This window comes from Carettochelys insculpta, chromosome 27 (assembly GCF_033958435.1).
Source record: "Carettochelys insculpta isolate YL-2023 chromosome 27, ASM3395843v1, whole genome shotgun sequence".
NCBI lineage: Eukaryota > Metazoa > Chordata > Testudines > Carettochelyidae > Carettochelys > Carettochelys insculpta.
In genome coordinates, this window is record NC_134163.1 from 6,860,492 (window position 1) to 7,090,749 (window position 230,258).

General features: G+C 53.1%; 6 protein-coding genes across 12 annotated transcripts; 3 read left to right on the forward strand and 3 right to left on the reverse strand.

Moving 5' to 3' along the window:
• Positions 1-18,046: 18,046 nt before the first annotated feature.
• Positions 18,047-31,690, reverse strand: CACTIN (cactin, spliceosome C complex subunit). The gene is made up of 10 exons (XM_074978342.1): positions 31,526-31,690; positions 30,342-30,831; positions 27,127-27,222; positions 26,504-26,649; positions 26,245-26,407; positions 25,325-25,439; positions 22,996-23,188; positions 22,302-22,424; positions 19,176-19,453; positions 18,047-18,677 (listed from the first exon to the last, which is right to left on the reverse strand). Exons 1-10 carry the CDS (start codon positions 31,663-31,665, stop codon positions 18,187-18,189), a joined length of 2,235 nt encoding a protein of 744 aa, XP_074834443.1. The 5' UTR covers positions 31,666-31,690; the 3' UTR covers positions 18,047-18,186.
• Positions 31,691-36,595: 4,905 nt separating this feature from the next.
• On the reverse strand, positions 36,596-109,379 carry PIP5K1C (phosphatidylinositol-4-phosphate 5-kinase type 1 gamma). 5 transcript variants are annotated; one of them, XM_074978032.1, is made up of 19 exons: positions 108,944-109,379; positions 72,559-72,590; positions 68,909-69,001; positions 68,415-68,545; positions 65,757-65,874; positions 63,225-63,377; positions 60,573-60,872; positions 59,712-59,917; positions 57,330-57,413; positions 56,679-56,727; positions 55,661-55,745; positions 54,839-55,000; positions 53,835-53,976; positions 53,416-53,448; positions 50,842-50,946; positions 46,492-46,624; positions 44,407-44,481; positions 42,032-42,115; positions 36,596-41,613 (listed from the first exon to the last, which is right to left on the reverse strand). In XM_074978032.1, the coding sequence occupies exons 1-19, from the start codon at positions 109,041-109,043 to the stop codon at positions 41,611-41,613; spliced, it is 2,088 nt and encodes a 695-aa protein (XP_074834133.1). In that variant the 5' UTR covers positions 109,044-109,379; the 3' UTR covers positions 36,596-41,610. The 5 variants fall into 5 exon arrangements, with proteins under 5 accessions (XP_074834133.1, XP_074834137.1, XP_074834134.1 ...); XM_074978036.1 differs by lacking the exon at positions 44,407-44,481 and having other exon boundaries at positions 53,835-53,973; XM_074978033.1 differs by lacking the exon at positions 44,407-44,481.
• Positions 109,380-116,080: 6,701 nt separating this feature from the next.
• Positions 116,081-173,801, forward strand: TJP3 (tight junction protein 3). The gene is made up of 20 exons (XM_074978075.1): positions 116,081-116,281; positions 145,039-145,095; positions 145,532-145,656; positions 146,284-146,386; positions 148,533-149,046; positions 149,532-149,635; positions 157,080-157,242; positions 163,553-163,643; positions 164,698-164,762; positions 165,340-165,418; positions 165,741-165,897; positions 166,725-166,833; positions 167,758-167,977; positions 169,072-169,268; positions 169,964-170,059; positions 170,749-170,819; positions 171,199-171,510; positions 171,820-172,056; positions 172,372-172,424; positions 173,324-173,801. The coding sequence occupies exons 2-20, from the start codon at positions 145,048-145,050 to the stop codon at positions 173,424-173,426; spliced, it is 2,847 nt and encodes a 948-aa protein (XP_074834176.1). The 5' UTR covers positions 116,081-116,281; positions 145,039-145,047; the 3' UTR covers positions 173,427-173,801.
• An 883-nt stretch (positions 173,802-174,684) lies between these two features.
• On the reverse strand, positions 174,685-186,313 carry APBA3 (amyloid beta precursor protein binding family A member 3). Of its 2 annotated transcripts, XM_074978222.1 has the most exons (11): positions 186,139-186,313; positions 183,526-184,773; positions 182,729-182,768; positions 181,631-181,776; positions 180,413-180,499; positions 179,536-179,694; positions 178,950-179,129; positions 178,338-178,550; positions 177,441-177,560; positions 176,777-176,917; positions 174,685-176,167 (listed from the first exon to the last, which is right to left on the reverse strand). In XM_074978222.1, the coding sequence occupies exons 2-11, from the start codon at positions 184,714-184,716 to the stop codon at positions 176,096-176,098; spliced, it is 2,349 nt and encodes a 782-aa protein (XP_074834323.1). In that variant the 5' UTR covers positions 184,717-184,773; positions 186,139-186,313; the 3' UTR covers positions 174,685-176,095. The 2 variants fall into 2 exon arrangements, with proteins under 2 accessions (XP_074834323.1, XP_074834324.1); XM_074978223.1 differs by lacking the exon at positions 178,338-178,550.
• A 2,733-nt stretch (positions 186,314-189,046) lies between these two features.
• MRPL54 (mitochondrial ribosomal protein L54) lies at positions 189,047-192,699 on the forward strand. Its single transcript, XM_074978442.1, has 3 exons — positions 189,047-189,254; positions 190,455-190,611; positions 192,346-192,699. Exons 1-3 carry the CDS (start codon positions 189,149-189,151, stop codon positions 192,476-192,478), a joined length of 396 nt encoding a protein of 131 aa, XP_074834543.1. The 5' UTR covers positions 189,047-189,148; the 3' UTR covers positions 192,479-192,699.
• An 8,094-nt stretch (positions 192,700-200,793) lies between these two features.
• Positions 200,794-228,287, forward strand: LOC142002299 (mucosa-associated lymphoid tissue lymphoma translocation protein 1-like). 2 transcript variants are annotated; one of them, XM_074978294.1, is made up of 17 exons: positions 200,794-200,906; positions 210,403-210,618; positions 213,100-213,266; positions 213,968-214,098; positions 214,471-214,621; positions 216,401-216,579; positions 216,813-216,909; positions 217,682-217,729; positions 217,975-218,013; positions 219,217-219,420; positions 221,391-221,568; positions 222,660-222,734; positions 223,349-223,476; positions 223,590-223,739; positions 224,641-224,798; positions 225,352-225,486; positions 226,843-228,287. In XM_074978294.1, exons 2-17 carry the CDS (start codon positions 210,482-210,484, stop codon positions 227,212-227,214), a joined length of 2,349 nt encoding a protein of 782 aa, XP_074834395.1. In that variant the 5' UTR covers positions 200,794-200,906; positions 210,403-210,481; the 3' UTR covers positions 227,215-228,287. The 2 variants fall into 2 exon arrangements, with proteins under 2 accessions (XP_074834395.1, XP_074834396.1); XM_074978295.1 differs by having other exon boundaries at positions 216,876-216,909.
• The last annotated feature ends 1,971 nt before the right edge of the window (positions 228,288-230,258 follow it).

Genomic DNA, 230,258 nt, shown 5'->3' on the forward strand with positions numbered 1-230,258 from the left:
AGACACAGTCACTCTCTGGATGCTGCTCGCTGCACCTCAGGGTCTTGGTGGTTGAGTCGCCGTAAGCTGTTCCTTCTTCCACCTTTCCTGCTTGATGGTCTGTTCTTCCCCCTTTTTTCTTCTTCTTTCTTCAGTTGAAGTAGTGATACTTGAGTCCTGCTTAGCTATACCTCGACCAATTATTTTAGTACAATTTTACTAACCAATCATAACTACTGTAACAGAATTACCTAACCAGTCATAACCCACCACCTTCACTGATTTGCACCGAGGAAAGTTAATGATACAGCAGACGGGAGCAATTACAAACCAGACAGAGATTATACAGAAACCAGTAGACAAGTGAAGACAATCATCATAGACTGGGGATTCCACAACCTCAGCTATTGGCAAGTCGTTGCCTGCCAGACAAAATGCTATTAACTCAGTTTTCTTTATCCGCCTGGAGATCTGTTTCTTTATCTGGCGACAGTGGGTGCATTAGGATGTGGTCTTCTTAACAGCCTGGTGTGACATTATTGTACGGAAGTGTAGGTGGGATGTGATTATGTGACCTGTAGCTTCACTGTTACTGGCAGCTGCTCTTTATTCTGGCTGCAGATGAGCTCTAGGCCTCTCAGTACGGCTAGAGAACCCATATTGGTTATACTGTTACACCCCCAGAGCGTTCTCCTGAGGTCCTCTGGTTTGCACAAGCCCATGTGGAGTTTTGTAGACGGTGATGCAGCTTGTCTGCAGGAGGGGGTTCCCCTGTCTGGCTCCCAGGTAACCCCAGGGGTACAACTGGCATGCTAGGGAGGCCTGAGAAGGAGTCAACCTGGGCCAGATACCAGGAGAACGGTGTCCGCAGCAGGCCAGAGGAGAGAGTAGGTGGCAGGCAGGGTCAGGCAGCAGCAGCCGTTACTGCAGGGAAACCAGCTGCACAGACAGCTCCCAGGCTTGGTCTAAACACAAGCAGAGCTCCCAGAGGTCTGCCAGCCAGGCCCAAGGGCTGGAGTCCTTGTTCTGGCCTCCTGAGTGGGTGCCCAGCCACTAGCACCAGAGTGCTTTGTGGAAGAGACCCCCGGGCCCTGGGCGAGGGGCTGAAGTAATGCAAGAGACGGGCGCCTCCAACAGCCTGGCCATGCTGGGTTATCTTGTGCTTACCTTGCTGCGTCCTGAGCACAGAGCTGGGACGCACGAGGGGACACATAGGTCATTCACTGAGCTAGCAGCAGAGCCCCGCTCTTCAGGGTGACATGCTTGGGCCATAGCCACGGCCGCAGACACACCCAGCCGAAGCTCCCCTGGCTAGATGGCCGGCAGGACCAGGGAAGAGGAACAAAGAGCTGGGCAGTGTAAATCGGATGGGCCATCGATTAGAACACGGGGGACAGAAAGGTGGGGAGAGAGGCTGGCTGGACGGCTCCGTAGGCAGGTTAGTGTTGTATCGACTCTCGCTCTCGCCTGCTTAATTTAGCAGGTGGCGAAAGCTCCGGGGCGGGAGGCTGCTCTCACTGTGATTTGACAATCAGGGGGGAACTGGTTGTGAATTTGAGGTGGAAGCCGCTTGGGTAGGGTGACCAGAGTTCCCTATGCCTAATACGGGACACCTGGTAAAATTGCTCGAATGTCAGCCAGTCCAACGGAAACCAATCAGACCTCCACTGGGCAAAGGTTCAGAAGAACACGCCGTTTACGGAGCACCTATTAAAAAGACAAACGAGGTGATTAGAATGAATAGTGAAGAAATGAAATAAATATATTTAAGATTAAGTTGTAAGCAGGGGAGTTCCCTGGCTGCCCCACACCTTAGGGCACGGGGGTCGGGGCTACCTCCCTGCATTGGTCTCCCCTGCTGAAGGGGCAGCTGCCCCACGGAGGAGCTCCCCAGCTGCCCAGCACTGCTGGGGCACCACATCCCCCTTAAAATCTTAGCAGTGGGGGATGAAACACACTACCCCAAGACATATCCTGCCTTACCCCTATGGCAGGGCCCTGGATCCTTCCCCTGCTGCTGGCTGTACTGGCTGGTCGGTACGTGTTGCATGTGATGTCCTGCAGCTGCGCTGACTTGCAGGAAGGACAGCTCAGTGGGGAGTGACTATACGAGACAATTAGCCCTTTCGTTAAAGACGTCGGGACGCCAGCCTGACATACAGCCTGTCCCGGTGAAAACGGGCCGGACGGCCACCCTAGGCCTGGGCAAAAGTGACCATGAGATGACAGAGTTCATGGCTCTAAGGAATGGGAGGGGAGAACTGCAGAATAAGGGCAGTTGTTTGAAGAAGGCCGACTTTGGCAAGTGCCGGGAGCTGGCTGCGAATCTAAAGGGGAAAGACAAATGAAGAGAGTTGGCAGTTTTTTAAAGAAACATTATTAATAAGGGCACAAGAGCAAATTATCCCTCAAGGGAGCAAAGACAGGAGTTTGGCAAGAGGCCGGCCTGGCTTAGCCGGGGACCCTGACCGTTCTAAAAATCAAAATCAAGTCCGACAAAATATGGAAGCGAGGTCAGATTGCAAAGGATGACGATAAACAACTAACACGAGTATCTAGGGGCAAAATTAGAAAGGCCGGGCTCCGAATGAGCTCAGTCTCACTAGCAACATAACGAGTGCAGTAAACCCTTTAAGGCGCGTTTCGCACAACTCGAAGACAACTGGCTGTCAGCCTGCTTAGCTTCCCGCGGCAGCAGGCAGCTAGGCAGGCTAACAGCCCTTTTCCCTGCTTCCCAGAGCAGTGCTAGGCACGCCCTGGGAAGATAGGAGGAAGGCTTTTAGCTCCTCTAGCTGCCTGCTGCTGCGGGCAGCTGGATGGGCTAAACCCCCGTCCCAGAGTGGTGCTGCTGTCGAGCTGACAGTGGCCCTGCTCTGGGAAGGTAGGGAGAAGGCAGGCAGCTGGGGGGCTAAAACCCCCTTGCCTCCCCCCAGGGTCAGTCCTCCCCACAGCCACAGCTCAGCCTCAACCTATGCGGGAGGCTCCTTGTCCCTGGCACACTACAGCCCTGCACGGGGCTCAGGCTGCAACCCATGGCGCAGCACACAGGGCTTGGGCTCCAGCCCCCTGCCCACCACCCCCACGGACCCTGCTCCAACCCCCGCACGCCCCAGCTCAGTTCCACCCTTCCACCCCCCAGCAGCCTTCACCCACCCCAGGCTTAACCCCTCGGCCCCACCCACTGCCCAAGTCCCCCCACAACCCCAAACCTACCTGAAATGCGGGATACGCAAGGGATGTATGGTTAGCTCCAGCAACGGCAGGTCAACATCCTCCCACCCGGCCCAGCCAGGGCACCCAGCTCTGACCAAGCCACCACCTGCTGACCGCATCCCCCGCCGGGGCACCTGTGGGGATGCTGCCCTCTGAGGCCCAAACTCCCAGTCCGTGACTGTCACGGCACTGCGGCTCAGCGTTCCCAGACTGCCCTCCTCAGCAGTTCGCAGTCATGTTGGGAGGCCCTGACGAGCGGATCTCACAGGGCTCAGTTCTGGTCCACGTCTGTTCCACACCCTCGAGTTAGATCATGAGCATCAGGGAGCAAACCTGTTTCGCCAGGCCTCTCTTTTCGTCCCTGCAGCTACAAGCCCCCCACCCGGCCAATGTCATCCCAATGGAGGGACGTTTCGGTCACACTCATGTGGGAACCCCCAGCCCTTCGGCAGGTGTAAGAAAGGACGTCAGTTGCATGTAAAAACTTTATTAATGGGGAGATGAATCATCGTCATCAACACCCAAGGCCTCAGCGCCCGTTGGTGCCCGATGCCTCCCTCACTATTTCCTTCCAGCTTTCCCTGCCCAGGGCAGAGTGGCTTAGCTTCTGCAGACTAGCTCCGCACCGATATACTATATCATCCCCCCTCTCTCTGTGGGGTCTGTCTGCCTCTCCTATTGGAACCGCCCATTATGCCAAATACTAGGTCTTGATTTTTCATTCGTCATTCATTCTGCAAATAGGCCCGACCTTGTTTAGCCGGGCAACGTCCGAGCCGGCGTCTTTTATCATTTAGTCACGTTGGCATCAGATTTCATTCGTGTTGATGTTCCATGGTCAGCCCATCATCACTCATCTGACCAACCCTCCTCCTTTGCACAGACGTAAAACCAGCTCCATTTTTAGTGAGATGGATGAGCCTGAGACCTTGCTGGTGATCGTGCCGGCTCCCTGTCCCCCCAGTGAAATTGTAACCCCTCTGCGCACCCCTGGAGTAGAGAGGACACTTCTGAAGTAGGTGGATGAAGCCAAGCTGGGAGGGGCGGTTAAGTGCTTCGGAGGGTCGGGCTGTAAGCCCAGAATGCTCTGGAGAAACTGGGGAAATGATCTGAGGTAAAAAGGATGAAATTCAACAAGGACAAACGCAAAGGACGTTGGGGAAGGACCGCTCAGCTGCACTCACGCCAACTGGGAAATGGCGGCCCAGGAAGGGCGCAGGGGGCCATTGTGGATCACACGCTAAATACGGGTCCATGTGACACCGTTTCAGAGAAAAGCCACCCGTTCGGCGGGTGCATTGGCAGGAGCGCTGGGAGCGAGACGCGAGAAGACGTTCCTCTGCTCTACTCTGCGTCATTAGGCTTCAGCTGGAGAATTGTGTCCAGTTCTGGGCCCCACATTTCAGGAAAGATGTGAACAAATGGGAGAAGGTGCAGAGAAGAGCAACGAGAAAGGGAAAGGGGTCGTTCCGGATCAGGGGCTGCAGAGCCTGGGACTCTCAGGGACCCCCATGCCCATGGTGGAGAGACAGGTTCCGGGTGGCTTGGAGTCTCTGTTCCCGGGACCACGTGGCTGGGTCAAGGGCCCTGCATAATGCTGGCTCCATTTCTACGGCTGGGTGGGATGCAGGACACAGGGTTGCCTAATGCCAGATTAATCAGCCAGAAAGTCCTCAGCTGTTGCCTGAGCAGGACCCCTGGTGGATGAGCCCAGGCGCCCTCCTGCGAAGGCCGTGGGGGCGGCATTCCCCAGGGCAGGCGAAGGAGAGGCAGGGATGGTTCGGGCAGCTGCAACAAACCCCCATAAAGCCTGTATGTGGTAGAAACCCCTTCACGCCAGAGGGTGCCGCAGCCCTTGCTCCGGCATCGCTGGCAGGTGATGATCAGGGTCACAGGTAGGCCCAGAGGTTGTCAATCAGCGCAAATGAGGCTGTGTGGGCTAGGCTAGGGCAGGGCCGCAGGGCGTGGGTTTGGGCAAGCCGTCCCCGTTGCCCGCACAAATTTCCCGCCCCTTGCACACTCGGGGACACACACACACACACCTTTACCCCAATCCGCAGGGCTCAGCTTTGGAACGGGGCTGGGAGCTGGGCAAGCCGGGCCCTAGCCCCGGCCCAGAGAGGAGGTGGTGAGGGTGAGGGCCCGGGTGCCTGTGCTCTGCTGAGGCTGGGGCAGGGGAAGGCGGGTGTGTGCTCACAGGAGCTGCTTGAGAGCGGAGCTGTGGTTGCCGGGATGGCAGTGCCCCCCGCCCTCACCGTAGGCCAGGGACTCCGCTGGGGCTGGTGTGTGGATGGTGTTGGAGCTCCTCACACTGCAGGTGGTTTTTGGCTTCTATGTGACATCCAGTCCCTAGTGTCCTGGCCCCTCGAAGGGCCCGTGCTCTTAACCCACCCAGGGCAACACAGAAACTGCCCCCACCCCCTTCCCGCCCCTCCCGGGCAGGCTGCAGAAGCTGGAACAGGAAAGAGAAATTGGTTTCCAAGCCAACGCCTGGGTGAGCGCAGCGATTCCCAGCACCAGGCTGCTACCGGTACTGGGGAGACGCTGGCACCAGGCCCCGAGCCAGTGGCTCCCTGCTGAGCCGCCCAGCCCCAGCCTCATCTGGCGAGAGGAGAGGGCTGAGACTGGAAGGGATCCAGAACTTATGCCAGCCCCGGCGCCACCCCAGCCGAAGGCCCCCGGGCGCACACACAAGGCCCAAAGGAGGCATTCGGGAGGACAGCGCCTGGGCAGAGCTAATGGGCCTGGCGGCGGAGCTCAGCGGGATACAGGAGCCATCAGATACACAGCTGATAAGGGGAGCTGTGTTCTGCTGCTCGGGGCTGGCCCCATGTGGCTCACTGCCCCCACAGCTCGTGGGCTGATCTGTGCCTGACGTCGCCTTCCCTCAGCTCGGAGGCTCAGCTATGTTCCTCGGTAACACGACACCCAGAGCAGCCTCCGGCCTGGGCCCCCGTCCGGCTGCTCCCCGTCCTGCAGGAAAGGCCTGGGGGTCTCCTGCTGCAGGGCCTTTGCAGACCTCCTGGCTGGACCAGAGCAGGCCGATGCTGTCTGTGGGGGCCCCTCCCGGGGGCCGGGGGGTCCTGCTGTGTGGGGCGCAGGGAGCCCAGGCCATGCCGGCACTGAGCTCTGAGTGGAGGGAGAGGCCCGGAGAGCCGTGCAGACGAAAAGGCACATGAAGGCGAAGGGCGGGGGGGCAGGGGCTGGCACCAAGACTCAGGCATTCAGCCTGTCTGGGAAGTGGGGTGCAGAGCTGAACATCAGAGGAAGGACAGCGCGGCTCAGGCAGCCCACAGCATCATGGGCCTGCCCAAGAGCAAACCCGGCACTCCGCGGGAGCGAGGCAAATGCGACAGGGAGCTGCGGCAGGCCTGGCCTGCTGAGGGGCCCAGTCGACGCTCTAGGCTGCTGAGCCATGCCTGGGCTGTAGGGTGACCGTATCCCCCATCCTGAATACAGGACCCGGGGGTGGCTCCCCAGCTCCGGCTGCCAAGGGCTGCTGCCTGGGGGACCTCCCTGGCTGCCCTGTGCCTGGGGAGCCGGGAACTGGTTGACAGCTGCGCTGTGGGTTCCCAGCTCCCCAGATATGGGTCTGTTTGCCCCCTTTTAACAATAATCAGGACACCTTCCTGGGGCCCAAAATACGGGGCTGTCCCGGCAGAAACGGGACGGCTGGTGACTGCTCCAGCGAATATGAGGCTCTGGGTGCCATCTGCTGCACTGCCCCGCCTCAGGCGGCTGTGCTTAGCCCAGGCTGTTGGGTCGGTTGCTGCAACTGGTGTGGCAAAGGGTTACCCATAAGGCAAGGAGTTTGCAGCAGCTTTAAGCTTCCTGCTGTTCTGAGCGGCGGCCCCAGGAGCCCGGAGCCAGGGCGAGCACCTGGTTCTGCACAAGGTGCAGTGTGCAGGCCCATACACAGGGGTTTCGGGGGGACTGGAGTGTGCAGGGGGTTCAGAAGTTAGCACTGGGCGCTGGGGATGTGGGGGTGCAGGAATCAGGGGTGGGGTGCAGAGGGGCTCAGGGCAGGGCGTTGGGACCTGGGGGTACAGGAGGCAGGGCAGGGCGCTGGGAGCAGGGGGTCGGGTACAATGTGTGTGGGGAGTGGAGGAATGACTCTGGGGTCAGGTTATCTCACCTGGCTGCTGGGGTCCAGACTGCTGGGGCTGGGCCCAGATTCACGCTGGGCTTCTGCCACCGCTGGGACCATGGCGGCCACTGGTGCCACAGCCACAAGGGCTAGGCGGACAGCACCAGCGCAGGTGTGCGCCTGGGGAGGGGTTCGGCTGCTGGGCGTTGGCCACGTGGGGCCCCTTCTCCGCTGGCGGGCCCCCAGCCCGGGAATGGATGCTGCAGGCAGTAGGTCTCCCTGGCTGCAGGCGGGCAGCCCAGGCAGTGGCACAGCGTGGCTGGGCTACACGGCCTGTCAGCCTCCAACCAGGCGGCCACCGCCCAAGATCACGCGGCACCCGGGCGGCAGCAGCAGGTGCGGAAGAGCCGCTCTGATTAACTTCGCAGCCTCTCGGCCGTGACCCGAGCCGGGGCCAGACCCAGTCGCCCAGCTTGGCTTAGGCTGGGCCCCGCCGCAGGCCGGGAGCCTGGCCAGGTCTGGTGACAGGGCTGAGAGTGGGGACACGGGGGCCCTTGGGCTCCTCCAGCCGCCAGTGCTGCTCCCACCTCTGCAGGCCTCTCTCCCGGCGTGGGACTCCCCCACCCCCACCCTGGGGCATCCCCACCCCCTCCCCTCAGCCTCCTCAGCACTGACCCCCCCGGGGCTCCCCCACCGCCCATCGCTGCCCCATGGCAATTGGAGGTGAGGGGGCTGGGGCCCAGCTGCCCCTCTTATACCACCAGCCCCAGCCCCTTTATCGCTTTGCTCCAGGCTGGGCTCCCAGCTGGGGTTAATGAGAAGCAGCTGGCGGGTTGCACCCGGCCAGCACTGCCCATCCTGAACACACCCGGCCCGCCCTGGGCAGCCTGCGGGCTGGAGTCCAGCCATCGGAATGGGAGGGGAGCCGGCCAGCCAGGGGGGCAGAGTCTGAGCTGCCAGGTGGGAGCAGCCATCAGGCCTGGGCCGGCTGTAGAGCCTGACGGGACCACTCAGGGTTATTGGAGCCACCAGAACTTACGGGCAATGTGGCTGGAGATTAGCTTTCCCCTGCCCCCTTCTCTGTCCTAGGCTCCTGCCCTTCTGCCCCCCAACCCCAGCCTCTCTCAGTCCCTTTGCCCCCTACGACCCCCTTCCTCTGCTTCCCCTCTGGCCCCTGCCCTGCAGCTGGATGGAGGGGACTGGGGTGAGCTCCACAGATCAGACTCCTCCTGTGCATCCGACCTAACAGCTGGAACATTTCCTGGGGCGCCCAGTGCTGGGGCAGCTGGCTCCCGCCTCCCTGAGCATGAGGCAGCCTCGTCTGCACTGCTGGGGTCAGCTCCCCACTCCCCAGGCCACGGGCTACTCAAGTCCTGGGCTCCAGGCTGCACTCTCCATCCAGGTCACACCAGGCCTGCTCCGGCCCCTGGGCCGCCCTTGCAGCACCCCATCCTGGCCTCCTGGCACACGCAGGCCCACAGAGCCGCTGCTCCGGGCTGGGTCACCGCGCTGGGCAGGCGCAAAGGGAAACAGGCAACACGCCTTGGATGCTGGGCAGAGATTCACGAAGAAGCCGGTGGAACAAAGGGAGCCCGAGGGTTACAGAGCAAACCAAATCCCAGCTTGGCTGGAGACCCTGAGCACAGCTACCACGACGCTCCCTGCTGTGTACTGACCTGGCAGTTAATGGGGGAACCTCCTCCCCCGCCCCACCAGCTTGTTTTGGGGAGAATCACTCAAATCTCTTGGGCAGCAGTTTGCCCAGGCTGCCAGGAGGCGCCCACAGTGCATCCTGCAGGCAGAGCTGAGCGGCTCCTGCCGTCGCAGCAGAAGGTAGGAATAAAGGCTGGTTGGCTTTTGGAGGGGCCCTGTGCCCCTGTCAATTACTGGGGGGCCGTTCCCCTACTCCCCACCTGCCATGCACGCGCCTGGCCCCATGTGCAACCGCCCACAGGCAGACTCGCACTGGGACCTCTGAAGTTCGGTGCAGGATCCTTTACAATGTGAGCTAAACGCCAGCTCGGGCCCAGCTCAGGCTGCAGAGAAGGCTCCAGCTTTCCCTGTGTAAGACTGGGCCCAGCCGGCCTAGATCGCTGAGAAGCTGTGCACACTCTTTTCCAGGGGCGTCTGTGCAGGGGCAAGAGCTCGGCAAAGCCACCAGCCTGGCCCTCTGCCTGTGGCCTGAGCGCTCCCAGCATTTCCCATAGCCTGGGTGGCTTCCGACCAGCCCCTTGCCCAAGATGTGAGTCATCATCACTGTCATTCCCAGGCCCCTCCAGCTCCCCAGAGGGCGTAGCCCAGCAGGGCAGCTTGGGCGGCCTCCAGCGCCCCGCGGCAGGGGAGCATTCCTGTGCGCTTTGCATGGGTGTGATGTGGCTCCACGGCACTGGCTGGGAGCTGGCCACGTTTCAGCCCTGATTAGTGGCCGGCCAGTTGGTCTCATTGCTTGGTAGCCTGGCTGTTCTCCCCCAGCATAACCCCCCCAACCTGACACTTGGGTCTCCTGGTTACACTGCAAACTGGGGTCTCTCTGCTAGAGGCTGAGCCCCCTGGGCTCTCCCCTCTCACCCCCCTGCAGGGCAAAATGGCTGAGCCCTCCCTCTGGCTGCGGAGCGCTTTGCACCTGTCCTGCCCTCCCTTCGCACAGCCGCCAGTGACTGCATACTGGGCTGAGCGATGCAGGGCGGTGGGTCAAATCCCACCCCAAGCCCACTGGCTGCCCTGGACAAGTCAGGGCCCTGTTCCGGGTCTCAGTTTCCCCATCCGCACTTGAGATGACAGCTCTGGCCTGGCTCACAGATCAGGCTCGGTGAACGGATAATTTAAATTCTTGGAAGGGCTCAGCTGGGAAGAGCCTGGGCCGTGCTGCGGCTCATGCTGGGCCTCCTTTGCCAAGCCACGTGCGGGTCAGAGCCGCCAACCCCACTCTCAGCTGCGTGCAGGGGGCAGCAACCTCCCCCGTCCGAGCGACAGGTCCTGCGAGGACTATGGCTAACGGAGACTGCCAGACGGGCAGGGCCCGGGCTCCCGCTACGCCCGGCAGATGTGTTCAGCTGGGAAGCTGCCTCCTGCTCCTGGAACCCTGATTTGGCCTTTTGCCACAGCATTCACCAGGGCACAGCCAAGTGCCATTGCTGAACCTGCCCCCCAGGGGCCAGAGCACAAGGCTGGGAGCCTATTGCCCCTCTGACAATGACTAGCTGGCTGGCCTTGGGTGGGTCCCTTCCCCTGATCTGTCTGTGCCGCCATTTCTGCTCCCCCCCCGCCACCCAATGGTCTCTGTTGCTCAGACACTCGCACCTGTGTTGGAGCCCCTCACTCGGTTCCCTGGATCCTGCCTGGGCCAGGAGCCCAAGTCCCTGGTCTGGTCACTTTCACAGCTTTTGGTGCCATGCACAGTCTGTGCACCCATCCCTCTGCCTGGACTCCAGCCGCACCCTCACGCGACTCCCTCGTGAAGCCCTTCGGATGCAGGGTGAAGAGCAGACACTGAGGTGCTGGGCCCCCGGCCTGGACACTTCTCCGGATTCCGGCCAGCCCCAGCCTGCGGGAGGCTGCTGGGAGCTCGCTTCCCACTGCCCTGCCCCACCACAGCCCCAGCAGGATGTGGCCCAGGCTGCAGGCACTGCAGAGTTCTGCCCCACCCGGGGGAGTTCCTGAGCCGAGGACACTTTAATTTTCTTTTTTCGCTCCCAGTGAGCTGCAAACCACAGGCCCACGCCCACTTCCCACAGCAGGAACGCAAGCGCTCGTCTCCTCTGCAGGCCAGAAATAGACCTGCTGCCTGCACTGTGCCCTTCCAACCGCCTCTTGGTGGTTTTAAACAAACCAGAGGACAAGGCCAGAGCCTCTGGAATGAGCCTTTAGGGGCAGAGATAACCCACAATCACATTCATAAACCACCATTATTAGTAGCTACTTAACCTTCAGTGAGAGCTCAGAGCCATGGCCATGGAGCCAGGCCCACAAGACCTGTGCCCGCTCACAGGCAGACTTGAACCTGGGACTTCTGGAGCTCAGTGCAGGAGCCTCTCCAGTTTGAGCCAAAAGCCAGCTGGCTCTCAGCTCTCGTAGAGGGGGCTGTCTCTCTCCATAAGCGGTCGCAATCCCACCCCACGAGACAGGGTATCACCCCCTACTTCGGCGACCTCAGGCGGCACGTCCTGAACTTCTGATGCCTTCGAGCAGTTCATCCCTGGTGAGCCCCACTTGTAAGGCTGACGGACTGGGTCATCGGCACACACAGAATGAGACAAGGGGGTAATGAACCGCTGGGACAATTAACCCAGGGCAGGGCAGCCTCTCTTTCGCTGACCGTGATTTAACTTGAATGGACGGCTTTAAAAGCTCAGCTCGGGGGCGGGGGCGGGCTAAGGACGGGTCTTTGGCCTGCGCTCCACCGGGCAGACTGGATCCCGATGAGCACAGTGATGTTGTATGATTAAAATAGGCCCACATAGGCCCTTGTCGCTGCTGCTGTTACAGGATTCCACCCAATCTGCAAAGCTGGTCGTGCAAGTGGCCGATGAAAAGCCGGGCTTTGCTGAGTGCGATTATCCCAGGTGCATGCAGCCGCAGGCCTGTGTGTGGAAAAATCCAGGCATCAGCTGGAGTTGAATGACACAGCATCTACTCACAGGCCCTGGTACACGTGAGTCACACCAAGGACCACGGCTCATCTTCTTATTAGAACAGCCACATGAAAGTCCAGCCCGTGGGGACATGCTGCTCTCACGGCCCACTGTGTTTGTTGCTGGCCAGCCCTCCATGCCCAACGTACTGCCTGGACCCCGCCTGCACTGCCTTGTGGGGGGGTTACCTTGCAAGCAAACACATCTGGCAGACAGGTGCAGTCACGCTGGGCCGAGGGCTTTGCTGGGAGCAATGGCGCGGGGAAGGGCAGCCCTAGAAGGGGAAAGACCCACTCCCTAGTAACTAGGGAATGAACTTGTTGCAGGGCAGTCAGGACCAGCTGTGACGGGCTCCCTTGGACCAGTTAGGATCAGCCAATTCCTTTCAGGGCTGCCTGAGGCTATGTCTACACTAGAGCATAAAGCCAATTTTAAGGCACTTAACTCAATTTTACAATGTGACTGTCTTCACCGTAAATACCACTAGGTCGATATTAAGGGGCACTCAGCACAAAGTCATTCACCCACACAGAAATGAGATCCGACTTCCTCACCTCAACCCTCCCATGTGGTGTAACACCAAGTTCGAATTTATGAGGTTGAATTAATCCTAGTGCAGAGCCAGTGTTACTTTAAATCAATTTTATCGGCCTCCAGAGGTATCCCACAATGCCCCACAATGCATCCGTTCTGGGTGCTTTCATCTCTGCTGCTCTCTGGGCAAGCAGGAAGTAGGATACAGGAAGCCTGACAATTGGAATTCATTTTCTCTCCGGCCAGCATAGCGATCATATCGAGCTGTGATTCCTCGTCCCAAAAGAACCCCAGCATGGAGCCACAGGAGAGCCGGATCTCATTTCTCTGTGGGTGAATGACTTTGTGCTGAGTGAACCCCAGGGACGCTCAGCAGTGCCGGGTGAAAATCAAACTCCCCCACACACCCACATGGCTGCCAGGCTGTGCAGACCAGGCCCTGTCCTGCGCAGGGTTCCAGGCTTCACAGGGCATCTTCCTGGCACAGGGTTTAGCAGGAGAGGCCAAGAAACTTGTTTTCGCCACTTCACTTTTTACTGGGCTGCACCTCCCCTCTCAGGTGCCATGTGGCTGGCAGGCTGGCCCCCTCCCTCATCACCACATGACTAGCCCCCATCCCACCCTACCATGTAGCTAACCCCTGCCCCACCATACCACACAGCGAATCCCTGCCCCACCCCACCATGTGGCGGAACCCCACCACACCACATGGCTAGCTCCTGCCCCTCCATACCACGTGGCTAATCCCTACCCCACCCCACCACGTGGCTGGGCTGTGCGCACCAAGCTTCCAGACAGTGGCATGTCCTGCCCTGCGCAGGATGAAGGCTTCTTCCCTGCGAGAAACTTGTTTTCTCTGCTTCACATTTTATAGGGCTGCCCCCCTGGCCCCCAAAGCACCATGCGCTCGGCAAGCTAGCTCCCTCCCCCCCATGAGACTATCCCCTAGGCCACCACACCACGTGGCTCCTGGGCAGTGCAGCCCCTGCCTGAAGACGGGCCACGTTCTGTCCTGCGCAGGCTTCACTGCTTGAGAGGGCCTCCCCTCCCCGAGACGACAGCAGAATGTGCCGGGGGACGCAGGCAGCACTCCCCCTTCCCAAACCGTGTGGGTCAAGGGAGACTGCCCAATGACAGACTGGAGCCCACGGCCTCTCTCTCCAGTCCCTCTCCCACACAGGCAGTTGCTGGCACTAGGGCTTCTTTACCAGCAGAGGCAAGGGAATCCCTTCCATCGCTCCACAACTTTTCTATCTTCTAACACTTCCTTAACTTTGCCTTGTCTTCTTGAGCCTCTGCTACTTCTGCCAGGGTAATGGCTCCTCCCAGCAGCCACTGGCCACCAGCGCCCTCTGGGATTCACTCCCGCTTCCATTTAGACTTGGGGTTACATAACACATCTGGAGCTACTACTTCTAAGGGGCTTCTCGCCTCATGTTGGAGACATCAGTGCAATGGCCTCCTTAGAGCGTTCTTCACTTCTGTGTGGTGATGAGATGTGGATGTGCTGGAGCAGGTTCAGCGGAGGGCAACAAACATGATAAAGGGGCCGGAGCATGTGACCTATGAGGAGAGGCTGAAAGATTTGGGCTTGTTTAGTTTGCAGAAGAGAAGACCAAGGGGTGATTTGATAGAAGGCTTCATCTTCCTGAAGGGGGTTCTAAAGAGGGGAGAGAGAGGCTGTTCTCAGTGGTGACAGATGGCAGGACAAGGAGCAATGGTCTGAAGTCACAGAGTGAGAGGTGCAGGTTAGATATTAGGAAAAACTACTTCACCAGGAGGGTAGTGAAGCACTGGAACGTGTTCCCTAGAGAGGTGGTGGAATCTCCATCTCTAGGAAGTTAAGTTCCGGTTTGACAAGGTTCTGGCTGCGATGATTTAGATGGGGTTGATCCTGCTTTAGGCAGGGGGCTGGGCTCAATGACCTCCTGAGGTCCCTTCCAGCCCTAGGATTCTATGATTCTGACTCCCAGATTTCTTGCGCTCTCTCCCCACTTCAAACCTGGCTCCTTCAGCCAGATACACTTCCACTCCTTCCCTGCATCTTCTTTCCTCGCAAATATGTCTTTCCCTAGCTGCATAAATCCCGACTGGTGTATTTTTACTGAGGGAAGAGACACTAACCACTAGAAACCAAACACCCCCGTCTTTCCTTTTCTTCTTTTGAGTCACACTAACCACTAGACACCCATGGCCTCTGGGAGTCCCTAGGAAGGCTTTCACTGCTTGCATAGACCTACTGTGTTCCATTTCAGTACCATGGGCTTCAGCTTTTGAGGTTCACCTGCTTGCTGTATTTTCACCAGGGGAAGAGACTTCTGAAAAATGGTCATTCTTCACTTCCTTGTGGTGAGGCTCACCCACTTCTCTCTCTAGTTCAAACTTGGCTCCTTCAGCCGCTCTCTCTCTTCCCTTGGATTTAATGTCAATTTGAATCTCCTGAAAACACTCTTGTAAAAGCTGCCTCTTTCCGTAATGCAGGTGACTCAAACAATTCCTCTCATTGGGGGACGAGACTACTGAAAAATGGCTGGTTTTTTCCCAGTAGCAGTGGAGGATGAGATGGCATATCACACCCGCAACCACTTGCGGGGCATTTTTTTCCCATAAAGCCCTGGTGAAAAGCCCCAGAATGCAACAGGGCTGAAGGAACTGTGGGATAGGCGCCCACAACGCACCGCTGCCTCGAACTCGGGTGACTTAGTAGGGACACGCTGTCCCCTTTGTAAGCAGGTGCAGACACTCCACTTCGACTTTGTACCACTCAATTTTATAAAGTTGACTAATAAATTTGACTTCCCTGAGCCATGAGCAAAGGCAGCTGCTGGGGCCAGCGTTGAGTGTCACATGCTGAGAGCCAGGAACAGGCAACTGTGTAATTAATTACTAGTGCAGTAACATTCCACTGTTCAGGTGTCACAGACAGACGCATAGTCCAGGCCTAGCCCGTGGAAGCAGTGGGTAAAAGCTCAAAGGATCTCGCTCACACCCTGCACCACGGATGCAGAGAACCTGATCCAAAGGGGACTTCTGCCGGTAGAGCTAGTCCTGCACACAAAGCACCACAGGGCACAGGCTCCTCCCTGGGCCAGATTTCTCCCAGCTGGAATCCCTCAAGGCCTCATTTACTGCTTCCTAAATCCCTGCGCTCATTAGCGGCTGCCCACTGCCCGCATTACGCAATGCCTGGGAGGCCTCAGCCTCCGGGGAGAGCCGCAGGGGTTTGGAGCCTGGCTGGGCGCCACCAACATGAAAGCAGCTACAGCCAGCGCTAGACGCCAGGGGCTTCTGTAGCCCCAGCAGCATTGGGGCTTGTGCACCCACTCGTCCCTCCCCCACAGGTGCTCCAGCCCCCTGGGTTCAACACACAGCTGCAGCTCCAGGTGCCTGCGCACAGCTGTCCCTGGTTTAACTCCTGCCCTTCCTGTGCCAGACCCCGAGGAGCAGCGGGGCGCCCAGCTGGAGCAGGCGGCAGGGCTAGCTCTAGGGAGAAACACGATTCTCTTGCCTGGGCCAAACAGAGCCCATTTATCCCCCCTTTGCTGAGCCTGCCCGTCAAGCGCGCCAGAGCACACCCCCCTGCCCCAAGCAGGACTGCCGCCCTTAGCGCCTGCTGGGACTGTCGGGCCCAGCTGGGCAGGCCCTGGAGCAGCCAAGAACTACCAAGAGCCCAGATGGCCAGCTAGGATGGCAAGGCAGTTCCAGCATGGACGGGGAAAAATCACCCCTGCCCCATTAGAAGCCAACATCTAAGGGGGAAGCTAGTCTTGGGGCCAACTCCTGTGCACCATCCATGGGCCTGCCAGACCCAGGCGGGAGGGAAGGTGCTGCTGCTGGCAGGCCACATAGATGCCCTGGGTGATGTCCCAGGCCAGAGCTCTTCACACGCTGCACTCGCTGCAAGCGCAGCAGCACAGCACAGCTGGCAGCCGGAAGCCTCCCCCACAGCACCCCAGCCCTCTCCCCGGGGGCAGCCCTCGGCTACTTTCATCTCAGGCACTAGGTCCTGGAAAGGGGCAGAGGTGGTGTTGGGCGGAGCAGGGGGCAGCAGGCTCCCAGCACAGACATGAAAGGAGGCTGGGGAGAGGGGAGGGCAGCGTGCCAGGTCCTGCTCCAGAAGGGGGATCGCTCATTAAAGGCCCCAGAAGAAAAGGCACTGAGGTCACATGTGGGAAACGTCTCCATTGAGAGGAGTCTGGCAAGGGCCGCGCGGGCCTGGAACCCATCAACCAGGGAGAAGGGCTGGCTCAGGCTGCAGAGCCGTCTCTGGGGTGCTAAGTCTGTCAGCAGGCCGGGCGCTAGCTGCTAGCATCTGACCCTGCTCCTTGCAGCATAGGAGCTGGGAGCCTGCCGAGGGGCCTGGCAGGCAGGCCGGGGTAGGGGAGGGTATCAGCAAGCCACCTGCAGCCCACTGTTGAGCGCACGGAACACTGTGAGCAAAGGCAGCCGGGAGGAAGGATGCCTGGGTTCTATCTAGGACAGAGCAACGGTCACATCACACCTGCACCTCTGCCCCCCACCAGGCACAACCCGGCTACACGGGGGATAGGCCCCGCAGCAAGGTGAACGGCTGGACTGCCGGCAGCCAGACCTGCCAGGAGCCAGTGCTCATGGGACTGACTGGGAGCCACATCACGCTGCCCCCAGGAACAAGGATCAAACAGGGCCTGGGGAAGCAACCCCCGGGGTGGAGGAACAAGCTGAGCAGCAGCTGCCGGAGGCTCACAGCCCAGTGCTGGCTGCCCTGCACCCTGGGAGACACCGGCCGATGCCCTTTAGCACGGCTGCGCAGGGGCTGGTCCCTCCCAGCTGCGAATGGAGCTGTTCTGGCTGCGGGGGCAGAGCTTGTGCCTGGTTCTGCCTTGTGCCACAGCCCGCTGCTTGTGCGGGGAGGACACGGAGCTGCAGGGGGCAGGTGCCCAGGCCAGGCTGTGGTTAGGGGAGCGAGGCAGCACCCTGAGCCCTTCCCTCCCACCTTCCTCCAGCTGTGTAGCTGCCTGAAGCAGGGAAGCACAGCAAGGGGGAGTGGAGCTCCCATGGGAACACAGAGCTCCAGGGAGCTTGTCCAAGGAGTAACTGGCTCATCCTAGGGAAGCGCGAGTGCTGGCCCTGCCTCTGGGCACTCCTGGCCCCACTGCCCAGCTGTGAGGTTTACAGAATCCAGCTTTATTGTGGTGGGCGTCATCCCCAGCTCCTCTCCCACAGCCCATTAAGAACATGAGGTGAGAGCAGCTCACGCCTGCCTTTCCCCCACCGCACAAAGCAAAACACACAGAGTGCCAGAGGGGCCACAAGCAGGGCCAGAGCCACCGATGGTGGAGCACCTGCCAAGCAGACCACAGGGCAGGTTGCCAGATCCCCTGGCCACAGGGCTGGCCAGATTGCCAACAGTCCCCCCAAGAGGAGGCAGCAGGTGGCACGCAGGCAGGCGCCTGGCACGTCACCAGGGTAACAGTACCCCTGGAAGCGGAACCAGCCCAAAGTCAGTGGGCAGGGGGGCGCCTGGCACGTCACCGGCGGTAGCCGTACCCCAGAACTGCAACCAGGAGGCAGGCAGGCGCCTGGCACGTCACCGGCGGTAGCGGTACCCCCAGAAGTGCAACCAGGAGGGCGCCTGGCACGTCACCGGCGGTAGCGGTACCCCCAGAACTGCAACCAGGAGGCAGGCAGGCGCCTGGCACGTCACCGGCGGTAGCGGTACCCCCAGAAGTGCAACCAGGAGGCAGGCAGGCGCCTGGCACGTCACCGGCGGTAGCGGTAGCGTTTGAAGTGGAACCAGAGCTGGAAGATGCCGTTGGCGAACTGGCAGCGGAAGCCGTGGCGGTGCGAGTACTCCCACTCCCGGTTGACGATCTTGAAGGCGATGTCCTCGTAGGGCGGGCCGGCGTGGAAGCGCAGGATGGCGAAGTCCTTGTTGTCCTGGCAGGCCTCCAGGAAGTACTCGGGCGTGGAGCGCTTGTCAATCAGGTCGGGGTAGAAGATGTTGAACTTGTAACCCTGCACGATCTTGGGCGGGGGGTTGTCGAAGTCGTAGTGCGTCTGGTTGTACTTGTTCCACTCGAAGCCTGTGTGCACCCGGTTGAAGAAGCGGGGCTTGCGGGGCCGGTACTTGTCGGCCCACAGGTAGGCCTTGCCCGTCAGGGGCATCTCCACGCTGAACTGGGCCTCCTCGGCCCCCATGCCCTCCTTGGCCTTGCGGAAGAAAATGTCCTCGGCGCTCTCGCTGGCGTCTCCTGCGGGGCGAGGGGCGGTCAGAGGGCAGCAGAGAGGTTAGTCCTGCACCGCTGCCCATGTGGCGCCCTCCCTGGGCAGGACAAGGCGAGGCAATGCTGCCGGGCACACCTCAGCCGGAGCCAGCTGGGAAGAGGACTCGAGGCCAGGGAGCTCCAGCCAGCACTGGGGGCTGAACGGAGGGCAGAGCCCACGCATGGCCCCACCCACTGGCAACAAAGCCAGCGGCCGGGCTGGCGGGGCCTGGCTGGCAGCTGCTGCTGTGAGATGTTACCCTGGGAGGATGATCCCTTCCCCCACCCCAGGTGAGCAGGTCCCAGGTCTGCTGGGCTCCGCCAGCCCCGCACTGCATGCCTGCTGGGGCGGGCGCATGGCCTCAGCAAAGCAGGGGGGCTGCCAGGCCTTCTCCAAGACCCAGCAGGGCAGAGGCAGAGCCGGAAGGAACCCGCCAGCCCGCGCCTGGAGACGGACACGGCCAGGCCAGCTGTGCCAGTGGCTACCTGTAGCCTGCAGCTGTTGTCTCAAGAGCAGCAGGTGCTGGAGATCCTCCTCTGCCTCCAGCACGTGGGCGTCGCAGGGCAGCTCGTGGGAGTTCAGCAGCCTGGGACTGTACTTCCCAGCATCGTAGTCATCCAGGCTCTGCTGGATCAGGTCCTCCTCCATCAGCACCGCTTCCCCCTCCCCCTCTCCTTTGGCCTCGGCCTCCCCGCCAGCCTCCGAGGGGGCGCCCGCTGCAGAGGTGCCAGGCTGCACTGGAGCGCTCTCCTCTAGGTCTGGCCTGCAAGGCAAAGGCGGGAGAGGTTCCAGCGAGGGGGGCTGGCTGGACGTGGGGGACATGCAGGGTGGGCTCAGGCACTGGAAAGCTCAAACATGGGGTCTCAATCTCATGGCCCGTGGGCCACCTATGGCCCAACAGTTCCACAACCCAACCCGGCCCTGCCGCTGGCTCCCGAGTCCCTGCAGACCTGGGGGGTGTCTGCCCCCTTCGCCCTAGTCCAGCCCCTGCTCCGCCCCCCACTGCACCCCTCCCTGAGGGACACGGGCTCGGGGATCTCCAGGGGTCCTATCCTGGGCCCACAGCAGGGGTCCCCTCCACCGCCCCTGCTCTGCCACCGCCTCCCAGGCCAGCCCGGTCATGCTGCTCCGCAGCGCCAACAGGAAGCAGGCTGGCTTGGAAGGCTGCAGTGCAGCAGAGCCGGCTTTGGCATAGAACCCCCCGGGGTCCTGGCACCCCAGTGAGTGTGGAGGGGCCCACACACCGCTGCTGGCCCCAGCCCAGCCAGGGCCCCATGGGCTAACCACAGTAGGGGGGGGACCATCTCATCCACAGGATGGCTGGGGCAGCATCAAACAGCCCTAAGCCAGGACGCTGTGCATCACGGCCCCCACAGCTGGGCTACGGGGAAGTGCCAGCAGCCGCTCTGGCCCTGATGGGCTACTGGGGTGGTTAAATCACCTGGGGAATGGCAGACAGGGCCTGTGACACACAAGGTGAGGGGGGCACGCAGGCCAGCAAGGGGGGCCAGGAAATGCAGGGGGGAGGGGAAATTCCCAGAGACCCCTGCTACCCCCCCACAGAGCCCTGCCAGAGAGGGGTGCCAGCTGGCTCCGGCCTTGAGGTAATGGAGTTCGAGTCTCCCGCTCTCATGGCAGTTTGCAGGAGGAGGGGGCCCTTCTACAGGCCACGGACCTGTAGACAAATCAGCTGCGGGCCAGACACGGGAGAAGCTAAAAGCCAGCCCAACTGTATGGGGGCCAGGGCTGGAGGTGTATGGCCTAGAAAGAAGGGGGCAGGAAGTGGGTGGGATGTGGGAGGGAGGGTGCAAGAAGGGGGTAGGTCTGGGGGGTCTGCAGGAGTGGTTTGGGGGCACAGGGTCTGGGTAACGGTGCAGTTACCTGCTCACCCTCTGACGCACATGGCTCTGCTCCCACCCCCCTCCACTGCTCTGATTGGCTGGAATTGCAGCCAACCAGAGCAGTGGTGCGAAGCCAGGCTGCAGAGGCTGCCGCAGCTCCCCTCCAGCTGGAGGGGGGAACAGCCTGGCACCTGGAGCTGCTAACCGCCCCGGCAGAGCCCACAATCTGCATCTGGCCCGGGAGGCTCAGGGCAGGGCCAGCTGCAATGGAGGACAGCCCTGAGCCTGGGGGGGCCGGATCCAGGCTGCAGACCAGAGATCCCCCACCGCTGCCCTGGGGGCATCCACATTCCCACAGGGCACTGCTCGGCACAGCCCTCTGCCTGCCCCCCGTGCGTCACTGCCTGTCCCACACAGACACCTCTCGCCCGTGGCCTGGAGATGCTGCAGCCGACAGGGGCCCCCGCGCCCCTTCTCCCAGAGAGGGGATTTCTGATGGGAGTTGGGCGTGCGCCCCTCCCCACAACGCTATGCTCAGACCGGGCCTTCTGCTGCCAGGACTGTGCAAAGCTGTGGGAAAGGGCAGAGCCCCCCCACCCCGCAGCGTTCACTACAGGGAGCTGCCGTGGCCCCCAAAGGACAGCAGCACCTCGCCGGGGCTGCCTCCTCGGGGGACGGGAGGGGAACGTTTGCCAGACCCGAGTGAGGGGACCCCTCCGGAACGGTTTGCCTCTGACTGGGGCTCAGCAGCTGGAAAGGAGGAGCCGTAACTCGGCGATCAGCCCAAGCACGTCCCAGGCCCTGCGTCAGAGCAGCTGGCAGGGTGCACAGGAGCCCGGGCCTGGCCTTGCTGCACTGAGTGGGAGGGAGAGAGGGAGGCGCCTGGAGTTCTGCTGGGCAGCTGTAGTCGGCTCTACAAGAGGGGTGGTCTCGTGAGGAGAGCACGGGCCCCAGGCACACAGGTTTCCAATGCCCACAGAGCTGCCAGGCTAGCGATGGGCTTTATTCCCAGCTCTTCCACCCCCCTCCTCGGTGCCCGTGGAATGCCAGCTGCCATCTGCGGCAGCAGGGAGCTGTGCACGGAGGGCAGGGCTCACAAACAGCAGCCCTCAGCACAGCAGGCCACACACACACACACATCACGGCCAAGCTCCCACCAGCACCTCTTGCCCCAGCACCAGGCTATTCTCCTGCTGGCCACGCTGACAGCCCTGCGGGGACGGCGGTGGCCTGAGGCACTCCCCCACACAGCCAGCCAGGTCACTGCCTATCAACGGGGAGCCAGCCCTTCACACCGGACACTAGGGCTGACCGATACCAGCCCAGACACAAAGGGGTCACATAAAAACAGCCCGTAGCTACACCTCCTATCTGTGTGCACAGCAGTGCTCAAAGCCGGCCAGTGATCTCAAAGCTTGGGGCGCCGCCCCCCCAAGCCGACGGGCAGGCGGCATGTCAGCCTGCGGGGGCGGGGGTGCGTGTTACAGAGGTTGGAGAATCTAGCTGTGACTACCAACCCCGTTGCACCCCTCAGGCGTGAGGAGACAGCGCACTTGGGAGCAGAGGGTTCCTGGGGGGAAGGAACTAGACACACGGCAAGGCAGCAGCAAAACCCAGAACCGAACCCTGGAGTCCTGTCCTCTGGCTGCTGGGCCGTGCTGCTCAGTGGTTGGCTCCCTGGGATGTGGGGGATGCTCAGCCTAGGGCGGGGCTGAGCTAAGCCCCCAGCCCTGCTTGCGGAGTCAGAAGGACAACGCCTGCCCTGCGTACCTGTCGCTGGGGGAAGACGGCTCCCTCTTCAGGATGGGAAACAGCGGCTCGCTCTCCACGCCCTGCTCCTGCTTCAGCTTGTACAGCTTCTGGCGTAGCACATCCTGGTGCCGCTCCCGGAGCCTGCGGGGAGCGAGGAGAGCAAGGGCGTGAGCCCCCCAGAACCACCTTCCTCTGAGGGTGCCCTCCCAGCCTTCCTCCAAGACACTCCCCACTCTCCTGGGCGGGGAGCCCTTGGCCTCCAGCAGGGGCTGGGTATGCCTCACTCACACAACAGCAGCTCAGGGTCTGAGCAGGGGGGCTCAGCTCCTGGGTCCTGCCCCAAAGGGACTGGCGATGCTGCCACTGAGAGCTTGGGTCACAGCCAGGCTCCGCTGGGAGCACACCGTTGTCTCCTTCAGGCTGATGCCTCAGGGTCAGACAGCTTGAGCCCCGATGGTCGTGTGTGTTGTGGGGGAGGGGCAGGGACGAAAGAGGAGCAGACTCAGTATCAGCTTTTGTGCTTCCCAGCATTTGGACCTGCCAGCTACAGGGGAAGTGCGGCGCTCTCCTTCCCCTCCCCCAGAAGGGGGCAGACCCATCACCAGCTGGGAGGGGCTAAAATGCCCCCCTCCAGCTTGGGACATTGGCATGACCTCCACCCCGTGATCTGTGCCACGTCCCCCCCGCAGAACACGCTGCCTCTCCAGCTCACCTGGCCCGGGCCATGTACGCTTTCAGCTGCTGCAGCAGACTCTCCCAGTAGCCAATGTCCAGATTGGGGCCCCCCGCTCGAATCTTGCCCTCGATGCCCTGGAAAATCACTTGCAACTGGTTGTACGTCTTGCCCTTGAACACCGACTGCACGTCCAAGCTGACGGAGGCGTTGACACCCTCCCGGCGCTCTCCTGCCGCGTGGACAGACAAGAGCTAATGGAAAGGCTGAGGGAAGGACCGACCAGCAGCTCCTGAGCCCTGGTGCAGAGCCGAGGCCTGCCCTGAGCCAGCTCTCAGGATCAGCTGCTCCATCATCACACCGCCCCCGCCCGGGGCACGAACCGCACTGCACTGCAGCCGGCCCCTCCCTGCCAGACGTCAGGTGTTTCTCAGCTAGTCCTACTGCCGGCTGTCCAGCCAGAGCTCACCAGGTACAATCTGCTGCTGATTGGAACAGGGTCCAACCCCGCCGCACAGCAAATGCCCTCAATTCCCCGCGACTGGCACTGAGCACCATTCAGGATGGGGGCCCAGGCTATGCTGCTCACCCAGCACCTGGCCCTTTGGCGGGCTCTTGGCTGGAGTTCCCAAGCCAGGTGCTTCGGCACAAGCCTGAGCAAAGCAGCAGGGTGCACGTGATTGGCTCATGCTGTCAGTGTGCAAAGCTGTTGCTTGCTGAGCCTGCGGTTCTGGGACCCTCCGAGATGGGACAGTCAAGCCCAGGCCAGTTCTCCTGAGCTCAAACAGGAAGACCAACAGCTGCCTGCAGGTGCCCCCTGGCTGCACCAACACAGACTGCAGCTCTCGGAGAGTAAGGCCCTGGGATACAGGCCACAGAGGCAACTCTCAGGAGCTACAATCACGGAGATGCTTTTCTGGATTTTACTAGCCACAGCTGCCATCACTGCTGGCCAGACCAGCACCTGTAGCCGTTCCTGAACTCTCAGTACAAAGGAGGGGAATTCCCCTCACAGGGGGTGCCCTTCCCCTTCAGGCAGCAAGAGTGGGGAGGAGGCAGCAGCAGAAAGGTAAAAAACTTCCAAACAGCAAAAGAAAAAAAACCCTGTCCTTTTAAAATCTTGGTCTCGGTTCCTGGTTCAACGTGATCCCATTGCTGACACCATGTCAGGGCTAATCCCCACTCTGATACTCCACGTGCAGAAGGTGGGGGCTCACAAAAGCTTTAATACCTTGCCTGTATAAGCGCCCCTAAAAACAAACTCCCCGATGTCACCAGTTCCCTGACCCTGGGAGGTAATCACCCCAGGGGGTAACTGCCAGTGATAACGCTCCCCTTAAAACCAGAAAGACTCACTTAGATAGCTCACTGTGGGGTAGCCCCAAGCTTCCCCCTTTCCTTATAAGATGGCTTGGAAACAGAGAGCTGTAATTTGACAGCTGACCCTTTTGGCCTAGGCAGGCATCTGCACAGATACTCCTCTAGGACACAGGTATCAAATCATTGCCTTAAAAACTAAACATGCACAAAAAAAATACCAAGAAAATAAATAAGCATACTTAATTTCTGGGGATAAAGCAGCAACTCAAACATCAAGGTTAGAGCAGCGAGAATTACTTCCCTGGGATTCACCTTAGAAGTTACAGAGTACAGGGGAAAAAATACATCAAACAGCCTAGAACCTTCCACACCAAATAAAAAAAAAAACCAACATGATCACATCTAACCAAACATTTCCTTTCTACTTACTCTATGCACCGAATATGATGTGGCCAAGATACTTACTGGATTAAGCCTGTTTAAAATCCATCCGACTGGTTTGTCTCTCTCTGCATCAGCCACATACACAAAGACCCTCTCTTAGCAGGCACTAGTTTTGATTCAAAGGTCTCTCTCTCCCTCTTCATTCACTCACCTGGCTGTTTCACGTGAGACACCCTCCCCACCAGCTCCCCAACCTTCCTCCGCCAGCTTAACCCTTTACAGGCATTCATTTATGACACTTGGTCATAGCTTCAGCCCGCGCCTGCACTCTGGGACGGCTAAGAGCTCTAGGTTAGAACAAAGCAGCTGAGGGTTCCAGGGCCAGGAACCAGCCACGCTCCAGAACTCCATGTAGCTCTGTCATTATTTTATAGCACCGGGTGTGCTCGGCAACTCAGGCCTGACAGCAAGATCACCTCCTGAGTGATCGCAGTTCACAGAGGAGACGTAATCTGACAAAGGTCACGGAGCAAGATGGGTCAGAGCAGAACACAGGCTTCTGCTCTAACAACTAGGCCACGCTCCCTTCTGTCACCCTTTCCCACCTGCACTACTGTGCATATGCAATGAAGGTGCTGATAGCCAGTGTTTCACCCCCTCTTACCGGGGCCTTTCCCAGAAGCCTCTAGTTTCCGGAGTTTAGCTATCTCGTCCTCAGTGATAATGGTCATGTCCCTCCAGAAATCCACGTTCTTGCCCTGCTCCAGTTCCATATAAACCTAAAACAAAGAGCCACATGGGGAGTCAGGGCGTGGCACTGCTTGGAATATCAGTGCCATTCATGTGTCACTCACATCAACATTTTAAAACTGCAACGAATCTTACCTGACACACCAATCCAAAAGCAGGGAAAAGTTACAATTCACTAAATACAATAACGTTTATATCTATGTATCATCTCTCTACCTATTCTTTTCTTAATAAAACCTTCAGTTTTTAGATACTAAAGGCCTGACTGGCAGCACGGTATTTCGTGTACGATCCAAACTAGTGCTGATCTGGTAATGTGGCTGGCCCTTTGGGTCTCAGAAGACCATTTTACTTACAAATAACTCTTCACTTTGTTGGACATAAGTGCTGACTGGAAGTCAGAGATGGGAATGCAGTAAAGGGAACAGAGATTTCTTTTGTCAGTGCCTGATACCCAGCCTGGGAACCAGGAGCACAGTATGTGACTGGCTGGCGGTTAACTTCAGTGTTAACCCTGAGGTTTGGGGGAATTTGCTCTAGTTTCTTCAGCCTACCCTAATGTTGTCATACTGGGAGAGGGCTGCCCTAGGCGCCTTCAGGCCACATATATGCAGGCCTAGAGCTGCCATCTGAATCAGACCCTCTGCAGCTGCAGGCTCTGCTAGTCCAACAAGCACTGAAGGCAGGGCTGAGGAGCACAACAGGTGGGGCACGGGGGCATGGGTAAAAACAGGAAAGAAGGTCAGAGAGCAGCTAGCAAATGGAACCCTGGAGACAGCAGTACTGGAGACAGGCCTGTAGGGAGTGCATCTGCCCTACCCGAAAGGCAGGTACCTGGATATCCTCCAGCAGATCTTCCATGTCAGAGACCGTCAGGCCATTCAGGAAGGTGTAAGGCTCATGCATCTCTACTGCCAGGTCATCGTCCTCCGCACTGATGTACTTGGCCAGCAGGTCGATGGGTTTGGCACGGCCATCCCGGATCCGGATCTTTGACCTACAAGTAACGCAACAATGAGCTCCAGCTGCCACGTCCTCGAGCGTGCCTGCCCCTAGCACACACGCCTGAGACAAGGTGCCGGTGCCTGCCTACCGCAGCTTGGCCTGGTGGAGATGGAAGTTGTCCTCTTGCTCCTCCCAGGTTTTGAAATGCTCCGCCTCCTTCTCCCGCTGCAGCATCTCCAGCTCCTGCTCTCGCATGGCCTTTTCTCGCTCCCGCTCCAAGCGCAGCTGCTTCACCTGCCTCGGGGGAGGGGAGACTGTTGCAGTACAGAGCCTAGGGCACAAGGGCTCAGCTGGCCCAAGAATGTGAACTCACAGACAGCAACTTCAAATCCAACCCAGCTCAAAACTGCCCCACTTCCCACAGTTGGCCCTGTTCTTACAGGGAGCTGGGAGAGCAGCAGGAGACAGACAAGAATCTACGCTGCCCTGCACAAAGGGAGAGCTGAAACTTACATATGGGTGTCAGAGACCCCAGGCAGGGCCCATGCTCAGGGCCTGGGGATACTGAGACCTCATTCAGTTTGATATTGACTCATTAGAGAGACTAGAGGCAGCTCATGCTCAGGGTCCTACAGCAACATCCCTGTCACTACACACTCACCTCTCTTCACCCATCAAAGACGGGAGCACAGACCCGGCAGGAGGAGTCAGACAGCCACTGGTAATCAAGTGACTTATACGGGGACCAGCCTCCTCACTGCTGGCTCTCACCTTTTGAAGCTCCAGACGGTTGTCCCCCTGGATTCGTTTATTTCTCTCCTTCAGTTCTTTCTCCTCCAGGTGGCTGATCCCTTTCTTCTCCAGGGCCTGAAACCAATCACACGTCAAGAAGAAGTAGGGAGCTTTGAGTTTCCCGAGAGGCCCCTCTCAGGTGCCATTTGCGAATTGGCAGTAAGTCCCCACTACAAGCCCTCTGCAGGTGCTAAGCACACAGCATCCGCACACTTCCGACCACCGCAGAGGGACTTCAGCCCTGCAGCCTCCAGAAGATGATGCTGCGGAAGAAGAAATCAGCCAGCGGCCCTCAGGATTAGCTGTGGAAGCCTGAAGGTGCAGATGAAAGAACCCACCATCCCCTCTAAATTATCATTAAGCGCCTTGTAACGAATAAACTGGAAACACAGCAGCAGCTGCCAGTGCCTGTAATCTGATGGAAAAAATGGAAGAGGTTGGTTTAGATTACATAAAATCATAAGAGTAGCCACACTGGGTCAGACCAAAGGTCCATCCAGCCCAGTATCCTGTCTGCCAACAGTGGACAATGCCAGGTGTCTCGGGGAGAACCAAACAGGTAACGATCTCTCTCCTGCCATCCATCTCCAGCCCCTGACAAACAGAGGCTAGGGACACCGTTCCTTACCCATCCTGGCTAATAGCAATTTATGGACCCAACCTCCATGAATTTATCTAGCTCTTTTTTAAACCCTGTTATAGTCTTCAGACAACTAAGAGAAGCTTCCAAATCACAGGCCCTGGTTCTCATGGGAGACTTTAATCACCTTGACATTTGTTGGGAGACCAATACAGCTGCACACAGATGATCCAGGAAGTTTTGGGGGAATGTTGGGGATAACTTTTTGGTACAAGTGATAAAGGAACCAACCAGGGGCCGTGTGCAGCTTGACCCGCTGCTCACAAACAGGGAAGAACTAGGAGAAGAAATAGAAGTGGGTGGATTTCAGGATCCTGACGAAAGGAAGGTGAACAGTAAAATACAGACACTGGACTGCAGAAGAGCAGACTTTGATTCCCTGCAAGAACTGATGGGCAGAATCCCCTGGGCAGCTAATATGAATGGGAAAAGGAGTCCAGGAGAACTGGCAGTATTTTAAAGAAGTCTCATTGAAGGCACAGAAATAAACCTGGTGACAGATGAGGTGGGAAAAGCTGAAGTACTCAATGCTTTTTTTCTGCCTCAGTCCTCACAGTCAAGGTCAGCTCCCAGACTACTGCACTAGGTAGCAAACTATGGTAAAAAGGTGGGGGGCCCTCGGTGGGGAAAGAACAGTTTAAGAGCTATTTAGAAAAGCCAGACATATACAAATCAATGGGTCTGGATTTGATGCATGCAAGGGTACTTTGGGAACTGGCCAGTATCATTGCAGAGCCTTTGGCTACTATCTTTCCAAACCTGTTGGGATCAAGAGGTCCTTGGGCATTGGAAAAAGGCAAATGTAGTGCCCATCTTTAAAACAGGAAACAATAACAATCTAGGGAGCTCAGCCTCACCTCAGTGCCCAGAAAAATCATGGAGGGGTTCCTAAAGGAATCCACTTTGGAGCACTTGGAAGAGGGGAAAGTGATCAAGAGTAGTCAACATGGATTCACCAAGGGCAAGTCCTGCCTGATGAATCTGATTAGCTTCTGTGATGAGGTAACAGGCTCTGTGGACATGGGAAAGTCAATGGATGTGATATAACTGGACTTTAACCAAGCTTTTGATACAGTGTCCCACAATATTCTTGCCCATAAATTAAGGAAGTATGAATTGGATAAATGGACTGTAAGGTGCGTAGAAAGCTGGCTAGATGGATGGGCCCAACAGGTAATAGCTCGATATGCGGTTGGTGGTCGGTTTCAAGTGGAGTACCCCAACAATCAGTTCTAGGACCAATATTGTTCAACATCTTTGTTAATAACCTGGATGAGGGCTGGACTGCACTCTCAGGAAATCAGCAGATGACACTAAGCTAGGGAGACAAGCAGATATGCTGGAGGGTGACTATACGGACCAGAATGACCCAGATACATTGAAGGATTGGGCCAGAAGTAATCTGATGAGGTTCAAGGAGTACAAGTGCACTTGGGACGGAAGAATACCAAACATGTTACAGCCTAGGTACTGACCGGCTAAGTAGCAGTGCAACAAAAAAGGACCTGGGGATTAGAGTGGTGAGAGGCTGGATATGAACCAGCAGTGTGCCCTTGCAGCCAAAAAGGCTAACGGCATATTGGGCTGCATTAGGAGGAGCATTTCCAGAAGATCTAGAGAAGTTACAATTCCCGTCTATTTGGCACTGGTGAGGGCACATCTGGAGTACTGTGACCAATTCTGGGCCCCCAGTATAGAGAGGACGTGGACACATTGGAGCAGGTCCAGGAGAAGGCAACAAAAATGATTAAGGGGCCGGAGCACATGATCTATGAGGAGAGGCTGAGAGATTTGGGTTTATTTAGTTTGCAGAAGACAAGACTGAGGAGTGATTTTATAGCAGCCTTCAACTGTCAGGAAGATGGAGAGGACAGATGGCAGAACAAGGAACATTGGTCTGGAGTTGCAGAGAGATAGTTTTTTCCTAATATTCAACCTACACCTATTTCACCAGGAGGGTGGTGAAGCACTGGAATGCATTACCCAGACAGGTGGTGGAATCTCCATCCCTAGAGGTTTTTAAGTCCTGGATGGGATGATTTAGTTGGGGTTGATCCTGATTTAGGCACGGAGCTGGACTTGATGACCTCCTGAGGTCCCTTCCAGCCCTAGGATTCTATGATTCTGGTTTGTACATTATGGGAACAAATTAAATAATTTTTCCTTGCTCACTTTCTTACAGCGATTGGTTTGCAATGGCAGGCCAAATGAAAGTATACTGGTTCTTTAAGACAACTGCTCCAAACTCATGGGAGTCTCTCCAGCACATCCTTGGTCCTGGTTTCACCCTCACTTTCCTGCTCTTAGCATTTTCAAATTCAGCCCTACCCCGACTCACTCCCCACACTGTCCCCCTTGGCTCTATCTGCAGCAGTTCAGCTCGTATGTGCAATACCAAATTAACTGAAGTTCCATGGGGAGAGCTCTGCTGTGGGAACAGCAGAGCCCTGATTCCCTCCTGAGGTCCCTTCCAGCCCTACGATTCTGTGAAGACATGGGGAAAAGCCCATCCGTCCCCCACCCCACTGCTGGCTGAGGTGGAGAGAGATCTCACTTTGCTCCAGATGAAGGTGCCCAGAAGATTGTTGTCCCCGAATGGGTTGTCGGTGTTGGTGTAGCCCATGTACTCCTCCCCCCAGCCCATCTTCTCACGCTTTTTCCTCTCCTTGGCTTCCTTCTTGGCCAGTCGCCTGGCCCTCTTCTCCTCCGGAGTCTCCAACGCCTTCATCAGCTCTGCCTGCTTCTTCTTCTCCTCCTTCAGCCTGAGTCGCTCCTGAAGGCTCAGCTGCTGCCCCAGATCCTCCTTTGCGCTCTGGGAACGTGAAGGAGAGGGAGACGTGACAGAAGACACAGAAGACCTGGAACTGGATCGCTTCCGCCTCCTGTCTCTGCTGCGGCCTCTTTTTTTCACTCTCTCAGAATTGGAGTCTGAGCTAGAGGAGCGATCCTGTGACCGAGAGCAGCGGTTCTTCTGCTTTTTGTGGTGCCGGTCCCTGCTTTTGCTTTTCTTTTTCCTCCATCTCTGCCTCTCGTCAGCATCAGAGCTAGAAAACAAAAACAATAGTGACAAATACCTCAGAGAAAGAAAGCACAGCTCCATGATCCTTTTACAGCCCCTGCCTATCTACACAGCTTTCCAAAACATTTATTCGCCCTCGCAGCAGCTCTGTCTCAGGTAAACACTCCCAACATTTCACCAATACAGAAAGTACACACAAGAAGCAGGTTAGGCAAAGTCACGGAGTAGCTAAGTGGTTGAAACAGAAAAGGAACTCAGCTCTTTCTCAATTCATCTTTCAGCCCTGGGCTTGCCCCTCCCCATAGTCTGTTGTGTTGGAAATGGAAGTTCCCAGCTCCCTCGTGCAATGGCTCCAATGTAGACTAAGCCCCTGCTGCCAGCTCACACCCCTGCAAATTGCTTGTGGGATGAAGCCCCCAGGCCAGTCTCTGGACGAGGACCAGGGCACGCTATAGGCTGTATACACTATAGGTGTAACGCGGCTGCTCGGCGTTACCGGACGGGTGACACCGGAGGGTGGGTACAAAGCGGCAGGACGGGACCCGCTGCTGGGGGCGGGGCGCTGGGCTCCGGGTTATGGAGGCGGGGGCACCGCCTGGCTCGACCGGGAAGGGGCCGCGGGGCAGCCGCAGCGCTCCGGGAAGCGGCCCAGGGTGAAGCCCCGAGCTAGGCCAGACCTGCAGACGGGCGCCCAGAGAACCCGCGGGGCCGCGCCTCACCCCGAGCCCGGGTCCCTGCGCCGCCGCCGCTTCTCGCCATCGCTGCTGGCGTCGCTGGAGCCGGAGTGGGCCCGGCGCCACCTCTCCCCGGGGCTCCGGTGCCGCGAGCGCCCCGCGGGGCTGCGCGAGCCGGACCCCATAGGCGCGTCGCGGCTGCGCGGCGCTTCCGGCCCAACGGGGGCCTCTCTCGGCGCGGCGCGCCGCGTTGCCTGGTGCCCTCAGCGCCTGACGGGAAGGGGTTTATCCCCCAGAGGCCGCCGCTCCCATGCCCAGCCCGCCGCCTGCCTCGAGGTTTAGCTATGGGGTGGCCAGGCCGGTTGGCAACAGCTCCCACCGCCGCTGCCGAGCTCTCCCGGCAGGCACCTCTTGGGCAGCTATGCCAGCGCGGGACCTCCCTGGCGTGAAGCGATGATGTCACGAGGGGGCGGGGCCAGTCCTTAAAGGGGCCTGGGCCAGGACCGGGAGGCGTGGGCAGCTGGAGCCGGGCGCTGGGAAAAGAGAGGCCGAGGGGGCCCCTGCCTGGCTGTACCCAGTGCACGTGGGCAGAGCGCTTTGCCCTGCTCCCGTGTCCCACGCTGCCCCCAGCAGGGCTGTCCCGCACCCCGGCACGGATCAGGGGAGCGCTGGGGCACCCTACACACCAGCGATATTTGGGGTGTAAGCGGTCGTGGGCAAAGAGCCCGGGAAAGCTCATGCTCGAAAGTAGCGGTTCGGCTGTAAGATGACCCCGGCCCGCCTCGTGTTTTTGAAGATACAGACGAACTCGCCGACCCCTCTGCGAGTTGAGCTTTGCCAGCCAACTTGCAGGGGTAGCACCACGGCAGTGGGGTGTGGAAAATCCACCAGCTGTAGCCCCCGGGCCAGAGACCAGTCCCACCCCGGACCGCGCTGGGTGCAGAAGGGGGGCCTCTTTCTCACCCTTGCCCCCAGGGGAGGAGCTGGAGTTCCCACAGCCTGGGAGACGCGCTCCTGGCATGCGAAGTGCTGTCCTCCCTGAGCCCAGCGCTGGAAGTGTAGACGATGCCTCGGAAGGGGTGGAGTAGGGACACAGCAGAACATTTGTGCCTGCTTGTGTTTCAGAGGTGTCGTGTTATAAGGCTGAACCTTGTTTTTAAAACCTCCCCCCCCCACCCAGCTGTCGAGGTTAAACTATCCCCTTGTTGGCAGGGGAAACGTTGTTGTATTCTGTACTCATGGAAACATTGTTTTGTAAATGAATGCGCACTGATGTTCCCATGAGGTTCAATATTGTATTTAGCATTGTTAGTGAATCCTCCTTAATTTTCTCATGAAATTCAGCAGTTTTGTTACTGAAATCCTGTTCATGTTCTATACGACTGAATAACTCTACCTCCCTGTAACTTACATTCTGTTAATAATCTATTGGTACTTTACCTCCTGATTAATAGGGAATTACCAGAGCGGAATGTCATATGAGCAGTAGGAATTCAGTTTGAGCTGGAGGAATGGATAAAGGGAGTATAAGAAACTCTCCCCTGGTTTGTTGGGAGGTGGGGTGAACAAAGGAGGAGAGAGGTATAAGTATTGCTCACTTCTTGTTGCAAGGTGTGCAGGCTTTGAGGAGAGATGCCCCTGCACCTTACTTGGCAGGCCAAATAAAGATTCTTCTTCCACTCTCGGTGTGTTATTGGGCCAGCATTGCATACTGGGCACGACCTGCCACTGTGCCACCTTAAGAAGGAGGCAACACCCTCCAAAATGACACCTTCAAAAAAGTCAGTTCCTCTGCTCAGGCCAGAGCAAAGAGCAGCTTTTTTGCTACAAGCAGCCTGTGAAACATATCACACACCCGTCCTCTTCACAAGAGGCTGCCCCTGTCCCAAACAAACTTATTTACAAAGCTTCCCCCACGTAGCTCCCTCAGTGCTCTTAGTGTAATGCTGACTCCTCTACTTTTCCAAGGTGGCCGCCCTCCAATCTCAGACACACGCCATCCTGCTCTCTCTCCTACTACCCAAGTGAATAAAGCTCCCAGGCCACAGGCAGGAAGTCCCCAAGTAATCCTTCATGTCCCTCTTCAATAATACAGTTAGGACTGAGAATGGGTAAACAGAAGAGATCCCTGCTACTGTCCACCTAAGAATTAGGGCTGACATAAGGTAGTGGGGGGAAGGGGCAAAAGAGGATGGGCCTGTGTTATACTTTGCCCTTTAGCAGGTAAACTCTTCAGGACAGGGATGGTTAGCTATCACCAGACTCATAAATAGGGTAAACGTGAAGACATCCTACTTGTTAGAGTGCCCACCAAGCAGTACAAACAAGAACTAATCAGCCCAATTCTGGAGCCAATGATCTTATCACAGCAGGGGCAGGCAGGGGTAGCTGTTGGAGGAGTGCAGGGTAGTTTTTGCTGCTTTTCTTCTTCACTTCGCCTTGTCTTCACGGCCGTGGGACCTCTCAAATTCACCACCCATCCCAGATCACCGCTCTCTCTGGGGGACAGTCCAGGGCAAGGTTCTTGCCTGCAGCATGTTCTTAAATCTTTTCTAAGGTGAAAGGAGGAGGGAGGAACATTAAGGGCCAGTGGAAAAGAGGGTTTTGGCAAGTGCTGATCGGACACCAGGACCACATGACCAATCAACAATGTTGTTGATGAATGATAATGGCCTCAAGGCTGGTTATGTTTGGCTCTGGCAGGATGCGAGTGTTTCTCCACCTATCCTCCCAAGAGATATTTAGGATTCTCCTGAAGCAGCACTGACATTTTTCAAGTGCTTTCAAAAGACACTTGTACACTGTCCAAGTTTCACATGCCTACAGTAGCGTTAGAATAACCACTGTGTGGTAAACAAGGAGCTTTGTCTTGGAACAGAGGTCCAGTTTTCAAAGACGCTTCATCTCAGGTGGGTGAAAGCCAAGTCTGCACTGCTCACACGATGCTGGATTTCCATGTCAATGTTGACTTTAGCAGAACAGACTTTCAAGGTATGGGAAATGCTCCACATTTTCCAGCAGTTCTCTGTTGAGTTCGATAGAAGGTACATGAGATTGTTCTGCTGGCGAGGGCTGGTGGAGTACCTTGGTCTTTCTGATGTTCAGCGTGAGGCCGTGATGTAAATGTGCTTCAGTGAAAGCATTTAAGATGGTCTGAATTTTTTGGGGCAGCCAATCTTTGAGAAGATGGTCTACAGGGCTCGAGTTGAATGGTTTGGTCAGCTTGATGAAAAAGGTGTGGTTTTGTTCATGACATTTTTCTTACAGTTGCTGGGCAGTGAAGATCATGTCTGCTGTTCCTTGGAAGGGTCAGAAGCCAGACTGGGATTCTGGGAGAATTTCTTGAGAGTGGCAGGTGTCAGTTTGCAAGGATTCAACATAAGATTTACCTGCTGCTGCCACGAAGGAGCTGCCACAATAGTTTCCACACTCCCATTTATCGCCCTTCTTGCAGAGACTCACAATCAGCATCTCTGAACTCTCACAGCATCTGCTCCCTACCCCAGATCTTGAGAATCAGGAGGTTGAGTTGTTTGTGGAGCTCTGGCCCGCCCTATTGGAAGACTTTGGTGGGGATTCCATCTAATCCACTTGACTTGTTGCTCCTGATTGCTTTGATGGCAGTTTGGACCTCACTCAGGGTACGAAGTGTTGCAAAATTGTTCCTAGGCTGAGGGATTTGGTGGTGCGATTCTAGGAACACTACAGAAGGGCAGTTCAAGAGCTTATGAAAGTGCTTCCCCCAGCAAGAAGCAATGGCTTCATTTTCTTTCAAGAGCTGGGTACCATCCTTTGACCTCAGAGGATTGATTCTGTGGTTCTTGGTCCATAAAAGCTTTGGTGGCACTGAAGAAGCCTTTTGCACTACTGCAATGTTAAAAGAGAACTCTGGAAGGCACGCTCTCATTTCCTATCTTCAGAGCCCTAAACAGACCCCAGACCCCAGGGGCATGGCTGCATGACGACCACTTCTTGTATCTACGCTGTTGCAGAAATTACCTTTTCACTGTTCAACACACATTTATTTAACAAAAGGGAAGTGTCTTTTCATCACACAACTCTGGCATTAATTTGACTTCTTGGACACATTAAAGGAAGTCCTAAGGCATCATCTAGTTCTTAGCCAGGATGAACACCTCTATAGGAAGTGAGTGTTAGGGGACCTTTCACAATTCAGGGAATTGAGATTTCAGACGTATGTGTCATCTGACAATGAGATGCTTCTCTAGCAATGTCCCATTCCACCCCTTAGTGTGGTAGGGGGCAGGGGGTTGCTTCACCACTCTCAGTTTCACCACATATACAACCAACAGATCAATCAGCTCTTGCAGCACATCTGAATTGTTCCTGGGAGGTCTCCCATCCAACACCTAGCCTAAATTAATTTGTCTTAGCTTGGACCCTAATAGGTGATCACAGCACAAAGCAACACATATGCAGTCATATTGCCTGTTAATTGAAGAGCGTCACTAAGATTTTGGTGCCAAACCCTCTTGTAAACCAACCCTGGTCCAATACAAATCAGAACTACATTGTACATACCAAAGCAGGACGGCTACCCAGCATGCAGTGCAAGATGTCCTGTAGGTCAGAGGTTTTAAACCTGTGGATCATGACCCTAAATTGGGTCACCAGAGTGTTTCAAAGGTCAAATAGTGGCTCTGGCCCTGGGGTTTGCCTCCCTGTCCCAGGCATTCTGATCTTCATCCTCACAATGCCACTCAGCTTTGGCCCCACAGCCCTCTTCATCTCGATAGGTGTACGTGCTCCAGGCTGCAGTGCCACTTATAATTTGGTCCACCTAAGTGATGCTACAGCTGTAAAGCAGAGAGCTGAGCCCAGCCTGTCCCACAGGAGTGACTGCTACAGAGAGAGATCAAGGCAGGCTCTGTAAACCTCCCCCTCAGCATCGCATGGGCCTGTAGGCTAGACCCACTGCCAGGGCAGCGTACTGGGTTTCAACAGGCCATCCCCTGTCCAGGGCATGACCCAGTCCCCTTCTCCTGGCCTACATACAGGGTTGTGACAAACCAATGTACACAAATAAGTCCCAAGCCCAGAATAGCTGAGAACCTCTGCTATAGGTTAGCAACTAAGAGATTGAGGCAATTGCATGATTACCCTATTTATTAGAGAGATTCTTTCCAAATTAAAAGGAAGGCGGGAGGGGAAACAGAATGATGAAGCTGTTGCATACAATTGTTAGCATGTGTCAGCAACGGTTGTACGTTTTATACAGAAATTCCACCATCCTGGATTCAAAGGGATAGGTCTCCCCTCTACAAACAAACAAACAAAAGCCATGAGAGCATCAAAGGCTTCTAATGGAACCCTCTTAAATAGTTAAGGACAGACAATGTTTCATAAATTAAAAGTAAAACATGAGAGAAGATTGACCTCAATACAATTTAACAACAAAAACAGGTTTTTGCCTAGAGCAGAGTTTAATGCGAGTTAACCCACTGCAAGTTGAGTTAGCTGATATATCTGTGAAGGCGAGCGTGGGAACGTCAGGACACAAACGCGAGGATTGTCCACATACGTACAAATGTATTAGCTAACTTGAGCTAATGGTCAGTCAACTCAGGCTAGAAGCCAGAGTCTCAACAAAACCAGCAGTCTTTCTATGCGAGCCAGGAATCAACACAGGTTATGACTGTAGGGAACCATCACCAACAGGTGAGAGAGGACTCAGTTATGAACAAGAGTATTGCCTTTTTAGCTAAGTTCATGATTCCAAGAGAACACCGCAGCTGAACTGTCTCACAAAATGCCTTGGTTTTAATACAGTACAATAGTTCAAACAGTATCCATTTTCTGAGCAATAGCAGCCATCAGAGACAAGACAAACTAAGGGTTCAGTCTCACATTTAAAGTATTTACAAAATTCTTTATACTAAAAAGGGAAAAAATATTTTAGGAACCATTCCCATGGGGTTTTGGGTAAGGCAATTAATTCACTCAACATTATAAATAGTTTGCTTGCCTCTGTGTTTACATCAAAGACAATGACATTATGCTTTACCGCACAGCCTAAAAACAAGTAGTGTCAGCTCATGTTTCTCTGAGCAAGGACTTCCAAAAAGCACTCAGGACTTTAACGGAAACAAAACAAAACAAAAAGAGAAACACGACAATATCTGGGGAGTCTCATTTTTTCAGAGGAGCACCCCCACCTTCCCCCTCCCCACTTACATTCTTCACATGGAAGATACATATAAAATGACCTAACAGGAACATCAGCTGTGTTATACTTGGTCTAATGTAGACGTCAAACAAATGAGTCGTGATCCAGGGAGCCCGAGCACTCTCTCATTTGCCTTTCCATTTAAAGCCATGGGCAATGATGCTGAATGGGAGCATGGAGACGCCACGGCAGGTTTTAGCTGCTCAGGGAAGGCTCCTTACAAGGAGGAAAGCGTTTTAAGGGTTAGTCAACAGGCCGACGACGACAAGGCCAAGCAAAGAGCCCGCGTCACGCCTACTGCTGCCATCAAGGGTCTCAGTTACGCCAGCCTCACTGGCAGGGGACAGCTGAAGAGGACACAGCTATAGGTCCCAGGTTTCGAGCAGCGCCTGGGCCATTCGGGGGTTCCACTCGCGAGAGTCTGGAGCAGTCTCTGGAGCAGCAGTCTCTACAGTTTACCTTCTGTGAGCGAGTGCATACCCGGAGTCTTGTCTGGAGAAGCTGCTGCTGGTTCCCTCTAGAGAATTCTAGAATGGACTTCCAAACACACGGGCGGGGAGCGGCGTTGGCTTTGGTGGTGTATGTGCTGAATCAGTCAAACTGAGGCTTTTTTGGCCCGGGAGCTGCTTGAGAAAGCCTTCCATCACAAGCCTGAGCCTAAGCGCATGGCGTCCACCCTGGCACGTAATAGCCCAGATGCCAGGACCAAGCACCCTGGCAACCAACGCTGTGCATTCCGCACCCTTGCCTGGCATGAGACGTGCCTCTCTCAACCCTCTACAAAGGAGCTAAAACAAAGAGGTGAGAGGCAGGATGCCGGCACAGTGGTGGGGCAGTTTGATGTGATGCTGCTTGGAAGCCTGGGGTCTCACTGGACTGGAGCTGGACCAGTGTACTAACATTGCAGGGACATGGCGCCGCTTCTCAAAGATACGCAGACCGCTTTAATAGGCAGCAGCTTATACATAAATTTCAGCTACAGTGAAATGAACAATGAAAATCAGACCGATACAGGCAATGTAACAGTGCAGCTTTCATACCACCCCAATGCACGCAGGAGGACAGCTCCAGGTCATGCTGCAGTGAACAAGCACTTACCCCTCAGTCTCAGAGACCACAAAGAAATTCTACAAATCCTTGTCCCCACCCTGCCCCACAGTCAAAGCTTCACCAGAGATTGAGGGCCAGTGCAGCTCCCAACCAGCAGGATCTTCTAGCGATGCAGCCCCTCTCCTCCCTGGCCCAAAGAAAGCAGCTGGGTCATGCCTGGAGACAATGGACTACTATCACCAGTCCAGCTCTGGAAGTGGAAGCTCTCCCATGCCACCTTCTGTTTGATTAAGCCTTGAAGAACTGCTATGCTGAAGTCCAGGAGGCAGGAAGTAAGAGCCCCATTGGTGGAAGAGGAGCTTGTTCAGAGCCCGAGGGTGTGTCTTTGTCTGGTCTAAATTAGACTCCCATGGCTGGCTGATTCTGGCTAGTAGGGCTAATTACAATGTAGGTATTCAGGCTGTGGATGAGGGCCAGGACCTAGGGCCCTGTGTGAGGGGAGGGTCCAAGCCAGAACCTCTACATTGCAATGAAACAGCTCCTCAGTCTGAGCCAGGGCCAGGCACAGATATCCAACTGCAGTGTAGACATACCCTACAGACCCTTTCTTCTATGTCTCTCTGAGAATGGAAATGGGAGTTTAAGCTGTAGGGTAGCTTGTAATGGACAAGACAACACAGCACAATGCTTCTCTTTGGAGAGGAGACAGCCCGGGGAGTCTTTGCACTGCATACCATCAAATACCCAAGTTAGCGATACCTGCGTGCAATGACAGATGGAGCCAGGATTCCGAAAATGCTTTCAGGAGCCTGCCAGAGTCAGCTGGCCAGTCTGCTACAGAAATCAAGGGTGTAATGGCAGCATCCTTCTTTTTCACAGCTGCTAATGAGAGAAAAGAGGTTCCTTTAAACCCAAATGGATCCCAAAGAAAGGATATTCCAGACCAGTAACAGTGAGGGTGAAATGGTGTAATGGTGCCTACAAAGCCTGGCATGCATGGGGAATGCTACACCTCCAAGTCTTCAGCCTCTGCAGGCCAGGGACTGAAAGTTCAGACATCCAGGTATATAAGCCAGGAAGAGAAGGTCATCACATGAAGTTCCTCAGAACACTAGCAGCTCCTGGTAAAAAAAAGCTCCCAACACCCCAGCCTGTCTTCCAGACCCTGAGTTGAAGAGAAGTGCTGAGTGCTGCCAGGACAGATGGTGGTACAGCTCTTCAGTGCTGGGCATACGAGCCTCAAGAGTAGGGGTGTCTTTGTACCGCTACTTCCCAGAGAAGCCTGAAAACTGGGTTTTAAAGACCACAAAGGCATTAAAAGATGACCTTAGCCCTTCACTTTGCACTCGGTCCAAGGAGCAGAGACAAGAGCCAAGCTTCTCTGTTCTCAAACTCTCTCGCTCATGGGCAAGGAGACGGGACCTCTAGAAGTGAGGACTGCAGTGCCCTACCATCACGAGGAGGAGCCTGAAGTCAACACCGCCTTGCTGCTTTGTGTCATGTCATGGCTCAATGAAGCCCAACTTTGTCTGGTCTAAAGCCTGCAGCCCACAAGAGACATCTGGAGCACTGAGAGAAGCGCTCTCCGTCTCAGTGGTTCAGGTGCTGCACCACGCAGTGGGCCTTGCCTGGCTGTGCATCCGGGAGCAAGAGTGCCACATGCACAACACAGACATTCCCAGGAGCTGGGCTTCTCTTTCTTTCCCATGTGGGGATGGTGGCATGTCTGTTTCAGCTAGAGAGGAACACACGGGACGCTCGTGTCTCATCACTCCCTTACTCGCGTAGCATCCGATCACAGCAGCATGTTCGTGGCTGGGCGTGTCTCAGTCGCCTGCAATGCCCTGTGGCAGGTCACACCTGGGGAGGGAGGAGAGGCCTTTGGAACATCCCTGCAGATTGGCAGTTCTCCTCCTCCACGCTGTGGGGCCCAGGCAGCAGTCTGTGTGAACAGCAGTCTGCCAACAGGTCATGGCAAACAGCCAGTGCGTCAGTGAGCAGAGCGTTTCAGGGAAAAAGCAGGGCCTCCAAGGGCCACAAGACAGCCAGGCCAAGAAGCCACGTTATTACAGCCAGGATTTCTTTGCCTCTCCCATACAGGTCAACAAGCCAATTGTAGAGGTCACTAGCCATTTCTAAATTCCGATCACATGGCATATTTCACTGGGACTGCTTCAATAGGAGAGCAGTTCTAGAAGTGCACTGTTTTTACATAGCACCTTTCAGCTGAGGTCCAAGTGCTGTGACAACGCCAGGTATTACCTGCCTTTATAAGTGCACAAAACGGTGGCACAGAGCAGCTAAGTGACTTGCCCAGGTTTTCACCGTCTGACTCTTGACTTCCTTTTCGGCTGTCTGGGGGTTACACCACATTGCCGTCGTCTCCTCAGTGAAGCTAGGACCGGACAAGCCCCTCCCCTTGCCAAGTGAAGCTCTCTCTCCTGTGAGGTTTCACATGCTTGATGAAACACAAATAGAAATATGACAACCCAAAAAAGTGCAGTAAACTAAACGTTTTAAAAAGCACATCTGTGCCGTGTCTGTGCAAAGATAAAAGAAATAAATACATGATTAAAAACTTAACCAAGGTTCACAGTATCACACACGGATCAGTAGGCGCAGGAGCGTCTGTCTGGAAGCAGTCCCTCCCCAGGGTTCTTACAGCCCACTTCACGCAGGAGCCCTCAGGGGAGGCTTCTCTGCTGTCCTTGTCTCGGATAGGTACAATACACCATTAGAGCCTGTTTCGCTCCATCCTGAAAGGCGGCGCCCAGGATCCGGCCGTGCCTCAAGCTCTCCCCCATCCCATCAGCATGGCTGCATCAATGACAGGGAACACATCGACTTGCAGAGGGAAACGCTGCTCTCTGGCTCTTCAGGGTCTGCATAGAGGTTACTGGAAAAAGCAAGGAGCAGGGGTTACGTGCCAGAACGGCTGTGCTGGGGTCAGTTAGCTCAACACTTTCAGTCAAGGCCCCTAAACAGCGTGGGAGAGAATCATGCTCAAGTGGTACCCTTGGGTGACAGGGCAATTGAGACCCCAGGGCTCTGGGTCAGAGAGGTTTGACTGTACTAGAAATGATTCAACACCCAGAGCTGTCATCAAGCTGAACCTGGTTTCTCACTGCACAGCAGATCTTGCCTGCTGCCAAAACAGCCAAACTAAGCTGCAGCAGGACTCCCCAGCCACATGCACACCTGCCTCCCCTGCTGAAGCCAAGCCGAGGTCCAGAGACAAACCACATGCTGGCACCACGGCCCCAGGTCAGCGCTTGCCCCTCTGGGCACCCATTACAACTCTCTTGAACACTTACTGTATCGCTCTCCTCATCGGAGAGGGAGTGGACGTGCGTGCTATAGTGGAGGGGGGAGTAAACCCAACTCCTTTCATCGGTAGGCTGCCAGAGTGGCCAGAGACAGCAGGGATAGCACAGGAAGAGCAGCAGCAGAGCAGGGCATGAGGAAGAGAAGAGGAGAAAATGAGTAGGAAAATGCAGTAAGAACAGATGAACACCTGGAAGAAGAGAACTCTTACAGCTCCTCTGAGAAGGAATCTTCCCCATCCTCAGGACGTACCTGACCCCCTACCAGAGAATGGGACGGCTACTAGCAGCGCTGCTAAAATGGAAATCTCTGTTCAGCTACAGGGCTATACTTTTCACTTCCACAGCACCTTCCAGGAGAGCATCTCTCAGCCCCTGCCAGGCCAGAACCCCATATGGGAAACCAGAGGCACAAAAAGCTGAGAGACTTGGGCAAGTCACTTAACCGGTTACCAGCACAGCTGGTTTTAGAGCGCAGATCTCTGGAGCGCCGGGGCTGCACTTTACTCACAGGGCCACCCGTTTGGCTGCGCACCTTCACCTTAAGCTGCACTTGCCTATGTTTGACTTTAGTGTCACCACGGTTAAGAAGTTTCTATGGCAAAACCAGCAATATTTGGCTCCCCTTGTGCTGACGTGCCAAGCAAGGTGGTGGAAAAGTGCAGGGTTAGATCATGGTGGACCATGAAGAGGAGTGGTTAGTCGCCAGTTGGAGACAGCAGGGAAATGGAGAACAGGGACTGGGGATGACAGAGGAGGCAACGCAGAGCTGGCATGTTTGGGCAAAGGATCCAGAGACACAGCTACCCAGAAACACACGAATGCACCAGGGTGGGCAGGGAGACACTGCAATCGAAGGCAAGGTGGGGCGCAGTTCAAGAGGGAGCCATTTTCATGGTCACCCAGTTTAGTTTCTGCAGTGGTGTGTGAAGGCATGAGGAAGAAGAGGTTCTTGCCCATCTCCCCTACTTAATGTCCTAACTGGGCTAAGGATCAGGCCCTTGGAGGAGGCCTGGCAAGGCAATTTACCAGCTGAGAGAGGCAGGGCTGGCACTAGTCTACAACGCACAGCTACGAAGCTTTGGAGCACGGCCGGTGGGGGAGCCCTATTGAATCCCTTGGACAACTGCAGGTTGTGCTAACAAGGAGCCACTGGGAAGGGCCCTAGATCCCAAATCTGGGGCTTTACATGCTGTGCTAGAACCCCCGGGGGCTCCTCCTCCTCTGTGCAGAGCCTACGCTGCCCCAGAGCCTTCACTCCCCAGGCTGGTAATCAGTGCTCTGGCTGAGCTCTGCTCTCCACCACCCACCTTCCCAGGTTTTCCTGAGCGCCAGCAGCAGGGGTCTGGCAACAGCTGCTACGGAAGTGGGGGTGTGCCGTGGGGCGACAAACATTCAGAGCGTGGGCTAGAGTTAACCCCCTCAGTGCTAGGACTCCCCAACACAGCAAATAGGTGCAAACATCACCCCCAGCTCCCACGAGCGCCTGAATGAGACACTTAATTCTCTCAACTTTGAATCATCGTATTCCCTCTGGCTCCTGCCCTGCCCCATCTCACCAGGCCGAGTCTGCACCTTGCTGGAAATAGGCTATTATTCGCCACCTACCTGCTGCCCACTTAATGCCCCAGCCTCTCCCCATGGCGAAGGAGGGGCAGGAAAGTCACACACCCTCCCCCCCAGCCATCCCTTTGGGCACAGGAGTTAGAAGGGGAAAATGATTATCCCAAGTTTACAGATGAGGAAAACAAGCAGACATGGACGTGACTCTGCACACCCCAGGGGCTGCACCCGCAAGGAAGCCCCAGTGCCCCAGGCTGGAGTCCCCAGCCATTTCCCTCCTAAGAGGCTCTAAGCTGTAGAAATTGGCCAGTGCATCAAGCCCCTGGAAAGTCAGCCCAAGTTGTAAGGGCCAAAGGACCATGTTTGCAGCTGGACTTTTATCATCGGCTTCATACTTCCTAAGTGGTGTCTGCTGGGAATCCAGCCTTGGTGTTTCAGCAGGACGTGGCCCAGTATGACACAAAGACAGGGCCACGTGTTGGTTAATGGCAGATGTTGCCAAACATACTGGCCCAAAGGCTTAATGATAAAGCACTTGCCTACATTCACTAGCCTAGAAGAAGCTGGGGCTGGAAGGAGGGTGACTGTCTCACATCAGCTCCATTAGCTGGGGCGCATTGGGTATCTTTGGAAAGGGGCTGTCCAGGGTAACGTCAGGCTGTATCTAGTGGCCTGAACTGCCATGCAAACACCCACGGAACTGAGATAGTCCCTGGGATGTCCAGGAGAGAGGGAATCACTCAGCCTTCGCCTGACCCCAGTGTTTCAGAGCTGCGGCCTGGCTCCATTGCATGTTCACTTACAGTCCCAGAGGAAAACGAGGTGGCTCGGAGTCGGCGCTGGCGGGGAGAGTAAATCCAGTACCTCCCATCTGTGAACTGGATGGCACCAGGGCAAGGGGGTGAGAAAGGAAACAGAGGAAAGAGGATGAAGTGAAAGAAAGGATGAAAGAGAAAGCACCCAAAGGGCTGGGCACCTCCAGGCCTGAAAGGGTTAGCTGGTGGGGCGGGGAGCCGTGCATGGGAACAGCAGAGCCCCATACCCAGCCACGCTGTTCTGCGCCTCTATCCCCCTGCAGATGAGTAGGGAGATACAATGCATCAGCTGCTGCCTCAAGCAGTGGAAAGCAGATCTCCCCCAACAGCTCTTTCAACTCCGTGACTTTTTCTCCAAGTCTACATGGCCCTTCAGATCTCTCCCAGAATGCAGCTACCCCCTAGGCAGAGCAACTCCAGTCCGAACCTGCACCACGCTTCAGCTGCTGCATAAGCAGCTGTTGTAGATGAGAGTCAATGGGTACTAAACCTCGAAGCACCTCCCTTCCCCTTGGCTGGTTGGGGTGACACCACAGCATACGACACATGCTGATGCAAAGCCAGAGGGCTCAGATGAATTATGAAATGCTGATGGGTTACGTGATTTGCGCACACTGCTAGGCACAGCACACTGAAGGATCTGTCCCACCAGGCCACGTCCCGGAGAAAGGCAGGTGGATTGCTTATGGCTGGGAGGTGGGAGGAGGGGAGGGACCCTTGCTAGAAGGCACTTCCCAATGAGAAAGGCAGTTACCAGAAGGCAGCTCACACTCAGCTGCCATCCGCAGGCAAATAAAGAGCGGCAAGTGCTGGGGAAAGCTGTCTGCATTCTGAATTGCATGCATAAAAAAAACCACAAGAGAGAAACAGGCTTTTAAACCCGAGCCAATTCCTCCTGCAGCTCCCTGAGCCATCTGAATTACTCAGCAATGAATGAGCAGTTCTGCAGTGGAGTCACATGAGCACAAGGAAAGCCACAATGTGATGCACGAATGCTCTGGGATATGCTGGGTTTGAGGTACCCACTGTAGGGTTGCCTCTGGATCTAGGGAAATGTCAAATTATGGAGACAGCTCTTCACTGCTGCAACTTCATTGCAGCCACAACTGGCATCAGTGCACGGGTGAAGGTGTCTAAACAGAGGGGTCATCGGGCAGTCTGCCTCAGCTTCTCCCTGCCGGGCTTTGCTAGTTTTGAGAGAGAAGGTACATGCTGCTAGAAGGCTCTTCTCTAGTCTCCAGCAGGTGCTCAGACATTGTGAGAGCTGACGGAGGGATACAGCCCAGAGCTACTCAGCACGCTGCCGCCAACAGCAACCACCTCACTTACTCCCTGCCTCAGTACTAGATTTCCACAGCACCATCTAACGCATCTGCCTGCAGGAAAAGGAAAAATCAGAGTTCATCACAGGCCTTTGAGGTCAGCCAACACAGCAGCAGACTCTCGTCTCCAGGGCGCTATGAAGAAAGAATAGTACCTGAAGCTTCATCTTTTCAGGGGGAGAAACAATGACTGTTCCCAGATACGGGCAGCTGGCCTGCTGAAGCCCATCAGAGACTTGCACACATCAGCAGCAATGTTCCTTCTGTTTTTTCCCATTGATGGGCAGAATAAATTGTTGTGTGCACCAAGGCAGAGGAGGACGTGCACCACCAGTAGAAACGCACCCTGCCGACTGTGGGAGCTCTGCTAATTAGCGGGGCAGCACCTGGATCTCTCCCGGGTGGCTGCCCAAGCACTCAGCTCATTAAGAGTACCAGTTGGCAGCAGCGACCCTAACTGGCTCGTAGGGTGGCCAGGCATGTCCACAGCATACGTTAAAAGAACAATGCACATCCAGGTCCTGTGCCTGGGCACACACACATTTGAGAAACCAAAGATACTGGGATTTAAAACCTTCCCAGGTAACCCAGGAAAGCTTGGGTGATGGACGTACATGTTTCAAATCCATAGCACCTGGAGTTTCAAGCAGTTTTCCTCCATCTTGCTGCCTGGGTACCTCAGCTCTAGCTCTGGTGCTGCTTGAACACACTTTAGGGGTGTAAGAGAGACTAAGTGGAGAGAGTATCTTACAAAATATATGTCTGTGACTGGCACATCATCTTCATCAGAAGCCTGGCTGGCCGGCTCTGAGGCCTGGCTGGCTGTCTCCACCTCGATTGCCGTTGGGGGTGTTGCAATGGCACAGGCTGCAGAGGCTGCCTCCCTGGGGAAGGAACAAAGAACATGAGGCCAGATTCCTTCATCCAAAAGGGTGGAGCTAATGGAACTCATCTGATTTACTAGCGGGGAGCTGAAGGACTGCACGTCTGGACACCACAGCGCTACGCTGGGGAAGAAGCAGAACCACTCAGCTCCCTGGGTGAGGAACCTGAGCTCCTAGGGGTTTGGTACCCAGACAAATCAATCCCCACACGTCTCAAAGCTGAGAGGAAGACATCAGCCCCTTCCAGGTCCAGGAGTGCCACTGGCTGGTCAACACCTGGAGATGCTGCCCTGAACCAGCAGTGGCATAGGAGTAGAGGCAGGAAATGAGAGTTACTTCCATAATTGGTGTTCTTTGAGATGTGTTGCTCATGTCCATTCCAGTGGAGATGTGCACACTCGTGCATGCCCAGTTATTGGAAAATTTTCCCCCTAGCCGGTAGCCATTGGGTCAGTGCAGTGCCCCCTGGAGCAGTGCCAATGTAGCACCCAATACAGGCACCGCCCTTCCTCTCCGTTCAGTTCCTTGTTGTCGGCTACTCCGACCATGGGCAAAAGCAGAAGGGTTTTGGAATGGACATGAGCAACACATCTCAAAGAACACGTTACAGACCTAAGTAACAGTCTTTTCTTCTTCGAGTGATTGCTCACATGCATTCCAATGTAGGTGAATGCAAGCTGATGTTAGGAGGTGGGGTTGGAGCCCCAGAATGACTGCAGGACAGCCCTACTCACTCCAGCATGCTGCGTTTGATAGCGTAATGAGCTCAAAAGGTGTGAATGGAAGACCAGATGGCCACCCTACATATTTCCTAAATATGGACATGGGCTAGGAATGCCGCTGAAGAGGCCTGTGCCGTTGCAGAGTGAGCCCTGATGTGAGAAGTGGGAACCCCTGCTAGCTTACAGCATTCCTTAATACAAGCCACCATCCAGGAAGAAATTCTCTGGGACGAAACTGGGAGGTCCTACATCCTGTCTGCTACAGCCATGAAGAGCTGTCACCACTTCCTGAACACCTTGGTCCTGTCTACGTAAAAAGCCAAAGCCCTGCAGACATCAAGGGTATGTAATCTCTGCTCCCTCGGGGTGGCATGAGGCTTAGGGTAAAAAACAGGCAAGCTATGTCTACACTAGCCCAAAACTTTGAAATTGCATTTCAAAGTTTACTAACGAAGCGCTGAAATACATATTCAGCGCCTCATTAGAATGCTGGCAGCCACGGCACTTCAAAATTGACGCAGCTCGCCGCTGCGCGGCTCGTCCAGACAGGGCTCCTTTTCGAAAGGATCCCACCAGCTTCGAAATCCCCTTATTCTGATCTGCTGTTTGGGCTAGTGTAGACACAGCCGTAATGAAATATCCTGATTGACATTGAAAGAGGAGACCACCTTTGGCACCAAAGCTGATGGGGACTCAGTCAAACCTTGTCCTTGTGAAACACCATATATGGAGTGCCCAGGCAGAGGGACCTCAACTCAGACGCCCTTCTGGCCAAAGCAATGGCCACCAAAAAGGCTGTTTTGTAACTTAGAAATAGCAGGGAGCAGGAAGCAAGGGGTTCGAAAGGGGGTCCCATAAGCTCGGGCAAAACCAAACTGAGGTCTCAGGAGGGCAAGGGGTCCTGCATTGGTGGCCTAACCCTCTCCAAGCCTTTCATAAATCTCTTGACCACTGGGTTGGAGAACACCAATGAAAGGCCTGGATCGAGAGGGAAGGTGGAAATAGCCACTAGGTGAACTCTGATGGAGGACAGAGACAGCCTGGATTGACTTAGGTGCCACAAATAATCCAGAATTGAGGGGACTGTGGCCTGCAAGGGAGATAACCCTCTTCTGAGATGCCCACACCACAAACCTTTTCCACTTCACCAAGTAAATGACTCTTGTGGAGGGCTTTCTACTATTTAAAAGCACCTCCCCCGCTGGGGCCGAGCAGGAAAGTTCCATGGCACTCAGCCAGGAAGCTTCCCTACTGTGAGGTGAAGGACAGGATGTTGGGGTGCTGAAGCTGCCCCTTCTCCTGAGTTAATAGGTCTGAGTGTAACGGGAGCGTTATCGGCTTGCACACCAACAGGTCCAAGAGAACCGAGTACCAATGTTGCCAGGCCCATGCTGGAGGCACCAAGATTATCGAGGCCTGGTCTGCTTGAATTTTGAGGAGGATCTTGTGGACGAGGGGAACTGGAGGGAACGTATGCAGCAGCAGGCCTGTCCAGGGCATGTCAAACGCATCTGCCCAGGACCCTGGACTCCAGTTCTGGAAACAAAATGTTTGACACTTCGCACTGAGGTGTGTTGCAAATGGTCCACCTGGGGATAGCCCCAAACTCAGAAACTTGATTGCAGCACATCCGGGTGAATGGACCACTAGGAACACGAAGGACCCGCTGAAGTGGTCTGCTATGGTATTGTGGACGCCAGAGTAAGTAAGTAATGGGCCTGCAGGAGAATTTGGCGCTGAACGCAGAACTCCCATAGCCTGAGGGCCTCATGACACAGGGGACAGGAGCACGCACCCCTCTGTCTGTTGATATAATACCTTGCTGTCATGTTGTCTGTACTCACTGACACGATGCCCCAGTTGGTTGTCCCGAAACACTTTGCATGCCAACTGATGGCCTTGAGCTCTCACGCTGATGTGACGCTCAAGGTCTGACACACCCCACAGAGCTGGAGTCTGATGTTACTCCAGATGTACTCTGCAACCAAAATCTGACACATTGTCTCCCAGGGACAGGGAAGGCCGGGGAGTCCTGAATGGCTGCCCGCACACACAGTCCAAGAATCCAACCACGAAAGCAGGGTCTGCAACACCACTAATTTGTCTTTGTCGTCCCTCACAGGGTGGTACACCACCACGAGTCACAACTGGAAGGGACATATTCGAAGTCTGGCATGTTGCACCATGAACGTACAAGCTGCCATGTGTCCCAGGAGCTTTGTGCAATACCGGGCCAATACGGTGGGGAACCCGATCACGTCGTTTATGATGCCGGCCACAGCCTGGAACCTGCTCTCTGACAGGGAGGCCCTAGCAGGCCCCGAGCTTAGGAGAGCCCCCACAAACTCTATTCTTTCCATGGGGATGAGCATTGACTTCGCCTTGTTAACCAGGAGGCCAAGACTGTCGAAGATTTGGAAAATGAACTTTGTGTGTTGATGGACTCGGGTCTGTGAGTTCCCTTTGACTAACCAGTTGTCCAAGTATGGAACAACCGGACACCAGCTGCAGCCACTGCCATGCACTTGGTGAAAACTCTTGGAGCTGTAAAGAGGCCACACAGAAGGACTGAACTGATAGCGCACCCGCATTCATCACAAATCTTAGGAACCTCCTGTGGGGAGGAGGATAGACTGGGAGGTGAAAATACATGTCCTGTAAGTCAAGAGCAGTAAACCAGTCCCCTGGATCCAGCAATGGGATAATGAGCCTCCGAGAGACCATGCAAAACCTGATCTCCTTTACAAACTTGTTCAGCCCTTGTAAGTCCACAATGGGCCTCATGCCCCCTTTTGATTTCAGGATTAGGAAATAACAGGAGTAAAAGCCCTGGCCCGTGAATAGTGGGGGAACCTCCTCTATCACCCCATGCTTGAGGAACGATTGAATCTCCTGCCTGAGCAGACTCTCGTGAGAGGGGTCCCTGAAGAGGGATAGGAAAAGAGGGGTGAAAGGGGGATAAGAACAGAATTGGCTAGCATATCCCTTTCTACTGTGTGAAGGACCCACCGGTCCGATGTGCAAAATCGAGCAGCGGTCCCGCTGGTGGCTCTCACCCAAACACTTTAAGCAGGTGGAGGGCAGGCTGCCTCTCAGTATGCGCTTTCCAGCCTCCGCAGGCTTTGAAGCCTGGGGACCACCGCATGCCCCAGTGCTGAGGCCTCGAGGAGGAGCAGCAGCCTCCCATCTCCAGCAGTGAACCACTCTACTAAGGACAATTACAGCTATTTAACTATCGGAACTATTTAAGCTATTTAAATAGTGGGTGGGGCAGGTAGTTCAGATGGGGCCTATATTGGGCACTATACCGGTGCCAGCCCAGGGGGCGCTGCACCAACCGAATGGCTACCTGCGAGGGGAGAATTTTGCCAGTAACTGGGCATGCGCGAGCGCACACCCCTACACTGGAACGCACATGAACAACCACTCGAAGAAAAATTAGCATTTCCTCATGGCCAGGACCAACAGCAGCGCCTGCCTTCCCCGGACACTTGCCCTTTGTCTTCTTCCTCAGGAGCGACGATCTCAACATCACACTTGCTCTCCAGCTCTACAGTTATCTGCTGGAGCTCCTCTTCGGCCCGCACCTCCTCATGTGACCTGCAAAGCACAACGGACACAGGCCCATCTTCTCTGCTTCACATTATCTCCTCCCCTCTCACGCTCTGGGTCTCCAGTACCAGAGCACCGTAGGTCTGCCTTGGGGCAGAAGAGCAACAGCCTCTCGTCCTGCAGCCGTGCTGAACTGGAAGTGGTAAATGCAGAGCCCCACCATGAGCAGCTGCACAGCACGTGTGTAACAGCTCATTAACTCTTGCAGTCAGACTCTCCCAGCACCTTGGTATGTGGGACAAGCGCTTCCGACAGCCTAGCTTCCCAGGGTCAATCCCCTTCAAGCACCAGGGAATGGGATTAGCTGGCTGACATCAGGAGACCCTGCTTTACCCCCAGATGGCTAAGCAGCTGGAAGCTGGGAGAGCTGGGTTGGGAGTAGCTGCACAGCCAGCTCATGCTGCACTACAGTAAACCCTCGCTATAGCGGACCCTGTTTTGCTGGACATTGGGAATAATGGATGTCCATTAGCCTCCCCCCGACACAGAAAGAAGAGTACAGTACTGTACTCTACACTACTGTCAGTGGCAACTCACCAGAGACATGAGTCCCTGGCTGTGGCTGGAACCGCCGTGGTCGCAGGGTCCACAGCTTGGAGAGCTGCCGCCACCGTGTCCCCATGGCTACGATCTGTGGTGGTCTCTCTCTCTCTCTCACACACACACACACACACACACCCCGGCAGCTCAGAACCAGGGCACAGCATATCTCTCTCTCTCACACACACACACACACACACACACACACACACCCCAGCCCCCCCAGGGCAGAGCATGGCGACTCCTCCGAGCATGGGCAGGTGGGAGCCTAAGGAGCCACCATGCTCAGGGCAGAGCACAGGTGGCTGGGACTCAGAGGAGCAAACCCTCCAACAGAACAGACTTTTGGTTTTAATGGACACCCCTCCCTCCCACAGCGTGCACCGTTATGTCGAGGGTTTACTGTATTGACAGTCCAGCTGTGCCAGAAGGTGTTGAAGGCCAAGACTATAACAGGGTTCAAAAAAGCAGTAGGTGAGCTCCTAGAGGATAGGTCCCTTGATAATGATTAGCCAGGCTGGGCATGGCTGGTGTTTGCCAGAAGCTGGGAACAGGTGAGAAGGGGTGGATCACTTCATGGTTACCTGTTCTGTTCATTCCCTCTGGGGTCCCTGGCACTGGCCACATTCAGAAGACAAGACACTGGCCTAGACGAAACTTTGGTCTGGCCTGATACGGCCATTCTTACGCATGTCCTGCCACACCTATGATGCACACAAGTACTAATGGTGAATGGGTCATACACCATAAGCCTAGGGAGAGCTGCATGCCTCTGGATTGCTTGCTGATTCATTGCTTGTTTTCTGCCCAAGTGGCTAGCACACTGTGGGCCACTGGGAACGTTCCAGGTGGGACAGGCAATCAGTGACAGTCAGCTGCTGCTTTGACATAGTTAATATACCAGATCCCACACCTCTGAACAGAGAAGGCAGCAAATACCAGGAACTTATAGACTAGCCTCTTTTGCACACCAAGAGCTTTTTTTTCCAGCCTGCACCCCTGGCCCAAATTCCTCCCCTGCTAGTTTCTTCCAGGGTCACACTTGGCGTTTTCAGCTGCTCCTGCCCGCAGTCTGGATTTTGCTGCTCCCCAACGTTCTGCTTTCCTTTGCCTCCCCCCAGTCCAGAACATCAGTAAACTCCTCCTGGGGGTTGGCGGGATGCGACATACTTTTCTCCGTCCTAGGCAAGGGCTTACCCTTGTTAACGGAGATGTCAGTTTCACAAAGACTAACTCATCCCATAATGAGGTTTTACCCAGCTCACAATAATATTAAAGCAACTGTTTTAGAGAGATGTAGGCCTGGCCCCTGTAGAACTGTGCCAGCCAGGGAGGCAGAGGCTGACCTCCCAGAAACAGAGAGAGCACAGCTCCCAGCACACAACAGTGGGAGGTGGTGGGGCTCAGTATCTCTTGAAAAAAAATCAGACCCACTGAAGATAGCTTTGACAGCATCCCACTCTGGGGAATACAGGCAACAGACTGCATGTAAGAATAGGCCTGCCTTTCACTGATAGGGCACTAGCCCACGGAGAACTCACATCTACTGCCAGCTCTACCACTAACTTCAGGGTGACCTTGGGCAAGTTCTTTCGCTGCCTGGTGTCTCAATTTCCCCATATGTAAAATGGGGTAATGGTACAGACCTCCACTGTAAAGTGTTTTGAGCGCTGCTGACGAGAGCTCCTAGGGAAGAGCTGGTGACTCAGATTATCTAAGATCATAGAGGGAGGAATTCACTCACCTCTCCAGAAGGGGTTCAGCACCAAGTCTAAGAGCTACTGAAACTCCACTTCAGCCCTCAAAATAGAACTGAAGTGTGGTACAGGCTGTGGCATCGTGGGAGCATTTAGTTGGCCCAGCCAGTTGAGGGGGATTTCTGGACACCAGTTTCTAGAGCATGAAGGGACATCTTACCTGCCATCCTGCCCTGAGGAATGGGTGCGCCTCCTGTGGAGACAAACCAAAACCCATGTTTACATGCTTGCGGTTAAAAAAAAGATAAAGACATCCTTGAGGGGGCTGAACAGCAATACCCGAATCACCCGAAGCCCCGTTCCTCACTCCCAAGAGTGGTTTAATGAAAATCATCCAGTAGCCCTGCAGGGCAGAGTGGAGCGCACTCTGCTGGTTTGCAAGGTGGAGGCATAACTCAGCCAGCTAGCTCTACGATAACCAGACGAAGAACAAGAAGTCCTGTGGCACCTTATAGACTAGCAGATATTTTGGAGCATAAGGTTTGTGGGCAAAGACCTGCCTCAGCAAATGCACTTGTTTTTGACGATACAGATTAACTTAGCTACCCCTCTGATACAGATGAAGAGCCCCGTTCTTACCTGTACCTGGGCTGCTCAGAGGTCTCCGAGGGTGACCGCTCAGGAACAGAGAGCGATGTTGAAGACAGCGTTGTTGCTATGGAAGCTGTTGTTGCTTCTTCGAAGGAAGGGGGAGTGCAGGGGAGCAGGTCTGGTCTTCCTGCTATGCCCAATGCAAGAGCAGGAAGATGGGGAAAAAACAGGCTGAACGAGTTAAATGCAAGCAACACCCGCTTGTCTCCAGCCATGTCACTGTGCTGCACCCCCTCTGGGATCCACACCCACACAGGGAGTGGGCAGGCTGAAATGCTGTGAGGCTGAAGTGGTGCTGGGGGCGGTCATGAAAGTGACTAAGTGCTGACTTGAGCGAGGCGGGGGCTGTGCAGCTTCCCTTAGATCACTCCTGCCAAGGAGCTGTACTCCCAACTTCGCCATTGCTCAGCTGAAACTCACTGCAATACAGCCAGGGCCACTGAAAGCTTCCTCTCTCAGCCCCCACTTTGGGCTCAGACTCTCAGCTCCATACACCTGCGCTCAGATGGAGAACGGAGTTTCACCCGAGGATGCCAGAAAGATGTTGCCTTTATGAGCCCAACTGTCCGCTGAGTCTTGCCACTCTTGGCAGCACAGGCGAGCCAGAGCCAGCACTCCCCTGGCAAAGGCCAAGTCTTGTACTATACAGTGGTGCCTGAGCACCAACAGAATTGGGTCCCACAGCCCTACTGCTCTTCTCACTGGACCATGGGAAGTCTGCAAGCCAGCCAGTGACAGGACTGTCCCTGTCAGCACTGCTAGTGCCAGCTGGTAATGGCACCTTGCAGTGGGGACATGAATGGCCATTTGACATACAGCCTGCAAGTTGCTGGCTCTCTGCACAAGTGCAGGGAAGTAACTCCACCTTTTCAGAGCCACTGGTGCTGCACACTGGGGAAAGTGAACAAGTACAAAGGAGAATGCTAAGGAGCAGCTACAAACCTAGGGAGGGAGAATAGCCACAGGGCAGCCAAAACCACAGCAACCGTTACCTTCGTCATCCAACGTGGGATAACTCCTGGCGGTGCGGAGATCGTACTGGGCTTCATCCCTCTCCGAGGGGATCTGACTAGCCGAAAATGCAGCTGTCGGGCCAGACATCTTGACAGCTAACAAGGCACTACGTCCTTTCTTAGATGGAGACGATTTCAGAGCTGCAGTCAGAAGAGTTAAAGGGATGAGATCACCAGCCGCGCCGACGGACACCAGAGAAACCCTCCCGCCCCCTGGATCAACACCCCCCACAGGACGGCTGTCTCTAGGAAGCCCTGGCTGCAGTCAGTTAATACCATTTGTCTGAAGAACTCCCAGCTCTGAATCAGACCCTTCACTTTAGAAGTTTGGTCAGTTGCAGCTTCCTGGCCATGGCAATTTCCTTGCATAAGCCTCGACTGCCCAGTTTCACTACACAGCTCATATAAGGAAGGACAGCAGGAGAAACAGGAGTTCCTCTGGGCAAGCATTTGCACATTGGGCCCTCTCACCAATTTCTTGGGGCACTGCATGGCATTCTCCGATTCCCACATACAGGATTTACAAACTTTATGTCCTGACACACGGGCACCAAGGAACCTGGCCAAGGGTGGCTATAAAGGCAGGTGTCAGAAGAACTCAAAACACTCGTGCATCCCTTGAGTTCAGCCCTGTATGTTTGCACACTTTTTACAAAGGCAAAGGAGCAGAAGCAAGGAGACCAATGTGGCGCTGCACTTCTGCTACAAGGGGAGCAGCAGGACTACGTTAGCACAACAGAGTATGTGGTCTTCTCTCCTAACAGGGAGGGGGTCCCAGCCAGCACGACTGCATACACTTACAGGAATTCTTTCGGAACACTGTGTTGGTCATGAATTTGAAGAACCTCTCTGCGTAAAAGCTGGGTCTGTGCACTGACACAGTGTCCTAGAAATGGGAGAGGGGATCAGTGTTATGCTTAAAATCCAACTTCTTATCAGCAGTGCCCAGTGAGTTTTCTTTATCCCAACATTAAATGTACACAGCACAGTAAGCAGATCAGGTCAGATACGTCTTTCCATTTTAACACTATAATATGCTCCGAGCTTGGCCTTTGCATGATTTCAATGCAGGTCTCGGTATTTTACACAAGGCTGGTGGTTCTGTTGCTTACACGATACCGAGATTTTTTGGAGGAAGCAATGTCCTGATTTCCCAAAAGAGAAACCCCCGGTTCAGTTTGATGATGTTCAAAGCACAGTTTGATATGACTGACTTGGACGTGGCACCAAAATTCACCAATACACCATCAATGCATCTTAGTTGTACTGTATGTTTCGTTTCATTTCATTTCACTAAAGCTGACCCTCCCCAGACAGCTTTGATGTTATCTCCTTATTCATAATTGTCAGTCTTCATAACATGAGTTTGCCTCATTTGCAGGAGGGGGACAGGTGTTTGACGAGCAAGTCATTTCACACTTGAAGTCAGTTCCGCAACAGCACAAGTTGCTGCTGTGGAACGCATTGGACTGTCAGAGGAAAACAAGTAGAAAGTGACTCACAGTAGAGTTCACCCAAGTGGAAATGGAAATACAACGCCAAGGGAGAAAACCCTGCTCTGGGGTTCCTAGTAAAACAGAGGGGAAAAGGGCAAACTTCTAGTATGTCAGTGAAGCATCTGAAGTGGGGCAGGGTTATGGGAGCACCACAGCACACAGGAGGGAAGAACTGCTCCTTTCCCTTGGACTGAAGCTGCACCCACTGAGAGACGACGAACAGCAAGGTAAATGGCACTCAGCTGCATACAGGCAAGCACACCCTGCAGACCCCCAGCTGGCTGGGAGCATTTCTCACCCCAGGCTGCGTGCTGAGCACTCACCCCATCGTGGACAAGGGCCTTCCAAGTGTGCTCTAGCTTCTTGATGAACCTAATTTTGAGAGAGAGAGAGAGAGAGACACACACACAGACAGACAGACAGATGGACACAGGCCACCTTTCACCTCCCCCACAGCTGAGAATGGTCAGCTATGAATATCCCTTCCCACCCTCTGAGCAGCTTTTTCCTCTCTTCAAGACAGGGAGAAGTTACTCACCCTGATGCTCTTCAAGATGGTTGTCCCCGTGGGTGCTCCACCATAGGTGTGTCAGCACCTACAGTGGAGTACCCATGGGGAACCTCAAAGAGCAACTGGGCAGATGCCTCCGAAGCAGTTTTTTAGGTCCCAGCAGCTGGAAGATCATTACCCCCGGCAATAAAGGAGGAGGACACTAGAACTACTCCCCCACACATGGCGCTGTCCCCCCCAGAAAAGGGAGCAGATTCAGCACCGGGGTCGAGAGAGGAGTTGCCAAAGTAGCAAGATAAAAGCCCCACAGCTCTTATATTTGCTTCGATCAAGTTAAGGCGGCTGGGGAAACTCGCTCACTGAGACCGTGGTCTCACCGGCAGGCTTTAATTTCCTCTCCATACACTACTAAAACCAGGTGTTCTAGAAGCTTAGGGGTCAGAGGATGCTCAAGCCCCCTTACCTGTAGGACTGCAGGATATCTATTATTCCTACATGCAGCAGCAGACGCTCTCCTTTGCCGTTCACAGCCGGGATTCCGCCCATTCTGAAGAAAAGAAAACATTGTCACACCCATGCAGAGATGCCCTGCGAGGCTGGTGCATTGCATCAGAGCAGAAAGACATTATCGGCATTATTGGGGGACAGTTCTGTGGTTACATCAGGTTGACTCGGACGATACAGTGCCCATGGAATCACGCGCTGTGTCCATACTGCCCTTTGCTGTCCAACTAAACGCCAGTGGTTCTACGAGTCTCTCTCTGCAAAACACTTGCCCATGTGTAGTTTGAAGATTTATGATGAATCAGGTGACTGTTCTTTCCTACCCAGCCCAGGGTTCCAGTCCTGCAGTAAGACATGGGGTCATACTCAACTAGACTTGTGAAATGCCACCCTGCAGATATACTAATCTAGCAGCTTTCTGCCAGTCTTTTGCTGCAACCTAGGAGAACACTGAGAAGTCCTGTGGCACCTTACAAACTAACGGATATTTTTGAGCGTAAGCTTCCATGGGCAAAGACCCGCCTCGTCAGAAGCCTTGTCGATGCCCATCGCCCATGAAAGCTCATGCTCAACAATATCCATTAGTCTATAAGGTGGCAGAGGACTTCTTGTTGTTTTTGAAGATACAGACTAACACAGCTCCCCCTCTGACAGGGGAGCATTAAGACTCCTGAGGCCAGGGCTGTCCTTAGCGGGGTCTGGGGCAGCCCCCCACCCACGCCCCAGGGCAAGCTCCATTGCACCCCTTTCACAAGCCCCTTTCCCATGTGACATGAGCAAGAGGATTACTGGGGGGGGGGGGGGCTGCTGCAGATCCTCAGCAAAGGTTGTCCCCCTCACCCCACTGTGGCAGCGGAAGCCTGAGAATCCCAGCAGCCTGCTCCACACCGATGCCCATCCCCCAGCCAAACTGCTCCACTACCCTGAGGTGGTGGGAAGTAGAGCTCCCCAGCCCTGCACTGCTTGGGGAAGTGGGCTGAAGGTGCACTGATATGGAGCCACCTGGCTGGGAGATGTGGGGGATGGAGCAGGCTGCTGGGTCACTCTGGTTCCTGCTGCAGCAAGTGTGAGGTTGTCCAACCCACAATGCTGCACTGCACCAGGCCTCCCAGTAATCCCCCGGCCTCTCTGACCCCTGCCGCTGCAGCTAAGCTGTGGTTGAGGCGGCCGCTGCCAGGGCCCCCACAGCCCATGGACAGGATGCTTCTGCCTGGGGCACTTCGGGTAGGCATCTGGGAAAACTGCCTCCTTTCCCAAACGCATATGTTCTAATGTTTTCGATTGGGTGTTCGCTCCTGCCACTCCCAACAGCTGTGGTAAGGCAAATCTTAGGGGACCCTTTGCAGGCAAAATGCTTTGAGAATCCTAGGATATGAACCCCTGTTTTAGTCTAAGGGCCAGACTGCTCGCGAATACAGGTGGCAAAACCCTGCACACAGGCAATGGGACTTGTGGGCACATGAAAGCCAAAGCCAGGCCCAAATCTTTAAGCACAGGTTTAAAAACAAGCTGCCCCTCTACACTGCTCACTAATAACCAACCTGAATTTGCAGCACAATTATCAACGTGCGGCCAGTCAACATGTGGCCATCAGGTGGCCCGTTGGAATGCAGAGTTATGTGAGAGAATGGAAACCCTTGAGTGTCTCCTGGCTCTTTAGCTGTGCCCAGTGCTAACCATTCAAAATGAAGCAGCTGCTCTCTCAGAGCACAGATGCCAGACGACAAACATAGCAACGCTGCCACTTGTTAGTGAGCCCAGTCCGCTGAGCCAGAAAGACAAAATGCTGCAAGAGCCACAAGCACGCACTGGGCAAGCTTCTTCTGCCCACAGCTCCACCTGTGCGCTTCTCCCCGATCCAGCCCAGAGGAGCAGAGGGGACTGGCATGCTAGAATGCGGAAAGAATTGCGCTGGGCCCAAGTAGAATACTCGGGACCCAAGCAGTCTCCACAGGCTAGGCTAGTGTGTAGTCCCACCACACCACTGTGCTCCTGGACTAAGCCTGCCCCTGTCTCTGCTTCCAAGACCAGTGTTGTGCCTGCAGGCTGGTACAAGGCCCACCCACCTACTAGAGGAGGCCGAAATTCATGGTCATACCCATTGCAAATAAAAGTGGGAACGGTAGGTGTTTCCAAGTAACAACTGTATTTCACAACAAACTACTCTGTGCTGCGCTACGTCACGGGCTGGGCTTGGTTTTCCTTAAGGCAGAGGGGTCATGCCGAGAGCTCAAGCCAGCAGCACAGGGTGGCACAGCAACATTTAGGGATTTATTACTTTGGCTTTTTGCGTTCACCCGCTCCCACTACAACAGTGCAAGAGAACCGGGTTTTCACCTACGTGTCATCTGTATCTATGGACTCCCCCCGGGCAGCCCCACCCTGGATGGACTCCATGGCTGTGGAGTAAAGTGCCTTCTGCCCAACGGGACGCTTCTCATCGGACGTGCTCTGGGCTCCCTCAGTTTGCCGCTCCCGTTCTTGCTGGTCTATGTTATGCACCCCAAGCAGCAGGCTGTAGTCCATGATTTTAAAGCTTTCCAACACCTACAGGTTAGTATTGAGTTCAAGAACAAATTAGACAAAAAGACAGTCCAGTAAGTTCTCACATGCTACTTCAAAGGCAGAGCCCAGAGCATGGGACAGTCCCTCTTAGTTACACAGAACTCAAGCCAGCAACTCCTTAGCAGCAGCGTGAGAGAGCATCTGAGTTAATAGTTTAACAGGCTTGGTCTAACAGATCTCAGCCTCTTGTCATTGGTTTTTAGCTGAGTTGTGGGATGGCAAAGAATTACAAGGGGCAGCTCAGCTCCATCACCGGTTGCAGACCATACAGCACATTCACTAACTCACCCCAATAACCCAGTTCCAGATGGCTGAATTACGTGGAGAATAAGTGGACAAATGTGATGGAAAGAACCAAGAAAACCACCACATGAGGCAAGCGGTGTCCCTGGGAGCCACGTGCCGTTTGGTTTCACGTTTTGTAGGACACTAGTGAATGTTCTCCAAAAGCAGCTGAGTACTGCGAGTCCTAGCTACAGTACTCTGAACTGAGAAATGGGGTGGAGTCAGCTGGCTTTGGGGCTTGTAGATTAATAAGCTAATAAAAACATAGGACAGTCCATCTCAGTTACAGCTGCCCGAGAGCTGAAGAGCTACACAATGTTAGTCCAGCTGTCTAGCTATACCTTGCCCTTACCAAGCAGTCGCGTTGCAGCGTTTTCACCAGTGCACTGAAAGTGTCTGCGTCCAGCATTAGGCCTTCTGGCATGTCCTGCATGAAGTCCAGGTCCTTGAAAGTAGGACTGGACTTCTCTTTTTCCTTCTTGGATGCCCGGCGTTTGTAGGTTGAACCCTTCAGGTCAAATTTCAGGTGCATTTTCACCACCCGCGGCAGGATATTGTTCATCACCACCACCCGAATGTTCTTGCCCCCTGACTGAACACAGTACAGTCCATAGAACTTTGGCAGCAAGGTCCGTGGGTTCTGGTTCAGGTTCTGCAGTGGGGCAAGGAAGGCAGAAAGGGCAGGTTAGAAAGACCGCTGGGGAAAAAACCACCCAGAACCCATGCTCAGACTGGCTTTGAAAAGAGATCGCATCCCTTTGCGCAGCCAGAGTTTATTTCTACCTTGACAGCCTTGCAGGAGAAAGTTCCCAAGTCAACTCCACCTAAACATTTGAATAGCTCCGCGTAGGACTGAGCTTTAAAAAACTGAAAGATTGCTATGCCTTGCCTATAGGAAACGAGATTTTGAACATCTCTCTAGGCAAACAGCCAAGTTTGGGAACTCCCAAACAGATTTCCCCACAAACCACAGCTAAGAAAAGAGAAACCTAATCAACCCTCCTCATCAAAGTAGTTAGAGGGGATTTAAAGATTTAAAATATCAAATATGCTTATCCAATTGGAAATCTTACTCCTGTGAGCTGCTCCCTAGCCGAATGAAACGTTTATTACAACATCTCTATGAAGCTGGCCCAGCAGGAAATACTATCATCATCTCATCTTACCTTTAATAGAACAAGTCAATTTCTAAAACAATCTGCCATAGAGATGAATTAAGCCACCCCAGCACCAGGCTCTTTTTAGACAATCATGTTATTAGGAATGATGTGACAAACTCCATTTGCTTATTCAGCCCTGGGAGGCTTTTGAAAGCAAAACAAAGAGCTGTGCATACTATATGAGAGAAAAGATGACCCTGCCAGATTACAAACCAAAGGAAAGCAGAAGCACAGCATGTGTATGAAAATTTAATGCCCTTCATCTCATCTTTCATAAGCAGACCCAGGAGCGAGTTCTCTTTATGAACATGTCAGACACAGCGCCTTGCAAAGGCGCCTCTGCCAGCCAACAGCTGAGAGCAGAACTCCACTTCCCACTGCTAGAACAAGCGAGCACCACCTGTCCTGGCAACTTCTCTCTCTCTCAGGTCATTTTACACCTCAGCTGAAGGGCAGTCAGCAGCAGGAAGACCCTCAAAGCAATCAGCATAGCATAACTCTACAAATCATCAGACGACTGCACAAGCACTTTCTAACAGGGCAAGAAGTCATACTTGATCCTCTACAATTCTGTTTATTACCCAACCCTCTACACAGTTCCCAGGCCAAGAAGAGTCTAGTTACTACTTCCACCTGAATTGTCCTAATCCTCAGAGCCCTGACGAGCCTGCTGCACACAATCACAGGGAGTAAAATTTTCTAAAGCTCTTAAGCTGCTTGAACCCCATTTTCAAAAAGAGTTAGCCATTGATTTTCAGTTCCACTCTGAGCCCAGGTGCCTGGAAAGCTTCAGAATAATAATTTCTACCTCTTACCTAGCTCCTTCTTCAGTAGCTCTCAAAGCACTTTACAAAAGGAGGATCATAACCCCCATTTTACAGATGGGAAAACTGAGGCATCAAGCAGAAATAGCTTGCCTGAAGCTACTGGACAGGCCAGTGAGAGAACCAGCAACAGAATCCAGGTCTCCTCAGTCTTAACCCAGTGCTCTGAGGGAGGCAGGGATCCCGAGGGAAACCGATCAGGTGACAAAAGGCAGAGCAAAGGCAGTTTGGAGCACCTAAGCTCTGGCATTCCCTAGTACAGGGCTTTCCCTTTGCAGGCTTCCTTTTCTTGGAATGCAGTTTTTTGTCTGGAACTGGACCCTAACGTGCAGCTGAACAGGAGACGCTTCCTGACACTGGGTTCCTCTTCTGGTTCTCTTGCGACCTCCTCCTGGTGAGTCACTGCTGAGCCAAGTGCACTGCAGCACAGCAGCACGGTTGGTGGTGCAGAGTAACCCACACTCTGGTGCAGGGCAGAAAATGCCAGAGCACAGCCCCAGGTTGTTACAGACAAAGGCTTCAGCTGAGAGACTGGTACTAGGGCCTGTAGAGATCAGGGTCTATCTCCAGCAGAACAGCCCATGAGCTAGCACACATGGGACAGTCAGGAAACAGTGCGGATGGGTACCCCCAAAATAAACATGCCTGAGTGCTGTACCACAGCAGAAAAGGGCACTCCCACTCTGTCCCACTGGTGCCTTTAGGAATGTCTGACAGGAGACAAAAGGAGGGGGGAATGATTCACCCCTTTAGGCATTACCATCTGCTAGCCTGGAACAGGCCAGCAGTAAAGGAGGAGTAGGGGACAAATACTGGTCAGGAGTGGCTCAGCCGTCTTCAGGTTTCAAGCATGCTGAATTCGGTTTCCAGGTCATGCTTCACAATAGGCTATTCAGTGTGCCATCTGTGCTGGGCAGGCAGGCAAGGGAAGCCTTGCCAGGTTACTGAACAGTGGCCTGTGTGGTGCTGCAGAGAGGCAATCTGTGCCTTCCTCCCATAAGTCAGAGCCCTGATACGCACCATGTAGTAACCAGGCAGCAGCTTTTGCAGGAATTCTGCTTCTTTGTGCATCACAGTTTTTATGATGAACTCGTCATCACTGGTGACGTAGAAGAGGGAGCCACTGGCACCGGGGTTTGACAGCTCTATCAGAGGCTCGTTACACAACGAATACTACAAAGGAAAAAGAAAAAAAGAAAAAAATCAGGTGGCATTTGTTCTCCAGATGAGAAACTCGGAGCAGAATAATACATCTGCAAACATTGCTGAGGCCCTGCCCCCTGGAATCTAGAGAGGGCTGGGATATTAAGCAGTATGGATATTGCAAACATTAAACTGGAGCTAGGTTTCACAGAGGGTTTGGAAAAGGACAGAGGGGGACACATTCTAGTGCCGTGTGTGAAGCTCATCCCCCTGCCCTCATAACACCCAGGCTGCGTAACACCACCAAATCTGTTTCTGTTTTGTGCCCTGTAACACCACCACAAATAGGGTTCTTCCCTCAGTGTGTTAGTGTGGGCAGCGGCACGAAGATCAGATTTAAAGAGACAAGCCAGCTTGTTCAGTGCTCTGCGTATCACAGTGCCAGAGGGGAACAAAATGCACTGCCTGTTCCCAAGACTAAAGCTCTCCCATGTGCTTAGACGTTAATGATACATGGTTTGCAGAGGCGTGCCTCACACCCTCAGTGCAGCACATAAAACAGGTGGGAAAACACCCCCCTTCCCAAACTCAGATATCTGTGGGCACATGGTAATTATGCTCCATCATATTCAGAACCCAATCCTGGAGAACAGAGCTGGGACTAGGAATCTGAACAGCAAGTTCCCAGAGCAGAAAGCGCACAAGGAGCAGAAGGGAGGAGGAGGTGTTGTGTAGATACAATACATGAAAACCATTTGCATATGTCAAACAAATGGGGTTAGGGCAACATTAAATAGGAACTGATATTTGAAGAAGGTAAGTCAAGGTAAAGCAGACAACACAGAGAGGACATAATCAGAGCAATAAACCAAACGCTATCATTACATGCTGAAAACACTGTTCAGCACTGCCCGGATTAACGATCCAAGACTTCATCAACTTAATTATCTTACGCATAATTACAAAGGCATTCGCTGCCATAGTGGGCCAGAGAATTTGGAAGCAGGGGCTGCAAATCAAATCTGTGACCTTTGGAATTCAGTCAGGCTCTCTCCCTCCCCCAAGAATGTAACCACTATCATCAAGTCTGCAGGCATTAGCCTAGGAGGGGCTATCTGTTGTCAAGCAACCCCAGATTACAGGCTCATTTTTGCCCGTAGGTTTTCATTACTCATTGCCCATGCCTGCAATTAGTCAGAAAAGTGGTTAAATAAAAATGACACCTTCTTATGAAGGCTTGTTCCTGCCTGGCTGTCAGCAAGACAAGGTAAAAACACAAACAGGAGCGAACTTTAACGCAGGCCTGACCTACATGTAAGTTTTAAACAGATGTTGCTCACAGGTGGGGGGAATAAAATCACAATAGGAACTGTAGTTATGTCAGTTTACCCACTTGTATGAGCACAGCTCAGTAGATGGATGAATTCTTCCACCACCTAGTTACCCCTCTCGGAGAGATGAATTAAATACAGTCTTGAAAGAGTTCCCTCTGTCACTGTAGGAAACAATTACACTAGGGCCCTACAGCAGTATGGCTGCAGCACAGTAACTGTGCCACTCTAATGCCCGTGGTGTAGACATGGCCTTGATCTATTCCAGATCCAGTCAGCTGACCTTGCCAGAACATTCTGGTTAGCCAAGATGACTCATTTCAGCTCTAGAACAGCAAGTTGGAGCCTATTCTGATTTTCACATTACTGAGTGTTAACTATTCTCAGATTGCTACCTTTTTATTACTGGGGATTATGCATAAAGCAGAGAACATCTTCTGGAGGCCCAGAGGGAATTTAGAATATTCCCCTCTTCTCTTTGTAGACAGGGTAAATACGTTGCACTATCAATCAGTAATGGGTATGGAACCTCAATGTGTCTTTTTAAACCAAATGACCTTAAAGAGTCCATGCGGGTAGATTATTCCATTCTTCTGGAAACAGAGGCTGCCCCAATAAACCTCTTCTGCTGGGTATGTACTCGGCAAACCAAAGACCAAACGACAAGGAGCCTGCAGACCCATTTCCCAGACTGTACAAGAAAAGAAGCATCACCACTGACTTCCTCACACTTGGGATACGCCAGATGTACAGGATCAGAGACTCCCTCTCAGCCCAGCACTGTACCTCAGTGTCCAGCTAATGAATATTAGCTGGGAGGATGTTAGAGAAGGCGGCCAACATTATCGCTTCAAATTTGGCTTCAACTCCCTGGGTGATGACCCAGTCACCTGGCTCCATGCCTCAGATCCCCCAGCTATTTGCTGGAAACCGAAGTTAACAACAATCCAAGGAAAACACCCTAATCCTGTGGAACTGGCTGGTGACAGTTGATGGCATGGGCATTCCCCCATCTTCAGTTTTGCTGAGACTTCATGTAAAGCAGTTCTACCCAGGCCAATTCATCCCCCACACATACCAAATAATCATCTGGGCGGATCCCAAAGAGCTCCCGGAAGTACCGAAAAGCCACGGGTGCGTAGGTTTTGAACCTGAAGTCAGGGTAATGGTGAGCTGGAGTGAGGTTACTTCCTTCACTGCAGGGAAAATACAAAAAGAGCAGCCATGTTATTTCACATTAACGCCTCATGAACATGCCGATTTACATCCAGCCAGTCAACAGATACAAACCAAGGCAAACTGAGTACCCCAAGAAGCCACCAGCCGAGGCACAACAATCTTGCTCGACCTGATCAAGACACCAACCAAAAGATCTAATATTTGTAACCATCCGGTGTGGCAAAGGCCCCTCTTGTCCAACGATGGTTCAGGTTAGTCTCTTTGGTCTTTCCAGCCTCTCGCCTCTTTTCGCCCAGGGGCTGGGGCTTGCAGTAGGTCTCCAGGGCAGGGAGTCTGGCCACTGCTCCCGGGGCTCCCTCCTCTGCTGTCCTGGCCCCAAAGCTGGTCTGCCTTGTTCTCAATTTAGGCTCTCTAAATCTGTCTTTCCTCCCACTCTCTCCTCCTCTCCTTCCAACTGTAGAGGGTTTTAAAGGCCTCTTATCAAGCCAGTAGTAGAGTCAGCTGGCCCCAGTTTGGCTGAGCCAGCTCCCATCCAGCTGCTTGTATATTCAGCAGGTCCTTCTGAGTGTTTGGGCTGCCTCTCCCCACTCTGACAGAGCTCTCTGAGGGGGCCCTGCCACACCAGCAAGGAACACCACTCTCTTGGTAAGAGAGAGCATGTCTAGCCTTGTAAGTGTCTCCCTAGTCACATATCATATCTACTAAGCCCTGCCCATTTACAGCTCAACCACGCAATAGCTGAAGCAGTCCAATGAATATTGTTGGCTGAGCAGGTTCATCAGCCTCAGGACCAAGGTAATGTAGTGTCTGGAGGTGAAAATTCCACATAGGCAGGCAGAAGGGATGACAATTACAAAGGTAACAAAAGCTTCACAGCTAACAAGCCCAGTAAGCACAGCCTGTAGTGAACCCTATCCAGGGGCCTGCAACTGAAAGCAAGAAGAGGCATTTTTTAAAATTCGATTACCAAATCAATACTTCAAGCCCACAATGCATGTGACTAAGAGACGGTCCTTAATAAGTAATGGTAAAACGCACTTTTTGTCACCCTTATTTTAAGAACAGCGCACACACAATGATTTGTGCCAGTTAGTTAAGTTACCCCCATCTCCTGGATTACCTGCCTCAGCCCACCCATCTGCCTTCCTATCCCCAAGCTTTACCCCCTGATCCTGCAAACCTGTCCCCGCCCAGCCCCAGGCTTCCCCCTGCATCCTCAGGATTAACCTGCCTCAGATGACAGCTCCGCACGCTGCACACCTCCCCCAGCTGCTAAGGTCCAAAGAGGCGGCCTGAAGCCGGTGCCCCCCTCACAGCACACGTGGATGGTGTGGTTTGGAGAGCAGCACCACTAGCTCTGGGTGTTGCAGGTGGGAGCTTCTAAGCCTGAGGCAGCAGTGTGGGGGGAGCTGGCAGAAGGTTGGCTGCCTCTCAGCTGATCTGACAGCGCTATCTCATAAGTTTCTAGTTCCTTTTGGCAAACAGACTCTCCAGAGGAAGCTCTCTGGTCCTGTGAGCTGTTTTAAAAAGGGAGTTTGCATTTACTCTTTTACTGTACACTTGCAAAGTTGGACAGGAAGGAAGGGTGACACAGAAGTTGTGTCTGATCATTTTAAGCTAATGGTGAAAAGCAGAGAGGCGATTAATGCAGTGCAGCATCTTGTTTGCCTTTCAGAGACTTAAAGTTGTCATTTTAGCACAGTGGGAAAGAAGCAGCTAGTGGAAGAGCGGCCCTTTGGCTGCAGCTGAGCAGAGCTGCCCACTCTCCCCCTGGTTGCCGCTGCTGAACACAGCACTCGGGGTGGCTGCAGCAGCCAGGGGGTGCCACCCGGGTGGGTGGGAGCAGGGCAGCAGGCAGAGAAGCATGAGGCACCCCAGGCTGGGAGCAGAGAAAGGAGCACTGGCCATGTCTGGGGATGAGCTGGCTGCTTTCTTCCCCTGACTCCCTGGCACAGTCATGTGCGGGGGGTGTGGCTGCAGCTCCTGGCAGTGGCCGGTGGGCAGTGCACTCCTGGGGCGGGGAGGGAGGGAGGGAAGGGGGTCAGCCAGGTTCCTGCTCTGCTCCTCCACAGCCACTGCGCCCCCTTGCCACTGCTCCCCCATGCCTCCTCCTCAGCATGGCTCCTCTTCCGGGGCCCCCTGCTCTGCCAACTTCCCCCACCGCAGTTCACTGCTTAGCAGCTCCAGAGGCTGCAGCCGCTGAAATAAAAAATAACAAACTCCATTTTAACGGGGGGCTTTGTTTAAGTGGCGGTAGCCTCCAGAGCCACAAGTGGAGTCAGCAGCGGCAGCGCTCAGAGCCGCAAGTGGCTCCTTAAAGAGCTGCAGGTTACCGATCCCTGCTCTATCCCATCTCTGGAGCTGCAGCACCATGGATTCTAATGCTTCGGTTACATGCCAGTAAGACAAGTGAGAGCTGGGGACAGAATGCAGAGGCTCAAACCCCTGGCTCTTGTTCTAACCATAGGTGCACACTTGAAGTAGAAAGGTGGGCCCTCAGAATTCCTTTAACTGATGGAAGAACCAGTCCCTGCATTTTGTTTCCCTTTCTGCATACCTGGGGAAGAAAATGCTCTCCACCACATAAAAATCCTGCATCAGGACATCTCTTTCTGGCTTGGAGCTCAGGTTCCCCACAGTATAACCGATACCCAGCTGGATGGCTCCCTTCAGAGTGGTGGAAGTGGTCTGGCAGAAGGAAGACAGTAGTCAGTGAACATTTACCACCAGTCACAGCAGTTGCCCCCTTGCTCTATGATCACGCCTTATGGGATGCCTCAGATATGGGCTGCTTTCTAAGAGGCCAACCCTGTAGACTGCCTCGGGCTGCTGCAGAATGACACAGCTGTAGAATGCTGGTAGGCTGTGAGGTCAGCACAAAGCACTGCAGGGAAATCTGATCAGATTGGTGCCCAACAGCATACTTGTCTTCCCCCTTTGTTCCCCATAGTCTGTATGCTCTGTTCATACATACTTGGACCCTAATCTGTTCTTGCCCTCCCACCCGGATGTGTGGCCTCTGCCTTCCAGAAATCAAGAGAGGGAGGGAACCTTTTTGTAGGTAGTTTCGCCGGAAGCATCAACTCCTCGATGACCTATCTTCTTTCCTTGGCCAACTCCAGCCTGACCTGATAACGATGGGGCCTGGGAAGGAGAAATTTCCAAGTTAAAGTAATGAAGAAAAGCTACACTCACAGAAGGAAGAAAAGAGGGACAATGGAGCAGGCAGGACTACGATGCTGTGGTTATAAGGAATGCAGTGGGCTGCACTTAATCCTGTGTAAAGCTCTGCAGAGTGCACACTGATATATTTGGCACAAGCACCTAACTCGTTCGTCTCTCATCCTGAGGGGCATGAGGGTAGCCAGTGATTTTGTTAATCACACACAGGACTGTGGCTCTTGACACTAGGAAGAGGGATGGTCTTAGATGAAGACACTAGACCTTGGATCTATGTTTGTTTCCCCACCTTCATCAGATTCCCTGTGTCTAAAGCCAGAGGAGACATCAGACCAGACCATCCCATCCTGCATAAATGTAGTCAGTGAACGCCCCCAAGACTATCAGTCATTTGATTTCAATATCCCCGTTCCAATTCGTAAAGCCCCAACCTATGGGGTAACTGGAGAGTAACTGCATTCATGTTTGTGGGACACTCAGGCACTGTGGGGACAGGGTTCAAATACCAGCCAGATTCAAATACCAGCCAGACCAGTCTTTAAAACACCTAGCCATTTGGACACTACACCTCAAAGCCAATGCCTTTTAGGCCACCTGAAAGTCAGCAAGCAGAGTGGATAATGAATCACTAGTGACCTCAAAATTCACAACACACATGAATTACACCATTGCAAATCCATTGCATACTGTGGGTAATTAACCCCACTTTACCCACTGACCAACAGTGGCACAGACAGGGTTAAGTGAATAAAAGTCAAACAGCAACTGAGAACTGGGGACAGAATGCAGAGGCTTGAACCCCTGGCTCTTGTTATAACCATAACTGTGCTGTTCCGGTCTCAGGGAAGACTGGGTTTTATTTGTGGAATGGAGGAAGTCAGCAGCTAGTCCACAAGTTTAATTTCCCATCAGGTATCAATTTAGTGTGGGACTGGGAGAGTGGCTCCTCCCAGGACCATCTCTTCATAGAAAAATGTAACTACCTTAGCTAAAACATCACAGTTACTGAGTGCCTACAAACAATGCCCCCCTCCTTACTACTCAAAGTGGGGCAGAGCTGGACCAAACAGACGTTGGTTAAATGCACTGCCGTAGTGGATCTTATGTGCTGGCCCCGATCCTCTTTCAGGGCACCCTGCTGCCAAGTGTGGAGTATGACTCTAGAAAGCAAAAGTGACTCAGCAAACTATAACCTAGCCTTGCTGATGAGAGAGAGAGGTGATCTCTGGGAGTGATCCCCAATGTCCTTAGTAATGAGCCTTTCTACTGGACTTAACATCTAGCTCTCCCATAGACCTCAAAGCACTTTACAGAAAAGGTCAGCATCATTACTCTCATTTTACAGATGGGAAATGGAGGCATGGAGAGGGGAAGGGACTTGCCCAAGATCTTCCAGCAGGTTAGAAGCAGTGCCAGGAATCTGAACCCAGGTTTTCTGAATCTGTCCAGTGCTCTACCCCCCTGACCACACTGACACGCAGTTAGGACTGTATAAATTGCACCTAGAAATCTACCACTGGAGCGATGCACAGACAATAACCTACTTTGCCCAAGACATCTGTAGCAGCTTTTGTAGCTGTTGTTTATGGCCCCTTAAGCTGCAGTATCCAAACACAGTGAGCACAGGGGGACAATAAAGCATAAATATGAGCTAGACAGATACTAAGGTGGGATGTCAAAGAGTTGATGAAACAGAGACAAGTCTGCTCCACTGGCAGCACTCCACTTCAGAGCAATCTCTTGCACCAAAAGCAGTGAGACTGTCAAAAGGCACAGAGACAAGCAGTAGAGAAGTAGCTTGGGGGGTGGGCGTTGGAGAGCAGGAAGCCACGGCTACAATTTGCATAGCTTATATGCATCACAGGCTGTTAAATCCATCAGTACACATTTACAAAGGTTTTGCTTTCATCAGCTCTTCATTCCTAGGGAAATGCTAACCAGAGCCGAGAGCTCATTCAGATTCTGCAACCAATGCCAAAAACCGAACCACACCAGCCCAGCAACAGAGAAAGCGGGAGGCTGGTAGATAACTAATCATGTGTAGCATTGCTACTTTAGTTATCAGATTAAATATTTATTTGGTTTGATTACTAAAAGATCCAATTTTCAGATGATCACCAGCAGCTCCCTTTAACTTTAAGGGGAAGACGGCGTCTGAAAGTCAGACTAAATATACATAACATTCCTAGCACTGCCAGTAAATGTATCAGCAGCTTTACCCATTGTTGATTTAGACTTGCGAGCTGTTGAGTGAAGCAGCTTATTGGGGTCCGCATTATATTAAGGACACAAGGTGTGCTTGGCTTGGGGAGGTTGCTTGCTTTTCCACCTGAGTTTTCTAATACATAGACAGGAACCAGTTTCAGTAGATACAGAACCCAACTGTTGTATTAGACTAGAGAAGCCTGAGCTGCTCAGGACTGGGGAAACATTACAGAACTTTGACCAGGTCAGGGCGTTGAAAGATGGCCCTCATCACTGATGTAATAAAATACTTAAGACTATCCTCTCAAAAGCCCTGGAAAGTAGGGACATTTCATCCCCAACAGGCAGATAGGAAACCAAAGCACAGGGTAGATTAACTGACGTGTCCAAGGTCAAAGAAATATTGTGGCAAAGCCAAGAGTTCAAGTCCCGAATCAGAGCCCAGCGGATAGCAATAGAGTACTAGTAAGATGGTCCTCTCTGTCTTTCAGACATACCCACTTGTCCACCCAGTGGCGGAAAGCCTGTGCCATCAAAATCATGCCGTAAAAAAAGCCAAAAACGTCCCTGAAGTTAAAAATTGGACACTAAGAGATTGGAAATCCCAGTGATTAAAAATACTGAATGGTGGCAGTTGGGCCCAGAAATCTGTCTGTGCACTTTCAACTGTTACATGAAAATTATCTAGAGTAAGAGTGGTGACAGTTGGAGGTTCTTCAGGTTTTTACAATGCTCTAGGGTTCTTGGCTTGACCCAGATACAAGTGGCTAAATGTGGCTCACAGGTGTAATCTGCAAAAATCAAAAGAGCGGATAAACTGAGCAGTAACAAATAAATCCCAGTGATAGCGTAATGCAGAAGAATCCTCAGTTGAGCTTGTAGCAGTTCCCATTGTTCCCTGCTGACAGATGTTCTAGCCTTCAGGGTGAGAATTCCTGAATGTTATATAGATTAATTGGTGGGTCTCAGTTTATTTCAAATGATCTTATCAACATCACAAAATCTAGCACCATGATTTGCCCTACTATTTGCAATCAGCAGATAGCAGGCTCAATGGATCAGGAAAAATACCCTCCCCCCAGATGTGGTCACTACAGATCAAAAAAAAAAAAAATCACTCCCCCCCCAATGCCTTGCACAGCTACCAGCCCTACTGTAGGAAGGCAGAGGAGGCTGCCAACCTGGCACCTTCGACACGAAGATTTATGATGACTTTCCCGCTTTGCACATTCCTCCATTTGACATAAAAACTCTATTTGTTATCTTTTCCTCCTCTCCCAACCCCCGCAGGTTTTTAACAGCTGGATGCAACTTACCTCAGTGAGAACTGTTTTCTTCAGTGCCAGACCTGAAGAGAGAAGAACAGGAGGTCAGGTAGGAGGACTGTCATAAGCATTGGGCCAGGTGCGTTTATCTCAACAGGTGATCAAACAGATAGAAACAATCGACAGCAAATTTTTTTGCCCAACTTTCATTTGTGCAAGTGCAGGGGTCCCACGTTAACAAACGAGCCTGGACAGTTCAGCTATGGCACTGGTGTCTTCTCCTACTTGTGGTTGGTGATTTTACTCTAGAAGGCGTTACAGTAGTTAACACAACTTTCCTGTCCTATTTGCTGCACCTCTAGTAACGGGACTGGGCTACACACACTAAAGAATTATCTGCTGAATGCACAAAGAGAAGCCCAGAGAGGCTTTGATAATGCTTTCTTCTAACCACTCGACAAAAGGAAAGACTGGCTTGAACTGAGCCCTAGGTCTACTTCCAGAACCTCCATGTACAGTAAACCCCTGAGACACGTGCAACCAAATTGCATGTGCTTTGGGTTAATGAGACTGCTGCCCCTGACAGCAGCAGCTTCCCAGTCCACAGGAGTGGCAGGGAGCTGGGAAACAGGTGGCAGCCTGGCTCCCTTATGCTGGAGGGACCCACAAAACTAACCAGCACCTCACTGATCAGTTTCCCAGCTCCCCTCCCGCTCAAGTGTAACTTCCAGAGTTTCCCAAAAATCAGCTTATGCAGGGTTGCCAAGAATGCAACCTCCACGTAAGTCGGGGGTGGGGATGTCTACTGCACACTACTACATTAGCCTTTGTGCAGCCTGGTGAGGAAGGAATTATTATTCCACTTTACACACAAGAAGTGGAGGCACAGACTAAATGACTTGCCTAAGGTCACACAGAAATGCACCATCTGAGCATGTACCATCCCAGCGCCTTAAACACAAGCCCATCCTCTTCCCAGGGCAGCTGTAGTCAAACTCTGCAGACTGATTCGCCATTCTAAATGTGAATTGCGCCCTCTGCTGTCTGAGCCAGGGCCTGCGACAACGGGCTGATGCAGCATTATTGAATTTTCATTCAAAGCAAAAAACAAAAATCCAAGAACCCCCAATACAAAAACAAAACAAAAAACAAAACAAAAAACCAAACACCAAGCCATTCACCTGCTCAACCTTCACTAATACTGGAGAATTATGGCTTTCATGAAGCTGGCCCTGGATGACTTCAAGAATGAAGAGCTGCTTAAAGAGCCCCTTTGGCTATACAGAACTGCCCTTAGGGTTTTCACAAGTTAAGCAAGTAACCTCCTTAAAACAGAGAACTCTGTTGGAAGAGCCAATATCATAAATGGGGGGAAAAGCCCTTTAAAAAAATGGATTTAACTGTGAGGTTGCTTAAATAATGGTATATGCTTCCAGACACAGCAGCTTTGCGCACACCTCCAGGATTCCAGGCATGACAGAATCAGCAGCCTATTGAACAATCTTTAATCCTCTTAAATGAAGGATTTCATGTTGCAAAGCAGAACACAGAAATGCACTCTGCACAGAACAAAGGCTCTATACAAGGAACCAACCCTTCCCACTTAACCTGCCCTGGAGCCATCAGGCAGCCATGCAAGGGATACGGTTCTTGCTTATGGCTTGAATGCCAATTTCTTACAATCCAAGAGGGTAGCTGTTCCAGCAAGGCAAGGGGAGTGAGAAAATGTTTTTGTCCAATTATTTAGGACTCATGACAGGCCAGGCCAGGCCAAGCCAGCGCATGCCAAGGGAGCCAGCCCTGCTGATCAGACTTGGTACAGTTACGACTTCCCCATTTAGGCAGAACTAATGCAGCTTGACCCAAAAGCCTCCCACAGAAAGAGGGGACACAGTAAGTCGTGATGTGCCATGCCCACCCTTCTTGAAGAGTTGAGAGATGTTCAATTAGATGACAGTGCTCCAACATCTGGCTCAAAATTAGTATCAATCAGAATCTGAGATCAGCAGAAACATGTTACTACCATGTTGATGTCGCAACAATAAATCTGCAGGGTCACATGAGAAGGGCACCCTTCTGTTATGTGTCAGGAAACAGATCTCCAAACAGAAAAAAGCATTTCCTGCTGGCCAGCAGGGGCTGGGCCCTTTCTGAACGGACGCTGGAAGGTGATCTCATGGGCTTGGGCTGCACCACGAATACTTTGAAAGCAAAAGTTTTACCACTGCATCCTTCGGCTGGGCCCATGCGTTAGCAACGTGAGGAGCCCTAGTGTCAACAGGCCAACACAGGCTTCCACAGAGGAGATCTAGACAATCCGGTGCTTTGAATGACCACACCCAGGCTCCTGATTTTGCTAGGAGAGCAGGAGTTAAACCAGTTTACGTACGTTTAAAAAAGTCTCTCCCAAGTGCAAAGAGGTAAATTATCCGTAGGAAACGTGTGCCAAAGAGCTCTGTACCCCATTCCATTGCGCTGTTTTCAGAAACCAATATCGTTCTTGGAATAACCTGTACCACTCCCTCACTCCTCAGAGTGAGCCCCACTAAGAGGTCAAGTGGAAAGAAAACCCTTTCAACGGCCTTTCTACATTACCACATGGTCTCCTGTGAGCCTGTGCTGCCCAGCCAGGCTGATTCTCCAGGACAGGGATCCTCTTCTCAATGCCAAACACACTGTCTATGTGAAGACATGAAACAGCCTGTATTTCAAAGGGATGGATTTTGTTCCCAATTACACCCGGGCAGCTTGTTGAACTCAGTACGGCACACCGTGCAAAGGCAGAATTTGAGCCACAGAGGCTATGTTTTCTACATAGGACAGTAGAGGCTACAGCCTTGTGTTCAATGGTGGTTAATCTTTCAGTACATGGGCAGAATTTCAGAGCAAGAGATTATTTGGTGATCATTACCACAAGCCACTTTAGTGTCCAGCAGCCTGATGTTGTATGTGTTCCAAGTGCACAGTCCACACAAGCTGATGGCCTGGACCAGGGATGATCAGTAAAGCCACCTGGGGCAAAGATCACATCTCTTTGGAACCAATTATGTTTCAATGGAACAACAGCATTGACTGCAAAACTATCGGCTATTGAAACAAACTAGTTTGTGCAGAAATAGAAAGTATTCCACTGGTTATTCAGTGGGGCAGAATTCAGCTGTGCTTCTCTCTTTAATAAGCTGACAGATGGCATGGTGAAAAAGTGACCTAACTCCAGCTCCAGGGGAAAATACAGCCATGAGACACAGCACTTGGGTTTACAGAGGAGCTGGAGCTCTGCTTTTGGGTGTTCTCACACTGAACAAGCTAATTGAAACAGTCTTATCCAATGTAACTTGAGAAGTCCATATTCACCCTGGAGAATTTTCAAGGCAGCCACTAAATGCAAAGGCTACTCTACCGCAACTTCAACTCTCTGCTCGAGTCCAAATCTCAGCCCTTGGTTTTTTACAGTTTATGTTGTCAACATATGACTTGCTGCTGCCCCATCTCATTCCAATCAAAATAGGGCACCCCTTGTGCACATACATTCAGTGCGGAGAATTCTGACTAAAGCACAACACAACTCCCATTTCTGTTCAATTTAATCCTTAACCCTTCCTTTTCCTGACTCTTCCTCAGGCTGCTGGCACAACTTCTGTTTTTCCCCCCAGTATAAGAACTCCTTGGAGCAAGGACTGAACTTATTTCTGAAAGCACTATGCACATTTACAGAGCTATATAGAGAGATTTAGGGGGGCTATTTTTTCACTTTTAACATTAATTTAAAAAATGTGTACTTGAACTGAAGCTAGACAGACTGGAAGGAGAAATTAGTTGTTTCATTAACAACCAAGCACAAGCTAAAAACACTTTTTAAATCAGGACAGAGTGATCTAAAATGAAGGCGATTTAAATCATCAAGACAAAAAAAACCTATTTAAATCATGCTTCCCACTGATACTGCACCTATGTCTGAAACAATGGTGTAAATCTGATCAGTAAAACATGTTAATTTACAACCCAGTACAGCATTTTACTACATCTGAAAGGGAGTGCTTTTTTTTTTTAAACTTGTTTATCAATTTAAAGACTAATACATAATACTCTTTACCTTTGTCAAGCTGCAGATACATCAGCAGTACTTTCACAACAGTAAAACCTAAATCACAACTGTGATGGTTCTCCTGCCCACTCGCAGGCTTTATGAAAATTGTCTTACGAATATAAATATGCGTCACTCCAAGATCACAGAATTAGAGTTGGAAGAGCTCTCAGGTGGTCTTTGAGCATAATACCTCATGTAACCTATCAATTTTACGCTTACAATCAGCTGGCTCTGTATAGCTTATTATGGTGCATCAATTGTTCTTGTATGCAAAATTAGATATATGAAGTGTAAGTCTGTTTATAATTTTAAAAGTGCTGATCAGAGGCCTAAACAATTGGGTAGTGAACTCAACAATTTGTGAGCAGCTTATGTGTCCTGTAAATCTAAACAGTGGAAGATAAGTACCACCTGTTGTTGGGTTCCATTTTGATCCAGTGTTTTTCCAAGAGAAGCAGGGGGTTGGGTGGGGGCACGGAAATATGTTAAACAGATTCCTGCTCAGGAGAGACTCTATTTAAGCAAAAGGAAGCTATTAGCTCTGGACCTTCAGTTGGCCTTGGAAAACTGCCTAACACATCCTAAGAGGATACTTGATGAATTATAAAAAGCTGTTCAGCCAAATCAAAGTAAGACAGCAGCTCTGGTTTGAAGGTTTTGCCTGAAATAAGAATAGCTCTTTAGGGTAAGGATTTGTATGCAATACGTTTCTTAGTGAATTAGAACTCACAATGCATTTTCATTTTAGTTTAGTAACTTACTTTGATCAGTCTGCTTTCACTTGCAAATACTAAATCCTGCTTTTTACACTTAATAAAAATTCTTTTGTTTAAGATCAAACCCAGTGTAACTAGTCCTCTGGAAGGGGGGGAAGGGGGGGCGAGGTCCCACCACTGTGCATCTTTGTCTTGCAATGATAAAGAGGGAAAACGGTCTCATGAGCTTTCCCTGTGTAACACTTTTACACAGAGAAAGATGGATTTCTTTCGGGGGTTTGTTTCCTAGGTGCTGTAGAACTGTGTTCTCCCAGAACTGAGTTGTTCAGGGCTTGCACTGCTCTGCAGAGAGATGGTCACCCCAACTCTGTGCTTTGGCTGGGGGAGACGAGAGCTTCTGGGACTAGCAGGACAAGATGGTGGAGAGCTCAAGAGAGCAAGAAGGCAGGTGTGGACACACTGAGGAACAATCCCAAGGGGTCCTCTGTGACTGCACCCCATCATGCAAACATAAGAGTACTTCCATTTTATTACAGTAAATCTTCAGGTTACAGAAATTGCAGCTGTTGCATGAATTCCCAGCTGACAGCTGTCAAACTTTTTTTTTTTTAAATTTTATTAAGTTGGACAAGTTAATCACAACTCTAAATGTACCACATCCTAAAACATCTACAACTTGCTCTCATCTTCCCCATTCCCACTTTTATTTTGATTTGCAGACAAACAGTACGAATTTTCCTGCTTTTTCAATTCCCAGTTAATTTCTTAGCTTTGAGTGAACAACATCAGTGGATGAAAATAGTCTCCCTGTGCCTGCAGAGGAAGCTACTGCTATGAAAAATTGGCTTAGCAACTGAAGGAACTCAGTTTCAAAGTTCCCAGGCTAAGGATTTCCATCAGTTCCGGCACATTGTTCAAATCATCATCGGTAAACGTGTACTGACTGATTTCACTCCAGCTTGGAAATTCATTATGACTGGGATAACGGAGAAGGGATTTTGAGACGCCCAATGCCTTGGCAACAGCACCATCGCCAAAAGTTACATCCCTACCTTTATATCTGGGGAAAGATGCAGAGATAGTGCGTGATCCGTTTGCTTCCTTTGCCTGCAGTTGACCTGTCTGGTGAGGTATTTCTTTTGTCAATGTCTGTTGAAGTGCCTCCCAAATTTGACAGCATCAGTAACAGCAAAAATGTCCCTAAAGTTTGGTTAGGACTCTGGATAATAGGTTTTATTACATTAAGCATACCTTCTGCCACCATCTTTAATCCAACATTAGACACTTCAGATGCAATATTTCCAGCTATTTAATCACAATTTTCTTCACAAAGTTGTATGAGACTGGGCCAATTCTTAAACTGTTCAAAAACACCACAGAATTCTACCGGACATTTTGAGGGAGAATTGGTTTGGACCCTCCTGCTCTCTTCAGTGAAGCTGAAGCAAAATGGTTGTTACAAAAATATTTTGGGACCAAAACATGCATTAAATGGGCAGGACACCCATATGTAATTAAGAAGCCCACTTCTGTTTCTTCTCATCTTTGCAACGTTGTCTGTGACAAAACTGTATCTGACAGTTGAATTTTCATTCACAGTTTATTACCGCTTTTACTGCCACTTCTTTTAAACATTCTGTTGTGTGGGTATTTCTGGATGTATCTATTGTTTTTAAGAGATATGCAACCCCAACTCCTATTGTCACACAAGCACACATTAGTGGATCACTATGTACAGTGTTCCACCCATCAAGGCTTAAACTGACATATCATTTTATCCCCCATCTGCTGGACTCTCTCCAGTGTGTCCAGACCCTTTCTGTAACAGGGGGGCCAGAGTTGGATGCAATACCCCAGGTGTAGCCTCACCAGTGCCAGATAAAAGGGGGAATAATTACTTTCCTCTAATCCACTGGCAATGCTCCTACTAATGCAGCCCACTATGCCATTAGCATTCTTGGTTACAAGGCCACATTGTTGGCTTATGTCCAACTTCTCATCCACTGTAATGCCCAGGTCCTTTTCTGCAGAACTGCTGCTTAGCCAGTCAGTCCCAACCTGTACCAGTGTTTGGGATTCTTATATCCTACGTTCAGCACTCTGCACTTGGCCTTGTTGAACCTCAGATATCTTTTGGCCTAATCCTCCACTTTGTCCAGGTCTCCCTGGACCATATCCCTACCCTCAAGAATATCCAACTCTCCCTCTAGTTTAGCATAATCTGCAAGTCTGGTGAGGGTGCATTCCAGCCCCTCCCTTCAGGACAACAATAAAGATGCTTGAACAAAATTGGCCTCAGAACCGAGCCTTCATGTACTACTCCACGATACTGGCTGCCAACCAGACATGGAGTCATTGGTCACAACCCCTTGAGCTGAATGATCTAGCTAGCTTTCTATCCACCTTACAGTCCACTTATCTAATCCATACTACTCTAACTTGCTGGAAAGACCATATCAAACGCGCTGCTTAAGTCAAAGTGCATTACATCCACCATATTCCCCATGTTCTCAGAGCCAGTTACCTCACCATCAAAGGCAATCAAATTGCTCCGGCATGACCTGCCCTTTAAAAATCCATGCTGATTATTCCTCATCACTTTCCTCTCCTCTAACTGCTTCAAAATGGATTCCTTGAGGATCCTCTCCATGATTTTTCCAGGGATTGGCAGTGATGCTGATTGGTCTGTAGTTCTCCAGATTCTCCTTCTTCCCTGTTTTCAAAGATGGGCACTACATTTTCTTTTTTCCAATCACCCATGACCTCCACCAATCGCCAAGAGTTTTCAAAGATAATGGCAATCACATCAGTCCCCTGCAATCATATCAGTCAACTGCCTCAGCACCCTTGAATGCTGTAGCGGGACTGGGAGGTAGCTGGATATTCTCCCTCTCTGCTGGTTTGGCTATTTACTCCAGCAACCAAATGGACATCTGATGCCACTGTTTGTGTTTGGGGGCCTCTGAAAGTCTCCTGTGCTGCCTGCTCCAGCCATTGGCTATGGAAAGCAGGATGCTACTCAGTTGCACCCACTTCAATAGTTTGCTTGGGTGGCAAGTTGTCCAGGACCTGAGCTCTGTGGTGCCTCTAACACACCATGCTCACTTAGGGTGCTGCAGAAAGCATTGTCTAAACCCAGAGCTGAATTGAATTGGTGTGACTTGTTTTGTAAGTAGTTAAAAAGGTGCAATTCCTTTATATAAACAAGCCTGCAACACACTGCATTGTCCTGAATGCTCTTGGGGAGAATGGATTCATTTCAGAATATAAACTTTGCTTTCCTTTTTCTCAGGCTTGTCTTACGCAGTCTTTCCCCTTTTAACGAGTACAATCTCTCCAACTGGCTTACTTCACTATTTCTGTAAGCTCACAAATGGCATAAAGTGTGTGGAATTTTTTTAAATGGTGAGTTGCTTTAAGACTATTACCCTAACCAATCTGTACTGTTTTTAAAGAGGAAGGCTATCAAGGTGAAGTAGGTCATTGTAAACCAGTGGGCAGGCCAGTTGATAAAGAAATTTCACCTTCAGAATGATGTTACTCTGTTGTTTTCCCTCTAAGTACAGTGCTGGGGTTGTTCTGGTTAGTAGGAAGGGAGACTGCACGTTGCAGGGAAAAGATGGGGGCTCTCTGAAGTTGGATTCTTCTCAGACTACTTTCCAACTTGGTGCATTCTGGATGCATGCAGTGATTTCTCCTCTCCAACCTTGCCTCGTTGGCTCCTCTACTTAGGGCACTTATGGTTCTCAGCACAAAAAGCCCTTTTTGGCATCTTTTCTGAATTGCTTTTTCCTTAATTTCTTTTAAGATCAGTCTCTTATGGAAAAAGAACAGCATAGTGCCAGCTCTTAAGATGGAGCTTTCATTTCCAGTACTTCTGGCCATGTTTCTCTCACAACACATCTGTGTGTCTTCCTTCCCTTTTACAGCTCATGCCTCCATGCTCTCCACTATCTCTAGCAGTGCTTTGTAACATATCAACTAGAATAAGATGCAATTAGAACTGACTATTCTAACACGAAATCTTTGCATCTTCGTTACTCTCTTTGTTTTGGCACATTGTCTAGACAGGTTAAGAATGTTCCTGGCTCCCTGGCATACCAGCAATTCATTCTCTTCATGTCCTTCGGTTCCTTATTTAATATTTTTCTCAACATCTCAATTTTATGCCATCCAGCTGTTAAGAAATTTTTCTTTTTTTGCTCTCCATCCCAATCCACCCCTTTTACGTCCCTTCTCATACATTTCAAATGATTGAAGACATTTTCACTGCTCTTTTGTGCCAACTTATAACTCAGAAGACAATAATACTGAATGCATAAGGATCAATGTCCTAACACATAAAACACAAGGTCAGGTATTTGCTGGTGCCTGGCAACCAAATCACACTGAGAAACAAGATGGTTGCCATGAGGAATATCAAGTGGAGACTCATACGACAGACATCTCAAGTTGCTAGAATTAAAACATCCTTGGAGTTTTTCAACATTACACAATTTCTAACTCTCAGTGTTATAGCCAACATGAGAGAATTTTATACTAGACCTTGTCCTAAGAGATGAAGAGGAATTCATCACTAAACTAAAAATTAAGGGTAGCTTACATAGAGGTGATCCAAGACTTGGTAAAATTTACAAATGTGCAGGCAGAATGAAGTCCAGATCAGTAATATATATACCCGATGTTTTAATGGGATGATTTTCACAAAGCTGGAAACGACTGACCTAAATCAGCTCCAGGAACAATTTAATCATAAAAATCAGAATTAATACCAGATACCCCAAAAAGCCACAGCTGTGCTGGTTAAAAACTGACATGTTTTAAAGAGAAAACGAGAGCAGCTGTAACAAACAACAAATGGAAGACAGGGAAAATTAATAGTAAATTAATATAAATCAGAAGTATTACAAAAAATTGATAAGGACAGCAGAGAGAACGCATAAGAGAAACCTATGGCCAGCAGTATGAAGAACACCACTAAAAAGAATCCTGCCAATGCTATTGGTCCATTATTCAATGGATGTGGTAGAATGACCAATAATAATGCAGAAGTGTTCAGTAAACATTATTTTTCTACATTTGAGTGAAATGATTTATATATTCTCACTGTATTCCATTCAACTACTATCTCTGGACGATGTTAAACCTAAGCTACTTACATTAGACATTTTTAAACTCAGCAGGTCTAGATAACTTCAGCTAAGAATTTTTTTTAGAGAGCTATCAGAGGAATCTGATGGATCATTAGTGCTGAATTTTTAATAAATCTTGGAACACTGGAGGAGTTCCAGAAGCCTGGAAGAAAGCTAATGTCTCAATTTTTAAAACAGGTAAATAGGATGACCTGGTTTATTACAGATCTTGATACCAATCCCAGGCAAGATAATGGAGCTGTTAATTCAGGACTTGATTAATCAAGAATTAAAGGAAGGTAATGTAATTAATGTAAATCAACATGGGCTCAAGTAAAATGGATCCTGGCAAATTAATCTCACGTAAAAAACTCAGGTTATGTGTATTGATGATAAAGGTAATAGTGTTGACATAATATACTTAAGCCTCTCTAAGGTGTTTGAGTTTGTACAGCATGACATTTGATTAAAAACAAGAATGATTTAAAAATTAATATGGCACACATGAAATGGATTAAAATATCGCTAAATTATGGTCTCAAAATGCAACCATAAATGGCAACCATCACGGAACCTGTGTTTCCAGTGGCATCCCATCGGGATCAGTTCTTGGCCCTATGCTATTTAACAATAATGACCTGGAATAAAATGTAAAATCACTAATGAAGTTTGCAGATCACACAAAAATGACGGGAGAGATCAATAATGAAGATGACAGGTCGCTGATTCAGAGGAATTTGGATTGCTTGGTAAAATACGTGCAAACAACCTGTTTTAATACAGACAAATGTAAATATATGCATTTATGAGTAAAGTCTTAGGCCATATTGACAGAATTGGGGATTATATTAAGAACCAGTGAATGAAAGATTCGGAGAGTACCCAGCACAATCAACTGAACTTGAGCTCCCAATCTGACGTTCTTGCCAAAAGAACTAATGCAATCACCAGATGCATAAACAGGGAAGTCTCAAGTAGGAGTAGAAAGGTTATTATACCTCTGCGTTTCACACTGGTGCAACCTTTGCTGGAATATTCTGTCCAGTTCTGATGTCAACAGTTCAAGAAGGATGTTGATAAATTGGAAAGGGTTAAGGAAAGAGCGAGGAGAATAATTAAAAGATTAGAAACCCTGTCTTATGACAGCCCTAAAGAAAATCTCTTTAGGTTATCACAGAGAAGTTTTAAGGTTGACTGGATTATAAGTATCCACATGGGGAACAAATTCAGTAATAGGCTCTTCAGTCTAGCAGAGCATACTAAAATATAACCCAATGACTGGAAGCTGAAGCCAGGCAAATTGGAAGTAAGGTATGCTGTGGTGTGTGCACACCCATGTGAGTTGGCAGGGGTGGGACGGAGGGAGGGCAGGGGGATGATGGTGGATGTGATATACCTGGCCTTTAGCAAAGCTTTTGATACCATCTCTCACAGTATTCTTGCCAGCAATCTAACAAAGTATGGATCAGATAGATGGACTATAATGCAGCTAGAAAGCTGGTTAGATATTTGGGCTCAACAGATTGCGATCAATGGCTCTGTCTATTTGGTGATCAGTATCAAGCGGAGTCCCCCAAGGGCCAGTCCTAGGGCCAGTTTTGTTCAACATCTTCATTAATGACCTGCATGAGGGGATGGACTGCACCCTCAACAAGTTTGCAGATGACACTAAGGTAGCAGGAGAAGTAGATATGCTGGAGGGTAGGGACAAGGTCCAGAGCGACCTAGACAAATCTGATGTAGTTTAACAAAGACAAGTGCAGAGTCCTTTACTTAGGACATAAGAATCTCAAAACACTGCTACAGGCTGGGGACTGACTGAATGACTAATTCCAGATCTGAAGAAGTGGGTCTGCCCCACAAAAGCTCATCACCTAATAAATTATTTTGTTAGTCTTTAAAGTGCTACAGGACTGCCCTTTTTTTATTTTTATTTTGGTGAAGATACAGACTAACACAGCTACCTCTCTGTGACTAAGCAGCAGTTCTGCAGAAAAGGACCTGGGCATTACAGTGAGTGAAAAAATGGATATGAGTCAACAACGTGCCCTTGTAGACAAGAAGGCCAATGGCACACTGACCTGCATAAGTAGGAGCATTGCCAGCAGATCTAGGGAAGTGATTATTCCCCCTTACTCGACAGAGATGAGGCCACATCTGGAACAGGTGTCCAATTCTGGGTCCCTCATTACAAAAAGAATATGGATGCGTTGGAAAGAGTTGAGCAAAGGGCAACAAAAATGATTATGGGGCTGAAGCACGTGACTTAAGATGAGAGGATGAGAGATTTAGGTTTATTTAGTTGACAGAAGAGAAGAGAGAGTGGGGATTTGAGAGCAGCCCTCAACTACCTGAAGGGGGATTGCAAAGAGGATGGAGAGAGGCTGTTCTCAGTGGTGACAGAACAAGAAGCAATGGGAGAGGTCTAGATAAGATGTTAGGAAAAATTATTTCACCAGGAGGGTGGTGAAGCACTGGAATGTGTTACCTAGAGAGGTGGTAGACTCTCCATCCCTAGAGGTTTTTAAATCCCAGCTTGACAAAGCCCTGACTGGGATGATTTAGTTGGGATTGGTTCTGCTTTGAGTAGAAGGTTGGGCTTGACCTCCTGTGGTCTCTTCCAACCCTATAATTCTATGACAGTGATGGTAATTAACCATTGGAACAGTTTACCAAGAATCATGATGGATTCTCCATACTGCCCATCTTTAAATCAAGAACACATCTGCTGTAGGAATTATTTTGTGGGGAAGTTCTCTGGCCTGTTTATGCAGGAGGTCACTCTAGATTGTCACAATGTTTCTACCTGGCCTTGGAATCAATAAATCCCTTTCCCACAGCCTTTGTTTTGCCTAATCTGATTGTAAGATCTTCAGGGCAACAAATATCTTATTAAATTTATGTTTGGACAACATCTAGCAAAAGGGGTCTCTGATCTGGACTGGGACCTTTGGATGCTAATGTAGGAATAAATATTACTGCAAGTGCAGAGAGCGATAAGTCCCCCCGAAGAGTTTCTATACTATGGTCTCTCCTTTAAGGTAAGGTAGGACAGGGCTAGATTCAAAAATCAAGACATTCCCTTTCATGTCGCTTGCAGGGACAGCCTATAGCTGGGATCTCCCCCATCTAGGCTTCCTGCACCATCCCACGTGAAACTTATACTGGGTGAATCTACAACCAGAGGAAATAATTCCCCTCTGACTAGTGCTCTACAATCCTTTCCTGAAGCAACTCCTGTACGAAAGAGGAAGGGATCTGCTGAACTATAGCTGTAGGATTCTATGAGCTGATCACCGCACCTCATACAGCATATCCAGAACCAGGGAACAAGATGCCTTGTTCAAGGAATATCTACTTATAATCTTTTGGGCTCCCTCTGTTCAAGAACTCCTCTTAAATTGTAAGAGCTGTGACCACGGAATTTGGTATGCGGCTTCCTCTTACCCCAACTTAAACCAAGTTAAGTTTTTGGTTGTGCCTGAAATCCCACCGTTTTCCAGAGAGCGGAAAGGGATGGGCACAGTGAGGAGAGATGACATATTTCAGACTTACCAGTGGGGGAAGCAGGCACAGGGAACAGCAATACTGCCAAGGGATCACTGGAGGCAGCTGCGGCAGGAAAAGAGTGGACATGTGGCAATAGGGTTCTCTATCTTGCCACCTTTTGGACAGGTAAGTGCCCTCCTGCCCCAGCCCTGCCACCTGTGCTTGGCCACAGCATTGCACAAGGGGGAACCCTGCTGCCCCCCGCCCAACCCAATGACCTCCTGGAGACACTATGGCTGGGGAAAGCAGCCCAGCCCCGACCCCACCTTTTCACCTTTTGCCAGGGCTGGGGACAAGTGACAACCCCCCTCCCTAGCCCTACACCTCTCGCTGAGGCCATGGGAAAGTGCCATAGCCATTACCCTGGCACCCCCATGCATCTCTTACTGGGATCAGGGGACAATTACTGCAGATCCAGCCCATGCAGCTCTTGCCAAGACTGTGGAAAAGTGCAGCTAATAAACCCACTGTTCTCCTGCTGAGTGAGAGTCACTTCTGCCTGCAAATGGTGTGCAGAGCTTGGGGACCCCTGAACTCCATAACACAAGGATCACAAGGTGATTCAGGACAGCAATTAACTCATCCCATGCCAAGCCTAAATTGCTTCTCCTGTAGTGTGCGCTCTTTCCCTCTGACTTGTTACAGCAAGGCATTCCTCGTGCAGTGCATAATGCTGAGCTAATACATAAAAGTGTTAAAACTCTTAACAGCTAACCAATAAAGCATTTACAGCAGGGAGGCCAGTTACAGCTCTGAATAAGCAGGACAAATGCAGCAAAATTTTAAAAAATGAGTATTTATTCTATTCTTTAAACCAGCTGCATGGTTAGGAAAGCTTTTCAGAAAGCTTAGCCTGAACTGCATGACAAGTCACCTGGAAAATGAAAAATCTGATCAACAAGAACATACATAATACACAATATCTAATAGCTAGAGCCCTGCGTGGATACAAAATTAGCATCTGCAAAAATGATCTGTACATATCCACATCCATGGACGAGGATACGTGCAGATATTGAGTGGATATTCATGGATTTGCAGGGCTCTAAGGGTAGAACACACTGCTCCACGTTCAGCTGTGTCCTTATGTAATCCAGTGGTAGGTTCAGACATTTAACATTTGCAACAGGTTTTCATCACTGAAGAGAAAAGTGAGGATTTTAACCAGAGTGCATTCCTTTACATTTTATGCCACCTGTAACTGGAGGATTGAAAAGATGAATTAAGCAAACTTTCTAACACACCTGTGTTATAACCTATTTATAGCTTGGAAGTGGCCGGGGGGGAACAAACTGCCAGAGATGCTCAAAAGGTATCAGGGGAATCTCACTCAAAAGCAAGAATGCATGTTCTTCAACACACCCAGGAGAGAAGTATCCTGTCCAGACCATCTGGGCTCCTGCCACGTGACACTAAGACCCCAAAATAACAGACACTGAGCTTCCTCATTTCATCACTGGGCAGACTCTACAGCTTTTGCATTTACTACTTGTCACAGCTGCTGTATCCATCTCTTTCAAGCATGGAGCAGCAGGAGCTAGAACAAGAATCATGCTGCACAACTTGGGTTAGACTAAAAGAACAGGCAAAATTGATCAGCAGCAAATTTCATCAAAATGACAAGCAGCATACTGGACAATTCAGTAAAGGGGCCTCCAACTGTCCCACAAGACTGCAGCTGAGATATTCCTGACACTATATTGAAGCATGAGGCTGACCTGGAGAAGACTTACTAGAGAAGATACATTCAAAGGCCTTCACACTCAGTTCAGAATCAATCATTTCCATGTCAGATCCACACATTTTTAAGCAAAGCATTGAAACTTCAGAACAAGCCATGTGTTCCTGCAGGAAAGCAGGGCATAAGCAGCTTAAAACCTCTAGACAGCAAGAGATATTGAACTGCAGTGTCTCTGCTCGGTGCTTCCCTGGACATAAAAGGGAATATTTAGTGAGTGCATCAGTTCTATCACCCTACCTGGCAGACTGCTTCGGAAAGCAGCTGTTCTCCTCTTGGGCCTTGTATCTACCGCCACAGGCTGTCAACCTAAGTTATGCAACTTCAGCTATGTGAACAACACCATGGTTAAGCCAACAGCTGACACTCTTCCATCAACTCTGCCTACTCTTCTCATTTTGGTGAAGGACCAGCATTGATGGGACAGTGATAAATCTCTCTGTGGGATCAATTGCTGCCTGTTGATCCAGCAGGTAGAAAAAGACATGCCCTTAGACACCACCCTACCTTATTTCCCCAGATACACCCTTCTGCGATGATAGGAATTCCAGGGCTGGAGGTGCATAAGGTTCAACTCCAAATATCAGGACTTGCACTGCAGAGAGAAGCTAGTACTGATGAAGGGTGTTTCCTCATGAGACAGCAAATTAACCCACCTTGTGCCCTCTGACACTTGAACAACAGCCTTTGATGGCTGACTGCGAACAAAACCGAAGACCTCAATTGTCCAAGTGTCACAAACTACTTCTAATTAAAAGAACAAAACCCTGTACCCAATGGGTTTCTCCATACTAACCTATCACTTTGAGCTTCATTATCTCCAGTATTCCATGCTCGGTCCTAGCTGATCTAGACACAGTCAGTGAGGCAGAGAGACCTAGGGTGCCGCTCACAACACTACAGCAGATGGAAAGCAATAAGGAATTTAAATGGAATTGAAACAGTGCTTATTTCCCAACCCCTTTATAAAAGTGTTCCACTGTCTGATAATAATCAGAATGACTGCACTGTGCAAGAAAGATATAGGAGGGAATAATTAGACATGTTCATTATCAATTTCCCTCGTTAGCTTTTGTCACTAGAGAGGACACTTCTAAATAAGGTGCAAGCTACGTGCTTTCTACCAATCACTGTTCTAAGTCCAAAAATTGCATTTATTAATGACTTACAAACCACCCACACACCTCAAAAATAACTAAATGCCATTTTTCTACCATAGAGAAAGATTCTGGCCTTCTGAAAGGACAAAAGGTAGATGCCTCGTTCAGAAACTAAAATGTAAAAGAACTAAATGGAAGTGTATCTCAAGACTCCTCTAATCCAATCCTAGTGGGGAAGAATATATCCAAACTTTCACTACTACAGTACGATACACTGGCACTACACCAGTCAGATTCAGTACAGGGTAAGCAAGTACATCTCTGAACTCAGCACCACAAGATCAACCCTAAAAGATGTAATGCCTTTTGCTCACAGTAAAAGCATCTGTCTGAACACTAAGGCCATGTCCAGAGCAAAGCAGAAGACATGTACCTGGATTTTTCTTAGCGGGTAGGCTCTTTTCCAACTTGTTTTGTGGCAAAAGCTGCTTGGCTAAATCTGCTAAGATTCAATTCTGCTCTTGCTAATGTTGCATGACAAGGAGATGTTCCTAGCGTGCTCGAAGCAGAAGAGATGAAAAGGGGATTTGTGAATGGGCTGTGGAATGTGCGTCACTGAACTTGCAGCCCTTTTGCTAGGCTGCTCACATCAGACTGAGTAAGTTCCTCTCCTTCCTGAGCCTCTTTCAAGCTCCCAAAGGCTGGCACTGAAGGAGGAGTGGGGGGAGAAAAAGAAAAGGGGGCATTAACATTTTACCTAATTTGAAGTTAAATCGATTTGAAACAGTCTTTGAAATTACTGAAACCCACTTTAAAAGAGTTCCTGCTCCTGATTCCGCCCCCTTTTAAATACAGCCAGCATTTTCAGACAAACTCATTTAAGTTGGTGACAGCCCTTTAAAAATGCACAACGGGGGGTGGGGGAGGGTGTGGAATTCTGAATATACCTCAGAGGTTTTCCGGAATAATCAGAAGTTCAAGAAATAATCAGACTCCCAAGGCTATGTGTGTGTCTCTAGCCACACCTAGAGAAACAAGAGGAAGTCCTGTGGCACTTTATAGACTAACAGATATCTTATTTTTGAAGATACAGACTAACTCAGCGACCACTCTGATACTACAGAAACAACGTGCTTCCACCTCATACTTAGCTGTGACACATTAAGTACAATTCCCAGCCCTGAGGAAGAACTCTGTTTGTCTCTCTCCCCAACAGAAGTTGGCCGAATAAAAGATATTCCCTTACCCACCTTGTCTACTATCCTGGGACCGACACAGCTATAATATGCACTTGGCCTAATTTTCATGACATCTCATTCAACATCACCGACCCCCAAAATAAGCTTGACACCTAACAACTGGCATAATCATGGAGTCCCACAACTGAAGCACAATGAAATCTCAGGGAAATTCAACACTCAAATTCAGCTCCTGATAAACACTTTCATTCCCCTCTCTCCCCCCTTGATTGGGTAAGGGCTCTCTATTTTCTAAGATACTGGACTGGTTCTGCATGATGTCCTATATCACAGGGCACCTACACTGCTGAAACAAAACAAGCTCAAAATGAGCAACTAAAAACTACAATGGACTTGCAAGATGAAATATCAGTAGAAATTCTACCTCCATGGGAGCCCATCAATGTGGTATGACACCTTGTGACTCAGCTATCAAGCTGAGAAGCATTGTGTTGGCTACACAACACTACACCACTCACACAGGCACCTCGAACATGGCCGAGCCAACTCTGAGATGAAGAACAGACCCATCCTAGTACAGACCTGCATGTTTGCTCACAAGCAGACTGATGATAAGACAGCATCTCCAGCCTGTTGAACAGTCCTAGCCAGGCACCTACTGCTTCCATTTAACAAATACAGCTGTCAAATTATTCTTCATTCAAGAACAAGTTCCCTTCATTTGCATGCCCAGACAATGAGGGTAAATGGCCTGAGCTAAAGAACAATGATCTTTTCAATCAAGAATCTTAAATTAGAATCTAAATGGTGCAATTACATTGTGTATTAAATACAGAAAACTTCATTCAAAAGACACAGGGGGTTGCAATGTTAAGCATTTAAGACTTAGGAAGTGCCAGAATTAAGACTGATTTTCATTCTGGCCTCTTGCACCATCGCAGTAGCAATCAGAGGCAGAGGCAGGAACAGGACCCAGCCCGAGTTCTTGCCTAGTTCCTCATGCCATATACTCAGGAGTGAATCATTTCTCTTCAGGCAAAACTGCCTCATTCACTGTCCATCCTGCATTCAATGAGGCAGGGATCCTAGAGGAGTAAGTTTATCACATGCAAGTCAAGGTTATAACATGCAAGCTTAAATTTAACATTTCTTAATGTGCGAGTAGGCAGATTCTTCGGAAACAAAAACTAGATCGCGTGAAACATGAAGGTCAATCTCTGTGGGGTTGAAGCATGTCAGTGCAGATGGAATGTTCTGCAATTATAGCATCAAGCTTTTTATAAGCCCTTTGAAGAACTTGTAAGTGGCAATTTTTCCCCCATGGCTTTTACTGCCAAATCCAGATGGATTTTGATGTGGAATGCAAAAGGGACTGATCATCCCAGGAAAGTCCTCCTGCCAAGTTGAGTCAAAAAGCACGGAGAAGCTAGACATCTTCACAGAGAATACGGAGACAAATTTTAACACTGAAAAGACTATTCTTCCTTAATCTCACCCTCAGAAGCAGCTCATTAAGGTTTGCTGAAACTTGAGAAATGTCCAGCTTAGGTGGAGCAGGGATGACAAATTTCAGCCCAAATAGTTATCCATTTGGCAAAGTTATATAAGCAACAAGGTCTTATTAAGGAAAGTGTTCGTAACATCAATTATAGATAATGCTACCAACTCTGCCTACAAGAGTCTCTTCTGCATGGTCAGATTGCCTTCATGCAAAGGAACCAGCGAAAATGACAATACAAAGTGTCATTAAAACTACACAGACCTACATTTCTCAGCTGTACCATGCTATTTGCAGACAAACATGTTTTTAAAGTGCCCATGCCCCTTTAAATGCTGTATGTCAAAAGTTACACACACACATACACACACACTACACTTGTCCACTAATGTACAATAGACTCAACAAGTGTTCACACTGTGCAGCTAGCCTGGTGCTGAAGATGGTTTAGCTCGGGGTCAGCAAGTGGCAGTTCTGGAGCCGCATGCAGCTCTTTGAGGAGTCACCTGTGGCTCCGGACACTAGGATTAGGATTACCATATGTCCGGTGAACTCTGTCCAGCTGGGTTTTTACAAAATCAGAAAGCGTCCAGGATTTTGCTCAGCTCCTGCAAACTCTTTCTACAGCCCCCTGAGTCCTTCCCCACCCCCACCTCCCCGCCACCTTGTGTTTGCCTCTGCTTCAGTTACTGCTGCTCCACCTAGTTGGCAGGGAGCAAAGTCAGAAATGGAGTGAGCAGGAGCAGAGTGGTGCTAGGAGATAGTAGGAGGGCTTCCCCCATCCCTTTTTGTTTAGGGAAACAAGATCTGTGGGAGTGGGTTCAGGCTGGGAGCGCAGCCCCCAAGCCAGCGGCGTGTTTGCAGCCCAGGCACTGCCACTCACTGGCAAGGTAAGCACTCTCCTTGTCGGGGCAGGTTCAGGCTGGCAGCACAGCCCAGCAGGCAGAGTGCTTGCAGCCCAGCTGTGAGCCAGACTGGAGCCAGCCCAAGGTTGGGGAGAAGCAGCTCCCTGTTACCACACAGAGCTACCTTGGCCTGACTGTGTAAAGTTACTGGCAGGGATTTGGACATTGTGCTTAAAATTAATTAATATTGAGATTTTCCCAAGCTATGGACTCAGGGGAGCAGGAGGGAAGAAGAGAAAAAAAATAGGCGTTCAGCTTGGATGGCCAAAGTGTGCTCACATTCTCTGTGGGCTATTGGACTCTCTTCCACCTACTTCCCTAGGTCTGTGATGATACTTAACTCAAGGTCTGCCCACCACTAATGGGCTCTGAGCTTCCCTTCCCGTTCTGGGCTGTAGGTCCCAGAAACTAGAATGCTTCAAGAGCAAGTCTGCCATAAGCTGCTAATGGGGATCAACCAGATAAGTTTTGGTTCACTCTCCCAATAGCCCTGAGAGACAGGAATTATAATTAAAACTATTTCACAGACGGCACAACTAGGGCTCAGAGCAAACCAGGCCCCACAAGAGCTACAAACCAGTGTCTGAAAGACAGGCCTCAGCTACCTCTATTTTGCTCCCAGTGTGCTTTGAAAGCTACTCTCAATCTTGGTGTACCATTTATGGAATTCTGCTAAAGCTGAACCAATGAAATGCTGGGAAAAAAAATTCATCTCCAGATGCCTCCGCTTCTGCTCTAAGCACCAGGCAGGGGGTGTGAAATTTCATAAGGGAGGCACAGTGAAATCAGCCTCCCCCCTGCAGCATCTGCTGGCTCTTCTCCTCTTCCTCCCCGCCCCCATGCTGTTGCTAATGGAGCATGGTGCATACTTATGGGAGACCGACGCTCGCTTCTGGAACATTGGAGAAGATGGCGGGAGGGGCTCTGCTAATTGCAGGGGAAAAAAGTGGGACCTAACATAAAAAAAGTTTGCTGACCCCTGCTATACTGTGTGCTCCTAAATTGACCCCCTCTGGGTCGCCAATTAATTTCTGGCACTCATTATCACTGGACAGGACTTATCTCCAAGTGTTCTAGGACTCGGAAAAGTTTTACATATTTACATGGATCACATTACAAATTACTGTGCACACTGTTCTTAAAATAGGGGTTACAAAAAGTATGGGTTGACTTTATTTATTAAGGAATGTCTTGTATTCACGTGCATTGTGGGTTCTGAAGTACTGAGTTTGTAACCAAATTTGAAAAAAGTGGCTCTTCTCACTATTTTGGTTACAGACCCTGGTTTAGCAGCACTCATTCCTGACACTCCTGGTAACAGTGGGTAGCTTTGATAGCACAGACATTGATTTGTTAATGTAATTTCAAGTGTAAGAGCATCAAAGCAGTTTTTGGATTTCCTTAAAAGGTTTATTAATAGACACTCAGTCTTTTCCATATGTTGCTGAACACTTTTACAAAGGTTATACAAGAGAAGAGGAAGATACATTCAAGCTACTCAGCTTTGAGTGCAATACAAGTGCCTTAGCAGCGCTTTATGAATAATACCAAGTGTACGCTAGGGCTTAACAGACCAGGAAGACAAGACCACCATGGAAAACACTAATGGAACATGCCTCTTTGCAATTCGATCCCCACCTGAATTGATCGGTACCTATAACCTTAGGATAATAGAGGAGGAGGGTTGGAAGAGACCTCAGGAGGTCGTCTAGTCCAACCCCAAGTTCAAAGCAAAAAAACACCCCAAAGAAATCATCCCAGCCAGGGATTTTGTCAAGCCTGGCCTTTAAAAATCTCTGTGGATGGAGATTCCACCTCCTCCCTAGGCAACCCATTGCAGTGCTTCCCCACCCTCCTAGTGGAAGAGTTTTTCCTTATATCCAACCTAGATCTCTCCAACTACAACTTGAAACCATTGCTCCTCGTTCCGTCTCCTGCCACCACCGAGAACAGCCTGGCTCCATCTTCTTTGGTATTTGAAGACTATGTTTAAAAACCTGTTCACTCTTCTCTTCTCCAGACTAAATAAGACCAGTTCCCTCAGCCTCTCCTGATAGCTATGTGCCCCTCATCCTTTTTGTTGCCCTCTGGTGGGCTCTCCAATTTGTTCATATCCTTTCTCTAGTAGGGAGCCAAAAATTCCAGAGGTGACCTCACCAATGCTGAATACAGGGGACTAATGACTTTACTCAAAGTGCTGGCAATTCTACTGATGCACTCCAACATGTCGTTAGCTTTTCTAGCAAAGAGGGCAGGCACACTGTGGATTCATCTCCAGCTTCTCATCCACTGTAATCCCCAAGTCTACTGCTTAGCCAGTTGGTCCCCATCCTATAACAATGCTTGAGATTCTTCCATCTCAAGTGCAGGACTCTGTATTTGTCCTTGTTGAACCTCATCAGATTTCTTTTGGCCCATTCCTCCCATTCATCTAGATCACTGTGGACTTTATCTTTACCCTTTAACATATCTACTTCCCCCCACAGCAAGTTGGTGAATGACACTAATCTGAGGGTGCAATCCATCCCATCACCCAGATCATTGCTGAGTATGGTGAACAAAACCAGCCTCAGAACTGACTCCTGGAGCACTACACTTAATATCAGCTGGCAACTGGGCATCCCACTGAGCTGGATGATCTAGACAGCTTTCTATCCATCTTACAGTCCATTTATCCAAGTCATAGTACTTTAGCTTGGTGGCAAGAATATTGTGGGAGACCATATCAAAAAAACTTTGCTAAAGTCAAGGTATGCAAGTTCACTGTTTTCCCCATATCCACGGAGCCAGTTATATCATCATAGAAGGTAATTAGGTTCATCAGACATGAGTTGCCCTTGGTGAATCCTGTTGACTGTTCCTGTTCACCTTCTTCTCCAAGGGTGCGTCTACACTTGCATTCCTCTTTCGAAAGAGGCATGAAAATGAGGTAAATTGAAAATACAAATGAGGCATAAATTTGCCTATTTGGCACCTCATTTGCATATTTAATTTCAAAAGAGTTTCTTCTGAATGAAGAAAGCTAGTATAGACACTGCTCTTTCAAAAGTAAACTCATCTCTGAAAAATTCTTTCGAAGATGAGTTTACTTTCGAAAGAGCAGCATCTACACTGGCTTTCTTCTTTTGAAAGAAGCTTTCGAAATTAGGATGTGCAAATGAGGTGCCAAATATGCAAATTTATGCATCATTTGCATGTTCAGTCTACCTTATTTGCATGCCTCTTTCGAAAGAGGAACGTAAGTGTAGACGCACCCCTAGCGTTTCAGAATGGATTCCTTGAGGACCAGTTGTATGATTTTTCCAGGGACTGAGGTGACTGATCTGTTGGTGGTCTCACCTTTTTAATATATGAGCATTACACTCATCTTTTTCCAGTGCTCCTCAGCCTCCCTTAATCACCACAAGTTTCCAATGGCTCTGCAACCACAACCAAATCTCTCAGATACACAGTATCCAGACCCACGGACCTGTGCATGTCTAGCTTCCTACATCGTCTTTATCCTATTCTTTTACCACTGAGGGCTGCTCACCACCTCCCTCTACTTTGCTATCCCATGCAGCAGTCTGGGAGCTCATCTTATCAGTAAAGACCAAGGAAAAAGAAAGGGAAAATACTGAGTATTTCAGCTTTTTCCGCATCATTTATCACTAGGCTGTCTTCCCCAGTCAGTAAGGATCCCACACTTTCCCTGACTATCTTCTTGTTACTTAATACCTGTAGAAAGTCTTCTCGTTACCCTTTACATCCCTTGCTAGCTGCAACTCCAGTTGCATTCGGTCTTCCTCATTACACCCGAGTGCTCAAACAATATTTTTTATACTCATCCCTAGCCATCTGTCCAAGTTTCCACTTCTCATAAGCTAAACATTTCTCTATTAAGCCAAGTTGGCTGGCTGTCACATTTGCTATTCCGTTCATTGGGAAAGTTTGTTCCTGTACCCTCAATAAGACTTTTTTAAAATACAGCCAATTCTCAGTGTCTCCTTCCTGCTCATATTGACCTCCCAGTGGATCCTGCCCATCAGTTCCCTGAGGTAGCCAAAGTCTGCTTTGCTCATTTCAAGGGTCCACAATATTCTGCAGCTATCCTTCCTTCCTTTTATCAGGCTCCTGAACTCTACCATCTAATGGTCTCTGCTGTCCAGTTTGCCACCTACTTCTAACTACTCCTACCAATTCTTTCCTGTTTGCGAGTAGCAACCCAAGCGAAGCACGGCTCCTAGTTTGTTCCTCCAGCACTTTCACCAGGAAATTGTCCAACACTCTCCATAACATTTCCTGGATTGCCTGTGCACTGCTGTATTGCTCTCCCAGCATGCTTCACAGTGACTGAAATTCCCCGTGATCTGGAAACTCTTGTTAATTGTCCAAAGAAAACCACATCTACCTCATCTTCCTGGTCTGGGGTTTATAACAGATGCCATCACAACATGACTCTTGTTGATCTTGTCTCTAATCTTAGCCAAAAGACTCAGGCTTTTTTTCCCCTCCAGTCTCATATTGGAGCTCTGAGCAATCCTCAGCAGCTCCTCCAACTTTGTTCCCTACCTGCCCTTCCTGAACAGTTTATACCCATCCATTAAAGTGCTCCAATCACATGGAGGTGGCACGGCTGGATTTTCAGTTTATGTCCAACACTGGCTGTCTCATGCACCACTGAATCTTTTTTCCAAACCATGTGATTTGTCTGCCATGTACCATCAATGAAAATAGGATGACACTGACCTTATCTTGTGGTCAACTGCATCCCGATCATTTTATAGAACACTATTCTAATCTTAAAGGGAGAAAAAGGTTGCCTGCCCTGCCTTCAAGTTCCCTGAAAAGTTCCCAAACCCAGCTTGTTTATAAATCATATCAAGACAGCGGTATGTGTACCCAAGCCAATCTCGTGGCACAGCCAAGTCCATAAGCAGAGGATGTCTTACGTGTTGTCTTACCCCTGCTTTTTGTGTAGTGCTTACAGAGGAACACTTCGATATACACTCTTTCAAATTAATATCTTACCTAAAGAGAACAGAAATATTACTATTGCCAATGCTGCTAATCCTAAATTAAAGACAGAAGACCAGATCCCCTGTCATGAGTAGTCTGCACACCAAAACAAAAGTGCTAACCTGATGGCTGTGCACTGTGACATTTCATTTATTGACACGAGGAACCCAGTGACAGAAAAACTGTGCAACTGTACAGAGGGGTCATTCTAGTTGGCACTGCTTACTATAAAATAAAGCTGTGCTTTTTACAGAAAATCACTGTGCGGACAACACAAAACTAGGGGGAGAGATAGATACACTGGAGGGTAGAGAGAGAATCCAGAGTGACCTGGATAAATTGGAGGACTGGGCCAAAAGAAATCTGATGTAGTTCAACAAGGAGAAGTGTAGAGTCCTGCACCTGGGGTGGAAGAATCCCAAGCACTGTTACAGGATGGGGACCAACTGGCTCAGCAGCAGTACAATGGAAAGGGACCTAGGGGTTATGGTGGATGAAAGGCTGGATATGAGTAAACAGTGTGCCCTTGTAGCCAAGAAGGCTAAACGGCATACTAGGATGCATTGGGAGGAGCATTTCGAGCAGCTCTAGAGAAGTAGTTATTCCCCTCTATTTGGCACTGGTGAGGCCACATCTTGAATATTGTGTCCAGTTTTGGGCCCCCCAGTATAAAAAGGATATGGATTTGTGGAGCAAGTTCAGCGGAGGAAAACAAAAATGATTAAGGGGCTGGAGCACAAGACAAGTGAGGACAGGCTGAGGGATTTGGGCTTGTTTAATTTACAGAAGAGAAGACTTAGGGGTTATTTAATAGCAGCCTTCAATCTACTGAAGGGAAGCTCTGAAGGGGAGGGTGAGAAACTGTTCTCAGTGGTGTCAGATGGCAGAACAAGGAGTAATGGTCTGAAGTTGAAGACGTAAAGGTGTAGGTTAAATATTAGGAAAAACTACTTCACCAGGAGGGTGGTGAACCACTGGAATGCACTGCCTAGAGAGGTGGTGGATTCTCCATCCCTCAAGGTTTTTAAGTCCTGGCTGGGATGACCTAGTGGGGGTTGATCCTGCTTGAAGCAGGGGGCTGGACTAGATGACCTCCTGAGGTCCCTTCCAGCCCTATGATTCTGAGATTCTGCGATTCCTATTCTAAATATTTAAGAGAACTGTCTACGTTACACAGGCCCTCACTGGCTTCACTTACTTCAATATAACAGAACCATAAGGGAAGTGGCATTTCCTTTTAGTCAGCAATACTGTAGGAAAAAAATAGTGGGGTTCTGTACATGGCTCACAATATATTAACTGGAACTGCTTGGGGATGGGCAATCTTCGCTACATTGCCAATGCAACAAAAAAAAAGTCGAATGAGCATTGCTGGCAGATCCAAAGAGCCTAAATTGATGGGAACTCACCAAACAGTGTGACTCAGGCTAATTATTCACCACAAGACAGTGAAGAAACTCACATGTAACCCAGAGAAGCCACAAGAGCACATGATGGAAAACAACTACTCCTAATTATGGGTTGAAAAAAATTTTGCTTAGTATGTGGGAGAAGATGAGAAAGTGAGTGGGGGGGAAGCTACTTTTGTTGATTTTATTACAAATAATGGTTCCCAGAAAGTTCTGAGGTTAGACTAATACTGGAAAAACCACAACACAAACATACGATATGGCCCTGAGAGCAGCACATTTGCCTAAAGGAAGTCAAGGCAGCACCACTGGCTCTTTCACCAATGCTGAAATCCTGCTCATGGGCTGGACTGATACCTTCTACATAAACAATGGCCAACTCTGAACTGGAGAGTGGGCCACAGGAGCAGTCGCCCTTCACTTCAGCGGATTGTAAGACTGTTGTAACCAAGACAGTCTCCTGGGACAGAGTAGTTTTGCTAATTATGTTTGTGTACTTAGAATTTGGGGAATGTGCCAGTTGAACAGTAGCAGTGCTTTGATCTGATGGAGAGGCAGCCCACAGCTCTCACAGTCAGTGTTGTGTGTAATCAGCACATGCCCCACTTCATGTACCCACTTTAGTAACACCCATAGGAAAAAACTATACAGATGAAAACCAGCTGAATCTGGCAATGGTAAACAAAGTGTCTTGTAGGCCACAGACACCCTGAGGGGACACACAATGTGCAGGTTGCCCACCATTGTTCTACAGACTAAAGTAGATATCCCTTCCCACTAACGTGTCTCAAACCTGATCTTCAGACTCCCTACTGGGAGCCCCAGCTGCGATACAGAATTCAGCTAAACTCATTTCACACAGGTCAGCGAGCAAGTTACAGGCTTTTCCCTCAAATTCTTTTTTGGACTGTTATTTAATATTAGGGCCAACAGCTTTGTTTGACACCCCAAACAGAATGATATTTTCAGATATTTTGACATGTAAAAGATATCAGGTACAGAGCAATTATTGTAAAGCCTCACGCAGTCTGGTGTTTTGTATGTCACAGATCTGCATTAAGGAATCTTCCAGGCCTCAAAAGAACATGGAGGTACTTGTGTGAGTACTGGAAGAGGCTGAGCAGACACATGACCAGCATGTTGTAAATGCACGGTGCACCCACGGGGCGAGTAGTTTTCTTTACCAAAGACTTACAGAAAATGTAAACAGTGTTTCTCCAAGTCTCTTCAACTGTAGTAAGGAAGAGTGAAGGACATGCAGAAGTACCATCTCCTAACTCCTCTTACTGGGAACTCAAGCCACAGAATAGGAGCTCTTTCAGAATACACCAAACTATCTTATATCCTGCTTTGTGCATGTGAAAGTGAAAAAAGTTCAATACTTTGGGCCTACTGACTACATAACTGACTTTCCTAATGTGGCTCAGAGTGGAGCCACTACTACTCTCAGTTATAGTCCCAAAGGTGGCACAGCTGGATGAAGACCAGAAGAAGACATGGCAGCTCATGGGAAAGCTACATATTTGAATTAAAAGGACAGAGCCAACTGGACTGTTAAATCTATAGATTATAAACAGAGAGACATGTCTGTCCATCTCACTGCAGTCAGGAACATATTCTGGAAGAGTCTAGAATGTAATCAGCCTCCTCCCACCCGTAACCTACACTGCTCACCACAGCCTTCATTCCCCACCACCGTGGCCTCCACTGCCACTGCTGCTGAGGGAGAGTGGTGACCAATGATAATGGCACCCTGGCCACCGCAACACCCACTGGGCCTACCCACGGAGTTCTCACAGGTAAGTCCCGCCCAGCCTGCACATTCAGAGCCACTTACTGCCCCCCCCCACGAGATCCCTCCACTGTCAGTGCACCATAGGGACCAGGGTGGCCACTTACCAAGCCGGGAGCTCACTGGTTGCCCCCAATCACCTGACGCAGGCCATACAGCGGTGGAGATGGGGGCAGGGGAGGAGGCAACTGGAGCCTGCAGCAGGAGGGCTGCAGGGAGGGCGGGATGCATGGAGGGCCACCCAGGGAGGCAAGTGGGGGCACCCTATTGAGCAGTGTTGGTGGGAACACAGGGGAAGGGGAGTGCACACCCCCTAGGGCTGCTACCAGTCTTCTGTGAGGGGTGCTGCATGAAGCAGCCAGAGAAGCCCCACTCCCTGCTTCACCCCAGGCAGGCTGGCTGCCCAGGCAGTGCGCCCCTTCCGTCGGCCAGGAGCAGGGACCGTGAGTTCCAGCTACAGTGGACCACCGGTAGAGCAGGAGGCCGGCTGCAGCAGTCAGTCCGTAGCCAGGGCAGGGCCTGGCCAGGGTGCAGCTGCTCAAAGCTGGCATAAAATCTGGCTGTGCGCGCTCTCTTCTTCCACCACTCTCAGCCTGTGCCCAAGGAGCTGCCGCAGGTAAGTCCTGCCCAGCCCACGCACTCACTGCCAGTTACCCTCCTGCCCAGTCCAGAAGGATCCCTCCACTGCCAGCATGCTGTGGGGAACAAACCGGCTGCCTTACCAAGCCAGGAGCATGCTGGCTGCCCCTGTCACCTGACACAGAGCCTCCTGGTGATGCCTCCACAAAGTCACCCCAACTCCCTGCCACAAAGGGAAGAGCCCTGATACTATTAAGTAAAACAATAACACTCCAACAGAGTCCCCTTTAATACACATGACCTTTTTTAAGAGGCCCCTTTACAAAAAAAAAAAAAAAATAGACAGGAATTCCACATACCCTCCTGATATTTCGTCAGGTGCAAATATATGTGTGCTCTCACCACCTTGCTTTCGCATGCTTCCTTCCTCAGGAGTAGCCAAGCAATGCACCACTGGCCTCTTTCCTAAGCCATGCAAAGGACACTTGGAAACTAAGTACCACTTCTCCCACAGTCTCTGCCCAAGCTCTTGATGCTTGACAGCTTTAGAAAAGAAAGGGGCTCCCATGCACCCCAGTTTTATATGCCCCACTAAACAGGGCTCCATGTCTCAACAAGCTCCCCTTACAACCCAGCACTATAAAGATGTCTTGGGATTGAAGACAATGATTCCCATCTCCTGCTGTTCCCCAACTCAGTGCAAAGATCCTAGGAACTGGAGATACGGGGTCCTGAAGCTAAAACCCCAATTGCTGCTGTGTAAATACTGGGGAAGAGAAGGCAAAAGACAAGAAACCAACAAAACAGAGCAAAACTGATAATGCACCAAGTGGACACACTGACATGCAGAATGGTATTTTGCCTCTAACTTCAGCTAGCCACCTCTGCTGTACCTACCCGAGACTAGGGCAGAGGCAAGCTTTTCAGACAAATGTGATTTTCAAGTCTATTCCATCTCAAACTCCCCTTTAGTTCCCATCTGTCTGTGCAGGTGGGAACAATCATGTGGTGGAAAACAAGCCTCTTAGAAAATATTCAAGTGCAGCATCACCACTGCCAGGAGAAAGGCACTTGCCAAGCTTCTGCAAATTAATTCATGTCTGCAGGAATATACTCAGCTGTCCAAAGAGATGGATGGGAATAATAAGAAGCGACAAAGATGTAAGCAGCACCTGATGAGCACAGTACCCTGAACCTTTGTCAGAATATCACATGACCATGTCAGAGCTATTTCTGGATTTAATTTGTTTCAGCTGAAAGATGCTCCCATGAAGAGAGCTAGCACTGTAATTTCAACTTTGTTTTTATACTGCAATATCCGTATATGGGAAAATTCACATTTTAATCAGATTAGGGGCTCTTGCCAGATGCTCATAGGGGATGTTAGTGATTGCTTTAGTCATGGGGGTCAAATTCTTCATGACTCGTACAGCCTCCGATCATTCCCTAAAGAAGACTCCTTCAGAACCCTTTAGTAAGCAAGCTCTCTGGACGGAATACAGCTGCAGCAATTCATTCAGTCCTATCAATCACTGATTGCAGGGAGTACGTGAACACTGATCCATCACTCTTCACATCAGTACGCAGCCTGGGACAGAGAAGCTAACATTCCTACAAGCATACCAAATTCGGCAATGAATGCTGATCCCATGCCACTTGAGGCAAGTTCTGCATATGTTAAGTAGTAGTACTGTATTATGCGACTAACTGTTACAAACAGATCAATGACAGCTAAGCCAAATGCAAGTAAAGTCAAAAATGTTTTAAGAGAAAGGCTAGAATACCCAGTGCTCAGAGGGAAAGTCTCTAGTTTGTACCGCCCTCTCTGCTCACTTCCTGCCTAGTCTCATTTAAAGAGGCAATTTAGTTTGCTAAGCCACTTATAAATTTAGTTCAAAGACTTTCTTCTAATTCCCCACAGACAGATTATGTGCTGGGCTGACTTAGGGAGACATTACTGCAGAAAGGGCCTTTAAAATGTAAACAGTCAGTGGGGGTAGGGATGGGTCAGGACAAGACGTGTCTTCCAAGTAGCTACCAGCACCTTAACTGGCACTATTTCCAAGAGCAGTGAGCATGCCCCAGGACACCAGTCTTAACTGTATCACCCCAGGAACAATGTTTATATCTGATTCTTCCTCAGGCTGGCAAGATCCTTCCACGCTAGGAATGACTCCTCCAATTTCCATTTTCACCACACTGGGAAGGACTGAACTGTTTCTGCGCTGCAGGTACACTTCTTGTCTCAACTCTAACCTGCTCAACAGGTAAAGCTATTTCCTACGTCCTTTGGGAAGTTACATATGATCAGTGCGCGCACACGTATGTAAAAACAGAGGAGTTGGTACTCAGCTGGCTCTCCGCCCCCCCACTGGAGATCCCACGGCTGGGGCTGCTGAGGTGCCAGTACTTAGTACCGGCACAAAACAAAGCACCGCCTATTAAAGTTTTTGACCAATGAGCCAAATTTCATTGTAATAGTGTTCTAACCAGCATCCCGAATAACATCACTTCAGCATTGGCATTACAGCTTCAGTCAGTGTCCAGGGGCTAAAAGCAAACAGACTCTGTACTTCCCTTTGTCTCCGGAGAGGGGTCTAGCAGACAGCAAGATCCACTGTCCTGAGTACAATAACAGAATTCAGCTATTAAATCAACTGCAGCGAGAGGGTTCACTCTCTAAACCAAGGGGTGGGCAATAACATCCCATTGGCAGCGGATTGTCATTCCAGGCCCGCGGAAACTGCAGGAAGCAGGCAGACCAGAACACAGCTTGGTGAGCCACAGCCAACGGTCAACAAAAGTGATGAGCAACCATGCCTGTGAACGTGCAGGTCAGTAAAGCCCCAACAGCCTGCTAGGGCTAGCCATGATGAACCGTGTCCAGCCCATGGGACACTCATTGCCCACCCTTGTTCTAAACGCTGGTGGATTCTAGTCTTTTACCCAGTCTAGCTTAGAAGTTTGTAAGTGATGGGACAAGACTTGAAAAAATGACCAGACAACTAGACAGAGGTGAGAAAGATGAAGCGGAGGGAGGGGTGAAGTTCAGGCCCCCCCCGCAAATTGCTGGGATTCCACAGGTATACTGGCTCTGCATCCTGCTCGGGGGCACCTTTTTTCTTCCCCCAATGCCACTATGCAGTTGAGTCTCTGATCATTTGAACCCATCTTCCTACAAAGAGCTTTTGGACCCTTCACATTCCCTCCGATCTTCCTGGCTGCTGCTAATAAATGGCAGAGAGAAGAATGAGGTCACCCTCATTCTATTTGACCCTTCCCAACCACTTTCTGGGGACAGGTGCTCTACCTTGAGTAACTCCAGGGCCTACCACAGCTGCTGCTTTCCTAGAGACCAGCCATGTGAAGATAATAGAAGTCACACCAGTTTCACTCACGCCAAAAGTGAGCAAAGTCCTCAAATGCTGCTTGATAAAACCTGCATGCAGTTATCTGGGCTGAACCATCTGTAGGCTCTAGAAGATGGTACTGCAGCAGTTTACAAGTGGTTCAGTTTTCAAAGTACCAGAGGGGTAGCCATGTTCTTTTTGCCAGTACAGACTAGCAAGTCATCCTGGGACACCTTGGCCATGTCTACACTAGCCAAAAACTTCGAAATGGCCATGCAAATGAAGCACTGAAATACATATTCAGCGCCTCATTAGCATGCGGGCGGCCGTGGCACTTCGAAATTGACGCAGCCCGTCCAGATGGGTCTCCTTTTCGAAAGGACCCCGCCTACTTCGAAGTCTCCTTATTCCTATGAGCAGAAGGGAATAAGGGGACTTCAAAGTAGGCGGGGTCCTTTTGAAAAGGGAGGCCCCGTCTGGACAAGCCATGTCAATTTCGAAGTGCCGCGGCCGCCCGCATGCTAATGAGGCTCTGAATACGTATTTCAGCGCTTCATTAGTAAACTTCAAAATGGCCATTTCAAAGGTTTTGGCTAGTGTAGACGTAGCGCTTATGCGCCAAAATATCTGTTAGTCTGCAAGGCGCCACAGGCCTTCTTGTTGAATTTTCAAACTGTGCCTTAAAGCCATAATGCTGAAAACTGGGGAGGGAGGAAAGGAAAAAAAGACCTGGGTCTGCAGAAGTTGACAAATTAGCCTCTTGTGGATGAGCAATTCCCTGTTTGCCACTAAGCGTATTTGGTTTTTTTTTTTTTATTTATTTATTTAAACCAAGGGATATCACGAGGCTTCCAAAGTTTCCCTGGGGAGATCTCACCACAATTTAATCTAATTGCCAGGGAAATTTTTCTGATCTTCAACCCAAACTTCCTCTTACTTCCACCCTCTGACTTTTAGCTACATCCCTGTGTATGCTGAGCCCTCGCTTTCCTTGAAATTCACATCAGGCCATTTCTTCCCATGCAAGCTGGATAAGCCCCTTAATTAACCCTGTTATGTTAATGTCATAAGAAAGCACAGCGCTCAGACAGTATTCTCCAATTTTCACATCAACCGCTGCCCTGCCCTCACAGGATTTCAATGTGTAGGTAGGCATCCTTCAGTCTGCACAGACTATGGATCATGCCCTTCATAACTCCATTTAAGATCGTCATTTGTAGTGTTGACGGTGACTGTGGAGGCCCACACAAGAGTGATAGTCCTTGCTACATCTGCTGCATATGTAGTGGGTGTCTGGCAGGTCCTTGCTGTCCTTTCTACAGGATTCCAATGTGGTCCTTATGCTAACAACATGCCACAATCATGCATGCAGGGATATGTCACAGAAGAATGTGTGCAGATAGGCTGAGGTCAAACTTTCTGTTGACAGAGTTTTTAAAAAGTTGTTGTGTGTTACTTATCTACCACATTCCCTATTGCCTATTTCCACAGTCAGCACTTCAGGGTAGGGACATGTCTATATCTAAAGTCATGTGGCACATGTGGAACACAGTGTAAGTACACAGTTCTTCAAATAAAAACATTGGCAACACTGTTCTTTGCCCTGTACCAGCCTGGTGCTAATCCAATGGGACAAGATCTCCTACAGGTTAAGTCCAAACAGTTTGCTCTTTTTAGAGAAGGGAAAAAAACAAGGAGTGTATAATTTTAAGTCAGCGCCTGAGCTGCAGCTTCCAGACTCCTTGCTGTGCTGTAAGCATCACAATAACATTTCACTATCCCCCAATACCCTAAGAAAGCCAAAAAGGTTACAGTTTTTGTCACTCTGTGACAAAGCATTTCTGCCCATAAAGCCTGCTGTCTGCCTGTATTGCATCTTGCTACACGAGCCTCACGCTGTGCTCCAAAAAAACAAAAAAGGCTGCCCAGAAACCCTCCAGTTTATTCTAGAGCTCTCTTGCAGAAAAGTACATGCAGCTGTTCCCTCCATTATCCTAGCATGTCTGAACAACTGCAGCAAAGGTCCAAGGCCTGGCTAGGACCACGACCTCTTATATTTTTGGCTCATTAAACACTGCCATTAGATGGACTTTTGTAATGGATTATTTAAAGTTTTACTCTCTCTAAAATAATTAAGAAAATTAGACCATTGCATTGTGACAATCAAAAATTTATCTGGTTCAGCTAAATGTTACAAGTAAATTTAGCATTGAGAGCCACAGATACTCAGCATCTCTCTGAATGACACCCACAATGGACTTGCGGTCTGCTTACCAACTTGGAATGGCTGCACCATGGTCTTATGCAAAATTGAACCTAAAAATTGCAGTTATAATCAACTGTAAGTCAGTGAGCAAGGATGGATGCACAGAGATTTGCCCTGCAGTGTTTCTGATTTTGTTCGTTTGACACTACCAAATTCAATTATATTATCAATAGCAGCCAAACCTCCCAATGAGCTTGCTTCCAGCCTAATAATTACTTTCAAGCAGCCTCAAGAAAGCAGAGTTTTTTGATCTTGCCTAGGATAAGACACTGATAAGGTGACAGAAATATTGCTTTCCCATGACCAGAGAATATTCAAATGACTTATTAGCACTACACAGGGGGGTCACAGGAAGAGCATAAGTACCCGAGGAAAGCAGTGAAGACCAGAGATGCAGGAGAAATGCACCCCATAGAGCCCCCTTTCAACAGGACTGAACACAAACATAACATTGTGGTTGGGGATGTTATTTGATTTTGTCCTTTTTTCAAAAAACTGAGTCAAGTGGACATGCACTTTCCAGATACAGTTGTGACTCTCCTAGGCTCAGTGTGTGATCCCTGCACAAGTCATTTAAATGCTCTACTGCCTATAAAACAGGGCTAACCATTCCCCTATTGTATAGAGGTGTTGCAAGGATAATATCAAGAATGCCTATGTGGCTAATTAGAGATACAGGGACAGGAGGGCTGAGAAAAGCCAATGAACCTAGGCAATGACAGGCCTCTGATAACCTGACTGAGGATCTCTCCCAGCTACCTAGAGGAGGGAGGGGATAGCTCAGCGTTTGAGCATTGCCCTGCTAAACCCAGGGTTGAGAGTTCAGCCCTTAAGGAGGCCATTTATGGGCAAATAGATCTTTAAAAAAAAAAAAAACCTGTCAGGGATGGTGCTTGTTCCTGCCAAGAGAGCAGGGGACTGGACTCGAGGACCTCCTGAGGTCCCTTCCAGCTCTACGAAATGTGTATCTCCATATATTCATAGTTCTTGGTCCTGCCAAGAGGGCAGGGAACTGGACTCAATGACATCTTGAGGTCCCTTCCAGTTCTAGTGTTCTATGATTTCAGTTGAATGGAGAGTAATTTTTTCCCCTAAGGCCCTACCCATTGCTGATATTACAGCAAACGCCTCTCAGGAGAGCCAAAAGAGGAAGCCTATTCAATACCAGGTAGCCCAACCTGCTGGGACAGCGCTCTATTCTCCAGGGCATAGTCTAGCGTGGATAACGCATCGTCCCTGATATCCTTGTGCCAAGCAATGAGGTCCCACCTCTCCCTGGAGAGCATTCCACCGCCGGGTGCATTGCACAGCGCTATCCTCCCCCAAGAGGCGGCCTAGACTGCCCCGACATCAAACACATTAAGTTTCACCCAGGCAAGGATGGAGGGGCTGGAGTCCCATGGGCGCCCAACTCCAAGGGCTGCCCCAGTCGGGCTGCAAAAGGGGAGCAGCCCCAGGTGGGGGCTCCTGTGCATGGAGATGTGCCGCCCAGGGCAGTGCCATTCAGGGCCCCTATGAGAGGGCAGGGGAGAGCACACAGCCCCGACCCTTCCATTTCATGGGGCCAGGCCCAATGGATGGGTAGTTAGGGGAGCGCGACAAGGAGAGGTCGCTCAGCGCAGGCAGCTCCATTTCCAGGACCCCCGGGGGGGGGGGGTGACAAGGGGAGGATACCCAGCGCGGGCAGCTCCATTCCCAGGACCCCCGGGGGGGGGGGTGACAAGGGGAGGATACCCAGCGGGGGCAGCTCCATTCCCAGGACCCCCGGGGGGGGTGACAAGGGGAGGATACCCAGCGCGGGCAGCTCCATTCCCAGGACCCCCGGGGGGGTGACAAGGGGAGGATACCCAGCGCGGGCAGCTCCATTCCCAGGACCCCCGGGGGGGGTGACAAGGGGAGGATACCCAGCGCGGGCAGCTCCATTCCCAGGACCCCCGGGGGGGTGACAAGGGGAGGATACCCAGCGCGGGCAGCTCCATTCCCAGGACCCCCCGGGGGGGGGTGACAAGGGGAGGATACCCAGCGCGGGCAGCTCCATTCCCGTGACCCCCCGGGGGGGGCACATTCAGGCAGACGGCTTTGCCCCTCTCCATCCCCCTCGGTCCACAGCCCGTTCACCTCCTGCCGAGTCCGGTGCGCCCCATCCAGCCTCAGGGGTGACAGCTCCGGCCTCGGCGGCTGCCGCGCTCTCCGCGTCGTCCGGCACCTCCAGCTCCATGGCCGCGGAGAGGGGGGAGGCTAGGCCCACCCCGACCCCGGCCCCGCCGCCGCGCTCGCTCCCCCGGCTTCGGCCGACAGCAGCAGCGACGGCCGCGACGCTGAGGCAACTGAGAAGCGGTCCGGGCCACGCGGACCATAGAGCCGCGAGTGCGGTGGCTAGAGGCACCCCTTGGGCGCTATAGGCGGAAGAAGATCATAGAGACCGCAAGATGCAGAGGTAGAGGGGCGTCAAGGTCCGGGAAACAGCCATTCATTGGCCTCTGGAGGGTGAGATGAGGCCACCAGCGGCGGGGGTCGGGGGGGGCAGAAAGGATGATAGAGCGCTGATAGCGTAGCCAGACGGCCGCTTGTAACCGGAAGGAACGGGATTAGGAGATAGCAAACCATATAGGGGAGGGACGGAGAGGCTCACTGATGGAGGACAGGAACCATAGAGAGGCTAGAGGTGGAGGTTGGGCGGGCGAGCCCCCTCCCACCGGTGTGTCCTCAGCGCAGGGTGAATGGCTCTCGCCTGACAGCAATGGGGGCGGTGCCTGCCTGGTCACCGTGGCAACACGGCCTAGCCTCTCGCTAGAGGCGCTCGTTGGCGGAGCGGCCGCGCTGGCTTCATTGTGCCCCGCCCTCTCGAACGCGGCCGCGTCCCCGAGCGTCCCCTGGCGGCGCCGCGGTGTTGCGGCCTTGGACTGGCTGGCGAGCGCCCGTCGGCCGGGGCCCGGGCCGGGCCGGAGGGGTTCTCCTGCCGCCCGCGTGCGCTGCTAGGGGCTCGCGGCGTGCGCGGAGGCCCCGGACAATGACTGTGCCACCCCCACTGCACGCGGTGCCAGGAGGATGGTGTCACACGCAGGCGCTGGGGCATGGCCGGGCCGCACCGCGTGGTGGTGTTTCCTGCAGAGGGGATGGGTTGACCTTGCAATAGACCCTGCATCTACCACCCTCCCTGCCACCCTGTAAATGATGTGACGTGGAAGGATGTCACCGGGCATCACTCCTGTCCCCAGTGCAGGAGCACTGCCTCTAGTGCACTGACATGGTAGGACCGTGCAGGGTTTGTGTGGCTTGACTCACTTCCACGTGGGTGCTTTGTACATTGGATGGTACTTTCAACAACAAGAAGTCTTGTGGCACCTTATAGATTAACGGATATTTTGGAGCATAAGTTTTCGTGGGCAAGGACCTGCTTCATCAGATTCATCTCTGCCCACAAAAGCTTATGCTCCAAAATATCTGTTAGCTTATAAGGTGCCACAGGACTTCTTGTTGTTTTTGCAGACACAGACTAACACAGCTATCCCTCTGATATATGGTACTTCGTGTCCTGAGTCAGTCACTCTTGCTTTGGGGAGCTTTTCCATACAGCAACCAGGGGGAGAAAAACATTTCCTAAAAGTAACAAGAAGTCCTGTGGCACCTTATAGACCAAAACATATTTTGGAGCATCAGCTTTCGTGGGCAAAGACCCGCTTCATCAAATACCTGTTAGTCTATATGCCATGGGATTTCTTGTTCTTCAAGATACAGACCAACATGACTATCTCTCTGATACATTTCCTGAAAGTGGAAGATGTGATTGTAAAGGGGGAGGGAGAAGGAGCTGTCAGAACTGCAGTCACTGTTTGCAGTGGGTGAGATTTGAAATGGACTCTGGTCCCTTTAACTATGAATCAGCACTCTGTGGTCCTGTTCCAGCCACAGCCTTTTCCATCTCTCTACAGCTCCCTAATACTGGGTGTATCTCAACCCAGCTGTGAGTGTACTCAGCTCCACTGAAGTCAGCACAGCTATGCCCCTACCCTGACACCTGGACTGTGGGTCCCTGGAAAGCATGTCTCTTTCCCATCATCTTCCCTTCTTTTTCTCTTGACAATACTTTTTGCTGGGAGGCAGCCAACTGGCTATGCTGATACCAGGGCTTGTTTTCTGTAGTGGCAACATGACGTGTCCTCAAGGTATGAGGAAGTCATAAGACTGCCAGATCTAACTGATAGGCACCTCGCCTGTTAGCAGGAAGGACAATCCCAAACGAGCTTGTTACAAATGGAACATCAGCAGTGGAGGACGCTTCGTCTCAAAGAAGCTCTTCAAAGAGCTAGTAACAAACCACTTCCCTTAGTGCTGTGGCTCCAGTGTTGCCCTTTCAGAATACTGGGCTGAGAAAGTTCTAACCTCCCCAACCCCTTATGTCCATCTTTTAGTTCACATGAGTCCCAGCTTCACTGTAATGCACTGCAGGCAGCTGGCAAGTCATCTCGTTTTCCCTTACAATGGCACCATCTAGCGTAGAGATCTACCCCTCCCTCCAATTTTATTCTCTCTCAATGTGGTCTTTGTGATTGGGGGTAGGGGGAGTAAATATGTTTTAATGAAGCAGAGAGGTAGCCTTATTAGTCCCCACACCAGCAAACCAAAGCAGCAGAAATGTAGCACTGTCCTTTCCTATAGAAAACCTCCTAACCTGAGAAAGATTCTCACCAGCAATCACAGGCTACACCACAGTAATACTAATCCTGGAAATTTTCCTTGCAGCAAACCCTGCTGCCAACTTTGTCCACATATTTATTCTGGGGATACCAGCACTGGACCTAACCATGTTACAAGATCAAAGGCACATTCTTGTGCACTTCCAGCATCACTATATATGCTATTATGTGCCAACAATGCCCTGCCACTATGTACATTGGACAGACTGGGCAAAACCTTCACCAAAGAACCTTCACCTGAGAATTTTTATCCTGGAATACAGAGAATTCAACAACAGATTAGAGCAAGAGATTTGTGAGTTAGAGTACACATTCAAATTCAACACATTAACACGTGGTATGAACAGAGACATAATCTACCTCATGCATTACAAGGACTGCTTCTCTTCCTTTGATGCTCATAATTACGTCAGGCAGGACAATTAACATCCCCCCACCTCTCACCCACTTCCTTCAATCCTATTTGATTTGTCAGTTTTTATTGCTTTTTTTTTTCTCGGTCCTCTGTACTTATAAATGTCTGTCTGTATTGGAAATGAAATTGACCTGAAGAAGTGGGTCTGTCCCACGAAAGGTCATTTCCGAATGAATCATTTTGTCAGTCTTTAAAGTGCTACATTTCTGCTGCTGTGGTATGTTTTAATGTGTTAACTAAGAAGACAGTTGTGGTTTTAATGTGTTAGTTGGTGTGTATGGAACACATTACACATGTTAAAATAAGGTGTCACTTTACATTCTCAGGGTTTCTTTCTCGTGCTTGTATATAAGGGAGCTCTGAGGGAAGGGTGCTATTCTGATCCTCAGCAGTGAGTCTACAAAAGAGCCACTCCGGGGCAAGGTGGGGTGAGTTGTGCCTCTCCCCCAGGGATGTCAACTGGCAGAAAACTCATGGACAGTGCATAAAAAAGATCACAAACTGGATCATCTGTAAAATCCATAAAAACATTTAGACATCAGTTAAATCCCACCAAGGTTTGCATTGGAGCTGAGTGGTCCCTCCTCTCAGCCTCAGGGCCAGCTCCCTGCATGGGGCAGCTCAAGGGAATGGATTGTTTCTGGGGCAGGGATGGAGAGGGGAAGTCTCCTGGTGGAGGCTCCCCCTGATCTGCTGGTGGCTGGCAGAGGCTACTCTTCACCCCCAGCTTTGCACTCTTCTTTGACATCACTGGCATCAGCACAGCAGCAACTTTTGGTTGGTGGGTGTGCAGCACATATCCTTGCTGGGCTCTCTGAAGTTGGAGGATAGAGCAAGGGACAAGGTACAGCAGGCCAGGCCTGCCAGCTGCCCACAGGCTCCCTGCTGATAAGTCACAGTGGGGCAGTCACTGGGGGGTGGTCCCAAAACGCAGCTGGGGGAGCAACCCCTGGGCATGCTGTCCTAGGGTAAGAGGAAGGCCCAGAGGAGGGGATGGCTTTGGACGAGGGCGGTGGCTGTAATGGGAACAGGATTGTGTACGCATACATGTGGAATGCTGTTAACTTTTGTCCTTTTGAGCTGTGTAAGAATGTGTCCATAAGAAAGATTGGTTATTCGTAACTTTTTTCTATGCCATCCATTAAAAAAAAACATTTTCAGCAGTTGGCAACCTTGCTCTTTGCCCTAGGAAGCAGCCTGCTTTATCTAATTCTGCTTTATCTGTAATTCTGTATTTGCTTAGTCTATAATAGATTTCTGGATTCTAGGAAATAAAGTTGTGTGGCATTGCAACCTTCCAACTAGAGCCTTTCTGGTTTGTTTCTAGTTCTGTGAGTATGGTTTGATTGTAACAGCTGGTGTAGGTTTACCTTGCCCAGCTAGGCTCCTTCACTGCAGCCCTCTTCTGTTGTTTGCTTCCTGTAAATGGTTTGGTTTTTCTTTTAAACCTACAGAGACAGGTGACCACACCACCTAGCGCTGGAATCTATCCAAATTGGGAAGAAGGGTGCTTTCGAAAATGGGGCTTCCTTTTGAAAGAACCCTTCCACACGGCTAGTTTGCCTTTCGAAAGCAGCACTTTCAATGCGACGAGTGGCCGGCATTGTGCAAATAAGGTGCTGAACATTCATATCAGCACCTCATTAGCATTTTCAATCTGCTGTATTTACATACCCCTTCCAAAAGCCTTAGCTGGCACCTGTCTGTTTTCACTTGCAATAACTTAAATCCTACTTTCTGTACTTAAAACATTTTTGTTTATAATCAAGGCCTTCATAAATAATTGTTACTGGGGCGGGAGGGGGGACAGCTGTGCATCTCTCTGTTTCATTGATAAAGATAGTGAACTTATAAGCTTTCTCTGTGTAAAGCTTTTATACAGAGTAAGATGGATTTATCTGGGGTTTCGTCTTATTTGGAGTGTGCTGCTGGGTGCTGACAAGTCCCTGTAGCTGATTCCTCCAAGATCTGAGTTATTAGTATCCGTATTACTCTGCTGGGGGGCTGTTACCCCAACTGTATGCCTTTGCTGGGGCAGACAAGCATCTGGCCTAGCAGGATAGGATGGTGGAGTGCCCCAGGCTCAGTGGTATGATCAGCACATCATGTGACAGTCTAAAGGGGATCTCTGTGACACAACCCATCACAATGCATAGTGTACAACGTATTAGATCAGTGTTCAGCTGTGTTTGTGTAATTTGGGACGGCAGGTGAAGGTTAGTTGTTACCCAGGGACTGCCAAAAGATTCCTTGTTGGGAGAGCCAGATTTTTGCAGGGTTGAACTGGTTCTGCCACTGTTTGGTTCTATTTGCATCTACAGAGAGGAGATTTTCACTGGCGAGGCAATCATCTGGTTATCTAAAAGTAACTCCTCTGATATTACCTAGAGGCTAAGTGAGATTTCTATAGCTCCAAGGGGGCTGGTTTGGTAGGTCCACGTCCAAGAGAAAAAGCCAACGGATAGCAACCTATGACGAAAGACCACCTGCATAACAGTGTTAGTTCAGCACTGTTCTTACAGGAATGGAAGCCTCCTTCCCAAGAGTTTGCGGCTGCTTAATGTGGAGTCAAACACTGTAACGAGTGAGAATATTTAGCCTTCCATTTCATATGACATCCTCAAAGGGCTACGTGACACCGAGCAAGGAATCCTACCAGCTCCCCATAAGAGACAAATATTCTTGTTCCCATTTCACAGTCCAGGAAGCCGGACTCCAGAGGAACATTTCTGCCAGAGTGCCCAGGGAGAATCTTGGTGGCCAATGTGGTTAGAGCTGAGAATTTCTCTTCTCATCTTGTGTTCAAACCACTAGGCTGCCTTATATAAAAGAGCTGGACAGTCCTGTAAGCAGTGATGAAACGGATGGCCCTGCGGGCTATGATTGTAAGGTAATCCCGTCTCACATGCCAGGATGGTAGGAAGCCGATTGCTGCTGAGGTTTGGGAAGAATTTCTTCTCCGTGTTCAGAGGGGTAGCTGGGTTAGTCTCCAGCTTCACAAAAAACAAAAACAAACAAAAAACAAACCAAAGGCAGTCCTGTAGTGCCTTAAAGACCAACAATTTTATTTATTAGGTGAGACTCACTTCATCAGATTCTGGAGCAAAGCCCCTTCCTCTCTTCCCCCACCGTGTATTTATGCCCTGTTTTCTCATTTTTGCTCCGCTGATGAAATGGGTCTTACCCTCAAAAGCTCATTACCCAATAAAGAAAATAGTTAGTCTTTATGGTGCTACAGGAATGCTTGGGGTTTTTTTCTCATTCAGCACTGCACAATCAGTCTGTTGTCTTACGTGACTTTTATGCCTTCCTCAATAACCTGAGTCTTTGAGCACAGCCCAAAAGACCTACAACAGGACTTGGACTCTTGCTCTGTTGGGGGATGGCAAATGGGCCAAATTCTGCACCAGTGTAGGCTCTATGGAATGCAGTGTAGAAAAACCAGCAGCCTGGCCCCAGTTGTTCTGCACTGGCCCTGGGGAGAGTGGAGTAGGGCAATTCTTACTCTTTATTATTTGTACTATGGTAGCTCCTCTGCAGCCAAGCACCAGTGGAGGATGGGGCCCTGTTACTAGAGAATCAATGCCCTGGGGAGTTCCCAACCAAAACAGACCAAACCAAAGGAGCGAAAGGGGGTGGAGGGAATGACAGATGAGCAGAGCAACAGTTGTAAATGACACTTAATGCCCCCCAGTTTTGTTTGCTGCCTCAGGTGGAGCTTGGTGGGTGCAGCGGGATTAGCAAGATGAGGGGACAAGGGAGGGAGCGGGGCCATAGAGGAGGGTAGGGGAAATGAGGTGTGGAGCGTGCAGGGCAGGTAGAGTGAAAGAGCAGGGGGGACTGGAGCTAGCCATTAGCTAGCACAGGACAGAGAATTCCCTGCTCTCTTGCTCCCTGGTGCTGAGGGTGCTGTAGCAAAGAAGATCCTCGGGGCTTGGGAGGAGACGAGGGAGGAGTCCCAGCCGGGGGCGTGAGATAAATGTTTGAAATCCAGTCTCCCCCCCTTGCAAATCAGATGAGTCTCTCCTCCCCTTTAATTTGTAGGGTTTCCCCAGGTATAAGGAGTATTTTTCTGGCCTCCTCTCCCTTCCTCTGTGTTTAAAAGCCGGCATAGCTGCCCAAGCCCCATTTCCCAAAGGTTACCTTGTCATTCTCCCCGCTGGCCTGGCAGCGTGTGGCCCACAAAGGGTTAAGCAAGCTGCCCTGAAATGAAAGCTTGTGCTGCATATTTCAGGCAGGCTCTACCTGGGGAGTGGAGAGTTGTCTTCCTGGTAGAGGAACACAGAGGAGTCGTCCCGATGTGTGGCTGAGTCCCAGGGAATTGCTCTGTTGTCGAGGAGCAAGGTGAGTGGTTTATGTGGTGGAAATTGTAGCTGTGATTTACCTGGGCTGTGGTGCAGGGAGAGGCTGGGGTTTTGGAGTTGCGAAAGTATGGTTCTTCCTTCCACTTTTGGTCCACAGGCACCCCTGGACGACAGGAAAGGCAATAGAAGTGCCTTTTAACACCCCCCCAGCAAATCCTGGATGGTTCTGATTGCCTCTCTGAGGCTGGTAAAACTAGTCTGTTTTGCTCTGCAAGTCCTTCATGCTCCCCTGGAGCAGGGGCAGAAATGCTCCAACTGTCCTGTTGATTCTATAGGTGCAGCCATCCGACTTCAGCTCCTAACCTGAGCTCCAGGTTGCCAGCTCCTGTGGTGGGACTGGGTCTGTGCTGGCTCCTCAGAACTGAATTTGTAATTGGAACCCATCCCTAATGGCAGTTTTTGAAAGGAAACTCACCATGCCCCCCTCGTCAGAACTGAATCATATGGCCAGTGATGCTAATGCAGGGCTGTGCCCAGAGCCTGCAGGTTGAAATGCTGGGGGTGTGTGATGGATTTTTGTTTCCAGTGTGAGCTGTGGAGTGCTAAGCTGACTTCACCAAAGCCTGAGCGAGCTCACAGGTTCTGAACTCCAGGGCTTTGGGGCATCTCAGGCCTGAGCAAACAGCTCTTTGCTGTAGCCCCAAAACGATTTGCTTGGACGTAACCAGTGTCTGGGTGTTGATGACCCTGAAGCATGTCACTGGGCCAGAAGAAGACCTAAGTAGGGGAGCTGCAGACAAAGGCACTTTGGTGAAAAACGAGTTTTTAAGAAAGGAAAGCAGCTTCGTATAGAGAATAACCTCAGAGTTCCTCTGGATTTACACAAGTGTGAGTTAGAGCCAAAGCTGCATATGTGGCAGGATCTGTGACCCTCGGGGCCACATCTATGCTGCAAATTAAACTCAATCAGAGGATCCAATTGCACCATTGTTCCCATCTGGTACACAGATGGCATCTGCTCTGAATGTAACACCCTGTGGAAAAAAACTAAATGTAAAGCTTCTGTGTCCTTGCATGTCCGCTCAGCCACATCGCTGGTGGGCAGTAGGAAAGGAAAAATGTTTATTTGCAATGTGCTTGGTGCTGTATATACAACCGGAGGCTCAGTTCCCTGTCGCAGAGCTCCCAGCATAAAGCCCCAGTCCTGCAACTGCATCAGTCCCTGGGGAGCCGTTGGGAATTGTTAAGGCCTAACTTCAACCCTGGGGGGAAGCTTCATAAATGAATAGGTTTAAGGGAGGCTCTAAGACAGCCCCTCCCTGCCTCTAGTTTCTGCACATTGTTTGTTTACACTTGCAAGCTCCTAGGGTGGGACTGGGTCTGTGCTGGTTCCTCCCTTCTTTAGTAGCTCTGTGCCATGGGCAGCAGAGAAAACAGTGGGAGAGTCAGGCTCAGAGGTTCTGCGGGCTGCTGCACCCTCTGGCTTGAATTGATTTCCGTCACAGAGAAGATTTACAGTTTGGTTTAATGGTTCTTACCACCCTCTGTACATACACTCTTCCAACACCCAGGCAGGCCGGGGCTGTGGTCAGTGTTTGCCAGATTTAGCAGGCTGGGAGGGTGGGAGTGGTTTCTGCAGTGAAACCCGCCAAACCAGCTTCCCTGGCGGTTTGCTAGCCCGTCTTCTCTCCCTGAGCCTATGCACCGCTCTAGGTTAGTGGTTAAGCGACCCAAGGGGAGAGCAAAAGTCCATCCACAGGTTGAAGCAAACGTGTGCAACTGCAGAAACTTGAAACTGCTCCTGTGATCTTGCTCGGATCCTCTGCAAAAGTGGGGACCCGAGGGGACTTGCTGGGGAGGGGCTGCTGATCCTTTGCCGATGGGTTTGAGCAGAGCAGAGCCGTGGGGAGACCCAGGCTGCACTAGCAGAGGCGGTCTGCAGGCCATTAGCGCTACTCGTGCTTTGAAGTAAACTCGCACTAGCAACTTGGCGGTAGCCTCTCCTGAGTTCCTCAAGTGGACGCCTCCATGTACAGCACCAGCAGCGAGCCTTTTCTCAGGGGCTGCATGCATGTTCCCCCCGAGCCTCCCTTCCCCACAACAAACCACTTGGCGCCTCTCAGAACCCTCTGTGCTGGGCAGCAGATAAAGGCGCGAGCTGGGGCTATAGAAATTCTCCTCAGCTTGGGAAACGCAGTGGGGTGGAGAATCCTAGATGGTTCTGATTGCCTCTCTGAGGCTGGTGAAACTAGTCTGTTTAACACCCACTGTCCTGCCCTGCAGAGGAGTTTTCTTTGCGTCAAAGACTGCAGCCAGCTCATACCTAGGCTATGAGTCTGCTGATTGCATCCTCTTCCTCATGTGTCTAAACAGCTGGGCTCAGTCACTGAGCACTCTTTGTGCCACTCCCCACCGTGCTCTTTCTGGTCCCAGTCCACCTCAAGCCACAGCCCCGCAGGGCCCTGCTCCGATGAGGCATGGGGAGTGCCTGCAGTCCTAGCCAGGAATGAGCACCGCAGCCTCTCTATGGAGTTGAATCTTGGCCCTTCATTGGGTTGGGATAGGGATGCACAGGCCCAGCCTGCCAGGATTTGACTCCCTACCTTCACCTTCCTCTTTGTTTTTAACCACAGCAGGTTTTTTTATTTCACAGCCAAGGCTGGGCTGCATCGGGCACTGGCATTGCTATGTGAGTGGCTGTTCACACCCTCAGGATGGACCAACAGTCTGCTTCCATAGTTCTTCTCTCCGACGAGCCAATGCTTTACAAAACCTTCCCACCCCATCTACAAGGGGTGGGGGGAGATCCTTGCCTCTGTGTGCCTGACTTATGCAAGGTTGCAGGCAGAGAGAGGGAGCTAGAATGTAGGATCTCTGGCCCCCCAGGCTTGTGATCTAACCACTAGGCAATACTGTCTTTGTGACTCAGTCTGTCGAAAGATGATTCTGTCTAGAGTGCAGCTGAAGTTGTCCCTCTCCTTTTTGCACATCTTGGATTGCCAAGCAGTTGCCACCCCACTCAGAAGGCTCCTACTTATGTGACTGGGAGAACGGCGTAGCTGGGCTTCTAAGAGCTTTCAGTTCAAATGTTCTGGTGTGGGTCTTTCTTTTGGTGTTAGGCTTCTGTATGAATTGGTACCCAAATTGGCTGCTTCACTGTGCTTGTCTGCACTGTGCATCTCCTCCTAGGCAGACCTGCCATGGTCACATGCAAGATGATGGCCTGCACAGCAGGGATCTTGCAGTGTGGACATAAAAGGTCTACTGAAGAGTATCAGAGGGGTAGTGGTAGTCTGTGTCTGCACCTTATAAATTAACAGATTTTTTGGAGCATAAGATTTCATGCGCAAAGACCCACTTCATCAGATGCATGTAGTGGAGATTCCAGAGGCAGGTCTAAATATACGGGCACATGGAAAGAAGGGAATACCAATCAAGAGAAAGGCCGGACTTGACAAAGTCAATTCAGTCAGGGAGGATGTGGCCCACTTCCAGCAGCTGATGTGGAAGAGTGAAAAACAAGAGAGGAGAAACTGCTTATGTAGGTGGCCAGCCATTCCCAGTCCTTGTTCAATTCTTGATTGATGGTATCAAATTTGCAAATAAATTGCAGCTCTTCACTTTCTCTTTGGAGTTTGTTTTTGAAGTGTTTTTTGTTGCGGGATGACTACTTTTAAATCTGCTACTAAGTGTCCAGGGAGATTTAAGTGTTCTGCTACAGGTTTTTGTATGTTACCGCTCCTGATATCTGATTTGTGTCCATTTATTCTTTTACATAGAGACTGTCCAGTTTGGCCAATGTAAATTGCAGTGGGGCATTGCTGGCACATGATGGCATATATTATATTAGTAGATGTGCAGGTGAATGAGCCCCTGATGTTGGTGTGGTTGATGTGTTTAGGTCCTGTGATGGTGTCGCTGCTGTAGGTATGTGGGCAGAGTTGGCACTGAGGTTTGTTGCAGGGTTTGATTCCTGGTTTACAATTACTGTTGTGTGGTCTATAGTTCCTGGTGAGAATTTGTTTCAGGTTGGCAGGCTGTCTGTAAGTGAGGACTGGCCTGCCTCCCATGGTCTGTGGGAGTGAGGGATCATTGTCCAGGATGGGTGGTAGATCACTGATGATGCTCTGGAAAGGTTTTAGCTGGTGGCTGTAAGTGATGGGACCTCTTTAGACCTTTACCAAGCTTTCCTAAAACTACAACACCCACCTGAGGAAGTGAGGAAACAGATTGACAGAGCCAGGCGTGTACCCAGAAACCACTTGCTACAAGACAGGCCCAACAAGGAAAACAACAGAACCTGGCATGGAAATCCAGGCAATGAGAACCATCTTATTGGTTTGATTTGTTTATAATTTTGTATTCATCTTCCAAATACAATCAATATACTAAAATACCAGCATCATCCTAATCCAAAAGAAAGGCATGTTAGGACAAAAGGAGGGGAAATGATATCTATCTTCATGGTCTATCTTAATCATAGACCTCTTAAAGAGCCATCCAAGATTGCTTTGAATTTTAGGGGCATATGCTTTCTGCTAAATTCCAGTTTGTTAGCTACAAGACCAGCCGTATCACTGAACCTGATATTAATATTTAATGGAAATCAACCATTATTGCAAGACCAACCATGCTGCCTTGTTACTGGGTAACTTCCAGATAGCAGAAATATACAGAAGAATGAAACTTAAGAGAAAGGGCTCCAACTTAGCATCCCAAAACTATTTTAAATTGGTCCTTTGATCCAGCTCATAGCAGGAATTCTTGATACAGAAGTACTCCCAAAACATATGAGCTAGTGTAGTACCTAGTGAGTTATATTTCCAGCAGGGGTCAGCATTTATAAGAACCATTACCTTTAGCCTATGTGGGAACTAGTGTATTCAGAATAAATATCTTTTGGTGAATAAGCCACAGTCTCAGTTCTTTAGTTGCTTTTCAAGCGTTAGATAAAATTGTGTTCCATTAGGCCAGACGTAGTGTCCACATTTCTGTCTCAAGCAACTCTCAAATTAAAAATCTTTGGTAGAGTTTTAGGGAAGAGAAAATCATAAAAGGAGGACACCATTGGCTGAGAAAATCAAGGAGGTTTCCTTAAAAAAATAAATGTTCTGGAGCTCTGACTGCATCCAGTCCAAATACATGTGTAAGTCAATGCTTTAACTGGAGATATTTTCATGCTCCAGAGCAGGGAATGCCAAATTGTTACTGAAGATCTTCAAAGGGTCTGAATTTATCATTGCTGGGTAGTGGTGATACAGTTTTAATTCCTGTGGCTATCCAATCCCTCCACAGCAAAGTTTTGCCAATTTTAAGGATCAGATTGCTCCATAGGACCACCTCTACATGAGAAAGTAGATGTAGGCTGAACTTTTTAGCCAAGTGTGATCAAGCTTGTTATTGTGAGAGCTCTGGAGCCACCTGTATCCTACACTAATCAAACCAGCTGACAAAGGAGGTGCTGTTGTCATCCTGAATAAATCAGACTATGAACAGGAGGCAGCCAGACAACTCTCCAACACCACTTTTTACAGACCTCTCTCCGCTGATCCCACTTTGGAATTCCAAAGGAAATTACAACAACTACTGAAGGAACTCCCTGCTGCTACTCGTGACCTCATTAACTCAGACACACCATCTGAGCCGCAGCCTGGATTATTCTATTTACTTCCCAAAATCCACAAACCTGGAAACCCTGGACACCCTATCATTTCAGATATTGGCACCCTTACCACCGGACTATCCAGTTACATGGACTCCCTCCTCAAACCCTATGCCACCAACACTCCCACCTATATCCGAGATACCACCGACTTCCTAAGGAAATTACAAAACATCGGAAAAGTTCTACATCCTTGCCACAATGGATGTAGAGGCTCTGTACACTAATATTCCACATAAAGACGGATTACAAGCAATCAGGAATACCATCCCTGATGCCACCACAGCCAATCTGCTGTCTGACCTCTGTTACTTTGTTCTCACACACAATCATTTCCGTTTTGGGGACAATTTATACCTCCAGATTAGTGGAACTGCTATGGGCACCCGCATGGCCCCACAATGTGCTGATATATTTATGGCTGACCTGGAACGATTCCTCAGCTCTCGTCCCCTATTACCACTCCTCTACTTAAGATACATTGATGACATCTTTATGATTTGGACCCATGGTACAGAGGCTCTAGAAGAATTCCACAGAGACTTTAACAATCTACACCCCACCATCAACTTATGCCTCGATTACAACATGCAAGAGATACATTTCCTGGACGCTACAGTACTAATCAAGGATGGCCTGATCAGTACCACACTGTACCGAAAACCTACTGATCGCTATACTTATCTACACCCTTCTAGTTTCCATCCTGCACACGTGACTAGATCCATTGTTTACAGTCAAGCTCTTAGGTATAATCGCATTTGCTCTGATCCAACTGACAGAGACCAAAAACTACAAGAACTTTACCAAATATTTATAAACCTGAATTACCCACCAGAAGAAGTAAAAAAACAAATCGACATGCATACCCAGAAACCAGCTACTCCAAGATGAGCCCAAAAAAGCCAAGAACAGAACACCACTGGTCATCACCTACAGCCCCCAACTCAGACCACTGCAACGAATTATTAAAGACCTACAACCTATTCTTAATCAGGATGCTACACTCCAGAAGGCCCTGGGTGACATGCCTGTTCTCTCCTACAGACAACCTCCCAACCTCATGAGGATCCTTACTAACAGCCACAGTCTATACCCCAGGAACACCAGTCCTGGAACCTTTCCCTGCAACAAAGCGCGCTGCCAGCTTTGTCCACATATCTCCTCTGGAAATACCATCACTGGACCTAACCAGGTTACTCACAGAATCACGGGCACTTTCTCATGCTCCTCTACTAACAACATATATGCCATCATGTGCCAACAATGCCCAGATGCTTTGTATATTGGACAGACTTCTAACTCCCTTAGACAAAGGGTCAATGGGCACAAAACAGACATCAAAACACTCCAGATCCACAAACCAGTTAGTCAACATTTTAATGGAATGGGGCATTCTGTCAATGACCTCAAGGTATGTGTGTTACTGAAAAGAAATTATCGCTCCTTTGTAGAAAGGGAAGTGGACAAACTGACATGTATATTCAAATGTGGAACATTAACACATGGTTTAAATCGTGATGTGAACTTTCTGAGTCACTATAGGGGCTCGTCTGCATACTTCACTCAATCTAATTCTTGATCTTCTCCCCCACCCCTCCACTCTCTGATTTGCTCACCTTGATTATCTTTTTCTGATTTGTCCTCCTTGCTTACTGTTTTTGGTTCTCTGTGTCTTAAATATTGAGTCTGTTCTGGTCTGGATATGGTCTGAAGAAGTGGGTCTGTCCCACGAAAGCTCACCTAATAAACTACTTTGCTAGTCTTTAAAGTGCTACTTGACTGCTTTTTGTTTTGCTTGACATGGAGGAGATGATGAAGTGGGTCTATCCCATAAAAGCTCATCACCGAATAAGTCATTTTGTTAGTCTTTAAAGTGCTACATTTCTGCTGCTTTGTTTTGCTGGAGGAGAGGGTATACCTCTTCTTGCTCAGTCTGAACCCAGGGTCGGGTCTGTGGGATCATATCTAACAGCCACACAGATGCCAGACTTAACAAAAAGGAGAAATGAAGATTTTCCAAGTTGGGAAAATGAAATCCTCCCAGACACGGGGAGAGCCATAATTTGTTCATTGTTAGGTATCAGAGGGGTAGCCCAGTTAGTCTGTATCTTCAAAAACACCTCCACTTTAGCAACTGATAATGGGCCACATCCTCCCTGACTGAACTGACCTGGTTTCTCCTCTCTTGGGCCGTGTCTACACGTGCCCCAAACTTCGAAATGGCCATGCAAATGGCCATTTCGAAGTTTACTAATGAAGCGCTGAAATGCATATGCAGCGCTTCATTAGCATGCGGGCGGCCGCAGTGCTTCGAAATTGACGCACTTTGCCGCCGCGCGGTGCGTCCAGACGGGGCTCTTTTTCGAAAGGAAGCCACCTACTTCGAAGTCCCCTTATTCCCATGAGCTCATGGGAATAAGGGGACTTCGAAATAGGCGGGGCCCTTTCGAAAAGGAGCCCCGTCTGGACGCGTCGCGCGGCGGCAAGGCGCGTCAATTTCGAAGCACTGCTGCCGCCCGCATGCTAATGAAGCGCTGAATATGCATTTCAGCGCTTCATTAGTAAACTTCGAAATGGCCATTTGCATGGCCATTTCGAAGTTTGGGGCACGTGTTGACGTAGCCTTGATGTTCACAACTCCACATTAACTGCTGATAATGGGCCACATCCTCCGTGACTGAACTGACCTTGTCAGCTTTGGCACTCCCCTTGACTGGGACTCCCTCCTTTTCATGAGCCCCTCCTCTGGAACCCCCCACTCATGCATCTGATAAAGCAGGTCTTTGCCCACAAAAGCTTATGCTCCAAAATATCTGTTAGTCTATAAGGTGCCACAGGCCTTGTTTTTGTTCATTGTCAGTTTAGGGCTCTCACCTGAAACCCAAAGGAACATTCTGAACGTACTGTTGAAGATTCTAAAAATAAATTTGAGGAATAGAAATAACAACATTATGGGAAAGACATTCATTTTCAATACATTAATTTTATTCAAGAAATGGTGGATTAAACTCTAATGCCCAAGTGGCTGACAATTGAGGGAGACAATTGTCTCCATATTTATTTTAGAAATGTCCTGAATGGGTTTAGGAATTAGCATTCTTAAGTATTTCCTCTGGGATTATGGCTGCTGAAAGACCCAAGTGGTCATCTTTGTTAATGCCTAACATTATTTTGTTAGTCTTTAAAGTGCTACTGGACTGCTTTTTTATTTTGATAGTATATAGACTAGCATGGCTATCTTTCTGTTACTGTTTGATTTCTCCCCATTATTTTTATATCCTGAGCAGCGTTCACTGTAAGCTGGGCACTCGTGCGGCTGAGCAGAAGAGATTTAAATGCTGGCCGACGGATCAGCACAGCGTCCAATGCTTGATGTTTTTCTCCTGGTGGGTGCACGTTCCTCAGTGCACATCAAAATGTGTTCTACAAATGGATGGCAAGAATTTGCATATGGATGGAAAAGAGTAGCAGGATCGTTGATCCTGAGGAATCTACATTTCTTAATAAGAGTTATAAAGTTAGGAATGGTTACTTTGGGCTTTGACACAAATACAAGAGACTAATTTTGTGCTGTGTTTGCCCCCCCCTTGGTGCCATGAATATGCTGATTAGCTCGGATGGCAGTGAGTAAAGGTTTTCAAGCTAAATCACATGGCAAAGGAGGAAGGGGGCAGCTGTGCCTCATGCCACTCTGTAGTGGAAATGGGGTGGAAATAATACCATTTGGATACTTCTCTGGAAGCTGGGTTAAGTTTAAAAGATTAATTCAAGTACTACATGGGTCACCAAATCCAAATTCTGCTAACGTGGGAAAAAGATAGTCCCAGGGTATGCAGTCAAAGACCTTGCCAGGGTGTAGAGAAATGACAGCTGAGGGGTTTTAGAATCTCTTGAAGCAACAATATCAGTCAATTGATGCAGATTAGCCAAACCACATAAACCTACCTAATTTATGTGAACAACATGGGATTGGACAAAGTTTTCTCATACAGCAAGAGCCTTAGCTAAAATTTTAGCAACACAATTGATAAGATGCATTGGCCTGAAATTACAATGTAGTTCAAGGACTTCCTAAAAAAAAAAGGAAGAAGGGTTCTTTTGAGGATGGGGTTTACTTTCGACAGAGTCGTCTACACTGCTTTCTTTCTAAAGGATAATATGCAAATGAGGTGACAGATATGTAAATCTGCGCCTAATTTGCATTTTCAATTTCCCTCATTTGCGTACCTGTTTCAAAAGAGGAATGCAAGCGTAGACACAGCCTGAGTCAGTTCTCTGTTTTCTAGAGAAGCACCTAAGAGTTCCTTCTGAGGCTGTGTCTACACTGGCAATTGAACAATGTTTGTTGTTCAGAGGTGCTGTCCCTCCACCTGAAACACAAAAGTTTTGCAACAGAAAGTATTAGTGTGAACATCAGCTGACAATGCAAATGCTGTTTATTAGAGGTGGAAATATTTTGTAAGGAAGAGAACCAACATACATCAACTACACTGCCCGACTTTTAGTGACATGGCTGTGTTGCTAAAAGCTGTGTAATGTAGACACAGACTAGGTGTCAGAGATCTTTGCTCATCAGCTACATACAACTGCTGAAATTGTTTCGATATTTGGCTGTGCTGTGTATAATTTGCTGTCACTGTTTGATATTAGCACTCTTATTTCTGTCTGCTTTTTCCTTATGTCTATGTGCCAACAGCTCGCCAAATTCCCAGAAGTTTTGAAAACAGCCTATTGGGACAGATTGTTTGTTGATTACATCTCATAGATGGATGAGGGTTCTGAATTTCTCTCCAGAGAGGGCAGAAGTACAGTTTTTGTCCAAGGCCTTAATTTCATTCTTGAGCGTATCAGTTTTATGTTCTCTCCATTTCTTTTTAATGGTGGCATAGGAGATGTTACAGCCTCTGATGAAGTTTTAATGGCTTCCGAAGTCTGCATCTGATGAAGTACTCAACTTTTTTAAATAAATGCCCCAACTCCTGCTGGAGAGGAGTAGCAAATGAGGATGTATCAAACAGCAGAAAGGTATTTAGTATTCACATCTTAGACTACTCTGGAGGCCTAAAAGATGTATGTACACAGGTTGCACCTAAAACCGGCACTCACTGGAGTGGACCAGGGATGCTCCTGGACCAGTGAAAGTGATACCACCAAACAAAGAAACTGATTCCTCCCTTGGACATGAACTTAGATGTCTCAAAGCGGGTCTCTGAGCTTTTAGCAATATGCTCTTTCCTACACCTATCACTTGAAGTGGCATTTTGGTAAGCCTGGCTTCATTCCAAAGGGTAGCCATGCGACATGCTCTGATGGTTTAACCTCCTTATCCTTTCAAAACAAAAAAGCAGTAAAGTAGCACTTTAAAGACTAATGAAATAATTTATTAGGTGAGCTTTTGTGGGACAGACCCACTTCTTCAGACCATAGCCACACCAGAACAGACTCAATATTTAAGGCACAGAGAACTAAAAGTAGTAATCAAGGTTGACAAATCAGAAAAAAAATTACCAAGGTGAGCAAACCAGAGAGTAGAGGAGCAATCTGTTATCCCACATCCAAGATTTCTCTGCAAAGCAGCATCTACATTTTCTATTAACCAGTCTATGCACTTACTCTTTACGCAAATCACACATCAGCAGAGATGAGCAAAGCCTCCACAGCATAAGTGTTAGAAGGGGTTTGGAGTTCTACTTAGACAGGACTGAGCAGTTCCATTTGTGAGCCCAGCTACTCATGGCCATCACTGTCAGGATGAAGGTCTCCCAGTCTCTTTGCCAACAATTTCACAGTGGACAATCGCCTGTAAGTATGTGTATTATGATCTGGGTTCCATTTCCCTGCAGAGCAAAGAAAGTGCACTTTTGATGAGCTTGCAAGCGGCTGCAGCAGATTTCTTGAGCAAGTCCCTAACCAAGGTATTTTTAGAGCAGCAATCTTGTCTTGAGTCCCCACATTCAGGTCCCATTATGACATCATTGATCTCAGAAGAGCAGACTTCGACTCTCACAGAAAACTGTGAAGCTAATATGAAGGGGAAAGGTGTTCAGGAGAACTGGCAGTATTTTAAAGAAGTCTTATTGAAGGCACAGGAACAAAACCATCCTGATGGGCAGCAAGAAAAGCAAATATGGTGGGCAACCAGCTTGGCTTACAAGGGAAATCCTGCACGAACTTAAACTCAGAAAGGATGCATATAAGAAGTGGAAACTTGGACAGACGACTCAGGAGGAGTATAAATATATTCTTGGAGAATGCAGGGGAGTAATCAGGAAGGCGAAAGCACACAACTAGAACTGCAGCTGGCAAGGAATGTGAAGGGTAACAAGACAGGTTTTTACAGACTTGTTAGCAGTAAGAGGGTGATCAGGGAGGCTGTGAAGCCATAACTGGATGAGGGAGGTAAACTGGTGCCATGATGTGGGAAAGGCTGAAGTACTCGATACTTTGTTTGCCTCTGTCTTCACAGACAAGGTCAGCTCCCAGACTACTGCATTAGGCAATGCACTATGGGAAGGAGGTGGGCTGCCCTCAGTGGGGAAAGAATAGGTTAAGGGCTGTTTAGAAAAGCTAGACATACACAAATCCATGGGTCTGGATTTAACCACCCAAGGGTACTGAAGAAACTGGCAAATGTCATTGCAGAGCCTTGGCTGTTATCTTTCAAAACTTGTGCGATCAGGAGAGGTCCTGAATGACTGGAAAAAGGAAAATGTAGTGCCCATTTTTAAAAAAAGAAAGGACAATCCAGGGAACTATAGACCGGTCAGCCTCACCTCAGTCCCCAGGAAAATCATGAAGGGAATCCTCAAGGAATCCATTATGGAGCACTTGGAACAGGAGAAAGTGATCGAGAGTAGTCAACAAACATTGGAGGGTAGGGATAGGGGCCAGAGTGACCTAGATAAATTGGAGGATTGGGCGAAAAGTAATCCGATGAGGTTCAACAAGGACAAGTGCCAAGTCCTGCACTTGGGATGGAAGAATCCCAAGCCTTGTTACAGGCTGGGGACCGACTGATTGAGTAGCCGTGCAGCAGAAAAGGACGTGGGGATTATAGTGGATGAGAGGATGGATATGAATCAGCAGTGTGCCCTTGTAGCCAAGAAGGCTAATTGCATATTGGGGTGCATTAGGAGAAGCATTTCCAGCAGATCTAGAGAACTTATTCCCCCCTATTTGGCACTGGTGAGGCCATATCTGGTATATTGTATGTGGTTCTGGGCACCCTAGTTTATAAAGGATGTGGATGCATTGGAGTGGGTCCAGCAGAAAGCAATGAAAACGATTAGGGGGCTGAAGCACATGACCTATGTGGAGAGGCTGAGGGATTTGGGCTTATTTAGTTTGCAGAAGAGAAGAGTGAGGAATGATTTGATAGCAGCCTTCAACTTCCTGAAAGGGGGCTCTAAAGCGGATTGAGAAAAGCTCTTCTCTGTGGTGATTGATGGCAAAACAAGTAGCAATGGTCTCAAGTTACAGAGTGGGATGTGTAGCTCAGACATTAGGAAATACTGTTTCACCAGGAGGTGGTGAAGCACTGGAATGTGTAATCTAGAGAGGTGGTGGAATCTCTATCCCTAGAGGTTTTTAAGTCCTGGCTTGTCAAAGTCTTATCTGGGATGATTTTAGTTATACTGGTTCATGGTTATATGGGATATCAGAGGGTGTTTAAGCCACCCTGGCAGGGACCACTGAGGGAATAAGTTCCCAGGACTGTGTATGGGGTTATAGCACATTCTGGGCATGTGCAACACATACCTCAAAGGGCAAGAGTAACAGAAGGGATAACCGTGTTCTATCACTTTGGGGTGATGTGACAGGGTGTATCAACCCTGCCCTGAGTCAGAGCAGGCTAATCTGGCTCACCTGGCAAAGGAGGCCTCACCCCTATGGCCTTGCTGGCTGTGCTGCAGCTGCAAGGCTGGTATAAAGGCTTGTGGAGCTAGTCAGTCGGGGCTGGCTACCTCTGGGGAAAGAGGTGCCTGTGGGGCTCCAGCCAGGGAACTGCCTGCAGACCACACCACAGCAGCTAGTCTGCCAGGGACGACCAGTGAAACCCATGAGCCAGAGAGAGTCACTGCAGAGGACGGCTGGGAAGGCAGGTCGGAAGCAGCCCAGGGAGGGGAGCACACCCTGGTAACTTTGTGTGTTGCAGAGGGAGTCCCCACCAAATCAGGTGGGCCACCCCCCCACTGGTAGAGCCCTGGGCTGGGGCCCGGTGGAGCAGAAAGGGCACAGGCTCACCTTCCCAACCCCTAACCCAGGGGATCTGCCTTGCAAGAGGGGCCTTGTTGTATGGATTCTGGACGCAAGCTTACACTGCCTTGGAAAACGGGACTCAGAGCAAACCACCCTCTGATACCTGGTGGAGAACGTGGGCAGCTCGATCTCTCCCTTGATGTAAAGGGACGGGGATCGGACTGAGAAGAGCGCCCATGTAAGTAGGGAGGAAGGGTGACTTGTTGAGTGGCTGCCGGAGAATTAGCTGAAGCAGGCAGCCCAGCAGCAACAGCAGACCCAGCTGCTCCAGCAGTTAGTGGCCCACCAGCAGCTGCAAGGCACTCGGCAGCGTGAAAAGCAGCTGTTGTGGTGAACAGCTGCCCAACAACAGAGGTGGCAGGAGCAACTATGGCAGCACCTGGCAACCCTGCGGTGATCTGAACTGGCTCCTGCTGCTACCCTGCTGGAGGGAAGGACTGGGGGGAGGCCTTCCCAGGGCCCCCATTTGCCTTGTCCAGGAGGACAATCTGGGAGTCTTCTTGGTTACCTCTGAGAGGGTGGCCACAGTGGCCAGTCACCCCTTTTTTGACAGGTCCAGCTCAAACAGCCCTAAGAGGCCCTAGACTACTGGAAGGTTAAAGAGGCTATATTGGACCAGACTGGTATAACCCCAAGACGTTTCAGCAGCTATTCCAGTGGGAGCAGTACCCCCCGGGGGGGCTAGACCAAAGGTGGTAGCCAGAAACTGAAGGCGTATTGCTGGAGGTAGCTCAAACCTGAGAAGCTGACTGGGACCCAGGTGTCTGAGGCTGTGGTCCAGGAGCAGTAACTCCATACCACCCCCCACCACCCCGGCAGGGGCCAGACCTGGGTGAAGCATCACTACCCAAAGTCACTCGCAGAGGCTGTCTCTCTGATGGAGGTCTATCTGGCAGTGGAAGACCCAGAAAGACCAGCGCAGAAGGTGGAAGGCTGCTATGACCCTGACCGTAAGGCACGGGGGGACCCTGGCCACGAGAGACCTCAGGGCTCAAAGGATTCAACCAGCCCCCGGAGATGACAAAAGGAGTATGTTGAGACGATCCCCCACTGGTCTCCCCATGAAGCAAGGATGCGATTAGCTGAGTTTCCATTGGATTGTACCGGACTGGAGCTAGTGAGAGCCACGAGAGAAAAGGGGGGACCTGCCCAAGAATGAGTGTGAAGCCCCAGAGATGGTAACAGATGTGGAGAAAGACCCACCCTCTGTCCCAGGCACAGCCTCCCAGCTGACATTAGAGACCGGGGTGGCGAATGAGTCAAGGGACAACTAGTTGGAAAAGCAGAGAGGGACAACTTTTTGAAGGAGCAGCAGGAAGATCTGTCACTGAGTTGGGCCTGGGAGCAGGTGGTGGGACTGGAGTCCACCAGGGATTCAGGAGGGTGGATACCCCAGGGACTCCAGTCCAAGGTGCAGGAAGACTGCCTTTACCATATGGTCAAGGGACCCTGGAGCCAAGAAGAGTTGTGGCAGCTACTGGTCCTGAAGAGATACCGGAGGGACCTGCTGAAGCTGGCCCACGCCATTCTACGGGCTGGGTGTAGAGGCCAGGAAGGGACCTGGCAGTGGGTGGTGCATTGGTTCTTCTGGTCTGGAATTCATCATGAAATAAGAGACTTTTGTGACTCCTGCCCTGAGTGCCAACGTATTGCACCCAAAAGGGTGCTGAAGGCCTCCGGACAGCTCTGTCAGTGGTAGGGGTCTCTTTCAAAGAGGATTGGACTCAACCTGGTGGGGCCAGTAGAGAAGACCAGCACTCGATACCAATACATTTTAGTGATAGTAGACTGTACAACCAGATACCCTGAGGCAGCCCTCTTAGGGAGTACAACCGCCCCGACGATAGTGGCTGAGCTTTTAAAAATCTCACGGGTGGGGATCTCTAAGGAGGTCCTGATAGATCAGGAAAATAGTGTCTTAATGGCAGAGCTGTGTCTCCTGTTACACAGTGGTCTTCAGGGCTATAAAGTTTACCACCCGCAGAGAGATGGATCGGTTGAGAGGTTTAACCAAATCCTCAAGTCAATGCTCAGAAAACTTGTGGAGGATGACCCCCAACAATGTGACAAGCTGCTTCCAGGCCTGCTGGTTGCAGTCCAAGAGGTCCCTCAAGCACCTACTGGTTTCTTACCGTTTAAGCTATTTTATGGGAGGCAGCCGTGAGGAGTGCGTGACCTGTTGAAAGAAACCGAACTCTAGGGGACTGCCTCTTATATTCTACGGTTGCAAGAGCGACTCCAGAGACTATGGGAGTTTGCCTGGATGAACTTGTTACAAACCCAGCAGATGGAATCCCAGTACTACAACCAGGGAGCCGCCTATGCGTGTTTACGCCTGCAGGTCGTGTCCTCCTTTTGTTACCTTTGGATGAGTCAAAGTTTGTTTGAGGTGTTGCGATGTGTGGGGCTGATGGATTATGAGATACGGTCAACAGGTAGAAGGAAGGAACTTCAGACCTATCACGTGAACCTTTTAAAAGCATGGAAGGCCCTCCTCAGCAACCCCTACCCACCAGAGCTAGAATTGGGCCCGCTGGCCCTCAGCTTGGAGGCACTGATGTCCACCACCCTACAGACAGAACTAGAGGGGACAGAACTAGAGGTGGGGCAACTGGAAGAGCTGCGTTGGCTAGCCAAGGCCTTCTGCTCTGTGTTATCTTCCCACCCAGGCAAGGCCAGGCTAGTGAGTTGTCACATAGCTAACCTACCAGGCCAGGAGGTATATGACCACCAACAGCCACTGTCCACGAAGTTGGGAAATGGTGCAGAAAGAGCTCCAGACCATGCTGGAAATAGGGGTAATAGAGGAATCCCCCAGTGTGTGGAGAAGTCCCATGGTGTTAGTGCCAAAACTGGCTGGGGCTATCTGTTTTTGCATTGACTTTTGCAAGATGAATTTGATGTTACGTTTTGACACCTACCTCATGCCAAGGGTGGATGAACTACCTGAGAGACAAGGAGACACACGGGATGTTTCCACCCTGGATTTAACTAAGGGGTATTAGCAGATCCCACTGACACCAGTGTTGAAGGAGAAGACTGCGTTTCCCTCTCCGCTCGGGGAAGCAGCTTTTCCCACTCTGTACCAGTTTGTCCTCAAACCCTTTGGCCAGCATGGGGCTATTGCAACCTTCCAACACCTTAAGGACCAGCTCCTTCAACCCCATCACCAGTATGCAGCTGCTTTATAGATGACATTGTGGTGCATAGCCAACCTTGGTCAGAACATCACCAGCACCTAGAAGCCATCCTAGGAGCATTTAAGGAAGCTGGGCTCATGACAAACTCCAGCAAGTGCCATGTGGGGAGACATACCTTGGGCATACAGTTGGTGGAGGGACCCTCCGGCCCCAGTGGATAAAGTACAAGCCCAGAGAGACTACTTGGCCTCCACAACAAAAAAGACAAGTGTGTCTGTTCTTAGGGTTGGCGGGCTATTATCGCTGCTTTGTACCTGACCTCAAAATGCTCCCTGGCCCTCTGACTGACTTGACTAAAAATGTCCAATCACGGCAGGTCAGACGGTTGGTGGAATGTGAGGGGCTTTGCCAAGCGCGGGAAGACTGACTGATACAGACGCCAGTTCAACACCATCTAGATTTTGCAAGGCTGTTTATAGTACAGATGGATGCCACTGAGGCAGGCTTGGGAACGGTATTGTCCTGGGATAGGGAAGGAGAGGAACACTTAGTCCTGCACCTTCCTCCAGACCAGTGGGAAGCCACCATAGAAAAGGAGGTGTTAGCTGTGAAATGGGCTGTTGATGCCTTAAGGTATTACCTCTTAGGGAACCACTTCCAGCTGGTCATGGACCACACTCTCACCCAAGTGGCTGAGAGAAATGACAGAGACCAACCTGCAGATTATGAGGTGTTACCTCTCCTTGCAGCTATATGATTTAAGCATGGTGCGCAGACCAGGTAAGGCACATGCCAATGCAGACTGTTTTTCATAGGCAAGGATGAATCAGTGGGACATCTTCCGGATACCCTCTTACGGGGGAGGATGTGTGACAGGGTGTATCAATCCCGTGCTGAGTCAGAGCAGGCTAATCTGGATCACCTGGCCAAGGAGGCCTCACCCTTATGGTCTGGCTGGCCATGCTCCAGCTCCAGGCCTGCTATAAAGGCCTGTGGAGTTCATCCATCGCAGCTGGTTGCCGCTGGGGAAGGAGGTGTCTGTGGAGCTCCCACTGGGGAACCTCCTGCAGACCACACCACAAAGGCTAGTGTGTCAGGGACAACAGGGGAAACCCATAAGCCGGAGAGGGTCGCTGCAGAGGACGGCTGGTGGGAAGCAGCCCAGGGACAGGAATGCAGCCAAGTAACTTGGTGTGTTGTGGTTGGAGTCCCCACAAAGTCAGGTGGGCCACCCCACCACTGGTGGGGCCCTGGGCTGGGGCCTGGTAGAGCAGGGAGCACCCAGGACCCCATCGCAAACTGCCCTGTCAGAGGGTCCTCGCGGCATTAATTCTGCCTGTTAGGCTGCACTGCCCTGCGAGAAAAGGCCTTGTTGTACGACCTCTGGCCACTAGGTCATACTGCCCTGCATGAAGGGACCTTGCTGTATGGACTCTGGTCACAAGCATATGCTGCCTTGGAAAGGGGGGACTCACCCCCTGACAGGTGTATAAACAGGAATGTCCTAGGTAAGAGACGAGGGGTAATTGTCCCGCTCTAGTTGGTACCGGTGAGTCTGGGCACCTTATGTTAGGAAAGATGGGGACAAACTGGAGGGAGTCCAGAGGAGAGCAGCAACAAAGGAGAAAAGGTTTAGAAAACCTGACATGGGAGGAAAGTTAGAAAACTGGGCATGTTTGGTTTTGAGATCAGAAGACTGTGGAGCTGGAGGAGCTGATAGCAGCATTTGGATACGTTCAGGGCTCTTAGAGAGAGGGTGGTGATCAATTGTTCTCCATGGCCACTGAAGGTAAGACAAGAAGTAATGGACTTAATCTGCAGCCAGGGAGATCCAGGCTCGATATTAGGAAATAACTATCCTGATAGCTAAATACCAAAACAGGCTTCCAAGGGAGGTTGTGGAATCTCTGTGACAGGCGGCTTTTAAGAAAAGATCGAACAAACACCCACCCAGAGTTGTCTCGGTTTCGTGGGCCTGCTTGGGTGCAGGGGACTGGACTTGGTGGCCTTTTGAGGACCCTTCCAGTCCTACATTTCCACAAACACCGGCGACAATTTAACCTAGGCTGCTGCTACACTTCCATTCTCCCGTTGGAGGTGCCATGGTAATGAGGCAATTTGAAGCAGGATAATGAGGCACTAATGTGCATGTTCAGTGCCTCATTAGCATAATAGGCTATGTGAACAGACTTTGAATTGCGGATTGACAGTGAAGATGGGGGCAGCTCCGAAATAAGCGCCCCATATCGATGTTCCCTTATTCCCACAGAACTAGACTGGAATAAGGGAATGTCGACATGGGGCACTTATTTCAAAGCTGCCTCCATCTTCACTGTCAATCTGCCATTCAAAGTCTGTTTGCATGGCTGCCATTATGCTAACGGAGTGCTGAATATGCACATCAGCACCTCATTTGCCTGCTTCAAGTTGCCTCGTTACCATGGCACCTCTGACGGGAGAATGGTAGTGTAGCAGCAACCCTAGTCTCTGACACTTCTGAACATCTGAGCACTTGTCTTTGTGACTGTGATGTTCTCTTATCATAGCCGTTGTGCGTAGTACAGCAAGCTATTTCACTTCTTGCTTTGCAATATTCTTCTGTGTTGCAAAACAGCTGCCTTTTTCCACCTAAGAGCTGGTTGCATTTTGGTTATTCCAACAGTGCCTATCATGTTGCTATCCAAGCCTCCTATGTATATCCTTTTCCTGTATAGGTGCAGTTTCTGAAGAGCACTGTATAAATGTTTAGCGTTCCTGCTAATATTACTGTGGTGTAATAGCTATCTTTGAACTGCTAGGTACCACAGAAGCCCTGCAAGTGGCTGTATTTGTGGGTCTAGTAGAAGGCGAAATCTTTCCCAAGGCTCCTTAAAGACCGTTATCCCTTTCTGACTTCAGTGACTAAGCCAAGTGTGGGACCCTTGAGATGATCCATCTGTGACCAGAATTTAACACTAAGGATAATTAACCCTTGGAAGAATTTTCCAAGGATTGGGATGGAGAGTTCATCACTGAGAACTTTTAAATCAAGATTGGCTGTTTTGGAGCAGTTCTGTGGCCTGTGTTCTACAGCTGAGCAGCAGGTTTCTGGTCCCTTCTGGCCTTGACAGCAAGGAATTTGGTGATTGTCTGGTATCTTCTTTAATGCAGTCTTGTTCATTGAAAAGAAACATACAAAGTCCTGGTACTCCAGCTGCAGGAGGAAGCAAAGGCAGTTTCTTGGTTAACTGCCTGAAGCCACTTTAACTAACTCCAAAGCTCCCTAAACTTCTCCTGCAGTCGCATTGTGCTTACAGGATCCAGCTTGACTTTCTTCGGGCCTGCTTTCATGTGCCTGCTCTCCGTGGGTCTGTTTTCTGCCTTCTGTCTCATAGGCCTCCTTACCTAAACCAGTACTTGGCAAAAACCCCTCTTCCCACTCCTGTGGGACTCCTTGCCACAATCCTCAGCCAAGCTGAGCAGGATTCAGTGAGAGGCTTAGACACGTTAAACCAGATAATAAGAAAACTTAAGAGTTAGGATAAAAAAAACTATGTATGGGATGTAGACCTCCAGCCTCTAACTGATGAGGTGCAGTGCCCAAGATATGGTAGCTAGGCCTACTGGTCAGGAGTCAGGTTTAGTGGTTGGAGCCAAGTGTCAGAACAACAGACAGTGTTGGGGTCAGAGCTGGAGATGGCTTTGGGTAAAGTGTAGGAGTAGGGGCTGGATGCAGCTGGAAGACTGGAACCCAGAGCAGGCAGGAATGGAGGGCTCAGGAGCTGGGCCAGCAGGAGGGGTAGAGGAGCGGCCAGCCCAGGATTCATCAGACAACATTCTCTGCTACTTCCTGGTTTACGCTGAGCTCCTCAACCAACCAGGGGCACTGGATGTTCCCCGGATTGGGAGCTTTGGGGCCCTCCTCTAGCTAGCATCAGCTGGTTTCCTTGCCTGGTTACTCACTTAGGCAAGATGCTTCCTGGTAGTCCTGGCCCAAGGATGACTTAGGGACCGATGAATACAGATGCAAGACCCATAATCCCTCCCGTGAGGGGTAGGGATGAGGTTCCCCAGGACAGGAGTTTCTTAGACCATCCTCTAAAGCATTTGGCTCTGACTCCTCCAGAAATAGGGTGCAAGACAAACAGGGGTTGGTCACATCTAGGAGATGGAGTTTTCTTCAGATGACTCTACACAACAGCATGAGTCTGGCCTCAAGCCATACCCATGCGTGCCCAGGACCCTGCAGGGCCAGAGGCCGAAGCCTGCGTTAAATTGGGCCGTAGGGTTAAGCTGCAGCCTTGGCTTGACTCGGGTCCCAGAGGTTCCCTAGATGTACTGCCAGCGTTCCCAGCATCAGAGAAGCAGAGCCCCAGGCAGGCAGCCGGCACAGCTCCTATAAATGCCGTTGCGGCCTAGAAGCATGCTCCCCCTTCCTGCACCTTTTGCCGCACAAGCAGCAATTCCTGCTCCTTCTTGCTGCAGCATGGAGCTTGGCCAAGGCAGGGAGCAAAGCTGTAGTGCGAGGCGGCTCTCAAGGTTGGGGTCATCCTTCCTCAGGACATGCTGCTGTACTTGATCCCTGCCTCATCCTCTGACCCTTATTTCCGGCCCCCACTTCCCTCTCATGGGTGGCTGGATGTACAGGGAGCCTGCAGTGTCGGGTGCTGTTAGGGGGTGAGTGGGAGCCAGCCTCAGCAATTTCCCGTAGCCTCCCAGGAGCGGGAGCTGGGATAAGGGGTCTCCGGGGTGCTGCAGCACACTGCACCCCAAGCCCATCCTTCACTGTTCTGCAGCTGGCAATAGCCAGGTCAGGGGAGGGGAGGTGGTTTTCCTCTGAAACCTGCATTTTGTGTCAAACTTCAAAACAGACCAAAGTAACAACCCAGCCAACCACAACCCCTTCAGAAGACAGCCCAGGTTACAAAACCCTGCGCACGCTTCATTATAATAGTTCAGCAGGCCTGGCACCGAGGGCTTAATTCTCCTCAGAACAGGTGCACAGGCATTTTCCTGCCACCAGAGCCCAGTTCTCAGATTAGATGGCAGTTCAGTAACCACCCTTCTCAAGCTGCAGTACTTCTATGGCAACACAGTCAGGTGATTCAGGTACTAATGCTCTTCATGGGCACCGAGTCCCATCATCAGCACCAGCCCAGTTAGGAAACAGGTGGGCAGTAGAGTTCCCACCAATGCACCGGGTTCCAGGGCTAGAGTGTCCATACTGGTGGGCTTGCTGGGCACTTTGGATATGGTTTCTTTGCTTCCAGCCCATGCACCAACAGGGGGATGCCAGAGCGCTTGGTTTGCCCACCTAGAACTAAAACGCAGTGTAGACCTGCAAGCCTGAGTTCCCTGACCCACGTCGGCTGAATCCAGTCCAACTGCCCTGAGCTTACATTGCTGTGTAGACACACCCTTGCTCGGGGCTAGTCCAAGACTACTGCAGTCAAGTTCCCCTGGAGTTAATGCCCATCACAAACCTCACCACTTTCTGTACCAAGATCTAGGCACATTTCTTGGATCTCACCTTTTCTAACCCGAACGTTCATGTGTGTGTGTGTGTGTGTGAGAATCCACAACAAAATACTCGTAAGTGCACCCTTCTGCCCTGGGGAGAGGAGCTGAGAACAAACACCCGACAGATATGACTGGAAGGAGACCAGATCCCCTGGTGATGAGTGTGATGTAAAAACCAGCTTAGAAAGGAACAAACATATCTCACAGAGCCGGAAGGGACCATGACAGGTCTTGGAGGCCAGTCCCTGCATTCACAGCAGGACCTAGCACAATCCCTCCCAGATTTTTTTTAACTCTAACCTGCCCTAGGCCCTTGAAAGTCCCTCTTCAGGGCTGAGCTCGCAACCCTGGCTTTGCAAGGGCCAATGCTCTAACCATCAAACTACCCCGTGGCCTAGCTTCCTTTTCACTCTAGGGGCTGTTTGCAACCCTGTGATGCAAAACAGTGCTAAGGCAATGGCACAGCCCTGTTTGACTCCTGTTTTGACCTCAAAGGAGTCACTTTGGGATCCTTTATTGCATTCATTATCATTCATCAACAAATTCGTTGTACGGGTCACGTGGGTTGGATGGCTGATCAGCGCCTCCCAGGTTAGATTCTGCTCTCCAAGTTGCAGGCAGGATGGAGGAGCATTGGGGGCCCGCAGAAGTGATATAAGGACGGGCTGAAGGTGCACATGGAAAAGTGCAGTGTCGGTGTCGACACTTGGCGGAACCTTGCTCAAGACCGTCCCCAGTGGAGAGCAGCAATCTGTGAGGGGTGGCGCAATTAGAGAGGTCCCACTGCAGTGCAGACGAGGAGAGGCGGAGAAGAAGGAAAGAGCAGCAAAAACTGCCCTGCGCTCCTCCAACAGCTACCAACACCTGCCCCTTCGGTGAAAGACCTGTGGCTCCAGAACCGGACCAATCAGCCATCAACACCCTCGTATTTGTGAGTCTGACATGAAGACGTCGTACTCGTTATCGAGTGACCGACGAGAGAGAGAGAGACAGAGAGAGGGTGTTAGCTGGAGTCAAGCCAGCTGCAACAGGGGAGCCCAGACGCAGCTGTCTCTGAGCAAACACCCTCTGGCCCTCGGCTTTACCACTTTTGTGAAACCCAGGAGTCCTAGAGCCAAGTTCTCTGCTGGAGCCATTAGATCTCACCTCCTGCAAATCCGTGTTTATAGTGACTGGGTCATCCCATTCTCTTGTGGGTGCATCAGTAAAGTGGTGGCAAAAACCCTCTGCTCCATTCTTCCTCCCTGGAGCACAGAGACTCCCTGCCCGAGGCAGCAGAGCTCCAGGTGAAATCAGGCTTACAAGCAGGACCTGTGCCTGGGTTGCTGGCATGTGCCTAACTTCCTGCAGCTCTTTAGCCAGCTCTGTTCCCCTGAGCCAGCTGCCTGTAAACTCTGGCCTGGAGCCTTGGGTAGTAGCCTGGCTGGGACACAGAGTACCTGAGCGCAAGTCAGCCTGCTCCCTTGGGTAGGTGTGTTCCGCACCTGGCTGTGTCAGCAGGAGGAGGGGCCGGCATGCAAGGGAGAAGGCGGAGCAGCAGGTGTAAAGCCCTGTCTCTGGGAGAAGGAAGAGCTGATTTTTAAACTGCCTGAACCTTGCAGCTGACCATAGCCTCTCTGACTGCTGCACACCTGCTCCACGGAGCTTGTCTCCCTTGCTGAGCTTTCCGTCCCCGAGCCATCCCTGTCCATGGGCATAGCCAGCAGCCTGGGGCTTTGTGGAACATGGCTGTGAGATTTCAGGTGAGTTTCTTTCCCCAGCTGGGGAGTGTGCAAGGAGGGAATGCCTGGGCCTGTGGGTGTGTAAGAAGGGAAAGCCTGGGCTATGGGTGTGCGAGGAGGGAATGCCTGGGCCTGTGGGTGTGCGAGGAGGCAATGCCTGGGCCAGTAGCTTTTACGGGTGCTGTGTGTGGTGACAGCCATTGTGGGGCAGGAAAATGATCTGAGAGGAGAATCAGGGTTTATCTTGCTCCAGTTACCCAACAGCCTGTTCAAAGGACAGTCACTCCAGGCTAGGAAAACAGTCTTATCCAAGGGCGGGGGCGGGAGCGCGAGCGCGAGGGTACCTGCCTGCCCCGAGCACAGCCCTGCACTGCTGTCTGGCTGCCTGCTGCAGGAGTCACATCTCTGCTCTTGGGCCCTTCCGGGGTGCACTGACTGCGGGGGAAAGTCCGGCTGGGGAAGGACCCACTCTGGCTGCATTTGGGGCATGGAACTGGTATGATCCAGGCAGAGATTGGGCAGGTGCCCCCTCTCGCACTGCCCCTAGCCCTGTGCACGGCCCTGCCCTAGAGCAGCCCCTCCAGCGGTGGAGTCAGCCTCGCTGCCTGCTCAGCCCTGGGCACCCAGGCAGTGTGAAAGCCTAGCACCTGGTGGGGTGGGTTCTGGGATGTGCTCTGTGCTCCTTGAGGAATTGCATTGAGGCCTCTCAAACTCATTTCCTGTGTGGCCTCCCGCAGCCAATGGCAGCTGCTTTTGCTTACTCTCTGCCTGGCTCAGCTCTGAACCAGCAACCTAGAGAGAAAGGGGATGCAAACATCAGGATGGTTCTGGGGGAGTGTGCTAACAGCCTCTCCAGCTTCCAGTAAGGGCAGTGGCAAGACCGTGGACTTGACCAGTGCAGGGCTTGTGCATGATGCCGACACACTGCACAGGGTTACACTCGCCTATTGCTGCTCGGCTTGCATCCTGCAAACCTTGATTTTTCCAGGCATACCAGATTTGGATAATGATGCATTTTGCTTTCTTGTCATACTGTGCAAACTGCTTTGATACACCAGCTGTTCTGAGGAATCCATGTGCTGGGGGAATGTTCTCTGCTGAGCCTAAGGATTGCAGCTGATGCGTAATTTCCTCTGCAGGTGGAAGGTTTGGCTGGAGAGGGGCCTGATTCAGAACTCCCTCAAACATTGGGGGTATTTTCACTATGGATCTGAAGTGTGCAGCCTGCTCCCTCCTCCAACTATACCTTGCAACAGAGCAACTCTCTCTGCTCAAGGTGGACTGTTACTAGCTCAACTGAAGGAAACAAGATGATCCAGGTCTGGGAGTTACTGGCTTGATCAGTCTCTGCAGCTTGCGGGTTTGAAAGCCTCTCTCCAGCCCTTGGAGTCTCTGTGTCTTCCTGCCCTTTTTGTTTATGACACAGTCTGGCTGCTCTTTTGTTGCACATCTGGATGCCTTTCCTGCTCCGGATTCCTCTGCTGGGCTTGTGGAATTCCACTCCCTGCCAAGAGGCGGATACTTGCAGCTCTGGGACTGTTCAGCCCAGCTGAGCTGCTTGGCTTGGGGGGTTGTTTGTGGGTGGTTTTCTCAACACTGATAAGGACTCTGGGGCCTGAACCGCCATTCTTACTCGGGTTCGGTGTTGGTGTAATTACACTGGTGCAGTCCTGGGGCTGCCGGGTTTGGTTGGGTGTCTTCCTGGGTACATCATGTGACACAATTTTTAATTCAGGATTCATTCCTAGAGACTCCAGGCCAATCCTGGAGGGTGGGCAGCTGTAGCTGGGATGGGCAGGGCCTTGGTGATCCCTGCAACATCACCAGTCCGCGGTGATGTGTTGGTGCTGGAGGCTGAGTCTCAGGAAGGGACAAAGGTGCTGGGAGTGTGGTGCCTACTCCTGAGGAGGATCGGGGTCTCTAGACTTCACCCCTTTCTGGGAGCGGCTGTTAATGCTCAAAATCGTGGCGGCTGGAGCCTGGCACAATGTGGAGGAGCATTTGCCACACCACTCTCCCAACGAATCCCCCTCTCCCCCCGACGTGCAGTGAGCGCCCCCTCGGAGGGGTTCCGTCTGGGTTACTCGATTGATGGCAGATCCTTTCCTGCTTCGTTGTATGCAGGACCATCGAAGTCGGAACTGCGCGGTGTTTACTTCCTGCAGGTTGGAGACAGCAGCTGTCTAATGGCCTTGGCCTGCTCCTTCCGAATCCACAGTCTGTTCTGTGCTTGAAACCCGGCTGAGAACACGTGGGCTTCTGCTTTTCCCTTTCTTGGATCACGGGGTCTCCCACTGCACCGGGGAGCAGGGGAGGATCTGAGTTCTCTTCCTGCCCCATCACTCCATGTGCTCTGGGGTCAGTTGTGTCTGTGATCTGCGTCTCAGTTCCCCCTCTGTCAGCAGGTGGTGGAATTCTTGGACTGCTGTAGACGTGCTTGCTGTGTGTTGTTAGATGGTGGAGTATCTGTTATCTCATGGTGTACCCGGGCTTACTGTATGTGGTTGTCCTTTTGGTAGACCGAACTCCAGTATGATCTGCTGCACCCATATGAACAGTACTTTAAAATCAGGGGCCCACGTGTAACCTAGCAGTCTATGTCTGGTGCAGGCTGGCCCCTGGGGCAGACCAAGTAGGAGGTCTGTGGTAACCTCCATGGTGGCATTAATCACATGCAGTGTTTCAAAACTCCTTGGATTAGGATAGCTGCAAACACAGAATTCCTAACCCCGTTGGCCGGCATTTCATTTTGGCTAAAAGTCCCTCTGCTTCCATGTGGATGTGCGTAGCAGACCGAGCCCTTGAACCCCAGGAGATGACAGGCTGATGGGATGAGTCACTAGCTTCCTAACTGATCTGCATCAGGCTCTGATGCTGCCGTGTCCACGTGACCTGGGTCCTAACTGGGGCACTTGTGGGATGCTTGGGCGTCTCCTTCAGCGTTGGCAGCTGAATGACTCAGAAGAAGCTCCTGTCCATGTTCCAGCCAAGGGCTGAGCTCTCCAGCTCCCAGGAGGGCAGGCCATGGAGGTGCATAGAATGTGCCCTGGTCTCCTCACCAAGCCAGCCCCATCTGCCTCCTCCAGAGGCTCAGCTTCCTGGCTGGAGTGTTTAAGAGCCTCTGGATAAACATGAAGGAGAGGAGTGAGAAGGGATAGTGGGGAGGGGCACCCACGGTGTTCTCTCGCCTGACCTCGTCGGAGTGACACATCTGAATTCCCAAGCGCCCATGTGAATTGTTAAGCAACCAGGCAGGCATCTGCTCCTACCTGTTCCTGGATCACTGACCTCCGCATGGGACCAGAGCACTGGCCAACAGGGGCTGAGTTCTGTTCCATGTGGTCAGAGATTAGCTACATCTCTGAGCTGCATCTCTACTTCCCAGCTGGGAACTGGTGACAGTAATGTTGAGCTCAGTGAATGGCAAAAGCTGAAGTTACAGAATGGTCTGAAGTGACAGAGCAAGAGGTGTAGGTTGGATAATAGGAAAAACTCTTTCCCCAGGAGGGTGGTGAAGCCCTGGAATGTGTTGCCTAGAGAGGTGGTGGAATCTCCATCCCCAGAGGTTTTTAAGTCTCAGCATGACAAGGTCCTGGCTGGGATGACTCAGCTGGGGTCGGTCCTGCTTTGTGCAGGGGGCTGGACCTGATGACTCCCGAGGTCCCGTCCAGCCCTGGGATTCTGTGAAGAGCTGGATTTGTGCCTGTTATACCTTGTTGCCTTTTGAGAAGCAAACATCCTACAGGAACTTGTCAAAGGGTCTTGCACGTTGGCTGACTCGCAGATAAACTCGATCCTTCTGCAGTTGAATACGTGTGTTTAAAATCACAGACCTTTGTGCAGTGTAGCTGACTGTCTGGAGCAGCTCCTGGCTCTGGAGAGGCAACGCAGACTAACTGGGCCCTTTGAAATAGAAGTGTTGGGCTGTTGGGTTTCAGAAATTAACGAAGAGGCTTTTTCCTGAAATGCCTGGAAAAAGTCAATAAATCTCCCTCATCTGTTTTTTGAGGTAGATGGTCTGATCCCAGTTTTAGTTGGGGGAAACTGAGGCAGGGGTAAATAAAGTGATCCAGTCAACTAGCCCTCAGTCCCTTGCTGTGACCGGTATACACGCTGCCTCCTTGGCTCTGTTGCATTCGGATGAGCCTGCGGTTGGCCTGGGCCTGCTGAGAATTGCCCTCTGTGGAGCACTTAGCCCCAGCAGTCTGGACACACCTTAATGGGAGACGCTTCCCCTGCAGCTGGAGAAGAGAGTCTCATTTAGAGGCTGGGTTTAGGCGGGAGGAGGATCTGGGAGCCTGAGCTATGGCCAGTTAGTGCCTGAGGAGAGAGGCAGCTTGTTCCTTTGCAGCTGACAGTGAGTTTCAGCACGTCCAGCTCTCCGGGGGTCTGGAGAAGTGACAGGGTTGGTAGAGGGGTGACAGGAGCTAACTGGCCAACCCTGCCCCACTCCTTCTCTGGAGACTGGGGCAACTACCTGACTTTGTCCATCGACTGTCCCTCTTTCTCCCAGGTTCCCGCCATGGAGGAGATGATCATCTGGGAGCAGCACACTGTGATGTTGATTAAGGTGAGCTGTCCCTGTCCCTCGTGCGCTGCGCCAGCTCCATCCGGGAGGGCAGGCCTGGGGGTCTAAGCAAGGGTGGTGACACTGGGGTTCAGCCCAGCTGCAATGAAAGGGGTCCTCTCCCTTCTGGAGTGCCTGGACTCCTAGCAGCATGAGCTGCTTCCCAGCGGAGCTCTGCTAAGGCCAGCCTGGCCGCATAAGCCTCCCTCCCGCAGCTGGGGCTTCATGTGTCCACTTGATTCACATGGGCTCTCTCCACTGTGCCAGCTGTGGGATGACCCTAGTGGTGCCTGGCCAGGTAGTCCCCCAGAAGCCTGGCTGTCCTTGTGCTGTGCCAGCCGGACCCTGCTCTGTGAGCCCGTTCGTGGCAGTGACGTGGGAGGAGGTGGCCTGGATCCATCTGTGCACAGCCTGACCTTGGGTGTATCTGTTGCACCAGGACCCTCGACGAGGCTTTGGCATCGCCATCTCAGGAGGCCGGGACCGTCCCAGCGGCGTGGCTGGGGACACTGCTGTTCTTATCTCGGATGTAGTGCCCGGTGGGCCAGCGGATGGCAGGCTGCAGTGAGTGGCTAATGGGACTGAAAGTGTTGTGAGCAGAGAGAGGATCCAAGCTTCCCCGTTTTCTGGGGTATCTTGAATCTGGGCCCCCTACTCAGGAGAGGAAGCAACTTTGTTTTTCAGATGGGGAAACTGAGGCACGGAATGGTCTGACTGGCTGAAGGTCTCAGAGCAAGTCCATTGGAACCTGGGAGGTCCTGGGTCCAGTCAGATGCTCAGAACATGCTTTCTGGGGGTTGGGAGGAGGTCTGCTGGAGTCACTGGCGTGGGAGGAAGGGGAGAGTGAGCAGCTTCGGGAAAGGGCCCCAAAACGCAAGCTCCCTGAGGAGATCTGCCTTCCCAGGCTAGGGGTGGAGCTGGGGAAAGAGGATCCAGTGGGGGAACAGATTGGAGGACTTGGGGGCTTTGGACCTGGGTGGGTATCCTGCCCTCTGGGGTGAGACCTGCCATAGGGGTCTGCAAATGAACAGAAGTCAAGGGTGGGTTAGTCTGTCACTGAAAGAGCATCTGGCTAGGATGAGGGGCTGCTCCAAGCCACACCTCAGCCTTGCAGTGCTCTCCCCAGTCTTGGCCCAGGATGGTCCTTTGCCCTAGCAAGGGATTGGCCTGCCCCAGTTCTTTCCTTTGCAGGACGAGGGATCACATCGTGATGGTGAATGGCCTTTCTATGGAGAACGTGTCCTCCTCCTTTGCCATCCAGACACTCAAAACCTGTGGCAAGTCAGCCAACATCGTAAGCATCCTGCCTGGGGGCTCGGGGAGGAGGAGAGGGAAGGAGGGCTCAGCATTAAGCCTGGATGGGGGGGCAGTTCTCTGCCTGGAGGCTCCCGTCGTCCATTCTCGGGTTAAACGCAGCCCTCGGGGAACCGGCTGCCACGCCAGTGAGAACATGTGTTGTGTCCTGGTCTTGGGGCCCGTCCCCATGCTCTGCCCTTTACTCAACGGTGGGGATGCACCCAACTCCACTTCTCTGGCCTGTTAGCATCCATGCAGGCAAACGCTCGAGTTAACGCAACTCGTCTGCAGCTGCCACCACTGCTCTGCAGCGTCTGCACAGGTTCGCTCCACTCACGAGCCCCCAGCTCTGCCGTGCCATCACACAGGGCCCGGTGTGTCCAGAGAAACAAATGAGTTCTCCAGCGATTCACAGAGCTGCTCAGTGAAGCAGTCACTGCAATGCAAAGTACCATGGGAAATGCTCTTCCAGGCTTGTTTACATTGATGCGCCTTGGTCCCTTTTAACCTGGCAAGTTACCTGCAGGGACAGACCAGCCTTTTCACATCCTGTGGGGCACTAACGCCTCACAGGCATTAAGTGTGAAAGAGGAAAACTCTGGGAATAACTACCAGCAATGGCAGCTCGAAGTCCACCGCAAACGTGCTGGGTGATGTGTTCCAGCACCAGTGGTTAACTGCATCCAATGCTTTTGTTTAGAGTTGGATTTTCAAACCTCCCTAAACGTCTATGGCATCTAATCAGATCTAAACATGGATATGCCCATCCAGGGCCTGGCCCAGAACTTGTAGTATGGAGCTGGGAACCCTGGACCAAATTACCCCAGATAGAGGCTGTCCTCCAAACTAACCGAGTAACATTTTAGCTTCTAACCAGAAATTACTGGCACTGAGTCCTGTGCTTGCTTCTGTCTCGGGCCCGTGTTGGCAGAGTGGGGAGCCCACAATAAGCCCTTGTAGATCTTGCCCTGCTGGACGGGAACAAGTAGGCAATTGGATCTGGGAGCTTTAGTGCTATTGTGGAGCTGTATTGCTGTGAAGGCATCACACTCGGCCTTAAGGAGACCTCACGCTGAAGGCCCTTCTCGGCCGGGAGCAGCCCAGCATAGAACAAAGAGAGCAGTTTGAGGTCGCCCAGCCCTGTGGGTGGGTCTAGACGCACCTGTTTCAAGAGACTGTTCCAAAGGCGTGAGCCAGCAGGGAGGAAGGCGCAAAGGAGAGTCGGGGCATTGCAGGAGAGGCTGAAGGCAGGCAATTCACTGTGTCAGGAGGCCAGTGATACGTCCTGGCATTAATGGGACTGGCCACGTGTCCGTCTAGCTGCTTCCTCTTCAAAGACCAGACCAGGCCAAGCGACCCTTGACGTGTCCTGTCCTCTCCATGTTTAATCTGAGAGAATGTGACTCCTCCTACACCCACCCCCATCTTCTCTGTACCTGTTGACCAATGAAAGAGTCTGGGTCCCATCCGCTGGTGCAGTCCCCTCCAACGCACGCGCCTAGGCAGGGACGGCGAGCCAGGACACGGGGGACTGGTCTTCACTTGTTTTATCTGGGTAACTGTTGTGGCGAGGGGCGTGACCACTGAAAGACTGAACCCTGCTGGGTGCGCCGTTACAGCCATTCCTGGCACAGTTCTTCTCCTCTCTGTCAAATTGCTGCCCAGGTACCAAACACATTTACAGCAGCAGAACCACATTCTCGTGTGATGACAAGTATCGGAGAGGAGCCGTGTTAGTCTGTAGCTTCGAGAACAACAAGAAGTCCGGTGGCACCTTATAGACTAACAGATATTTTGGAGCATAAGCTTTTGTGGGCAAAGACCCACTTCATCAGATGCCACAGATGAGGTGCCACCGGACTTCTTGTTATTCTCCTGTGGGGCATTTCCCAGCTTACCTGGGCCAGTGCAGGTAAAGGGCTACAACTTCCTAGTATGGAAACAGGGCTCTTCTGTCCCTGAGTCACAATGGGGCCTTGGCAAATACTGTCCTGTCTCTCTGCTGTGGTTTCTCGGTCTGTAAATGAAGCTAATGACAGGCCAGGAGGTGATTGGAGGTCAGCAGTGGGGCTCTTCAGGGAGGGCTGTTTGCATCTAGCAGAGCACACGTCGTTTGTCAGCCAGTTCTTCCTTCCCACCTGCAGACGGTGAAAAGACCCAAGAAAATTCAGCTTCCTGTAACCAGAAACAGCCGGTCACTCTCTGGTGACCCCTTGCACGCCCCCAGCACCGGCCGATACGATTCAGATGAGGAATATGGGTACCAGGGAGATGAGTCATTGCCCCGGAGCACAGGGAAAGGCTACGGGTATGAGAGTTATAGCCAGAACCAGCCTCAGGATGATGTGGATTACAACAGAGGCTACGACGGGGACTCCTCTAGTGAGAGGAGCTCTGGACACTATCGGGATAAGAGTGAACATCGAAAGCAAACCTCCAGAGGCAAAAGGCGGAGCCAAGATGGCAGCTCTAGGAGACACAGCCCAGAGAGTCGCTCTGAATGGCCGAGCTACCATCGACAGCACTCCACCAATGGGTATGGCCATGAGGAAGACGCGAATGGGCTCACGCTCGTTTCTGGGTTCAAGAGGCTCCCGCGCCAGGAGGTACCAATGAAACCCATCAGCTCGGTTCTGGTGAAGCAGAACGGGCGTGAAGGTAAGAAGCAGCTTCCCCAGTGCGTGAGCCATCCTTTCTCATGGCAGCAACGGCCAGGCGTGCAGGAGGGACAGAACAGAGGGACTCTGAGGGCTCAGAAATTAAAGACCTGGGAGGCTGCGTCCCACTGGCTGATGTCTTCACTGCTTTGCCCAAGAGGGGATGCCTGGGGAGGTGGACTAGGAAGGAATATTGTCCCTTCTGCGCACGCTGGGTCTATGGTCACATTGCACTACGTTAACTAAGTCTGTTTAGACAATGAGGCAGGTCCATGGTTGCGGGGGGGGCGGGGGGGGTGTGCGCGCGTGCGCACCAGGCCTGAGTGACTGGAGGTTGACCTAGCTAATGCTACAGCTGGTGCTGGGAGGGGGCCACAGTGGGTACTGTGGGCACAGGGGAGGGCAAGTCTCTGGAGCCAGTTTCGGGGAGAAGTGTGGGCTCCGTTCCCCAACCCTGAGTTTCTCTCTGTCTTTCCTGGCGTGCAGAATACGGCTTGAAGCTGGGAAGCCAGATCTTTATCAAACACATAACAGAGACAGGCTTGGCTGCCCAGGACAGCTCGCTGCAGGAGGGGGACCTCGTATTAAAGGTATGCCGAAGTCTGGAACAATCTTTGCACTGATCAGCTCTTGCCTGATGCTGGGTTTTGGTGCAGGGTGTGACACAGTCTGGGGATTCTTGGGAGCTTTTTGCACTAGGACAAGTGAGGCCGTTTTGATAACGGCCATTAAGCTCTTTCTGCTTTCCCCAGAATGGCTTTGAGCCCTCCCTCCTGCTGGTGTGAATGGGGGGACTGTCTTCAGCGTCGCATGACAGGGCTGGTTTGACCCTCACCTTCAAAACGGATTTCTTTGCCCGGCACAGTTGCAACCTCAGAGCTGTTGGGGAGCACAACAGAAACTCCTCTTCAGTCTGTTTGTGACTTGGCTTTGCCACCACATAGGTCAATAGACAAAGTGTGTATGTGTGAGGGGGTGGGGGCAGAGAAAGTTGTTTGCGGCCCCCCCCTCACCTTAAGAAATACCGTGTGCAGTTTGCCTACCTCCCACAGCTTGAGAACAGATGGCTGAGGAGGGACCTGCTCAGTCTTTGCATCTGTTAGAGGATGACGGTCAGTTATTCTCCATGTCCGCTGAAGGTAGGGAAAGAAGTGATGGACTTAATCTGCAGCCAGGTAGATCAAAGCTAGATACTAGGAAAAACTCTCAAGTTCTCGGGGTTCCTGTCACTGGAGGACTGTGCGGACGGGCTGGACAGACGCCTGTCCATGGTGCCCTAGGCTCACTTGGGTTGGATTTGGTGGGCTGACCCGGTGCCTGCCGAAGTTTCTTCCAGCCCAACATTTCGTTGGTTCTGTCAACAAGAAGGTGGTTTGCTGCTGCCTGAATGCTCCTGAAGCTGTTGGAGACACCAGGAGAGGAGGGAATCTCCTACTGGGCCAGCTCCTGCTGGTGGAACTTCTGAGCTCGCACAGAGCTTTCTCCAGTGCTGGAGCTGCGCACACTTGTTCCCAAATAGAGCGATTCTGCTTGGCCACTGGCCCCACTGTTCCACTTGGACAGCCTGAAAACAGCCCTCTCCTTCCCCCCGCTCTCCTGGGGGATCTGCCCGTTTGAGCCTCACCTTAGCGAAAACGTGATTCCTAATTGGGTGTGTTCCGTAGCACCTCAGAGCCTCCTCATGGTCAAGGAGCCCCTGCTGCCCGACAAAACAGAACAGAGGGACAGACCCCACCCCTAGGAGCTGACAAGCAGAGTAAAGCCAATAGCATTTATTCCTGGCAGCATGTGGTGCACAGAGCTGTTGCATCTTGTGGGCTCCTCTTCGGTTCTCCCAGAAGTCAGTCCTGAGCTGTAGAGAGTCACCTGTGCTTGTTTGCTGGTCCAGCTGTTTTGAGTTTGGTAGCATACAATGGGATGAGACCTTCATTTTTGACTCTGTTACTGAGCTGCCCAGTGCCAGTAAGGGACAGCATGCAGATATCCCAGTGTCCCGTACCTTTCTGTTTGTAGACCGTAAGAGGTTGGTTTGCTTGTCAGCTCCTACGGTCGCCCACCTTTTTTGGCTGACTAGGTTTACCTGGTGGAGGCGCTTGTTGGTCGCGTGACATGGGTGTGTGGCTCTCTGGCATGCAGATAATGCTGGGCTCTTTCCCTGCCAGGAGGTGTGTGTATTTTACCACCTGGGCACTTTGCAGAGGCCGGAATTCAGGCGGCCTGGGTGGGGCTGTGTAGGGCTGATTTGTAGTGTGCTTGTGAGTAGCTGTGGGCATGCTGAGTGTGTGCTGAGAGGCGGCTTCCCACTGAATGCCCTGGTGGTGTGGTTTGTGTGAGAAGCAGGTCAAATCGCAGGGCACAGAGAGGGGTGTGGTGGCTGCCAGTTTTGCTGTTTGAGTTTCTGTTTCATTGTTCCTTGTCCCTTCTGGGCTTCAAAGTTTCAAAGTCCTTTGTTTTCCCAAGTTATTCACTTCACCTCCCACACCCAGTAGGGGGTGGAGCCAGCTTCCAGCCCCCTCCCCTGCTCTGAATACCCTCCCCCCGACTCCCTTGGCCCAGGGGGCGTTCTGTGGGGTGGGGAGCATCTGCAGGGATGGCCCCTAATCCCTAGCAGTTCTCTGCTGCCAAAATGCCCTTGGATGCTGTTGGAGAGGAGAGAATCTCTTACTGGGGCAGCTCCGGCAGGTGGAAAGTTGAGCTTTTGAGCTCACACCGCACTCTTCCTCCAGTCCTGGAGGCTACAGCAGGTGGGGTGCCGGGGGTACAACTCAGGGCTGTGCTCAGGCTGTTCTAACCTATTCCTGGACTGACCTGCCCCTTGCCAGCCATGGCACAAAGATGGAGCAAAGCCCCCAAAGGAGTGTGCCCAGTGCCAGCCTGCTCGGAGGTGTCCTCTCATCTCTGAGCCTGTCCCCCGCCAGAAGAGAGAGGTGGTATCTAGGACCCAGTGATCCTCCCCTTGGAGCTCCACTGGGGTCTGACTGGCTGTTCTGGGACACTGGATTGGAGCGTCGGAGCCGGTGGGAGCAGACCGGTTGCGCCCACCCTGGAGGTTCATCTCGCCCTTTTCTGCTCGGAAGCTGGGACTGGGCAACAGGATGGCTCCTGTGGCGATTGCCTGTTCTAGTCATTCCCTCCAAAGCGGCAGACGCTGCTCTCTGTCTGCAGACTGGACACTGGGCTAGATGGACCTTTGGTCCGACCCTGTCTGGCCATTCTTGTGGGCAAAGCCAGAGGTCTTTCTGTGAACATAAGAATGGCCATACTGGGTCAGACCAAAGGTCCATCCAGCCCAGTATCCTGTCTGCCAACCGTGGCCAGTGCCAGGTGCCCCAGAGAAGGAGAACAGAAGACAATGATCAAGTGATTTATCTCCTGCCATCCATCTCCTGCCCTTGTACTGAAGGCTAGGGCACCATACTTCACCCCTGGCTAATAGCCATTTATGGACCTAACCTGCAAATATTGATCGAGCTCTTTTTTAAACCCTAATAGTGTCCTGGCCTTCACAGCCTCCTCCGGCAAGGAGTTCCACAGGTTGATTGTGCACTGTGTGAAGAAAAATTTCCTTTTATTAGTTTTGAACCTACTACCCATCAATTTCATTTGGTGTCCCCTAGTTCTTGTATTATGGGAAAAGGTAAATAATTTTTCTATATTCACTTTCTCCACACCATTCATGATTTTATATACCTCTATCATATCGCCCCTCAATCGCCTCTTTTCCAGACTGAAAAGTCCCAGTCTCTCTAGCCTCTCCCCATATGGGACCCGTTCCAAACCCCTAATCATCTTAGTCGCCCTTTTCTGAACCTTTTCTAATGCCAATATATCTTTTTTGAGGTGAGGAGACCACATCTGCACGCAGTACTCAAGATGTGGGCGTACCATAGTTTTATATAGGGGAAGTATGATATCTTTTGTCTTATTATCTACCCCTTTTTTAATAATTCCTAACATCCTATTTGCTTTACTAACTGCCGCTGCACAGTGCGTGGATGTCTTCAGAGAACTATTCACTATAACTCCAAGATCCCTTTCCTGATCTGTCGTAGCTAAATTTGACCCCATCATGTAGTACGTGTAATTTGGGTTATTTTTTCCAACATGCATTACCTTACACTTACCCACATTAAATTTCATTTGCCATTTTGCTGCCCAATCACTCAGTTTGCTGAGATCTTTTTGTAGTTCTTCACAATCCCTTTTGGTTTTGACTGTCCTGAACAACTTGATGTCATCTGCAAACTTTGCCACCTCACTGCTTACCTCATTTTCTAGATCATTGATGAACAAGTTGAACAGGATCGGTCCCAGGACTGACCCCTGGGGAACACCACTAGTTACCCCCCTCCATTGTGAAAATTTACCATTTATTCCAACCCTTTGTTTTCTGTCTTTTAACCAATTCCCGATCCATGAAAGGATCTTTCCTCCTATCCCCTGACCGCCTAATTTACATAAAAGCCTTTGGTGTGGGACCGTGTCAAAGGCTTTCTGGAAATCTAGGTATATTATGTCCACTGGGTGCCCCTTGTCCGCATGTTTATTAACCCCTTCAAAGAATTCTAATAGATTAGTTAGACATGACTTCCCTCTGCAGAAACCATGCTGACTTTTGCCCAACAATTCGTGCTCTTCTACATGCCTTGCAATTTGATTATTTACTATTGTTTCTACTAATTTGCCTGGTACTGATGTTAGACTTATCGGTCTATAATTGCCAGGGTCTCCTCTAGAGCCTTTTTTAAATATTGGCGTTATATTGGCCGTCTTCCAGTCATTGGGTACCGAAGCGGATTTAAAGGATAGGTTACAAACCACTGTTAATAACTCCGCAATTTCACATTTGAGTTCTTTCAGAACCCTTGGGTGAATACCGTCTGGTCCTGGAGACTTGTTACTATTCAGCTTATCAGTTAACTCCAAAACCTCCTCTAATGTCACTTCAATCTGGGAGAGTTCCTCAGATTTGTCACCTAAAAAGGCTGGCTGAGATTTAGGAACCTCTGTAACATCCTCAGCCGTGAAGACTGAAGCAAAGAAATCATTTAATTGCTCCGCAATGGCACTGTCTTCCTTGATCGCTCCTTTTATATCTTTATCGTCCAAGGGCCCCACTGCTTTTTTAGCGGGCTTCCTGCTTCTAATGTTTTTTAAAAACATTTTACTATCATTTTTTGAATTTTTGGCTAGCTGTTCCTCAAAATCTTTTTTTGGCTTTTCTTACTACATTGTGACACTTAATTTGGGAGTGTTTGTGTTCCTTTCTATTTTCCTCACTAGGATTTGACTTCCACTTTTTAAAAGGTGCCCTTTTCTTTCTCACTGCCTTTTTAACATGGCTGTTAAGCCATGGTGGTTCTTTGTTAGGTCTCTTACTGTGTCTTTTTATTTAGGGTATACATTTAAGTTGGGCTGCTAGTATGGTGTCTTTAAACAGTTTCCATGCAGCTTCCAGGGATTTTAGTTTAGTTACTCTACCTTTTAGTTTCTGTTTAACTAGCTTCCTCATTTTAGTGTAATTCCCCTTTTTGAAATTAAGTGCCGGAGTGTTTGACCGCTGCGGTGTTCTTCCCAACACAGGAATATTAAACGTTATTATATTATGGTCACTATTTCCAAGCGGTCCAGTAACAGTTACCTCTTAGACCAGATCCTGCGTTCCAGTCAGGACTAGATCAAGAATTGACTCTCCCCTTGTGGGTTCCTGTACTAGCTGCTCCAAGAAGCAGTCATTTAAGGCATCAAGAAATTTAATCTCTGAATCCCGTCCTGAGGTGACACGTACCCAATCAATATGGGGATAATTGAAATCTCCTATTATTACTGTGTTTTTTTTATTTTGATAGCCTCTCTAATCTCCCTTAACATTTCAGCATCACTATCACTGTCCTGGTTAGGTGGTCGGTAATATATTCCTAATGCCATATTCATATTAGAGGAATGAATTGTTATCCATAATGATTCTATGGAACATTTTGATTCCTTTAGGATTTTTGCTTCATTTGATTCTATATTATCCTTCACGTATAGTACCACTCCGCCACCCGCACGACCTCTTCTGTCTTTCCGATATAATTTATATCCCAGTATGATAGTGTCCCACTGATTGTCCTCATTCCACCATGTTTCTGTGATGCCTATTATGTCAACTTCCTCCTTTGATATGAGGTACTCCAGTTCACCCATCTTATTAGACAGACTCCTAGCATTTGTGTAAAAGCACTTTAAAAAACTACCACTATTTATATGTCTGCACTTTAAAAAACTACCACTATTTATATGTCCGCCTTTCACAGACGCGTTGGATTTTTTTATATGCGATTGTTTCACATCTGATCTTGCCCATATATTATTTCCCACGTTCCCTATCTGAATAACTTCTAGGGAATCCCTATCTATGGAGCCTCGTGTAAGAGAAGTCTCCGTCCGATCCAGGTGCTCCCCCGCACCAATCGGCTTTCCCCCACCTCTTAGTTTAAAAACTGCTCTACGACCTTTTTAATGTTTAATGCCAGCAGTCTGGATCCACCTTGATTTAGGTGGAGCCCATCATTCCTGTATAGGCTCCCCCTGCCCCAAAAGTGTCCCCAGTTCCTAATAAATCTAAACCCCTCTTCCCTACACCATCGTCTCATCCACGCATTGAGAGTCTGAAGTTCTGCCTGTCTGTCTGGCCCTGCGCGTGGAACTGGAAGCATTTCAGAGAATGCCACCATAGATGTTCTGGATTTCAGTCTCTTTCCTAGTAACCTAAATTTGGCCCCCAGAACATCTCTTCTACCCTTCCCTATGTCATTGGTACCGACATGTACCACGACCACCGGCTCCTCCCCAGCACTGCCCATAAGTCTGTCTAGATGCCTCGAGAGATCCGCAACCTTCGCACCACGCAGGCAAGTCACCATACGGTTCTCCCGGTCATCACAAACCCAACTATCTATATTTCTAATGATCGAATCCCCAACTACTAAAACCTGCTTCTTCCTAACAGCTGGCGCTCCCTCCCCCGGAGAAGTATCCTCGGCGCGAGAGGATACCATAGCACCCTCTGGAAGGAGGGTCCCAACTATGGGATGGTTTCCCTCTGCTCCCATTGACTGCTCTCCTTCCCTGAGCCTTTCATCCTCCATAACAGCATCAGGACTGTCAGATTGGAGGTGGGACAGCCCTACTATGTCCCGGAAAGTCTCATCAACGAACACCTCTGCCTTCCTTAGCTCCTCCAGTTCAGCCACCCTGGCCTCCAAAGCATGCACTCGGTCTCTGAGGGCCAGGAGCTCCTTGCATCGAGCGCACACATACGCCACCCGCCCACAGCGTAGGTAGTCATACATATTGCACTCAACACAATAAACAGGATAGCCCCCACTCTGCTGCTGGGCTTCTGCCTCCATTTCCTACTCTAATTATATATGAGGGTTTAATTAAATGTTTCAGCTAGAGGTTGTTATAAAGGATTTAAGTTTAAGGGCAATAGAAGTCACTGGCTCCCTCCAAGCTCCCCCTCTAAACTCCCCTCTCAAAACTCCCTCCTGTTAGCACTCACCCTGTTCGCAAGCACCCGGTCGCAAAGCGAGAGATCCTTCCGCCCAACCAGCCGCCCAACCAGCCACAGGTGGTTTGGGGACAGAGGGAGGGCAAGCGGGTGCATTAAACTCCTGGGTGGTGGGTTTGCCGGCAGCCTTACCCTTACCTTGCCCAAAGGAATCCTTTCTCTGGTTTCAGCGGGGTAGCCGTGGGGACCGGAGCCAGCCTTGGCCTTGCCCCATTAAATCAACAGTCCTGCCCTTCCAGTTGGGAGGGCGGGCTGGTGTGTGGCCTGTGTGACTCACTGCGCTGCTGGGCTTGGGTCTCTAACTGCTGGCAGGTGTGAGGGTGACTCTGGGCTTACTCTGGCTGTGGGCCCCATTTTTGCTGTTCCTCTGTTCTCAGCTGTGCCCAGCCCCAGGGAAGACTGCAGCATCCCCCTGAGCACAGTGCTTCGCCAGCGGCTCTGTAACCGTCTGCCCCCCTCTCTGTTCCTCTGGCTAGATTAATGGCGTCACCAGCGAGAACATGTCTCTGGCTGACACCCGCAGGCTGATAGAAAGTTCAGAGGGGACGCTGACGCTGCTTGTGTTCCGGGACAACCGGCAGTTCCTGGTCAACATCCCCCAAGTGATGGACAGTGACAGTGACAGCTCACGGCTGGACGGTGAGCGGAGTCCCATGGGCCCTGGGGGAGCCTGCAGGTGGTGGGAGTGAGGACCAGTGTTCTTGTGGCTGACCTGGGTACAGGCGGTTTGGTGGTGCCGCACTCAGTGCTGGGACGGGGGACACACCAGGACTGCAGCGAGTATCCAGTTGCCTTCTGAATCACAAGGCCACAGGGGCCTCGTTTGCAAGGTGTTCAGCCCTGGGGAAGGCCGTTGTCTCCAGGCAGGAGAGCCAGACTCTGCAAGGCAGTTACTGCTTGGGAGCCTCCGCGAAAGCCTGGGGACGCAAGCCACGTCCTCCATTGGCGCAGCCCGTGCAACGTGCTCAGAGCACACACGTCCTGTGGCTCTTCTCCTCCCGGACACGCTCCTCAAATAGCAGCAACGAAGGGTCCTGTGGCACCTTATAGACTAACAGAAAAGTTTAGAGCATGAGCTTTCGTGAGTTAACTCACTTCTTCAGATGCTGGATGACCACGAAAGCTCATGCTCTAAACTTTTCTGTTAGTCTATAAGGTGCCACAGGACCCTTCGTTGCTGCTACAGATCCAGACTAACACGGCTACCCCTCTGATGCTCCTCAAATAGTGGCTGTTATGCAGGGCAAGCAGGAGGGAGAACCAAGATGCCACCAGCCTCCTCCGTGGGGGTCTGGGGAAGTGGGCAGCGACGGGCAGGCAGGAGCTAGAGCTCCTGTTGGGATAACCGAGGGAGTGGGCAGGCACAGCCTGCCCATAACTAAAAGGTCCCCCTGAAGAGGGAATCCATTAAAATAACATGGTTCCCAAATGAATATGGGGGACAACTAAAGAAAGAACAGGGACGGGTGTGGGGGTCAAAGGGCTAAAATAAGAGAGCCGGAGGGGGATACCGAGCGGAGATCCCCGGACAATGCCCACTGCTCCTCAAAGGTGAAAAGGGAGCCAGCAGACGCTGCCCAGAGGAGGTCTGCCTGGATTCATGAGCAGATAGCGGAATGGAAGAAGGCCTCACAGTTGCAGCCCCCGCATTCGGCCAGCCTCCTCTTCCTGCTCTTCTAGATGGCCCCCTTGGCCGTGGCCAGGAGGAGGCTGACGAGGAGGTCCTGCGAGTTTGTGAGGCTATGGATGGGGTGTGCCATGATCAGAAGATGCAGGGAGAAGTGCAGCCAGAACCTCAGCAGGAGGTTCTGGAGGAGCTGGAAGAGGGGCTGTAGCCTGGCACACTCAAGGTAGATATGTGCCAGGGTCTCCCTCGCGCCACAAAAGGAGCAGGTGGCTGGGATGGGGTGAACTGCACCAAGTACACGCCCGTGCTTACCGCCCCGTGGAGGATCCTCCAGCTGATGTCCCCGGCGGGCTGTGGGATCAAGGTGGAGTACAGGTTGGCCCACCGGGGCTCCTCACTCTCTGTTGGCAACAGGAGGTGGCGTGGGCTAGAGCTGCCAGGCATCTGGTTTTTGCCCAGACAGCAAGAGACCCTGGCAGCTCCAGTAGGCACTGCTGCCCAGATTGCTAAGTCCGGTTGGTGGTGCAGCTCGGGGCTGGGACTGGGACAATCTCCCCACCTGCCTTGGCTCCACGCAGCTCCTGGAAGCCCAGGGAGGCTCTGTCCACACGCTACCCCCAGCCACAGGCGCCGACCCCACAGCTCCCATTGGTCACGGTTCCTAGCCATTGGGAATTGTGGAGCTGGCACTCCTAACGCTGCCTCCACATGCCGGGGGCATAAGGGCATCACATGCAGGGAGTCTGCCCCTGCCTATGGGCCACGGGGACCTGTGGAACCCCCCAAGTCCTAACCCCCATCTGCAACCCAACTCCCTGCACCAGCCCAGAGTCCTCTCCCACACCCAAACTTCTCCCCACCCACCCGAGCCTGCCGGCCTTACTCCCCAACACCTTTGTCCTAGCCATGAACTCCCACCTGCCCTCCCCTCGAATCCTGCATTCTTCTTCGAGTGGTGTCCCCGTGGGTGCTGGTGGGTCCTTGCACCAGTGCTCGGAGATTCTTCCATAGCCATGGTGACCCGCACCACCCATGCGCTGAAGCACCTCCTTGTGTTCTGGGGGGCGTGGGCTCCTCAGTTCCTTCTCTACCATCCTCGGCTGCAGACAGAGCATCGTCAGTCTCTGTAAGAGGGTTCAAACTTAGTTCTAGTTGCCTTTAGCGGTTCCCTAGTCCAAGTTGTTTACCCTCGTTCTACGTTACATCAAACAGACCAAAAAAGGAGTTTCTTTAGGTAGCTGAGTTAGCGTTAGTGCTGCATCACTGCGGTGCTGGGCTCCCTGGGATTCAAGTGGTGTGCCATGTGCAAGGATGCCACGTCCGCTTCGGACGGCCATGCGTCCTGCATAAAGTGCCTTGGCGAAGGCAACCAGACGCAATCATGCGTCCGTTGTTCTGCTTTGATGGCCAGAGCCCATAGGGATCGGGCTAACAGGCCCAAGACCTTGGCTGAACAAGCCAACAGCTCAGGCTGTGGCTAAGGGTGAGGACTCCAAGTGTCCCCCAGCTTCTAAAGTGCTTACTGAGTTTATCGGTGCTGGGATGCTTCATGCCAAGAGGGCCACTGCTGCTCAGGTTGTGAATAGGGATGGACAAACCGTGGGGGAGGTGGTGGATGGTATTACCCAGAAGCTGGCAGAGGCGGGGCGCACTGCCAAGGATGTACAGGGCTGGAATGCTGAGAAGAGAACACACTGGCAACTGTCAGATCGGGCACCCAGTGTTAGAGGCCCAATGTAGGAGGTGAAGGATGATGCTGAGCGATGGGAGAGGCACGATGAAGCCAGCAACCTCGGTGATGGTCGGTGTCGATGAGATGGTGCCGTACTGGGCTGTTGTTTGGTTGGTGCCGGTTGCTGTGGCACAGAAGCTGTGGTAGAGGACTCGTGCTTGTGGCAACACCACCCCAGATCCCCTGGCGCCCGAGAGTGGGGAAGGGTGTCAGCCCAGATCTTGCGTGAAGTCCCTGATTGTGGGAAATGCAATCGGTGCCACTTCCGAGCGGGTGCGAATGCCGGGGAGGCAGATGCTGGAGTAGTCTGTCGCGCCTTAACTGGTGGTGGGCTTGCCGGTGCCATTGGTGCCGAGTGCTTATGCTTCAGCACGGAATGTACCTGCTTGGTTGGTGCTGGCAGGGATGGTTCTGGGAAGCTCAGAATGGTCTTCCCTTCGGGTGCGAGGCCAGGAATGGGCAGGAGAGGGACCCGGCAAGTCGGTCGATATCCTTACCGACAGCACCACTTGCATGTATTACATCGCTCACCAAGTGGAAGTTCGTTCCCCGTCTCTGAGTACAGAAGCCATAAGACTGCGGACATGGCGCATTTGACACTGGGTCACTCCCGTAGTGACGTATCTTCCTGGCGTTCTCAATATGATGGCCAATATTCTGCAGCTTCTTCACCGATCATCACAAATGGGAGATTGACATGGTTGCCCTCAACCAAGTGTTCCAATGTGGGGGAGGGCTGGGGGCTGCCCTCACATACATCTGTTTGCCACCAGGACCAACAGAAAATGCCACCAGAACTGTTCCAGAGTGGGGCTTGGGAGGCGCTCCCTTGGGGATGCCTTTACCACCATGTGGAATGCACCCCTGACAAGACCAAAGCCTCCTCATCCTAGTAGCCCCGACGTGACCCAGACAGACTTGGTACCCTGACCTCTCTTGGATGGCAGTAGCAGCTCCTTACCTGTTTCCTCCTCGCTGCAACCTTCTGTCTCGGTATTTCAGCCTCACTCTACATCCCAATCCCCTCAAACTGCATCTCCATGTGTGGCTCCTTCCTGGCTCCACAAAGCCAAAACCACATGCTCTGAAGGAGTAACGAGAATCCTTGTCAACAGCAGATGGGAATCTACATGCAAGTTTTATCTTCATAAATGGCGGTGGTTTTCTCACTGGGTGGATTCCCATCGTTCTATGCCTCTCTGTACCACGCCTTTGCCCATCCTTTCAGATCACCTACTGGACCTGGGTGAGTCAGGCCTTCGTCTCGGCACAGTCTGGGTACACGCCACGGCCACAGCAGCGTTTCACCAACGTGAAGAGGGGTTTTCATGCCTGGCCCATCCTGTCGCCAAACGATTTTTAAGACGCCTTCAAAACATCTTTCCGTTGGTCCCCACGTGCAGTCCCTATCCGGGACCTTAACCATGTATTTCATTGCTTTATGAAGTTGCCCTTTGAGCCCTTGGTGACGTGCTCCTGGCTTCATCTGTCCATGAAGGTTTTGTTCCTTGTGGCAATCACATCGGCCAGGCACGTCAGGGAGCTCTCCGCCCTAATGGTTGCGCCTCCCTACTCTGTTTTTACCAGTTATCTTTTACCAGTGACCTCGCAACCTCATCCCAAGTTTCTCCCCAGGGTTCCCTCGCTGCTTCACATTGGTGAACCGATTCACTTACCTACATTTTTCCCAAAGCCGCATTCCAACCCAGCGCATGCAGCGTGACACACATTTGATGTCTGCAGAGTGTCGGCCTTCTACACCAACTGTACAAAGCCGTGGCACAAATCTCCCTGGCTTTTCCTATCCTTCACGGAGCTGTCCAAAGGCCTGCCCTTCTCTCAGTGTCTTTCCAAGTGGGTTTCCTTCTGTGTCAACACCTGTTATGCACCTCATCGTAGGGAGCTGCTGGGCACTGTCACAGCCCACTCAACCAGGGCCATGTCTTCCACTACAGCCTTTCCCAAGAACGTGCCCCTTACGGGCATTTGTAGGGTGACCACATGCTCTTCCAGTAACATGTTTGCTTGGCACTATGCTCTCTCATCTGCCATTGCTGCTTCTATCCAAGTGGGCCGAGCTGTGCTGTCTACTGTGGTAATGACTGAGCTCCAAACCCACCTCCAACCTGTGACTACTGCTTGCTAGTCACCCAGAGTGGAGCGCCCAGGGGGACGCTCCTTGAAGAAGAGGAGGAAGTTGCTCACCTTGTGCAGTAATGATGGTTCTTTAAGATGTGTGTCCTCATGGGTGGTCTACTTCCCTCATCCTTCCCCTGCTTTGGGGCGTCCTGCCCTAATTGTCAGGTAGAGAAGGAATGGAGGAGCCCCCGTCATGCGCACACGAGAGAGCATGAGGAGGTGCTACGGCGCATGCGTGGCACGGGAGACTACAGCTATGGAAGAATCTCTGAGCATTGGCGTGAGGACGCGCCGACACCCAGAGTGGAGCACCCATGGGGAGACACATCTCCAAAAACCATCGTTACTGCACAAGATGAGTAACTTCCTTCCTGTGAGGAGAGGCCGAGGGATTTGGGCTTATTTAGTTTCCAGAAGAGAAGACTGAGGGGTGATTCAGTAGCAGCCTTCAGCTTCCTGAAGGGGGCTCTAAACAGGATGGAGAGAAACTGTTCTCAGTGGTGTCAGATGGCAGAACAAGGAGCAGTGGTCTGAAGTTACAGAATGAGAGGAGCAGGTTGGATATTAGGAAAAACTACTTCACCAGGAAGGAGGTGAAGCACTGGAATGTGTTGCCTAGAGAGGTGGTGGAATCTCCATCCCTGGAGGTTTTAAGACCCAGCTTGACAAAGCCCTGGCTGGGATGACTTAGTTGGGGTTGTTCCTGCTTTGGGCAGGGGCCTGGACTCAATGACCTCCTGAGGTCCCTTCCAGCCCTGGGATTCTGTGATTCTGGCCTTCCCTGGAGCCTGCACCACAAACTGGAGCCTTCACCCCCTCCTGCACCCCTGCCCCAGTCAAAGACTGAGTGAGGGTGGGGAAGAACAAGCGATGGATTAAGGAGGTGTGGAGCCTCCTAGAAGGGGCGGGGTGGGACGGAGCCGTGGGGAAAGGTCTTCAATTTTGCGGGATTCCAAAGCCAATGACCTTCGCGTGGACTCTGGGGTTACATCTTCCCCACAGGGAAGGGCGACCCTGCCCCGGTCGATCTCCCGGAGTTCAACTTAGCAGTGTAGCAGGGATGCGCCCACACCGGCGCCGGTGCTCCTGCCTCTCGTGTGGAGTAGGGGAAGGAGTTCACTCCTGTCGACCTCCCTGAGAGGAGACGGCGCGGAAGCCCGAATTAAGGTCCATCGACGCAGCTGTGTGCTGAATGTTGCTGGAATTGCCACCTTAATTTGCCTTTCCGCTGCAGCGCAGACCGGCCCGGCGTGCTTGGTCTGTTGCTTCCATGCTGCTGCTCTCCCTGTATTGGACAGCACGAGCCCTGCAGCCCTTCCTTCCTCCCCCAGCTACCCCACGGGCTGCGTAGCCCTGCTGCTGCCGTGGAGCCCAGGAGAGTGTTGGGGTCCAGAGCGTTAGCAGCTACTGCGCTGACTTTTCTTGCTTGCTCCCCCTTCTCTGTGCTCTAGACATCTCCGATATTGGCTCTGAAGTGTCCCATCCGCCCCCAGCAGGCAGCGCCCAGCAGGCCCCAGAGGCTACCAGGACAAACTCACTATCGTAAGGCACTTGTGTTTTTCCTCCTCTCCCCGAGCCCCTCTTGAGCTCTCAGACCCTCGCTCTGCCGCCCCCGTGTCCGGCCACATTCCCCAGCCACCGGCTCATCCCAAGCCACAGACACCTGAGAGACAGCCTCAGAGTGGGCTTGTGAGGTGATGTTTCCCAGCTCGGAGGCCGTAGCTGCCTCTGCCTGGTAACGTGGCCTGACGCTTGTCTGAGGCCTCATGGTGCCCAGAACCAGTGCTGGGTGGCTCTGTTAGTTTAAAGACGACCTCCCCATCTGACCTGCACCCCAGGTCTCCCCTGCATCTCCAGTTTTCTAGTACCAAAGCAGAGCTCCTGGGGAGTCATGGCTGGGTCCCTGGTGTAACCGTCAGGACCCTGGAAAACAGCAGCCTGGGGCCCACCGCAGTGGAGCCTCTGCTTGGTGGCGGCTGCTCTGTCCCTGCCAGGGCAGCCCCTGGGGATGGTGCCTCTGCTCAGGGCTCCTGCTGGATGAGGGAAGGGCAGGGGCTGTTATGGGTGGCTCTGGGCTCGGCGAGCAGAGCCAGGCAGGTGGTGGAGCTTGTCAGGAGAAGGCCTGGGCCCCTCCCTCCCTCCCTTCCCAGCCCAGCTGGTGGGGGTGGGTCAGAGATGAGCCTGGGTGCTGTGAGCCAGGGGCGCACTCCCCCTGCGGAGCTCGGCAGGGCTGCTCCCCACACCCAGAGAACAGCCCTTCAGGGGGATGGGCGCAGGCAGGGCGGGTGGCCTGGGGGGGGGGGGGGTGTGTGTGTGTGTGTGTGTGTGTGTGTGTGTGTGTGTGTGTGTGTGTGTGTGTGTGTGTGTGTGTCCTGTGCCATGCCATGCCCCAGCACTGGGCACTAACCCACTGCAGGCAGCCCAGATTCAGCCCATCCCTCTGCCTGGCAGACCCTCCACACACCTGCTCCAGAGCATGAGGCCGTTGCTTTGGGAGCTGTGGGTGAGGGGCAGGAAATGGGCTGAGCGGCTTGGATCTGCATGGAGCCAGGGCCCCTTCCCAAGCCCTGCTTAACCCCCATCATCTCTGCTCTAGGGAGGGGAGACAGCCCAGCCGGGAGAAGGTGGCCACCATGCAGGAGAACGATGCTCCTGTCCCAGGTGAGTCCTGGCTGTTGGGTCTCCTCCAGCTAAACAGCCGAGTCCAGCCTGCCCTGTGTGGGAGTCGGCTGCGAGGGGCTGAGCCGCCTCCTGGCCTGCTGGCGTATGCCCGGCCTGGTGGGGCAGTGACCGGCCACGTGGTGGGAATGGCTGGTGAGTCCGTCCTGGTCCTGGCGCAAGGGGAGGCGGCGCTGGAAGCCTGGCACTAGCATAGTGAGGAGGCCGGAGCTGAGTGGCTCCCGGAGCCCAATCTCCCCACGGATCTTGAAGAGGCCGGCAGGGCTGAAGATACATTGGGGGCAGGGGGGTGGCTTCCCTGCTGCTCTCCGTTGGGTGCACACCGGAGGCCATTAGCACTGCTGTCCCATACACGAGGCTGGGCTGGTAACCCTGGATCCGACTCGCCACTGCTGGCTACACTCCCAGCTGGGCCAACCGTGTTCCGGCCACAGCCCTGTGCAGTCTCAGGCGTGTCTCTATCCCCTTGGCTCTCCAAGCTCCTCGAACCACTGGACTATCCAGGGCGCATGGAGCAGGTCGGCAGCTGCCCGGCCTCACCTGCCCTCTGCCGTTTCAGAGCCCCAGGAGCCCGCCGAGAAGAGCAGCCACAGCATCTCCTACAGCCCCGCTGCAGCCGGAGCTGGCACAGAGGACGGGTGAGCCACTGCCGTGTGCGGTGATGCGTCTGCAGTCCTGAGCCACAGCTCTGGGAGCAGCCACAGAGCAGCCGGCTGGCTGGGAAGGGCGGTTGGAAAGAGCTCTCAAGGCCAAGGGCGGGGGCTCCCTGGAAGGAGCCGGGGCCCAGGCTGGGTCGGAGGAGCTGAGGGGTTCCTGGATCCTGCAGACGAAAGCTCTTGCGAGGGGGTGAAGTTCCCACGGGCCGTCCCACGCTGGTCCTGGCAGCTGGACTGCGCCTGCTCTGCCAGTGACCCTGCGCCCGCTGCCCCAAGCGCTCACTGCAGCTCTTTCCGCCGGCAGGTACAGCCCGGACGCCAAGATTGTGAGCTTTGTGAAGGCCAAGAGCATTGGGCTGCGGCTGGCTGGTGGCAACGACGTGGGCATCTTTGTGGCAGGCGTGCAGGAGGGGAGCCCTGCGGCCAGCCAGGGCATCAAAGAGGGGGACCAGGTTCTGCAGGTACCGTGGCAGGCAGGGGGGAGCTGCAGTGTCACTGCCCCTTGCCGCGCAAAGGTGGCATTCTCACTGATGTTCTTGGGGGTGGAGGGGAGCCCACCTCCCCTTGGGGAAGGGCAGGGGAGCCCAGATGCTGGGGTTGTCTCCTGGCTCAGCTCTGAGCTCTTGCTGCGTTAATTCACCCCCAAACACCCCGCCACCTCGGCTAAGCAGCACGGTCCCATGGGGAGTCCCCCCCAGATGCAGCCAGCCCCTCTCCCCGGGAGAGAACAGCAGCAATGGTCTCCCGGCCTCAAGGCTAGCCCCCACCCTCCAGCGGCCCCAGCCAGGGGCCTTTCTCCTGCCTGGGAGCACCCCCAGGGCTCGGCCACAAGCGGGCACGTCCCCGGTGTCCTGCACTGCGAGAGTGACGCCTGGACCGCGTCTGTGCTCGCCCAAAGGCTCCGCGCTCCCTGGCAGCGTCCCTGGGCCGAGGTGCCGTGGCCGCCGTCTCGGCTGGCAGCTGGGGGACCGAACCGGGGAGCTCCCAGAGCTCACACACACGGCTGCAGCTGGGGAATGGCTTGTCCTCTGGGTTGGCCAGGCCTAGAGGGACACCTGGAACACAGTCACTCATACGCAGAGTACGCAGGCTCCGCTGCCGCTCGTTAGGCCTCTGGACGCCCTTGTGCGGTCAGTGCGATGCGGGAGAGACGTAGAAGCAGCAAGGTCGCAGAGCTGGGAATAGCGCCGAGTCACCTGCCCCGGTCTGTACAGCCTGGCCCTGCTGTGCCGCTGCAGTCACCATGGCCTCGGGGACCCCAGCGCGAAGGCCCTTCTCTCTCTGGCAGGTGAACGACACCAGCTTCCAGAGCCTGACCCGAGAGGAGGCCATACAGTACCTGCTGTCCCTGCCGCCGGGCGAGGAGGTGGCTCTGCTGACCCAGAGCAAGCCCGATAGTAAGTCGCCAGCTGGGGCTTGTATGTCCGCTCCTGCCCCAGGCTGGCTGCTCCTCACCCGGGACTGAGCCACCGAGGTGCATCCCCTCTCTCCTGCGGGAGCCTATAGCTGTTCTATCCAGTGCCTCAGCGCACTTGACCTGGGTCTGCCTGGGAGCTGGGCCACTGCCAGCTTCTGGCACCACTCACTTTTGTCTCCTGTGTGGGGGTTGTGGCCCTGTGTGCTCCTGCCCCTGATCATCACTTGGGGGTCTTGGTGGGTTCCATCCTGCCCATGGCTCTGGTCTGGGCTCTGCCCATCTCCCCGGCCGCTGAGCTCTTGCTCAGACCAGAGGACCCCTCGCGCCCAAGGGAACATCTTCCCCACCACTCACCCTGTCGCTGATTCTCCCGTGAGCCAGCCTGGGGCGGTCCCTCTAGTGCATGGTCCCTTTCCCTGTTGTGGGGACAAGGGTGCAGCCTGCAGGCTGGGCCTGGGGCCTTGCCATCCAGTTTCTCTCATCCGGACTGGACTGGTGCTGTTATGTCCTTGGAAGATGCTCTGGGATGGCCCTGAATCGGACACACGCTGTGTCCATCTGCACTTGCTGCCCAAAGCCCATTTCCCGGGGCCCTCCAGGACTGCCTGCCCTGCATGGAGGGACTCTGACCATCTCCGTCTCCCAGCCCAGTCTCCTGGCTGTGCCCGAGGGGCCCTTACCGGATGACGCCCTTCCTGAGAAATCTCCCCACCCCATTGTATTCTGTTGAATTAGCTGCCGTGTTCCTCCCTGGAGGAAACCGCCGTCAGGCTGAAATGAACCCTCCGCACAGGGGTTTGAGACCAGGGCACCAATGCAGCTGACCCATCTCTCCTGTGTACTGCCCCCCATGTACCCCTCCCTGGCTGCCTCGCCCTGATAGGCCCTGTCTTGGCTCACCCAGTCTACAGAAAGATGCTCAAGTCCAGTGTGGGGGACTCATTCCACATCCGCACGCACTTCGACTTCGAGAAGGACGCTCCCTCCGGGCTGAGCTTCACACGGGGCGAGGTCTTCCACGTTCTGGACACCATGTACCGCGGCAAGCTGGGCAGCTGGCTGGCTGTGCGCATGGGCAGGGACCTGCAGGAACTGGACAAGGGAATCATCCCCAACAGGAGCAGGTGGAGCAGGCTGGAGGGCCGGGGCCCTGGCATGAGGCTCCGAGCAGGGGCATTGCACCTGGGAGCTGGGGCTGAGCAAGGGCGGAGGTGGGGGAGGGGGACATCCCCAGTGTGGATGGCAACGAGCCAGCCCCAGACACCTGCAGCTGCGAGCCCACTGGGGGAGCCCTGAGGATGCTGCTCAGAGCCCATGGTGCTCCCTTGGCAGATAGTGGGCAATCCAGCCATCTGCCCCAGGGAGCGACAGAGCGGCAGGGCCATCCTCTTGTCTGCCGCAGTGGGGGCCCATGCAGGTGGCTGCTAGGGGCCAGAGCCTGCCAGCTCCATGTATTCTTTCCTGAGGTGCTCCATCCCGTGCCCATACTAGCCTACCACAGAGAGAGGCCCATGCTTCTCTGGGGCAGAGAGAGGAACCTCTGTGCCTAGCTGGCCTTGGGGAAGAAAGCTGGCCCAGTGGTAGCTCTGGGGATCTGGGCTCTGCCCCAGAGTGGCTGAGTGTCCTGAGGCCTGTCCTGCTGTGGCTCTCTGCCTCGGTTTGCCATCTGTGAAATAGGGACAGTTGGGGTTTGCAGGGCAGCCTGGTTCCCCAGGGTGGAAGGGGCTGTGGCACAGCATCCTCCTGCCCTGCCTGCGGGCTTAGATGGGGCAGGACAAGGCCCTAGAACTAGGGCTGGACCACTGCTTAGGAAGTGGGGGTGGAAGCTGGTCATGTCAATGCAGAAATCTAGTCTCCCAGGCCATGTGTCTGCTTGGCAGCGCATCCTGGCACGGGGCTCTGCTATGCAGAGCTGGTCTCGGCCCCGACACCCGGCTCCTGGAGTGCTCTGAGTAACGATATTGGGTGCCCGCCACGGCCACTGCTTCCCGGCCCCTCCTGCTGGCACAGGCGCACGAGGAAGGAGGCGAGTTGGCATCAGCCCTTGCAGGGGCTCCCAGGCTCCCTGATTGATGGTGCCAGAAATCCCCAGTGTGGATGGCAACGAGCCAGCCCCAGACACCGGCAGAAATGCTCACCAGCTGGTGAGGCTGGAGGTTGGGGGTGTCCTGAGACGCTTTGGGGCTCAGTTCTGACACTGCCTCTCCCTCTGGTGCAGGGCTGAGCAGATTGCCAGCTTGGAGTCTGTCCTGAAGGCCACGTCCATGAGCAGCTCCTCTGGGGCCCGGGCCGAGTTCTGGAAGCTGCGAGGCCTGCGGGGCGCCAAGAAGAACCTGCGGAAGAGCCGGGAGGACCTGTCGGCTCTCACCAAGCAGGGCCACTATCCGCCCTACGAGAGGGTGGTGCTGCGGGAAGGTGGGCAGGCCTCGGGGCTGCCCCGGGAAGTGGGTGCTGGAGGAGAGAGCAGGGGCTCATGCCTGGCCTGGGGAGGCTGCCTGCTGCGGCCTGTCCATGCCAAAGAACCCTGCCTTCCCTTCCCCCTGGCCTCCGGAGCCATCCTGGCCCCCAGGAGCTGTTGTCCCAGGCCCTGCTGGGCACGGCTGGCTGCTTTGTAGGCCTCTGTGCTGAGAGGAGGGGGATCCCCTGCTGGGGTGACCTTGGCCCCAGCTCCTCACCAGGCCTCACCCTGGGCAACAGGGGGTTGGTGTCTTCAGGGGAGCAGCCTGCTATAGGCCAAACAAACCCCATTTCCCTCGAAGCCCAGCTGAGCTGCCAGCCTGTGGGGCTAGGGACGGGGCTCCTGGTTCTCCCCTCCCCAGCCTACGAGGGCCGGTCGCTCGCCCTCAGGCGTTCCAGGTCGACCTCTCCCATGGGAGCAGCAGGGAGCACACCGGGCTATTGCAGCAGTGGCTGGCGCTGAGAGGGTGGATGCTCTGACAGGCTGCTGGCCCACTGGTCCTGCCATCCCCTAGCCCGTCTGTGCCCAGTGTCCCCGGCCAGTCCCCCACGGTGCAGGCAGGGGACCTGCCCGAAGCTTGCAACCTTTCAGTGCCGGGAAGGGGGTTGGACCCCTCGGTGCCTGGCTCTGAGCTCCCCTCCACTCCCCACAGCCAGCTTCCGGCGGCCGGTTGTGATCCTGGGGCCCATCTCCGACATAGCCATGGAGAAGCTGAGCAGGGAGCTGCCTGACCAGTTTGAGATCGCCCGTAAGTGCAGCTGGGAGTGCCCGAGGGGCTGTCCTGGAACAGGCGGGGACTGCAGGGCGTCCGGGGGGGCCAGGGTGAGGAGGGGGCTCGGGGCCAGAGCAGGCACCCTGCGGAGGCGTTCCTGCGGGGTCCTGGGCGTGACTAGTGCTGAGAGCCTGCCGCAGGTCAGGGCCCTGCTCCCAGCTGCTCCCTTTCCCTTGGCCTCCGCATTTCCCACGTGCAGTGACTGTCCCATCCGCAGTGACTGTCCCATCCACACCCTGCGTGCCTCGTGCCAGCTGCTTGGCAGCGTCAGCGGCCCAGAACTGCTGCTGCTGGTGTCCTGAGCTAGCCCAGGCAGAACCCCTCTCTCCACCGCCAGACCTGCCCCCCGCACCCCCCCGCAGCGCCCCGGGCCGTCTCCAGTCCCACCCCCCTGCATTGCCCTGGGCTGCCTCCAGTCCTGCCCCCCACAGTGTCCTGGGTCACCCCCAGTCCTGCCCCTCCCCCTTTCTGCCACTGCACCCCCACACCATCCCCAGGCTCCCCCACCCTAAAGGCATGCAGTCATCGCTCACTCCCCCCCACAGCCGGGGTGGGGGGAGGGACTGGGGAGCTCGCCGGCAGCCAGCTGAGCGAGAGCCACGGGGACCAACCGAGCGTCCGGTTCGGAGCCGCTCTCACCTGGGCGGTGTTGTGCTGTTCCCCAGAGAGTGTGGCCCGCGACGGGGGGTCGTCCAAGGTCATCAAACTCGACTCGGTGCGGCGGATCACCGAGAAGGTGAGACGGGCTCGTGCGCACAGATGGCTGGGAATACCGAGGGGGACGCTCCCCACACTGAGCCTCCCCGCCAGTCCCCTGGGCCTCCGGGGAAGTGCGGGATACCCAGCCCCTGGGCGGGGTGTGCTGTCCGAGCGAGCGCAGAGCTCGGCATGAACTCGGGGCTCCTGCTTGACACGGCCGGGGCTGTCCCTGCTGCCAGGGGCCTGTTGTGTGTGCCCGGTGCTGCGGCAGTGGGGTGGGAGAGGCCAGCCCTGCAAGGGGCTGGGGGCCCTGAGAGCTGGCTTTCAGGGCTTCCGACCAGCAGCTGGCCCAGCACCTCAGGGCTGGTGGTTGTGGGGCGAGGGGCCCCAGCCACAGGTTTCCCTCCCCGCCCCAGGACAAGCATGCGCTCCTGGACGTCACGCCAGCGGCGGTGGAGCGGCTCAACTACGTGCAGTACTACCCGGTGGTGGTGTTCTGCGAGCCCGACAGCCGGCAGGGCATCAAGGCCATGCGCCAGTGGCTCGCCCCCGACTCCAGGAAGAGCTCCCGCCGCCTCTACGCCCAGGCCCTCAAGATGAAGAAGAACTACAGCTACCTCTTCACAGCCAGTATCAGCCTCAGTGGCTGCACCAACACCTGGTACCAGAGCCTCCAGGAGATCATCCGCGCTCAGCAGGCCCGGCCCATCTGGACTGCAGAGGAACAGGTACCGCAGAGGCCCCAAGGCCCCCTGCCTGAACCGGGCACCCCGGGCGTGGCTCTGGGCACGCTGCCACTCGGAGCTGGGATTAGCCTGGCGGTTAATGATCCCAGCAGCCGGGGCGGCCCCGAGCTCCGGGGAGGTAGGGCAACGCCTCAGGCCTACAGGGGCTCCCATTGACCCTGTGGCTCTGCCAGGCCGGGGAGACCCACGCCTGTGCCCCAGTGCCGAGGGGCCAGGGGATACACCCCCCCCACAGGTTGCAGCAGGCTCCACTGGCCTGGTGCCAGGTGACCCCGTCTGCTCTCCCTACAGGTGGACGCCTCCTCGGAGGAGGGCCTGGACCTGCTGAACCAGCAGTTCTCCGCCAGCACTGGGGACCTCACCTGTGACAGCCGCGCCAACAGCGACTACGAGGACACGGACGGCGAGGGGGGAGCCTACACAGACGAGCTGGAGGAAGACGATGGCCAGCCAGCCCTGGCCCGCTCCTCGGAGCCGGTGGCGCCGGATGAGCACGGGGCCGGCTCTCAGGCCCAGGGCCCGCCACAGGTCAGCGGTGCAGACGGGGCTGGCTCAGACGCTGCGCTGGCTGGTGGCTTCTGGGGAAGGCGGGCGGGAGCCCAGCCGTGGCCGCAGGTGGTGTCATTAACTCCCCTCAGGCTGGGCACCAAGGGGCCTGTCATGGCAGCTGACCTCCCCTCTTGACAGCCCAGGGAGCACGACCCAGCTCCAGGACCCGGGGGGGCTCTTGCAGGGCAACCAGGTGGTGCAGCCTCTTTGCTAGGGCAGTGCTGGGGGCTTCAGCCCCCCCCATCCAGAGCGCTCAGCTCCACAGCTCTACCTGCTTCCTTCCCGTTCCAATAGGATGGATACCAGCAGCCCTGGGGCCAGTGGAGACAGGACTACAGCAGCACCAGGTACGCGCAGCCTCGTCTCTCCCCTGCGCTGGCAGGGCCTCCCCCTCAGCGAGTGTGACCGGGGCAGGCGCCGCTGGCCACGAGGGACAGGGAGGGCTGCCAGGGCCGATAAGTCACATGCTCAGCCTTGTTTCTGCCAGGACAACGGGTCCACTCGCTGGACATCCAGCTCTTAGGAAGTCACACACACCTCTGGCTCAGGCCCGGCTCCTGGGGTCTCCACCCACGTTCAGGACCGGGGATGGGAATGTCACCCAGGGCCAGTTGTGAACCTGAACTAGCCGTGGTCTGTGGTCCATTCTGGGGTCTCAGACCCAGAGACTGGCTGCTCGCTCCCCTGCCAGTGTCAGCCCAGAGCTGGGAGACCTGCATGGCAGGGCCCCTAGAGCAGGTTTCAGAAAGTCACTAGGTGAGTTGGAGGATAGGTCCTCTAATCCCCTGCCTGCTGCCTGGCTGGCCCTGGCCTCCCTTTGCCAGGTCCTGGGAATGGCCAACAGGTGAGGGATCCTTGGGGACAGCTGGCACTGGCCAATGTCTGAGGACAAGACTCTGGTCTGGATGAACCCCCATGGGCTGACTGAGGGTGGCCATTCTTCTGCTCCTGTAGGCCTCAAGGGGGCAAAGCCAGCCCTCTGTTTGAACCTGCAGTGGGGCTCAACCACGGTCAAGCACCCTGAGGAGCAGGAGGCTGGCTCCCCCTGCCCCAGCTTGGAGGGAACCCCCCACCCCGGGCAGTGGGTGCCTGGTTGCACAGAACAGCCAAGGCTGCTCCTGCACAGCACTGGGGAAGGCAGGCTGAGGCGGGTGCAGGGTGAATTGGGGGCTGGGAGGAGGCCTGGGGTGAGTGTTTTTGAGGGAGGAACCCCCACCCAGGGCCTGACCCAGTGTCTGCCTCACAGGGAGTATGAACACAGCGCGCTGAAGAAGAAGTTCACACGGGCCCGGGCCTATGACTCCGATGAGGCTGAGGATTATGACTGGGGCCCGGTTACGGACCTGTAGCCACACAGCTGGGACTCATCACCCTCCACCTCTGCACTGTGTGCTGGGCCCTGGGCCAGAGTGGGGATCCCCTGCTCCCTACCCACCTGGGGCCAGCAAGGGCCTGGGCTGGCTCCCTCCAGCACACCGAGCAGCAGGGTGCAGGTCCCGCTCCAGCAGTGCAGGGCTATTCATCCTCCCAAACAGGAGGCGCAGCAGCACAGCTCTCTTCCCTGTCCAGCTCTCCTCTCCTTCCCTCTCTGTCCTGCCCATGCTGGCTGTCTGTAATGACACCAGCATGTCCCTATTCCAGACCCATGCAGCTCTGGCCGTGACACTCATGGGGCAGGCTGCCTGGCTGGTGCTGTAAATAGCCTTGTAATAAAGGAACCCTTTGTCGGACCCCTGCTGTCTCCCTGATCCCGGCTGGGGCAGAGGGACAGGCTTTGACCCAGATCTCAGGGCAGGGGCTTGGCTAAGGTTAAAGCCTCAGGCTGGGGCCCAAGCTGCAGGCTATCAGTGCCTGACCTGTTGCCTGGCTGCAGGGAACTCCTGAGAGCAGCGGCTGGGGCGCCTGGCATGGCCCTGCTGGCCCTCCCCCAGCTGCGTGCTGGCAGCCGGCTCTTGGCATCAGCCTTCCCTGCCATGGAGATGGGCACTAGGGCCCTGGCTTGGTGCCACTATTGCACATTGTGCACAGGAAGCACAGACGGCTGGGGGGACAAGCGGGGGAGGGGGGCACTCACCGACAGCGTCGGTCAGAGCCGGAGGCCCCCGACGCACCTAGTGTTAACCAGGGAGAGAGCAGCAGGTTCAAGCTGCAGCACCATGGATGGGGGCCCAAGCTCGAGCTGGGAGCCAGGTGGGGACCCAGGGCCCTGCCCTGCCTGCCGGGAAGCCGAGGGGGCCCTGAGCCAGCAGCTCCCTGGTACCCCCAGCAAGTTCTGGTCCCCCTGGGGCCCTGAACACGCTGCAGCTCTTCCCCAGCTTTACAGCTGCACGACCCAGGCAGGCAGCAACTTGGTGCAGGTCCAGAATCCTCTCCTAATACATTGTGTTAGGCTGGGCGACCCTCGGCTGCCGGCTGCCTTCCAACTGCAGGGGGGGCCAGGGAGGCTGGAGCTAAGGTGAGCTCTGCTTGGGGCACAGTGACTGGCTGTTCCCTGCACCACGTCACTTGGGAAGCAGGGGCCTGGCCAGTGCTCCCCAGAGGTCACAGGCCCCCTTGTGCCTGCCACCCAGGGGCCCAGCCAGCTGGCACTACTCAGTCCAGCCAGGACACATCACAACTTTTATTCTCCCCTCAGCACCCAGACAGGTTGAAATCAGCCCCAAGGCTTCTGGCAGGTGGGGAAGCTCAGAGGGCACTGACCTAGGCAAGTACTGGGCCAACGGCTCTGAGCAGACATGGGACAACTGCTCCTGCTGAGCTCATCACTGCAGCTTCGTGCAAGCCACAGAGCCAGCCCCGGCCCCTCCTATTGATGGGAACAGTCAGCCCTGGACAGGGGCCAGTAGCAGGATAGGGTCAGGTCCTGCGCTTCCCCACCAGGGCCCGATGGGCAGCTAGGCCGCTGCTGGCAGCACAAGCCTGCTGCTCTGCCGCCCCCCCAGCTAGCCTGGGGCTCCAGCCTATAGCGCAGGGCCACAGAGTGGCTGCTGCCACTTTTCCAGGTGTGGCAGCGTGAAGGTGCAAACCACCCCCCAGGGGCCAGCAGCCAGGTGGAGGCCAGGCCCTGCTCCCAGGTGCCACAGGAGGGGCTGTCCAAAGGCACTGCGACTGCAGCACTGCAAAGCAGAGTGTGTCCCCAGCAGGTCCAATAGGGGCAGGTGCCCTGGGCAGCCCCCTTCCCTCAGCTGGAGCTGGGCTTCCCCCGGGGGATTGCTGGCCAGTCCTAGGCCCTCTCAGGTGGACAGCAGCACCAAAGGGAGAGGGCAGCTGTGGCACGGCTCGCCTGCAGGCCAGCCGCCCTTGGGCCTATGGAGGCAGAGAGGAGGGGCACAGGACAGGGCCATCGCTCCCTGGCAGCAGCCAGCAAACCAGCTCTGCCCTTTGCCCAGAGCTCAAGCAGGTCTGCCTGGCCCAGCGCTGGCCCTGGGGTGCTACACGAGAACCCCCACTCCCAGCCCGGCTGCAGCAGTGAAGGGCGCACGCTGCCTTTCCCCTGTATAGCCTCTGCTGCAGCTCCTCCAGCACCACGCGCCAAGGAAGCGCTCGCTTCAGAGCCGAGTCCCGGCCCTGCCCTGGGGCGTCACCAAGAGATCCTGCACACCTCAGGGCTGGCCCGAGCGTACGTACGTCCCTGGGGGATCAGAAGAGCCCCAGGCCCAGCGGAGCAAGGGAAGCAGCGTGCGTGCTCAGGGCCCAGACCCCGGCTGCGCTGGATGGAGCGGCTTGGCGAGCAGAAGGGCTGAGTGAACCGAGGAGCCGGGGTGGAGAGCTGGGTCCCTGTGACCACGGGCAAGATGGCTACAGCCTGGTGCAAACCCTCCTGTGGGGAGGCTGGGCACAGTACCCCCAGGGAAGGTCAAAATTCCCCAGAGGTGGGGGTGTCTGGTGGGTCCCTGTGTGCCACAAAAGCAGGAAGCTGTGGCCCCCCCAAGCCGCGAGGGAACTGGAGGTGCCTGCCTGTCCCTCGTAGGGGGCTGCTGCAGGCCACAGCCCCAAAGACAGGCAATGCAAACTGCACTCAGAGGAAGAGGGGCTGCTCCTGGCCCGTCAGTAAGCGGTAGGTGGAGGCCGGCATGGTCTTGATAACAACCTAGAGACAGAAGGAAGCAGCTGAGGAAATTCCAGGCTGACACCCTCACTGGGGCTCAGGGGCCCTGCAGACCCCACTTGTCGGCCCAGCCTCCCTTAGCCTGGGGGAAATGCAGCCACCTCTGGGGTGGAGCTGAGCTAACCGTGCATAAAGCAAGAAACGCACCGTCTTGCCCAGGCTGAGGGGTGAACACGAGGACCTGAGAGAAAAGACCAACAGTTCTTCATGGACTCCTGCTCCTGGCCAGGCTGGCAGGGGTTCCCACAGCACCTGCGTTAACCTGCACTGCCTCAGGTTTCTGGCAGGGGCCAGGATGAACAGCCATTGCTTCGCCTGCCCCCGTGTTAGTCAGCAGTGGGAGTAGAGATGCCCCCAGCAGAGAGCACAGCTTGCACAGCAGGCCGGGGAATGAGACGAGCAGCTGAGAAATCAGGGGCCAGGGAGACTAGGTCCCATGTCAATCCCTGAAACGGGGGGCAGGGCTCTCGGGGTGGGAGCCAGCCAGCCAGGTGGGTGGGACAGGGCTCTTGGCGGGGGTCTGCCCCACACCAGCCCCTTGCCAGGGCGCAGGGCCCTCCCTGCCTCCCAGGCCTGGCCCCGGCCGCTCACCTCACGGACAGCCTGCGTGAGGACCCGGATGATCTTCTCGTGGGGGGTGGCCACCACGCTCTGCCCGTTGATCTCGACGATACGATGGCCCACACGGATGCCCCCGCGCTCCGCTATGCCCCCTCGCATCAGGCTGCAGATCTAAAGGGCCGGGGGGGGTTTGCTGGTGAGAACAGACTCAGCCTTGCCCCCACACCCTCCACCGGTGGCACAAATCACACCCGTTCCCCTCCGTGGCCATCCATCCCCTGCTGCTCACTCAGCACCAGGCTCCCGCACCGTCTGGGCCACGGGAGCCAGGGCTCAGCCCTGCGCAGGATTGGCCCTGGAGGCAGCAGGGCAGAATCTTGGCTCTGAGCGATGGGGGCAGCAGGATAGGGCCAGGGTGCCGGGGCACAGCAAAGGCCGTGGTCACTGTGGTCCTGATAGGAGGAGGACAGGCCCTGGCAGCTGGTGCTGCAAGGGGAGGGCAAAGAGAGATGGTCTGGAGGTGCTGGGTGTGGTGCTCAGAGCCCTGCACGTTTGCCCCATGGGCTCATCCCCCATGAGGCCCCACCCAGAACCAGCCCCACTGCTGCCCATGGGGCTGGGAGCAGGACGACACACCCGGGGACAGGTGCCAGCTGGTGAGCCCAGAGCAGCCAGGCCCCGAGCCCTGACTCACAATGCCATCCTCCACGCAGAAGCCCAGCGGGTACTGGGAGTCGGGCCGGCGGATGATCGCCGTGGTGACAGGCGGGCAGCGCACGATGCTCAGCGTCACCTCCGTCTGCCATCTCAGGTCCTGCCACGGGGGAGTAGGGCTTGTTAGCACCGCAGGGGCCTGGAGGGAAGCTGCCGGGGTCAGCCCGGCCACCACTGGGCCCAGTGAGGACCCCTGGGGCAGAACAACACAGCCACTGTGCCCCCACCCCAGACATTTCCAAGGGGAGAAACTGAGGCACGGGCTTGCCTAAGCTCCTACTCAAGTCACGGAAAAGGACCCAGGCGTCCAAGTCCAGCTTGCCCAGCTCTAACCTCTAGGCCATGCTGCCCTCTCCTGCCTGCTCCCTGGCCCCAGCACAGGCATGCTCCCCTCACTGGGGCAGTGCTGCAATTGCCCAGCCAGGGACACCTCCCGGAGGCAGCGTCTCAGATACCTGAGCCAGGGCCGATCCGCCCCGGGGCGGGCACAGCTGAGGCACTCCTGTGCAGGACAGCAGGAGCCAGGACCCCTGGGTTCCCTGCTGGCGGACGCCGGAAGGTCTCACTGCACCTCATGTATTGTCCCAAGGGTGCCTGGGCCAAGCACAGCTCCAGCCCCGCATGGCTGCAGCGTTCCCCCGCCCCAGCTCTCATGGCCCTTCCCACTGAGCATGGGGGGCAGACGCCTTTATGGAAAGGGAGCTGGGCACTGGTCCTCCCGACCCCTATGCTCCCCCACAAGCCTCCCCCTCCACTGGCCCCTCCTCCCTGTCCTACCACCTCCACCCCATCACACCCCCACCCCCCCCCACCTCCCTCCCCATCCCTGTCCCCAGACCTGTCAGCCCCCTCACCTCTCCCACCCAACCCGCCTCACCCGGATGATGCTCTGGCAGGTGCTGAGGGGCAGCCCCACCAAGCTGGCCCCGTTGACAGCCATAAGCCGGTCGCCAATGCTCAGCTGCCCACACTTCTCTGCAGGGCCCCCGTGCATGAGGTTGGCGATGACCACAGTGGGCAGGATGGAGCCCCAGCCCGACTCCACAACGGCCACGCCCAGGATCTCCCCCTTCTGCTTGCGGATGCAGACCTGCGGGCCGGGCAGAGTGTGGGGCTCAGTGAGCCGAGGGGAGGGGCAGGATGCAGGGCCCTGTGAGTGAAAGGGGGGCCAGAGCACAGGGCCCCCCCCCCAAGGCTGGCAGGTCAGCACAGAGAACTCCACGCGGCCAGGTGCTCCGACCGTGGCCGGCTCGTGATTTCTGCAGACCCACATTCCAGAGGGCGCAGGGGCAGTGCCCGTCCCAGCCCCGCCAGCCCGGTGCTGCAGCAGGAGCGGGGCTGGGGCGCTGGCTACGGGGAGCTCCCTGCAGCAGGGCACTGGCAGATGGCAGCACATGAGGCTTCGCCCACTGCAGACACCAGCAAGAGGCACTGCTGGGAGCCCCGATGGGTGCTAAGGAGCTTGACCCACCCCCGCCGCGGCTCTTACTTCCTTGCAGTTGTCCTGGTTGGAGAAGTGGGCCAGGTCGCCGTTGTGCAGCTCCTGGCTCTCCAGGGCGTGGCCCTCCTGGCTGGGGCACAGCTGGCTTGGGTCGATCCCACTGGCCTGCAGCAGCTGCTGGTACGCTGCGCTGAACGCCTGCCCGATAGCCTGGGCGATGAGCTGGGCCTGCAGCGGGAGGTGCCCCGAGGTTACCCCAGCCAGGCCAGGGCTCCACCCACCACCCGAGAGCCTGGGCGGCACCAGGGGATCAAAGCTCATCCGTCTGCCAGCCTGTCCGTGGCACAGTCAAACCCTGCTAGTGCGTCTGGGGAGCAGGGGAAGGACATGCCCCCAGACCCTGGTGCAGCTCAGACACCCCCTCGGCCTCACTCCCCTGGCACAGCCCCGTCTACGCTGGCCAGGCCTGGGCTTCTCCACAGTACAAAGGACCCCCCCATGGAGCACTCTCCTGTCTCCAAGCTGGACCCGAGGAACAGCACCACCTGCAGGCCACGCTGAGACCCTCCCAGCTCGTGACGCTTGCTGGGACCTGGCGCTCCAGGCTCCGAGGCCCTGCCAGGCTCAGACTCACGTCAGCAGAATGGAAGACATGGCAGATCATCTTGTAGAGCCGCTTCTCTCCCGGGGAGTCCGTCCGTCGCGGCAGCTTCCTGCGCGCCATCAGCACGACGATGCTGCCAATGTCGGCGATGTAGGAGATCGTCTGCAAGGGGTGGTCCATCATGGCCTCCTGGGGGCGGTGGGAAGACAGAGTTTGATGACGGTCAGTCTCGCAGGACAGAGAAGCCCTGGCAGGATTATCAGAGCCCAGACCCCACAGCCCGGGAGCCCAACTAGCCAAGAGGAGGGGAGGGCTCTTATGCAGCCTGGGGCTTTGGTGCCTATTCCACTCAAACGCAGCTGGGAGAACGTCCCTGTGAGTTGCAGGCCAGACACCAAGAACTCACAATCTGTTCCCCGGGGTCCTGCAGGGAGACCTGACTGGGATACAGGACACAACGAACCCGCGCGGCCATCCCTACTCATGAAGGGCCCAGCCTGGCTGTGCAGCCCGAGACTGACACCTGTTGACACCGATGTCCTTGAGCTCAGTAATCAATCAACATAAACCAAGTTTAGATTAAACTAGGAACATCCTCAGGGGGCTTGGCACCGGCACAGCTCTGAGCCTAGAGGAGCCATGAGGCCCTGCGAAGACAATTGGTTTCCTGGTTGCATGCAGGCTCTAACCCAGAGGCGGCTGCATTTGGGCAGCAGCTGTGCCATCTGTGGGATCCTCTGGAAGGACAGGCCCTTTACCAGGGTGGGGTCACATCCCAAGGGTCTCTGCATCACGTGTAACAGACACAGATTTGCATTCCGCCTTAGGCTGCTTCTGCCCAATGGGGGAGAATTCTAACAGCGGTGACACCCCCACCCACCCAAAGGACATCCCATTTCCTACACACCTGCGAGTCGGCTGTCAGGACCTTGATCCTCTGAGTAGAGACAAACAGATCCACCTCGGTCATGGGCTGGGATTCGCCATCCGGAGCCTGCAGCAAAAGCAGCCGTGTGAGTAACCAGCAAGCACCTTGGCCCCAGGACTCCTGGCTTCTAATCCCAGCTCAGGCCCAACTCTCTGTGTGACCAGCCTGTGTCACTGCCTCACCCTGTGCCTCAGTTTCCCTTCAAGGAGCAATGAGCCTCCATGAACGTGCAGTCTGGGTTTCTGGGACCAGAGGTGGGTTACTAGACCTCACAGCCCACTGGCCCAGCAGAGCTAGCTAACGTAGCAGATTGGATTTGCCCTGCCTTCCTCTGCTTCATCTCTGGGCGACTCTTGTCCAGAGCCCCCTCACCGAGCACTTTACACACCCCATGCAGGAAAGGTAGATGGGCCTCCTTTTACAGGGGAAACTGAGGCACCAAGAGGCCAGGCCTTGCCCAGCGCCACCCAGTGGAAGAGGTGGGACTGGAACTCAGGTCTCCTGATCCCTGGCCTGTCCTTGGACCGCTGCTTCCCCTCCCACAGGGGGACCTGTTTGAATCTCCGCCCCCCCACCACTGCCTTCTGCCCAGCCCTGCCAATGGGAGCTCAGCTCCCAGCCACAGACGGCCCCAGGTGCTTTTGCTGCTCTGCACACTTGCTCCAGTACAGACAGGGCTACAAACCTCGAGGAGACGAGCAGCGCCTGCTTCTGGGGAGGAGCTTGAGGGGATCCTATTCCCCACCCCCCCACACATCAAAGCCCAGCTGCGGAGTGCAACGACTGGGGCAGGAGAGAACCCGAGGCAGGTGCAGGCAGATGCTCGTGCCACCCCCAGCTTTGCCCTGGAGCCCGGGTCCAGAACCGCTGCAGAAATGGCTGGAGATCCCGCCCTGGGGCGCAGGGCCCTCCACCCACTGCAGCACCAGGCCAGGCCAGCGAGCCCAGGAGGTGCAAGGCGAGGCAGCAGAGAGCCACGCAGGACGCATGCTGTGTTCTGAGCATCAGACAGCGCATCTCCTCACTGCCGGGATGGGGCTGCGGCTGGGCTGCCACAGCCAGCTGGGCTTGGGCTTCCGGCGGGTGGAAATCAGCTAGTGCCAGGCAGGGGCTCCCCTCACAGCCGGTGCCCACAGGGCCGGATGCTACTGAAGAGACACACGCAGCAGCGCCACCGACAGGCACCCCCCCACCCACCTTTATCCTGTCCACAGCTTCCTGGGCCTGAGCCATGCGGACGCTGGGGGGCGGATTCCTCTCGGAGACCAGCTGCGTGGAGCCCAGATACTTGGCTCCAAAGATCACACCGTCCAGGAGGTCCTCTGGCTCGCAGGGGCCTGCCACTGAGAATACAGGGTTGGGCATCAGCAACAGCTCCTGCGGGCCTGCACCGCCCGGCTGCTGTTGACTCAAGGGGGGACTGGTCTCTCTCAGCCGCTGTTTGTCTTGGCTGGGGGACGGTTTCTCCTGCCTCAGCAGGGCCCAAGTCTCCTCTCCCTTCCCCCATTTAAAGCTGTTCCCCCCCCTGCCCCGCGACAATGCTCCCTCTCCCCATCCCCCACCAGCATGAGCCAGATGGGCTTTGGCACTCTGCCCCCACTCCACAGACCTGAGACGCCCACGGGGACATGCCCAGCGCCTCTCTCCCAGGCCAGGCAGGCAGGCGCAGCTCCTGCACCACAACTGGTGGTGCAACCCACCACAGAGCTCCCCATGGGCGCAGCTCTCTTCCAGGGGCCAGACCCCCAGGGCTAACCACGGGGAAGGGGGCTCCAGCCCCAGCCAGGTACCCTGCCTACCCCGCTGCCTCCTGCCTTGGGGCTGCAAATGCCAGGCTGCCTATGGCACCGCCTTGTCTTGTGCACGTAGACAATGGGAGACGTCGCCAGAGGCTGTGTGAGTGCCTCAGCCCCTCACCCACACACCTGAGGCGCAACGGCCCGACCCCAAGCTCCCAGCTGTGGCTGCCGGGGATCCTAGGCACAGAGATCACGGAGCGCGGGGACTTGAGACCCCCCCAAACTCATTTCACGAAGGCCACACAAAGGCACTTGTAACTAGAGCAGGACGGGACCCAGTGTCCTCCCCACACTGGCCCTTCTCCGGGCTCAGCAGCCAGAGCGCCGGCCAGGAGCCAGGGCAGCCAAAGCCCTTTCCAGCCATCCCCTCCCGTCCCGCGCTGGGCCGGCATGTCTTGCACTAAGCAAACAGCGCCCGCGAGAGGCAGTGCCCATGGCCTGGCGCACAGCACAGGGACGGGGAGGCAGGACACAGGGTTCACCTGGACCAACTCACCCTCTTTGAAGGCTGGATAGGCTGCCAGGGACTCTTTAGCCTGTAAAGCAGTGACAAGATCAATGAGCGCCAGCACCCGGGGAAAACAGCAGGCCCTGGCCAGCGCCTCTAGCCAAGGCGACGGTGGTGGCACAAGGAGTAACTAGCCCGCCGGCGGCGGAGGGCAGCTCTCAGGGCAGGAGTGGGGGCAGGGAGACAAGTGCAGGGAAGCCAAGGACGCCGGAGGTCTGTGGGCAGCTGCTGCCACCCAGGCCTGTGGGTTAGCTCACACTTCTGGGACTGGGCCAGAGCCCCAGCTGGGAGCAGGAACAGGACAAGGGGCTGCCGAGGCTGGGATGAGGACGGGTGTCCTGGGGCCAGGCTAGAAGGGGGCAGAGACCCAGTCATGACCTGCTGCCAGCCCATCATTCAGGTCCCCAGAGCCGCACTCCCTGTGCCTGACCCTCTGGGTGACACCCCACCTCAGCACGCCAGGCTGGACACACGACTCACCCCCCCACGCCCCAGGGAGCGCAGACCTTGTCCCCAGGCTCTGGGCTTCCACACGTGACACCAGGCCCCGCGCTGGGCGGCTGCCCCTCCATCTGCCTCCCCCGCTACACACAGCAGGGAGCCAAGGGCAGCCGCTCTCCCCAGCCTGGGGGGAGCTGCTCTGGAGCCATGGGCTGACTGCCAGTGCTGTGTGTAGCTGTGGCCGGGGGAACTGTTGGAGGACTCAGCTCCAGGCTTGGCTCCCCAGAGACAGCTCAGAGCCCACCCCAGCCACGGCACCTCAAGCCAGCACACAAAGCACTCACTGCGCTCCCGTGGGGGGCCCGCTCCGGGCCCTGGCTGGAATGGGCGGACACCCACGCGGCCTCCGGGGAGCTGTCCCGGCTGCCCGGGGACATGCAGGCAGCGTCTTCCTTGCGGGCTCCCCCTTTCCGATAGCGCCGGCAGGAGCCTCGTGCCCGAGGGCTGCCAGCCTGTGAAGTGGCCTCCTCCACCCGCTGGGCTGCGGGGCTCTCTGGGAGCTGCAGGGCCTCCCTGTCGCTCCTGGCCAGGATGTCCAACCTGGCTAGGGGGGTCTCCTCCCCGGCCTCCACAGGGAGTCCTCCCTCATGGTGCAGGAGGCTCAGTAAGTCCTCCCGGCCAGCCTCTGCAGAGAGCAGGCCGTGGCTCTCCCGGCTCCTCCGGGAGCCAGCGGAGCACTGAGCCCGGCAGGGCGGCACTGCCAGGCCTCTCCCCGTGGCGACGTGCAGCGGGCAGGGAGGGCACTCGCCTGGCAGGCCCCGGCAGCAGCCAGAGAGCCGCTTGTGGGGGAGTGGCACCTCTCCCCCGTAAGGCCCCGTGCCGCAGTCTGATGCCAGCAGCGGGTCCTGCTCCGAGGCAGGTGAGTCATCATGGCAGCTGGAGCTGAGGGCCTGGAGCCGGGCGAGGAGACCGTGGATCTCTGGCTTGTCATCCTCTCCCTCAGTCTCTGCCCACTCCTCCCAGCTCAGGAGGGCCTCAGGCTCCGCATCCAGATCCATGCGGACCAGGTCACACTGCTCCTTGCTGGCCAGGGCTCTGGCGTAGCCCACATCTAGCTGGGCTCCCCCGGGCTTCCTTTTCCAGTCAGGATCACTGCCAGGGGCGGCAGCCTCCTCCCAGCCACCTTCCGTCCCCGGATCACTGCAAGCATCAGCACGTGCTTCCTCAGCTGCCAAGCCCCGAGCAGCTGGGGGACCAGGGATAGGCAGGCCGCCTTGGGCGCTGCTGGAGACTGTTGGCTCTGAAGCAGCTGCACTGAGCAGCAGTTTGGCCTCAGGGGCAGAGGCGTGTAGGTCAGAGTACAGGGCACTGAAGGGGGATCCGGGCTGCTGCAGGCTTTCTTCAGAGGCCACTGGCTTCACCAGGGCTGGTAAGATACCTTCCTCCAGGTCCATGGCTGGTGATTCCAGGAGCTCCTTAACAGGGCTGTGGCTGCCAAAGCCAGGACCTGGGCATGCCTCGGGTTGGTAGTCCATACTGCTGTCCGTCACGGTGGCTCCTGCCCAGGCGCAGAAGATGACACTCGTCCTACACTGAGGAGAGAAGGAAAGAGGCATTTCAGGTTGGACACTCGCAGACAGAGCAAAGCGCTTCACAGAGCAAACCCTCAGCAGAGCCACCCTGAGTCACACGCAGGGGATCCAGCCCCTCATCTTCTGAAGGGAAACAAGCAGCAGCAGAGGAACAGGGCTGGATTAGTCAAGGAACTGTTCCTGCCACAGAGCACAGCCTTGCAAATGCCACCAACTCAGCCCAGGTCCTGGGGCACGGAGGAACTTAAATCTGTGCAAGTAAGATGCTGGACAGCACACACACTACGCTGGGCAAGTCAGCAAACCCACGTCGATGTCTGATGCACGACACTTGGAGCTCATCAGTGAGCAAATTCCCACACGTGCTGCCTCGCAGCCTGGCCAGTCTCCCTGCCCCCAGTTTACAGATGCGGAAACTGAGGCACAGACATTTTGCAAAGGTGGCCGCTGACATTGGCAGCCCAAGCTGAGACACAGAGGGCCTGAGTCCTTCCAAACCCTCCTGATTCCCACCAACAGCCCCTAACGCAGCTGCTTCCCTCTGGCTGGTTTTTACCTCCTACCAGATCAAAGTATAGATGACCCAGGGAGCAGAAACGCCATGGGCTTGGCAAGGCCCCTCACACTCACTCACACAGCCAGGCTGCACACTGCCTCCAGTGACACCTGTGTAAATCCACTGAAGGCCATGGAGCTACTCCTGATTTACACCTGCATCAGTGAGAGCAGAATCTGTCCCCTTAGCCCCAACCGGGCCTTACACATTTATACTCCCGCCAGCAATGTGGTTCCATCCGAGTAAACCGAACGCTCGACCCTGATTTTCCCAGCCGGCCCATCCAGGCTCCCACCCCGGCTGCTGGGCGCTGACTTGGCCCTGGGCACCAGGAGCGCTGCTTCCATCCGACACCCCCGTGACACAAGGCAGGCGGGCGGCTAAGTCTTGGAACCGGGCCAGTAAGTGCTCGGGGCCGGTTGCCTGGGCTGGGCCGGGCCGGGCCGGTGCCTTGTGCTCTGCAGTCAGCCCAACACACAGCCGGGCTGCCCCACCTCGGCCAAGCCCCTCCATGCCTGGCCCCTCTCCCCACCGGCCCCACCCAGGGGACGCTCCAGCCCCCGGCCGGGCCGGGCCCGAGCAGCGGGAGACCCCGAGCGCCCCCCGGCCAGCCCCGAGCATTCCCCCAGCCGGCCCGGAGCAGCTGCACCCCCCGGCTCGGGTCTGGGGAGCCCCCGAGCACCGCCCCCGGCCAGGCTCCGCGGAGCTACACCCCCCAGCTGAGTTCTGGGGATCCCCCGAGCACCCCCGGGCCAGGCTCCGCGGAGCGCCCCCCGCAGCAGCACGCGTGGGGCCCTCCCCCAACTTACTGCCCGAACTTCGCCAACTCCTCCTGCAGCGGCTGGGCGGCAGGAGACGGGCCGAGTTACCCGCTCGGGCGCCGGGCGCTGCTCGGGTCGGGTCGGGTCGGGTCGGGTCGGACTGGGCGCGCTCCCCCCCGCGGGGCTGCTGCGTGGTTACATGGTACGAACCCCCGAACCTGCCCCTTCCCTCTTCCCGCGGCTCTGCCCCCTACTGGGCATGCGCACCCCGGAGGCTGCTGGGGGATGTAGTTCTGTCCCGCGGAGCAGCTGGGGCGCCGTTCTCACGCCCAGGCCTGCCGTGGTACAAAGCGGCTGCTGGGACTTCGCCGCTGGCAGCGGCCCAAGTCTTCCCTCAGGCCGCGGGAGGGAGGAAAGCAGCCTGGGGTTAGCCCCAATCCGGCACAGCTGGAAGCAGAGTGGGGAAGTCACGCGAGTTACCCTGCCCAAGTGCTGCTTCTACACTCGCCCCCTCCCGTCGGCGGGGCCTGGGAATGAGGCAACTGGAACCAGCCTAATGAGGAGCTCATGTGCATATTGAGTGATTCATTAGCATAATGCAGCGGCATAAACAGACTGCGAATTGCACATTGACAGCGTAGATGGGGGCAGCTTGGAAATAAGGCCCCGCATCAACATTCCCTTACTCCTCCAGAACTAGAGGAAGGGAAAGTCCATGAGTCTGTGCTTACGAAAGCTCATGCTCAAAACTTTTCTGTTAGTCTATAAGGTGCCACAGGACCCTTCGTTGCTGTTACAGATCCAGACTATCTCCGCTACCCCTCTGATATTTCAAAGCTGCACTTTGAAATTTGCACAACTGCCATTATGCTAATAAGTTGCTGAATATGCATGTTAAGGCCTCATTAGCCTGCTTTGAATTGCCTCATTCTCATGCCCCTGCCGACAGGAAGGGGGTGAGTGTAGAAGTAGCCTAATTTTTGTGATACTTCGACTTTAACCCAAGTGAGTTTCAAAGAACAGATTCCAGAAGTGCTTAGTTACTTGCTGCCTAGAGTGGTGGTGGGATCTCCATCCCCGGAGGTTTTTAAGTCCTGGCTGGGATGATTTTGTTGGGGTTGAATAATGACAGAGAGGTGGCTGTCTTAGTCTGTATTCTACCCAAATAAGAAACCAGTCATATAGCACTTTAAAGACTAATAATATAATTTATTAGGTGATGAGCTTTCATGGGGCAGACCCGCTTCTTCAGATCACAGCCATACCAGAACATATTTTCTGATTTGTCAACCTTGAGAACAATTTTTGGACCTCTGTGCTTTATACATTGAGTTTCTTCTGGTATGGCTGTGATCTGAAGAAGTCGGTCTGTCCCACGAAAGCTCATCATCTAAATAATTATTTTGTTAGTCTTTAAAGTGCTACATGACTGCGGTTTTGCTTTGTTGGATTTGGTCCTGCTTTGGGCAGGGGGCTGGACTTGATGACCTCCTGAGGTCCCATAGGATTCTCTGTGTTCATGACCCCACTGACTCATGTAAAAGACGACTAGGAACAGAGGGGTGGCCATGTTAGTCTGTATTCTAAGAAAACAACCCAGCAGTCCTGTAGCTCTTTAAAGACTAACAAAATGATTTATTGGGCTATGAGCTTTCGTGGGACAGACCCACTGGGTCTGTCCCACAAAAGCTCGTTGCCCAATAAATCATTTTGTTAGTCTTTAAAGTGCTACTTGTACAAGTCAGCATTCTGATTGGCTAAAGCACAGCCCCATGGGCGACATATCCAATAATCATGCAGCGATGATTAAAAAAAAAAAAAAACGAACAAACCACCAATCAACAAGCACAAGGACCTTGCCAAGGAAATAGCCTTTTGAAAAGCTGCATCAACACCTTTCCGTTCAAAAACACTATCTACCCAGGGGTGGGGAGTCCTGACCCTGTAGGACCAGATCCAGTATGTGGAGGAGAAGTAGGGTGCTGTGCCCTGCTGCTAACCCTCCCCCTGGCTGGGGGAATGGGGTGCTGGAAACTGCTCATAGAAGAGTAACAGAGAGGAAGCCGTGCTAGTCTATACACTATCAAAACAAAAAGCAGTCAAGTAGCACTTTAAAGACTAGCAAAGTAGTTTATTAGGTGAGCTTTCGTGGGACAGACCCACTTCTTCATATATGGATATGGTCCCACGAAAGCTCACCTAATAAACTACTTTGCTAGTCTTTAAAGTGCTACTTGACTGCTTTTTGTTTTGCTCATAGAAGGGTTTCCCCACTGCTACTGTTGGGCAGATTTTGGCCAATAGGAAGAGCGGAGGATGGTATTTGGGCATGGCAGGGAGCATGGAGCCAGTTAAGCACCACCCACACTGCCCCCATGGCCAGCCCCTTCATCCCCTCCTCCCCAAGCTCTCCCAGCCCTGGCCAGTTCCTCCACCCGCCTCCTAGTCACTCTTGCACCCTCCCCCCCAGACCTCCACTCCCAGCCTGCTCCAGCACCCTACCTCCCACCCAGACTAGGGATGGGAAATGTAATGGGTTAACTAGCTAAACGAGTGGGGGGGCAGCTGGGGTGCCCCTGCTTGCGGCGTGCTGCGGACCAATGCTGCTTTGGCCCACCTGTAGGTGGAGGGCACCCCGGGGCGGCCAGCTCAACCCCCGCTCCGCAGCAGCCCAGCCCGGCAGTGCCCCCGGCCTGGCCGGAGCAGCCCCCAGCCACGGCAGCCCAGGGCGCACTGGGGCAGCCGAGGAGGGACCCAGGCCCCGCTTTGCACGCCCGGGGGGGGGGAGCTCAGCCCCCGGGGCCTCTTACCCCCTTGGGTCCTTCCCGTGGGGGCGTCTGCAAGTAACCCCCCCCCCAGCCCTGCTCTGCCGCCTCCCCCCTAGGCGCGTTCACTCCCGCCCGGGTCACACGGTGAGACGCGGCAGCGCTACGGCCCCGCCCCGCTGAGCCGGCCCCGTGCTGCCGGCGGCCTCTTCCGGTCCCCGAGCCGAGCCGAGCCCGGGCGAACCCTTCCGGCCGCGCGTCCTGGCCGCGCTCTGCCCGCTCCCCGCCGGGCCATGGCCGCGCGGGCGCTCGGCTGCGCGCTCGGGGCTGGGCGCCGCCTGGCCGCTGCCCCCGCCGTGCTCCGCGGGCCGCCGGCGCAGAGCTACGCCAAGAAAGCAGGTGAGCGCGGCCGGCCCCGGGCGCTGCCAGCCGGGACTCCTGGGTTCCGCGCCGGGCCCGCGGTTCCGGCCTGGCTCCGGGCGGGAGCGGCACTAGCCGGGTTCTAGGAGACCCGCTTGTGAGAGCGGGGCCGTGGTCCAACCTCGGGCCCTGCTGCCGGGGGTCCCAGACCTGCCCCGCCCCGGGGAAGAGGAATGCACCACGCCCCTTTGTGCCCCGCGCTGAGGTCTTCCCACGTGCGTTTGGACATCGGTATCGGGAGCCTGTTAGTCTGTGTCGGCAAAAGCAGCGCCAAGTCCTGCGGCGCCTTCTAGGCTCGCACAGGGTTTCCCAAACTTCGTGCAGATGGGACCCGGTTATTTTTTTTTTTTCAGTGTCTGTTTTTTTGCAACCCAAATACATAAACGCCTATTTAAAAAAAAATGAAAAATGAATGCGTTTGCACTGTTTATTGTTTATTCACAATAATAATAGTACATAGTAATATACATTTTGAGATAAAATACAGAAGTGCCTAACTTATTGTTATCAGAGAGGGAGCCGTGTTTGTTTTTATCTTCGAGAACAGCAAGAAGTTCTGTGGTACCTTATAGACTAACAGATATTTTGGAGCATGAGCGTTCGTGGGCAGAGACCCGCTTCTTCATTACCTTCGTTACATGGGAGAATATGAAATGTACCAAATTAATAGGATCGTGCGTGATAATTTATATATTTTCTAAGGACCAGGACTTTTTTCCCCCAAGGACCAGTACTGGGCCACAGACCACACTTTGGGAAATGCTGAGCTAACATATTTTGGAGCCCAAGCTTTCATGGGCAAAGACCTGCTTCATCAGCTGTTTTTACCCATGGCAGCTTATGCTCCAAAATATCTGGATGTCAGGGTGGTTGTGGAGGGGAAGGGCTCAATGAGCCTGACTCCCATTGCCCACAAGGGAGGATCAGCGGCCTGGAATCTCTGGGAGACAATGGGACCTGAACTGTAATGAGACCTGCACAGTTGTGGAGCATTTGGGCTCTTCCCAGCCAGTGGCTGGGTCTCCAGAGCTGCTCACTTGCATCATGAGGATGTTTGATCTCTGCCTGCTGGGAAGCAGAAATCACGGGCAGGGAAATTTGCTAGGGCCGTTGCTGGTCCCCACAAGGGTCTGGTGTCACACACCCCCATGCCAGGCTGACTTCTGCTTGTCTCTGCAGTGGTGAAGACCAAAGGGAAAGGCTTCAGTAAGGAGGCAGTGAAAGACTCAAAGGTGTGCGAGGACCCTGTGATGCTCACTACACATGCCATGGGAGTGAACTACTACAGACAGGGCCCAGAGGTGGTGCTGAAGGACGACTCTGAATATCCTGACTGGTGGGTGATAACCTCTATCTGCCCTCTCCCAGCCCCTCGAGGCACATGGGGACTAGTGTTTAGTCCCAGACAGGACTTCTGTGTTCCTTTGCTGGCTCCATTAGTGATTCCTTATGAGACCTTGGACCTAACTGTTCCAGTCCCTAAAAGGGTTAAATAAAGTTTACGCTATATATTTTGCCCCACAACTGAAAGATGCCACAGTATGAGCAAAGTGCTGAACAACTGTGAGCTCCCCGGCGCAGGGAGTGGGTTTTTTGTTATGTGTCTGTACAGTCCTAGCACAGTATAGCTCTAGGCCATAGCTGGGGCTCCTCAGAGCTACCAACATGCACCTAATAATATACAGCTGTAGCAGGGGGGTGGTTCTGGATCCCAGCTGGGACTTCTAGGTGTTCCTGTACTACACCTAATAAATAATGTACAGTGCCTAGCACAGTGGGGTCAGAGTCACAACTGAGGCTTTAAATGCTAGTAGAATAGAAATAATAAACAAGTGGAGCTGTGACTCTCTACATATGTCCCTCTGCGGGCACCCCTGCACTTCAGTGAGTGTCTCTCTGTAACCCTCTAGATCTCCTGCAGAACTGAGCAGCGCCCCTCCGAGGGCCCCACCCTACCAATGCTTAGTCCCCTGTGTTTGTGGAATAAGTCTCTGAGCAAGGTGCACTTTCTCCTCCTTGCAGAGCTGGACAAGTCAGGGGAGTTTCTGGTTTGCTGATAGTTCTGAAAAACAGAAAAAATGATTCATAGAATCACAGGGCTGGAAGAGACCTCAGGAGGTCATCTAGTCCAGCCCCCTGCTTCAAGCAGGATCAACCCCCACTAAGTCATCCCAGCCAGGACCTTGTCCAGCCAGGACTTAAAAACCTCAAGGGATGGAGAGTCCACCACCTCTCTAGGCAACGCGTTCTAGTGCGTCACCATGCACCTGGTGAAGTAGTTTTTCCTAATATCTAACCTACACCTTTCCCTCTTCAACTTCAGACCATTGCTCCTTGTTCTGCCATCTGACACCACTGAGAACAGTTTCTCACCCTCCTTTTTAGAGCTCCCCTTCAGGAAGTTGAAGGCTGCTATTAAATCACCTCTAAGTCTTCTCTTCTGTAAACTAAACAAACCCAAATCCTTCAGCCTATCCTCATAGGTCTTGTGCTCCAGACCCGTAATCATTTTTGTTGCCCTTCGCTGAACCTGCTCCAGCAAATCCACATCCTTTTTATACTGGGGGGCCCAAAACTGGACACAGTATTCCAGATGTGGCCTCACCAGTGCTGAGTAAAGAGGAATAAAACACTTCTCTAGATCTGCTTGTAATGCTCTTCCTAGTGCACCCCAGTATGCCATTAGCCTTCTTGGCTACAAGAGCACACTTTTTACTCATATCTCAAATGGAACACAACATTTTGGTGGGATCTCAGCTGCTTCTCAGCGAACCAAAAACATTGTGTTTCAGAAAGGTAGAAATGCATTGGGATTATTTTTACCAGCCCAAGCAGTGTGGGGAAGTCAGTGCAATTTTGGGAAACTTGGCAGTGTACCTGAATCTGCATTTTTAACCAAAAAAGCTCTGCAAAAAATTTGGCCTGGCTCTGGAGACCAGGGCTAGCCCTAGAGACACTGACTGGCAAGTGACAGTGTGAGGGAAGGAGCCAGCGGGATCCTGAGGGACTGACCTGCCCCATCACCTGTGTCAGGCTGGAGATTGCACTCATCCTATGCTTTGGACCCCAGGCTTTTCCAGATGTACCTTGGTCCCCCCAAGAAACTGGAGGAGCTGGACCCCGAGACACCCCAGTACTGGAGGCGCCTGCGGAAGTACGACACCTGGCGCCGCAACAAACTGAGCAAGGCCAGGAAGTTTTAGGGGGAGCCTGTGTGGCAGCACCCCTCCCCCTCCTGTGCCCCTGGACCAGAGAAGGATGCTGCACAGAGGTCCCAAGGTGGGATTTGGACATATCCCATCAGATGGGAAACAGATGCAGTTGAACAGGTCCCCGAGCTGGGATCAGCTGGCCCCTGAGCCTCGCCGGGGTCTCTTATTTTTACTGTAAGTACTGATGACAATAAATCACTGGCCGTAACTGGGCAGCACTGGTGTGTCTTTCATGTTACCAATGCTGTGTGTTACCTGGGGTGTGGGAACAGAGCACTTGCAACGCCAGGGTTCATCTTTGTGTATTTCCCTCCCCAGGACATCGCTGGGCTCTTTGCTCCCTTTGTCTGCTAAATTGTGGGGGTGTTGGGGGTTATAACTAGTGCTGCCCTCCTAAGCCTCCAAACCGAGCTCCAGCTACTTGACACCCATATGAGTCCACTCCAGTACAGTTGTTCCTCTTTCTTCCGTTGATAAATTGGATGTCATTAGACTCCAGAGTGAACACCCCATTAGGTTAAGTAGCTGCATGGCAACAAATATTTAATAATGGGCTCTTCCATGTAGCTCTGATTCAAGGACTGAAAGTTGAAGCTAGACAAATTCAGGTGGGCAGTAAGGTGTAGATTTGTAACAGCCAGGGAACGTAACCATGGGAATAATGGGACAGGGTTGTAGCAAGGCACTGTTACCAGTGTGGTATCTGGTGCCTATTCTGCTCCCTACTGTGTTGATTGTCTTTAGCGGGGAGGGATAGCTCAGTGGTTTGAGCATTGGCTTCCTAAACCCACGGTTGTGAGCTCAGCCCTTGAGGGGGCAGTTTAGCAAACTGGGGCAAATAGATTTTTAAAAAGAAGACGGGATGGTGATTGCCCCTGCCAAGAAGCAGGGAACTGGACTCAATGACCTCCCGAGGTCTCTTCCAGCTCTATGCCATGTGTATCTGTATATATATAGCTGCGTGCACATTTGCCCTTTCTGAATGACAGTGCTGGCTCTGATCAGTTACCCTGCACTGCAGACTTCCGAGGGCCCCCAATAATCACAAATCAAGCAAGGTCCAAAGGATCTGGAACCAGGTTTATTGTCTCTAGCACCCTGTGATTCTCCATTGTGACTCACCACTTTGCGTTGGTACGTGCATATGCCATGACAATGGATGCAGCCGTGATATGCAGCTAAGAGGTTCCACTGTCCCCTCAGCTGGCTGATGCAGTCTTGGTGACATACACATTTCTACCCAGGTACAAACAAATTACATGTCTATGACATATCCCATGGGCAACGCCTAATTGTAATAAGTTGACGCCCCTTGACATAGCCCAATGGCAACCACAGTCTAGTAGATGTTGGTATCATCAAAACAACACTATCCATCATGTTGTCATCTTGGCCCTGTACTACACTTGGGTCGGAACGTACCTGGCGCTAAGCTGTTATCTCTGGGGTGGGTCCTGGTACCATACAACATGTCCTGTTACCTTACTGGAGTGTGTTTGTGTATCACTGAGTGTTTGGTACTTTGGGGTAATGTTCTGATCAGCCCTGGTCCCTGTGACTGTCTAGCTCACAGCTCGGCTCTTTGCTCTGCTCTGTATTAACATAATGAATTCTATGTTGTTCAGGCTTGAGGTGCTTTAGCTACACGGGTGAGTGTGACCAATGGGCTGTTTTGCTAACAGATGTCTAGGAACTCTGCTGGGGCAGGTCTTTGGCCGGTCACGCAGGTGGGCAGACTAGAGGAGCACAACGTTCCTTTCTGGCCTGAGAATCTAGAAATCTGTGAAAAGAAAGGGCCGGGGGCTTTGCAGAGCCCTTAAAGGCAGGGGCCCACTGCTGGCCCACTCAGTCTGCCTGTGTGTATGGGAGCATGTGGCATAGAAGCCACTGAGTCCGTCAGCAGAATTACAAAATGCAGAGGGTGGGACGTGGCAAAGGAGAGGAGAGTTTGATAGAGCGCCAGAGGCCCCAGACCCCCAGGTCTCTCCCTCCATGGCTGTCTGCAAGCCCAGGCAGTGCCTCCTAGTGCTATTTTTAGCAGCATCCTGCTGCCTCCCTTGGCCAGAGCCTTTTGCTGCTGCGCGTGTGGGGCCTGTGCTCATTTCTCCCCCCTATATGAAACCTTGAAGTCTGGAGTGCTGGGAGCTAGCGTGGGTTCATCTCACCTCTGTTGTAAGGTCTGTCATGCGGGTCCATCTTCCCCACTAGCCTGTCTTCAGTCAGAGCTGTCCCCTGAGCCCTCCTCTTTGGGGGCCCTGTGGCGATTGCCCCAGATGTCCTATGGAGGGGACAGTCCCCCATACTGAGGTCAGCCTGGGGGCATCCAGGGAATTGCCTGGTCCCCTGCACTCAGTGCAGCAATGGGAAGCAGAGTGAGCCAGCTGGGAGATGAGCTGGCTGCTGGTTCGCCCTGCTTCCTGTGGCAGTGGGTGAGGGGGAGCCCGCACCAGGCTCCCCTGGTAGTCCTGAGCAGGTGTGCAATGGTTTCAGGAGTGGGAGAAGGGGTGGAATTTGAAAAAAGGATGAGCAGAGCACCAGGGAGCAGGTTCGGCATGGAGCAGGGGCAGGAATAGGCCGGGCAGCCCTGGGGTGGAGTTTGGGTGTTCCATGTTTCTAAGTGTTCCCCCCAACCAACAGTGGCCCATACCCGAGTTTCAGGGGGAGCTTTTAAATCAGTGGAACTGTGGAGTGAGCCCCCCTAGCCCAGCCCAGCTTTCACTCCTGCTAGTCAGAGGCTGCTCCAAGCGTGGGGGTGTGCCCATGCGGGCCTGGGCTGATGGCCATTAATGGACCTGTCCTCCAAGAACTTACCCTGTTTCTGCTTTGAACCCCATTGTGTTTTTGATCATCACGGCATCCCTGGCAGCGAGTCGGATGTTACGTGACAAGTAATTGCTCTTGCTGATGACTATTTGGGTTGTTTGTTTTGGAAAAATGTCCACACCGTTCCTGATTTTCAAGAGGCCGTGTCACTCCACCCTGACTCCCCGCTAATCGCAATCTCTCCGTGTGCACGAGTCGGGCCATCCCTGGGCACGGGTGTTCTCCTTCACTGGACCTTTAACAGTTCCACTCGGTCCCTTTTGTTCGGGGGCCAGGGGCACCAGAGATTTGTGCTGCGCCATTGCGACCTTTTCGGCCTGTTATCCCCTCCGTATCAGTCCCCAGCAGCCTATTAACCCTTTTGACAATCGCACCCCTAGGTCAGGGCTCTGCAAAATATGGCCTGAGGGTTGGATCCAGCCCACCAAGCCACTGGATCTGGCCAGCAGAGGCAGCGGGAGGCTCAGGCAGGCTCCCTGCCTTCCCCATGCCACAGGCTGCTCAGGCCCTGTTGGTTTTTCAAAAGCTACCAGCTGAGCCGGAGGGGAGGGGTGAGGCTTCAAGCACTGCCCCGGCCCCAGCACAATCCCATTGGCTGTTTTGTGGCCAATAGGAGCTCCCTGTTTGGCGCAGTCTTCCCCCTCCCCTCAGGCTCACAGAAGCACATGGCTCCTGTCTGCAAAATCAGCTGGGCTGCTGGCGGGGACTCACCCAGGTAAATCTCCTGGCCAGAGCCTGCCTCTGGCACCCCAGCCCTGGCCTCCCGCAACCTTCTGCCCCGCTGTCCCACATAACCCTGACCCTCTGCCCCTCCACCACCCTTACCCCACATAACCCTGACCCTCTGCCCCCTCCTCCACCCACACCCCCACTTCCAGGTCCTGCACCCCAGCCCCCTGTCGCAGCCTCAGCCTGCCCTAGATCACAGCCCAAACCCCTGCAGTCCAGTCTCCTGCCCTAAGTCACAACCTCTTCCTGCACCCCAGCTCCCTCTCAGACCCCCTTCCCCCAAGCTCCTTTCATCACCCGACCTCCATTCCCCACCTCGCACCTCCCCCATTAATATCATGGAAGAGCACATCCCTGGACCGCTTTCCAAATTCTAGGCATGGTCGTTGTCATCAACACCCAAGGGCTCAGCACCCGTTGGTGCCCAATGTCTCCCTCGCTATTTCCTTCCATCTTGCCCTGCCCAGTGCAGAGTGGCTTAGTTTCTGCAGACGAGCTCCGCACCGATCTACTATGTCATCTCCCCGTTCTCTGTGGGGTCTGTCTGCCTCTCCTATTGGAACCGTCCATTGTGCCGAATACCAGGGTCTTGATTTTTTGCTCGTTGTTCATTCTGCTGTAGTTTCTGCAGTGTAACCTTCTGCAGCAGGTTCTCTTTCGGCCGTATATTCCTATATAATTCCTCACTGGTGACCTTCTGCATCCGTCCTATTCTGAGGATCTGTCTATGACAACTCCTCTTGAACGCCAAAATCCTTCTCTTCAAATCTTTCATAATCACCCACGTCTCTCATCCGTACACCATGCTGCTGAATACACACATTTTCAAGAAGCTCAGCTTTGTTCCTGTGCTAATCGCTTTGCTTTTCCAGTGCTTATCCATCGCCTTCAAACTCGCTGTGGCTTTCGCTATTCTAGTCGCTGTTTCCTTCTTACAGTCTAGATCATGGTTTCCCAAACTGGGGCGCTTGGAGAAATTCTAGGGGGGGCATGAGGTGGCTCAGCCCCCTCTCCCCCATCATTCTGCCCGCCCAAAGAAAAAGCCGGCCTTTGCTTCCAGCTCTCAGCCCCTGCCATTTTACATGGGCAACCCAGCACAGCCGCTATAAAACGCAGGCAGCTGGCAAAGACCCACATGGAGCTAGCTGCCTCTTGCAATGGGGTGTGAGTGTGGGTTGGGGAGGGGCGGGGGAGGAGGAGAAGGAAGGGGTTAGATGGGGGCTGGGGGTTCCTGGCTTGTGGGAGGGGGATGGAGTGAGTGGGGGACTGGGAGTCTGGCTTTGCGGGAGGGCCTTGGGCAGAGGGGCTTGTGGGCCTCTTGGGGTTTGGGCAGCTGGCTCTGGCATTGCAGGGCTTGGGCGGCTCAGGCTGGCGGGCAGGTGGCTGGCCCCAGCAGTACAGGGCTTGGTCAGCTTGGACACGCGGCTCTGGCAGCACAGGGCTCGGGCAGGCAGCTGGCTCAGGCGGGCGGGTGACTGGCACAGGCAGCTCTGGCAGCTGGCATGGGGCTCAGGCAGCCGGCCAGCTGGGGCTGCACCAGGCACCTGCAAGGGGTCAACAAGAACTATTTGTGCTTATTTTTAATTTCAAATAACATTTTATATCACGTTTTTGTGTTTACTGTAAATTATGAATTGGATTTTTGGTTAGAAGGGGATTGGCTGATGATAAAGAAGCAGTGGGGGGGCGTGAGGGTTTCTAAAAAATCAAGAGGAGGGCACAATGCCAAAAAGTTTGGGAACCGCTGGTCTAGATCATACATCGTGTTGCTCCCCAGATATGTGAATTTCTGTGCGTTCTCTAGTTAGACCCCATCTACACTGATCTTCCTATTTCCTTATCTTGTCTTCATCTTATCGATGTTCATAATCAGTCCATACTGCTTCCCTTCCTCATTTAGCACCTGCACCGCTCTCACTAGCTTCTCCTCCTCTTCCTCAATAACTATATCATCCACGAACCTCAAGCTGTTAATTCTCATCCCTTGCATCGACATCCCTTCTGCCTCTTCCTTGATCTTGTCCATCGCCCTTTCCAGGTGTCTGATGAATATACTCGGTGGTATCTGATCTCCTTGTCTTGTACCTCTACTCGTTCTAAACCAACTGCCCAACTCTCACCACTACCTCCACATTGTCGTTGATATTCTTCAACAATTGTATCAGTCTGCTATCCACTCCGTACGACTCCAACACCGCCCAGGTCACTTTCTGATTTATACTGTCAAATGCCTTCCAAAAATCGATGAAGCAAGTGTAGAAGTTCTTTCATCAGGCTTTCTCTGCTATCAGTCTTAGTGCCAATATCTGCTGTATGGTACTTTTATCTTTCCTGAACCCCGCTTGCTCTTCCACTAGGTGTTCTTCTATCTGCGTTCTCAGTTTCTCCGTTAGTATCATCATCAGCACCTTGCCTAGATGACTCGTTAGGGCAATCGTTCTGTAGTTCTTGCACTCCAACGCGCTTCCTTTCTTGTGTGTTGTCACTAGCATGGATCTTGTCCATTCCTTGGGTGTCTTTCCTTCTTTCTACGCTATATTACATACTCTGTGTATTTCCTGAATCATACTTTCTCCGCCATATTTGATCATCTCTCCCGTGATCTTATCATTTCCAGAGCTCTTGCTCTTCAGTCATTTCACTGCTTGTTCTACTTCCTCCTTCAAAATATCAGTCTCGCTCTCAGTGCTCGGCAGCAATATCTCTTTGAGTTCTTCAGTCAGTCTCTCCAAGTCACTCGGGTCCAATTGTGCTTTGTACAGATTGGTTCAGCATCTCGTCCATCACTGCACAACCTTCTCCTTGTTCATGAGCACCTCGTGGTTCCCCATAAAAAACCCTTAGCCACCCCAGCAGCAGGTGATTTTTATTCTGAGCCTGTGTGATGGTTTGGAACTTTTCTCAAAGAGCCTGAGAGGAAGGGTGGGAGCAAGGGATGAAATTTACGGGCATCATTGGCAGGTCCCAGTGGGAGTCAAGGGTCGTGGCTCTGTGACCAGGCCCTGGGGCAGGCTATGTCCAGACACGAAATATTGACTTCAATCAGAGAGATTTCAGTGGCAGATTTGAAATGTGATTTACACCTTGATTTAAATAACCAAACTGAATCTTTTTTGCATTTGCACTTTTTATTTTCCTAAAGGAGAGCTGATTCTCATTGGCTGATAACCATTAAAAGAGGTTGGTTGGACATTAAATGTAGCCTGCAATGCTAAATTTGGTACGAGCTTTTGCTGCTCAGGAGGGTACATTAGAAAAATCCATATTTATTTAAGCAGTTACACATCTAAAGATACATTTACCCAGATTCTTAATTTTTCCTATTTTCCATCGTTAGAAAAGAGTGAGCAATTCATTCCTGATTTACTAGGTGGTTAACCTATTCCCCTTGTGGCAAGCCGCATAAGAATAGAAACTGGGATATGATGCAACATGCACAACGTTTAAAATTGTTTTTTATTAAATCCATCAACAGTAGGTATGTTGGATACACATACCAGGCCCTTGACTTTCTGTAAAGCTTCAAGAGCAAATGCCGATTGCTTAATATTGTATGTGGTTTGATGTAAATGATTTTCGGTTGGGGGAAATTCAGGCCTTTCACCCAGCTTGTCACTGATTTCATGGCTAAGCGGCTTTCTTTTAAAACAGAAAAAGGCACTTGGCTGTTGTGTGATCTGAGCTCACCCCACTGCCTGGGGAGGGCGTATCAGGGCCACTCTTAATCTGCCGCCTTCCTGGGCTGGGGCTTGTTTGGCTCAGTGAAGCTATGGAGATTAGAAATGGAGGGGGAGGAGGATGTGCCCCATACCGCTCCAGTGTGGTGGTGTGTGCCTCTCCCACTGAGATTTACAAAGCACCCTCCGCCTACACGTGCTCTCACTTCCTCGTTGGCCCCCTGCTGCTTCTCTGCTGTCTGGAGAGGCCCCTCCTCACCTGACCTAGGGTGGGAGAGGGACGTGCAGTCACCCAACCTGCCTTCACCGGTTTTCTAAAAGACAGCAGTGTCTAGTGGTTAGTGCAGGGGATCGACAGCCAGGATGCTCAGGTTGCATGGCGGGCTCCACTGTATGATGCCAGACAAGTCCTGTCCCTGCTTCTCCCCACAGCCTGGCTCAGGCTCCAGGCGCTAAGCTGCACTCACGGATCAGAGCACACGTCCCCGTGTCCACCCTGGGCCTCTCTCACAGCTCTGCCGATGCACCTTTATCCTTCCAGCTCAGGGGCCCCCCACAGCCTCCCGTCAGCTGCGCCCAGGGGAGTCCTTGCTCCACACCTCCCCAGCCATGTATTTACACTGGAACCCCCTGGGGCAGTGCAGGCAGTTTGCCCTGATGCTTGGGGCGAGCTGCAGGATTCCCAGGGAGTGGAAGGACCAAGGGCTGGTGCTGGCAGTGAGGGAATGGTTCCCACCGATGTGTGGGGCAGTGGATGTGCAAAACACGCAGGCTGGAGCTGCTGGGGGATCCAGGTGGCAGGTGAGGTTCCTGGTTTAGCTGGCTCCATAGGGAGGAACCAGCTTGTTCCCAGGGCTCAGCTGCATGCACTGGGCTGGGCGATGGCCCTGCAGGCCAGCACCACCTGGGGGCAGCGGAGGGAGCTCTGCTGGGTGTGAGCCAAGCCCCAACCCTGTTGCCGCTTCGGCTCAGGAAGCTGCTCACAAAAGCAGAAGTGCCGTGTGCTGCAGCACCGGGGGCGGGGGACTTTTAACACCGTTTCCTGTGTCTGGGCTTTGGCGCTTGCAGGCTGCACGGCTGGGACGCAGGCTGGCTCCTGGGGCAGGCGTGCAGTGGGCTGCCCTCCCCAGGCTCTGAGCAGTGCTGGCAGGAGCAGGAGGGCTTCCCCAGCACCCAGGCTGTCTCTGAAGGTGAGTACGCCTCGCTGACTCCCTGCTGCCCAGATGTCTACCTGTCCACTCACCCACGTTCCCCTCCCTGCGTGCCCTCTTCCCATCTGCTGCTCACCCTTTGCCATGCCTGCAAAGCCTTCATCCTACCCTGCCAAGCCACCAGCACTCGCAGGCATACGGCGAGCGTTCAGGATTGGGGCCTAGGCTGGCAACTCCAGCAGGGAGGGACGCAGCCTCCCTTGCAATGCCAGCAGTCTGGTCACAAGGAGAGCACCATGCATGTGTTTAAGGCAACAGTGGGAGAAGCAGGGCAGATCTCCTGGCTGACCTTAGGCAAGTCACTCTTAAGACCTGGGCACGAGTCTGAACTGTGCACGCGCCCCCCACCCACTGCCTGCCTTCCATGCTCCTGAGGCCGTGGGGCTCTCACCCTGCTGCTGCTGGAATGGTGCTCAGCTGCCTCCTCCCCAGACACACACGTGTGCACCAGCATCAAGGCAGGGCTGTTCCCCCTGGGGTGCTACGATACCATTGGAATGTAGGAAGGTAACAACAGAGGAACTCCGGGGCTAGAGGGAACTGGAAGTGGGGGAGGGATCTCTGTAATAACACCCCCTCCCATGAGGCCCTTAAAGGGCAGCCAGGCATGTGCCACTTTGAACTGAAGTCTGAAAACTCCTCCCTGCCCATTCAATCACCACATATTGACTTAATGAGAGACTCTGAGCCTGAGGCTGAGGCAGTGCTAGTTAAGGGTTAATGCAAGGGGCACGGAGCCTGTGATATACCAGGGTACAACCCAGGCTAACACGCACCTCAGTCACCGTGGGTCTGCAACCTTGAATATCTCACAGAGCCCTGCTGTTGTGGCTTGCACCTGGGCTGCTCACAAACAGCTTCCAGCATGCAAACCACACCCTGTGTGCAACAACAGCTTGCCATCCACACTTGCATTACACGCTTACTCTCACTAGCCTGGCTTCTACTGCAGAGTGCCCCAAACACCCCCCCCCAACATTTTTAGCTTGTCTCCCCAGCAATGTTTGTCTTCTCCTGGACAGTACAAAGGCATTAAGCCTCATTTGTTAAATAGAAATAATAGACACACAACTTGCTGCCCAAATGAAGTTTGCCAGACACTTCAATTTAAACAAACTGGGTTAACTAAAAGATTAACACAAGTCTGTTGATTACGAAGAGAAACAGTTTAAGTGAGTACAAGTAATGAGACATAAAAATCAGAAATGGCTATAGGAAAAATAAAGATGTTTTCTAACGCTACACTTAACAAACCCTATCAGATTCATGCAAAGTTTCTTATTGTATTCATTCGCCTGTTGTACTGATCAAACCCTGTAGGACATAATCCCTTCTCCCAGAATCCACCAAAGGCCTCCATTGTTCCTCTAGGTGCCATGTGAGAGAAAAGAGGGGACCTCGGAGGTTCTTTTTTATGTTTGTCTCCCTCTTGAAATCATTTCCAGGTAGGCATCAGGGCACAAGAGTCTTTACGGCAGGATGTTCCCTGCTGCTTTTTCCTCTGCTCTTTGAGCTTCCTTGGTTTCCCTTCCTGCTTGATGATTCTGTTTACTGCTTAAATGCAGATTAAGCAGAGCACATGCACCTTTCTTTAGGAAAGACCTGTTTGCTGCCCTCCATTTGGAACATGTGTTAACAGCACCCCACATGCAATCAGATCACTTCGCTTACAGGACTGCCACACATATTTTATTTGGATGATACTAGCAGCAAGTTGGGAGTTTTCAATGGTACCTTACCAGGCATACACTGTACAAAGGTTATTATAATAATGTGTCAGCTCTGAAAACAAGGGTATGTCATCCTGTCACAGAGCTGAGTTCTAGTGTTGTTGCCAGCACTGGGGCCAGTGGTTACGAGTCTGTCCCAGACATTCTTTCACCCCAGTCTCGGAGGATATTAGGACACTAACTCCTTGTCCTAAATCCCCCCAGAAATCATCCCCTAGGTCTCAGGGGCGGGATCACTGTCTATAGCCTGTTGCCTAGAATCAATCAGACTCCAGCTCAAGCCTCCACCCCTATCTGGGCTCCCAAGTCTGGGAAATCAAAAGAACCTCTCCTGGGTCCCTTTGTTATGGTTAAAAGAAACACATGGGATCTTTTTCAGGGGGATAAGGCACCATGTCACATTTATTAAACAAGATAGGCAAAGCAGCATATGCTCTCTCTCTCTCACACACACAAAATCTCCTCTCTTGATGTTCCCAGACTAAATTGACCTGTTTTCTCCTGTCTCGATGTTCACAACTCCCCATTAACTGCTGACAACGGGCCACATCCTCCGTGACTGAACTGACCTGGTCAACTCTGGCCCTCTTCTTGACTGAGATTCCCTCCTTTTCATATGCCCATATATTTGAACCCCCCACTCATGCATCTCACGAAGTAGGTCTTTGCCCACGAAAGTTTATGCACGAAATTATCTGTTAGTCCAGAAGGTGCCACAGGACATCTTGTTTTTTCAGATACAGACTAACTGGGTTTCCCCTCTGATACTTGTCATCCTGCTGATGTTATAGTCACCAGTCTGTTGTCCACCAGACCCACTGGCCAGATAGTTCAGGAATGGGGGGTTGAGGTGCTCCATGTTGTAGCAGGACGGAATCCAAAGACTACAACAAGACATCCCATTCTTTGTAGCGGTTTCCCTCATATATGTGTTTCACATTATCAGGCCTTACTCAATCACCCAGCTTTTCAAACAGCCTAACAGTTCCCAGTGTTTCCAGCAGTTCTTCTGGCTGTGACCTCATCTGGGCGTTGCCTTGCCTGCTGATAGCCCACAGGTGTTGGTCTCTTGGGAAAGTCTTTATCCATTCTTCATCAAAAGGGGTGCCTGCCTCCAACTTTGAAGTAGTCAAGCTGCCTTGTTCTGGTTTTCCCCAAGGCCTCAACTCCACCTCTGATCCTCTGGGAACTGAAGGTTCTTTCGGGTCCGTTCTTTCTCTTTCACACACACAAGCACACATTTACATAATGGCAGCAAGGCAAGGACAAGAACGTGTATCCTAACAGAGAAGGTATATCAATTTTTTTTTACAATGTAACATATTACAGGCTGTATCTATGCTATCCCAAAACTTTGAAATGGCCATGCAACTGATAGGAATAAAAGGATTTCGAAGTTGGTGGGGTCCTTTCGAAAAGGACCCCCCTCTGGATGAGCCATGCGGCAGCGAGCCACGGCAATTTCAAAGTGCCATGGCCACCAGCATTCTAACGAGGTGCTGAATATGTATTTCAGCGCTTCGTTAGTAAACTTCAAAATGTCTGTTTGCATGGCCATTTTGAAGTTTTGGGATAGTGTAGATGTAGCCACAGAGTAATAAACGTTACCTGGCAGAAAGTCTTAACAGGGTCTTTAATAGTATAAAAAAAAATGACAAAACTATAAGTCTATACTTTAAGGGGGCCTCTTTCCCGCTGCCAGCACTCAGCACCCTTGGAACATGTGGAGTTTTTCTTTTGAGAGAAAACAGTCAAAAGAGCCTGAACAGCCCCAGGTATAGATTTACCTCTAAGAACCTGACCCGCCTAAGTCAATGCCTCAGGGTGTGGCCAGCCCCGCGTGAAGCTGTCTCATCAGAGATCAAGGACTCCATGGGCTTGTCTTCTCAGTGGAGCAAAATAGAGTTACCTCCAGCATTGACTTTCATGGGTGTCCAGGGATGTCCTTACCCATACAAGCTACATCCATGCTACAGAGAGGTAGCCGAGTTAGTCTGTATCTTCAGAAACAGCACAAAGTCCTGTGGCACCTTATAGACTAATAGATATTTTGGATCATAAGCTTTCGTGGGCAAAGATCTGTCTTTGCCCGCAAAAGCTTATGCTCCAAAATATCTGTTAGTCTATAAGGTGCCACAGGACTTCTTGTTCTCTGCACTACAGTGGTCCTTTGAAGGAAGTCCTTCCGGAGGATCTGTGCTGAAAGCACTTCTTTTGAAAGATCGTGTCCACACACAAAAAGCGTCCACACAGCCCCTGCTCTTTCAAAAGAACAGGCCAGGGATTGAAAAGCCATGAGGACTTCTCTTTCCCAAAAAGGACCCCAGGGGCATCGACGTGTTTTTTTCCAAAAGAATTTTTCAGAAAAAGGCACTTCTCCTCATCTGGGAGCGGGAGAGGGCTGCCGAGAAAAGTGCCGTGTTCTTCCGATTTAATATTGAAAGAGCGCATTTTGCATGTAGCGGCTCCACAGGATTTTTTGAAAGAGCCCCGGCTTTTTCGAGGGGAAAAAAACCCCCTCCCTTAGTGCAGATGTAGCCACAGAGAATACACAGCAAAGTAGGGCACCTGAAAATTTGAAGCACCACTGGGTCTTAGTGTCCCCACAGCTGCTTCTTCCAATCCCTCTTCTGTGGCTCTGCTTCCTCCGGAGAGGATCTAGTTAACTTAAAAGGGAAAAAGCTGCCAGAGCAATCGGCAGAACACAGAACCTGTGCAGGAGCCAGTCAAGTGGTAATGAAACCATGCAACAGGCATTTGCCAATCCCATGTCTGTACTGAGAGGTTTGGAATTTCCTGGGTTAGTCTAATCCTTCATTTAAAATCTGCTTTACAATATTTCATGGGTGTGTTGGAGAAGATTATAAAATCACATCTCTACAGAATTGTCATCTCCCCCCCAGCTGTCGTCGGGCACGAGGCACCGGTGTCATAGTACAGAGTAGAGCCCCCAGGTTCTGCTGGCACCCCTGCCGACAAACCCTTCACTGGTGTGATGGTGCTTTTCACTCCAGCTGACTACCCCTGCCCCAGCTATAGGCTCCTGCACCAATTAGCAGCTGATGAGTTGTGCAGCGTGTAGGCAGGCTGACTTCTGCCCGTCTTCCACTTCTTTCCCACACTTTCCCATCCCCTCCCTGCCCACTCCTTCCCCTCTGCTCAGAAGAGACAAGGAGGTTTCCGCTTCCTACAGCACCAAGTCCTTGTGGCACACACAAGCGAGTGCAGTGCCCAGTGTGAACACAGCAGCTCAGGTGGAATTGGCTTCTCTTGCACGAGCGTGGCTAATGCAAGTGGGGATAATGCAAGTTAACTGGGCAGTGAGCACAGACCTAGGCTGTTCCAGAAACCCCACCCTGTAATACTCTGGATGCTGGTCTGTTCCTGCCATAAGAACAGCCATTACTGGGTCAGACCAAAGGTCCAGCTAGCCCAGCAACCCGTGTGCCGACAGTGGCCAGTGCCAGGTGCCCCAGAGGGGGTGGACTGAAGACAATGATCAAGCAACTTGTCTCCTGCCCTCCATCTCCAGCCTCTGACAAACAGAGCCCAGGGACACCATTCCTACCCCCTGGCTAATAGCCTTTTATGGACCTAACCTCCATGAATTTCTCTAGCTCTTCTTTGAACTCTCTTGTAGTCCCGGCCTTCACAGCCTCCTCTGGCGAGGAGTTCCACGGGTTGACTGTGAGCTGTGTGAAAAAGAAATTTCTTTTATTAGTTTTAGACTTGCTACCCATTAATTTCATTTGGTGCCCTCTAGCTCTTATATTATGGGAACAAGTAAATAACTTCTCTTAATTCACCCTCTGCACACTGCTCATAATTTTATATACCTCTATCATATCCCTCCACAGTCTTTTCTAAACTGAAAAGTTGCAGTCTCTTTAACCTCTCTTCATACGGGACTTGTTCCAAACCCCTAATCATTTTAGTTGCCCTTTTCTGAATCTTTTCTAATGCCAAAATACCTTTTTGAGGTAAGGACACCACATCTGTATGCAGTATTCAAAACACGGGCATACCATAGTTTTATAAAGGGGGCAATAAAATATTCTTTGTCTTATTTTCTATCCCTTTTTTAGTAATTCCTAACATCCTATTTGCTTTTTTGACTGCTGCTGCACACTGTGTGAATGTTTTCAGAGAACTATCCACAATAACCTCAAGATCTCTTTCCTGATTAGTTGTAGCTAAATTAGCCTCCATCACACTGTATGTATATTTGGGTTTATTTTTTTCCAATGTGCATTAGTTTACACTTCTCCACATTAAATTTCATTTGCCATTTTCTTGCCCAGTCACTCAGTTCGGTGCGATCTTTCTGAAGTTCTTCACAGTCTGCTTTCGTCCTGACTATTTTTAACAGTTTAGTATTGTCCGCAAACTTTACCACCTCGCTACTTACCCCTTTCTCAAGGTCATTTATGAGCAAGTTGAATAGGATTGGTCCTAGGGCTGAACCCTGGAGAACACCACTCATTACCCTTCCCTATTCAGAAAATTTACCATTTATTCCTACCCTTTGTTTCCTGTCTTTTAACCACTTCTCAGTCCCTGAAAGGATCTTCCCTTTTATCCTATGACAACCTAATTTACAGAAGAGTCTTTGGTGAGGGACTTTGTCAAAGGCTTTCTGGAAATCTAAGTATACTATGTCTACTGGATCTCCTTTGTCTGCATGTTTGTTAACCCCTTCAAAGAATTCCAATAGATTAGTAAGACGTGATTTTCCTTTACAGAAACCGTGTTGACTTTTGCTCAACAAATTATGTTCTATGTGTCTGACAATTTCATTCTTTACTATTGTTTTGACTGATTTGCCCAGTACTGACATTAGACTTGCCGGTCTGTAATTGCCACGGTTGCCTCATGGGCCCTTTTTAAATATTGGCATTATGTTGGCTGTCTTCCAGTCCTTGGGTACAGAAGCTGATTTAAAGGCTAGGTTACAAATCATGGTTAATAATTCTGCAATTTCACATTTGAGTTCTTTCAGAACCCTGAGGTGAATGTCATCCTGTCCTGGTGATTTGTTAGTGTTAAGTTTTTCTATTTGTTCCAAAACCTCCTCTAATGACACTTCACTCCGGGACAGTTCCTCGGATTCTTTACCCACAAAGGAGGGTGCAGGTTTGGGAATTCCACTTAACATCCTCAGCCATGAAGACTGAAGGGAAGAAATCATTTGGTCTCTCCACAATGGCTTTATCATCCTTGATTGCTCCTTTTGTATCTCGATCTCCCAGGGGCCCCAGTGGTTGTTTAACAGGCTTCCTGCTTTTAATGTACTTAAAAACATTTTGCTATTACTTTTGAGTTTTTAGCTAGCTGTCCCTCAAAATCTTTTTCGTCTTTTCTTATTACATTTTTACACTTAATTTGGCAGGGTTTATGTTCCTTCTTATTTACCTCACTAGGACTAGACTTCCACTTTTTCAAAGATGCCTTTTTTTCTCTCATTGCTTCTTTTACATGGTTGTTAAGCCACAGTGACTCTTTTTTAGGTCTCTTACTAGGTTTTTAAATTTGGGGTTTGCATTTAAGTTGGGCCTCTATTATGGTGTCCTTGAAAATTTTCCATGCAGTTTGCAGGGATTTTACTCTAGTCACTGTGCCTTTTAACTTCTGTTTAACTAACCTCCTCATTTTTGTATAATTCCCCTTTTTGAAATTAAATCCCAGAGTGTTGGACTGCTGAGGTGTTCTTCCCACAACAGGAATGTTAAGTGTTGTTATATTATGATCACTATTCCCAAGCGGTCCTGTCATAGTTACCTCCTGGCCCAGATCCTGTGTTCCACTCAGTACTCTCTCTGCCCAGAGAGAACCATGCAGTTACCTGGCCCAGATCCAGTCCTGCCAGCTCAGCTCTGGCTGGTGTGACTATCAGGGTGCTGTGGGCTGGCTGGGAGCTCAGCCATGTTCCATTGGCTACGACATCTGCTCTGCGCTATTATCTCCCCAGCTGCCCCAGTTCCAGGGGGTCACAGGAGCCAAACCTACACACAGGGAATCCAAAGCAGAGTAAGGCTCCTGAATAGGACCGCCAGCTCCCTGACTTGATCCTCCTGGGCTTTGGTCCCCCATCACTCTACCCGCTATTCTGAGGAGGCTTTCATTCCAAACAAGAGGCCCCTCTCCCCTCGGACTGTGTGACCCCTACGCCAGGGAGCAGTCTGCCCAGATCACCAGCACTTTGGTAGCAGTCTCTGAAATGCTTCCAGTTCCATGTGCAGAGCCAGCTAAGCAAGCTGAACTGCAGGGTCAGTGTGTGCATGAGACAAAGGTGTAGGGAGGAGAGGTCAGGAACTGGGGAAAGTTTTGTTGAAAAGAGGAGCCTATGCAGGAATGCCTATGCTGGTGTTACCGAGAGAGGTGGTGGAATCTCCATCCCTAGAGGTTTTTAAGTCCCAGCTTGACAAAGTCCTGGCTGGGATGATTTAACTGGGGTTTATCCAGGGGGTTAGACTTGATAACCTCTGGAGGTCCCATCCAGTCCAAGAATTCTATGGTTCTAAGGATGGGCCCCACCAAACCAAAATGGAACCAGATTGCTGGCACTTACAATCAAAAAGTTTGTAGAGCAGTTTTTAAACTAAGGGCGGAGGGAAAGCTAAGAGGTATGCAGGAACACATGGATCAGACAGAGACGTTCTTTAGGGGAGGGTCGAGGAACAGAGATTCTCTGTGTCCTAGTACAGAGGAAAAAAGCAGTCAAGTAGCACTTTAAAGACTAACAAAATAATTTATTAGGTGATGAGCTTTCGTGGGACAGACCCACTTCTTCAGACCATAGCCAGACCAGAACAGACTCAATGCTCTCTGATTTGCTCACCTTGATAATTTTTTTTCTGATTTGTCCACCTCGATTACTGTTTTTGGTTCTCTGTGCCTTAAATATTGAGTCTGTTCTGGTCTGGCTATGGTCTGAAGAAGTGGGTCTGTCCCACGAAAGCTCACCTAATAAATTATTTTGCTAGTCTTTAAAGTGCTACTTGACTGCTTTTTTGTTTTGATAATATATCGACTAGCACGCCTTCCTCTCTGTGACTAGTACAGAGGAGATTCCCAGCTGGTCAGGGTCATAGGTAAGAATGGCTGGACCGGACCAGATCAAAGGTCCACCTAGTCCAGTTTCTTGTCTTCTGACAGTGGCCAATGCTGGGTGCCCCAGAGAGAATGAACAGAAGAGGGCATCATCAGTTACCATTTGCACTAGATGACTAGAAGAATTGCCCATGCCTAAATCTAGAGACTCGACCTCACGGTTGCAGTTTGAAACCCAGGGTGGATGATCCCTGTCTTCTGGCCAGTGCCTTGAAAGGGCTTGAAACTCCTTGAGCTGTGGCTTATTCTGTGGCCTTTGAGGAGAGGGGGACAAAGGTGTGGGGGTGAAGGCGAATGACCAGGGGGTTGCGCTCCAGCACACGGAGTTGGGGGTTCAGCTTCCTAGCCCTTGCTGCCCCGATGCTGGTACTTCCCTCGTGGGAGGCGTGCCTGCCTCTCCCCTTTTGGTGGCCCGTGGGCTATGGGACAGGGGGCTGCTGCTGCAGACAGCTCGCCCCCCAGTGGGCTCTGTGCTGGGCCGTGTTTGGGCACAGGGGCAGGGGTCAGGATGTGGAGCGGGACTGCCCAGGTGGGATCCTGGCCCTTTTGTCCCCTGCTCAGTTCAGGCAGGAGTTATTCAGGAGCCACTGGCTGTTTTGCCCACAGTCAACACTGTCTGTGCTTTCTGTGCCCAGGTGATTGCTGGTTCGGGATCGGCTGGGTACAGGCCACCTGGCATCTCCTGGGGCCTGAGGCAGAAGGAAGGACTGGCCCATGGCTGACAGGAGCGTGCCCATTGGCACCCTGGGCGAAGCTGCCTTGGCCAGGCTCAGCGAGCTGCTGGACAACTGCAGCCGGGGCTGGAGGAAACTGGCAGCAGTCGCTGGCACCGAGAAACGCTTCAAATGCAGGTGGAGGGACCGGGGGTACAATGGGGTGTGGGCAGTGCAGCCCTGGGCAAGGCATCTGTGTAGCAGCCTGGCCGGCTGGCCTCCCCAGGGTCTGCGTCCGTGGGGGTGATGCTTCTGGGCAGGAGTGGATGCCCCGTGCGTGTGAGAGAGAACTCAGGGGAGACATGTCATTGCCATGTAGGTTGTGGTATGCAGTGTGCACTCTCCCAGGGCCGGCTGTGTGTGTAGAGGTGCAAGGGTACGGGTGTATACGTGCTGTCCCCGTGTAGGTTTAGCGTGGGTGTAGGCTGTGGCATCCCAGGGCAGGCTCTGTGGGGTAGGGGGCCTGCCTTGATGGCCCCATCCCAGCTGCTCTAGGCTCAGGCTCCTGGCAGCCATTTTGATAAGCTATGGAGATACACATCTCATGGAGGCTGGGAGGGACCTTGAGAGGTCACTGGGTCCAGTCCCCTGCCCTCACAGGGCTGACAGATATTTTTTTTAAATCTATTTGCCCCAGCCCCCTGAAGGATTGAGCTCCCAGGCCTGGGTTTAGCAGGCCAATGTGCAAACCACTGAGCTGCCCTTCCTCCTTTAGAGGGGGGGCTCTCTGTGGTGCTTGGCTCCTTTCCCCTGCACTGTGGGTGGGGTGACCAGAGAGAAAACCAGGCACCCCCCAGGCTTACCTCACCACACCGACTGCTAGCCCATTGCTAGATGCCTGCAGGGGACATGTCTAACTGCACAAGGCTGTTGCCTGGTGAATGGATCCACGCAGGGTCCCTCATACTGGAACACCCCTCCCCCACCTCCACACCTGGCTCCCCCGGCGAGGGGGCTGGAATCTCTTTCCACCTCTTCACCCTGCACCCACTATTTGTAGCAAAAGTGGGCCCTTGTCCTGCTTGCTCTTGTCCACTGAGCAAATGGGACAAATGCCTCCTTCTGTAAGAGTCAGCATGGCCAGGGCAGGCCTTTAGAAAGGGACCATTGCTGCAGAAATATGCCCTGTGGTCACCTGAGCTACAGGGCACCACCAGATACGCTGGGACTCCTGGGTCTGGGAGCCGCATTCCCACATTCAGGATAAAACAGACTGAATCCTTGTCCGTTGGGTGTGTTGGCCTCGGGGGTCCTGCGCTGGGCAAAGTCATCATGCTGCTTCCAGGCGAGCTGTCGCAGGACAGAACTTGGCCTGATCTGGGACCCTGAGAAATCTCAGAACGCCAGAACTAGAAGGGACCTCGAGAGGTCATCGAGTCCAGATCCCTGCCCTCTCAGCAGGAGCAAACACCACCTCGACCAGCAGCTCCCAAACTTTTGGCATCGTGCCCCTCCCCGTTGATTTTGAGAAACCCTCCCACCCCGCCACCTCTTTTTTACTGTGGGCCAGTTGCCCCAGCTGCCTGCCTGAGCCCCTGCCCTCCCCCAAAGCCAGGCACAGCCAGCCCCTCATCTAACCGCACCCTCCTCCTCTCCCCCATCCCACACTCACTCACCTTTGCAGGAGGCTGCTAGCTCCACGCGAGCCTTCGCCGGCTGCTGGCTTTTTCTAGCGGCTGCGCCGGGTCACCCACCTGAAACAGCAATGGCTGAGAGCCAAAAGCAAGGGCCAGCTTTTTCTTTGGGTGTGGGGAATGACTGGGAGGGGCTGGGCTGCCTCACACCACCCCTGGAATTTCTTCTTGCCCCTGCAGGGAGGCACAACCCCAGTTTGGGAAACCATGAGCTAGACCATCCCCGACAGGCATCTATCTAACCTGCTCTTAAATATCTCCAGCCATGGAGATTCCACAACCTCCCTAGGTTACGTGTTCTGGTGTTGAACTGCTGGTACCCTACGTTCACTGAGATCCTGCCAAATGAACGGCCAACGCTATCCGTCCAGCAAAGCCCTCTGTGCACGCCTTGGCTTAAATGTCCTGCTGGCCAGGCCGCAGCTCAGCCGAGGGACAGAGGGGCTGTGACATTGTCCCACCCCCCTGGCAGCTCTCCTGGGAAGCTCAGTGCCTGATGCCCCAGAGCTCCCACCACCAAGTCCCGGTCCAAACCCCAGCACTCAGTGCTGCTTGAGGGCTGGGTTTGCATTCCAATCCTGTCTGTGCTCCCAACCCCCTGAAAATCCCAGTCTGGGCCCCAGCACCCGGCTCACCAGCTGCGAAGAGCGGCCCGGGGGAGGCGGGTGTGAGATCTGATGGGGCAGTGGTTGCATAGTGGAGGGATGTGCGGGGGAAGAGAAGGGCCCCAGGCTGCATTAAGGGTGGTGGGTGTCTCGGTGTGGATCTCCTACCTGGTAACCTCCCCCTGGCTGTAGCGTGTCTCCTGCGTGGATCTCGAGCAAGCTGGGGTCATTACCTTGCCACACTGGGCAACCCACGGGGCACAGCCAGGCTGAGCAGAGCACCAGGGTCTCCTGCGTCCCTGCTCAGGAGCTCAGTCCGTCTCCCCAGCACCTGCTTGGAAAGGGTTAACTTGGCTCCTGTGTTTGCTGTGGGCCTGCAGTGAGGAGGAGCTGGAGATGTGCTCACTGAAGGTCCTGGAGCCCTGCGGGAGCCCCAGCCAGTGCCTTCTGCAGCTCTTGGCCGAGCGGGACTGTAGCCTCCAGTACCTGCTCTGCTGCTTGGAGAAGATGGGACACACCGAGGCCTTCCAGTTCCTCTCCAGCGTCGGTACGGGCTGCTGGCTGGAGCAGGTCGGGGGTGGGGACACTGGGGGTCTCTTTGCCCTGCTCTGGGATGGGACTAGGGGTTGGGGGCTGGTTGGGGGTCAGGACTCGGGGGTCCGTTCCCTGCTCTGGGATGGGTAAATGGTCCAGGGGCTGGTTGGGGCTCAGGACACGTGGGGAGAGGGGTTAGGAGTCTGTTCCCTGCTCCACAGTGAGAAGTGGGTCGGGACTCCTGGGTTCTAAGCCCTGCTGTGGGACAGAGAGGGCGGGAAAGCTGGAGTCTGGAGAGGGTGAGCTGGTGGCTGGACCTGGGAACCAGGGCACTGCCCAGAGGGTGGTTTGTGGGTGGGGGAGGGAGAGGAATTTATGAGCAAAGGGAACTACAGCAGCTTCCGCCTAAGCCCCATTCTTGCCTGAGCCTACAAGGTGTCGGGGGATGGGGCTTTGCAGCTGGGCCCCACTGGCATTTCAGTGTAGCCTCCCCATGCACCGGCGGGTGGGGTTCTGCAGGCCAGCTGATCCGCCCCCCTTGGCCTGGTGCTGGCTGCATCAGGTGTCGGCTTAACTACCCTGCTCTGGGTGCAGATTGGCCGCATCCCTGCCGGCGTAGCAGGGCTCGGTGTGGACTGGGCCTGGGACGCTTTGCTGGAGTTCCCTGATTTCCCAGACAGCCAGAGCAGGGGGTTGTTCTTTCCTCTTTGGCAGTCCAAGAGCCCATCCGGATCGTGGTGCAGCCCCAGTCTCAGGTGGTTTCAGAAGGGACCCAAGTATCTTTCACCTGCCAGGCGACGGGGCCGCCGGGACTCAGCTACCAGTGGTTCTGTGGGAAGCAGGAGGTGAGACTGCGGTGGGAGCAGAGAAGAAGGACAATCTCCCGGTTTAAAAAGAAAACAGTCAGTAAATCGGCGGCGGCGGCAGCAAGGCCTAGTGGGAGGAGAACGAGTCCCACGGCCTGGCTGTGCCACTGACGGCGAGTGGCCATGGGTGAATCAAATCTGGGGGGGGGTCAGCATGAACCAAGCAGCCCAGCTCCAGCCGAAGCCATGGGATGTATTGATGCTAGCACAGCCTGGGCAATGTTCAGACCTTGCAGCCTCCAAGCAGCCCTGCATGGGTGGGGCGCTGGGGGAAGGATGGAAGTCACCGTGCCAGGGACTACATGCTTTCGGCCTCCCTGCCCCCAGCATGTTTATTTTCATGCCTTTTAGGTGCCCGGTGCCACCTGCCCTGAGCTGGTGATTGAGTCGGCTACTCTGCAGACCCCAGACTGGTACATCTGCCGAGTTAACCACAGGGCCAGCTTCACGTTCTCCAGGTGGGCCCGGCTCCAGGTCAAGCGAAGCAGCAGCCCTGTCTCAGGTAGGAGAGCAAGTCGCAGGGCTGTCCTCAGCAGCCACATGGCCAGGCCAAGAGCTGAACTGCCTGGAAGCAGCTCCAACGTTGGCCCCACGTGGACTTGCAGATCCTGTCCTCTGGGCCCGGATGAGCTGGGAAGGCTGGGTACCATAAATCTGGGCTGGACCTGCCTGTCCCACAGCACCAGCCCCATCCTGCCTTACAGTCCCTTCCCATGCTCAGCACCCACTGACTTCCCAGGGAGCTGCTTACCAGCAGGGCTCAGGAGGGCCTTCCCTGGCAAGGCAGTATGGTCCAGGGCGGTGGTTCTTAACCTGGGGTGCACACACCCCCTGGGGGTTCACGATGCCCTTTCTGGGGGTGTGAGACGTGCCAGACTTTTTTAGAAGGTAAGTCATAGAAAACACAAATGAACCACAGGCCCATAATTGCACCTGCTTTGTTTCATCCAACCTACGTTATGTATTAACAGCGGCTTTGTTTGAATGCAGTTAGCTGCTAACTGTTAGCGCCTCGGTTACAGTTTACTTCCACAGCAAAACGCCACCACATCTCTGGGTAGTACTTGTGTATTGTTGTACGCCTCCTGTACTATTATTTGTGGTGGGTAATAACATAAAACTATTTTACGTATATTGAATATGCATTTCAAAGTGTATAGGCCTCCCATCTCCATTTCTGATGTGATGATAAATGGAGATACACACCTCACAGAGCTGGAAGGGACCTTGGGTGGTCATCAAGTCCGCTCCCTTGCTGTCTTGGCAGGACCAAGCACCATCCCTGACACATTTCTTCTTTTTTTCAAATTTATTTGCCCCAGACCCCTGAATGGTCTGGATTGAACTCACGAGCCTGGGTTTAGCAGAGCATTGAAGTATCCCTTCTCTGAAGAAAGCAGCTGGTAAATCAGTAGCAGCAGCAAGGCCTAGTGGGAGGCGAACGAGTGATAAGGGGCGCAAGAACATTTTTTGAGAACCAAAGGGGTGCAGGCTGCAGCAAAGGTTAAGAACCACTGGTCTGGAGGGCACTGCTCTGGGCCATGACTTAGGAGCCCTGGATACTGGTGACTTTGCCTCTGTGCCTCAGTGTCCCTATCTGTGTCCCTTCTTTGTAAAGCACCATGAGCTGAGTGGTATCAGAGAAGGAGCCGTGTTAGTCTGTGTCTTTGAGAACAACAAGAAGTCTTGTGGCACCTTATAGACTAACAGATATTTTGGAGCATAAGCTTTCGTGGGCAAAGACCCGCTTCCTCAGATGCATGAGTGGCGGGGGGGAGGTTTCAGAGGGGTATTTAAAGAGTGGGTCTTAGTATAAGGGAGAGCCAGAGTAGACCTTGTCAGCCTCTGTTTTACTGGGACCCCACTCTTTAAATACCCCTCCAGAACCCGCCCCCATGCATCTGACAAAGCGCCTTTGCCCACGAAAGCTTATGCTCCAAAATATCTGTCAGTCTTTAAGGTGCCACAGGACTTCTTGTTGTTCTCTGAGCTGTGTGGGAGCACAGTGCCGGATAAGGGCTCAGGGTCACTGTTGGGAGGATTAAGTGAAGGCGCCATGGCCATCTGGTCAGTGACCCAAGTGGGACTCAGTGTCAGGCTACTCAGAGATGGAGCGGTGCCTTCTGGGATATGTAGTCCCTAGGCTGTGCCTCCGAATCGCCCACCTGCCACAGAACAGCACGCAAGGCTGCCCCTTGCCTGAACCTGCCGTGGGGTCCGAAGGACTCCTGTGTCTGTGTCGTCCTGCCCCCGGCTAGCACTCTGTTCTCCCCTGCTCCAGCCAGTGGCTACTGCCCGACAATGGTGGGCCTGCAGATCCTCTGTCAGCCCCAGCCCTGCACCTTGGACGAAGGGGACTCCCTGCATCTGCGCTGCGTGGCAATCGGGAACCCCCCACCCCAGTACCAGTGGTTTCGAAACGGGAGTCTGATTGAGGGAGCGCGGAGCTCCCTCCTCCAGGTACCCTCCCTTAGGGCCTGGGCAAGGGGGGCTGGCTGGGCAGGGGGAGCTGCAGGCTCTCGGCAGCCCAAAGCGAGGGCAGGGGATCCGCAGTGCAGGACAGTGAGTAAGAGGCAGGTCCTGGGTCATCGCATCAACCCACAGCCCCAGCTCACCAAGGCAGGTTCCTGGGGGCTCCAGCCACAGGGTGCCAGGCCAGCCGCAGCTCTTCCCTGCCTCTCCCCTCACCGCAGGTGAAGCTGGTGACGACCGCGGAGAGAGGCCGCTATGCCTGCAAGGTGTTTAATCTCTTCCAGGAGGTGTGGAGCCAGGACGTGGAGGTGGAGATTGGTGAGAACTCGGGCACTGCCGCCAGGGGCTGGCTCAGAACAGGGGGCCTCGGAGCTAAGGCTCAGCCCTCTGCCCTTGAGCTGGAGGCACAGCTCTGTGCGGGGGGCGGCAGTGGGAGGCTGTTGCCTCTGTTGCTCAGCCTCTGGGGAACAGGAGCTGGTACGCTAGACACCTGGCACGTCGTCCCCACCGGCAGGCCCCAGCCTGGCTCTTTGCTTCCCGGAGGTGATGTGGTCAGTGCTAGGTGAAAGCCGGTAGTCACACAGGACACCCGCTAGTTGTGTGGCTAGGTGCAGAGGGAGAAGGAGCTTGAAGGGGCCGTGGTGGGGCCCAGTGGTCACAGCCAGGCTCTCCTGAGGCATTAAGGGGCCCGGCCTCCTGCCTTTCCCATAGCGCTACGTGGACAGGGATCCAGGAGTTGAGACCCTTATTAAAATAAGCCTCCGCCACATTGGCCTGGAGTCCCCGCCTGGGCATGGCCAGGGCCAGAGAGCACATGGCCCCTGCCCACCCTGGGTGTTCCTGCCTCCGTACCACTTTCCCAGAAGCCTTGTGACTTTTGCTGAGGCCAGGGGAGGAAATGGGGAGAGAGCAGTGTCCCCTTAGGCTTCCCTGTGCCTGCCTGCGAGCCTCGCGGGGAGGAAGGGCAGTGCCAAGGCCTGCGTACAAGCTCTCTCCCGTCATGGCAGCCCCAAGCAGCAGACGGAGCCAACGCTCCCCAGGCCCTGCTCATCTCACCAGCCTCTCTGCTTCGCCCTGTGTTCTGTTCCAGGCCCCCAGCTGTTTGCCTCTGGAGGCTCCTGGCGGGAAGGGGACGCAGGTACGTGAGGCCTGGGGGGGACACCTCTGACCCACCTCCCGTCCTGTTATGGAGCCCCCTTCTCTGACCTGGCCCGGCTTCGCTGGCCCCTGAGGGCTGAGTGCCTCCCCATACCAGAGGGGGTGCCGCTCTCTGCGTCTCTCTGCGCACCAGGGTGCTCCTGGGTGTCCTTGGGGAGGGGGCCGGGAGGCAGGAGCTGCCTGCATGGCACTTAGAGAGGTGATCACATGTCACGTTCTTTCCAGGAAGCGCCCCAGAGCACAAAAGGCCCAGTGAGCTGTACGGTAAGAGACGGCATCCAAATCCCCGGCAGGGCCTCCCCGTAAAAATGGCCTCCCCCTCTGTACATGCATCCTCCTCCCTGGGCCAACACAGGGCTCAGTCCATACTGTTTTCCCAGCCAGCCCCTCTCCCAGCTGGCCAAGGGAGACACCTGTCTCCTGCAGCCCCTCAGCTGGTCCCTCCTCACGCAGGGCTCCTCCCATCTCACCTTTCTGCCGCCATCGGCCCAAGCTGCCACCTGGCTGGGGCACAGAACCACTGCGAATCCAGCCCCGCCTGTGGCCATGGGAGAGGGGAAGACCATCTGGCCCAGTCCTAGGACTGGCCTGGCAATGCAATCTGCAGTGCACTGTCCATCTCCCACCTCCTCCATGGCTTGGCAGTGGGCCCACCTGTCCCATAGGAGCACCCCCCACCTGCCCATTCCCCCCACAGACCTGGCACCCCAGGAGGCTGCAAGGGCAGCCTGCTACCTGCCTTAGACAAAGTGTGGACTTCAAGGTAGAGCCCAAGTCTTGTGTGGAGGGACGAGCCACCTGAACCAGAGGGGCGGTGTGTGTGTGATCTGCCTGGTTTTGGAGTAGACGTCAAGGTGGAGGGCTTAACCTTGGGGCCATCCATATAGGTTGTGATGGAGTGGGGGATCTGTGTGTGTACCTGAGTGGCTCACAGAGGGTGGGGGGCTCCTGCTGAGGGTTACCTGGCGACCAGGTGACACCTCTGGACTGCAGACAAAGGAGGATGTGGAGCCTGAGGGGTTTGAATTGGTACTGGGAGTTGGGAAGCAGTGAGTCTGGGCTGGGAGAGAGCGAGACAAAGGAGGGGACAAGGCCCCAGCTCCGGCTCCCCCTCGGGGCCTCCTCTCCCCAGTGTGGATGGGACTGGCTGTCCCTGCCAGCTGTACTGACTCTTCTGTACAATGCTGTGTCCTGTCAGCTAATAAACCCACTGTTCTCCTGCTGAGTGAGAGTCACTCCTGCCTGTGGACAGGGTGCAGAGCTTGGGGACCCCTGAACCCCATCACACAGGCCATGACTAGTTTTGTCCCTGCTCCAGAGAACAGCAGGTGGAGCAAGAGGCTGGTGAGGGTGGGGCTGAGCGTAGAGCGGGAGATAGAGGCTGGGGGAGGAAGAGTGTTCGGCCCAAAGGGCCCAGGCGGGTCCCCCCTCGTCCTTCTGATGTCCTCTTGTCCCTCTCCTGGGCAGCCACAGACAAAGTGGCCCTGCTGATGGGCAACATGAACTATCTGCACCACAAACACCTCAAGGCGCCCATGGTGGATGTCCACGAACTGACCAACCTGCTGCGCCAGCTGAATTTCAAGGTGGTCTCCCTGCTGGACCTTAGCAAGGACGAGATGCAGATGGCAGTGAATGAGTTCCTCCTCCTCTTGGACAAAGGCGTATACGGTACAGAGGAAGTGCCCTGCGTCTCTGGGCACGCTGGGGCGGGCAGGGAGGGGTGGGACTTGACTTCCTCAACAAGAAATACGCAGCGAGATTTTCACGGACACTTGGAAGTTTTTTTTCCAATTTCTTTCTGAATGTGGCAACATTTTAGAGGGAGTCAAATCTTCACCTTACAAAGTCTTGCCCATGGGCTGGTTGGTCGCCACGTGTCCCGTTTTGGACAGGAGCGCTCAGTCAGAATGGGACCCGGCTGGCTGCACTCAGCACTGCTGGCTGGGCCGTCAAAAGTTTGGCTGGTGGCGAAGCAGCAGCGTGTCAGTCCTCTGGCTCCTAAACGTAGAGGCAGCCAGAGGGCACTGCATGTTGCCCCCATCCTAAGCTCCAGCTCTGCAGCTCCCATTGGCCAAGACCTGCAGCCAATGAGAGCTGCAGGGGCGGTGGTGACTGCAGACGGGGCAGTGGGCAGAGCTGTGTGGCTGTGCCTCCACGTAGGAGCTGGAGCAGGGACATTATGCAACTTCTGGGAGCTGTATGAGGTAAGCATCAGCCAGAGCCTGCACCCCTCACCTGTTCCTGCACCCCATCCCCCTGCCCCAGCCCTGGTCCCCATCCTGCCCTCCAAACTCCTCAGCCCCAGCCTGGAGCACCTTCCCACCCGACAACCTCCCAGATCAGCCCCACCCCACCCCAATCCCCTCCCCAGCCTGGTGAAAATGAGGGAGGGACGGTGGGTGGAGGGAGCGAGAGCAGAGCCACAGAGGAGTCAGAGCAGGGCCGTGGAGGAGGGCAGGACAGGGGCAGGGTCCAGGGGCTCTGATTCGGTGTGAGTAGGAAGTTGGCCGCCCTGCTTGGTGGGGGTGCCCATTTCCTGCCCTTGCTGTGCCTGGGAGCTGAGGCAGCATCTCGGAGCAAGAACTGAAGCTGGCCCAGTGTGGTGGACCATGTCCTTTCCCATAAACCCCTCATTCGCTTGGCCACCTGCCAGAGAGGGGGCAGGCACTGAGACAGCCCTGGGGGAGCTGTGGGATCGCTCAGCCCCTGGTGGCGGTTGCGGGGCTCACCACAGAGTAGCAAGAGTAAATGCTCTCACTAGCAGAAAGCACTAGGCTGGTGCACTGCTCCCATTCAGCACGCCAGGCAGCCTGGGAAGCCACATCACAATAGCTTGTCGTATTATCAAACCGGTCGGCGGTGGCAGTGCCTGGGCCAGCCAGGCTGGGCCTGATTGTGCTGGGGGCTGTACAGACACGCTGTCCTCAACGGGGCAGGTCGGAGAAATGAGGGAGCGGGAGGGATGGGGTGGCAGGAAGACGAACCACCAGAGCTGTGCGCCCCTCACTCGGCGGAGGCAGCGCCCCGCTCAGCTAGCAGAGGCCCAGCAGACAATGGGAGGGGAGACTTGTGGGGACAAGGGGCTGGCGGGAGGATTATGTCTGGCTGCCTCTTGCCCAGGGCAGGAGAGGTTTGTGGCAGAAGTTAAGCAGGGGCCCCAGAAGCTGGCTTGTTAGCAGCTTGGGAGGGAGCTGACCCGAGATCAGGCCCCAGTCGTTGGGCGGGAACAAGCTGGGGAGAACGCTGCCATTACAGACAGGGTCTGGAGTAGCAGGGTCCGCAGGGTGGCATCGCCAGAGCCTGGAGCGAGGCGGATAAGCCTGCCGAAGGGCTAACCCAGGGTGACACGGGGCTTCTCCTCCATGGTCTGCCTGCCCCATAGAGGATCCCCTGGTCCACTGCTGCAAATGGGGCAGGGAGCTCCAGGCCAGGCATCCCTGTGCAGCGAGGGGCGCAGAGGGGCGTGGAGCAGGGGTGTGTGTGGGTCAGAAATGGAAGGCGTGAGGAGAAGACCCTGGGCTGGGTTTCTGAGCCCCCCACCCCAGAGTGGGCCTTGCCAGCTGGAGGACAGAACAGGAGGGGGGCCGGGCCGGGGAGGACAAGCGCAGGCTGATGCACTCTGCCCCGGCCCTCCCCAGGGCTGCTCTACTATGCTGGGCACGGCTACGAGAACTTTGGGAACAGCTTTATGGTGCCAATTGACGTGCCGGGATCCTACACCTCGGAGCACTGCCTGTGCGTGCAGAGCGTGCTGCAAAGCATGCAGCAGCGGCAGACCGGCCTCAACATCTTCCTGCTGGACATGTGCCGCAAGAGGTGAGCACACGGGGCCAGGCAGGGCCCCCATGCGCACCCACCTCCCACGGGCGTAGGCGGAGTGCAGCCCTTGGCTGCCGCTTGGAGGGGCTCGGCTGACAGGTGCTCAGTGCAGGGGGTGTGGGGGGAGCTGCCCTTCGGCTTTTGCAGGTGCCAAGACTCACATGCGGCTGCGTGTGACTGTGGGAAGTACTGCACCTCAATGCCGTGGTGCGGGTGTGATAGAGCAGCTCGCTGGCATGCGTCTGCCCAGGCATCCCACCCACGTACAGGCAGGAACTAGCAGGCTGAGGCAGCCACCCTGCTTTCGCGCACATTGCCCAGTGGAACCCGCCGTGAGCGCTCAGCAAAGGGGGCTCCTGATGGAGGAGGTGTGAGGTCCCTTGTCAATTAACGCCAGGGCTTCCTGGGGGCTAACCTAGGGGTGGGGGTCCCAGCAATAAAGCCACCTCTCCTCTGGCCGGTGTCCCACCAGTGGCTGCCTGGGCTCAGCCCACACAGACGTTCCAGGAGAACATGCCAGGCCCCTGCTGTAGTCATCCAGCAGCTAAACTTTCTGGGCCACTGAACCGGCAGCAGCACAGCCTGGCCTCCTGAGCTGTCGAGAGCCCTGTAGCGCCCTAGCTGGCGAAGGGCGTCTTTCGGCCAAGCAAAAGCACTGAAGCTTCCAGGCTCGGACTGGTTTGAACCCAGGTGCCTGGTCATTGGCCAGCTGGGACAGCCTTCCCTAGCCAGGCGTACAGCAGTGCTGGCAAGAGGGGGCTGGCTGCGTGCACAGCTCTGGCCCTGTGCTAGCAGCTAAACAAGCCATCAGCCGGCAGAGCTGCCAGCCCAGTCCAGGGCTATTCTTTGCAGCGTGTTCCCTGGAGCGTTGTCCAGTCTGGGCTCTGCAGCCCAAGCATCCCACCCTTCTGTGAGAGACGAAGAGCGAGTGAGCCCAGAGCTGACTGATAGGCCAGGCTTGTGGCTCAGTGCCATGAAACTCCTTGTCTGATCAGAGCCTGTGGGCCTGGGCGCAGCCGAGAGGTCCCAGAGCGACAGGGACTGTGCGGGGTTCCCGCCCCTCATGAGCTGCTTTCGTTGCTTTTCAGGAATCTGAACGACGACATCATCCCGCAGGTGGGGGCCCTGCAGGTCACGGCCAACATCGTCTTTGGCTATGCCACGTAGGTGCTGCTTGTTACCTCCCACCAGCTGGGGGAACCAGAGACGCTCGTTCTCAGTGTCCTCCTGGGGCTTGAGTGGGGGATGGGCACAGGGTCCATTCCGGGGTCTGAACCTGCCACTCACTCGGTGCTAGGGGAGCGGCTAGCAGGGGTGTGTTTTGCATGGGCCTCCCAGAGGGCAGAGCCCAGGAAGTGCAGGTCAGAACATCTGGATTCGGTAGCCCCAGTCCACAGTATCTTGGGCGTGTCAAGTCCCAGCTCTGTGTCTCAGGCTTGTCTTACCCTTGGCCATCTGCTGTGAGCTCGTGAGCTTGAGGGCGCTCTCTGACTGCAGCTGGGCGCTTTCAATTCTTTGCACTTGGAAGAAGGTGGAGTTTCCAGCCCCCATGTAGAGGTGGGGAAACTGAGGCACATCCAGCCAAGCTGTTCTGTCTGAAGCTGAAGGGTTTGCTGGGGTCTGAATCAAGCCAGCCGTGGTCAAGGCCAGGTTCCCAGGAGGAAAGTCCCAATATGTTCTGTGCTGAGCTGGAGAAAAGGAACAGCTGGGTGCAGAAGGGGCTGCAACCCTTCCAGGAAGGAGCTGCAGGCCTCAGCCTCCCTCGACCCTCTCTTAGATGCGCGGACGCAGAGGCCTACGAGCTGAGCCAAGGGGAGCTGTCCAATGGCATCTTTGTCAGCTTCCTGAAGCGCTGGCTGCTGACAGCGGAGAAGATCACGGTGCTGCTGGACAAGGTGGCGGAAGGTGGGTTATCCTGGCGTGGGGGTAGAACGGCTCTCTTGGCCCAGGACTGTCTGTCAGGCACTGCCTGACCACTGTGCTGAGGGCCTTTGCCTGGCCCTTTTTGTATCTTCCAGACATGGGCACCCTGGAGATCACCAAGGGCAGGCAAGCACTGGAGCTGCGGAGCAACCTGTCCGAGCCACGTGCCCTCACGGATCCCATTAAGCCAGCCGAGGGCCCAGAGGAGTTCTCTGTCAGGAACTTGCAATGGGCCAAGGCTCATGGTGAGCACCGGGGTCCCGTTAACCAGGCTGTGTCAGGGGACAGGGACGACTCGGGAAAACCCCAGAGCTCCTAGGGGAGCCCCCGGGAATTTGCAATGGCCAAGGGAAGTCTTGGCTCTTGGAGCAGATGTAACCGTCCACGGGTGGAAAGGAATGTGGGACCTCTGGAGCTCAGTGCAGGAGCCACTAAAATCCAGCTGGCTACAGCTGTAGACAAGACTCGTGCTTTCCTGTGTAAGTGCCATTCCGCAGGCGTGTGAATCACACCCGGGAGGTGTGCAGGTTACACACTTCCCCCCACCCCAGGAAGCACATCCCAAGCTTCAGAGACCCAGTTCAAATCCCACGCCAGCCCCCACCTGTACCTGCCCAAAGGCGGCCTTGAACCTGGGACCTCAGTGCCAGAGCCGCTAAAAGCCAACAGGTGCTCAGCTAAGGCTGTAAAGAGCCTCCTTCTTGCTCCCTCTGTAAGCAGCCTAGGTGTCCCTGCATGGGACAGTGACCCGCACTCACTAGGTATGTGGGTTACACAGGCATTGCAATGCACTGGAGCAGGTCAGTGCAGCCAGCCGTGGGGAGCACAAGGGGCACGTGGCTGGGCCCAGCAGGAAGCCTAGCTCTCAGCAAACTCCTGCGAATGTCTTTGTCACTACTGACCCAGCTCTGCTCAGCCTGAGCACTGCTGGGAGGGTGAGTTAGTGTCACAAAGCCATGGGCACTGGGGAGTCAGAGTCTCATCCGATTCCAAAAGGCAAGTCCCTGCCCGGTGAGCTGAAGGAGAATCTCCATTAATGGAGTTCACAGGACAGGGCCTAGGACACACAGCTGAGCCATTCTCATTCTGCCCTGCAGGTGTCAGTGACATACACCCGTGTACCCTGCCCCGTTTCTTTGTTCGCAGTGCTTCCCGAAAGCCGCTACCTCCAGTTTGACTGCGGGGCTCGGGTGCAGCTGGGCTTTGCGGCCGAGTTCTCCAACATCTTGATCATTTACACCCGTGTCGTCGAGACACCACCAGAGATCACACGCTGTGAAGCAAAACTCATTGATATCCCAGAGGTGGGAGGCCCAGTGCCAGACCCTGCCCAGCCCGGAGAACCTGGCCTATTCATACTAGGGCACGTTTCCCCTTCATGCAAGAGAGCAGAGCGGGTCTCAGGCAGAAAAGGCCAGCCTCAAGAGAGTCTGCTTAGAGAGGTTCTGCCTCCCTGCCTGTCCCATCTCCTCCTCCCTCCTCACAGCGCACTGCTGAGATCCCCGCAGACCCCAGGGATGTCGGGCAAGGTGACAGCACAGTTTGCAGTGCCTGGTACAACTCCCCCATAGCAGCTGACCAGCCTGTGGCCTTCTGCCTTTGCTCCCAACGGCTCACGAGGAGAGCGGGTGGGGAAGGCCCCCCGACTCAAGGGCCCTAGCGCTCAGGGCATCACCCTCTCCCTGCTTTTCCCAGAGGGAGCAAGATGCTTATCTGATACCATCCCATCCTTCCCAACATGCCTTGCTGGACTGAAGTCAGAAAGAGGCTGTCAATCTCGTGATTTCGGGATGATGCCTCTGGTGCGCTCCCCACTCCTACCCGGGCTGCCTTTGATGGCTGTGCTGTCTCTGGCAGGAGCTGGATGTGGATTTGAAGTTCACCAACAAGGAGAACCCAGAGGAGATGGGGAGCAGCCTCTCCCTGGCCTGGAGCCCCAAGTTGTCTGACTGCTGCCTCTACAGCCGCCTCTGCGGCCTGCAGAAGCTGAAGGTAAGTCGGCAGGTCCCAGGGAGACCGATGGCTGTGTAGCTAGACCCATGCTTGGGTGGACTTCAGCTCCCTTTACTTTGGCTGCACTGATTCCCGCAAGGCCAACCAAGGCTAAAGACAGGGTAGAAACCTGATCGTGAGCACAGGGGGCCAACTGAAGCCCCAGTACGCCTGTCAGGGCAGTTCAGCTCTGGAATAAGTTGCCAAGGGAGGTTGTGGAATCTCCATTGTTGGAGATATTTCAGAGCAGGTTAGACCAACACGTGTCAGGGGTGGTCTAGGGTGTCTGGTTCTGCCGGGCGGGCAGGGGACTGAACTTAGAATCATAGAACACTAGGACTAAAAGGGACCTCGAGAGGTCATCGAGTTGAGCCCCCTGCCCTCATGGCAGGACCAAGTACTGTCTAAACCATCCCTGGTAGACATCTATCTAACCTGTTCTTAAAAATCTCCAGAGACGGAGATTCCACAACCTCCCTAGGCAATTTCTTCCAGTGTTTGACCACCTTGACAGTTAGGAATATTTTCCTAATGTCCAACCTAAACCTCCCTTGCTGCAGTTTAAGCCCATTGCTTCTTGTTCTGTCTACTTGATGATCTCTCGAGGTCCCGTCCAGTTCTAGCATCCTGTGATTTTATGATGCCAGTGCCCGCACAGGACTCCCCTGCCCTGACTCCGGGGTCCAGACCCTTCCTGGGACACTCCAGGTCTGGGCCCTAACAGGCAGGTTGCTGCACTTAACTGCAGTGAGGGACCAGAGCCCTTGGGCAGGGACTGTTGTGTGTTCATACAGCAGGGCCGGGTCTGGGACCGAAGCTTCCGGGTGCCCTGGCAATGCACATACTGAGTAACATCTACAGCAGGCAGGAGCCAGATATAGTGACTGGCTCTAGAGCATCCCACTGGTAACGTCCAAGTTATTATCTAGGAGCTCCGAGAATCACCAGCTTACACCATGGTCCCATTTCCTGGACACTGCATGGCCAGTCCCTGCCCCCAGACACACTCCAAACAGGAGCATCCCCATTGTACAGCTGGGGAGAGCAGTAATGTGATTGGCCCAAGGGCCACACTCAGCATCTGGGGCAGAGCTGGGAATTGACCCACGTCTCTGGGGTCCCAGGCCTGTGCCTTACCCCCAAGGCCACCCTGAATGGCGCTGAGTCCCAGCAGGGAGGAGTTGGCCATCAGGAGTTTGAGGACCAGCATGGATCTTGTGGTGCTTGGAGAAGTGGCTGGTGATTCAGGAGAGGGCTGTGGGCAGTGTGAGGGGGGACCTCTTAAGGAGGTGAAGGTGCCACCCAGTCCTGTCCTGTGCCCACCCGTGGTAAGCTCAGCTCGTGGTGTCCTTGCAGAAGGAACTGGCCTTCACCATCTGCCTGCAGTACCAATACCAAGGACTTGACGACTTCCTGGAGGAGAGCCAGTCGGTAAATATAGGGAAGCCACTGATCGCAAAGCTCAACCTGTGTGTCAGCGAAGTGTCCGGGGGCCTTCCAGGTGCCTGCAACCCACTGGCCCACCCTGACTTGTGTGAAGATGCCTTGACCAGCTCATTCCACAGCACCAGGAGCATAGAGACCTCCGAGTCACTGGCTGCTTCGGAGGCCTACCGCAGCCTGCCTTGTGACTCTCTGCTCGGCAGCTGGTCTGCTGCGGATGGCCAGAGGGTGAATACCCCCGAGGAGAACCTGAGCCCCGAGTTCCCAAGTACTCACTCCATATAATGCTCAAGAGCCAGCACAAACGTGGGCCAGGACCGAGGGAAACCACTAGGCTCAGCATCTGCCCTGGCCTCTGCCCCACCAACAGTTTGCGGAGAATGGGGGCCAGGCCACAAATGGATCATCTCCTGAGCACCCGTTGATACAGAGCCTGGCCTGGAGCACTTCACCCAGGCAGCGCTGCCAAAGAGGAGAACGAGCAGCTCAGATCCCAAGGGATCGCTGGGTTCATCTAGTGCAGCTGCCTCCTTCACACCCCAGCTGGAGAACCTCGCCCAGCAGGGGCTGCCGCCGGCCCAGGACTTAGCAGGTTCCCCTTTCCCCTCACCAGAGATGGAACACCCTGTCCACAGTCCTCCTAGCCAACCCCCCAGGCCCATGCGCAGGGGCTGACAGGGAAATCTGGGGAGCTGCTGGGGAGTTGTACAGACAAAATAAATGTAGACCCTAGCATTAGAGAAGATACAGTCCCTCAGCACTGACTGGGGGCAGGGGGCGGCTGTGGGGTCAGAGATAGGAGAAGCATTGCACTTGAAGCTTCAGCTGAACTCCACCCTTACCAGAGTGGGCCCTGCAGACAGTGGCCTAGCTGGTGGCTGTCAGCCTGACCCACACACCTCCTGGCCGTGGTTCCCCACCCCATGGAGTGGCACCTAGCCCACTTGCCCAGAGAAAGGCGTCTCCTACAGCCTGAGCCGGGAGCCAGCTGGCTTTTAGCTCAAACCGTAGAGGCGCCTGCACTGAGCTGCAGAGGTCCCATCGTTGAGCCCACCAGGACTCAGGCTTCCTTATGGGGAGTCTCCTCCTGCAGAGCAGAATCAGTAGAGAGGCCTGGGACTGTTAGGCCTCTGAGGACTGGCATCTCCATTCACCAGGGGCAGGAGCCCTTGCTGGGAGGAGGTGGGTTACCCGCCCTGTGCCTGCTCTGTGCACAGAGAGTTGCTGCTCTCTGGGTCTCTTTTCCCAAGGGAACAATGCACAACTGGCTCAGTAACGACCACCCTAGCCTCCCCGGCTGCATGAGAGCCCCTTGTGGCCGCCCTAGGACAGGCCCTGCTTCCCCCACACAACATCCCAGTGCGAAAGAGGGGGACCTCCATGAGGAAGGACTGGTTTACCTGGAAGACAAACCAGCAGTCCTGTAGCACTTGGAAGAGGAACCAAATGATTTATTCAGTGATGAATTTTCGTGGGGCAGACCCACTTCTTCAGCTCTGGAAAATTCTGATCTGAAGTGGGTCTGCCCCACAAAAGCTCCTCACCGAATAAATCATCTGGCTGGTCCTGAAGGTGCTATGGGACTGCCAGTTTGTTTTGTGAAGATAGAGACGGACACGGCCACCTCTCTGGGGTTTCTCCGGGGCCTTGCGGCCGTTCTGCCCCCGGGATGCCGTGACAGCCGCAGTCTGGAGCTGGCATCAGAGCTGTCACTGCAGCTAAGGACTGTAAATCTACTGCCAGACATGCAGGGACTTAGGAGAGCGCATTAACGATGCTGCAGCAGCGTCCTCAGCAGCTGGGCAGGGGGAGCTGGCGGGAATCAGGCCCCGATTTTTGTGACTGTATCTTACTCTGCGCCAAATTGGCAGGGAGAGGCCAGGAGCAAAGCAGCCTGGGGCACCACCTACTCTGCCAGGTGAATCCCTCTGGGCTCCTGGCCGCCAGCCTGTCTCCCGTCCTGCCAGCACAGCACCAGCCAGGCAGCATTCAGCAACTGCCCTGCTCAGGTGCAGCCGCCTTCCCAAGGCGTCAATGCAGCCATGCGGTGCTGTGACTGATGCCCCGGGGCCCTGCGCCCTTGCTCAGCCATTGCAAGGGGAGAAGGGCGTTCTGTGACTCCCTACAAGGCCCCGGTGCCCTGCAGAGGTCTCGCTCTTCCCAGCAGCCAGTGGTTTGTGGCCTGCAGCCAGCCTCCGGCCCCCCAACAGGTGCCTCTGGAGAGCTCAGGCCCTGCACAAGGTGTCATGTTCGTTGTGATCAGGTTAGTTCCGGCCCAGGAGAAATAGAGAGGAATAAGCAGATTACAGGGCATCCGAGGGAAGTGGATTAGAGAGATTGGAGGGGCGAGATACCAGGCTGCTCCGGGCTGGGTGGAAGCACTTTGCTTTGCTTTGCAAAGCCTGGAGTGAATGTCAGAGCTTTGGCTGTGCCCTGTCCCTTCTCCCTTCCCTAGCTCCCCGCTGTCCCCGAGCCAGCATGGCCACACCAGCGCCAGGTCGCCTCTTGGGAGGGACTGGGCTCAGCACAGCAGTACCCACCCCCTCCCCCCACTGCCTCAACAGCTAAAGCGCCAGCTTAGCCCTGGGCTCTGCAGCAACCGCAGATACTAGGAGCTGTGTCCAGCGGTCCTGCCCCCTCCCACCGCGCCTCCTCCTGCGAGGACTGGCTGGACCTGATGCAGATAGGGGCTCCCACCTCGTCCTGCAGCACCCCCTGCTGGGACTGGGGACAGGATTGCCAGCAGCTCCCTGCCACAGCCAGCACTCCAGGGCAGCAGCCCTGGCAAAGAGAGGCCAGGGTTGGTGTAGCCCACACATCTAGGGGGGTGGTTTGCTGTCTCATGCAGCGGCACCTGGACCACTTACCCAGAGGAAGAGTGTCTCCTCTGCAGCTGCAGCTGAGAGCCTGCTGGCCTTTAGCACCAACTGTAGAGGCTCCCACGCAGAAGTCTGAGGTTTGGGTCTGCCTGTGGGTAGTTACATGGTTACATCAGAGGGGCAGCCGAGTTAGTGTGTATCTTTAAAGACAGGAAGGCCTGTGGCACCTTATAGACTAACAGGTATTTTGGAGCAGAAGATTTCATGGGCACCTGCTTCATCAGATGCATGAATGTGGGGGGGTGGTTCAGAGGAGGATTTGAAGAGGGGGTCTTGGTAAAGGGCAGCCGGAGCTGACAAGGTCTATTCAGTAGACTGTAAATTCACACCAAAGACTTGGCTCCGGCCAAAGGGTTTCCCCTTCTTCCTCGGGAGTCACCAACCCTGTTGAGTCATGAAGGGGCTGTGGAGGTGGGGTGCAATGTGGGGTGTGCTCTTTCCTGAGCTATG

Excerpts from the sequence above, each read along its gene's own strand:
- CACTIN (XM_074978342.1), bottom strand. The coding sequence starts at position 31,665 with ATGGGGTCCGGCTCGCGCAGCCCCGCGGGGCGCTCGCGGCACCGGAGC. Across the intron at positions 27,223-30,341 it reads GCACCTTCATCTGGAGCAAA|GCCCTGGAGAAGAAAGGGAT; the intron begins GTGAGATCTCTC and ends GATTGGTTTCAG. Across the intron at positions 26,408-26,503 it reads CTCCACCAGGCCAAGCTGCG|GTCAAAGATCCGGATCCGGG; the intron begins GTAGGCAGGCAC and ends CGTTACTTGTAG.
- PIP5K1C (XM_074978032.1), bottom strand. The coding sequence starts at position 109,043 with ATGGAGCTGGAGGTGCCGGACGACGCGGAGAGCGCGGCAGCCGCCGAG. Across the intron at positions 69,002-72,558 it reads AGAAAACAGTTCTCACTGAG|GCCCCATCGTTATCAGGTCA; the intron begins GTAAGTTGCATC and ends TCTCCTTCCCAG. Across the intron at positions 55,746-56,678 it reads AGGCCCTTGTCCACGATGGG|GACACTGTGTCAGTGCACAG; the intron begins GTGAGTGCTCAG and ends TCCCATTTCTAG.
- TJP3 (XM_074978075.1), top strand. The coding sequence starts at position 145,048 with ATGGAGGAGATGATCATCTGGGAGCAGCACACTGTGATGTTGATTAAG. Across the intron at positions 163,644-164,697 it reads ACCAGGACAAACTCACTATC|GGAGGGGAGACAGCCCAGCC; the intron begins GTAAGGCACTTG and ends TCTCTGCTCTAG. Across the intron at positions 170,060-170,748 it reads TGACCAGTTTGAGATCGCCC|AGAGTGTGGCCCGCGACGGG; the intron begins GTAAGTGCAGCT and ends GCTGTTCCCCAG.
- APBA3 (XM_074978222.1), bottom strand. The coding sequence starts at position 184,716 with ATGGACTACCAACCCGAGGCATGCCCAGGTCCTGGCTTTGGCAGCCAC. Across the intron at positions 178,551-178,949 it reads ACCAGGACAACTGCAAGGAA|GTCTGCATCCGCAAGCAGAA; the intron begins GTAAGAGCCGCG and ends CCCGGCCCGCAG. Across the intron at positions 177,561-178,337 it reads CCTGCCAGAGCATCATCCGG|GACCTGAGATGGCAGACGGA; the intron begins GTGAGGCGGGTT and ends CCCCCGTGGCAG.
- MRPL54 (XM_074978442.1), top strand. The coding sequence starts at position 189,149 with ATGGCCGCGCGGGCGCTCGGCTGCGCGCTCGGGGCTGGGCGCCGCCTG. Across the intron at positions 189,255-190,454 it reads GAGCTACGCCAAGAAAGCAG|TGGTGAAGACCAAAGGGAAA; the intron begins GTGAGCGCGGCC and ends TTGTCTCTGCAG. Across the intron at positions 190,612-192,345 it reads GACTCTGAATATCCTGACTG|GCTTTTCCAGATGTACCTTG; the intron begins GTGGGTGATAAC and ends TTTGGACCCCAG.
- LOC142002299 (XM_074978294.1), top strand. The coding sequence starts at position 210,482 with ATGGCTGACAGGAGCGTGCCCATTGGCACCCTGGGCGAAGCTGCCTTG. Across the intron at positions 216,910-217,681 it reads GGACGTGGAGGTGGAGATTG|GCCCCCAGCTGTTTGCCTCT; the intron begins GTGAGAACTCGG and ends GTTCTGTTCCAG. Across the intron at positions 225,487-226,842 it reads GCGGCCTGCAGAAGCTGAAG|AAGGAACTGGCCTTCACCAT; the intron begins GTAAGTCGGCAG and ends GTGTCCTTGCAG.